Source organism: Eumetopias jubatus, unplaced genomic scaffold (assembly GCF_037043125.1).
Source record: "Eumetopias jubatus isolate StellerSeaLion01/CBP00866 unplaced genomic scaffold, mEumJub1_p1.0 scaffold_5, whole genome shotgun sequence".
Classification (NCBI taxonomy): domain Eukaryota; kingdom Metazoa; phylum Chordata; class Mammalia; order Carnivora; family Otariidae; genus Eumetopias; species Eumetopias jubatus.
This window is the reverse complement of record NW_028274811.1, coordinates 74,990,313-75,278,670: the sequence shown is the minus strand read 5'-3', so window position 1 is coordinate 75,278,670 and position 288,358 is coordinate 74,990,313. Positions and strand designations below refer to the sequence as shown.

The following is a 288,358-nucleotide window of genomic DNA, read 5'->3' as shown; positions in this document are numbered from 1 at the left end:
AATTCAGAAACAGTGCTGGTAATATGGAGGCAAGAGAAGTTCCTATGGCATAAAATTTAAGGAGGCACTTGCCTGACCCTGAAAGGGAGTGCCTCCTTAAACTTTTACCCTAGGAACCTCTCATGCCTCCCCCTAGCCCTGGCTTTGCTCAGCAACAGCCATCAGAAGACCTCTCAATGAGTTTTAATAACAAATATTACAGCCTCATATGAAACTATTCCTGGAAATGCTCTTGTATCCTAGAATCTATCTTTTCTAGGAAACAAAGTCCACCTCATTTATCAAGAAACAAGCATAAATTCAGCACTATTTAAGTGTCCAGACACTACTGAATCCCCTGAGGAAACAACATAATATAAGATACTTATTTTAAAAAAGGTCATGCCTAGCAAGGAAAATTATCAAATGAACACTTACTGTAAGATATGGTATGTACTAAAGGGAGATATAAACAAGGTGCTATAGGGGCACTGGGAAGAGAGGGCCTAAGTGAAGATTGGGAAGAGGGTTCTGGGAAAAGACTTTCCAGAAAGAACATACCCTCTATGATAGGGGATGCAAACTCATCACGAGAGATCAAATACAAGAAAAAGTGACACTACATGCACAATGATAACTGGTAACTGACAAGATATGTCACTGTGCCTGGAGAACAGGGAGTGATATGACAAACTGGAAAATGATCCAAAAGGTGCCCTCACTCAACTCAGCTAATTGTTGCTTTGTGGGAAGAAGGCTCACTATGTCAGATATTCTAATTTCCCAGAGGTTAGAAATCTGAATTTTTGTGTGAAAATTCTCAGCTGTTAAACACCCCCCATTAATTCACACTTTTAAAAAACACCATGAGGGCCAAACAAAATACTTCTGTAGGCCAGACTCAACACACCAACTGGCTATTTAAATTCTCCACACTATAGTTCTCTCTGATCTCTGCACTAGAAATTTGGGAATTCAGGATCTAAGCATTCAAATTAATACTTCTCAAAACTACTGAGATGTTTAATTGTATTTTTTCTTAACCCTTGAATTTCCCAGGTTGGGAAACCCTGATGCATGTGCAAAGAAACCCTTATGACCCTTATTGGGTTTCTCCTTACTATTTCATGTGGTTCTTAAGGAACATTAAACTAGAAGTCCTTCCAATATTAAGCTACACTAAAGGAACAAAGATAAAACACTCTATTAGACTATATGATCTGAATTGTGTATTGGATGTCAAAGTCTACATTATCAAAATATTCCAGTTTTAAGATTTACATTCTATTAACAAGAGATTATTTAAAAGTCCTTTTAAAAACCATAATCTCTAAAGCAAATTAAACTCTGAAAGGATTACACTTATGCAAACACAAAGAGAAAAAGAAAAGTGGCCAAAGATATCAGTTATTCAAAAGCTGATGATGAATGCCTTGGATTTTCTTCCTGCTACTTATCTTTGATTCATAGGAAGAATAAACAGATGGGATATTTGTGAAATAAAGTAATACCAAATTATCTTAAAACTAAGTATATCATTTAGTACACTGCAACTTGGGATACTACATTGGATTGAAAAATCAAGAATTTTTTATTAAATTCTTCATTTCATGATTAATTTTTCCCATTACTCAGAATTCATCTCAGTATAAGACTTGGTTAAAATACAGTACAAATGACAATATTGACCTTGAAAAAGTTTTATGAAGATAAATTAAAGAATTGATGAAAACTAAACATATTCAAAATCAAATTATTAATAAACTATCACAAACAGGTTGAATAGACCATTGTGTGAATGACCTAAAAATGATCAGCATGTCTGTTCTTAGTTCAATCTGGTGTTTCAGGATTTGATATTTTCAGAAACAGATTAGTACAGAATTCTGTTTTCAGAAACAGATAATACAACCAACTTTGCTCTCATCATAATAGAATAAAAGAAAACATTAAAAACAAATGGCTGCTATTGTTTGGACTTTTCCTTATAGATCCAGGATGTGTGAAGACTCAAGAATGTGAAAAGAAAGGATTTGGGGGGTCATCAGACCATATGATCCTGATGGTACCTCTTGATAAAACAAAAATTTAACCAAATATTCTAGAAAAACACGATAAAATCTAGACGTTATCAGAATATTTTCTACTTTTAATGATAACATGGGGTAAGGGGTAGGGATGGGATGGAGTTCTGAATCTGTAGTGATACATCTGTCTTCCCCAGGAGACTACAAGTTCCTTAAAGCAGGTGCCATGTCTGCTTTTTTCATTGTGGCACACCCAGTACTTAGCACATGGTAGGACACAAGTATTTTAATAAATGAGTAAAATAAGTAAGAATATTGTGTACTATCTAATAATTATACTGTAAACTTTGCTAAATATTTTATTCAATATGGTCATGGAATAGGATTTCTGATTAATTAAAGGATATATATATATGTTAAAGAATACTATTAATAGAGAAGTCTCCTTTCAATTAGTCAGCTTAAAAAAAAACAAAAACACATCGACTTTGAATTCAAGCTGACTTGAGTTTAATTTCTAATTGAGTTTAATTTCTAACTCTGCCATTTAGAATTACTTAACCTCTCTGAGTTTGTTTCCTCATTTATGAGTAACACTGGGAGTAACACTGTCCACTTCATTAGAGATGGCAAGAGGACCTGTAGAAAGTACATGTAAAGTACATGGCATAGGCATTTGGTCAAAAGTGGTAACTACTATCATTTTGAAGTAACAATAATTTTATTAAAATACTAAACCCTAAAATCCATTCCAAACCAAGTTTTGGGTGTTTTTTGCCTCATGAGGTCATACTTCAAGATCTTTCAGAGTTCTTATTTGAATGGATAATAAAACAACAACAAAACAATAGCAGAAATGGCAGTTAACAGAGACCCAACTTCTAGAATTGCAGATAATTAAAGATCCTCCTAATACACTGAACTACTATGTAGCAGGCATCTGCCTGACAAGCATATTGAACAGACCAAACTCCCTTAAGAGCTTATATTTTGTGGGAGTTGGGGGAATGCAGCCAGGAGACAGACAATTAATAATAAACATTATACATATGTATTTCAGCAAGAGATTAATGCTATTAAAATAGAGAGTAAACTATGGGAAGATTGGGAGTACAGGGTGGGTGGGGATGAGAATTATTTCAAACTGGATGATCAAAGTAGGTGTCTGGGAAGAGGACATTTAGGTAAAAACATGAAGGAGGCGAGGAACTTGGCTATGTGGTATTATTCTAAAAATAAATGCATATTCAGTAATTTTCTTAATTTATGTTATTAATTTTATATTTATCCTATTTAATTCCCTAATTATTAATCCTCTTTTTCCTCATGTCAATTTTTTCTTACTCTTTCTTACTTGAAAAATCCATTTCAGGTCATGGGTCTGAAACAATGATCAAAAAGAACAGTGTTATTGAGTGAGCACTCAATAACTGTTATTTTTAATAAACACTTTTTAAGAGGGAAATTAAATCAGGATGCTTAAATTTCAGAAATGATCCTTCACTGAATTGAATTATCTTTTAAAAATAATGCATTTAAGGGGGTCTGGGTGGCTCAATTGGTTAAACATCCAACTCTTGATTTTAGCTCAAGTCTTGATCTCAATGTCCTGGGATTGAGCCCCACTCAGCATGGAGTCTGCTTGTCCTTCCCCCTCCCCCTCTCTTCTACCCACCCCCTGTTCTCTCTCTAAAATAAATAAATAAATGGTCTTTTAAAATAATGCATTTAATGGTGTAATCTCTCTAAAATCACTTAAAAATGTGACCTATATTTTTTAGCATAACAGACATATATGATTGTTATTCTAAGTAGACCAGCAGGTTTCTGGTTCTTGTGGAGTAAGATAACCATAAACTATACAAGTTTCTATAGGAATGCATAATAAAACAAGCTGATAAATACGATTCTTGGGAATAATTATATGGACTTTTCACTAATCAGATCCTGTGTGTGCTCCAAAAAAAGAAGAAATTAAACAATCAGACTAAATCACTTAAAGAAAAATAGAGAAATGATCAAAATCATAAGATTAGAACTCTTTAATAGAAAAAAGTGTATCTTATAATAGAGCTATGAACTCTAACAGTTCTGAAAAATGTTCAAGCTGAATTATAAAATAAACATTCAAATATATATTTTAATATCCTCCCTAGCACATTTCAGTATTTCCCCAAACCAATTTTATGCACATGTAATTTATGTTTCTGTGTCAAACACCTGCATGTTATAAATATATTAGCACAAAAACCTATTTTGAGGATTTTATTAAATCAGAAGTATATACTAGTACGCTTCCATTCAGTTGAAGAAGTTAATACAAGAATTGTTGGCTAGTTATGGCACATAACTGCGCCAGGAAAAACATTCATTTATTTATATACTGTAGCACCTGAAAATGTTTCATTTACACTGTGCCCAGAACCACAAAATTTATCAAATAAATTTCCAGACTCTCCCATCCATGTGAAGGCTACATTTCCAAAGACACTGTAAAATTACATTAATTTTAAAAATAAAAATTAGCCCTACATAATTGTATCTGAAAATCAAAAAAAAGAAAAAATAGTATTCTATAAATGATGAAAATAATAATATATTAGAGAGTTTGTAAAATATGCAGAAGTTGGGAAAATGATGATCTTAACAACATTGTAAATAAAAAAAAATAGAATGCATATGATAAAGATGAAAAATCAGGGGGCCTGGGCTTAAAATAAGTTATATTATTGTAGCAAACATGTAGGGAGACCTGAAGTCTTCTATTTTTAAGTTATTATTTATTTATAATACTTACAATCAGCCTTTTAATATAGCATGGAAAAATTATGGCATCTAAATACCCAAATCAAGTCAGCCAGTACACATTAGGATGGAATCTAACTAAAAATCCCTGTATTTCATTGGTTCACAAGGGGCAATTCTGCCCCCCAGGGACATCTGGCAATGTCTGGAGACATTTTTGGATATCACTACTGGAAATAGGGGAGGAAGTGCTACTGGCATCTACAGGGTACTCAATGCTTCTAAGCATCCTCACTGTTGAGGACAGAACCCACATAAAAAATCATATAGTCCAAAATGTCAATAGAGCCCAAGTTGAGACACCCTGCTATTTAAGATAGTTGCCTTTGTTTAAGACCCCATCCCTGGGTCAGTCAACTATAACCAGGATAGTGGAGTCTACTTGAACAAAGGATAGTGATCTCCATAAAGAATCCCTCAGAAAAGAGCAATATATGAGAAGGCAACAGGATTGGCCTATCTCACACATTGACAAAACACAGAACACCTTCTTTTCCACCTTAATGAACTTGCTTCCAATATTTCTGTCCCACATATCCAGAATCTCTACTTGTTTGCAAGTTAGTATCCTCCACATGTCTTTTTCACTTTTTACTATAGAAAATCCATACATATACAAAAGGAATAGTATAACAGCCATCACCCAACTTTAACAAGTATCAATATTCTGTCATTTTTTTAGCATGTCATTTTCATCTTTGGTTCTACCACTCTTTTGTTGAATGGTTTTACTAGAGTATTTAAATGCAAATCTCACATACCACATTATTTCACCAATTAAAATTTCAGCTTCGCCCTACATGTTTACCCCTGAAGAAAGACATTCAGGATGACCTGGATATGATCAACCTAGTGAGTGGACAGCAACAGAATGAAGTTAATTAGATAAAGTGAAGACGGAATGTGAGAGACCAGAGCTGACATGAACTGTAAGAAGGCAAAGGCTGCACACCAAAAGATGGTAAAAACAAAGATGTTTATAGCAGCTGTAATGAGACACAGATCAATTAGTTAGGACCTGCATGCAAAGAAAGGCAGCAGTGAGATGTTATCACATGGATGCCAGCAGTAAACCAAATGTTTGAATCAGGAATGTTAATAGGTTCCAATTTTGCTAACTCCAACAATTGGCTAGCTATGTGGAATGCTCTTCTAAGGATTCTGACAATCCAAGGAGGGGAAAAAAATCCAAGATGGGTAGGGAATACACAAATGATAGCACCTATGTTACTGAGTTGGCATTTCTTCCCTGGGGACTAAAGTAATAAAACCTGGAGAGGAAATAAAGCTTCCATGCAAAAGGCAGACATTACCTGAGACTCCAGGGGGGCAGAACAAGGAAATCAAAAGTAGTGTGCATCATACTGCAGAGCCACATGAAAGGCTGGTCTGCTTTGTTGGCATCCTGCCTATCCATTACCAAATGTGGATGGCCCCACACTGACAAGTTTGTTCAAAAAATACCAATAACGGGTGCCTGGCTGGCTAAGTCAGTGGAGCCTGCAATTCTTAATCTTGGGGGTGTGGGTTTGAGCTGCAGGTTGGGTGTAGAGATTACTTAAAGTCTTGAAGCAACGACAAAGTTGCTGCATGGCTTGCAAGTGTGCTGTGACTACGTCAAAATAAGTTAAGAAGCTAAGATTCCAGGGCGCCTGGGTGGCTCAGATGGTTGAGCATCTGCCTTCGGCTCGGGTCATGATCCCGGGGTCCTGGGGTCGAGTCCCGCATCAGGCTCCCCGCTCAGCAGCAAGCCTGCTTCTCCCTCTGCTTCTCTCTCTCTCTCTCTCTCTCTCTCTCTCCGTCTCTCATGAATAAATAAAATCTTTTAAAAAAAAAGAAGCTAAGATTCCAGGTGTGTACTCATGGGAAGGATTTAAAAACATTGGTTTAAATGAAAGATGTCGGGGCGCCTGGGTGGCTCAGTTGGTTAAGCGACTGCCTTTGGCTCAGGTCATGATCCTGGAGTCCCGGGATCGAGTCCCACATCGGGCTCCCTGCTCAGCAGGGAGTCTGCTTCTCCCTCTGACCTCTTTCCTCTCGTGCCCTCTATCTCTCATTCTCTCTCTGTCAAATAAATAAATAAAATCTTAAAAAAAAATAAATGAAAGATGTCCAACTCATAAACATACCATCCAAGGAAAAGACCATGTACCCTGGCTCCTCTGTTTTCCAATCTCCAAACAGCAGCCTGCATGTTCTTTTCAAAATGCAAATATGATTATGTCACACCTTGTTTAAAACCCTTAGTGTCTCTTATCTTACCCCAGAACACAGTCAAAAATCCGAACACAGCCTGACTTGGCCCTTGCCTACGTCTCCTCCTCCAATGGCACAGCATTCTGCCTCACTCTCCATCCACACTGACCTCCTATCAGTTTCTCTTTCTCAGATAAAAATCATTGTACATTTATTATGCCCCAGGCACTGTGTTAAACACTTTACATTTACATTTCATTTAATTTCCTCAAAACCTTACAGGATAGGTGCAGTTATCTCCACAAGAGAAGTTAAGTGCCTTACCACAGAAGAGCCAAGTATGACGCCTAATAAAAGGCTTCACTACATGTATTTCAACTAAAGTGTTTGCAATAAAGACTTGCAAAAATATAAAAATTTGTTTTTAGATCACAAGCAAGCACTACTCTCAAGTTATTCAGTCATGTTTCTTAAAACAAGGTAGCTGTAAAAACGCAATAATGCTTCCACTTATCTCAGGTCAGACCTCTGACAATCTCTCGTCTGTACTAAAAGCTGCTTAAAAAAAAGTCTGAAATGTAGTGATCCGAAGGGGTACGTGCACCCCAATGTTTATAGCAGCAATGTCCACAATAGCCAAACTATGGGAAGAGCCAAGATGTCCATCAACAGAAGAATGGATAAAGAAGATGTGGTATATATATATATATATATATATATATATATATATATATATATATATATATACACAATGGACTATTATGCAGCCATCAAAAAAAACCCCAAAATCTTGCCATTTGCAATGACGTGGATGGAACTAGAGGGCATTATGCTGAGTGAAATAAGTCAATCAGAGAAAGAAAGACATGTATCATATGATCTCACTGATATGAGGAATTCTTAATCTCAGGAAAGAAACAGGGTTGCTGGTGTGGGTGGGGGTGGGAGGGATGGGGTAGCTGGGTGATAGACACTGGGGAGGGTATGTGCTTTGGTGAGCACTGTGAATTGTGTAAGACTGTTGAATCACAGACCTGTACTTCTGAAAAAATAATACATTATATGTTAAAAAAAAAAGATAGTAGGAAGGGAAAAAGGAAGGGGGGGAAATTGGAGGGGGAGATGAACCATAAGAGACTATGGATTCTGAGAAACAAACTGAGGTTTCGAGAGGGGAGGGGTGGGGGGATGGGTTAGCCTGGTGATGGGTATTAAAGAGGGCACGTACTGAATGGAGCACTGGGTGTTATACGCAAACAATGAATCATGGAACACTACATCAAAAACTAATGATGTAATGTATGGTGATTAACATAATATAATAAAATTAAATTTAAAAAAAAGTCTGAAAGGCCTATCATGAAATCCATGAACAAGCAGAATTACATGTAGACTCCAACAATTAAGTAAACCATGCCATGGTATTATATGTGGACCCAATAGCCAGTGAGAAGTAAAAGCTGGTAGACCATTTAGAAAGAGTAGACCAGATTTTGTTTTCTCTTCAGGTTTCCTAAACAATCTGAAGGCATTCAATTTTAATGAATGATAATACAGTATACTCAACAATGTGTCAATGCATCACAGTTTAGTTCAATATTTGAGATTTAAATAGGATTTAAGTAAGGGGAGCCAATCAAGCATTATACAAGTATTCTCATTCTAAAAAACTAAAACAAAAGCTTTGATATTTATAGATTTAAGTCTAGTTATTTTTAAAATTCTGTATTATCTCTAAAACACTGCCTAAATGGGGTGTTATTGTATAATATAATGGCCAGTCATATATTAAAATATTCAGTATAATTTCTTTGAGAACTTGAGGAACTCATTGCCCAAAATATAGGGCATGAATCTATTGTATTAATGTAGACATTTGTGAGATTTTATCTGTGTTTGAGTATGTATGTGTAAATTTAAACACTAAGCATAAACAATTTGTAGCTGTTTTATGAGCCACAGGAAGTGAACAAACTTGTAAATTTTAGGTTCATTTATTCAGGAGAACAAAGTGTATTTACTTTTTTTCTGTGTTCCAATGTGTCATTACCTATCCTATTATATGTATACAGACATGTTTTTAAGATTTATTATGTTTTTCTGATTGCAAAAGTAATGACATACACTGTACATACTTTTGAAAATGCAGAAAGGGAAAAGAAAAATTTTAAATACAACTCAAAGATGATTACTCCTGTTAAAATTTTGGTATATGTTCTTCCAGGTTACATATTTATTCTAACAAAACTATGAAAATATTATAGAAATTGTGTAACTATTTTTAATGTAACAATTACCTTTCCATGTCCCTAAATATTTTTCTCAAACATGGCTTTTAAATAACTATGTGTGTGTTTTTACTGTAACCTAATTCAAGAAACTTTTGGAAACTGGTAGACTACAAAATGTAAATAAATATTAATTCTCATAGCATAACATTAGTTTAATCTGATTTTTATCATTATTGAAAGGCAGAATAATCTACATTATATTTTAAATTAAAATAAATTGAGAGGTACCTGGGTGGCTCAGCCAGTTAAGCATCTGCCTTCAGCTCAGGTCATGATTTCAGGGTCCTGGGATCCAGCCCCGCATGGGGCTCTCCACTCAGCAATGAGTCTACTTTTCCCTCTTCCTCTGTGATCACTTGTGCTCTCTCTCAAATAAATAAATAAAATCTTTAAATAAAAAATAAATTGAAAATGACACCTGAATTTAAATATATGTTCAAATTATTTAATAGAACAAGAACTCTGTAACACTCAAATTTTTCAAACATGGGGAATCATGGGAACAGAAATACATTGTTACAGGTTTTAAAATATAATAATTAGTTTGATGAGGGTTGTAAAGACTATTCTTTTACATAACAAAAATAAATAAATAGCCCTAGAATTCAGGGTTGGCCATGTATTTTTTTTTTTTTTAGTCACAATTTTTTTTTAAGATTTTAGTTATTTATTTGAGATGAGAGACAGCGATTGAGAGAGCAGGGAGCAGGGGAGCAGAGGGAGAGGGAGACACAGGCTCCCCACTGAGCAGGGACCCCCCCCCCCGATGTGGAGTGAGCCATCCAGATGGCCCTGGTCATGTATTATTAAGAGGATTCTTTCTGAGGGATTTACCCGATAAAGAAAAAGAGGAAATTTAGAGCATACAAATTATAGTAATATTTAAAACTTTATTTTGAAAAAAGTTTATATTTACAGAAATATTATAAAGAAGGTACAACTTCCCTTAACCTCCCAATCTTAACATCTTACATAAACATGATAAATTTATCAAAACTAGGAAGTCAAAATGGGTGCAACACTATTAACTAAAATTCAGATTTCATCATTTTGAGTAATGCTCTTTTTTTGTCCCAGGATCCAAACCAGGATATCAAGGAAGTCTTGATGTCTACTTAGTCTCCTCCAGTATCTGTGAATTCTTTAGTCTTTCTTTGTTTTTCATGACTTTGATACTTTTGTAAGGTACCAGTATGGTATTTTGTAGAACGTTCCTCAATTTGCGCTTGCTTGCTTTTTTTCTCATGACTATATCAGGGTTAGGAATTTTTGTGACTACTATAGAGGTTATCATCATATGATATCACAAGGTATATGATATCAATATTACTTATCTAGTGATGGTAAACTTAATCATTTGATTAAAGTAATGTCAGCCAGTTTTTTAATAATAAAATTACTATTTTTCCCTTTCCATTTTATTTATTAGAAGTAAGTCCCTAAAATCCTGATCACCCTGAAGGGGGGAGAATTAAACTCAACCTCAGAGAGAGGAGTATCAAAGCATCTGTATACATATGTTAAGTCACCAGAATAATTAATAAATATTTGGGAAGAGATACTTTCAGGTTATGCAAATATCCTGTTTCTCCTTATAGTGTTGCCCCCTAATTTTAGCCTTCATCAGTACGTGAATCATTACTGTGCTGTGCTATGATTTTCTATTTCCCTCATTATTTTTACATTTATTATTTGGAATTGGTTTGTAAAAAATATTTGTCCTTTGTCCTTCATTCATTTATTTATTCAATTATTTATTTGTATCAGTATTGACTCACAAATATCTATTTTATTCTATGGATTATAATTCAATACTATTGCTATTTATTTTGTTGCTCAAATTATTCCATCTTTGACTATTGGTTCTTTCAGGTTGGCTCCTGCATCCTCAAAGCAGAGAAATTTTTATTTCTGTTTTTGGATGTCAAGAAAGAGGAAAGGATGGGTACACAGCACCACTCCTACAGGGCCAGGTGGAAATTATACCACTGCCTCATCTCACACACAAGAGCTAGAAGTATTTGGCTTGGTCACAGAACCCAGGGCCTGCGAACAGCCAGGCTAGGTGTCAACTGGTCCTTACAGGCCTTAGAACAAGAGGACATGAAGGGATCAGGTGGGTTGGTAAGTGCCCTATACACCATGGACTGTGTTATGAATGATAAAGCAGAGTAATTTTAAGTGTACAGTTCAGTGCCTTTTAGTATATTCTCAAAGTTGTACAATGGTCACCTCTAATTCCAGAACATTTTCACCATCCCAAAATGAAACGTGTGGTTCTTTCTTCTGACACCAACTATGTAGAGTTTTCTCCACACCAACAAATTCTCCAACACCAAGTGGGTGTCCAACAGACCCCACAGGTTATGAGCTCAGTCCCACAATACTGTCTACTTCAGATGCAAATGGGGTGCTCAGGCTATGCCACACTTCTGCCTAGCCAACTACAAATTCAGAAGTTCCCATAACCTATCATGTTCAATAATTCACTAAAATAGCTCACAGAACTCAAAAAACTACTTTATTTACATATTCTGGTTTATTATAAAGGATACAACCCAGGAACAGCCAAATGGAATACACAGAACAAGGTACAGGGGAGAGGGCTGACACAAAGCTTCCATGCACTCTCAGGGATGCCACGTTCCCGGCACATCAATGTGTCTACCAACCCAGAAACTCTCAGAACTCTATTTAGCAATCTGTAATGGAGATTTTATACTGTAGGCAGAGTTGATTAAATCATTGGCCATTGTTGACTGAATTCAATCTCTACTAAAGTAAAATGGAGACCAGGTTGAAGATTCCCTCAGGCGGCAGACAAAACCACATAAGCAAAACTTAACCTAGCTTATTTCATGAATGTAAGCAAAATTTAATTTAGATTATTTCTTGCAAATGCCTCAGATAATCATAAATAAAACTTAAGTCATCTTCCTAAAATAGTATAATCACTTTTAACCAATCCCTGCCATCTGGAAATCTCCATTGTAATAATCAATTATTGTTAAGGTTAAACAACTTCCTCATTTTCACTTTATAAGCCATCCTGTAATGTCATGCCTCTGAGCTTCATACCACTTTTGAGGTTTCCTTGTTTACAAAGAGTGTGTTTCTCACCCAATATAATATTCATATCAGGTAAAGCTCTGAATTTTCTTTTAATAAGAGTAAATTCCAAGACTTTTAGGAGTTCTCTGCTAGGAACACAGGACAAACAGCAAATATTTATTTTTTATTATACCACAAAAACCCATATCAGTTAGAAGTCATTCCACATTCCCCTTCCTCTGGCAACCACTAATCTACATTATGTTTCCATGGATTTGCATATTTTGGACATTTTTGACAAAAGGAACCATGCAATATGTACTCTATTATGTCTGCTTCTTTCATTTAGTATGTTTTCAAGATTCATCCATGTTATAGCACAATCAGTACTTCTTCTTTTTGGCAAAAAATTATTCCATACTATGGATATAACACATTTTATTTATCCAATCTTCAGGTGATGAACATTTGGATTGTGTCCACCTTTTGGCTATTATAAGAAATGCTACTATGAATATTATTGTATAATTTTGATGAAATCCAATTTATGTATCTTTTTCCTTTACACTTCTGCTTTTAGTGTCAACCCTAGGAAACAATTACCTAACCCAAGGTCTCCAAGGTTTATGTCTATTTTTTCTTATAACAGTTTCATAGTTTGAGCTCTTACATCCAGGTCTTTGATATATTTTGGAGTTAAATTTTTGTATATAAGGTAGAGGGTCCAACTTCATTTTTATGCATATAGATATCTAGTTGTCCCAGCACATTTCTGGACTCTCACTGATCTGTATGTCAATCTTCATATAGTCTCACACAGTTTTGAGTACTATTACTTTGAGGTAAATTCTGAAATTAAGAAGTGTCTCTGCTCTAACTTTGTTCTTTTTCAACATTGTTTCACTACTCTGGGTCCCTTTTCTTTCCATATGAATTTGAGGACCGTCCTGTCAATTCTAGCAAAAAAGGCACTTTGTATTTTTTTTTAATTTTTTATTGTTATGTTAATCACCATATATTACATCATTAGTTTTTGGTGCAGTGTTCCATGATTCATTGTTTGTTCATAACACCCAGTGCTCCATGCAGAACGTGCCCTCCTCAATACCCATCACCAGGCTAACCCATCCCCCTACCCCCTCCCCTCTAGAACCCTGTTTGTTTTTCAGAGTCCATCATCTCTCATGGTTCGTCTCCCCCTCTGACATACTCCCCTTTTCTTCCTCTCCTGTTATCTTCTTCTTTTTCTTTTTTCTTAAAATATGTTGCGTTATTTGTTTCAGAAGTACAGAACTGTGATTCAACAGTCTTGCACAATTCACAGCGCTCACCGTAGCACATACCCTCCCCAATGTCTATCTTCGTATTTTAAAAGGGATTACATCACTCTTGATCAATTTAGAAAGGATTTCCATCTTAACAATATTAAGTCTTCCAATTCATGTATTTCTATTTATTTTTTTATTTTTTCAGTGATGTTTTATAGTTTTCAGCGTATAAATCTCACACTTCTTTTATTAAATTTATTCCTAAATATTTTATCTTTTTTATGTTACAATAAATAAAACTGTCTTAATTTCATTTTTGGATTATCTATTGCTAAATGAACAGATACAGAATAGAGTTTTACGTACTGATCATGTACACTGCATCCTTGCTGAAGTCGTTTATTCTGATAATTTGTATGTGTGTGCATTCCTTAGGATTTTCTATATACAACATCATGTCATCTGTGAATACAGGTAGTTTTATTTCTTCCTTTCCAATCTGGATGACTGATATTTCTTTTTCTTATCTAATTGTCCTAGCTTGTTCCTTCAGTACAATGGTGAACAGAAATGATTAGACATTGCTTGTTAATCTTAGGAGTAAAATTAACACTTTCACCATTAAGTGAAATGTTAGCCTTGTATTTTTCATAGATGCCCTTTATAAAGTTGAAGACATTTCCTGTATTTCTAGTATGTTGAGTATTTTTATCATGAAAATGTGCTCAATTTTCTTCAAATGCTTTTTCTGTATCTTTTGAGGTGATCACAGGTCTTTATGTTTATTTTATTAATATGGTCTATTATACTGATTGGCTTTCGTATGCTAATCAGCCTTGCATTCCTGGAATAAACCCCACTTAATCACAGTGTATAATCCTTTTTATATGTTTGCTGAATTCATGTTGTGGAAGAATTTGGGGCTTCACATTCACAAAGGTATCAGTCTGTAGTTTCCTTGCAATATCTTTATCTGGTTTTGGTGTCAAGTAATAACTGGTTTCATAAAATGATTTGGAAAGTTTGTCCTCCTCTTCTACCTTTTGTTAAAGAAGAGCAAATTTTAAAAAAAGCTCCACAAGATTTTACATATATCTATTGGGAAAAATATATGATTTACTGCTTTTATAAATTGGACAGTCAGTAATACAAAAAAGAAACATATCAGGGGAGCTTTGGGGCTCTTTCTGTACCACAGTGCAGTGAGGAAGAGCTCCAGTACAAAGTATCGGCCTCACTGAGCTGACAGGCAAAGACTGGAGGTTGAGGTATTGAAGCAACTGGAATTTATGGGGCAGGATTTATGAAGGACAAAGCTGTGTTGAGAGGTTATACAAAAGCATGAATAGGCGTTTCCTCAGGGCTTTGGCCAACCTGCAAATCATGTATTTCAAACTGAGACTCCATGAGGTCAACAGACAGTAGCTGCTAATAGTTGAACGGGAAAAAAGGGAAGTTGCACAAACCTAGAGAATGTTGTATTCAGGCCAAAGGGAATGAAAAGATTTTGCAGAGTTCCTCATGTACTCAGATGCCACTCTGCCATACCCAAACGGGTATTCCTTAACAGTAAGAACCACAACCTTAAAGAAAAGACAAATCTAGGACTAAGGACAAGAATGAAATAGACCTACGCTAACAAACCAAAATTCTAGTTCTAAGAAGTAAACGGATCTTCTACTAATTTAACTACCAAATTTATTTGCCAGAGGAAAGACACTCAACACCCAAAGGAAGACAATATAATAGAGAATCCCTACAACCTACCATCCACAATGTCCAGTATAAAATTTAAAAAATGTTACACTTAAGAAAATTAAAACCTGACCCATATTAAGATAAAAAGGAGTCAACAGAAAAAGGTCTCAAAATGTCCCAGATGTTGGAAGTAGCAAAAAAGACATTAAAGAGGCTGTTATAAATATGTTCAAATACTTAAAAAAAGACATGATAAGTAAACATATGGGGAAGCTCTACAGAGAAATAGAAACTATTTTGAAAAGATTCAATTAGAAATTCTATAAAGATAGGTAGACAGACACACACATTTACAATATTTCAATCAGTAAGATAACTGTATTAAAAGCATTTTCATTTATTTCTAAATTATTATTAAAATTCTAAAAGATAAAATTAAAGTAAAAAATGATGAAAGATTCAGATTAGTAAGCTAATGTGTCTCATTACAAGTCAAATTAGAAAGATCATTATTCATGGGCGCCTGGGTGGCTCAGCTGGTTAAGCGACTGCCTTTGGCTCAGGTCATGATCCTGGAGTCCCGGGATCAAGTCCCACATCGGGCTCCCCGCTCAGCGGGGAGTCTGCTTCTTCCTCTGACCCTCTTCCCTCTCGTGCTCTCTATCTCTCATTCTCTCTCTCTCTAATAAATAAATAAATTCTTAAAAAAAAAAGATCATTATTCAAAAGGTATTTTAAAAGCTAATCAACTATTATCAACCATGCAATATCCAAAAACAAAAAGTACTCCATCAAAATTAGTTTTAAATGCCAGCTATTTAAATCCCAGAAATACATAATCCGCCATTCGGAAGAAATTCAAGGGATAAGAACTGTTAAAATGTTAACCATATTTTTGTGATACACATTCTATATCAGAGGTATGAAAAATAGAGGTAGAGACCTCAATTTCGTATTATTTGGTATATTTAAGTATCAAAAGGAGAGAAAAATGTTGATTTATGCCTCCTTACCTAAGTAAGCTATGGTTTATGACACATTTATGTGCCATCATACATAGCTAAGATATAAAGCTACCCTGAATATAAAGTGATGTCCTATTTTCTCAATGGAAAATCCAATTAAAAAGGTTTTATTTTTCAAAATGAATATATAAACTTTTATGTCTATATATGGAATCACCATACACCTATTAATAATATGAAATTCATTAAATTTAGTTATATACTTAAATCACATATAACATTACATAGAAATCTAGAAATACTGCTTTGTTCCATTTAGAGCTTGATGAAACAACTTTATTCAAACTCTTCACATATATCTTCAACATTTGGTTCTTCACCATTAGCAGAGCCATTCATACCATAAGGAAACTTCAAAATACGTGGCTAAGAAATGGATAGACAATTCACCTTTACCAAGTCTATAAAAGCCTTGACCTCTAGAGTCTCCTTTGAAACTCCAAGTCATCAGAAAAATATTTACTTAAAATCCTGTCTGTATTATTATGTTAAGAACTAATCTTTTGTTAACAAAAGACCCCCAAATACAGTAGCTCAAATAAAGTAGAAGTTTGTTGCTCTTCCATGTAACATTCAGAGCTGGGCTAGTGGAGTGAAATTGGAAGGCACACTGCTCCTTGATGTCACCCAGGGACCAGGCCCTTCCACATTATTTTTCAGACATCCCCTCAGAGTACTGCCTTTATCTGCATGGTTGAAGCTGGCTCATTACCACGACAGTTAAGGTCCAGTCTATAGAAGAATGGAATAAAAGAGGGATCTACATACACAATTTTTTAAAGGCAAGACTCAGAAGGTACATTTATAATTTCTACTCACTCACCATAGGTAAAAATTTAGATGTGTAACCACATCTAGTTCTAACAGGGTTGGGAAACATCATTTCTAGCTTAGGGGCCATGTGCCCAGCTGAAAATCAGCAGCTTCTATTGCTAAAAGGGAAAAGGGAAGAATGGGCATTGGGGATAATTAGCAGACACTGCTAACAAGTCTTATAAATAAGTTCAAAATTAAAAATGAATATTGAAACAGAAATTACTGAAAAAGTTTAACATGAAATGCTACATTCTGAATATACTTTTAAAAATAAAAATGCTTCTTTAAAAATTTAGTCCTAAAATACCTCAAACATGCATAAATTATAATCTATCTTGACATTTAAGAAACTAATGTTGAGATCATTGAGATCTATTTTCAGTGATCTAGAGAAATAGTGGAAAATAGTGGGAAAAAAAATCCTTAGATAAGCCAGGACCTTCAAAGTAATGCCTTCAAACTCTTAAGAAATATTTTAGCTGAGCCAATAAAATAAAAAACAATAAAAATAGCATAGTTTTTGTTTCACCTCACTTTTATCCACCTACCCAGAGTTAAACAGGTGGGGAAAATGACAAGAGCAGGAAAAAAAAGGAAAAACCCAAGACAGGGGTTCAGTTTATTCACAAACTAAATAATTCCTTCAGTGGCTGTAAAGAGGCCACATATTAAATACTAGAATACATTGTTTCTACTATTTATAGAAATAGTGAAAGTTCTAAAAATTACCAGCCAATAGGTTACTTTTGGCTAAGCTACACTGTGTGAGCTTTATTCCATAAGGCTTAACATATGTTAGATATGTTCAGAAAAACAAATCAGTTCAACATGAACTAATAATCAGGAGGCAACCAGATCAGTTAAAGCCAAGTTCTGACTTCCTTGACAGGAACTCTCTAGTAGGTTAATAAATGAGTTTGGAGTATCAGAGTATTGGGGACTATGGTAACCCCAATCACTTTTTAAAAGCTAATTCCAACATTTCCAGACGTTCTCTGACTATAGGTGGCAGCTTAACAAAGTTGAGAATTCTAAGAGAACTAAACAATCTTATCCTTGGAAGTCCTGTTTGAAAGAGGACAACTGCATAATAAAGTAAAACCATTTGAACATGTCTTAAGAACACTGATTTCCCAAAATGAGAATTAAAGAACCCATATATGAACTGCCCTGTTCAGGGTGGACTTTCAGCAAGCATGTTGAGGTATTTATAAATTTACCTATGGAAAAGAATTTGCAGTATTTGGGGGTGTGGCATGAGTACTACCTTTCATTAAGCTTAACTAGAACCCACTTTCACAATTTGGATCTTAGAGAATGAGTATTTTTGGACCATCACATATATTTTATATAGAAAATAAAATTGTTTTCATTGATTATTCTTTGAAATAAAGTTTCAACTGATAAACAGAAGTGACTAAATAACTACATTTTCATATGTTTGTTAATGTCAACAGACATTTTTTAAGTACTCTTCAGCTAATTAAACCACCATTCCACTTTTGAACCTCATTTTTAATATTTTCTATTTATTTGATCATTTCCTACTATGTTTAATACCACATTTTATATAAAGTCTACTTTCATGAGAACTCCTTGTGAGAAATAATGTTTTCACATTAAAGAGTAGCATATTAAACCATGTTAAAAGGGGAACAGTAAGAATGTTGAACGAAGTTTGGAATTCAAGCAGTAGCTTAGCCTAAAAAAAACTATTCTAACAGAAGACCAGTTAAATGCTCCATAGTGTGAAAAATGTTTTTAAAACCCAGATTCACTATACAAAGAAAAAAATCATAAAACTAAACAAAATTTAGTGTGTGGAAACATTTAAAATTTGGAAGAGAAACTTGGAATAATAGGCCAAGTGCTCCAACTTGTAATCAAAACAATTACACTATTTTAGGGAACCCAAGAGCGCTTATTTATTAAAAATATATAACAGAATAATGGGATTATTTTTAATTCTTATAAACAACAAAATAACAACAACAATACAACAACAGGACTAAAATTGGTACATCCATTAATTCAAGGAAAGCAATAAAGTAGAAGACCGAAAATCTGAAACAAGTTATTTATTCTCTGAATCAAGGTACATAAAAAGAAAACACACCAAAAAAAGGCAAACCATAAAGATTCTCACTTGATAATTACCCTGTGCAGGTCTACAAGCAGTCAAGTAGAATATTAAATCTCAAAAATCTTTTAGAGATTGTGCCAGTTATTAAGCTATTGTCTCTAAGCTCCAAAACCCAGACTTCTATTTTTAAGATTTTATTTATTTATTTGACAGAGAGAGACACAGCGAGAGAGTAAACACAAGCAGGGGGAGTGGGGGAAGGAGAAGCAGACTTCCCACAGAGCAGGGAGCCTGATGCGGGGCTCCATCCCAGGAGCCTGGGATCATGACCTGAGCCGAAGGCAGACGCTTAACGACTGAGCCACCCAGACACCCCCAAAACCAAGACTTCTAACCCCCCTTTCTGATGCTAAGGCTGGAACCTTGTAAACCACATTTCTGCGTTGCCAGGTGGCTCCACATTGGACTCTGCTGAAAAGTAATCCTAAAGGAGGAAGAATTAATTTGTTCCTGTTTCCCGTTTGCTTCCTCCACGCTTCCTAGGTATGCCATTTTTGTTAGCATTGTCCTAATACTCAGCCCAGCAGCATCTTTCCATAGCAACATCTGAATCCAGTTTGCAGTTGTTCCAAACTTGCCAAACCAGTCTTATGAAGTCTTCCAGCTCCAGAACTATTATCACCAACCTGGCAGTACCCCTCCTCAGAGGTCTGGGTCTCAGGTCCATGGGAACTCTTCCCTAAGTTTCTAAGTCACTTCAATTTTATTTTAGTTGCTCGAGCCTTAGTAGTGGCAGTTGTGGTGCTTTAGTATTCTCCTTTCCCGTTTTTCAGTTTTCTATTTAGCTTTATGCCAAATTCATGATTCTTAATATTAACTTCTATGTTTAAATAACTAATATGGCTTCTGTCCTGACTGAACTCAAAGTGACTGTTCCTCAGGTGCTATCAAAATCACTAAGGCTTGAGAGGTACAGTTTGAAAAGGCATATCAATTATCACGTTATATAATTTTCTGTTTGCAAAATGAAAGAATCTTATTTTCATAAAATAAATCTTAACCAAATATTCTTGGTTCCTAGGGATACAGAAGAGAGTGATTCTCAACCTGGGTGGAGTGGAGATTATGGAGCTTGAGATGGGGACTTAAAATTAACAAAATTAACAAAAAGGTTCAGTCCTTTCATAATATAAACAACCTAAGAATCATTAGACCTATAAGCTCCTTGAAGAAAGGAACTGAGTTTTGTTTACCAAAATATGTTGTATAATAAACATTCAAAATGAAAACTTGTATGAATAAGAGAAGTTAAAGAGTGTAGCCAAGCTCAAAAAGCTAGTTAGTGGCAGAGTTAAGCCTCAGTTGGGGGTCTTATGCTGCCTATCCCATTTTTATAGCAGTGTCCTATTAATACTAAGCTGAGGGCCCAGAAAAACAATGGTAAAGATTAAGTTCCTCAGGAAGCAGACCTGAACTGTATTAGGGTATTAATAAGAAGTGCTCTTACGATCAAGGCCTGGAAGAGAACAGGGAAAGAGCAGGAGTAAGCAAAGGAAGAGGTTGAACTCTAATGCCATACCAAAACAAGGAGTTTTAAAGATTGCATGACCCTTTGGAGTTACGCTGAGTTATGCTGAGCTGGTGCAAAGAATCTGAGCCCTTGACATCTATGTCAATCAGTCACTGGATCCAGGCAAACCCAGGAAGGAAGTATGACCTTCAGTGAGGTAGCTCCTTCAACCTAGGCAATCCAAGTGGAGACTGGCTACTGAGCATTTTCTGCTAGCAGCACTTTCAGGAGCTGGGGGGAGTAAGTCCTTCATTCCTGGAGGGGGACAGCTGGTGGTACATCACAGTGTCCACTACAGTCCAATTCTTGTGCTACTAAATGCAATGACATGTATTTTTATAAGACAGAAACAGAGGGAGACACACACAGAAATGGAGAGGGCAATGTGACTACAGAGGCAGAGATGGAGTGATACAACCACAAGCCAAGAAATGCCAGTAGTCACCAAATGCTGACAGAAGCTGAAAGAGGAAAGAAACAGATAGTCCCTTAAATCCTCTGGAGGGAGCATGGTCCAGAACTGTAAAAGACTAAGTTTCTATGGTTTTAAACCACCAAGTTTGTGGATATTTGCTACAGCAACCCTAGGAAAATAACAGAGGGATAATAAAGAAAAGTTTTATGGGATGCATAGTGTTTTATGAATGGTAGGCAAGACTTACATATGTGGTGACTAGAAAGAAGAGGAAAAAAGGAGGTGGGAAGGTAAGCATTACAGATGAAGAGAAATGGCAGTAATACAGGAAATCAAGGGAACTGTATTTGATTGAATTTTGGTTCAATTAAGCAAGAGCATATGTTACTTGAAAGTAAGCAATGATACAGATTATTGAAGATCCTGAATGCCAGCCTAAGAAGTTTAATTTAACCTAAGAAAAGAAGTTTGAACTTCCATCTATAGACAGTCAAGATCCTCTGCAACTTGTGAGGACAAACGTGTGTGTGTGTGTGTGTGTGAGAGAGAGAGAGAGAGAGAGAGAGAGAGAGAGAGATGGGGGTCTGGGAGTAGGTAATAATGATGTGTTAAATCCTTTGCACACCTCTGTCATATTATTCTCTTATTTTCTATTCATCTCCTTCCACCTCAAGACTTAAGGGTTAGGATTCTTTCCCCAAGCAAAAAATCTGGCATATATGTTTGATAAATAATAAATGAGTGAATAAAAAATACTGTGTATTTTTTGTCATTACTAAGCGTGGTAGGAAAAGTAAATCAGAATATTGAACAATACCTGAATAACTTTTACTCTTCAAAGGTCTGATTAAGATGATTGTATTAAAAATACATATAAATATTAAAAGTAGAAGAGATTTGGGCTCAGTGTGATTCTGGACTCTGGAATGCTCCAGAAACAGGACAACAACTGTAGCCAAATCCAATCAATTAGTAGGGGTTGTCTGGAGCAGAGCTTAGAAGTAACACAAGGTTTGTGCTTTAACAGATTAGCAATGTCTGCTAGAATGTTGGGATTAGGAAACAGCCAAATGACTTGTGTTTCCCATTTCATTCTTGTTCCATAAAAGCTTTTCATTTTTATTTCTTACATGAAGTATAGAAAGAAAAAGTCCATTTCAGTGGAGGTTTCCAATAGTTGAGCATGGTTAATCAAAGGCTTACTGCATTCAAGTGTAAAAAATGAAGCCAAAGGTTGTAGTAGAAGGCACAGAAGATTGTTCTGCTGCCTGCAGCCTATGGTTTCACAGTATTAACTATTCTGACTTGGAAAGAAAGGGCATATCCAATTGCTTGCCTTGGAACTGCAGCCAGGTTTTATGAAAAAACTAACTCTGTGTTTGGACAAAGCAACATACTCAGTAGGGCCCTGGAGAGCTGGAAAATGGGCACATCGGCCAGTAGAACCCCAGCAGGAAAAAAATGGACTCTGTAAATAATGAACTCCAAAGTTTACGCTTAAAAGTTTTGAGACTCAACCCAGAGACAGGCTAAAGAGCAGTGGCTGGAAATGAAGTCAAAGCTGAAGTCCGTGACCGTATGTCGTATCCACACCTAAGGTGTGAGGGGTGTACCAAAATAGGTAATTGTCTTTTAAAGGTTTAAAACGTAGTTCATGAAACAAGACAGAAACACAAACATTATCACACAAGTTTGGTTACCCTTGTTGCTTTTGTAGGGAAAGTAGAGTAGCCACCCTCTGAGGAGCAAGTTAAGGTCTTGCTCCAGTTACCATTTTTGTTGACGTAGAGAGGAGTTCCAGGTTCAGTGTGGGTAGCTCTCCTAAAGCCCTGAAATCACGACTTGGCCTCTGACAAACAATCCCCATAGCTCCGTTCCAACTTGCCCCAAAATCGCCCGCTTTCTCTGGAAAAGAGCGGGAGATGCAATCACGACAGCACGCTTTCCACACAGCCTAAACGCCGGCCCCACCAGGCGCAGGCGCAGGCGCAGGCGTACTCCCGAGTCTCGCGAACCAACCCAAAGCCAATACTGAGCAAGCGCAAGAGAGCGCTCTTTAGCCACGCCTTCCTCCTTTCTAACCAGGCGCTGTTAGGATTACTATTGTTTTTATTTTTAACTGCCTTGTGTGTCTGGACGCTCTTGGGTTCATTTCACTCCCTTCTCTTGTTGGAACTCACTTTGCCTAAAGTAGGAGTTGCTGGTCGGGGATGAAATTTGCTCCTCGGGTTTTGTTGTTACCGTTCTGCTCTCACTGGCAGCTCGCGTCCTTTAGGCAGCTAGTCCTGACAGATATGAAAAACAAAATGACATATTGTAGACACTCAAAGTCCGTTAACTTACATGACAAAATCCCCTTACAAAAAAAATTCTGCGTTGTTCCATGCTATGTGCATCATAAAACCCAGAAGACGTTTCATTTTCCCACGCCAGACAGAATAGTTCTTCTATTTATCATCAAGGACCTGCAGTGAGGAGGAGCGCACGCGCAAGCCACCCGGCGGCTGTGAGGCGCCGGAGAGGTTAGTGTGCGGGTTTACCTTGTGCTCTCCAGCTGTTGTGGAGGAGTTTCCTGGCTTGATCCTGAGCCGCCATGGGGAAAGTGAATGTGGCCAAGTTGCGTTACATGAGCCGGGATGACTTCAGGGTCCTGACCGCGGTAAGAAGTTCGCCGTTTCTCCCTGCCCCCAGTCCTTTCCCACCGCGCGTTTTCCTGTTCCGGCGACTCGGCTGAGAGCTGAGCGTGCTGTAGGCCCTCTTAGGAGACCCAGGCTCGGAATGAGGAAGAGAAGACCCGACAAGTCAGATTTTTCAGAAGCCTTTGTTCGGAAGCTTTTGTCTTCCCCCAAACAGAGCAAAGTCCCCTCTTCTAATCATTTCTTTCCTTTCTGCTCCCCTACTTATGTTCCAGAGCTATACTTGCACCTCTGGCCTGGAGCGCTTCTCTGACCCCGGGCTTCCGACTCCCGGAGAAGGGTTTAAGACTTTTGAGAATTGTTAGCACTGAATTCCTCACTCACAGATTCCCTCACATAGCATGTATTCAGTTTCATTCAATCAACACTTGTCTGGTTTTTAGTGACAGTTCTAGGGAATTCAGAGGGGTACAAGACAAGGACGACAGATCATTGAGTAAGCGAGTAAATAAAGGAAGACTATCAGATAATAAGTGCTGTAAAGATGATAAAGAGGATAATAGAATAGAAACTGCACGTTTGCGGTGGGGAGCATGAATGCTGTCTTTAAATTGTGTAGTCAGAGAAGACTGCCAGAGTTAAAGAATCTTGTCTGTTTACTGTTGTAACCGAAGTGTTAAGGCCTTTTAAAAATGTTCCTTGCGTTTGGTAGGTACTGAATAAATATTTGCCAAGTAAAAGAAAGACTGGCAGGGGAGGGGGGAATAATAGCTGAATGAGAAGGAAGCAGTCCAGTGAACTTCTCGGCAAGAGTTGGAGACCGAGGAAACAGCTGTACTAAGTGAAAAGCTTCTGAGCTAGAAACAGTTTTTGAAGAAAGGCCAGTGTGGCTGGAGCATAGTGAGCAAGTTTGGTTGACTGGTTGGAGATGTAATTGGACAAGGTGAGACAGATCATGTGCTATAGAGTCTTGCAGGCTTGGTAAAGGATTTGGATATATTCTAGATATAGAGGAGCCACTGTTTTAAGCAGGGAAGTGACAAAAACTGATTTCAATGGTAGTAGTCTTAAAGCACAAAGATCAACAACACATAGGTTAGGCATTTCCAGAATAAAACAATAAATTTTTTAGAAGCTATTATCTTTTGCTTAAATAGGCAATACTTAAAAGATTAAAGTATCAAATGCAAATTCAGTATGAAATTTGGAAGGCACTTAATTCATCTGCACTTTCTCTAAACACCTACTGTCACTTCTGAAAGATACCTTCCTTCTCTGCTTCCTCAGCACATTGATTTATTCCTTAATGCCCAACAGAAACAAGGGAGTCAAGAAAGAATATTAGAGGCTAACAAGGGAAATGAGTTAAGGTGTGAGATTTTGGTTGGGATATCAAAATAGTGCCCGTTTTATCTTCCAGAACTTCATCTCTGCAATATTTAAGTTCTTTTTTGAAGCTCACCAACTTATGACCTACTTGTTAAATATATTTCAGTCTCTGTTGAGTCTTAACCATTCTTGATATCAGCAGCCACCTTTCCTTGACTCTCTCTTTCCTTTACTTCTCAGGCACCTCCTACATCAGTAATCATACTTTGACTGGCTGCCCTTACCTTTTAATGTGAACTTCCCCCAAAATTCTGTCCCTCAACCCTCCTTTGTCTTCCATTATCTCTTGTTTGATGATCACATCCACTTCATGGCTTTATCTGTTACCTCTGTCAAATAATTGACAATTTTATCCTTTAATTATGACTTCATTCCTGAGTATAGATACATCCTTCCAAATTACCTTAAACAATTTCATTTGAAAGACCTTACAAAACTTTGAGTTGTGATTAATGTCCTTAAAACATCTCTGTTCATGTATCTCCCTTGCGTAAACACCTTCAAGTGTTTTCAGTTTTCCTCAACAAGAAATCTAAACTCCTTGGTCTACATTTCAAGGCCTTCCATACCTTTCTCAAAAGCATTTTCCATCCACCTTTTCATGAATTCTATTTGCCATTGCACCTGAGCTACCACTGTACTAGCTGCTGCTTTGCTCTGTATTTTCTTGCCTATGTGCCATGTCCAAATCTTTTGTCTTTCTCTGATATTCCCTTGTGTGTTTTTTTCGGTTTTCCTGCATCTCAAAGTACACCTCAAGTGCCACTTCTTTGAAACTGATCCCTCAGCTAGAATTATTTTTGTTCAGCCCTGAGCCACTTCATTTTTAGCCCTTACCATTTCTTGTCTTCTAATAAAGTTAGATGTGTAGGTTCTTATTTCCACAATTAGATAATTAATTCTCAAGGGGTAGAGTATTTTTATATATTTTTTAATCTTCCATCATGCCTGCATATGATACTTTCATATTAAATACCTTCTTAATGAATATCTGAAATAACTATAGTTTTTTTTTTTAAGATTTTATTTATTTATTTGACGGATAGCTAGACAGAGAGGGAACATAAGCAGGGGGAGGGGCAGAGCTCAGCAAGGAGCCGATACAGGGCTTGATCCCAGGACCCTGGGATCATGACCTCAGCCGAAGGCAGATGCTTTTAACGACTGAGCCACCCAGGCACCCCTGAAATACCTATACTTTTTAAAGATAAATATTTAGATGTCAATAAATATCTTAGTATTTGCCACATGTCAGTAAATGTTAATTACTTGCAATTTTTACCTTTAGAGTTTTGTAGAGAGGCAGAATATGAATATCTGTGATTATATAATCAAATTATGATTAGAAATATGTCCAGAGAAGGTAGTACTTACATCTCAAAATTGGCTGGGGAACTGCATGGTCAGAGAAATGTGAAGAAGTTAATTTCTTAGCAAGATTTTGATAGACAGCAGCTCTGTGTTGATTATGATTACATATGATTCCTTTAATTTCAGGTTGAAATGGGCATGAAGAACCATGAAATAGTTCCCTGCAGTTTAGTTGCTTCTATAGCCAGCCTTAAACATGGTGGCTGTAATAAAGTTTTAAGAGAATTAGTGAAACATAAACTCATAGCTTGGGAGCGTACCAAAAGTAAGTATTTATGGCACCATTTGTGATTTTTTCATGTAACTGTCTTCCCCCAGAGCAGGCATTTCGGGAAAGGTGGAAAATGAAAGTTTCCAGACCAGCAAAGTACTCTTTCCAGACCTGAAAACTGCATACATTTACCATGTTCTATTAGAGCTTTCACAGGGCCCACCCAGATCAAGTAGAGAAAGAGCCTCCATCTCCTGAGACGGGATTAACAAGTTCCAGTTGGCAGAAGAGCAAGTAGGATAGAGATAATTACTGCCTCTATCTTTGGCAAATAATGTTCTACTGCACTACTCTAAAGCATTAATCCTCAAACCATCTGTGGTGAGGGATGAGTTTCTTTTTTTCCACCTATTATGGATCCATACTTTTATAAAATAACAATAAAAAAGTAATTACTAGAAAAATGGAATTTAAAAATTGATAAAATACAGGCACAGATTCCTTATTAGAGTTGAAGACATAAAATAAGTTGGTCAAAGTGATATAAAAATTTCTTAAGGTAACCACTTCGTTTCAGTTTCTGTGTCTCATCACAGACTGGTAACAAATATTCAGAGACTGGTGTCAGTCTGAGAGTCACACTTTGAGTAACACTGCTCTAGAGAAAAAAATACAAATTATAGGAAGAAATGCCAAACTCATAAGACTGGGTAAGCTAATCATTCCAACTAAGATTTCTTATGTTTAAATTCTTCTCATGACTTGAACTAATGTGACTTGATTGTACAATGTAAGTAAAATACAGTCTTTTTCGTTTTATTTTGTCTAGCTGTCCAGGGCTACCGGCTGACAAATGCAGGCTATGATTACCTAGCTTTGAAAACGCTTTCTTCTAGACAGGTAGTTGGGTCTGTTGGAAACCAGATGGGTGTTGGCAAAGAATCTGGTAAGTGCTAACAGTACTACTGAACTCATTTTCTTCGCTCTAGTTTCTATTTATATTTCTCCCTGAGAAAGCATTATCTTTTAATTTTTCCATTTTTTCCAACTGAGCAGTAAATTGAAAAGTTGGTTGGAAACAATATAGATGAGGAAATTACCCTTAATTTAGTAGGTTATCGTTTTTTGTAAGTCTCACTGAAAATTCAGTTATAGCAAGAAGTAATTTTCTTCTAATAACATCTTTGGGAAATATTTTATTTGCTCTTATTTTATGTATGATAAATGGATATTTGTAATAGTTAAAATATGCAGCTAAAGGGATTATTAGAAGACAATGAATATTAAAAGCCACAAACACATTTTTCCATGATAGAAATATGGCAAAGTTAGGTATGTGTAGAACACAGAAAAAAGCATTCTAAGATAGCATTGAGCAAATAAGTGCTAAATATAGCACTGTGTGTGTGTGAAATGTATAAAATGAGGTAATGAAACACCTGTTTTTAGATGTGCCTCTTAACTTTTTTATGTCCGATTTTTTTTTACTTAAAAAAATAATGGCTTTTTTTTTTAAGAACTTCACTGCATGGAATTGATAAATAGCACAAAAGAAAGTAAAATATAAAGTAAATGTTACTCCTAACCCAGGTCTCAATTTGCTGTTGTTACTTCCCAAAGTTGTTACTGTTGATTGATATCTTATATATCCTTCTAGAAATATTCTATATTAATACTAGTATATAATGTACCAAAAATGTATGTATATGCATTCACATATCTTTTTAATCACAGGTGAAAGCAAACATTACTTAACTATTTTACACCTTGATTTTTTTCCACTTGATGCTTTTTTTTTTTTTTTTAAGTAATCTTTACACCCAACCTGGGGCTCCAACTTACAACCCCATGATCAAGAGTCCCATGCGCTAGGTGCCAACCAGGTGCCTCTTGATGCATTTCTGATACCATTTCATGTTAACAGATAGGTCTTTTTCATAGTTGCAGAGTTTTACATAGTATTAGTGCTCAGTAATTGATTTACCATTCCCAGTTGTTAGGGGCATTTATGTTACAGTCTTAGAAATTATTAGTGCAAAAGTTATGTACATTTAAAATTTGGTAATACCAAATTTCCTTTCAAAAGTTTACGCTAATTTGTAATTCCGCCAGTGTAAGTTTTTTGATGTGTAATAATTAAAATTTCTCATGAATAATTAGGACATGCTTTAAATGTCAGTATTTCAAATAGCAACTTTTTTTGATTATTGGAATACTTATGGGAAGATCTCCATTCTGATTACTATAGGATTATGTTCTTTTTTTTAAGATTTTATTTATTTATTTAACAGAGAGCACAAGCAGGGGGAGCAGCAAAGGGAGAGGGAGAAGCAGGCTCCACCAAGCAGGGAGCCCAATGCAGGGATCAGTCCCAGGACCCTAGGGATCATGACCTGAGCCAAAGGCAGACACCTAATCGACTGAGCCACCTCGGCGCCCCTATAGGATTATATCCTAACAGCTGAATATTATTTATTGGAGCAGTTGAAGAATTGAACTTCATATTGTTGAAAAAGAAGATATTAAATCACTTCTCATACATGTAGGACATGTAAGACAATTTGCCACTAAATTGAACTGAGTATTGAGCACCTTTGGGAGCAATAACCTTTGACACACTACATCCCTGTTTTCTTTTGCAGTAGATATTAATACATGTTAATCTTATTTTGGATTGTATTTAAAATAAAGAATTTTGCTGGGTAGTAAATATTCCTGGTTATTAGTAAAGAAAATTTGATACAAATAAAATCAAAATTCAGAAATTACAATTGAACTTTTTGGAATGATAGTATAATAATGATCTTTTCTAAATCTTGGCTCTAGATATTTACATTGTTGCAAATGAAGAAGGGCAGCAATTTGCATTAAAGCTTCACAGATTGGGAAGAACCTCCTTTCGAAATCTGAAAAACAAACGTGATTATCATAAACACAGGCATAACATGTCTTGGCTTTATTTATCTCGTCTCTCTGCCATGAAAGAATTTGCCTATATGAAGGTATTTGGTAAATAATTTTGTATTTCTTAACAAAATAGTACATGTAGTTGAAAAGATACAGTGGCATTTATCAGTCTGTTGCCCCCACATCTCTCTACCCCAGTCCTAATTCTTTCACTTACTTTTAATTAATGATTGTTTCTGTTATTTGCTTTTCTGGTGACTTTTTTTCTATGTGAAAGCATTTTTCATTGTTACTAATGCAAGTTAAGGCAACATGTGTTCTACAGTGTTAATAAGATATTGTCTTATAATATGAGATAATATTGTGCAATATTAACAAGTAGCCTTAATAATTAATGATGTAATTGCCTCACAAATGTGTGAGTATGTATCTCTTCAATATACATAAATACGCATATGTTTGTCTCTAATTGAAAATCCCAGGGAGTTACCTATAGTAGTTATCTGTGGAAACCTTAGTGTCTCAGATAAGTTGACTAGTATTTTTCCTTCATGTAATGGAGAAGAAATGTTGATTTACAGCATGCAGATTAGGAATGGTAAAAATCTTTAGCCTTTAACCTTTCAACTTAATTTTTAAGTTAAGGATAGATTGGTTAAGTATCTTTTTCTTTTTTTTTTTTAAGATTTTATTTATTTGAAAGAGTGAGAGAGCACAAGCAGGGGGAGTGGCAGACAGAGAGGGAGAGGCAGGCTCCTGCTAAGCAGAGAGCCTGATGTGGGTCTCAATCCCAGTACCTGGGATCATGACCTGAGCCAAAGTCAGACGCTTAACCGTCTGAGCCACCCAGATGCCCCAAGATTTGTTAAATATCTTTAATAACCAAATTAAATATTTTCAATAACATTTAATTAAACAGAAAATAGTATTGTATTATTACTATTCTCCAGTAATAATAGTGTTTATTTGTTACTACTTATCGTCACTTTTTAAAATTTTGATTTATTAAAAGTCATGCTAGGGGCACCAGGCTGGCTCAGTTGAAAGAGCATGCAACTCTTGATCTGGGGGTTCTGAGTTTGAGTCCCATGTTAGGTATAGAGATGACTAAAAATACATACATACATTTAAAAAAAAAAAAAAGAAGTCACTCTAGTATATGGCCAGTATATGAAACTCTTAGGAGTTTCAGTTTGGTGTTTTTTGAGTAGGTTATTTTAATTCATGTGCTTAAATTTTTAGTAATGATGGGGGAAGAATTCTCAAGACAATGCAAGTGATGTTGATACCATAACATGATAGATGTTTCTTGTCTTACACTAACGATTTGTAACCTATGATAGATAATCAGTAAGTAGGCAGTTTGGTAGGGATTGTTAAACATTTTCCCAAAACTTCATTAGGTGTTTTCTCAGATGTTTATATGGCAGTACTAGAATAGAACCTGGTTGTGCATAAATATGCTCCTTAAATTTTTCTCTTTTTTTCCTAGAGAGTAGATTAGGCAATAGCTTAAGGATTAAGCCATAGTGCAAGGGCTAGACCACTCTGACAATAGTTAAGGTTATTATACGCTGTTGAGCTGCCAAGGCATGTTCAAAAGTACTTGCATTGAAAAAAAAAATCTTTAAAGCCAAACAAACAAAAACCTTTGGGGAATGGGAAGTAATTCAGTTTCTCTAACAAAGAAGGTAGGAAGTAAACAGCTTTATAAAACTAACCCTGTTAATAGATATATGTTGAATATTATTTGTATGCCTACCACTGTATTAAGTACCTGGCATACAGTGGGGTGAAGGTGTGGGTACCAAAGGAATAAGTAATGCAGTCAGTGTCTTAAAGTTGGGAATACAACACAAATATATACAAAGAATAGTTTAAAAATTATATGTTACGTTTAGGGAAACTTCTGTAGACTAGAATAGTTGATGAAGGAGTTTTCATAAAATGAGTAGGAGTTGAGTAGAGTCATGAAGCATGCATGTAATTTGTCTCTAAGGAGAAGATAGTAAGACAGTGTACTGTACTTTGCAGAGGAGCCACTATGGCAGAGACATGAATATGGATGTAAGCCCTGTGTGTACTCCAGAGTGCTTATTAAGAAGAGTATTGGGAAAACTAAGACTGGATAAGTAGATTAAAGAGAGTTTTGAAAACTAGGAAAAGTTTTCCAGTCTGAGATCAATACTTACAAACATTGTAGATTTTTTTTTTTTAAATGGAGCATTGATATAAGTATTTTAGTTTGGTATTGGTACACAGAATAAAGGCTAGATATGGTGGCAAGAACTAGAACCACTGTTGGAGCAAACAGGTATAAGTAACAAAGGTCTACTTTGAAATGGTAGCATTCTAAATTGCAGAGGGCATAAATCTAAGATATTTGGACTTTGTAAGCAATAGGATAGGAAAAATAAAGCATATGGGGAAAGAATGGATTTATGGATGATCTGAAGTAACATCTGACTCAGACCACTACTGTGTATGTATTTGTCACATAATCGATTTATTTATATTTTATATTGTGGTCATTGCTCTCTAAACTAAAATGCCTAATCTGGGTATTTTATTTCCTAATCTGCCAGAAGACAAGAATATTTCCCAAATCACAACTTATTTCCATGTGAATTTTTTTTAAAGATTTTATTTATTTATTTGAGAGAGAGCACAAAGGGAGAGTGAAAGGGAGAAGCAGACTCCCTGCCAAGTAGAGAGCCCGATGTGGCACTCCATCCCAGGAACCTGAGATCACAAACTGAGCCAAAGGCAGATGCTTAACCGACAGTCACCCGGGCGCCCTCCATGGGAATTTTTAAGCACACTCCCAATTAATAGCAGAAACTTAACAATAAGAAGATATATTCTAAGAGACTATAGGCTTCTTGGGGACAGACTTTTTAGCATTCATTTCTGTAACCCTAGCACCATGTATAATATTTAGTAAATGTTCAGTAAATTAATGATTGGTGAAAAGGTGAATTAAGTAAACTGGTTTAAAATTTTGTTTTATGTATAGCTTATTTTGTGCTGTGAATAAGCCATACATAAATAAGCATGTGTTAACTGTAATTTTGCAAAGGCTTGTATGTTTTTTCTTCTGGTTGTGGGCAGGTACATTTGCTTTATTTTTCCCTAAAAATTAATGACCTCTTCATTAGTTTATACCTACCTGTTTTGCTATGTTTTAGGCATTGTATGAGAGGAAATTCCCAGTACCAAAACCAATTGATTATAATCGCCATGCAGTGGTCATGGAACTCATAAATGGCTATCCTCTGTAAGTATTTGTTATTCTTGAAACTATGGATCCTAATAAATGTGAGGTTTAGTTTTCAAAGAAATTTTTTTGATTAAATAGAATATTGCTTCAAGGAGATAAATTAATAGAAGGCTATAGTCTCATGCAAATTAAAAATTCAGTTTCATTCTGACAGTATGGATTTTGTAATCTCTGTGATTTATTCAACAAATATTTATTAGCAATCTAGTATATACCAAGCACTGTTCTAGTATATACCAAAGCTCAGCAGTGAACAAAACAAAATCTCTCCCTTCATAGAGCTTACATTCTGTTGGAAGGAGACGTGCAATAAATAGCTAAAGAAAGAAATGTATGATTATCAGATGGTAGAAAATGCAATGGATAAAAATAAAGCAGGTAAGGGGGACAGGAAGTACTGAGGTAGGTGGAAGAAGCTGCTATTTTTACATAAGTGGTCAGGAAGAGTCTCACTGATAAGGTGTTTTTTGAGCGCAGTCCTAAAAGAAATGAGAGAAAACCATGCAGCTATCTAAGAGATTCAGATAGAGGGAGCAGCAAGTACGTAAGTCCTGAGATGGGAGCATGCCTAAATGTTCAGGGACCAGTGACGATGCTGGTGTACTTGGAGTTGAGTGAGTGAGGGCAAAGATTATAAGTGATAAGATCAGAGAGGCAGCAGGGAGCTAGATCATTTAGGCTTTATAGGCCATTGCAAGGAATTTTTAATACATTTGATATATAAATTTAAAGTGTGCAACATGTTGATTTCATACATTTATATATTGCAATGTCATTGCCAATGTAGCAATAGTTAGCACAAGGGCTTTTTTATTTTGATTGGGATAGGAAGCTATGGAGGATTTTGGAGAAGAGAGATGATGGTTGTTTAGATCAGAGTTGTAGATTTGAAGGTGATAAAAAGTGGTCAGATTCTGGATATATTTTTTAGGGAGCCAACATGATTTGTTTGGGATTGGATATTGATATGAAGTAAGAGGAATGTCAAGGATAACACCAAGGTTTGGGCCTGAATAACAAATTAAGTGGAGGTACAAAGTTGTTTTTACAGAAATGGGAAAGACTATAGGAAGAGCAGCGTGGAGGTAGAGGGTGAAATAGAATCAGAGGTTCAGTGTGGGACATAGTTAAGTTTGAGATGCCTTAGAGTTCAGAGAAGTCTAAATTGAGGGCAGTGTATATATAGTGTTTAAAGCCATGAGCCTGAATGAGATCACCAAGAATGACTGTAAATAAAGGCTCCTAGCAATAACCTTCAAGGAGCTCCAAAATCTAAAGGTCAAGGAAAGATGAAGAACTAGTAAGAAAGACTAAGAAGGAATGATAAGTATGGAAAGAGGACAGCCGTAAGAGTTGGTGTGCCAAGAGTAAAGTGAAGGAATGTTTCAACAAGGGTGAAGAGGTTAACTGACAGAACAAATACTGACTACTGGATTTAACAACATGGAAGTCATTGGTAGCTTTGACCGGACCTATTTCTTTGGAACAAGGTGGATGAAAATGTTTGAAATGGGTTCATTAGAATGGGAGGGAAAAAATGAAGAAAGTGCATGTAGAGGAGTTTGGCTGTAATTATCACAGAAAATCTATAGTAGAAAGAGGATACAGAATTGAGGCAGGTCATGGCTTCTTTTTTGTTTTTAAATAGGTGGGAGCTGTTATATCATGTCTGTATGCTGATAGAAATGAAGAGAAAGTTGTTAGGGAATTAAGGAATGGAAATAATAATACACACACATGCTTGCTTTCATGAAAATTATAAATGAATACAAATAACCTATTTTTATACTTTCAGATGTCAGATACACCATGTTGAAGATCCTGCATCAGTATATGATGAAGCTATGGAACTAATTGTCAAACTTGCAAATCATGGACTGATTCATGGAGATTTTAATGAATTTAATCTCATTTTGGATAAAGATGACCACATCACCATGATTGACTTTCCACAGATGGTTTCAACTTCTCATCACAATGCTGAATGGTATATGCTAAAAGTGATTCTGGATATGGTTGTGTTTATGTGTGATGTAATAATTTTTTTCTTAATTTTTCAACTTTGTCATACTGTCATTTGGGTTAGTAACTGGTTTGAAGTGGCTGATGTTAATGGTCTAAAAATTTGGTGGGTTTTTTAAAGATTTATTTATTTGAGAGAGCGTGCGCGGAAGGAGGGGCAATAGGAGAGGGGGAGAATCCTTGAGCAGATTCCCCACTGAGCGCAGAGCTGACCCTTTATTCAAACTTTTATGTAAAAGCCCAGTTTTTAAAACAAAAGCCTGCTAAGAAAAAGTAGGGACATAGAGGAGACCCTAGAACCCTGTCCTCTCTGCCTTTCCCCTTTTCTCTCTGCTCCATGGTTGCCTCCAAGAGTGTTACACCAAGCATAATTTGATAATTGTGATGGCCTTAATAAAAATTGTGATTTTGGAGTGGACTCAGTTGCCAGATCAAGAATATCTCTCCTGTCATTTTTAGCTTTTATTTTATTATTAGAAAAGAATTCATATAAAACCTCATCCCTGATGCCAGGGCAGGGAATGATAAGCTCATTCCTCACATTACTTAACCATGTAAGCTAGCCAGGCTGTGAAATATGAGAGAATATTTTCCCTTGTATTTCATGATGCAACTGATTGTAATCAAATTAAAGTTGAATATTTTTTCTCCTCCTGTTCCAAGTTACAGTATGAGAAAGTTCTCTTTTTTCCTGAAGATAACAACCGCTATCACTTACATAATAGAGATAATGAATTCTTGGAAAGTGGGAGCTGAAACCAGTTTGTGTTCAGTCAAGATTTTCTTCCTCCTGATTCTCATTAGAAAATGTCTGTACTTACTCTAGAAAAAGAAATGTCCGTTAAATATAAAGAATAATTCCAACCAAACAATTATTAATAGATTATTAGGTGCTTGGGTGGTTAATATATCTTTGGATGGTGACTAATCACCATTTTTATTATATGAGGTAACATAGTCACACAATGAAGGAACATCCGGGAACGACCAGAATTAGAGAAGGAAACAATGACAAATCATGACATTTGAAGTGTAGGCTGCATTATTCTATAGGGAAACAGTGTGATTTAACTTGATATTTAATGGGCAGGTACTGGGGTAAAGGAGTTGTGCTAAGCACCAGAAATTAAGATATAAATTAATAATTATAAATAAGACCTATCTCTGCTTTTGAAGATTTTGAGATTTTGTCTAGTTAGATGAAACATAGACATATGTAAAAAGATAATTTTAAAATAATTTATTGAGGTTTTTCCCAGGGTGCCCTAAAAGGAAAGAAGAGTGGCATTATCTTTGTGTTTCCAGACTTTATATTTCTCTAAGATATTAATATTCAAGCAGGTAGTCAATTCCACATCACCCTGATTCTTAATTCTCCTTTGTCTAGAAACCTAGAGAATTTAATCTGTTCTCGCTGCTTTATGGTGGCCAAAAAAGCAACCTGATATTCACAGGTGCTTCTACCCTTGGTCCAGATTAACATGTCTTCAGATCATTATTTATAAGCCACAGCATTGTTTATCTCTTTTGGCTATTCTTGCAGATTAACTAATGGATAATAACATAATTTAATAGTCCCCAAACGTTTTCTTAGGTATCACTAACCTATTTTTTATCTTTAGCTTTTGCCATTGACTGGGTTCTGGTGGGTATAACTGATGAGTATAACCAGCCAGACTGGAAACAAAAGTGAAACCTGCCCCACACCGCAAATCTGGTCTTCTTTTCTGAGATTCATATACATCTTCTCTTAGTATGTCTGTTACAAGTATGGGAAGACCTCAAGTTTTCTAACTATAGGGACTGTATGCCTTTCACAGCTTATATTTCCTCTTAGTTTCTCTGCTTTTAGTTTTAGTCTTTCAAACACACTGGCAACTGATTTGTTTCTTTGATTTTTTTCTTATGAGTAACATCCTTTTTCATACAATGGGAGTGTTAATAAGGATATTGTCATTGACTAAGAAGGAAAAATATGAGCAACACAGGCTATATCAAAAATGATTCTTGCTTTTACAGGTATTTTGACAGAGATGTTAAATGCATTAGAGATTTCTTCATGAAACGTTTTGGCTATGAAAGTGAGCTTTATCCAACTTTTAGTGATATCAGGTTTGTACTCTGCTTTGTTTAAAATGATAAAACTGTTTAAATAACCTAATTTATTTAATTCTAAGAGTTTTAACAGTTTCATCTTAAAAATTTCCAAATAGTGACCTTTAGCACATTAAATCGTTGAGTATCATTGCTGTCTAATGTATAAATGAAACTTTAAAACTAGAAAATTCCTGTCTTTGGTCTATTAAGGCAATGTTACTGAATTTAGGGGAGGAACATATCTAGTTTCTTAAAAATTCACAAACTTTTACTGCAAAGTGCAGTTTAATATGTGAATAACCCATTTTTAAGGAAGCAAGTCAAGTGTTCATTGGAATTTATGTTTTCCTTTGTTCATAAGAGAAGCTATGTTTAATTGATTCATGGAACATAATTAAATATAAATCCTCAAAGCAAAATTTTCCCATTTATTTTATATACTTAGTTAAGATACTGTTTTCTGATTTGGGATGATTGACATAACTTAAAAGAAGAAATCTTTAGCCCGTTTTGAAAGTGAATTTATTAAATCGATATCAACTGAAGTTTGACCTTTTACTAGTATTTGTTGCTTTTCATAGTCACTTTATTCTTAAGTGACAACAAGGCTATTATCTTTTACATTTGTATACTTAACTATTAGATTTTAGGCAAAGAAAAATCTTTAAAATATATAAACTACTAAACTCATTTGAGAATTATAATTTATCAGAATAATAAACACCCATGTCAGGTAGATTTTTTTCCTATTGTTTATCATTCTTTTTTCCTAGGAGGGAGGACTCTCTTGATGTAGAAGTTTCTGCCAGTGGTTACACAAAGGAAATGCAGGCAGATGATGAACTGCTTCATCCAGTAGGTCCAGATGATAAAAATATTGAAACAGAAGACAGGTCTGAATTCTCATATTCTGATGAAGAGATGTCAGAGAAAGGAAAGGTTTGTAGTTTAGAAAATCAGAGTGATCGAAACTCTACAGATGAAACAGCTGACTGCTGTTGCATATCATCTGGAAATCTTGAGCAAATAAAGGAAGATTATTTGTCAGAGGAGAGTGCTGATGCACACAGTTTTGAAATACCTGAATTCATTCAAGCTTTAGAAGAAATAAAAGGGCAGGATGTTGACAACAGTTCTGTAACTGAGTGTTCTGAGGAGAAAAACAAAACTGAATATGATACCAGGCAAGATGGTAAAGCAGGTCAAGGAGGAATCCCCATGGGCTATGAAGAGTATGAAGATGCGTGCCCACATCTGATTGCCTTATCGTCATTAAACAGAGAAATCAGGCCTTTCAGGTATAGATGTCTGTTGATTGATTTTTTTACTTTAATATGGAGACCTATACTTTCTTCAAGTCTGGTAAATGAGTGTGTTTGTTTGTTTTTTCCCAAATGATATAACAGAGCTATATTCTGCCCCATTATGTGTAAAAAATGAAAGCAAATAACCTTTTGTTGTTAAAATTCACATTACCCTTTACTACCCATTGTGTTAGTTTTAAGCGGTTCTGCCTTAAAAATGCAAACCAGTTACTTTAAAAGAATTATTTACAAATAATTGATAAATTGACCAAGTTGTAGACGGATGAATGTTCATATATTTTTGTAATTTTACACCTAATGTATGTTTGATTTATATGTAGTACAATAAACATGCAGTAAATGTGCTCTCTTCCTAAAATACCTACTAATAGTGAATTTTCTTTGGTACTTTGAACCCTCTATATAATGTTACTATGTTATTTTTCTTGTAAGAGTTTCTTTCTTGCAAATATTAATATTCGCAAAAGATATAAAAAATTTAATTTTTAGATTTGGGATAGTTTATCCAGAATCAATTATAATTTAATGAAATGGAGTTTTATTTTCAAAATAGTCATATGACAAAATTAAATCAATAGTACATTTATTAGGCATTCCTTCAGTACATGTTCAGGCTTACATCCTAGGGCTGTCTTAATCTTTAGAGTTTTATTCTGAAGCAAAACAAAAATTTTGTGCCTTTTTTGTATAACCATATTGGAGTCTCAGGGCTATTACCACTCAAATAATAAGCTTATAAAATTAAATTAAAATCAAGGGTGGCAGTGGCTGAGGAATTTCAGTAAGTAATAGAAGAACATATACATAGGTTGAATAGTTTTAGCATGGAATAATTTGTTCTCTTTGAACACATGTTGGGCAAAATTTTTATTATTCAGAGTAGAAACAATGATAACATTTTGATGAAAAATATTGACTGTTAAGGGTTAATATGGTCTGAGTTTCTTATACCTTGTATACATTAAAACTTTGAGCAATGTGTAAAACAAATTAGTTTCCATCATTTTTTCTGCGTTAGCAGAGCAGACTGTATAGAGTAAGAGTACTCTCTCTTCCATCTGTTGTTGTTTGGGAGATGGCAGGGAAGTGTTCCAAGGATTTATATTGTAAGAGGCAGACATGTAAAGTTCAGTGAAAGAAAAGGAGAAGATTAGTGGGAAAGATGTGAATTGTGGGGACGTGATGGCAAATTTGGTGGCTGAAACATTCTACCATTTTGCAATTTTGATAGTGATTATTTGAATGCTGAAAAATAAGTGTTAATATATTGGGCTGAATTGTGGGTAGTTTTGCCTTCACAGAAATTTTAAATATAATGATCTTTCTGGCCTGTATGTTATGTTTTTTAAGTCTTACTATCATGTAGGAATAATATAATCACACATAATTAACTAAAAAACTGGATAATTTGTGATTTTCTTTTAATTTTAGAGATGAAGAAAATACAGAAGATATTAAACAGTACAGAACAAGAACTCTGAGTGTTACTTCTGCGGACAGTGTTCTAAGCTGTTCAACAATTCCTCCGGTAACTATTCAACATTTTCCAAATGTTGATTAGGTCATTACCATGGACAGATTATAGACACTCATATATGGTCTAGTCCCTGAAGTTTAACAATGAAGAAATTGAGGCCCAGATAGGTTACGTGACTTTGTTCAAGGTTACCCAGACAGCAATGCAGCTGAAGTGCAAAGGTGCACCAGTTTCACTAGCTCGTTCTTTAATTTTGAGGGAGGAAAATAGGTGATTTAAAAATTTTGGGTATCTTAAGTTTTTGTTACACCTTTAGCAGCAATGTTCAAAAGAATTTCTTAAGGGACATTTTCTGTGCAGGATAGTGAACACAAATAATGCAGCTCCTGAGGAGCTTTACTGCATGCCATCCTTCTCTGCAGAGTACCCAGTAGGAAGAATCAGTTTATTTCCTTTGTAAATTTTTAAGGAAAGGGATAAAATTACATTATTGGTATATTGGGTGTTTTCCTTCTGCTTAAAGGCATTAAGTTAAATACCATTGAAACCGGTTTTTAGTGGTAACTTCACTTAAAATGAACAAAAGGAAATCAATTTAGAAAGGAGGAAATAAAATTATGTGGAATGTGAATTCAAACTAAAGAAAAGAATTTTGTTTTTACTGAACTTCTGATTTCCAAGTTCATATATATTGTCAGTAAGCTAAAATGTATGTTCTATGGATATAATATGGGATATTTACAAAATTAAATCAGAATTATCAAAGATAAGCTAAAAATAACATACTGTATTTTATAATATAGCACACTTTTAATGGTTCTAGGAACTTTACTTGATAATAGAAACATTTAGAGTTTGTCAGACCAAAATAAAAGTGTGAATTTCTGTAAATGTATTGATTTTTTTTATACTCTTTACTGTTGGCCTTGTAATTTATCTGATTTTCTGGACGTAAAATTTAAATCTATGGAATTTTTGAAACATCTAATAATTATATTAAAAGATAAAAGTCTCCCTTTAAGTATTACCAACCTGTTTTTATTAAGAATTTCTCACATTTTTTAGGGGTGCCTGGGTGGTGCAGTCAGTTGAGTGTCTGACCCTTGTTTTTGGCTCAGGTCTTGATCTCAGAGCCCTGTGATCAAGCCCTGGGCCCCGTGTCAGGCTCTTGCCCCATGTCAGGCTCTTGCTCAGTCTCATGCTTAAGACTCTCCCACTCCCTCTGCCCCTCCCCTCTCTCTGTCTTTCTCTCAAATAAATAAATAAATCTAAAAAAAAAAAAATTTCTCCTACTCTTTGATTGTCCACCACTGGCGTTTATATTTTCTATACTTAATGAGTTTTATTTACCCTTTTTTTTTTTTACTTCTTAGATTCAAAACATAAGTGCTTTTATGTAATTAACAGTGGTGTAAAATCGGCACTTGAATATAAAGTTTAGATTACTAATTAAAGCTACTTCCTTAAATTCTAAGTTATGCTGTCTTCTGTATATAAAGATGATGACACTGACATTGTCTTTAGGCCTTGACTTTATCCCATTTCCCTTATAGCTAATAGGAGCTTAAAGTTTAAAATGGGGTCAAACCTATAATGAATTGCATTATAAAATACAAATTTGCCTTTAAAGAGAAAAAAAGATCTCTTACGCCTCACTTGATCAAAAAGGTTTCCCTGTAATCATTGGAAACAAATTGATCATCTTAATTCTACATTCTTTTGGAAATTTGGTCACACTATTTTCCTTGAGGTCACATTATTTTGTTAAAAAGTCAGGAGAAATCAATTTATTTTGTTAACCTCTGTTAATTTGATTATTGTTTTACTGTCTGGTAAAAAATTTTCTCTGTGTTCTTTGGAACTGTAATTGTAAGATCTGTTTTCTTCATATAAATGCTTTTATAGTTCTCTATTAGCAAAGTTGCCACTTACCAACCCTGTTCTTCCTAGTATGTAAAATGTAACAAATTCTAATTAAACTTAAGGCATATTGGTTTTTAATAAATGTATTTGTGGTCAACAAAACAACAATGGAATCAACAAAATGCATGATTTTTGTTAATTTTTTTATGTACTGTAATCACAAGTATTTCATTTCGTGTTTCATCATTTTAAGAAATATATACTAAACAAGATTTTTCTCCTTTTTTTTTAACATGAAAAAATTAACCTTGTAGGATTCATAAATTGTTCTGGATTAGGAGGAGGTGTGTGCATAGTAATCTGTTATCTCCTTATTTTCTCCAGCTTCTTGCTATGATTATCAAGCAGAACATTTAGAAAATAAATTGATTTTTTTTCTTGGCAATATTCTAGAGGCCTCTATGAACTCCTCTAGTTTAAATGTGGTGCATGTTCTACTGTTGTCTTCCTGGGACTTTTCATCTCCTGTTTATTGGTTGCCTTCTTTCCTAGTTCCATCTCTTTATCTTACCTAGTTTATGTCTTTACTTGGCAGTACAGATTCCAGTAATTATATGAGTGAATGGGAGGGTCGGTACTTTTTATTTCTAAAAATGTCTTAACCTGTTCTCACACTTGATTGGAAATTTAAGTGTTTGAGTTGTGGTTTGGAAATAATTTTCCTTCGGAATTCTGAAACTATTGCTCTTTTGTCTTTGTTGTAGTTAAGATGTGCTTTTCTAATTCAGGATTCTGGTCTCCTATTGGGGTGAGGAGGCTACGATAGTTTTGCTGGTCTTCCTAGGGTAGGGAAGAGTCCTGGGGGCCAATCACATTTATTCTAAACTTTCAGCCAATCCTACAGCTTTCAGTTCTGAAATTTCTGGGATACCAGTTCCTTCTAAGTCTCCTGCCTTACTGGGTTTGGATGACTACAGCTCATGGGGTATCAGCCTCTGCAGGGACTTGAATTCTGATTCTTCCATCTGTTTCCACTCTCTGTTCTCTTACCTTTTTTCCCATTGAGGATCATTAAGACTAAAATTAAGAAGGAAAATTGTTTAAAGCCTGTTAATTGAATGTAGTTTCCTTAACTGTGTTAAATAATGCAAAGTCTCCATTTAACTTACCTGGACCAAAGTTTTATAGTACACATATATACAACCCAAGAAACAGTGTGTTAGGCAGACTAATTCTTCTAGCCCCTTCTTACCTGAGATCCATTATTCTTTAGTTTTTTAACTTGACAGGTTTTTAATAAATGCTTCTTTGTGCCTAGCATAGGGTGGGGCATATTAACAAGGGACCCTTGGTTCAACCTTTGCAGTGTTTACCTCGTTTTTAGGAAATAAGTTGGATGATACAAGGTTATATACAATTAAATAACAGGCTGTAGTGCTTCAGACGAAGAAAAGGTTATTGGAAACAGAATATTCAAACTTTTTATTCATCTTGTTAGTGACATTGGCAGCCTGGATCTTAATAAGAAATAATTTGAATTTATACTGAGAAAGCATTCTACATCTCCCAGAAATTGTATAAAGACTTTCATGTAACTGCTGCCATCAGATCATCTCTACACCTGAAGTTATGAAGGCACTCTTGGATACATTTTTTTGTAACGATTTTATTTATTTATTTGAGAGAAAGATAGAGCACAGTGGGAGGGAGGAGCAGGCTCCCTGCTGAGCAGGCAACCCCATGTGGGGCTCGATGCAAGGACCCTAAGATCATGACCTGAGCCAAAGGCAGATGCTTAACCGGCTGAGCCACCTAGGCGCCCCACTCTTGGATACATTTTGACCAGTTGTGAATGCTTTTAAACATAATTTTCTACTACAAAGCCATGTCTACTTTTATCTCGAAAGCAGAGCAACAAGCAGTTTTTATCTTGGGTTTTTTGGTTTGGGGTTTTTGTTTTCAGTTTTCCTGATGGACACTAGGTGGCATTATGGAGATTTGTTATTCAAATAATTGTGTAGTACTTTTTGCTATAAAATCTATTATTTCTGTTAGGAATTTATTTTCTCCTATTTTGTAACCATTAGTTTGGTGTTTATTTTATTGCTGGTTCACAGTACTGTCAGTGTTTTTAATTTAAGAAATTCATGCTCTTAACAAACTTGAAAAAATATTAGCAATGTAGATCTTTGTTTTGTTGAATATTTACTCCTTATCAAAATGGTCAATTATCAGTAATACTGATTCATGAAATCTTTCCAGGAGATGGTGAAGCAGAAGGTGAAACGTCAGTTGACAAAACAGCAAAAATCAGTTGTCAGACGTCGATTGCAAAAAGGAGAAGCAAATATATTTACGAAACAACGGAGAGAAAACATGCAAAATATTAAATCAAGCTTGGAAGCAGCCAACTTTTGGGGAGAGTAATATATTTAAGATCTTGAACATTTTCCATAAAGTTACTATAATCCCTTTTTAAGCCACCCCTAGTCTTTCTAGACCAAGACAGATACATAAATAGATAAATAAACTCTCTTTCATCTCTTAATTTGACTCATTTGGTATGTGTCTTCCAAAGAATAATTAGAGTATTCTGCTAAAGCAATCTTAATTCTCCAAAGCATTTTAGGTGACTGGTGAATCCGCTAAAAGCTGTTTTTCAAAATAATCTTTTTTAGAAATATTTGGGTATTTAAAAAAAATACCACTGTTTTTGTTGCTTTTTGTTCTAACTACATTGTAGGGTTGTTTTGAGGACTACATAAGTTAATGCACAGAAAGCACTCAGAACAATGCCCAGCACTTTATAAACATTCCTTAAAGTGTAGCTATTAGAATGATAATTGTAATGTTTATCTTTCTGTTTTTCTACCGATTTGGTTGCATTCTATTTAACCACTGAAAGAATACTGTCTGTTTTTTTAGTTTCCAGTATTAAGGATCAGCCACTAATGCATAATTTTATTTTCTGCTTTTTAAACTGGTAATGCGGTCATGGGAACAGAAAGTTGCTATGGTGCAAACCACAGTTTGCACATTTGCCAGTTTTTATGCAGGCCTGAGCAGTAGAAAAGTTAGGGGTGTAAGGAGGTAGAATTGATGAGGAATGAAAACTTATCTCTAATTCTCTTAGTTGGGTGGGTCCAGAACATGTTTTCACTTCGATAGTAACAAATACTTTAGTACAGGAAAGAAAGAAAATACTTAAGACATGGTCCCTCCCTCAAAGACTGTGTAATCCAGTGAGATGTGAAGATGGGTGCTAAAAGTGTAGGTACCTGATGATGAATTCATCTCAGCATTGCCCAATGGGCCAAAAGGGGCATCGCCTATGGTTAAAAATGGCCACTAGATGGCAGTCACTCCACGGTCACCAGACAGAAGGTGCAAAAATTACTTGCATCGGCGATAATGATCTACCAAAAAAAAAACAGATCTATTTCCAAGAATGATAAAGACAGCAGATTCCTTTTCACCTTTGTAAAATTCATTCTACTGTTTGCAAGACCTATCATCTAATAAATTACCTTTAATAATGGAGATGCAAGAAAATATCTAATTCAATTCCCCTGAAAATTAACTTACACTAATTTGGGAAGTGTTTACCTAGCTTTGAATTTTAGATGTGTCTTTAAAGCAATTACTAAATAAAGCATTTTAATAGCATAAAATGGTATTAGAGACAGCTTAATAGAACCATAGAATATGTATCTTATAATACATATTATATTTAGAATGTCAAAGGTAAACTGGGAATAAAACTATATGACTTCATCCTCAATTTTACTGAGTTGATGAAGTCTGCTTTTGGGTACCTACTACATAAAAAACATGTGCTACTTAAGGAACTTCGAAGGCAAACATAGGTCTTATTAATAGATTTCCTGTGGTTTTCAGAACAAATTAGGCAAATGCACAAATCTAAACAAATTACTTAGTGTCTAATCAGCAATTTCTAAAAGATGTTTTTGAGTAGCCATCAATTAGAAGTCAGTTTGCCCTATCAGACAGCATGTAACCCTCACGTTTTAAAACATCCATAGTGAATAATGAGCAAAAACAAAATGTAAGTGTACTACTAATGTAGTCAAAGCGTGTACTTTGATTGCTAATAAAACACTTGAGTCTGGGAGTTCCAAATGTAAATCCTGGTTCTACCACTTTCCAAACATCAGGTGCCTTCTGTTGCTTGTCTAACCTCATTTTTCAATTTGTGAAATAAGGACATTTTTAACAGTGCCTGTCTTAGAGTTACTGTAAAAATTAATGCCTGTAAGGAGCTTAGCACGGTGCCTGATACGTGCTGTATGTTAGGAAGTATTGCTGAAATGATTTCAGGTTACCAAAAGAAGGATTCCTGAGGAATCTTTCCTATTTCCAAGGTCACTGATATATTGACCATGATCCTTTCAGTGTCGTTTTTATCTAGACATACAAATGCTTTGCCTGTAGGCTTGCATCCTCTACGTGTTGCTCCTATTAAATAAGTTCTTCCTACAAGATAATGTAGTTTATACTTGTGCTAAATAACTGTGATATTGGTAGCCTTTGGTCTGTTCTTTGGTGCATAGCTGGCTGTTTTTGAGCTTTCTCCAGAATGCTATAGATCTTTACAGGGTACTAACCAGAAGATAATCACTCTTTTAGTCACGTACTCAGCAAATTTTAAGAAAAAAAGAGTTACCTAATTAAAGAACTTACCACGTAAACCTGCTGCCCTAGAAGTTTATCAGCCACTTCCACAAGGTGGAGGGATGAGTTCATTAGGTTCTCAGGAAAAGCACTACCCCGAGGTGTAGGTTTTTTCAAGTCACATTCAATACTCTTGAGTGGCTAAGGCTCACCATCTCCATTGTTCTTCATCTCTCTTCAGAACATCTCCCTAGAGAGCATCAGACCATATCTTAGTTTGACCTTGATTTGCTGTATGAAGGTCTCAACCATCCTATGCAACTGTAGAAGGCTGGGAATGAGGTAAAGTTCAGAATAACCATGACTTACACAGTTGTGTAATAATTGGGAGGCTGGGAATAACTCCAAAATCTACAACACTTGCAGTGAGTGACTAATACTGTTATATTTTAAATGTTTTCATATTATATTTTTATATTATATATACATAATATATATTATAAATAATGACATTAAAATTAGCATTTTTATAACATTTAGAATCAGATTATTGTAGCTTAATTCATAAATAAGAGTATGCCTCATAACAAAATACTTTACTTGGAATATTTGTCACAATATTAACATACTTCCATTAAAAAAAAGTAACCACTTGAAATGACTGAATCAAAAAAAAAAAATGCTTACTCTAACTGCTATTGATAGGGTGGGGGGCAGTACTTTTTCCTTGAGCTCAACAGTACTGAGGTACCTAGAGAGGATGAGAAGAATATATTATATTCTCTAACTTGGTTTTCCCCTAGTTTTCATTTTGTGGAAAAATAGGCCCCCTTTCTATACAGTTTTCTGTTTCCTTTAAACAAATTTTGAAAAATATTTCTTCTGTGTCAACAGGATGCATACTAAGTGCAGTACTCTGGTAGTTATTGCATGGGAAGTGAAATGGAAATTACAGTTTACAGTGTGAAATGGATGGGCAGCTTTTATCTTAATGTAAGCATATCCATAAATATAGCCTGAATTGAATTAAGAGTATCCTAATGATGCAATCTTTACAGGAACCTTCATCTAAAATATATGGAGCTAAGAAATTACCGGCTTGTGCTTGAACCTAATCTCAGGTTTAAGTTGTTTATTTACAACCAATAAACATTCTTCCTGGGTTTGTTTTAATCTAATAGTATTAATTTTTTTCATAGTCTAGGTTTTCATTTTATTTTGCTCATCACTGTTGCAAAGATTTAAACATTCCAAAGAACTCATACCCCCAGAAACATGTAGCTTCAGTTGGCCTATGTAAACGTGTGTCTCATCCCCCAGCATGCCCTAGCTTTATACAAGACCTCAACTCTTTTCATTTGAGGAGAGGCTGAAAGACTCAGCTGGAGTTTCAGACACCTTTTTTAGGATCAGTCTGATCACTTTATAGCCACAACTTGTGTGAAGTTTTTTCTTGAACACCCAGCAAAATAAACTCCTGTCCCAGACAGCAGAAGGTGAGTGTGGGGTGGCATAGGGGGATGGTTCCTGTGAGAAAATGCAAGGAGAGGGAGAGGAACCGATAATTAGATAACCTTATGTGAAAGAAAATATTGTTATAAAGGCCACTGGAAAAATTCACTCCAAAAACAAAACATGTTAAACTATTCTTTTCAAAATATATATTATGCTAGATGTCAGCCAGCCACAGTTAAGGTAATCAGTTTTCACAGAACACATATCTAATGACCCAAGGTCTTGGCATCCTTATCTCCAATCTTGTAAATGAACATTCAAATTATCTTACCTTTAAATATCTCTGAGTTTATCCTGAAAATTTAACCTGTCAACTAATAAAACCTCCTCTGGTGAGATCTTTGGCCTCTGTAGTATTTCTTAAAGAATCAATTTTTACTTTTCTTCCAAGACCAAATACCAAGACAGGGCTGCGTAATTGCTTACTTAAAACAGTCAAGATGGCATGGGCTCATTCAGGCCCCCAAATATATATAATATATAATAACAGAAGGTTCAGCTAAACAGGTATACTTTCATTGTGCTTTCTGGTTAAGAGTGTTGATTCTGACTGCCCTGACAAGGATAAAGAGCAGTTCACTAGCAGTTTTATCTGGTGGGGAGGGATATTATTTTAAGAAAGCATTTTTTGTAATATTGTATGAAATGAGATACACATTCTTTTAAACTATAAATTGGGTATTAATCAATTTTCTAATTATCTGTTCCTGTGTTAGATTAGTACTTATTGATGATTTCCTAAATGTAGTGAAATATCAAGGTAAAAATGTCTGAGATAAAGTTATCTTATGTTACCTGTGTCTTTTGAATTTAATTTGTCTGAAGTTGCCTTTCTAAATGACCTTCTCATAAATACCTTGATTCAAACATCTCATTGGTCCTTTCCCAGTTGAAAGTTAACAAAGTTGATGCTAACCAGCCGTTCATTCTTCCTACTGGTCTCTTCAGCTTTGTTTAGCTGACACTAAACAGTCATTAGTCATTACCTCTGCAAAGTCAGTTTCTTCCTGGCCTTGCCCTTCTTCACCCTCCGACATACCCCTAGAAACAGTCTTGCTCACAGCCCTGACCCTCTTTTGCCAATCCAACTCTTAGGCCCTTCTAGCTCCCTTCACCTATCTCCCATTGAATTCTGGAAGGAGCTGCTATCAGTCATTTCCCATTGTTTTTGTAAAGGATATACTCTCTCTACTTAACTACATGACTTTAATTCTTTTTCATTGTATTTACTTTATCTCAAATTGTAAATTTTTAAAAATTAAAACATTAGCAAGTAAGTGAAGAAATAGTTTCAGAGACGATAATCTTCCTAAATTTCAATCTGTTTTCTCCATCCCTTAGTCACTTGGTTCCTAGAGACAAGTAGCCATGACTTGGCTCAGGCTCAGTTACTGCAGGCCTCTTCTGTGAGGAGTCTGCATGCCTGCACGCCTGGAATTTCACCCTCTTCACTACAGCCTCACCTATAGGCCCATTCTGGTTTACCTATTCCAGCCTCCTCCTCCGGGACAGAGCAGATCATGAAGTGGGGAGGCAAGGAGAAAAGTGGAGGTTCTTTCCTGTTTTTAACTAAAGATGATTCTTTGATGTATTTATTATGTGTTTTAACATGCTGGATGTTATTTCAATTGGTGACCCCCACTTCCTTACCCTTTTTATGCCTGTAATGAGCCACTTAATAACAAAAATGTTACTGGAATGATAGGAATGAATTTTCTTTTCCTTGCCAGCAAAATTATTGTTTCCATAGATTTTTTGTTGCATTGTGCATGAAATGGTGCAAAATATACCACCTTGATTTCTTACATTCTCAGAGTTCTGTACTCCCTGGAAGCTTAGTAAGTGTGCTGTTGCCCTGAGCCTTCCTCTTTTACCATTGGGTAATAAGTTTTGAATACTAAATATGTCAGTTGGATGCCATTTCTCACACTTCTGGGTAGTACTCTAACAGGATGTGTGAAGACAACATTTTGGTTTTCACTGTAGTCATCTACCCTTGTTTTAATACTTGAATTTTTCTTTTGGCATAGGCCTACAGATGGTTGAGGTTGACCGTGAAATCTAGCATGTGAACCATAGAATCTGTATGAAATAGACATACTGCATAGGGGTTTCTTAAGCTTTTCCATCTCCTTCAGGTACTTTCTGCATTATAGAGAATAGTGAGAAACCACTGAGTTGGTTTTTTATGTCTTACATCAGAACTCTAGGGTGAGAAGTCTTTATGGGTGGACAAGGGGAAGAAATGTTTAGCAGAGGATTTGGGAAATTTCTGCTGAAGCTTTGGACCTGATCCGAAAGAAGAAACTACTACCCAACTGGAATGTTGTACAGTCCCCTTTCTAGAATTCTGTTTTCATTTCTTAAAATATAACTCAGTAAAGATCATGATATTTTTATAGAATTATCTTTGCAAAGCTGTTTTGGGGTTCTCTAAGCAGACTCTTATAGTTTGCCTTCTTTAGAAAAATCTTGGGGAAGTTTAAGATTAATTTTCTTAACAAACTCTGAGTTAGCATTAGTGATGAGTATCTTTGGATTCACCCTATAATTTGTGTCTCTCATATTCTTGAAAAGATATGAGGTTTACTGTGGAATTAGAAGTGATCTATTTAAAGACCAGTCCAGCTTTTAGGAAACAAGTGTATGACTTTGTAAAAGGCTAGAAAATGTTTGATAATATTTGTGGTCATTTGTAATATAGCCACAGAATCATAGATGTTAGATCTGAAAGAAAACATCCTACTCAGCCCCCAAATTTTCTAGATGAGAACTCTGAGCCCAGAGATGAGTGACTTCTTCAAAGTTACACAGGTAACAAAAATCAAATTCTAGATCTCACTAATATAAAATTCAGTGTTCCACCACACAAAACAACCAAAATATTTTTATGTACTGCTAGAATTAAATTTATGCCCATAAAAAGTCCATTTATTTTATTTTTTAATGTATTTTTTTAAGATTTTATTTATCAGAGAGAAAGAGAGAGAGACAGAGGCAGGCAGAGGGAGAAACAGGCTCCTTGCTGAGCAAGGAGCCCGATTTGGGACTCGATCGGAGGACCCTGGGATCATGACCTGAGCCAAAGGCAGACGCTTAACCGACTGAGCCACCCAGGCGTCCCAAAAAGTCCATTTATTGATTGAAATCTGAGCATCAACCAATTTTTATATTATCAGTCTCATTCCTTTGAGAATTCCTGTTTCTCTAATGGGAACCTTAAATATCTTGGTTTCCAATTTAGTATCACACTGAAAGTACTTGCATTCATTTATATATTGTGTCCAATCACTGTATAATAATAGGCTTTTTGTCTACAAACCATCTAGTTTCTCTTTTAAATTATAAACTCATGAATGGCAGTTTCTCTTTTAAATTATAAACTCATGAATGGCAAGGATACTGATGATCTCTTATTTGGCTCAGCCCATGTAAAGTACACATCGGGTGTCTTAACATAAAGTGCTACTTCTTTCAAGTTCTTTTTTTTTTTGATAGTATCTTTGCACAGTGGGGCAGCCCCATGTCTCTGTTGTGTATAACATATACTCCCTGTGGGCATTTACTAAGTAATAGTCATGATTAGAATTATTATTACAGCCCCATTTCTTCTGTTTCCTTTTATTAAGCCCACCCTTCTACCAACTAGCTGAAGAAGCCTATCATATGCAAAACATTTTACTTTTATATTGTCTTTAAAGAACTGTTTTCAGTTAATCATATAATACAACATAATTATGGAATCCGAAAATTGGAAAGAACATTGGAGAGCACTCTCTTGTGCCTACTCTGGAAAAATATTTTAAGTAAAAGTAGAGTAGTCTTCAACAAGTCTTCAATAACTAACATAGATCACAGCCATTAAGATCTGTTCTTTTATATCTGGTATAAATCCTAATTACTACAATGGAATCCCATGACTTATATTTATGTCTCCTATGGAAAAACTATTTATCTTGTTGTGAGTGGTATGGGAAATAGAGAAATCTATTAAAATCTGTTGATATTTTAGTAACTATATTCTTTTGAAAAATATATTTTTGCTTCTCCTGAAAATTTTAATAGAAAGAGTTACCATGAACTGAAAGGAAGTGAGTGATATCAGATTTCACTAAACTCAATCCTGAGAATGGTTGCCTTGAAGGATTAATAGGAAAACCAACATTCCCAGGCAAGCCAAAAGACAGTGCACAAAGTTTTACTTGCCACTACCCATCAGAAGTTACTATAACTTGGGTGAGGGGGAAGAAATTTAAACTTGGTTCCCAAAGAGATGCTCCTGAATTCAAGGAGAAAATATAATCTGAGGGGCGCCTGGGTGGCTCAGTCATTGGACATCTGCCTTCGGCTCAGGTCATGGTCCCAGGGTCCTGGGATCGAGCCCCGCATCGGGCTCGCTGCTCGGTGGGAGGCCTGCTTCTCCCTCTCACATTCCCCCTGCTTGTGTTCCCTCTCTTGCTGTGTCTCTCTCTGTCAAATAAATAAAATCTTTAAAAAATAAATAAATAAATAAATCTTTAAATATATATAATCTGGTCCCTGACGATATCCATAAATCTTTTTTTAATTTTTATTATGTTAATCACCATACATTACATCATTAGTTTTTGTGTAGTGTTCCATGATTCATTGTTTGTGTATAACACCCAGTGCTCCATGCAGAACGTGCCCTCTTTAATACCCATCACCAGGCTAACCCATCCTCCCAACCCCCTCCCCTCTAGAACCTTCAGTTTGTTTCTCAGAGTCCATAGTCTGTCATGATTCATCTCCCCCTCTGATTCCCCCCCCTTCATCCTTCCCCTCTGATATCTTCTTCTTCTTTTTTTAACATATAATGTATTATTTGTTTCAGAGGTACAGATCTGTGATTCAACAGTCTTAAACACTTCACAGCACTCACCATAGCACATACCCTCCCCCATGTCTGTCACCCAGCCACCCCATCCCTCCCACCCCCCACCACTCCAGCAACCCTCAGTTTGTTTCCTGAGATTAAGAATTCCTCATATCAGTGAGGTCATATGATACATGTCTTTCTCTGATTGACTTACTTCGCTTAGCATAACCCATAATCTTTATAGCACTTCTTTACCAAAGAAGAATTTAGATTGTACTAATTCTTAACTGGAAATTCCTTTGTTACTAAAGTAATTTCTTGAGAAATAACCTTCTTGATTTTATACTGGGCACAGCGCATTTGAAGGTAGAGGACCAAAAGAAATACCCAAGTCAGAAAGCTGTACACCATTCAGGCAAAATCTGGTTGGAGAGGAAAGCTGGTCCCATGATTAGCGAGCTTCCCCAGCTAGCCTGTAGGTGGGTGTGTTTAACAGAAGGAAGCAATGGGAACCCGCCTGTCAGCCAGCCTTTAGAGCTAATTAGCTCAGCATACAACAAAGATAAGTGAGCCTGGGAGGAGGGCCCCCTGAGGGGTCTTTAGATTCTGGGAAATGTCTGATTGGCAGATGTTAAAAGGGATTCTTTGGTAATCCTGTGCATCAATGAGCTGCACAAATTCAGTCCAGGACTGCAAGAATTCAGGCATGAGGACACTGTGCAGTAGGCTCACACAGGCAGACCCAAGATGGACAGAACCTTGGAATCCCTGAGACACATCATTGCCCAAGTCTTGCCTCACAGAGACCCGGCTCTCGTCTTCAAAGACTGTAAGTACTGAAGGGGAAAAAGTTTTCTGAAAATAGTCCTAAACGTCTAGTCACATCCTATTTAAGTGTGATTTCTCCTAAATCTCTGTAGTCGTGTGCTGTGGTCTAAGTGATACTTAACTTGTTCCTGACTTCAGTCAGGAGAATGTTTTCATTTCACCTACGGGTATTAGTCGCTGGGTTATTTTGTCAGTGATACATCTTACTAACTGTTTGGAAGTCTTTCCTAAAATACAAGACTGCCCTAAGACTTAATGAACCTCTTCCAGATGCTTTTTTAAATAAAGCAAGGCTGATTGCTACTGAAATTAAAACTAAAAATAACTTAGATATGATAATAAATATTCTGTATTTGTTAACCTGTTTAATCCTCAATAACATATATTAACTGTGTTAAATCAAGTATTGTGTCTGAAAATTTTTGTTGCAAGCAAACAACAAATCACCAGTGAGCTCTTAAATTTTGGTAACAAATTATAACATTTTAGTTAAAAGGCCAATAAAATTAGAGTCTTCCCACCTCTGCAACATAAAAAAAACCCAAACAGCTATGGCAAATTTATTTCAAAATCCCTTTTTTTAATGATTATGAAAAATAATTCAATCAAGCTCTCCAATCCTAGCAATACTATTAAACCATTTGTCATGTAACTTAGTTTCTGGAACCAATTTGATTTCCTGCTGCTGCAAAACAGACTATCTTCATGTTGTATCTTATCTACAGTGAGTTTCATATTACAAAGGGCTTCTGAAATAGAATTTTGCTATGGAACTGCCCAAAAGGTAAAATGCATATGGAATTTTTTTTTTCTTCAATAAGTAACAGCTTTCTTTGTGAATCTTGTTATGTTTGTCTCCATCAAAACATCAATGCTTGGATTTTTGCTCTCTGATTGCTGAATAATGTTAGTTTCCAGATGTCCTTTTAGTTTATATTTCTCATATGTGTGATAAAGAAAAATATGTTAGGCCATTTTATTCTATAAAATTTTCTTCTTAGAAATTAAATTGTTACCAATGTGCCCTTCAATGGCATATTAAAGCACTTTATTTCCTTCCTTTCTTCCTATCTTCCTTTCTTCTTTCTTTTTAGATATTGTCTTCCAAGCATATGTCAATATCTATGCTAGACAAATAAAAATCACTCCTCCCCCAAACTAGCCTGGAGTCTATTCAGGTTTAGTGTGTTTCTTTCAGTGAAAAGGAAGAAAAGAATGTCTTTCTCCTACAATAGCACTGAATTCACTAGTGAAGGGTAAAAGGGCTCTTGACCTGCTCAAACCTTTGGATAAATTGTATAGAACCAGGGGTCTTATGCTGTGGGTTTGGGGAGTAGAAGCTGTAAAAAGAAATAAAGGAGCAATTTTTCACTGAGTTTCTTGTGAATTTAAGAAGTTTAATCAGAAATTATATGGTCCACTTTTTAAGCTTAACTAAACCCCAGCAATTGTTTACAGTTTAGGAGAGAGAATAAAATAGAAAAGGGATTAAAATAAAACATACATTATGTTCTGTCATCCAGACCTTTGCAGGAACTCTTTTATATGGAAAGATAAGGAAGTGTCCTATTTCATATATTTCATTCATTAACATAGAACCTAAATTTGATCAGATAGCATTGCGTGCTTACCCTGGAATGGGCTGTACTCTGCAACTGCTTACATGGCTTAATAGGTGTAGGTATTAAACAGCTGATCCTCTCCACTCAGGTATTTCTAATCTGAAAAATGACTAAATGAAAGTAAGCCAAATGGCAAATTTCTGTACCAGCACTTCTTATAACATTGAAACATCCAACCACTCACCATCCTCATGGAATAAATGGGAACAGCCTTACTCACTTTCTGGGGGAGAACATCAGAAGTCTGCCTGGGGGTTATGCCATGCCTTGGCAGCCTGTCGTGCATGTGCCAGAGTTTAGCACACAGACTCATTTTCTTTGGCACACCCATAAGCTGCTGCCACCACACTCATCTTTTACACAGCTTGTAAAAAGCTGCCATCAGCCCTGAACAGCAGGTTCTGAGCAGCCTCCTCTCCTCCTAGTTACTTGTGGCCCCTTTTCCCCCACCCCAATCCAGTCTCCCTGCCAGGAGGACAGAGCTAAGCACTTGAGTACATCACTGCCAAATCCTTAAGAAAAATTGCTACCTTGCTTTCCTGCAAGTTGAAAAGCCAATCCAAGAATTTTTAAAACCCAGGACAGTTGAACAAAGAGCATTAACACACACTCTCTCTCTCTCAATCTCTTTCTCTCTCTCTCTCAAAATGCTTTTCTTAATTTCTATAAATGCAAGGGCAGGTTTTTTTCTCTCTCATTCTTTGGAAACACATGATACAAGGGATGTAAATGATCATTTGATTAACTTTTTTTGCCTTCAATGGCTTTTGACTTATTTAAAAACAAGGAATTGTAAATTGAATTTTCTCTTCAAGTTGGTCAAGAAAAGCACCCAGAGAGTTTTCTAGTCTGAGACCGATACACATGGGGATAGTTACATTCATTTAAGGAGATATTATTTGGATGCTTTTCTCCACCAAGGAGGCCCTCCAAGTGGCATTTTGCAATGCAATCTCTCATTTGTTTTAGACAAGGTGTTCATCTGGCAGTAGTTGCGCTTTGTTTTTTATTTTCTTTCCTGGAAGGAATTGAATTCTATAACAATTTTTTGCTTTTTTCCAGAACTATTTCACATTTCAAATGAAAAATAATGGAAAGGCATTTTAAATAAGGTGGGCTCTCAATTTGAAATTTGCTCATCTAAACTGACACTGGACTGTTTTTCTCCACTGCCTAAATGTCTCAAATTTGTAACAAGTAGCTCTAGGAGTCTCCAAACCACCAGACAGAATCTCTTTGCAGGGAAATTAAGGCATAGCTCCATGTTGCCTTCCATTCCGGGCTTTGTTCAACATCCAGTTTCTTTTCATTTGTCATGTGTCACAACCAAAGATGAGCTATCCTAAAAGCAGCCCTTGTCAGCTCTTTTGGGTGAAAGTGTGTGTGTGAGCTTACTATTTGTTTGCCACTGCTTGACAGTTCCTCATGTGCTTTTTCAAAGGAAATTCCTGTGATTTCAAGATGGCTGCACTTTCAGATTCTACTCTGAGAGTTAACTCTTCACATAACAAGAGTATAATATGCTTATCTGCCATCTTTGGGCTTGCTCTTTATCCATTCATAGTAATACTAGCATATCAACTCCTCACCATGCGATGACAGGCACTATGCTAGGAACATTTATTCACAACAAACCAGTAATGTAAGTACTACTGTTATTTGTAGGTGAGGGAACTGAGTCTCCTGGAAGTTAAAGTAGCTTGCCCAAGGTCACACTGTTAAAGAGTGATAGAGCCAGAATTCAAATGCTATATTCCAACTCCTCATCTTTAGCCTCTACAAGACATTGCCTCTCAGAAGTGTTACATTACCTTGTCATTTGTGCTGTCATGGAAAAATGGGGGGTAAAGGAGTGGGCATTGAAATGAACTCTTCTGGGAATATGGAGAGAACCCATTAAATAGGCACATCTGAACAGGAATGTGACAGGAGAGTCGGAGGGGAAGGGCATTTTTGAGGAGAAAAGAGCTTGTCCAAAGACCTATCAGGCAATACAAAAACACTGCATTGGGGAAGGTGGAGACAAGGCTGTAAAGGCAGGTGGAATCACGCAGAAGTGCAGGCAACAGGGAGCCATTGGCGTTAACAGTGATGCTAGATTATATCTGCAAGTTTATGGCGTTATGTTGCGTTGGGAAAAATATTATATTGACATGTGTTGAAGGTACATTCCCGATACTAAGTTAGGAAGAATTGCAGCTTTTTCAACAGCAGAAATCCTCTTGCCCTCCTGCCCATTCACACAAGATGCAAAATTTGCAAATGTAAACATGGCTGTAGTGAGAAATCAGTTTGACTAACTGAAAGCCAAAATCAAGGCAAACTTTCCTAAAACAGATTGTTAAAAAATATGATCTTCATTGTCACTGAAGCCTTGAGAATCTGTTGGTTTCCAGCATTGACTGATAAAGTGATGTTAGATTTCATTAATATGTTTGCCCAAATTTCATAATGAAAAAGTGAGAAGAAACCGTTACTAAACATTTCACAATTAGAAGCAAATTTCTCACATATTTGAGGTGCATTAATTTCCATTTAGGAAAGATTTTTCTGCATGAAAGTTTTTATTTATATCAGATAGGTGACTACTTCAAAAAGTACATTTTTACCCTTTGAAAAAACTGGACCAGACTATAGAGCTATTAAAAACATCTTAGTAATCATGAATCTGGCTGTATGCAACCCAAGAGAGCAAAAATCCTCAAGAGTAAAGTATTTTCTCTGTCCCATGCTTTTTAGTGTAGTTATCTGAAATCTATAAATTTGATGATACATTTATGGTTTTTGCATTTCACAGAAAGGAATGGAGTAGGATGTAAGGGATGAAGGTACTTGTGCAGTAAAATCTCTTCACATATTGCATTGCATTCCACCACATAAAGTGTGCCTAAAAATATATGGTTAAGGAAAAATAAAACAAACCCTCCACTGCTCACTAGCTTATTTTGGATTAACAACTGCATCTTAATTACAATAATTTGAATTCTGATCATTTTAGCATCTAAACTGTGAACTGAAGCCTATTCAAATGCTAGTTTTACTTTATTACAGGATACAATTAGTTTTATTTTAATTATACTAAGAGACAAATGCAGATTTCAGTTCAGCTATTAGTGGCATAAGCACTGTTCTCTAATCCTTTTTTCAGTATATATACATTTGATAGATTTAAATACTGAAAGTCTCAGCCCCAGAGGAAAATTTTTCAAAATGGAAAAAAAAAAATAAGTGGCCTCTTGATCACTTAATGGCCATCTGTCCTGATACATTTATTTTTTAATATATAAGTAAGATTTAACAAATCAAAATAAACTATGATCGACATTCCACCTGTGATCAAATCTAGTCCTTCATGGTCTGCTGTCTCATCTCACTGTAGGCTTTTTTTTTTAACAGTTAAGATTTGTTAGCCTGATCTCAACTTTAACAACTTCTGAAACTCATGTGTTAAGTTACAGCCATAATAGGATACAGCTGCACACGGGTGAGTTTCTAAGTCATGATTTTTCTGTTTAAATGATACGGTTTTACTGATTATGTGCTACAGATTGATTTAAGAAATGTAAGACAACTTTAGAAGACTTTCATAAAAGAATCTTCTGTATTTAATACATTTCATATTGAAGTTTTAACCCCAAAGGCTCTCACTTCTTTTCGCCTATGTTCAAATGCTCATGTAAGTTTAGTCTGTCAAGGTAGTTAAAACAATCTTATTTTAAAAGAAAAAGGAAAAAAAGATTCTTATTGAAAGTTTAATATTGACAAAATAGTCAATTATTACACTCCCTGTGGTTCTCTGTATTCTTTCTTTGCTGTCCATGGAATGCTGTCTGAATTATGGTTTCGCTTTTTTTTTTCCTACTGCGTTGATAATCAGTTGATCCCTATTTTGATTTCATCCCGTTAGGCAGCTGTGGGAACCTGTCACTGAGTCACCACTCCTTTGGCACTCATAGCCTATACAATGTAGTTTACATTTCTCTTGTACATTATGAGTTACAGCTTTGCTGGCATGTTTTTGTCCACACCTGAGGTGGAAGTCCCAGGAGGGCAAAGCCATATCTTGCTCTTCCATGTGCCCTCCCTAGCAGGTGCACAAAAGACGTTTTTTGGTTGCTGATTGGTTGGTTTTCTCCCTCACAAGAAAGAAGGAAGATTTTTCCTATTGTCAGGTGTTCTCCTTTACTATAAAATAAACTGTACCTTCTAAAACAAAATCCACTGACACCTTAATCACAGCTTAATTGCATGCAAGGTAAAACTGACAGCCAAATGAAACAGTATGGAGGAAGAAGGGGCTCCGGAAATTAACACAGCCACCTCAGACAATTTGCCCAGAGCACTGTCTTGGGTTGGCCATGGTAGAGCACCCTAAATCATTCTATACACCACATTGGCACAGTAATTTAGATTGCCAGTCCTTATAGTCATCTTCAGGGTCTAACCTCAACTGTGGGTCACCAAAGACTGTGTGTGCACCATGCGCTTTAGGTCAAAACTCTATCTATGCCTTGAACTTGTACATAAACCCTAGTTAGATAGCTATTTCAGAGTCGTGAAGGGCTTTCTTATAATGACTTTTCCTAGGCAGAGTACATTGTAAGCCTAAAGGCACATTTGCACAGATTGATCATTTTAACTAAACAGAATTGGTCAACAAACAACCAGTGTTTGCTTTATTTTTTTAATCTTTGATTAGTTATCTAAAATCAACAGTCCTACAAAGTCTCCTAAATACAGTGTAATGTCAGTGCCTGATGGAACATGGGAAAGACGTATACTTCCTGATTGGTTAAATAGATTACATCAGGTTTTTATTTTATGTAGTTTTTGTGATTGGATGACATCATCTGACCATGGTACATGTATAAACTACACATGGAAACTGAGGCATGCTGATGCTGTTAAATTCTGGTACACTTAATGATCTTTTATTTTATTTTGTCTTTGTGATCCCTTTCTTGCTCCTTCATATTCTCTCCCCTTTGCCTTCTTAAAAAAAAATTACCCAGTACTTCCAAAGATATAAAAAAGAAGTGTCACTGGGGCGCCTGGGTGGCTCAGTTGTTAAGCGTCTGCCTTCGGCTCAGGTCATGATCCCAGGGTCCTGGGCTCGAGCCCCACATTGGGCTCGCTGCTCGGCGAGAAGCCTGCTTCTCCTTCTCCCACTCCCCCTGCTTGTATTCCCTCTTTCACTGTGTCTCTCTTTGTCAAATAAATAAATAAAATCTTTAAAAGAAAAAAAGAAATGTCACTTAGATTTCCCCCCAAATCATTTACAGTTCAGCAATTTTAAATTTTGAAGGTGAAAATTAAACCAAAAAGAATGAGATACTTTTTGCATATTTTGGACAATATCCCAAGAGGTTAACTTTGTAAAACAACCCAAAGGATAATTCCCTCAAGAAAAGTATTCAGGGAAGCGCATGGGACCAGAGCAGAAGAAAAGATAAAGCAAACGAAAGGAGAAACAAAACCAGCTTTCCAGCTGCTGGAAGAGCTAGGTGCTGACTCTCGAACATTTTACTAAAAGAAAGTTCCTCTCCTGGAACAAAGTAAGACTCCAAGCTGTCTCAGTCCTTCAGTGTAGCTGTAGCTATCTTTGAAAAAGTATCTACACATAAGAAAAAGGGACCCAAGATTCCTGCAAGTTGTACCTGACCTGACACGCAAGCCGTGTCAGCAAGATTCCATTAGCCTGAACAAAACCTCGCAGGGCCTGAAGATGGCTATAAATGATTAGACAACTAGGTCTTGGTCAGTGTCCTGGAGTTTACCAAGCCAACCACAAGACCCAAAGATACCCCATTTTACAACCCATTTGGCACGAATCATAAATTGGCATCACACCTTTAGCCTGCCCCCTAAATTATTTGGGGGTCCTTTTTCTATTTTTACTCAAAAAAAAAAATCTAGGAAATCACATTTGGCAAGAATATGTTGTACATGATCGAATTGCTAGAATAGAAAATACTAATTAACTTTATTTTAAAATATCACCTGCTAAGGCTAATTTAAAGATTATATTAAAATATTCCATAACATAAATCCATCTGTTTGGAGGCAGAGAATCAATTTGAAAATATGTTAATCATCTTGAAAGCCTTTTAATGATTTATCTTAAATGGTAGCCTTTCCAATTTGTCTTTAACTGTTTTGGCAAGGGGTATTTTACACAGCTAGAATTTTTTCTCTGTAAGGCAAAAAGAAAGTGGTTCTTTTTTTCTGGATAGATTTATAACATACTTTTAAGAGCCCTTTTTGCTGACAAATGACTCTCATGTAGGACTAATCTCATATTAAGTAATTGAACTGGGCAAGGAACTATAATGTTTCTATTTTCCTGAAGCATAAGCAGTCATTAAACATTAATTTTAAATAAAAGTTAGCTCCTTTCATTGTTTCTGCTACAAGCAGTTGCCTTTAGCATCCATTAGAAAGAGAATAATTTGGACAAACATCCCTATTTCCAGATTTTGAGATGTAGCATTTCATCCATTTACTTTCTGGCTATTATGAAGCTTTGACTTTATTAGTGAATAATATCAAAAGAGCCTTCTCTTTTCCATCTCTGAACTCTTTACATATTTTGGAAGTAAATAGCACAACGTGTAAAATTAGAGAATTTTCAGATGTGTAGACTTTTTTAAAATGTTTAACGATATGGTTTCCAATCCAGGAACAGTTTCAAAGATGCAATATGCAAGCATATAATCATGCCATTTCCTTTCTTCCTTCACCTTCTTTAACCACAAATAGCTAACACTCTCGTGTTTACTATGTGTAAAGCTCTATTCTGAGCATTTCCCATTTAAGCCTTACAGAAATTCTGTATAGGAAGTACTGCATTTACAGATAGAACTGGAGCAGTTAGGTAGGTATCTTACAGTGGTAAAGACAGGATTCAAACCCAGGCATTCTGGCTCCAGATTCCTTGCTTTTAACTACTAAGTAAATTGCCTGCTGGTTGATAAAAGGTAGAGAGACAAGATGCGGTACACATGTTACTGTGTTTGAACCAGTGACTGTATTTGAGGACTCTTCTATAACATACTCTATAATCCATGGGGCATTTACATTCTGTACATCTCAGAATGCCCATATGAAAACATAAATCATGTGTCCCTATTGGCATCTTTATCGCATCCAATCCATGAAAATGACAAGCTCTGAATTTGTAGGATAAAAGCCCTCTGAGTATCCAGTTATTGATGATCTTGTCTGAAGGGGCTTTGTGCTCCTTCCAGGCTGCAAAATGAGACTTCCCTTGTTTGTCTCATCCCCTACCCACTTCTCATAGATTTTTATTCCCGAACTCCTCCCAGAAACTTTCTCCTTGGGGTCACCCAGATCTATAAGAGCACCCATACATTCTCTCCCAGTGTCTGGGCCCTGCCTCTTGGATGGAGCCACCACAAGCAGCACAGCACCTTAGGCAAAGACAAAGGGCAAGGGACTCTGCTCCTGCCATTCTTACCCACTCAGGTAAAGCTAGGGCACTAGGACAGTGGGCTTAATTTCCAGTTATTAGAAGCTAACTCCCCTTATCCTGTCTCCTGTCAAATCATACCCCTTTCCTATGCCCCTCTTACACAATTCCTTGGCTGAGGCATTACTAGTATTCTTACTCTTTTTGTCAAGCCATCCTTACTCCTTTGGGAGAACAACTTCTCTCGTATCATGGTCTAGATCTCATTCTTCTGAAGTGGCTCAGGTTAGGCCTTCCTCCAGGGCAGATTTTTCCTGAATTTTTCAGCCCACATTCATTTGCTTTCCCCCCTGAATTGATTTAAGTACTGTGCCATAAATTTTTAGGTTTTATATATTACTTTAAAATCATCTCTGTTCTACAATGTAGCACTCTAATATTTTCTTCACTAATTATATTATGCATATATTATGTCTGCAATCAGTAAATGTTTATGGGAAGAAGCCTGTTTTGAACTTCTTTTTTTTTTTTTACTTCATATCATCAAGGTCAGGGTCATCAGATAAACCATGCCAGTGCCACAATGCTGGTTAATTATGGTGTTCTGTTCCATTAATTCCAGAAGCTACTTTCATATCCTTTTCAACATGCTGTTTCAGAGAGTCAACATAAATGGATTAGGGTTGGCACTCCAAGATAAAATTACTCACGATCTCCATTCAGGATTTTCCTAAACCCTAGTTATTATGAAAATAAAGACCTAGCTAGAAAGTGACAAACAATCATATGTCTACTCTGACCAGGCTTGATCTTTCTGCACCTACTCCACCATCTCCAGCTGAGGCATGGCTGCCACCACCACATCCATGTTGTGTGAGCACCATGGTGGTTCATACATGAAACTTCCTATTCGAGAAGGAAGTCTCAACCCCTCCAGGAATCATAATGACTTCACTTACCTTCTACACATTCATTCAGTTGCACTCAAATGGTTCAGAAATGTGGTTTTCTTATATTCCAAGTGAATTCAACAGTTGCTTGTAGGTGAATAGCCCTGTGCTGGGTACCAAGGAGGCTAGAGAGAAAAAAGAACCAGAGTCCCTGCCCTCCAGATTCTCACAGTCTGCTGTGAGTTAAGTAATAGAAAACTGTATTTTGTAAGATGAATTGTTATCACAAGGCATTTCATTCCTCTGGCCAGAAAGAAGTCCAGCCAAGTCTGACTTGATCAATTTAGCCTGGAACACCACATCCATTTCATTAGCATGGTTTAGAGGAGATTAAGTGCTAAGACACAGGACCACTAATGGAATGAGAGCTCAGAAAAGGAGATTCATGTGGGCTGGAACCCGTGAGTAAGGCATGATGGAATAGATGGTATTTCCCCTGAAGTTTGGGAGTAAATTGGATGGATAGAGGGGAGGGGCAGAAACAGCACTCCTGGGAGAACTTGAACCAAGGTATAGGTAAAAAAAAAAAAAAAGTATATATTCAGGGACAAGTAAAGATACTGCTTTGCTGAAGCTGATCGAGGATTTCTGAGAAGGTCAAAGGTTGGATGGTCAAGGTATTCCGCATTGTTGGATGTCTTCACTGGTCAGCTGCCTTTTGTGAAAGCCTTAATGCTCACCTTTTTATAATCAAAAAGAAAACTTGAGACAGAGAATAACAAAAACCTCATTCAGGAGAGATTTGTTTGGGGATTGAATTACCACTCTCAAAACTCTCTCACATTCAAATTTCAAAACACAGTGACGAAGTAACTACACTAATGCCTATAAACTACTTTGCAAATTGTCCTGTTGATACACAAAATATTCAAAACTGCTAAAGAGGTTTGTGTTAGTCAGCTCAGGCTACTGCAACAAAATACCATAGACTGGGTGGCTTAAATAACAGAAATTTATTTTCTCACAGTTCTGAAGGCAGGGAAGTCCAAGTTCAAGTTGTCAGCACATTTGCTTCCTGGTGATAGACCTCTTCCTGGCTTGCAAATGGCTGCCTTCTTGCTATATATTCACATGGCCAAGAGAGGCAGCTCTGGTGTCTCTGTCTGTTCTTATAAGGGCACTAATACCATCATGAGAGCCCCAGCCCCATGACCTCATCTAAACCTAATTACCTCCCAAAGACCCCATCTTCTAGTACCATCATCCTGTGGGTTAGGGCTTCAACATATGAATTGGGGGGTAGGGGACAGAGGGGAGAGGTAGGAGTCACAAAAATTTAGTCCATATCAGGATCAATCACTTGTGTCTGAGAAAGCAATTTGGGGAAATGCAATGGATTAAGAAGTTTGATGAGCAAAGTAAATTCAGAGGTTAAATTGTTTTCTTTCTCTAGATGTTATAAACTGATAGAAGTCACAAAAATGAACTGGATTTCATGCTGTTATTCTTAGGATCTCCCCAACAATTCTCTCTCTCTCTACTTCCTCCCACATCCCTAGTCTCAGCCATTTGATATTCTACTTCTTTATAGTAATTTTACCAGTTTAACATCAGTTACCTTGATAAAGGTAAGACCACCAGATGACTTGTGGGTGTTAATCCCTGAACTAGGAGGGCTCTTCAGCTTGTCCTGACTCCAGCATCAGGCAAATTGTTAGCCACCTGCTTTCTCCCAGTTTCCAGCTACAGATGCATTACCTCTTTCATGTTGTGTCCAGGTTCACTATGGATGACCAATTTATCTTGTCCTGGCTGTGGATAAATCCCTTTTACTTTAGTGTCCATCGAGACAAAATAAAAACTTTTTTAAAAAGAACTTTACTAAACTTTGAGAGAACTAATGCATAACCAAAAAGGATATGTTCCAGACTATAGCTCCCTGACATTAAGGTGGAAGGCACAATCACGCAGAGAGACTTGACCTGTACTTTTGCTTATGTCCCTCTGCCCAGAAAGCCAGTCCAAGCCCTTCTTCAGTCTTTTGTCATTTCCTCTTGTTCCTCTTGTTTTCCTCCTCTAGTCATCTTTACTTGAAGAGAGGGACTAGAGTGGGAGGCCTAGTCACAGCCCTTTCTGAGGCATAAAATCAGTGAGCATTTACACCATTGCTTTAAAGCAAAGTGTTGACTGGAGATCGGTTATCAGTATACCTGTTCACATGGACAGAGACCACTCATTCAATGGGACAGTTCCAAGCTGGAAACATGTCATATCACTTGTATGAAAATATACAAATATTGACCTTTGCTTATTTGACTTTGTCAAGAACAGGTGTCCAAAAAATGGCCCCTGGGAAAACATAGGTGAAGTAATTCTTGAGGAGAGCCTCATATTGCCAACAGCCTCACAAATGCAGCACATTTCTTATACTTTGATGATATTCAAACACTCCACTAATATTTATTATGCTCCTACCATGTTCCAGATACTGTGGGAAAAATGATATAATTCTTCCTCGCAAGAGCACCATCTCCAGTAGAGTAGACACACATGAAAACAACTTAAATTCTGTAATAATTAGGGAATGTCTTGGAATGAACAAAGAGCATGGACTGTGCATTCAGACAGCAGTAGGTTGAAGATTCCAGGTCTAAGACTTTGTAGCTGTGTGATTATACCTTGAGCATCTTTAATTTCTAATCTGTAAGTTGTGGATGATAATACCCATTTCTAGGGGATATTGTAAAAATTAAATGAGAAAATGCATAGTGCCTGGAATATAATAGATAGATTTAATAAAGGAGATGAAAATAACAACTTGTTCCTACAACAAGGCTTCTCAAGCTTCAAAGCACATCAGATTGCCTGAGAACCTTATTAAAAATGCAGATTCTGGTTCAGTAGGCCTGGGGTGGGGCCTGAAATCCTACATTTCTAACAAGTCCCTTGGTGATATCCGGGCTGCTTCTTCAAGCACTGCAGTTTCTGTATCAAGGGTTTAGTGATTATTTTATTTTTGTTTTTATTTTTAAGTAGCTGATGCTGGAGGTTAATCTTAAAAGATGAGTAGGCCATCTAGGAAGACAATAGTCAGTGGAGAAAAGGGCATTCTACGTGTAGGAATGGAAGTAAAGGGCTTGCCAGTAGCATAGAAATCATGGAAGTATATGAAGCCTGGAAGGTGACCTGAGGAGAGAAATATGGAATGAGAAAGCGCATCAAGACATAGGGTCTTCTATGCGTTGCCAAGGAGTTATTTATCTTGTAGGTAATGAAGAACTCACAGAAGGATTTTATGAGTGATTTGATGAGCTATGAGATTTAGATTACCTGGGAAATAATTGGAGGATATGTTGGATAGGAGAATAATGGAATTCAGGAGGATATTGTTGTATATTTGGTGAGATATGAACCACTGAAGCAATGGCAGTATGAATTGGTGAAAGGAAGTGAGAGGGCGCCTGGGTGGCTCAGTTGGTTAAGCGACTGCCTTCGGCTCAGGTCATGATCCTGGAGTCCCGGGATCGAGTCCCACATCGGGCTCCCTGCTCAGCGGGGAGTCTGCTTCTCCCTCTGACCCTCCCTCCCTCATGCTCTCTCTCTCTCTCATTCTCTCTCTCAAAGAAAGAAAGAAAGAAAGAAAGAAAGAAAGAAAGAAAGAAAGAAAGAAAGAGAACTATGGGAGGCATCAGGATATAGAATTGATAAAACTTGGGCATTAATTATTAGGAAGGAAAGAGGACATGAAGTTTAAGGTTCCTGCCAGGTTTCCGATTTAGGTGACTGGGTAGGTGATAATATTACTTTCTAAGTAATTCAGGAGGAAGAGAAGAGTTTATGGGAAAGAAAATGAGTTGAGCTCAGGAAATGTTGAATTTGTGTCACATCTAACAAAGAAGTATCTATTAACAAAGTTGAAGTTATAGTAGAAGGGTGTGGAAACTGTCAGCTTATATTATGGTGGATGGAGTAATGGAGATAAGTTATGTCATTTAAGGAGAATGGCAGAAAGAGAGCAAGAAAAGACATTTATTCAAATCAACATGAGGGGTGAGCAGAGGAAGAGAAACCCACACAAGAATTTGAGAGGAAATAATTAAAAATAGAAAAGCAGAATCAGGACAAATACTGTCAGAAAAGCCTAGGGGTATGAGAGTTTCTAGAAGAAACTGATCAGCTGTGTAAAAATGCAGCTAGAGGTCAAACACAAAGACTGAAAATTAGGAATTGGTGATATTTGCCATAACAGTTTCTGTGGAATAAAGTGTAGAAGAAAGTCAGATTGTGGAGGGTTAAAAATGAATGGAAGATAAGGAAGCAGAGATAGTGATATAAAATATTTTTTCTAGCAGTTTCTCCACAATAGGATAATATTAATAACTAGTAGTCCAATATAGTCCCAAGGGTATTTCATTTAATTGATGGACTGATTGATTCATTTATTCATTATCTAAAGCATACTTTTGACTGCTGAGAAGGTGTGAATAAAAATAGGAGGTGAAGAGAATGACTACTAGAACAATGCCATTTGAGACTGGAAAAAATAACATGGAACTGGGCACTTGTGCTGATGGGTCGCTAGATGTGGGGATGGATATCACATGCTTGGTAGCCCAAATCTGTTCTGAAATAAGGAAGCAGGATCACTGGCTGAGCACTGAAGTGCAACTGCTCCTAGGGACTAAACTGTGTAATGAGGCATCTCTTCAAACCTGTGCTTTTCTTCAGCAGAACTTGAGCTTCTGCTTGCATTTTCTTTGACATTGTCCATGAACCTTGTTGTTGCTACTTCAAAAATATAAAGGAGCATGTGTTTTTTAAATAGAGCATCCTCTGATATACTGATCTTTGGAATTCCAAATAACAAGCTGGCCCTCTTCCCTCTGCACTCCATTCATCTGGTTTTCCAGTCGACAAGAGGAGATAGAGATAGAAAGATGGATTGTGTGTGTGCATGTACATACGTTGTACTCTTTAGAGGTGATGACATGCATAGGACTATCAAAGAAGTCTTCCAAGGTTGCAGAATGAAAAATTTGAAAACTGCTACTTTTATTCATGTAGAATTCTACCTAGTACATACCTCTGAACTCTTTAATCCACATAGCTTTACATGCCAAAATTCTCATGTTCATTTCACCTAGGCAATCATGAGTCTTCATCTTCCTATGCCAGTTCTCAGCTAAAATTCATTCAACAATGAACTAACTTAAAATAGCAGGCTAATATGCCTTGTTGACTATCAGAGCAAAGGCTGGCTTTGGTTTTAGGTTTCAATCTTTAGGACATCCTGCTGAATTCTGGAGATCACCTGCAAGTAGAAATGCAAGTCAACCAGCTCAAAAATCCTTGTTTTCTTGGAGTTGGGCAGCAGGGGAAGATGGGAAGCAGAAATACAGTTTAGGATATAAAAATTATATTTTGAAATGCGTCAACTGATAGAAAATATTATTAAATATTTTTGAATGAATGAAAAACTCTGTAATGACCAATGTCACCTTGACCATTTCAACATGTACTTTTTAGTTAATTCAATTATCCCCTCTGACAGTCTTACCTTTTCCCAGTTTTTTTTTCCAAAACACTTCTTAAATACTGAACACTACAGTTTTAAAATATACACAGGCATCTAATTCCTTAGGCATCTTGAGAATTTGCCTGAACTATACACTGTGAAGCTGATCCGTGACCTAGGAATGAGGTAAAGGAGCCAGGTGCTCTAGTAAACAGCTTAGAAAGTGGTTATGCGTTGTTTTTGCCTCCAGGTCAAACTCTGTGACTTTCTTGACACCCTGAAAAATATTAAAGCCCAACATTTTGAAGAACAGTTAGGAATGTTTTTAGGAGGCCAAAGGGCATAGACACCATGTTATGCAAAGAATGGAAGAACAAAAACAATTTAATCTAGAACTTTGAGGAAGGCTGAGAGTTGTTTGTTTTAGTATACTCTCAGATACATGTGAGAGACACCAGTTCAAAATGATTAAAGGAAAAAGCAGGTGTGTTGGCTCAGGGGCTCAAAGTATGCCGTCAGAACTTAGTCTTTCTTTCTGCATCTCTTGGTTCTACCCTTCTCTCCGTTGGCTTTCTTCTCAGCCAAGTTTCCCCCTTGCTTCGACTGTGCCACACTTACCTCCTATTACCCCAGCAACCCTAGGGAAAAAGGAGAATCTCATCTTCAAACATTTCCAACAGAAGTCCTGGACGTATTCATTGGTTCTAAATGACTTGGCTTTGGTCAAAGCCCCATCCCTCAACCCTGGAGAGGACATGGTTGAAGGAAAGATGATTGTTTAAGGAAAACCTTTGTGCTGTTCCCAGGCAGGCAAAAACAACAGATGTCCTATATTGCCTTTGTGCAAGCGGTGGACTCTCATGTGGATAAGGGTATAAACTTCTGTGAGGCCCCAGAAATGAGAAAAAGACGATTTGCATGAACCTCACAGGAAAGCAGATTTCAGCTTCCTCCCAAGAAGGATCTTTTCACAATAGGTAGAACCATTAGGAGTTGAAATGGGCTGCCTCAAGGTGTGCCAAGTACCAGGTCCTTCCATTTGTTCAGGTATAAACCAGATAGGCAGCTGTCAATAGTGTTGTGTAAAGAATTCCTACATTAGGCAGAGCTTTGCCTGCATGACCTGAAAGGTCTCTTTTGATGCTACAATTCTATTATCCTTGTTAATTTCCACAATTCAATTTGCAGTACAGGATAAACAAACCAACCAAATTTGATCTGAAACTTCTGCAGGCTATCATAGGTCATTTAATCTAAACCACATGGCTATAGCCATTACTCTGTTTTCTGAAGTCATCTAACAGACGTGGTCCTTAACAAGGTCTCCATGTTATTAGTTTCACTTATGGCTTTTTCCAGCCTCCTGCTTATTACACAATTGCTTTTCATTCGCCTTTAGATTGGCATGGAGAAGACCATGAAAGAGTTTTCTTCTTTCTGCCTTTCTCTTCTTAAATCTTATAATAGGTGGGTCCCAATTAAAATCACATTGTTTATATTTTTACCTCCAAATTTTGCTTTTCTTGGCAGGTTCAAGAATCTATGAGAGGGCGCCTGGGTGGCTCAGTTGGTTAAGTGACTGCCTTCGGCTCAGGTCATGATCCTGGAGTCCCGGGATCGAGTCCCGCATCGGGCTCCCTGCTCAGCAGGGAGTCTGCTTCTCCCTCTGACCCTCTTCCCTCTCGTGCTTTCTATCCCTCATTCTCTCTCTCTCTCAAATAAATAAATAAAATCTTTTAAAAAAAATCTATGAGAAATAGGAGCAGGGGCCATGGATAACCATAGCTCTAAACTTTACTGAGGCAAATTTTCAAAGAAGAAAGAGTGAGATTTTTGAATTTTTGATATTAAAAATTAATTTATAAACTAAGTTTAATATATTGCAATATTGTTAGAGTTAGGGTACCAAACCACTTGAACCATACTCATGAAGAAATAAACACATTTGTATTAAACAGGATTTTCTTCTTTCACAACTGAAAGCACTCCCTTCCACCATATACATATATACTCTGTTCTGCTTAAACTAGAAATGACATGTTACACAATCCAGCCTGCAAATAAAATTTAGTTTTTGCCAGAGTACATCCATCCTTAATAACCGATTATGTTTTTTATGTTTTTCAGTGAATGTTGTGTCAATGCTACAGGAATTTTGGGAAAGCAAGCAGCAGCAGAGAGCTCCATTCCCAAGTGAAGGCGTGGTGGTCTATGAGTCGTTGCCATCTCCTGGACCTCCCTTTGTGAGTTATGTGACCCTCCCAGGGGGAAGCTGTTTTGGCAACTTTCAGGTAAGAAACAACCGTAAATTGGTCAGTAAAAGTTAACTGGGTTAAAATAGAGTAAGTCTTTTTATAAAACGGTAACATTATAAGCTTTCTTGGTTGTAGTGAAAAGAAAGTTGTGTTGCATTCCATTAAAATGGAAGTGTTTTATATTAGAGTGTCCCCTGATATTTCTTTATGGAAAATTAATTTTATATCACTTTATTTGCCCGATAGCTGCTGCCTTCCCTCAAAATATTTTGAAATAAACCATAAAGAACAAAGAAACTTCTATAAAGTCTCCCATCAGGGCCCTTCCATCAGTAGAAAGTCTTCACTTCCTTGAATTTTGAATCAAATCCTAATCAATCTACTGTACACCAAAGCATGAACCAACAGCAAAGTTTGAGACTCACAGGTTTTGGGTTCAGGCACGCGTGCTAAGCTCAAGTTCTGCCTCTGAATAACTGTATATAATTGGGACACTTATTTAACTTCTTGATTTCCCTGACTTTGAAATGGGGAATAATATCCATGGTGTTAGTGGAAAGTCATGAGATATATATGCAATGTATTTATCTGGCACGTACTAGGTATTCCAATTATTTTTTTTTGATAATTATTATAAAGACTCTTCTAGTTGGTTAAATCTTTATCATGTCTATGATAGGGTAATAATGATACATTTCTAGTTGTATACCAACTCACACAAAAACATTGTCTATATTAACCATCAACATCTGATTGTCCAGTGTATATGACATATATTCATTCAGTGACTAGGAAATATCAAGCATTGGGCCAACTAATGAGAATATAGCCCATACCTTGAGGAAATCAGTGTGCAAAAAAATTAGAGTAATTAAATAGAGTTATATTTGAGGGTCAATGAAAGCATAAAGAAGAAACTTCTCAGTTTATAAGTACTCCTTTAGTGCAGTAAGCTATCTCTCAATTTTCAATAACTGGCAAAAATGCCTTGTTTATATTTTATGGACAATATGCTCAACAAGCATTCAAGTGTCCCTCATAGATTTGACAACAGAAGCAAATTTTCAGTGTATCTCTTGGTAGTGTAAGTCTACAAAACTTAATGTCATGTAATTTTTTGGACTAATGTCATGCTTGATATTATTTATATTTCTACTTTTACTCTTCCTTTGAACCTAGTGTGCCTCACTCATTTATTTTATCCTGTTACTGTGTATCTATTACATGTTATTTCAAACCTTTATGAAGTGAGGGGAGAATATAGTTTAATAAATAGACCTACAAACCTATGTCTGACTCAGATAAGTCAAAGGATTCATAGGGAATGCAAGCACAAGCTGAAGTATGCAGTTGAGGGTGTCTTTGCTAGTCAGTATAGGGGACATGACCTTCTTAGCGTAGGGAACAGTATGTGAAAAGGCCTGCCTGCAGCAAGAGAAAACCACCAGCACTTTCAGAATTTGTGAAGCCTGAGTACGTCTATGGCAGGGAAGTGGTAGGAGATGACAGGTTAGGCACTCATATTAAACCATAATGGGTCTTTATGGTCTGCAAAAGAGAATAGGTTTTATTCTATATAAAATCAGAACCCCTGAAGGATTCTGAGCAGGAGACTGATGTATTCAAATATGTTTCAGAAAGATTATTCTGGCAGTAGCATGAGGCTAATTTTAAGGCTAATTAAAGAACTATTTTCAAAACTTCTGGCCCAGCCAGCCACTGAGGTCTTGCTTTCTCCTACCCTGAACACTGATCAGCAATGGACCTCTCTTTGACCTCTGACTAACAACAGTGAATTGCCTGATGAGGGTGATTTGAAAGTGGGTCTAGAAGCCTCAAAACAGAGCTTAATACAGGCTCCTGGGTGGCTCAGTTGGTTAAGCGTGGCCAACTCAGTTTCGGCTCAGGTCACGACCTCAGGATTGTGCGATCAAGCCCTGCATCCAGCTCTGCACTCAGTGGGGAGTCTGCTTGAGATTCTCTCTCTCTCCTTCTGCCCCTCCCCCTGCTCATGACTTGTCTCTGTCTTTCTCAAATAAATAAATAAATAAATAAATAAATAAAATCTTTTTAAAAAAAAGCCAAAAAGCCAAAACAAAACCACTGAGCTTAATATAACCACAGACAGACAAGGATGAGGGGCAGGAGACGGGGAAGAAAGGCAGCCACCGAGGAAGGGGTTTCTTAGTCCATGTGAGCCTGCCAGGTGCATCATCAAGCATTGTAAGGTGAAGCTGGCCGACTCATACAGAGCTGCCATCAGGCTTCCCATTCAGGGGAAGCCTTCTGGGGAAACATACCTACTCAGCCACAGAGCAAGGTCTTGCCAGCCACCTGAATGACTCTCTTTGTGCATGAATGTCAATGGACTAAAGACCACCAAACATTTGAGGAAAACCAAAAACAAAAGAGAAAGGCCAAGTCAAACAAACAAAAGAATATAAATAATTCAAGCCACAGATGACATAAGAGAGGATTCCAGTTAGTATCCTCAGAAAATTGGGGGAGGATATTTATCGAAAGCAGCTATGAAAAAAGGAGAAAGCAGGGAACAAGAAATGTAAAATACGACTGCCAAATTAGAACAATAAAAATAAATAAAAGAAGAGCAAATAGATGAGTGGACATAGGTCACAGCCAAATTAATGGAGATGACAAAATAAAAAATAAATAGTAAAGTAAATCTTTTAGAACAAAGAGCAAAAAGACAAAGAGATGGAAAAAAAAATAATACAGGAGACATGAAGATAAATCCTGGAGGTAAACATTAATAAGAGTTCTAGAAAGAGACAAAGGAAATAGAGGGGAGGAAATAAATAACAGGAGCAATTTTCTTTTTTTTTCCCCCAGATATTTATTTATTTGTTTGTTTGTTTGTTTGTTTATTTATTTATTTAAGGGTGTGGGGAAAGGAGAGCATGAGTCGGGGGAGGGCCAGAGAGTGAGGAAGAGAATCTCAAGCAGACTCCCCACTGAGCTCGGAGCCCCAGGTGGGGCTCGGTCTCACAACCCGGAGATCATGACCTGAGCCGAAACCAAGAGTTAGATGCTTAACCAACTGAGCCACCCAGGTGGCCCAACAGAAACAATTCTCTTCAGTTAAAGAAAAGCACAAGTTTTCATATTGAAATGACCCACCGTATTCCAAACGGATCATGACGAAAGAATCACAGAGCTCCATGGCTGTATGGAACTTAGGGACAACATTCTGCTTAAAAGATGGATGAAGGTGCTTCTTTTGATACTAGATTTATAATCGATCTCTGGTTTGGTTTTTAGTTTTTAATTTTATTTTAATGTAGATTGAATTTTTATGTAAGATAGCTTTGGAGGACCTGATGTAATAGGGCAAAAACTGGCAAACCCAGTCAACAAAACCAAACTATTTTTTTGGGAAAAGATAGGAAAGAAAAGTCTTTGGCATTTCTGAGTAAGAAAAAATGCAAAGCATATACTACACTAAGCATGATAAAAGGAATGCAATTATAGGTGTATGATATAAGAATACTACATAAACAATTATATTAAACAACAGAGAGGAAATTGACTACTTTTTGGGAAGTCTTTGTATTATCTATGAAACTCTTCCATAAGTCTAAAATTATTTCAAAATTAAAAGTTAAAAAAAATCTTCAATGGCTCCCTATTACCTTCTTATTAGCGTCTAAATTCCTTACTCTTTCAGCTTTATCTCCCTGAATTCCTCTTCTGACACTCAGTGCTTCATCCTAACTGTTCCTCATTCATGCCTTTACTTCTTCTAGCTGCTACTTATGTGCATGTTCTGTCTCTATAATAAAACATAAATGTCTCAAGGATAAGGTCTATATCCTTATATCCCTATGACTCCAAACATTGTGCTTTGCATATAGTAAGTGCCCAATAAATTTTGTTGAATGAATAGCTAAATGAATGAATAACAAATCTCAAAAATCAATGGAGTTTATTGTATATAGTCACTATTGATTGATGTACAAAATAGTATGTACTATTATTGTCACTATTGATTGATGTACAAAATAGTGTGTACTATTATATACAATATATCAAATAAGATATTTTACCTAACTGTAAGATGGTGGGCTGGCAAAGAAAAGTCAGGAACATTAAAATCAGGTAATATTACAGGCGCCTGGGTGGCTCAGATGGTTAAGCGTCTGCCTTCGGCTCAGGTCATGATCCCAGCGTCCTGGGATCGAGTCCCGCATCGGGCTCCCTGCTCCTTGGGAGCCTGCTTCTCCCTCTGCCTCTCTCTCTCTCTCTCTCTGTCTCTCATGAATAAATAAATAAAATCTTAAATAAAATAAAATCAGGTAATATTATTATGTTCATATCTGTGGTTTAAAGTCTTGAAGGTGGATTAACTTAAAAATATTGATGTAAAAAAAACATCTAATTCTCTCTGAATTTAATTTGTGCATAGTAACTTTCCTTCTACCCAATATGCATAACCAAGAATAAGCAAGATTTGGCCATTCCCTCACCCAAGTGTGCATTATGTTTGTCTATATGTAATAAATGCACTCATTATAATCTCCTAGAATGTAACATATTTGACAGAGCAGTGAATGGATCTAGAGGATATAAATTTAAGAAATTCAAATTTCCTTGTTTTTGTTTTTGCTTTCACTACCTTGAGAATTATGAATTTCCCAATCATCTCATAAATTTCTACCTAAAATGATAGGACTTCCCCTTGATAGTACATTCAACATCCTCCTTGTGGTCTTTAAAAAATAGAAAACAAAATGAAAAACTGAACTCTTCACCAGGGAGGCCTCTTGGTGATTTCTCTAATCATTTCAGGGTCTCCTTTACCTTATGTTTAAATCATTATATTTTAAAGTTCTCAGGAGGATTGTTAACATCCTTGCTTTAAAAGATGCAGAATTTCCTGAATCAAATGTTTTGAAAATGTGTTTGGGTGATTGGCTGACAAATCTGGCCCCTTAACCCCTTTGACCCTCCAAAATATGATTTGAGAAAGGAAAATCAGGAAGTAAAAAAAGGAGAGAAAATTTCTCCTAAAGCAACGTCCTTACACTTTTCTTTGTTCAGAAACCATCTTAAATGCTATTTTCACCATATAACATTTCATCATGTTTTTGCCAGCAGTTGGCCAGTAAGAGCCTACATGCTCATTCCTGCAATGCCTTTCACATAATCAAATGTCACCCTTGTGCATTGCAAATCATTTCACGATGGATTATTAATGCCAAGACCATGTGCTGAGACATGGAGAAACCATTATGCCAGCAGTAGCCTTCTTACTGAGCCATGGACGTCACCTCCAATGGTGCCAAGTAATTGAAAATACTTGAAGTGGAGTATGGGACTGGATTGAAGGATTAATCCTTCTGGTTTCATGAAAGCTGTAAGAGATTATGCCCATTCATTCTTTAGAAAAATGGTATTCAGACTGAGCTTTAGTTTTCTGATTAATCAAAGGAAAGCAGTCAAAGGCTCTGATGGACACAAACCACTGATTTTATGCAAAGAAACCTCCCACTGAAGTAAATGGGAGGCTTGTGTCCAAGAAGACTAATTAAAGAATTTTCAGTTAGTCTTGACACCACAACCCACAAAAAACAGAGAGCCAGAGGGAAAGAAAGCAGTCATAATCTTGTTTAAGCTATGTCTTCATAAGTTACTACAGTATTAGAAAAAGAGAAGTGAAAATATGATGCATTTTTGAATTTCAAAACAATAAATAAAATGATCGATTGATATTATTTTTCTTTTAGAAAGTTATATTGAAACACATTAGTTCTTATTGTGTCTTTTATAAAAGAAACCATCTTCTAATATTACAGGCATTCAGTAGGAATTCATGCATTTTAGACTTATTTTCTTTATGCCATTCTCGTCTAGGCAGTTAATCCTTCCCTAGCCACATATCATAACCATGAAAACTTGCAGTAATTTCCATTTTTTACAATAAAAGCAACACAAGGGCCATCAGATCAACGTCTGGCTCCCCTCTTGATGAACTCAGAAGGAAAGCCACTCACTGCTTCAGCAGCTGTTTTTGTTTTCAAGTGCAAAAGGAGAACTTATTTGAGTATTTTATTTTATATTTTGATTAAAAGGTTTGTGATTCAAGTTTTGTTTTCCATCCAGTGATGTGGCCTTCCATGTCATCTGCTAGAGTGATTTGGATTAAAGAATTTCATTCTTATTTGGAATAAAAACCAAAAATTCCTTTGAGTGTAGTACTAGACAACACGATTATTTATGTGCATAAGTTAGGATTGAATAAAAAATGTATCCTCTGGATAAAATATTGATGTGATAGCTTGATTTATTTGAAGTGTAGGACACTAATTCATTTGGGTATCATATCTTTTTCATGTAAATATTTTTTGTTGTTAAAATTTCTTCATGGAAAATAAATATAGGTGTTAAATACGGTTTGGGTATTTAGGCTGTTTGTATATTGCCAATATTGCCAAGCAACCCATGGAACTGAGACATTTAATATTACCATAGGCAAGCTGTTATTGATCTTTTTTTTTTTTCTTTTTCAACCAATGCTCGGTGCTGCAAAACACAGCTGCACAGTTGGGAGACGCAAGAGGAACACTCAGAGCAGATGAGCTCCAGGCAAAGCTCTATCTCTAAGAGGCCTTTTCATTTTTATGCCTCTTAATTTTCAGCCCAAAACCTTTGCCTATGAAGATACCTAGAAAAATTACTTTTCCAAGATGAGTACTGTCTAAAAGATAGGACTGTTTGATTTTGTTGTATTTAGTTACTTGAAGCAGTAAGCACATTTCAGCTGTATTAGCAGATATAAAACATGTTTTATACTTCCATGCATTGAATGATTCCTCTCAAAGTCCAGGGAATTAAAAGTATATTTAAATCACAATAAACTAGTTTATAAAATTAAGTTTTTACCAGGAGAGAAGGACTAAAAGAAATTTTTATTAATTCATATACTTGGCTAATTAGAATCGTAAGGCTCTTTTCACTGCTTATTAAATGAGGCCTAGCCTTAACATTCTATGTCCCAAATAGAGATTTGGTTCCTGCCATAAAATTCAGATTGCCCTGCACTAAAGCTGTTTTAATGCCAAGTATTTCTATTTGAAATCATCCATGACCTCTTCTCTGTCTCTAGACTTGTATACCTTGACTCAAATGCACAACACACTATGCAATGTAACTTAACTTCTAAAGGAGGCATTTCCTGGTCGAAATCGCCACGGGAAAGCATCCTGTTTTGCAACTAATGAGACCCAAAGATAGGAAGGTTAGTTATAACCCCTTCCCATTTGAAAGTCATATGTCAAGACTTTAATGACTTGCTCATGAAACTGGGAGTGCATATTGTTTTAATGAGACGTTGTATTTATTCCCCAGTCCCATTCCCTAACTTTAATCTGTGTCTTTTCTTAGCAAGTAAAATGAATAGAGATGCTTGGCCTCCAAAGAGAACAGCAGAGTGCAGTGAAAGGAATGCTTAGGAAGAAAATCCACATGGTAAATAAAGACTTGGGACTATCTTCACAAGATAGTTGTGAAGCTATCACAACTAGTTGATGAGCTTTAGGAAGATGCTGTCTCAGGAGTTGCTGAGTAGGGAAGAAAAGCTGACTCCATCTTTCCCCATTCCCCCCTTCCATCCCTCTCATTGCAATCAGAGCCAAGTCCTTTTACATCAAAGCAACTATAAAAATAAACCAAAACTTTGAGCCCTGATCAATTCATCTTGTCTTCACCTTAACTTGAAAAAAGAAAAAGAAGAAAAGGAAAAAAGGGAAAAGTAAAAACCTCAAGGAGCAAAACACAACATGGTTTTGTAATAGTTACCAGGGACCTTGGTCTAGGTATGTGTGTAGAAAATAGCATTTGTGGCAGAGGTAAATGAGGAGGAGGCCAGGTGGTTTATATTATAAAAATAACATTCTGACCTACCATGTGCATGAAACGTTTCTTTCAGTTGACAGGAACTAGTGAGTTTTCTCTGAAAATTGGACTCCCATACCACTCCCCACCCCCACACCTAGCAAAGACCCCCATTCCCAGCACACACAGAGCTCCAAATTGTTCCCAACATATTTGCAGCCAGCCTGACCTATGGAGAAAGAGACATAATATTAACTTGGGTGACTGAGTTTCAACGGTTGCCCTTTTTCACATCACCATCTGGAAAGAGGGGAAATGCTAATATATCCACAATTAGATAAATTGGAACACATGCAAATGTTCATGCTTAGACCAGGGCAGCCAAGGTCTTAAGGAACTGAGAAGGGGACAATTAGCCGCAAGGCCTGGCTTGCTGCATTCTTTGTGCTGATGCCTTGCTGTCAGGATGAAGCAGAGGTGTTGGTGACACTGACCAGAGCTGGCAGACCATACACAAAAACTCTGCAAGACACTTGCTGAGACTTGAACTCCGACTCACAAAAGCAAAACGTTCCCAACCAACTTGAATGACAGACTTGACAGCCTAAAAGATGTGGGCAAGAATTCTTACCTCTCACAGTGTCAGTTTATTTGGTTTTGTCACCTGCAAAGTCTCAGCTCAGGAGATCCCTTGGGTAAATGTGCTGTTGAGCGAATGCCACCTCAATAACATTGCCCTGCCCTTGACCGCCAGGGGTTGGGGGAGTGGGGACATCATCAGCTTTGAGTTCATATGTACATTCAGTCTGTCACATTTGCTACTTTATTGTTGTTCTTATTCAAAAATAAGAACATTCCTTATAGACTATTTTTCAACTCCTTGGCTACCATTGGTAGTGACTGAGTAAAGTGTGCCTAACTTGGTTTTATACATTTTTTGTGATCTACAAACTTTTTTTTTGATGTCTTTAAAATACAAATATGAAAAATCTTTAGAATTCTTTTAAGATGGAGAAAAGTTACTTAAATGAATCTTGGCATCCAGAAACAGCTTTCAACATGTGTATCCTGCCTATTTTCTAATACTAAACATGGGGAAAATTATTAATCAAATGAAGGCTACCAGGAAAGTAACCGTTCAGAGTATAAATTGTGTCAGCCTAGCTAGAAACTGTTTCTATGGACAAGTAACACACTGTCAATAATTTTAAAATATTTAATAAATAATTAACAATAAAACTAGTTTCCTAGTAGGTATCTCTATTTTTATAACACATACCTGACTACCAAAATTTTATTTTACTTAATTTAAGAACTTCTGTATATCCTCAAAGGTTGATAAGTCACTATTTTATTTCAAGACAATCTACTTGGCCCATGAATTAATCTTGGTTGATTAATTGGCCATTGTACAGTGTCACACTTTGGAAAATTATCATGGAAGAAATAAAAACTGCTGAGCAGAAAAGGAAAATTGAGACCTCACTTAAGTCAGCAGTGCTTATATACTTCCTAAGGGCCTAATTTCAGAACTGTCATAAAGAACATTTTTTTTTTCAACCTGAACACTGCTTTCCTTGATTCTTGGGTAGAGGCAATTTCACTAGTGAGAAATTAACATTTTGATGTTAGCAGAGGTAGATTTATGATCGTGATATTGTGATTTATAGTAAGAAATACATATTTGGTCTTTATCCTGGTCCCTGGCACAGAGCTCCTAAAACCCTTAGAATTTCTTAAGTGGTGAGAATGAAAAAGGTTACACTTAAGTTTATGTTAATGAGGTGGTTTCTGAAAAGCCCCTAATGATGGTTAGGTTGCCAAGGGAACCAATCACATGATTAGAAGGTTAAAAGTTTCAGCCCTAGCATCTGAGCTCCAGGAAAGGAGAGGGACTAAAGATTGACTTAATTGCTGATGGCCAAAGATTTAATCTATCATGTCTATGTTATGAAACCTCCATGAAAATCCTAAGTGTGGGAACTCGGAGAGCCTCTTGGTTGGTGTACATACTGAAGTTCTGAGAGGGTGGTGCACCTGGGAAGGGCATGGTGCTCTGAGCCCCTTCCCACACTTGTGCCTTATGCATCTTTTCCTCTGGCAGTTCCTGAATTCTGTCCCTTTAGAATAAACCAGTAAGCTCATGAGTGAACCATTTTCCTGAGTTCTGTGAGTTGTTCTAGCAAACAATAGAACCAGAGGAGGGGGTCATGGGAATTACTCATTTTTAGCTGGTTGATCAGAAACCCAAGTGACAACCTGGAATTGCTATTGATGTTTGAAGTGGGGGCAGTCTTGTAGGACAGAGCCATAAATCTGTGGGATGTCATGCTATCTCTAGGTAGCTAGTTTAAGAATTATGTTAAATTGTAGGACACCTAGCTGATGTCATAGAATTCGTTTGTGTGAGGCAATTAATTGTGTTGGTAAACAGAGTATAGAAGTGTAGAATGTTATAGTATAGTGGAGGGGAGACTTAACCATTTTCAACCATGAAGACAGTGAAGCTTCTGCTCAGGATCCTTCCAAATCACAATGTCAGTTTTTTAAATTTCATATTGTTCTTCTTAAACAAGGTCCCCCAAATTATGTAAACTTCAGGCCCCACAAAACCTGGTTCTGCCACTGACATTTAGAAATGGGACACAGAAGGGCAGAAGCTAGAGCAGTATTCCTCTGAAAATAGTCCTGGGTTCACCTGCCTCAGAATCACCTGGAAAGCTTGATAAAATGCAGACCACCCTCTCCCCCCGCCACTGCAATCCATCTAAAGAAACTGATTAAGTAGGTCAGATTGGGCCCTGGGAATGTGCTTGTTTAACAATTTCCCCCAGGTGATCTTACTATGAACACTAAAGTTTTTGAACTCTTGGTTCAAATTCCTGGCCTAGGCTTATCAATGATCTTCATAGTGTACCCTATGGGCTCCTAGTGGCTTGTTGGTGATCTAACATGCAAAATAAAATATAAGGCAAGAATGAGCTGGTCTTAGGATAATTTCTTATCCAATGGAGCTGGGAAAGTTTAATTTAAATGATTTTTGCTCTTGAAGAGTTAGCAAACACTTCCTAAAATTATTGAGCAATCTTATGTGGTAAAATTCCAAATTCTCTTGGCCCCATACTTAATCAAGGGGTCACTTTCAGGAGACCCCTCCTACACTGTTGGTGGGAATGCAACCTGGTGCAGCCACTCTGGAAAACAGTATGGAGGTTCCTCAAAAAGTTGAAAATTAAACTATCCTATGATGCAGCAATTGCACTACTGGTTATTTACCCCAAAGATACAAATGTAGTGATCCGGAGGGGCACCTGTGCCGCAATGTTTATAGCAGCAATGTCCACAATAGCCAAACTATGGAAATAGCTCAGATGTCCATCGACAGATGAATGGATAAAGAAGATGTGGTATATATATATACAATGGAATATTACTCAGCCATCAAAAAAAATGAAATCTTGCCATTTGCAATGACGTGGATGGAAATAGAGGGTATTATGCTAAGTGAAATAAGTCAATCAGAGAAAGACAATGATATGATCTCACTCATATGTGGAATTTAAGAAACAAAACAGAGAACCATAGGGGAAGAGAGGAAAAAATAAAACAAGATGAAACCAGAGAGGGAGACAAACCATAAGAGACAAGAGTCTCATAGGAAAACTATGGGTTGCTGGAGGGGAGGAGGGGTGGAGGAATGGGGTAACTGGGTGATGGACATTAAGGAGGGCCTGTGATGTAATGAGCACTGGGTGTTATATAAGACTGATGAGTCACAGACCTGTAGCTCTGAAACAAATAATATATTATATGTTAATTAGTTGAATTTAATATTTTTTTTTAAAAAGGGGTCACTTTGAGCCAGCATGAGAAACTTCCTACAGGGCATTTGATCTTCTTATCTAATCATAGCTGATACCTCTCTCCATTTTCCTCCTCCCTATAGTCCAGATAGAGGAAAGCATTGAAAGGACAGTAGAAGGGAAGCAGATATTAACATAATTGTCAGCACACTGCCTTCCTCATTGAGCACAGTTGTTGTCACAGTGTGCTGCTTCTGCTTTGGCCTTTTGTTCTGAATGAAGTTGAGTTTGTCATGCAGGGATGGGTGGAGATAATCTTAAAGTCTTTTGTCAAAATGAGCCACAGATATCAAAGTAGGAGCTTTGGCTAAAAAACTATATTGATTAAGGAAGTGCTATGAGATTTTAGCCAAATTATATATTCTCTCTATTCCAAGGTGAGTGATCATTTCTGTGATAAGCAGAATAGTGTAGTAGTTAAAAATTTGGGCTCTCAAGTTAGGCAGACCTGGGGATGAATAATTTTTTCATCACCTTTTTTTTTTTAGGGGTGGGGGCAGAGGAAGAGAGAGAGAATCTTAAGCAGGCTCCATGCTCAGCACAGAGCCCAACATGGGGTTCGAACTCACAACCCTAAGATCATGACCTGATCTGAAATCAAAAGTCAAAGTCTTAACTGATAGAACCACGCAGGAGCATTTTTTTCATCACTTTTGAAGTTGTATGACCTTGGGATCTGACTTGTTTCCTCATCTGCAAAATAAGGATAACAACAAAGAGAAATGCCTTTATATTAGTGATTTTTGGCCAGATAACAAATTACCTCAAAACTTAACATTCATTGTCTCATATTGTTTCTGGGGATCAGGAATCTGGAAGCAGCTTAGCTGGGTAGTTCTGGCACAGGGTCTCCTGGAGGTTGTAGTCAAGCTGTCGGTTGAAGCTGAAGTCATCTGAAGTCTTGATCGGTTCCGGAGGATCAGCTTCAATCTCACTCAGATGTCTGTTGGCAGAAAGCATTATCTGCCTGCCATGTGTGTCTTTCTGTAGGACTGCTTCCAAAATGGCAGACCTTTCCCAGAGCAAGCTATCTAAGAGAGAAAGCAAGGGTTACCAAGACAGATGCCACAGTGTCTTTTATAACCTTATATTGAAAGTGACATACCATAACTTCTGTCATATTCTATTGGTTACATAGACCAACCATGGTATAGTGTAGGAGGGGACTGCATAAGGGCGTGAATGCCAGGAGCAGAGATCACAGGGAGCTGTCTCAGGGCTGGTTACCTCTGCCTTCAAATAGTTTTCCTCAGCAATGCCACAGACACTTTTTTATTTATTTTTATTTTTATTTTTTGCTTTAATTTTAGATGAGAGCCAGGAGGCTTTGAAATGATCATAGTGGTTTATAATGTACCAGCAAATGAAAGGCATCTGAGCATCAAGATAAATGTCTGAGTGGGGTCTACTAGCCACTTGAAAAGCATGTGGCTCCACATGCCTAAGAAATCCACAGCTGACTTTAGTAAAATCTCAACTATTAAATATTGCAGCTCTGCACTTTAACAAAGTGCAAAGGACAGAAGTTGTCTCTATATTAACAAGTAAGAATGGTTAGCGGATAAGGCATGGTTTACAAATCTGTGTTTATGATTGGGGTCTGGCTGAAAAACAGCAAGAATAAACCATACAACCTCGGAAGTCTAATTCTAGCCGGAAATTGCTTTGAAATAACATCAGACTTCATTCACTCCCCAACTGACTTTTCTTTGATGACCAGTTTGGACACATCAATAAAATGTCCTGTCACTTACCATATTTTATTTTCTTACAGCATTTCCTACTGATGGAAATTCTAATGGTGCCTTCTTACAGCAGAATCCACACTCTGATTTAGATTTGCCAAGCCGATTGGTTTTGGCTAAATTTCTTGCCCAAGTGCAGGCCCTTATGGTTTGAGAGATCTCATTTAAAGATCCCTAAAGAAAAATATGCAGCCTTTACTGGCTTGGATTTGTAACTCCAAATTTTAGAAGAAAGCGGCTGGTTAACGTTATAGACATTTTGAAGTACTTGTCTTTCAGAAATGCGAAGAATAGCAAGAAAAGCCTTTTGATGGTTCAGACTTTATTTTATTTTATGTACTTATTAATTGGTACACTTTCTCCCCCATTTTAACCAAAGATTCTGTACATTGAAACAATAAGTAAAGACATGTGTCTGCTTTAAAATCTTGATATTGGTTAAGTCTCCGTAGTCCTTTTTCATGCTTTCTGGGAAAAGGCTCTTCTGTTCTCTCAGCCCAGCAGTACTTTGATCTCAGAAGCAGTGCCATTTGGTTGTAAATGTATGTGGTGCCTTTGATCTACTACTTAGCTGGTCTTATTTAAAATAGATAGCTTCTTTCATCTAAGTCGTGTTTACTAGGTCTCTGTCTATGAAAAATGGCTTAAATTGCCATTATTTAGATAGAAAGTTATGTAAAGTTTCTTAGGATTGCCCAGATCTGAGTGTAGTTCTCTACACTCTAAAAGCCCAATGGCTCTATTATAGATTTTATAAAGCAAATTCCTATTAAAATGGGCTACTCCTACAGATGTCAGGTAATATTTGCAAAAACTTTGTTTGCTTTTTGATAGGAAACTGATTTTCCAAAGAATAATAAGCATATCCTACACTCAGGCGAAAATGATCATTTTAGACTGTCTGAACTTAATGACCAATTATCCCTCTGAAATTCACACATTAATATATTTTTATATTACTGCATTTTACATACCACATAGGGTATATTGAAATGGGATTTTTTTTTTAAATAATGAGTATATATAATTCTCTTCTTTATGAGGATTTCTTGAACATTTTCTCAGGTACCTTAATGACGTGTGTTTTGATTTTCCAGGCCTATTCAGTTATTCATTCAGCAAACTATATTTCAAGTACAGAGACACAAAGATGACTTAGTCACAGACTCTGCCTTTAGGTTGCTCATAGCCTAGGGTTGTGGGGCAGAGCACTAATATATAATTTCATGGCAGTGTGGTGATGCCTCTCCTGGACAGCGATCCTCCCACCGTGGCCTTGGGAGTGGTCATGGAAAACTTTCTGGAAGACGTGGCACCTGAGTTTCATTGCAAGCCTGCCAACTCAGAACTCAATGTCCCATAAATTCCCAGTCAAGTCCATAAGGCAAAGTCGACCTATCTGTCCAGACCCATCTAATTTAATACAAGTGTCCTAAACCTTAGCAGAGGTCTAAATATTCTATGACTTTTGCTGCCTGAAGCAACCCCAAAGCCTTCTTAATTGTCATTCAACTCTAAGGAGGAAAACCCCAAACCACTTTTAAAACTTTTGCACCATTCTTTATTTAAAAGGAGATATTGGAACTCTCTTTGTGTTGTAAACTAAAATAGCTGTGTATATTGCTATTTTTGTTAGGTTACTGACACGTGTCTTTTTCCATCCTTTTTGGTGTCCTGTTCCTATTTTAGAAGTCTTGTCATTACTTCATCTGAATACTAACCACATGTGAGCATTTCCAAGGGCTGACCCTGGGAGTAGGCACTCTGGAGGATGCTCAAGAAATATATAAGTGGCCCTTCCCAGGCCTGAAGGTGGGAGAGGAGCAGGAAGAAGTAATCTGTAGTCAAGTAAGGGATCATTACAGTAGTAGTCACACTGTCCAAAGAGGGAGGTTGAAGCAGGAAAATCAGAGAAGGCTGGGGCCTGACCTCAGGGGACTCATACAGGGTTCGTGGAGATGGAGAGAAGAGGCCAGCCTCTAGAGGATACAAGACCATGAGTTTGGAGCATTCCTCAGTCAGTGCAAGGATGGTCAGTATGGGGCAGATGAGGTAGAGGCGAGGATGTGTGGAAAGCAAACTGAGGGGGTTTAGCTTTTTTCCAGTGGAGTTACTAAGTCTTTGAGGCTGCAAAACATGAAAATAAAGTGGGATCTTTGATACTTGCCCTGTTCTTTCACATCAGTCACCAAACACTACTGATTCTGAGAATTATGCATTTTAGGTGGTAGGAATCCTAGAGATCAGAGAGCCTGGCCTTCCCGTTTGTGCAGTGAGGAAATAAGTCCCAAAATTGAGGAGGCCTGTGTCTCACAATCACTAAGTAGCAGAGCCAGGGGTGTTGGTCCACCCTGTTGACCAGGACCTGAGCCCGAGTTTCTCTTCCTGGGGCTTGTTTCCCACCAGGAGTTTTGGAGTAGGGTCTAGAACCCTTGATAATTCACAGGAACCTGTAGGAGAAATAGCATCTCACCGTCCAGTAGGAGTGGGCTCCAAGGACAGTGCAGTTCTCATAGGGCTTCATCCCTCTATATGGAACCCCAGGAGTCCACACCAAGCCAGAATTTGAATAAGAGGAGCTGTAGTTGATAATAAAAGAGAGAGGATAGAAAAGAATCAGGATACATTGAGCAGACCCATATGAGCCACAGGAAATCCAGGTTAGTAGAATAGAGAGCAATATTACTTTTAGGAGAATTTTTTTAATGAGTTGCTAATCATACTCTGCCTATGGTTCCTAACTTCAGAAAGGCCAAATGAAGCATGTCCCACCCACTGTGTGGACTGAGAGCAAGGTGGACATGGCGGTCCTCCAGTTGCTGGAGTGGTGGGGGTTGGGAGGGATGGGGTGGCTGGGTGATGGACATTAGGGAGGGTATGTGCGACAGTGAGTGCTGTGAATTGTGGAAGACTGATGAATCACAGACCTGTACCCCTGAAACAAATAATACATTATATGTTAAAAAAATTTTTAAAAAAGAAGAGGATAGTAGGAAGGGAAAAATGAAAAGAGGGAAATCGGAGGGGGAGACGAACCATGAGAGACGATGGACTCTGGGAAACAAACTGAGGGTTCTGGAGGGGAGGGGGGTGGGGGGATGGGTTAGCCTGGTGATGGGTATTAAAGAGGGCACATTCTGCATGGAGCACTGGGTGTTACATGCAAACAATGAATCATGGAACACTACATCACAAACTAATGATATAATGATGGTGATTAACATAACATAATAAAAAAAAAAGAAAATCAGGGAACTGTTATTAGAGGGAAGTGGGGGGATAAATGCTGGAAAAGCCAAAACAATAGATTTTGACAGCAGCTCCCTTGTCCTGAACTGGACATGTGAGTACATATAAGAGTGGGATAGTCCCATAGAATATTACCATGTGCCAGGTATTCTCAGTGCTTCATGTATATTAAATAATTGTGTCTATCCTCAGCTCGATGACATAAGCATTACTATTATTCCCATTTACAGAGGAGGAAATTGAAACACAGAAAGGTTAACTTGCCCACAGTCTTTTAGCTAACAAGTACCATAGCTGGGATCTGAATCTAAGCAGTCTGACTCCAGAACCTGTGTTCTTAATTACTGTGTTAAAAATATCTCCCATTTTCCTTCTTTCCTTACATTTTTTCCCTCTGAGATAAGAATTTGAGGAAGGCCCTAAAAATGAATGTACTCACCAAGTACATAATAGTAGCTATTATTATTTTTATTATTAGTTATTAACAGTATGCAAAGTCTGTGGTGCAGAGGAGACATTCAAAGACTATAAAATAAGACAAAAATGATTTGAAGACCAGCCAAAACATTTGCATGAACTCTATGGCAGAAGGAAAATCTGCATGATCTTCAGGGGATTAGCAATGGGTAAGAAAGAATAGGTGTAGAGTAAATGTATGAATGAAAATGTTCAGAAATCCACTGAGGCAGTGATAAAAATGGTGAGATGCTGAATCCTCTAATGATTCCTTTTCTCCTTCCTTTCTCAAGTGCTGCTTAAGTAGAGCTGAAGCCAGACGGGATGCAGCTAAAGTGGCCCTAATCAACTCCCTCTTCAATGAGCTGCCCTCTAGAAGGATCACTAAGGAATTCATTATGGAGAGTGTGCAGGAAGCAGTTGCCTCCACCAATGTGAGTACCCACTAGGGTAGAAAGCTGGATGCACTGAGACACCAAGGCAGTTGAATCTGGGGAAATACTAGAGTGAGCAAATTCTTTGAGGATTGTGCAAGTTTGGGAAGACTGGCTGGCTTGGTCGGGAGTTTCAGCCTCACACTGGGCAGAGAGTTTACTTAAAAAAAAAAAAAAAGAATTGTGTGGGTTTAATTTTTACCCATGAAATCATTGATTTTCAACAAAATGAACACTTGGATTGGAAATCAAGAAACTGGAGCTGGTTCCCTATGCCACATGTCAGAAATATTTTTTAGCTGCCCTGGATGACCATTAATCAAATTTTAAATCAAAGTAGATAATTTGATCCATCCTGATTTGTTTATTTGAATGTTTGCTGTTTGAAAAGTATTGATACTTTTAGGGCCTGGGAATGCATGTAACTGAATACTGCTTTAATCTAGAGATAAACTAGCTCATTTTTTACCCAAACTTGACAAGTCATAAAAATTATCTTAAGTGCTTATTAAAAGTGCCAATTCCCCAACCAGAGTGGGGGTCCAGCAGTCTGTATTTTTAAGGAAAGGCTGACTCCTTAGGCACGGAAAAGCCATATGCCCAATATCTGTTAGCCCTTAGAATTATCATGCTTAATATTAATTCTTTCAGAGAGCTGAAAATTTTTTTTCAGAGAAAATTTCTGTTAATGGACACAATTAATGCAAAGTGCTTTAAGAGCAAAAACTCTTGTCTTAGAAATTTAGGTAGAATATTTTCTCAGCAATCTAGGAGTAGATAATTTGCCTCATGAATTATTTAGAACATCTGATACTTGATACCTACCAACTACAAACAATGGAGAAGCCTTGGTTTCCCACTGGGGCAGGTATCTCCCTGTGTGTCCTCCAAAGGCAGAAACTTGGCATTACTGAGGGCATTAGCCACCTCCTGGCTTTGCTTTTAGCACAGGTAAACCCCATCTGAGATTTACATTCTCTCATCACCTTAATCTGATTATAAAGGTTCTGTGATTTTGGAGAAGCTGCTGAAAATGAAGGACACCTTGTCACACTAGCGTGACCCTTTTGTTCCTTTTCCCCTCATACATGCTCTTGTCGCCCACAGAAGAGTTAAGAGACGGGGCAGGGGACAGAGAGAGGCTGACCTGGGAGGAGACATCGGAGATCTCTGTTCTGTATCTGCTGTCAGGATGAAAGGAAGCTTTTATTTTCGTGATTTGTAAATTTCAAGGGCCTTTGAGGAAGAGAAGTTAGGAAAATGATGCCTGATTTATATGTGTGGAATTTACTCAGGAGCAAGGAGGGGCCCTCAATGTAAATGTAATTTATCATTTTTTCATGGAAATTTCTAAGGAAAGAGAATATATAAGGTTTGCAGGCTTCTGGATGGATTTCCTCTGGGATATTTAAAAAGCCAACATAAATATTTCAGCGGCAGCATGTTAATGTTATTGCATTCAGAAGCTATAAATTGGCTGCTATCGGATGCTGGCAGTTGTTTGTTCAGCCTCACAAAGGCATTGCCCACCTTCCCAGAAATCCGAGGCCCTGGGATCCTGCAGGGTAGGCCCCAGTGCCAGTCCAGGACTCGTGTTAGCTTTTTTTTACTGCCACTACCCCTAACCAAATTGAAGGTCAGATTCATTTCTATTCATCACCCCATGCACCTTGTTTCCTAAAGATTAAGTAGTCTGGAAGTGAAAAAAACACACACCAAGATCTATGTCTCCAGGTCAAACACCAGCATATTATAAAAAGCTCCCATTAAGAATCAGGGCAGTGGGGGGGGGGGGGAACGGTTAGCCTGGTGATGGGTATTAAAGAGGGCACGTTCTGCATGGAGCACTGGGTGTTATGCGCAAACAATGAATCATGGAACACTACATCAAAAACTAATGATGTAATATATGGTGATTAACATAACATAATAATAAAAAAAAAATAAAAAAAGAATCAGGGCAGTAAAATATGAATGGTCCAAACAACCAGAGAATTCTTTCCCTGTCAATGATATAATCTTGCCTGGTCACCAACAAATCAGAACAATGTCAGCATTTCAAAATTTCAAATGACAGATGAAGGCAGCCTTCCAGAGGGCAACCACTCAAACATTACCACCATCTAACAGCAAAAACTTTGTACGAAGATACAGAAATTTCTACTTTGGGAAAATTATTCTTTTAGCAAATATATAATCAGATAACATTCGAATGAATGTTCAAATTGATTACAAAAATCCTCTTTATTCTGAGTCATGGTGAGATTAAGAATTTTATCCCAGATCAACTGGAAACTTGGTTGTAGAATGCACACCCGAAGGCTCAATATAGTAGTTTTACTGTAGGGCCACAGCATTAATTCGTGGCCACAAAAGAAGGGGAAGGAAAAATCCATAATATTTTCCTTTTCTGCTTTCTTCCCAAGGGCACTTTGGATGATGCAGATGACCCCAGCACCAGCATTGGAGCCTACCACTACATGTTGGAGTCAAACATGGGGAAGACCATGCTGGAGTTTCAGGTACCTGACTTCTTGCTACGTGTTTATTTTGGTACACAATTCAGAAACCCGGGAGAATGCCACTCTTATCATTAACATCTCCTGTCCCAATAATCTAGTCTTTTTTTGTTTTGGTCATTTTAATTTAACTCTCTTCAAATCCAGCATGGTAGCTCTGTCTAAGCCATACCTCAGGAGACTAAAACAAATAAGCAAACAAGGCAGTCTTTGCGTTCTTAAAGCGGAGTAAAACACTTGAGTCTAAGAAACAGCTGGGGAACACCACCACCTGAAGACCTGTAACATTTCACCAGCTCTTCAGTACAAAGTTCCCTTTTAAGTCAAATTAAACAGTTTGAAGTGTTGGTTGTGACCATTTGGTTCTTAATTACCCGAAGTCATAGAAGAAGTTATCTGTAATGTATATTAAACAATGCCCCCCTCAGTTCTGGTATTCCCATTAAACAAGATCTGCCACCACCCATTGTTAACTAGATCAAAACATTCAGCAAACTGTAACCCTGTTTCATCCATTGCTGACAAGTGATATTAATAGAGCTGAGGAACTACACTACCTATTATTTGCAAGTCTGATGGACTTTATGGACCAAAATGTTCATCACGGTGTATTTACAACAGTGTTTCATCTGAGCCCTGAAGCCACCAGCTTTCAACTACCTTTCAAACTGTTTTCTGGACTGCAATGGCATACAGCCACTTTGCAGGTGGATACATCCCTCCTGTCCATTTTTTTAAAAAATCAGTGGTTTCCCTCATTAGTCCCTTGTTTGACTGGAAGAAAAATACTCTCTCTTCACTTGGTCATTGAGTTTTCTTTTAAGTGGCAGGTCTCACTGAATTTGATGTTGATTGCCTTGGGTTTGAAGAGACCAGGTATCTCTAAAGCCTACCCTCTGGAATAAACAGAGGCATGCATGAATTCAGTGATTCTGAGCCCAGACTGAAGTGGGCTGGTCCAGGTTAGCTTGGCTCTACTTCTCACCTCTAAATCTGTTTCCTCATCATATGTAAATTAGGGAGACTAATAGTACTGGTGCTACCTCCCAGTGCCAGTGTGAGCATTAAACAGGACAATAATTGAAAGAGTCCAGAACAGTTCCTGGCATATGGTGAATACTCACTGAAGATTGACAACTGTTATTATACATACTTCTGCAGAAGGATGTCTTCACTTGAAATGCCAAAGACTACCGCATGGATTCCCTTGACAACTTTATCTAACTTAAACTTTTCAAATGAGAACAAGGCAGCTCTCTGCCAACATTTCAGGGATCTTGGCTGTAGAATAAAAGAGTAGAACTATAAAGGTTCCATGCTTTTCCCCCATAGTGATCTAAAGTCAAACAGAAAAAAACAAAAGGGAGGAGCATAACACAAGGAAAGAAGACCAATTTTTAAAAACTGAACAGAACTATGTGTGAAACCTGCTCTACCACTTCCTGCCTGGGCATGTAATTATCTGAGACTCAGTTTTCTCTCTTTTTTTTTTAAGATTTTATTTATTTATTTGACAGATAGATAGAGAGCACAAGTAGGCAGAGTGGCAGGCAGAGGGAGAGGGAGAAGCAGGCTCCCTGCTGAGCAGGGAGCCGGATGTGGGGCTCGATCGCAGGACCCCAGGGTATTGATCTGAGCCGAAGGCAGCCGCTTAACCGACTGAGCCACCCAGGCGCCCCCTGAGACTCAGTTTTCTCATCTGTAAAATAAGAATCATAACACCCATTGGGTAGGATTTTTTTGGAATTTACATAACATGACATTTATAAAGTATCTAGTATAGTAATTTCGCCAAGGAAGAACCCCATTTATTTTAATTCCTCCCCTCTCGACCCCGACAAAAGAATATTGTACTTCTCATATTATAAAATGAATGTTGCCTGCCATGGTACATAGTAGCTTGTATGTAATTTAGTAGCTATTTTCAGAAAATTAAGAATGATTTTTGAATGCAATTGAGTTAGTCTGCCAAAGATGGGGAAGGCAAGATTAAAAAACAATTCTTAAAATTTTGTCCAAGTACTATGAATGGCTGTACTCAACCACCTTTTAGTAATTCTTAATTACCTTGCAATGGGCTGTTTGTTTTCTGTGTGGTCTATGTCGTATTTAAATATGTGAAATAATAACTTGAATCAAACTGTGGAAATGCTTCATAAATTCTCATAAAAGAGGCTGGGAGCAGGATGGAGGACACAGGAAGAGGAAGATGTGAGGGCAGGAAAAATCCAAACTCACTCCCCCAGTAGGGATGCTGGCAACCCAGGAGGAGGGCCATGGAGCACATCCCTTTTACTTCCGCCAGTTCCCGGTTGCCTGCTGGGTCCCAGCACATTCCTTGGTGGCCGGGGTTAAATGCATCAGCTTGTTTCAGCACGTAATGGGAATTGACCACAGACCCGGGCTGTTTGCCGCCGACACAGCAATTCAGTACCCCTGGTGGGTAATAGATGTGTGTCTGTATCTAGCTACGGATGACTATACCATATAAAAACAAGGCTGGTGTCTCCTGACTGCCTGCAGGCTTTCCATGGGGGCTGTCAAGGAGGCAGCACTCAGAGGAAACATGATAGGCTTCTGCTTACGTTTACTTCATGGGAGGGAAGCAGAGTAGCCTTGCCATACAGAAAATTGCCTGATGTTTGTGGGGGAGGGATGGCGACAGCACTAGCCACTGGGTCTTGTCAAGGCCAGATCTGAGACGGACTTTGACTGAAGCTGGTTAATATATTTATTCTGAAGCCTAATGCAGTCCAAGGACGAGTTGTTTATTTACATCTTTGCTAAATTCTCCAGGTCGCCTTTTAAAACCTCATCCCATAAACAGATTTCCTCTTAAATCCATTCTCTTGGGTAGGGAGATGGTGCCCACCTGTTTTTCAAGTTCTCCATTTACAATGTTTGTTTTTCTTATTTCTGATGAATCACAGAACCAAGAGAGTCTCCCAGACAAAGTTCCAGAGAGAAGCAGAGTGCATTTTCTCCCCACGAAGTAGCTGAAAGGGCAAACATTATTCCTAATAGGAGGCAACACCAGGAAGCACTGTGAAGACAGAGCCCAGCTGTCGGTGGTTTAAACTGAATGAATGACAAATTGAACCAGGAAAGCTGTAGGATGAAAGCTACAACTTGCAGAAATCACAGGGCTTGCTTCTCCATTTGATTTCAAATTTATTTTATGATCAGGACTGGCCACATAATTCTTGGGGCCCATACAAAATGAAAATGCAGGGCCTTCTGTGAAAAAATTAAGAATTTCAAGTCAGTGGAGCATGAAATCAAGCTTGGGGTCCTGTGTGACTGCACACATCACAAGTTCATGAGGCCAGCATTGTCCCTGAGACAGACTCACCAGAAGGGACCAGACTAGGGTAAAGAGAGTTAGGCCTTCACCTCAGGCACAAAATTTAAAGGAGTGTTAAAAAACTCAGTGATCAAGACAATATTATAATGCACTATCTTAAAAAACTCAAAATGAATGTGAAAAAATTCGTCAACAAAATATCAAAATTTTAAATAAAGACAGAATTTTTTTAAAGATTTTATTTATTTGAGAGACAGAGCACAAGTGGAATGTAGGGGCAGAGGGAGAAGCAGGGTCCCCACTGAGCAGGGAGCCTGACGTGGGGCTCGATCCCAGGACCCTGGGATCATGACCTGAGCTGAAGGCAGATGCCTAACTGATTGAGCCACCCAGGCGCCCCTAAAGACAGAATTTTAAATAAAAGAACCTGAACTTTCATGACTCACCTTGAATCTTGCTTCACACACCTCACCCTCCCTGATGTTTGTGGGGGAGGGATGGTGACAGCACTAGCCACTAGTCCCAACCCAACCTATAGGCCAGCTGCTTGTTTATCTGTCAAGCCTACCAAAATTCCCTGGGGTTCTACATCAGCCACCTAACAAATAACACAGCACAAAGACTTGAATGAGGAGCAGGACAGATAGCTCACCAAACAGATTTCCTTTAAAGTGATAAGGCTTTGACAGATAGAAAACAGAACTGTGAAAACCAGGCAGCAAGGAATCTTGGTGAAACTAGGAAATCCTTACTGAAGTCCACAACCCTCTCCTTGCCAGTCTACAATGCAAGGATTTCCGATGGAATCAATGAGAGCCATAAAAGGATTTCATGGGTTCATACAGCTTCGGGAAGATCTGAGGATAGTGAATTTGGTCTTATGACAGGAAATAAAGAAGTGGGACAGGAAGAATGTGGGAATATTTCAATATACGTTACATAGTGATGGTAAGATTAGTATCTCTACAGAGGAGGGCAAGAACTAGATTGGGACATAATGTACGAAGGCAGAAAGAAGGTCATTTTCCCTGTGGGATTTTAGGAACAAGAACAACACTAAGGAAGAGGCAGTTGTGTTACAGCAAAAACTCCTTGGGGATGGAATAGAAATTTAGGCAAACCAGAAGGGGTGTGACGGATGACTCTCGGGTAGTCAAAAACAGTTCAAGTCTCTGTGGGGAAGTTTTTGAGAGATGTAGGTTGCCAAGGGACATGAGAATGGTTTCTGGCTTTGTTCACAGCAGAATTGTGGGTTCTAAAGTCTTAGGAAGATTGCTGGGTAGAATGGGAGTTTATCTGGAAGGGGGGCAATGGTTAGTATATAAATAAGAATGAGAGCTTAGAAGACATTGGAGGAAGAATATGTTACTAAGGAACTAATTGTCAGAGGAGGGAATTAAGAGCCCCATAGGCTGTTCCTCTAACTGGGCCACAGGCGTACAAGGACAATACCAAGAGGACTATTGAAAGTCACACAAGAACTCAGTATATCTTTCTGGGTTATACCGAGTTTAACCATTATAAACTTGGGTTGGGGGAAGGTGGAGGACTGGAGGTGGTATTTATTATTTTTTAAAATGGACATTACAATCGAATGCAAAATGCAAGTGGAGTCTTAAAACATTAAACGAAAAGAAATGTCTTATTTGGAAATAGTGGCCATTCTATAACACCACAGAGACTGTTCCCTATCAGGACATAAAAAGTGTTCCTTTTCATTTTTCTGGCTACAAAGTCTTTACTGAGTAGGTTAAAGGTACAGGGAGAAAGGCAGCATAGATTTACCCTCCTCAGTCACTGGGGTTACTTTGATGAGAAGCACAGGGGTGAGAAGCAGATTACTTAAAATTGGGCCATAGAACTAACCATTCTCACTGTTGCAGATTATCATAGTGATGTGACAGAGTGCAAATCTGGACGGGGCAGAAAGAAGTGGAGGAGAGAGAGGGGGCATGAGAGGGACGGCTTCCCTGGGCAGTGGGCTCAGGACCCTAAGCAGATGGTGGCATCTCTGTTTGGGGCAGGAGGAGTAATTCCCCTGGTATCCGTGTCGTATTTTAATTAATGGAAACACATGGTTTTGCTTTTACTGAGGTCTCTATGGGCTCTTCGAGTGCTTACTGTACAGTAGAAAATAGACAAAATCCCCAACTGAAAAGAAGAAAAAAAAAAAAAAAACATTACATTCTACTGGCAATTTCAGACATAAGAATGGTGATATTTGCTCTTCTGATCATCTTATAGCTTTAAAATTTACCTAATAATTTTAAGATGTCTGAAATATCAGAATGCCTTAGGTCTCCTCATTTTCATAATTTAAACTTTTTCCTGAGCAAGCAGAGGGAAAGACAATAAAAATCAGTTTTTTTGAATGGTCAGTAGAACAACTGTCTAAATGTTCAGTTTTCATAATTAGTGTCATAACCAAAAATTTCCTTAATTTCCTTAACTATATTGTGTCTATGTGGTTTATACTGTTAAGCCATGATAGGTGTTTCTCTGACCAAAAAAGAAAAAAAAAAAATGCAGATAGCTTCAATGGAAGACTGCCACTTCTAATCACATTAGGAAAATAAAGTCTTCAGAGTTTATACAGTTTAGCTTGCCCTTGATATCATGAAGGGAAAGGATGCTGATTGAAGCTTAATGCCATGCTCAGCCCTGACTATTGGATGTGGAAACTAGGGATTGGTTTCGATGTCAATTCAACCTGATTATCCATATTTTCAGGCATTTTCCTGACTGAATTTATAAACGTAGGAGTATTTTACAGTTCCTGTAGTTTGTCCATTATATGTTATCTGTATTTACTTTTTGGCCAAAATTTTTAAAAATTTAAATGGTTTTCTTTAATATATAATATTGTCACATGATTCAAAACTCCAAAGGTACAAAAGAATGTCAGTGGGTGGTCTCCCTCACACTCCTGCCCCACAGGCATTCCTGTTCCCACCCTCAGGGACAACTATGTTACCCAGTTCTTTTGTATCTTGCCATAACTCTCCTAGGCATTTACAAGCAAATATTTAGAGGGATTTTCTTTTCCTTTTTAATCAAATACTAGCACACAGTATATGTGTTGTGCACTTTGCTTTTCTTTTAACACCACATCATAGAGATTCTTTATATTAGAACCTAGAGGGGGACGCCTGGGTGGCTCAGTTGGTTAAGCATCTACTTTCAGCTCAGGTGATGATCCTAGGGTCCTGGGATCGAGCCCCACATCGAGCTCCCTGCTCAGCGGGAAACCTTCTTCCCCCTCTCCCACTCCCCCTGCTTGTGTTCCCTCTCTCACTGTGTCTCTCTCCGTCAAATAAACAAAATCTTAAAAAAAAAAAAAAGAACCTAGAGAGCCTTCTCATTCATACTTCTCTATGAATGAAAGTATTCAGTGGTATGAATGTATTGTAGGGGAGGAAAAATAATTTTCCCTCTATGCTTCTGAGTTCTTAGCTGAGACCCCTGTAATAAAAGACAGATTAGTAAGAGAAAAACAGAACTTTATTAACACATATACCTCATGTATACATGAGAGATACTCAGGGAAAAATAGTATCCTTCTGAGGTGGCTTGGAATTTAGGATCAAATACTCTCGTAATAGGGAAAGAGGAAGGGGGAAGGCCTCTTAGGAGATAGTAAATGATTCTTAAGAAAAATGAGTGGGCCCTTAGAAGAATAGATGGGAGGTATGTTAGTCTATGTCTTCTTCTGTGATAAGGGTCAATCTTCCCTAGTTGATGAAATTCTTCAGGAAAGGATTTATCATAATTGGGTTCCTTTGGGAAGATGTGTCTTTAGGCAGATAAGGGGAGTTCAGAGAAAGCCTTTCCTTCCATTTGCTGTTTTTCAAGTGCTTACAGCTTAAAATAATTAATATACCAAAGTGGCATGTTTTTAGGGTGGCATGTCCTGAACTCATATTTTGGAGGCAGCAAATTCTGCTACTCCTCAGTATCATCCTTTTTTTAAACTATTGCTTTAAAAATGAGCATTTAAGGAGTGCCTGGGTGACTCAGTCAGCTAAGCATCTGACTCAGTTTTTGGCCCAGTTCATGATCTCATGGGAGGTGAGATGGAGACTTACATTGGGCTCCATGCTCCCTGGGGAGTCAGCTTGAAGATTCTCTCCCTCTGCCCCTCCTCCCACTCACACACACTCTCTAATGCATAAATCTTAAAAAAAAAAAAAAAAATTTAAGATTTTATTTATTTATTTGAGAGAGAGAGAGAGCATGAGCAGGGGGGAGAAGCAGACTCCCAGTTGAGCAGGGAGCCTGATGCGGGGCTCGATCCCAGGACTCTGGGATCAAGATCTGAGTTGGAGGCAGATGCTTAACCAACTGAGCCACCCAGGTGCCCCTAAAAAATATTTTTGACAATGTCTACCTCAAGCCGACCCCATCTAATTAGATGCAGGAACTGGAATCAGATGGGAAAATAGTAAATTTATTTTCTACCCTACAATCAGAAAATTGCACCATTCTGTAAACTAAAAGCAGAGGTTCTCCCTTCGCCAAAGGCAGTTTTCCCCAGCCGGTCAAAACTGCCCACTTATCCTGGAATGGCATGGAACCTACAGCAAAAGCAACAAAAATCAGAATCTTCGCTGTTGCTGAGCCCTTTGACGCTCATTTATAGCAAATCAATGTCAGCTAAGACATAAGGTACATCAGTCAATACCTGTCAGTACATCACTTAAACATTTATAATTCTGGACCCAAGAAGAGCCAGGTTGAAAAGCAGAGTAGATTATTACTATTTTTCCTTTTCTGTATCTTGTTCTCAGTGACACACTGTGTTGAAGAGGATTACAGTGGAGGATTTTCTATTTAAATAAATAAATAAATCCTTAAAAAATAAAAATAAGCATTTAATATATTTCCAGCCTCAGGCAATTAAAAAAAAAAAAACAGTACAATGAATAACTTTACCTATACATTATTCTGAGATGTGCTGATATTTTTAGATAACCTCTTGGGTGTAGAATTGTTAGAGCATATGTATTGGTATTATTTTACTTTTTATTTATTTATTTATTTATTTTTGGAGGGGGGTAGTTAGAGGAAAAGAAGGAAGAGAGAGAATCTTAAGCAGGCTCCATGCCCAGTGCAAGCCTGAAGGGTTCAATCTCACAACCCTGAGATCAAGCCCTGAGCCAAAATTAAGAGTCCGACACTTAACCAAATGAGCCACCCAGGCACCCCAAGCATATGTACTTTTAGTGTTGAAAGATATTTGTCAACTACTTAGTCATTTAATTGTGCAAATATGTATATAACAGAGGAGGGAAGGAAGAATGCTCCAGAAGCTTGGGGACTCTAGTGTTTGAAAAGTCTCAAAGTATTCTGATGGTATTTTATAGTCTATTTCCCTGAGATAGTTGGGGATCAGAGTTATGCCCTACGCAGCTTTCACACTTTCTTTCACACTTCTGCTCTGAGAGTAATGACAGATGTTTGGGTTTTGTAGGAGCTGATGACCATTTTCCAACTATTGCACTGGAATGGAAACCTAAAAGCCCTACGTGAAACAAAGTGTTCCCGACAGGTGAGATTTTTCCAGTCAATGATGGGTTTGTGTCATATGAACTGAACAGATGGCTTGTCATCCTCCTAGATTTCCTTTATTTGGATTTTTCTCTGTTTAAATCTGGTACTATATCTATTAAGAGCAGAGGATATATGAAAAAATATAACAGTCCACTTGAATCAGGGATGGATCAAATATGCACACTAAGGAGAACATTGCCTGCACATAGGACTGATTAGGTCCTGTACTAAATGCCAAAATGGAGGGATCATTAAAACAGACTTGGTTTCTAAGTCAAATGCTGAATCTCCCTATGCACCTGCCCTGCCTTAGATTTTGTGCCCTTTTCTACTCTCCAGTGCAGAAAGAAATTTGAGAATGCACTGCTTCTGAACCTCCTCACTGAAGAGTGGTAAAGTTGGGTGTAGCAGGAGGATTTTTGTCACCCCCACCAAAAGTCCCCAAAGGATAACAGAAATGATTATAAATTTGGGCAAGCTGGTATTCAATCACCTCAATTTTGGGGGTTGGAAGTTTCCTCTTTACTTCTCAGAAATGAGGTCTCACTATTTCTTTGTTACCTATGAGAAGCACCATTCCCCCCTTTTTTTAATAGCAAAAGCAAATTCCCTCCTGTGTCTTTAACAGTTTTCACCTTCTATCCTCCAAGAGTCATCCTTCCTTTTTGCACCAGTAGACTTTGAAAGGTGGCCATTTGTTTTTGAGAATTTGCTAACAAGAATTTGTATGAGGAATAAAGCCTCTACCAGTCAGCTAGATGTGGGTGGGTATAAGAGTATTCCATGTACTGCAGCCCAGGAGTTTTTAGTTGTTCTTTGGTTAGAAAGTCTGGCTTTCAAAATGTCAAAGATGGAAAAGAAATGAGTAGTTGACAATGGCTATGGCTATTTTTTTCTTTTCCTTTGATTTTATAAAAGGCCTTTGAAATTCACTGGGTTGGTTATAAACAGTTTTCCATGGTTGTTTTTAATTTGTTAAGGTCATAAATAAATACCATATGTTCTTGAAAATAAAAATAAGCAATGCATCCACTCTACAAGATCTTCTTAAAGTGTGTCCTTCAAACCTGTACATGATGTTACAAGGTATTGGCAAATTTTTCACATGAGAATTGACAGTGATTAATTTCAAATTAGTTACAGAAGAGATGATGTACATAAAGGTACCATTATGATATCAATAATGATATTGCCTACAATCCACAGTACATTCTTAAAGTTCTTTCTGTAGTTTCTGTGAGCCATTTGGACTGCCATCTAACTTCCTTATGCTAACAACCAGGAAGTTGACTCTCCTGGTTTCTAAGCCTCCTGCTCTCTGCAATGGGTGTGACCAAACCCAATTCTGCCCCAATCCTTCCATATAATTGTTTCTGTCTCTCAACCTTGCTGAAGGAGATAATGCTGGGCAGAAGAGTTCAAGGAATCAATAAGGCAGTAATATTCATGCATAAAGGGATGCATTTTCAAAGGAAGACATTTTCTAGCAAGGTCAGAGTACTGTTTGTGAACATTATTGAGTCATTCTTCGTGGTAGTGTTTTGACACAACCTAAAGTGACCCTGCTTTGCCCGACCAGCTTAGTCCTTCATTTGCTTTAAGAAGTATATCTTGACATTTGGCTTCCATCTGTGAACATCAGAGAGGTTCAGTTGTTGGCAAAACCTCTATGGATGTGGATGTGGGGGGGTGTCAGAGACAAAGGAAGTGAGGTGTTGGAAGGCCATGAACACAGGTGCCTTTGTTGCTCTTCACTGACACTCTGGACTTTGTCTCTTGGCTCCCAGGAAGTCATCTCCTACTATTCCCAGTATTCCCTAGATGAAAAGATGCGCAGTCACATGGCCCTGGACTGGATCATGAAGGAGAAGGAGTCACCAGGAATCCTCTCTCAAGAGCTACGGATGGCCCTGAGGGAGTTGGAGGAAGCCAGGAAAGCGGGACAAGAACTGCGGTTTTACAAAGAAAAGAAAGAAATCCTGAGTTTAGCCCTGACTCAGATCTACAGTGATCCTGACACCTCCTCACCCAGTGATGATCAGCTGAGCCTAACGGCTCTCTGTGGCTACCACTAGCAAGGCCAGGTCCCGGCTCCCCCGAGGTTAGCAGAGGCCAGACTCTATAGGAAGTTCAGTGAAGGAGGTCATCAGAGGCTTTAGCACCTACAGCTACTACCTGAAGGCTGTACTAATTTTTCCCATCCATTCCATTCACAGAATCTGAGAGTAGTAGGACCTTTATAGGACCCAACATTCCACTCGATGCAGTTTTCCCATCATGCTTTCAGGAGTTCCACCTCTTACTGAAAGGATGGAGACAAGATTGTTGGAAAAATATTTTCCAGGTTTGGCTTCAACTTAAAGCCCTGTTGACATGTGCCTTGCTAGATTATATGTGTTGTTTTAAACAATGGGCCAGTGTAGCACTCCCCCAAAAGAACATCATCCAAGACTGGTGAAAGCATGATAGCATTTTTTAAAAATACTTGGGGTTAAATAAATGATATAAAAAAATACCATGGGTCAGAGTTTCTTCCTAAGCTTTATAAGCTAAGAGGTACTTCTACTCTACTAGGTGTAATCCAAAATTGCAGTGGGGATTTTATCTGGACATCCTACTATCAAAGTGATAATAGTAAGAAAATAACTTGATAAAATTAATTTGCCTTAAAATGCCAGTAATAATCATTTTCTAAAATCTACACTCTTCCATATGGGGATGTCACCTAGAGTAGTACCTTCACTTGTATTCCTCAAGAAGAATTAATATCTAATTTTTATGGGTCCTGGAGTCAGTCATGTTCATTTATAATTTTCAAATAGATTACTTGAATTGATTTGTTTTTATTTTTGCCACCACAGTCATATATCTCATAATGGAGATAATTACTGGCATTCTAAAGGTTAAAGCATTTTGAAAAATCATTAGCTTTTAACAGTGCTTGTGTTTGATTAGTTTCTCATGCATTAGAGAGGAGTCTTTAGCTGTCTTTTTGTTGTTCAAGAATATGAGCCATGAGTGTAGCTCAAATGTAGTGTCATTTTTAGGTTTTAATTAGGCACCTCTCTTTGAAAATGGCTTGACTAGAAAACCAAAGCAAATACAGACCAATTTTTCAATAGTTTCTGGTCACTCAAGTTTAAGAATGGCAGTGGTATCAATTTTAAACATTTGTACGAATTTCCATATTTATAACATGAAAAGGATTATCTTGCAGTTAGTCCAAAATTTCAAAATAAAGAACACAGTTTTTTCAATGTTAAACAAGGTTTCTTTTCCTTCATGTTTAAGCAAATGCAAACTAAGTTTCCTGAAGGCTAAAACCACTATATTTACATGAAAATTCACAGAACCATGATAGTTTAACTTCATATCTAAATATGTACAGATGTAATTGTCACTCCTTAAGTGTCTGTGAAAACTACGTATATTGATCATGTATTTTGGAAGTAGCCTTGATAATAAAAAATTAATTTCATATATTTCTCACACCAGGGGAGAATTTAGCTTCATATCTGCCCTACTCTAATGTGGGAAGGTAATACTATTTAATATTAGATAAACTTAATTTTAAAATATTATTTTAACAAATGTCATATTCCTACCCATAATGAGGCTAAATGTCACCTAGAATAAAACTGTATTCCCTTATAATCACAAAAAGGAATTAGAAGTAATATTTGTAAGTTGAATAAATTTTAAAATTAAGGAAACTTTCTATTTAAAGTAATTATTTCATAAAGTCATTACTCTTTATCATTTCAAAAAGTCATAATTTCCCATGTTGGGTGTATTTAAAGGTAGGTATATCTTTGATGGCATTTGCAGACTTTGACAATGTGCACCTCAAGCTGACATCATCTAATTAGATACAGGAACTGGAATCAGCTGGGAAAATAGTAAATTTATTTTCTACCCTACAATCAGAAAATTGCACCATTCTGTAAACTAAAAGCAGAGGTTCTCCCTTGGCCAAAAAGGCAGTTTTTCCCCAGCTGGCCAAAACTGCCCACTCTTCCTGGAATGGCATGGAACCTACAGCAAAAGCAACAAAAATCAGAATCTTTGCCATTGCTGAGCCCTTTGATGCTCATTTATAGCAAATCAATGTCAGCTAAGACATAAGGTACATCAGTCAATACCTGTCAGTACATCACTTAAACATTTATAATTCCGGACCCAAGAAGAGCCAGGTTGAAAAGCAGAGTAGATTATTACTATTTTTCCTTTTCTGTATCTTATTCTCAGTGACACACTGTGTTAAAGAGGATTGCAGTGGAGGATTCTCTATTAAATATATGGAGCTCTGGGTCCTAAACTTTCATGGTTATAACCCCTTTGAAAATCCGATGAAAGTCATGGACGTCTTCATAGGAAAACAGAGTGCGGTGTATACATTCAAATTTGCACAGTTTCAGAGAGTTTGTGGACTTTTCCAAAGTCCATGGATTGCTCTGTCCAAGAACCTCCAGTTTAGAACTCTTAATTTTGAGCACGCACTTACTGTCTCTTAAACATTTCAGGAGGGATTCAAGCTAGTTCAGACATAGCCCCATGTAGCCTATTTCTAAGATAAATGTCATTATCCTTACATACAGAATTGTACTGTATCTTGACAAGAGATAGTTTAATTTTCACAAAATCCAAATATACCAAATTGTTATGAAAAAGCACCTGAAAGCAAGTCACTAAATGTGTGTGAAGCTATCAGAATATTACCAATTTAATGAAGTCATTGTTCCTCTAATGATCAGAATTTGGTTGTCCATTTGTTCAAAAGCTATAGTCTACTGATCTGTTTTCTGTTAAATTCATTCACTTACCTCTACAAAAGGAGAAGAATAAAATCGCAAATATTCTTGAAATGCTGTACGCACATCAACTTTGAATCTGATCACTTATGTCTCAGGGAAAAGAGGAAAAAAGCATATAAAGATTAACACTTCCCTGTTTCTTTGTGGGAGACTTTTGAAGCTAGCAGTATTGGTGTAGTTGACTTTATCTCTGAAATGCTTTAGAGAATCCTGAGTTATATCATGCCATGCCTTTCTTTCTTGCCAAAGGACAGAAGAAGCCAAAGAATATTTTCATTATCCTTGACTATGTTTACAAGTAAACACTATTCAAGATATTATCACTTACATATTGTTGATACTTTTTTGTTTTGCCTTGCAGAAATGCAAATATTAAGTTTTCTTCTATGGCATCTATGGTGTTAAAGAGTGAATACCGTTTTTAGCCAGGGCTCTTAGGAACATGAAAATCATTTTCTCTACCACAGTTGTTCTCAACTTTGGCTGCACATTAGAAATAATTAAGGAGCTTTAAAAAATCCTAAATGTCTAGACTATACCCAGACCAGTGAAATCAAACTCTCTGGAAGTGGGGCCCAGGCATCAGTATTTTTTAAAACTCCCTAGGTCGTTTCAATGTGCAAGAGGGTTTGAGAATGACTGCTCTACCCAGGAAGGTCTGGCCCAGAGGTCCTTGGCCGAACTAGTGGGAGCTATTACTCCACTTGGCCTTGGCCCCAATTCAAATGTTGAGCTCTTCTGAGGTAGGTAGGACTTGTTTGAGCAACAGGCTTTCCTGGAGCCCAGAACTAAAGTAGGGCAAGCACATGCATGCATGTATGTGTACGTACACACACACACACACACACACACACACACATATGCATGTATGTGTACGTACACACACACACACACACACACACACACACACACACACTGTATCTTAGCAGTACAGCCAGATTCTGCCCCAGGGTTCAGGTTTTCTTTCTCAAATATGATACGTAAAATATCCATACCAGAATCATCTGGGGTACTCATTTAAAAATAAAAGTTCCTGGGTCACACCCAGACCTGCTGACCAAATTACAGGAGAAGGTCTGGATAATTTACCACTTTAACAGGTGTTTCTGATCAAACTTAAATTTGAGCTCTTTTGGCCTAAAGCTACCTAACACATTCTTCAGTGGGCAGCACAGCTCTGCCCCTTTGGATGTAACCAGCCTCCTGGGGTAAAGTGCAGAAAGGAATAAAGGAGAGAAGGGAATGTTGCCCCTCTACCCTTTCTGGAAGCTGGAGAAAAACAGAAGGGGCAAAGAGAGATGGCTGCCTTTTTTCTACCGAAAGAGCAACTCCCACTCTTTTATCACTTTGGCCTTAACATTTGTTATTACTTTTAATCCCTTTACCAGAGACCATAGAAATCTCTTTCAGCTCCTGTTAAAGTCGCTTCTTTAAACCTGATTAAACCCTGGTAGCACTTTGTACTTTGGAACAAAGTAAGTTGTGGGAAAGGCAAGCAGAAGCTTCTTCCTGAGAGCTGTTGATCTGTTGATTCTCTAGTGGTTTGCAAGGGAAAATTACTATAAATATATAATCTATTTATAATATAGATTTATATAATATATAAATATCTATTTATAGCAGTTCCCAATTGTAGCAGCAATTATGTACCACAAATACATTTGTAAGTCAGATGTTCAACCCTGAGGGTGCATTTTTCTATAAAAGCAAAGTCATAAATGGTCGCAAGTTTCCTGAGCTAGCCTACATAAGCAGTAGGGTACCTCAAATATTGATCTATGGAAACTAATACATTCTTAGGTTGTGGGTGGGCAGGGGAAGGTAGAACAAGGTTAGCTGTGGGTCTAGGGTATAATATTGAAAACCTCCCAGGGTGTATTTCTCAGCCCCAAACTGGTTCTCCAGTCTCTTTATTTTCTCTTTGTCCCCCCATAGATTACCTTGCCAACACCCCACCCACTGCCATCACTTGTTGCTTCTTCTGATCATGGTTTCTTCCATTTGCTGACTTACTGAAGAAAAGGTAACTTTTTCCTGCCTTCTTACAAACTCTTTGAAAATTTCTAAGAGTTGGTATCACTAGAGAAACAGGAATATTTGTGTGACCTCCAAATGGCAGCAACTAAGCTTCTCTGCAGACTATTTTCACCAGGGCTGGTGAGGAAAGACACAGACACACAAAGCAGGACTACACTGAACAGGGTAGCCACGGAATCTGTCCCATGCACCCATACTCCTAAGGTTTCCTGCCTCTTTGGTGTTCTCATTGGGCTCCATGTGACACTTCCCCATCCTGATCACAGATGCCCCATAACTAGCCAGTGATTCTGGGTAACCTGGCTCAAAACTCCAAACTGGACTGATCGGTCTGTCTCCTCAGGAATGTGAACTAAGAAACATGGAAGGAATTTGCCAGGAGAGGAAGTTGGAAGAGTCACCTTCACGAGAGCTGTGGTCTGTGCAAGCACAAGTAAGGAGGAAGAAGGAACCATGAATCAGTAGAGGATGCTGCTCTGTAGAAAGAGGAGACGCTGACTAGTGCAGAGAGCAGATGCAGAGAGAGGCAGAGACACAAGGAGAAGGTGAAAGCGTGAAGCCCATGAAGGGACGACAAGAGCTGCTGGCCCAAGTGCCCTGCAATAAATTTTCTTATTTTTTATCTGAGTGGATCACACACCTTGAGACCAAAGAAATCTGACCTTACTCATTCAGAAAAAAAATCACGCTATATTATTCTGGATTTTTTATCCTCTGAGTAGAAACCCCCAAAAAAGAAAAAAAAAAAAAAAACCCGACATGAGGAAGAGCCTCTTCAAGTGATGAAAACGCTGCTGAGAAAAGTAGATCTCAAACCTGGTGACAGAGTTGACTTTTCCCCACTCACTGCCCCTCCCATTCCAATGTCAGGTCTCACAGTGTTCAGGAATCCTTCCAATTCTGAAATAAATTTTTGTATTATGTGCTAATCATCCTGCCCTTGCTCCCCTACAAGGAAATTCCTGTTGTTCTCATGTTCTACGGAGGTATAACCACAGAAGGCAAACAGAACTCTATTTTTAAAAAAGATAGAATTCATAACCTCAAATAACTGGTGTCTTCTTAAAAAATGAGTTACCTCAGGAAACTAATAACATGCTCTGACAATGCTCAAGAATGCAATCTTTGCCAAAGACATTCCAGTCATGAACTCCTCTTTGGAAATGGTCCTCTGAATTCATGTGAGCAAAGAAGAAGAAAAGCAGTGTCTATTGTTGGCTGAAAGCTCCGTGCCATCCTGAACCGACTAGTTTATCTTAGCATCTGGACTATTAGATCAAATACTTAGCAGGTGCTCAATGAATGTTTCTTGAGTAGAAATTTGCTATCAGTGTGTTGGTACCTTCCTTTCTCCTCGATGATGAGTTAATTCATTCACCAGACCTGGCTTTGTTCTACTCGACTAGTCAGGATGCACATGGTTGTTAGGTAGAAACCCAAATCGAGCCTACTAAGCAATGGGAGAGTTTATTGGCTTGTGACACAAGAGTGTTTGTTCCAGGCACATTTGTATCCAGGAGCACAAACCAGGACTTGACCTCTCTCATGATACTGATGTGTACATATGTGCATACAGGTGTATCATTGCTCATTTCTCAAATCAGCTTTCTTTTGTGTTGGCTCCATTTTTAGGCAGGCTGTCCCCTTGGAGCAGCAAGATGGTGACCAGCAGTTTCATGCTTCCCTCATAACAGCAGAAGAAATTCTCTTACCCGCAGTTCAAATCCAAATTCCAGAACTGAGTGCTATAGTGGTGTTTTAGTTCAATTACTGTGCCATTCTTGAGTCACATGTCTGTCCCCCTAGAACTAGCGGTCCATTCATCCCATCCAAACAACATAGACCTAGTGGAGAAGGAGGAGTCACCTGAGGTAAATATGGGTTCAGTTACCAAAGTGAAGAAATGTGGCCATTTCCCAAGACATTTTAAAAATATTTGTCCTTAAGAGCCTTCAGAGACAGAATGAACAATAGAAGAAATGCAGTCTCTCCAACCATTAATTGGGGAAAACGAATCAGGGCAGACAAAAAATAACAGATGTCCACTATGAATACATTGTACCATTTCCAAAAATCAAATCCATCCTCAAAGGACAAATTTTGTCACCATTAAGGATGTTCAAAAGAACATTCTCCCCTGAGGGGAAGTCTAAAAGTGTTTCCAGACCAATCACGTCACTAGACTAAGCATACAAGTTCTCTGAGGGCTCGGATGAAGGGGCCAATGCTCATTTATATGTAAGAGTTCTGTCATGTGGAGAAGCCTAATCACTCACATTAATCTGCAGTCACACTTCATACATCTTCCATGCTGATGAATCGTTGCTATGAAAGTGAGTTAGGAAATTTCCTCTGGTCTATTTCTGGTGGGCCCTGGCTTTCATTATCAGTGGCTGCTAACACTACTTAATAGAAAAGTTGATGCCACCAATTGAAAACAGTTGTGGCAAAACTGGACAGTCCATAGCCTGGGTACTTTATTTGCCCTTACTTATGGCTGAGCACCTTACAAGCTTAAGAATGGCTCCACGCCAACCCATGAGTTGTGACATAAAATGATTTTGGAAACAGTTTATTCTGGCAATCCATGGTGTTTCTTCCAGATATTCCCATGTTTCCATGTAGTGATTTGTTAGTTTATGTCTGGAAGTGAACAGGCTGTACTTAGTGCAAGCCGGTTTTTGTAGGGAAGTCTTGAAAACACAGGTGACCCAAAGAAATACCAGACCACCAGGAGAGTTGAAAAGTCAACCTGAAGCCATAATGAACTAAAACTAAAAAATGGAAGTGATTTTGCCCTTTCAGTTAATCTTCTCTCAAATGACCTGGGAATTTTGTCTTACTTATTTATTCACTGTGGCTACTTAGATTTTTAAAAATGTTTTTTGGGTTTTTTTTTTTGGCCACGAGGCCACGAAAGCAAATAAATCCAAAAGATGGGAGAGGAGAGTTCAATTCTCCTAAAGGTTGAAATGGATTATTTTATCTTAAATGATGACTCATATCAATATTTTTGTTAAAGATGAGGTCACTAACATTGTGAATTAGAGTAAGACAATCATACTGCCTTTCATCCAGAGCACTCTAACTGGGAATATGTTCGCCATGCCTTTTATTTTCTTCATGGGAATCCAAGGACAGTAGCTCCTTGCCCATTTTACCAGTCGTCTGTGAAAAGCCAAGGGGGCTCAGCTCTCACTCTGCTGAAAAGAGGCTTCAGTAGGCTATGTCTCGCCACAAGGGCAACTTCGTCCCAGGCATTGCAGGTGTCACAAACGTTGACAGTAGGATTGGCAGGGTCTAAAATGAACGGCCTAAAACAAAACAAAACACAAAACTATCCACATCTGAACTCAGTTTTGATTTGTTGTATAGTGAGAAAAGGGGATGTCAGAGTTAAAGAAGGAAGGTGGTTAAGAAAAGGACTCTTGGAAGGGTGGAAGCAAGTCCACTGAGGGCTAATACCCATCAGGAGACAGCATCTTGCTTCTGCCCCCCCAACCCCCACCCAACTCCGATGCCCTCTCATTTTTCCTCTTCACCTCTGGAGGCATTTCCTCCCCGCTTTCCTGTCTTCAGTGTCCTCCCCATTTGCCATGTGTATCCACATTTGATTCATTCTACTCAAATTACTTGTAATTCACACTTGAGAATTAAAGTTCTTTGAGAAGTAATCAAAGGGAATTGACTTTGTGCTAATTAAGGCCTTCTCATTTACAGTGAATCACAATCAAACTGTCTTTGCTCCAGACTTTTCTTTCTGGATGGCAAACATGCTTCTTCTATCCTAAGAGCATAGAAAAAGATAAATAGTTACCTTGTGTGTTTCTGGTTCACCTTTACAAAAATGGGGAACTTGGGATGGTAGTGTCTGTGCCAAACAACATCGATTTCTGCATATCGAACCAGAAGCTTGAGGACTGCCCTCATTCCCTGCACCAGGCTGAAGAGCAGCGGCTTTCCCGCCAGCTCCCAGATGTGAATGGTGAGGAGCTCCACTGTGTAAGAGGAGGGAAGTCTCCGGAACCTAGACACACAGGATGAAGGGTTGTCTACTTCCCTTAACCCAGAAAATGAAGACAGATTTATTCAGGTAGGAGATAAATTTCAGCCCAATAGACAATTTGCAGAAGAAGAAATTCTATTTTCAATCTCACTACATATCAAACAATAATTTTCCACCCCTCAGATTGGCAAAATATAAAGAACTATAATATCCAACATGAGTGAGTTTGTGAGAAAATAGACACTCACAGTCTATTGGTGAGAAGGTAAATTAATACAGTCTTTTTGTAAATTAATACAGTCAACTCTATACAAATTTGGTATGTTCCTTCCCGTTCATCAGCATTTTCCACTCTATTTCTTCTGTAGAGAATGTGGCTAGTCTGACTTGAGCACACAATGAATTTTGAAGACTTATATTTTAGAAAAGGGAAAATATTCATTAATAATTTTTATATTGATTGCATGTTGAAATGATAACATTTTTGACATAGTGGGCTAAATATATTATTAAAATTAATTTCATCTATTACATTTTACCCTTCTAGATATTGCTACCAGAATATCTAATACTGCATATGTGGTTTGTATTTGAATCTCACATTTTATTTGTCTTGTATGATTGCACTGTGCTGTACAGTCATTAAAAGAAGGTAGATCGCTAAGATCTCTAGGTACAGATATAAAAAGATATAGATTAAATGAAAAACAATTTTCATAGTGATACATAAAGTGCAAACCCATTTGTTCTTTGTTTTTTAAAAACTAAGCATACATAAAAAACAAATTTGGCAAAATATGTCCTAAATGTTGTTAGGGAGGTGGGAATTTGGGGTAAAGAAGGAAAATTTTTATACATTAATCTTTTAAATTGCAGTTTATGTACATCAGGGAAAAAGAAAATAAAAATTAAAGCTGAGGGTTAAAACAAACTCATGGGAGAAAAAATAAACCAAATCAGATAGTTTCAGGATTTCATGTTGGTTGATATCCAAATGTGTATTTTTGTTGCCTCGGCATTCATTAGCCATAGCAATCTCTTTTGAGGATATGTTGCAAAATCAAGCAGTTTTTTCCCTAACAGAATGAAAATATTTTCGTACTATCGCTATTGGTCATTTGTTTTTACTTAAGTAAATAAAATAGGAAAAACTAAAAGTGGACAAAATTTTTTGTCCCAGTAATGAAATAGCACACCAGATTTCAGCTGATCAATAATTCAGTTCTTGCTATACTCCCTTAGGGGTTGACAACAACAAACACCAGACTTCAAATCCATCTCCAATTGAACCAGCTAATACTCCCATGTGCCAAAAGAAAGCCATGGTTGAAAACCACTCAAGCAGGAGATGCTCTTCATATTCCATGAGAGTAAATGTAGGGGGGAGAAAGACATTTTACAGCGTGTTTACATGGGTAGTTACATACCTCTGACACATGTCCATACTATCTTATGTCCTATTTGAGCCCCTTGACATTGTTTCATTTAACCCTTTCCACATGTTACATGCTCCCAAATTTGTCTTGAATAATATTTCATCATATTTGTGTGCAAGTTTGTTTGCTCTTCAGGAGCATTTATGTTGTTTCTAGTTTTCCTTATCTTAGGCAGCACAATTCTGACCATATTTACATGAATTCCTTTTTTAAATGTGATTTATTTTCTCCAAGGTTGGTCCTCTAGGTATTTCTTAATTCTTTTTCTAAACCTTTATTTTTAGTACTCTTTTTTTATGACATTTTTAATATAAATGGCCTCAACTCTTTTTTTGAAATCAAGTAATAAATAAACAATTTTTTTACTTTTTACTATCACTTTTTTTATATAAGGGAATTACCTTGACAAATGGTTTGAATATTTTAAAATCCTAACACATAATAAATATTTAATACAACATTACCAGATTACTTTCCCAAAATAGAAAACCAATTACCATATCATAACATATGTGATCCAATTTCCCCACAATACCACCCTTTTTTAAGTCTTACAATTATTGTTCTGCTATATTAATAGATAAGTTTCTTTTTCCAGACCTATAAATGCTCTCCATCAAAAAAAAAAAAAAAGTGTTAGATTTCAAAACCAGGGCTGTCATCTGACCAAGGATCTACTTAGACAAGAAGCTTTATTTCTTTGTTCTTCTATCTTTAATAATAATTTTTACTCAACCAAATGAGAAAAAAACATATAGAATGTGTAGAGATATTTAGATACAGGAGATAATTATACAGAAGTAATACGTGTTTTTGCAAAGTGACTAATATTTTCAATGGTAAACAGAAAAATATACAAAGAATAGGGTGTGGAATTCAGATGAACAAATCAAGAGCATTAGCAACTTTATGCAAAGACAAGACATATTCCTTGTAGAAAGTGCTGTATATAAATATGTTATAGTAAATCCCCTGTCTCTGCTATTTCTGCCAAATGGAGAATTCATTTCTACTTCTTTACCAAAAGTTTATCTTAAAATCCTCAAAGGAGTCACTGAGTCTCCCTTACATCCCTTCATCATAAGTTAGAGCCTGTTCCTACCAAAGGCAAGGGAAGATACAAGAACATGCACCTGCAACTCTTGAGGACCCACCTTCTCTGAAAGACAGCTCTGCCTTTGATAGAACCAGCTACAGAGGAAGGAACAATTGAGGCTTCAAAGAGTAAACGTCCCATTCAAATTGTTCTAGTAGTTTCCCTTTCCTTTTTCCTGTGCCTTCCTTCTTTGCACCAATCCATCTGGTTATGCCACTGAATTTTTTTTTCAAAGATTTTATTTATTTATTCATGAGAGAAAGAGAGGCAGAGGGAGAAGCAGGCTCCCCAATGCGGGACTTGGTCCCAGGACCCTGGGATCATGACCTGAGCCGAAGGCAGACGCTTAACCATCTGAGCCACCCAGGCGTCCTGGCCACTGAATATTTTTGTTTCTGTTCTTTGGTTCCTACCAAACCATTATGTTGTTTTGAAATAATGTAATACAGATGTTCCATATTCTGCACAGCCCTTTCTCTCTCTTTCTCTCTCCACATATTCCCTCTCCTCTGCCTACCAAGGAAAGAGGTAGGGCCTGGAAGTGTAAAAGAAAGGAACATGAAAAGAGGAAGGCTCACTTGGTGCCCATGTGCTGGTACATACTTATTTTCCTCCGTGGACCTGGCAAATGATGTCTTGAACCAGTGTATCATTAAACGAGTGAGCTCCTTCACCCTTGCCACAGACGCCTTGACAAAATCCACTTGGTATGGCAAGAGGGCCAAGGCACACAGCTGCGCCATGTCCCTGTCATCACAGAGGTACAGTTTGCGGTAAAGGTGAAGTTTTAAACCTGTTCACACCAAGGAACAAAGACTATTGTGAGTATTTGCTCCCTCCTCTCCTTTCCTGGTTTCCCCTGATACAAATGAGCTATATTACTCTGATTAATTAGACCTTGGTCATTCAAAACCAGTTTTTTTTTTCTTTTTAGGAATGTTGTTCTAGTTTATCCAAGTCATTCAAAGAGAAAGCTTCAACATCACGATGCCAGAGCAGTTCAAATGAGCAAACTCTGGTACGAGCAACTCTGATGAGGCTGATTTTCTGTCTATTTGCAGAGGAAGTTTATTTCCCAGAAGCATATTTCATTACCTTATGCAAATATCATCTACAATAAGCTAAATGTCATCAGGCTCTCTCAACAATAACCTATATAATCCCCCTTGTTTAATATCTAAATTGTCCCTATTTGTATACATACTTGCAGAAGAGATTCTACTACCTGGACTCTTGAGGGAATTTATTATATTTATAAAGGTAGAGATGACTTTAAAGATGCATTTAAGTCAAATTTAAAACAAATAATCCATTTCAGTTAGTGATAGACTAAAGAGGGAGGAAAACTAGATTAAATGGCAAGAATGATCAAATAATCATCTATAGCTTAATACTACAACTCAGGTTGTGCTTATTCTACTTGTATGAATATAAATGTTTAGTATCTTTGATCGTAATCTATTCAAATTTTCCCAATTCAACACAATTAGAAGTTCTAATATGAATTTATTTTGGACAGCCCTTATATTTACCTATCCTTCTGCCCGACTAAATTGTCACACAATGACACGCTTGTTAATTGTGGCAAATTTCGAATCTACAGTACATATATTAAAGTTAACTCGGGCCAGGAATTTTATTTTACTTATAAAATACATTTTTACAAAAATAATACTTATATGCCTTGATCTGGATTCCTAATTTCAAGCATATCTGTACAGTCTTTTCATACTGGTCCAGCTGTTGAGGGACAAATCAGAGATATAATAGTAGGTTGATTATCAACAGATTAGAGAGTAAAATCAAATTCCATAAGTGAATAGAGTTATATATGGCGAATATTATAACAAACATATTCTAGTCCCAAACTTCCCAAGCAACAATTATTAGAACTATTTTAGAAAAAAAACAAAGACCTTTCAGTTTTACTGGGAGGCTCTCTGCCTTTCTTAGCAATCAGACTCGGACAGAAACTCAGATTTATGATGATAAAAATAAAAGAAACAATAATTTAACTCAAATTTTGGTATTCAGTAGGTATGTCAGGTATTTGATGACCTACTCTAGCTGATAAAATGTCAGGGATTATCTCCTCAAAGCCACTACTATATCAACATTTCCCCTCCTTCAAAGTTCTTCACTGGTAGGAACCCAAGTTAGGGGTCTCTAACTTATTTTTGAGGCTTATGATTTTTTGTTTCTTCTCTGTGTGACTTAGGTGAGTCTTTATTTTATCGTCGTCATATCATCTCCATCACTTGTAAAGCAGGAATACTTAGCTCCCTTGCTTTGAATCAAATACTATTCTAAGTGCTTTATAATTATTAACACATTTACTCTTTGACATCCCTGAGATACAGGAACTACTATTCTCTCCAGCTTACAAATGAGAAAGTAGAGTCCAAGAGGTTAAGTAGGTTGCCCAAAGTCAGGATGGCTGGGAAATTAAGCCATCTGTTGTCACCTTACTGCCCTCTATTGCAGGTTAGATCTGAGCCCAAATGCTTCCTAACTGATGGCTAATTCAGGGGTTCTCAGACTTTAATGACTACAAGAATCATGTGGGAATCTTTTGAAATGCAGTTTCTCATTTAGTAGGTCTGGGATGGAGCCCAAGATTCTGTATTTCTAGCACATTCCCAAGTGACGCTAGTAGTGCTGATCTGAGAATCCTATCTGGAGCAGGAATGTTATCAGTCATGGTCTTGTCAGATCTCAGGGCTCTGGGCTGCACTGTGGCACACGGGCCATGCTATTTTAGCACATATGTAAGATGTGCAGGGAATAACATCAAGATGCCTGTGAAGATTTGAGGTGATCATCTGAGTCTTGCTCTGACAATTATTAGTGACATATAGTTGCCCACTAAAATTCCTTGGAATCCTAGGACTTGTCTGAGTTGCTGGACTGTTGTTGTCCTATAAAACCTACTCCCCATCCTCAGTGGAGAGAAGCAGGGCTACCTAATAATTTCAAGCTTTTTCAATTCATTTCACACAGCTGTGCTCAAGAACTTAGGGGACTTAGAAGCCAATGTAAAACTATGCTTCTGCTCCTCTGGGAGACATTTTCACTTGAGAGCTACTGATATAGCCTCAAGTCCTCAAGACAATTACCCAGGAGCTGCTGTTGGCTAACAATTGTGCTTTTGAAGTCTGCACACAAGAGAAAGAAAACATTTGCACAAATACGAGAGCTTTATGAGCCTATGGTAAGACTTAAGGAGATGGAATTATATTTTTTAAAAAATAACTATTCATTGTACTAAGCATTTTGCTACATGATTTCAAATTAAATCTCGTATTTTAATTCTTGCAACTATCTGTTTTATAGATGAAAAAAATGAGAGTTTTACATGACTTACCCAAGGTCTCATAGATAATATGAAATAGATCTAGGATTTGGCTGCAAGCCCAGGGTGTTCTCTCCATTATAAAACTTGGATGTTGTATCAGACTACACAGGTCCTAGACAGTCTGAAGGACCTGGACTTACATCCCAGCGCTTGCACGTACTGGCTACATAACTGTGGGTAAATTGCTTACATTTTCTAAGGCTCAATATTTTAAATATTCAAACTGGAGATAGTAGCTTTCTTTTAGGGTTTTTTTTTTTTTTTTTTTTGCAAGTCAAATGAGATCATTTAATCAGATTACCTTTAGGGCAATGAGAATTATGTATGGCATATAATGGGTGCTGGATACATCACATCATTTCAAAAAGAAAAAAAAATCTGACAGGATCAGCAAGATTATCAGAGCCAAGAGGACTTAATAAAACTGTAGGATACCCTAAGAGTCCACACTCCCTTTCCCAGGACCCTATCTTATTTCATAGTTCCCCATACTTTTGTCTTATTACAGATGATGTTATATTAAAATGACTGTTTTATGTGTCTGATTTCTCCTCCAGACTATAAACCCCCTCACATCTTATTCATGTTTGCATCCCCAGTGCTAATAGTTCCTAGAAGGTGTCAAGCATGGAATATATGTGTATTAACAAATTATAGCACAACAGAAGAGAATTTGAATATGAGCAGCACACTGTCCAACAGTACTGATAAGTAAGAGAACTACATCAAGAAAGTCAACATGTTCCTCTGGAGTCTGGCTGAGAGGGTAGGACCAATGTTATGTTTATTCATTCCCTTTATTCCATAAATAGTTATTGAATAATAAAGTGCCAGGCACAAAGACAAAGCTTATGCTCACAGAGCTCAAAACACTGTTGGAAGCCAAACCCGTGCACAGTGACAATGCAAGAGGATCGTGCTGCGGCAGTGATACAAGGAGAAAGGAGAAAAGCAGAAGAGGCAGGTCTAGGAAGGATTAGAGAAGGACGCTGAACTGACGCTGAGCTGAGTCTTGAAAGGTAAGCGGAAACTTCAAGGCAGGGTGTAGGGTGAGGCAGGTTAAGAAAAGTGTATCATTGGGGGTGCCTGGCTGGCTCAGTCGGGAGAGCTTATGACTCTTGATCTCAGGGTCATGAGTTCGAGAGCCTAACATTGGGTAGAGAGTTTATGTAAATAAATGGAAAAAAAAAAGAAGAAAAGTGTATCAGTGGAAACAGTGTGCAAGAGAGACAGGAGAAAGCGTAGAGCTTTAGGGAAAAACAGATACTTCAGGATCACTGGGCTCATGAAACTCTCCTCTACAAAATGTGAGCTCCAAAAGAACAAAAATCTTGATCTATCTAATCCATTTTAAGTATTTACATGGTAGATATTCCACAAATAATAGTCCAATGAGATAAATAAATGAGATCAATTAAAATGTTTGATACATACTGCTAAGCTATGGGAAGATCACTGGTCATGTATTGGCTCATGGCAGTTTCATATCTGCCTATTGCTGCAAAGAGAATATATATATATATATATATATTTTTTTTTTTTTTTCAAGTCAAGCAGAAGACTAGATTCAACTTCCAAGTTCTCTGGAGAATGTATTTACATCTACATAAATCACTTAGTCATTTGGTCTCTGCTTGGGCTACTATAACAAAATACCACAGACCAGATGGCTTAAACAACAGGAATGTACTTTTTCACAGTTCTGGAGGCTGAGAAATCCAAGGTCAAGGAACCATTTGGTTCCTGGTGATAGACCTCTTCGTGGCTTGCAGTTGGCTGCCTTCTTGCTGTCACATGGCCCAGAGAGGAAGTTCTGGGGTCTCCTTCTCTTCTTCTGAGGGCACTAATCCCACCAAGGGGGCCCTAGCCCCATGACCTCATCGAAATCTGATTACATCCCAAAGGCCTCTCCTCATAATACCATCACACTGGGGGTTAGGGCTTTGACATGTGAATCTGGAGGGGTGCACAACAGGTCCTTCATCTTCTTGCCTAATGGAGATACTTTATCCCCCCTCTTTATACGTATGACTAAATTTTATACATCATATCTCATTCCAGATACCACGTCTTAGGGATAAAAATAGCATCACAATGGCCATAACAATGTCATTCTATGACTCTGTCCTTCTTATTTCCCATTTCTTGAAGGAGTTCCCTCAGATTTCTCCCCCATCTAAGATGCGCCCATTAACTAGCTCACATGTGCTTGCAGACCCTTTCTTTCTATACCGCATGCTATTTGCTATCACCACCTTATCCCCATCTCCTGTGCAGTGCCATGTCTTCTGCGGCTGCTGTTACTGAAGGCATTGATGGTCCTACCAAAAACAGTATTGCCATCGGGGTGGTCATGCTTGCCAAAGGCACAACTGCTTCTGCCAGTACCAGGAAAGTAAGAGCATCAAGGAGAGAGGCCTGTTATTGCCTCCTCTTCAGTCAGAGTGAGGGTGCCTCTCGGCTGCTCAGGCACCTCTGGACGCCTTCCCCGCTCACACAGTAACCCCAGAGCCGCCCTCTGCCACCCAGGCTGCAAAGCCAGGCTGACCTGAGCTCTGGCTGCCACAGCAGACAGCCAGGAAACAGCTCTTCTGCTTTTCACTCACACTTTTTGGAAATCTTTTTCCAAGAGACAGGGGCATGCGTCCACTGGTGCTGAGTATTAAGCACCTCTCTCTTTAACACTGATCTGTTGAGTTTGGGTCCATGTTGTGTTTCTAACCCATCTTTCCCACTGGAGGAGACTCATTTACCCTCCTGAGTCCACCAGATGGTGGCTGAATCCTGGTGCAAACTCAGCTTAGGCTCAAGTAGGGATTCCTGCGCTCTTTCTCTACTCCCTCATACTGGACAAATAGTCAATCCTTGATCAAACTTTTCAAATTAAAAACTGGCGGCATAGAGATGCATGGTTTTTACGTGCTATAAAAAAGAAAAAGGGCTCCTAAAAACACTCCATATTCCAGTTCTACTGCAAGCAGGCTGGTTGCCTAAGCCTCGTTCAATACTGCGTCCAGATATAGTCAGTCATCTATAAGTACAACCTGAAAAAGCAGCCATTTTAAGGCTTCCCGTGAAACAAGAAAAATACATCTTACCTGTGGAGGGGGCAGGCCCCAGGACGTCACAGTAGGCCATGATCTCAAAGGAATGCCTGTGAAGACCTTCTGTACATATAAAATTGAATCTTAAAGACAAGGGTGCTCTCTTTCCCATTAGGATCCTTAAAAAAGGAACATGACATGTCATGAGAAATAATAGAGAAAGAAGGAAACACAAGATGATGTTCAATCATCCTTCCCCTTACTCTAGCCCTGCTACTCCCTTGGATATTTCTTGAACGTTCCAGAAATGGTCCCTCCTCAGGGTCTTTGCAATTGCTGTTCCTATACCTAGAAGGTATACCTCATCGAAGATGATCCATGTGGCTCCAGTCCTGGCTTTATTCAGGTGTCTGCTGCACCAGTTGGCCCTTCCTGGCCACCCTTTAAAACAAGAACTCCCTCCCTGTTCCCTGCCCCCTTCCCCTGCTTTATGTTTCTTCATAGCATTTAGTTACCACTTGGCATTATATTATTTGCTTATTTCTCTCACTATGGGGTGTTAGTTGAACAAAGGCAGGAGCTGTGTATGTTTTGTTCACTGCCCTGTCCCTAGTATCTGGCACATAGTAGGTGATTAACAAGTAACTATTAAACGAATTATCATCTGCATATGGATTGGGGCACTAGATATTACTAATCATGAATATGATGAAGTAAAATATTTTAAAAGAAATCAGACTTCTACTTCTGGATATAATGGAGTAGTTTAGAGAAGACTGGTGCTCATTAAGAACAACCAGAAGATTAGATTTTTAAAAACCATGCGTAAGCATATTTGAGAGGCACCAGGGATTTGATGAAGCTGGAGAGGCTGAAGTCCCGTGAGGGTGGGGACAGCAGAGCATGGAGAGGTGGACAGATACTCTGCTGCTTTCTTTCTGGGGACATAACACTGACCTGGGGAATAGACAAGAGACTGAAAACATGGATTTTGTTTGGGCAAAGAGAGGCTGCTGGGATTGAAGAAACCAGCAGAACCCTGCCGAGCTCATGGGGCTGACACAATGTTAAGAGACTTGGAGGCCACAATCCTGATGAAAAGGGAAGGGTGGAGAGTTGAACCTGAAATATGACCTCTTCCCTCCAAACATCTGCTGAATTCTGAAGATGCTTGAGACAAGTATGGTTAAAGAAACAAAGCAGGACCTCTTGAAGAACTGAATGGGATTGTTGACAGTCTTGCCTTGCCGGGGTTAGACAACATGGATTAGGGTTCAGTCTCAAGGGCTGAGGAGACAAGGACTAGGGAGAAGTCCCTGGTGACATACTAGGTTGTAACAATGGTCCATCAACTTGGCCACACATTAGAAGCACCTGGGGATCCTTAAAAAAAAAAAACCAATGCTCTCGCCTTCACACATGTTTTTTTAATGGGTATGAAGAGTGACGTGGGTAATCAGCTCTCACTCTATCCATCTGGTGAAGAAAGAAAGCGTAAACCCTCTTTGGAAAAAGAACATCAGCTAAAGCATCTAAGATTTTTTATGCATGGTGTCCTGGCTTTAATCTTTAAAAATCACCAGAAATTCCAAGAGACAGGGCTATGGGAGACATGGCCATAGGTATGTGAAGCTTACTGGTGTGGATACCAGAGAGTTTGAATGAATTATTAGATCTACTGAGGAGTTCAGAGTTCTGGAATGGGTCAAGGTTAATGAGGATGTCAGTACTATCTTAGGCTACCCTGCATACACCTTACAGTCCAAGGAGTATCCCAAAAGATTTTTGCTAATATTAGTAGAAATGAGGCATGGGTCATAGCAGTGCCTGCCCATGAGCCCTCAGGTGATATTATTTGCCACTTCCTGTTCTTGTCAGCCCAGTCCCTGAACACGTCTTGTCTTGTCCATGTCTTATTAGGACAAATACCACGTCCTGTGATGTGGCTCTAAAAGCCTTAAGATGCTCTGCCTGGATGATACAACGAAACAGAGAGTCCTGTTTTCAAGACCTCTAAATCAAAGCAATAAGAGATAATGAGGAGAAGTCCCCATTATAACCATAACCATTAGAAGCGTGACACATATTTTATAGCCGTGTCTCCTTAAAATCTGAGAGTAAGTTTTCCTATTGTGGTTTTTTAATAATAAACACACTGATGTGTAAAGAGAGGAGTACAGTTCCTCTGGCTTGTAAATGATTTCCAGTACCTTGGGCTTATTGGGCAAGTCTCCTGAGATTTCATTCACAAGCAGGGCCCAGCAAATGACTGACACAGAAGAGTTGTTGTTACCAGTAGGTTAAGGCATACGCTAGTTTCAAAGGAAAAGTGCTGGGTTTTTTTTTTCTCACACCCATCTCTCAAGATAGAGTAACTGAATAGCTTTAAAAATAACTGCAACAAACAATATATCACCAAATCCAGGCATCAACTGAAACAAACTCTACTCTCTCAGTGGGTGGGAGTCAAAACCAACTGTCAGACACACGTATCTGCTTCTTTTCCTGTTTAATTTAATTTTCCCTTCAAATGAATTGTGGTATGGTCTTGGTTGCTCTGAGTAGTGCAGAAGAAAGCCCAAAAACGCCTGCTGTGTACAGATCTCAGCACAGGACAACACCTTGGACAAGCTGCCTCCTTCCCTGCCTTCACGTTCCTTCCTCAGTTTGCCTCAAAGCCCCATTCCTCAGCAAATACGCTCCTTTTCAGCCACCGGAACCATTCAGCAAAACAAAGTGTAGGATAAAATAGATCCTGGGCTGAATTAAAACAATTAGTCCCTGGAAAAATCACTCGGGGGAAGAGAAAATGAATAGGCACTTAACAGGTAAAGGAAAGACGGTGGTTACCTGGGAATTCAGTTCAACTTTAAAGGGTTTCAATTAAATTATTTAATGAGTTGAAAGAATAGAAGGAACACAGATGAGAAAATGAGTTTGCTTGGTTTTAGTCAGGAACAATTAGAGCAAATGAACCAAGGTTTTCAGGGCTGTTATTTTTCATGGGTTTTACTTCAAAACTCATTCTGGAAATCCCTCAAGGACTGTTTTTCTCCAGGAGGAAGGGCACCTGAGATATGGAGGAGGGGAGAAAGCTTTAGGGAGAGTGCGTCCATAAGGTTCTTTGAAGTTGGGTGGGCAAGGAGTATAGAAAAAGGACCTAACAATGAAAACCAAATATTTTGATTCCAAATAAGGTCACCATGGGAAGGGTATAGCTTAACTCTTATTTTTAATGTGTCTTTAGAGTACATTAACATTCTGTTTTGATAAATAATAATAACAATGGTGTAATGTACCCTACAGTTTACAAATTTAATGGGGAAAACTTGGAAGAAGCAATGGATAAATGGAAAACACATTCTCCCCTTTCTCCTTTTTGTTTTCTTTTGTCTTAAAGGTGGTCTTTCTCCATCCAAAATGTAATCGTATGTGAAACTCCATCATTTCCCTTTCTGCCTTTCCAACCCAATGGACTTCATTATAGTCACCATGATGCCATTCATCTGACGTCTTTTGCTAACTACCACAATTTAGTAGGTGTTTGGTATTCCTGAAGGTAGTGTTCTTCAATAAAAGACACATTCAAGCTACTTCTCTATACTCAGTGGAAGCAAGGGCTTCGTAATGAATCTATTATTTAAATTAAGAAACAGTCCTAGGGCCCTGTTTTAAAACATTGATCTTATTTTCACATTTAAGTGGCACCTAGTTTGGTCTATTTTTCTCAGTAAAAAATGTTTTCTTCATTTTACAACACAGATATTTGCATTTTTCTTCATCCACAATTCACTAGACTGAAAAAAATAACAGGACATGTAAAAATGAAATAGAAAAATAAATAACATGTAAAGGCTTTTTCATTTCTTTCTTTTTCTCTTTTTGGAATTTACCAAAACACACACACACACACACACACACACACACACACACACACTCACACACACAACCCAGGCCTGATTAGTTCAACATTTGGAGCAAAGAGGAGACATTGTGTGTAATGTCAGCAAAGCCACATCAGCAAGAGACCCCGGGATACCGCTGAAGGGAATGTTTATCAGACAAATGTGTCTCAAAGATTCTTGGTACTTGGAGGCACCTTTCCCACCCCTTCCTGTTTGCATTCCTCAGAGTCAGATTTCAGCTAAGGGGATGGAAATTAAATAAAGGTGCATTGGAGAAGACATAATTAGTCCTTAAATCACAGGCTCTCAAATTCATGAACTTTCATTGAAAGTGTAGCTAGAAGTCTTTAAAAAAAATGCCTCTGGGGCAATCTCTCCGTTTCCTCCCAAGAATTTAATGTTAACGTACACAAATAATTATTACTCAATAATGCCCTTTTGTGACAAGCTAAGAGTTTCCCTTAGCTGACTTTTCCACCTGTGGAATAAAAGAATTCACAGTAACACCTTCATCCAGACCTGTTTCCATGAGAAGTTTGCTTCAAGTTTTCTCTCAGAGCATCCAACCCTTCTCTCAGTTGTTTCTTGCAATGGTTCACATTAGCAAACACATCACTGAACAACACGATGTCAATCTCAGAGCATCCTTGGGTATCAGTCCCCTTTACATAAGAACCACCCTGTGAGACAAAGGATATAATGTGGGTAAAACCAAACTAACCTTGAGGGAAGAATGGATTTCAAGTCATAGCATTTTAGGGTCAATTAACATTGTGGAATAGCTTAAATATGTGAGTTGAACCCCCTGGTCCAACTTGACAGAAAAAAGAAAAAGACGGGAGAAAGAGAAAGTAATCTATCATGGTCTACTGAGAACGGAGCCTCGCCTATGAAAAAGAAAGTATACTCTGCACAAAAAGCCTGAAAATCCTTGTGAAGATTTACAGCCACAAGTTCTCAGACTCTTTCTGCTTAGAAGCCACTGGCCTGGAAGGAATCTACAGGGGCAGGAATCAAATTCACCACTGTACAGCCCAAAGCTCACCATGGCAGTCCTCAGTGAACACCCAGACAGGCGGCTCCAGCCCTAAGTGCCCTAACACACACCCGACCCATGAGAGTCCAAACCAGAAGTGACTGCCCTTCCTGGTGGATGTCATTTGCTATGCTTCTAAATAGATCTCGAATGATTTTCCATAAAGTGTTCTGTAATTATAGTTAATGAGAATTTACTTCAGATCTCTTGCTAAATGTAATTTTATAAAAGTCAAAACGTTAAGTAATCAACAGCACACCGTTGCCTTCTTTAGCACTCAAGGAGAACTTTAGGTTGCCAGTTCCTGAAAGAATCTCTTTGTCAACGACACACAGTGACAATGCTTTTTCACGACAATACAAAGCATTCCAAAGCTTGGCTCCAAAGTCGTTCTGTATCTGCTAGTCGTGAGGACTAGCTCAGATGGGTGCCCCGTGCCACACTGTCTCTCCCCCACCCTAACTCCGTTCTTAACACAGTTCTCACTAGTGCAACTCATTTATGAAAACTGTTCCCCATTAGAAATCATAGTGACAAGGGAATATGAGAAATGGAGTTTTTAGCAGCCTTAACCTGAGAGTTCTCAATACACTAATGTGTACTGTCAATCTCCAAGAATGGAATAAAGGGCACAACAATTCTGCTACTTAATCCATCAGTGGCCCTTGTTTTGAGTAAGCACCATGCAGGACCCGAATCAAACACTGGCTTCCGATTTCCAGCTCTGTGCCCACACCTTACTCTATAGAAGAATATACATTGTTTCATAGTCAGGGTTTTGCCATAGGTATCTTAAAGAAGAATTTAATCACACTCATAAATCATATTTGCTATTGAGTTACATTAAAAAAATCACTTTTGCTTTTATATAAATGTATGGCTTAAAGACGATTTGATAACGATTATATGTGCATTTGGGGGGCATCTTTTAAAATTCTTTATTTTTTTAAGTAATGTCTACACCCTTTGTGGGCTCAGACTCACGACCCCGAGATTAAGAGTCTCCTACTCCAACTACTGAGCCAGCCAGGCACCCCTATGTGTGCATTTTTAAATGAAGGAGTAGAAAAATTATCGTGAATAAAAGGCCCTCAGAACTGCCCTATATTTTTTCTCTAAACACTGATTCGAGAGTATGCACTGATGGTACTAATGTTACCAATAATAATAACAATAGGGAGGAAACCATACCATCCCTGTTATTGGGATCCCTTTCCTGTTTTCAGGCCATTTTTCTTCAAGGAAATTTTCCGTGCTCTGCGGACAGCCATTCCTGGACACACGGAGTTGTCTTTAAGTTGACAGGGAGCCCATCAGCGCAGCACCTAATTACTTCCACAGGCAGACTGCTCGGCCATGAAGCAGGGCCCTGGGGGACAGGCTCAGCTCCTTTGCCTGAAAGCCCCTTAAGCATTTACAAATATCAGTCAAGTGTGAGCCAGTTCCTTGGCCCTGCCAATGTAAAGGCACTTTCATCCCTTGGGCAAAAACTGCCAACCTTAATGGGCTCCAGCTGTCGCATGGTTGAGGGCCTGCTCCACCAGCCTGAAGCCTACCCTGGCATTTCAAAGGGCTCCTTGCAGGCCGTGTCACCCCATGCAGGAGGCAACACTGGCCTTTGAACATGTGCCCTTGCCCAGTTGATGTGCATTACCTCCAGGAGAGAAGAATGGCTTCCGTAGGGCTGTGTGGCCTGGCCAGAGGGCCGGGGGCTCAGATTACCTGGATCACTCGGGTGGCCGGCACCGGAAAGCAAGCCTGGATCCGCATGAGCAGGGCCCCGATCTCAGCCACACAGGCAGCGCTCAGAAGACCTGAGGCTGGGCGGATATTTTCATCTGCAAATCTCTGTAGCTCTTGGGGACTCTGACACTCCAACATATTATGAGGTGAAAATCCTATAGACATTTGGGCTACATAGAGAAATAATCAGTATTTGATATTCACTGCACAGAAATAGATGTGTGGCTAAGGCAAGAATCTAATTTTATATGCAAATTACATCTAGTTAATCACCAGGACTACCTAGTTGTAAGTCCCTCTAGACTTAGCTGACATTTAACCCTAGGTCTCTAGAGAGAAATGGCTGAATTTCTTAGGAAAAAATATACCGCCGGTCTTATATGAGGAAAAAGAAACCTTTGCTCCAATTGACTAAATCACTTTAAGTTTCTAAATGAAAAACATATATGTTAACAAGTTTCAACAGAATGATCCCAGGGTACAGAATTCCAAGTTAAACCATCTATTAAAAGTCTGAAATTGTCAGCCTACAGGCCATAGTCTGCCCACAAAATGTTTGGTTTGGCCTGCAGGGTGTTTTCAAAAAAGGAAAAACTGAGCCAACATCTAGAAATCAGGAGATAGTACATTATTTTTAAAGAGGGACATCATAGGTGTGTGTTTGTTTTGAGCCAGAAGAGCTGACAAGACTGACCCCACCCTTCACAAGAAGGAAGTGAATAACTGAGTAACTAGGTTCAGTGAAAGGGGCATGTGAACTAAACCGACAATAGATAGATTCACAGGAGAAGAGGCATACACATTTTACCGATGTTAACATTTTTTTTTAATATGAACAGGGTTCTTTACAGAAAAGAAGTGAAAACTCAAAGTAGCAGTGAGACCTGGGGGCTTGTATACCACTTATACAAAGTACAATAAATTGTGGACAAGTGACTAGACAAAGGGAAGGGAGTTTGGGGCTTCTAAGGGCAATAAATTGTGGGAAAGTGACTAGGAAATATAGAGGGGGAACTAATGGAAGGTAAAAGTTATTAAGGTTTGTTTATAAAGATTCATGTGCCATCTCTAGGTCTCCAGTGATAAAGGCTACTCTCCTGGTCCCAGTACAGGGGAGAGGGAGAATTGCTGGCTTGCTTTTAGGCAGGGAGAGCAGAGTGTTTCACTTACTGTGTCCCAACTGCCTCACCTCCAAATAATCAATACACCAAATTGGCATAATTTGGGGTGGCACATGCTGAGCCCCTCCAACAGCAAAGAAACTTTCATAATTTCTGCACTGGATAGACTAGGGGGAAAAAAAATCCCTGAGTATCTGCAATCACAAGGTGGCCCTCATTCAGTTTTATACAACTAATTCATATTAGCACTGAGAATTAATATTAGATTAGCCTCTGGCCAGAGGAGAGCTCAAGTGCCTTAAAGAATTCACTAATACTCTCTGGGAATGAACTTTTGACTGGACTTTCCTCCTCAAGCATGTAAGGAACATTCACAAGAATTGAATATATATACTCAGCTACCGATAAAACTCAGCACATGCCAGAGAACTAATATCCCACAGATTACATTCTCTGGCCACTGTGCAATTAAATGAGAAGCCAGTAACAAAATAACTAAAAATACTCCATACTTTAAGAAATTTTAAGAACCACAGACCTTAAATAAACCACCAATCACAGAAGAAATCATAATGGAAATCAGAACATACTGAGAACTAATTAGTAACACAAAACTTTGTATCAACGCTCAAGGGATACAGAGCCCCTAGTGTAAGCTTTATCAACTAAGCCAAGTTAACAGATAGTTGGTTTTTTTTTTCTTTTGACATTTTTATTCTTTTGCTTGAAACATAACATCCAATTTATATACTACTCTCTTTAGGGAAAGTTCATCAAAAAAAATGATTACTTTTCAGTGACATCTCTGTATCCAGAATCAATTATTACTTCCTGGAAAAATTTTTATTTTTTAGAAGACTTTCATAGAACAGCGGTCACCAGTTAGTTTAGAGGACAGAGCACACATAGGAGAGCATAGATCTTAGTTTTGTGGTTATTTTTGATATGGACATACCATAACCTGACTCCCACTTGAATTCCTGACACGGTTCCACTTTTGACTGCAAGCCCATAGAATTGTGCTGTATTGTCTCTGTGAATGATACCTTGGTTTCCCAGCTTCTTCCTCAAATTTGGCTTTGCAAAATTATTCTCCGTCCCTGCCACCCCAAGAGCGTGTAGTTCCAAGCTGCATCCTGGTTCCATCCTCTCCATTCTCTATTTCCTAAAGCCTTGCGCTGAGGGAAAACCAAAATCTGGTTTCTATGTTGCATAAATATGCACAGAGGGGAAGAGCCAGGCATCCTGTTTACCTCTCTTACTGACTGTGAAGGAATGCTCTTGTATTTCATGGTTCTCCCGACTAAGGACTGTTCCAAAGCGCCTTGAACACATCCTACAGGTTTTTGATATTTCTGTAGCCATATGCCTTATATTCCTTTCTTCTAGATTTTCCCAGCTGAGCTTGTGTGTCTCCATGGTTGCCCTCTCCTGTACAGACTGAGAAAAGTAAACATATAACATAGGAATTACAAGAGCTATTTGAAAGTTCTCCTCATCTTCATTTGGCTTCTCACTAAACGCTTCTAATCATGAGCAGAGGGATTCTCATTCTGTTTCCAAAACACAGCAAAGCCCATTCGTTCTTTGGATATAGATAGAACACTGCGGTAGGTTCATAAATGAACCATGAGAACCATGGTGCTGGAAAAAAGACACATTTTTTTTTTTTAATGGGGATGGGTTAGCCGGTGATGGGTATTAAAGAGGGTACATATTGCATGGAGCACTGGGTGTTATATGCAAACAATGAATCATGGAACACTACATCAAAAAATAAATAAAGAAATAAATAAAAAGCACTAGGTTTTGTTTTATAAAATCAGAAGAATGACATCCTGGCTCTTTTTCTGACGTTTACTATTTGGAAGCTTTGGGCAAATCATTTCACCTAACTGGGTCTCTGCTCCCTCATGTGTGAAAGGGGGAGGAGGAGGGAGGGAGGTACATTCAGGTAGCTCTAAGGTTACATTGAAAGTAAAAATTCTGGGGCTGTGAGACTCCTATCACGTCACAAGCATTTGGGAATAATGATTATGACCACAACACTTGCACCCCGTGAAATCTGCCGAGCGTCACCAAGGAACGGCAGCCCCGGGAGGGGGACCCTTGCTAGCGGGCTCCCACACACAGTCATGTGCTTCCCTGCTGCGTCCCACCACCTGGCCTATGGCCAGGTTCTGATATTTAGTCTCCTGTCCATAAATCTCCATTAGGGGAATGAAAAACCAAATAAAAAGCAGGGGTGTTTTCCCCACTTGTACCTCACTGTGATCGTGCAGTCTCTCCCTCAGGACTTCGTGGCCACATTCTTCGCAGTGAACTTTTCCAAAATGCTTCTGTCGAAGGTGATACCTCAGAGCCTTGCAGCTGACAAAATCTCTCCCACAGCACTCACATTTATAGCATTTCAGAGCCCACATCCTTTCCCAATGAAGTATTAGATGTAGATCCTACTGATGACAAAAACAAAAAGCATAAGCCCTTTGAAGAAAATCTAGCCCCTCACAGTTCACTAGAACAGAGATGTTACTTCTAGTGTGCTAATTTGGGCTTGGTCCCATGAATGTCTTCTAAGAAATTTCTCCCTCACTAAAATCAAACACAGTACCTTATTTAGATGAGCTGTTTGTAAACTTGGGCTTATAAACAGTAAGGAGGCTGTAACATCAGTAAAACCCAATGCAAAATCATGTCTAGGTATATATGCACATTCTTCTAGAAAGGATTTCAAGTGAATCTGTGGCCCAAAAGACGTTAGTAGCTGCTGCTTTAGTTATAATCTTTACTCAAGGACTCTCCAAGAGCCATTGTCTCTTCAATTTTTACCACCCCACGAACTCCCATATTTGAGAAAGTTATCATGAGTAATGATTTATACATGTCTTTTTAATCACTCCCTGGATTTCTAAAAGTAGTTAAAAACAAATAAAAAGCAGGGTGGGGGGATGGGTTAGCCTGGTTAAAAAAAAAAAAGATAAAAAGCAGAAGTTTGTACCAAGAGACACAGTCAGGAAGATGTTGGCGATTCCAGTCTCCAGCGGGCTGCCCCTGAAACTGTTTGTTTTTCTGGTTGCCAAGCAACTCTGCCTGGCGTTTGTAAAGCTAGTCCTGAAGCTTAGAGCTCCTTCCTCAGAGGTTAGAATTCTGGGATTTATAGTTACCAGTGTCTTAGCAATTGATTAGATCCAACTTTTCTTATTTTTGTAAAGATTTGCTTATTTATTTTAGAGAAGCAGGGGGAGGGATAGAGAGAGGAGAGAAAGAGTCTCAAGCAGACTTCCCTCTGAGCATGGAGCCCAACACAGGGCTTGATCCCAGGACCCTGAGATCAGGACCTGAGCCAAAATCAAGCATCGGCTACTCAACTGACTGAGCCACCCAGGCACCCCAAGATGCAACTTTTCTAACTGTACTCATAAATTATTTTGCATTTGCTCCTGTAATAAATTAATACAAACGTCAGTGGCTTAAACACACAAAATTATTATCTGACAGTTCTGTAGGCCAGAAGTCTGAAAGAGGTCTCACAGGCTAAAATCTAAGCATTGGCAAGGCTGAGTTCCTTTCTGTAGGCTCTGGGTAAGAGCCACTAGCTTGCTTTTTTCTCAGCTTCTAGAGTCAACCCACATTCCTTGGCTGGTGGCTCCCTTTCTCCATCTTCAAATGCAGCAAAAGTGAGTGGAGTCCTGCTCACATCACATCGTTCTGATCTATCTCCCTTTTCCACTTTTAAGGACCCTTGCCACTCCATTGTGCCCAACCAGATAACCCAGGATAGTATCCCAATTTTAACGTCAGCTACTTAAGGCTACCTGCAAATTTAATTCTCCTTTGCCATATAAGGTAACAAAGTAAAAACTTCCTAAGATTAGGACCTGGACCTTTGGGGGACCATTTTGTGCCTACTACATTGTAGTTCTGAACTTCAATTGGAAGCAGAAATGAATCCAAAATGTATCTGTATAAAATGAAAGAGAGGCAGACTGATTCCCCTCCTTGCAAAAACGCCCGGGCTTAAATGGTTTTGGAGTCTTTGTCCCACAAATTGAGAGCTGCCGAGTATGTGTACTTCTCACTGAGGTTCAGTACAGCTCACCAACTACAGGTCCTATCACATTAGGAGATGTGAAAACAATTTAGTGGGTTGTGACTCATGCTTAAAAAAAAATCAAATAAGACAAAACTAGAGAATACTGAACATACTGAAGGTAAATAGTGATTTGTGAAACACTTGTTACAGCTAAACATATGCTTATTTGTACTGGGTTGCAGGGTGAAAAGCATTTTAAAAAATTGCAATTACACTACTTAGTTCATTTCATATCTTCTCGGTGAGCAGAAGTTCCATCTCTTGTTTTATTTCCCTTAATCCCCCATCCTCCACTTTCATTTACCTCCTTGTCGCCCAATAGGCAACCATTATAATGTGTTAAATGTGTTATCTTGTTTTGTCATATATATGTTTTTGTAAAATATTCTTTACTCTGGGTTCATGTTTTTTATAATTTACATAAAATGAAACTAAAAAGATACTATCTATACTCTGGTCCATTGCTTTCATTGCTACAGAGTAATCCATGGTGATATCTACCATATTTGCTGTATATCTTTCTCAGGGTAGAAGTAAAAAAGTCTGAAAGCCACTGGTCTAGTGAGAACACCCAGGATTCATTGGAGACCTTTTAGAATAACACTGGAAGTATTCATCCAAGTTACATGTCTAAAATGTCTGTTTAGTCTTCCTGTTCCCAGCCGTTATGATCTATGGATGTCACTGTTCCCAAACTTGGTCCCGCAGGAGGACACAAATTGATACATACCATAAACAGGAGAGTCCTTTATGCACTGATGCAGAGAGTTGTGGGATTTTTAAACTGAAATACTCTCTTGCTGCCCTCTCCCCTTGCCCTCCATCATTTTAATGGACAAGTATTTTAAGGATAGTTTGGTTGCAAGGAATAGAGACCCACTGAACATAAAATGGAATTTATCGAAAGGGTTTCAGGGATCTTGGAAAATCCAAGAGCGGGAAGTAAACCCAGACCTCAAGACCATCTATATCCTTACCAAATTGCCTAAAACAAGGTGAAAGTTCAATAAACTTTGGTCCAGTAAATGGATGAAGGTGGGTAGAGGAAGGAACTGGAAAATATTCAGGAGAAGAGACAGGAGCTCCCACTGATTCTAGGTTTGGCTCTGTAGTTCTGCATCTCTGCTTACATATGTCTGCTTCCTTTGTCTTCTTCTGCATGGATATGTACACTTGCTCCACAGTGGCACCCTTGTAGGGTGACAAGCTACCCAGTTTGCCTGGAACTGTGGGGGTTCTTGTGATGCAAGACGTTCAGTCTTAAAACCAGGAAAGTTCAGGCAGGCAAACCAGAAGGAGTTGGTCACCCTACCATTGCATCAGAGTATGCCTTAAAAATCAGCTTCATAAATCCAGCCAATCCCTGTGAATTGATGGATTGAGTTCCTCCAAGCCCCAGTGTTGTGAAGTTTGATTGGATCTACCCAAATTGTGATTCATTTCCCCTACACCAGGTGTTCATTCCTGGGCCAATCAATCTTGACAGCTACAGTGAAGGGGGTAGGCAGATACATAACTCTTCCATAAGCCTATGGACCAACTTGGCCAAGAAAGGGTGTTGAGGCAATGCTGGGCATTTGTAGTTCACAGATAGGACCTAGTACATCACTCAGATTCCCAGCATAAACTCTCCATCCAGGATCAGAAGAATGAAAGAATGGTAACAGTGGAATTATTAGACTTTCTCAATGAGATCTCTCTCCTCCCACCTTTCACTTAGGGTAATGTTTCCAAGATTCATCCATGTTGTAGCATGTAACATTACTTCATTCATTTTTATTCTGATGAGTAAAAAAACTACTCTGTTGAATGGATATACCACTTTTCTTATTAATCCATGCATTAATTCGTAGGCAATTTGGGTTGTTTCTGCTTTTAGCTAATATGAATAATGCAGTGTTAAACATCCACACATACATCTACAAATTTTTGTAGAAACATTGTTTTGAATTCTTGGGTATCTGAATGTAGGTCTTACAGTAACTCTATCTTTAACCCTTTGAGGAAGAGCCAAACTGATCTCCACATTTTACATTCCCACCAACCAATGTATGAGGGTTTCAATTTCTCTATATCCTCACCAACACTTATTATTTTCCAGTTTTAAATTATAACTATCCTCATAAGTGTGAAGTGGATCTCATGAGTTTTGATTTGCATTTCTTGATGAATAATGATGTTGAGTATCTTTTCATTTGCTTGCTGACTATTTGTGTATCTTCTTTGGAGAAATGTTTATTCAGATCCTTTACCTATTTTTTAAGTGGGTTGTCTTTTATTGTTAAATTATATGAATACTTTATATATTCTGGATACCAAACTCTCATCAGATAGATTATTTGAAAATATTTTGTGCCATTCTGTGGTGTATCCGTTCACTTTATTTTCTTTTTCTTTTTAAGATTTTATTTTTCAGAGAGAGACAGAGAGAGCACAAGCAGGGGGAGCGGCAGGCAGAGGGAGAAGCAGACTCCCCAGTAAGCAGGGAGCCTGATGTGGGGCTCCATCCCAGGACCCCAGGATCATTACCTGAGCCGAAGGCAGACACTTAACCAACTGAGCCACCTAGGTGTCCCTCATTTTCTTGATAGTGTCTTTTGATGCACAAAAGTTTTTAATTCTAATGACCTTGGATCCATTTCACTTTTGTTACCTGTGCTTTTGGTGTCGTATCTTAAAAATCATTTCCTAACTGAAGGCCATGAAGATTTACAACTGTTTTTCTTCTAAGAGTTTAATAGTTTTAGCCCTTACATTTAGGCCTTTGATCCATTTTGATTAATTGTTGATTTTTGTATATGATATGAGGTAGTGGTTCAAATTCATTCTTTTATATGTGGATATCTAGTTGTTCCAGCACCATTTGTTGAAGAGATTGTTTTTTCCCCATTACATTATCTTGGTACTCTTGTCAAAAATCTATTGACCAGGGGTGCCTGGCTGGCTCAGTCTCTGGGGCATGCAACTCTTGATCTCAAGGTTCTGAATTTGAGCCCCACAGTAAGTACAGAGATTACTTTAAAAAATAAATCTTTAAATAAAAAAAAAAAATCAATTGTCCATAGCTGTATGGGTTTAGTTCTGGACTTTCAATTCTATTCCATTGATCTATATGTCTGTCCTTATGACTCTACTACACTGTCTTGACTACTGTAGTTTCATAATAGGTTTTGAAATTGTGTAACGTGAGTCCTCCAACTTTGTTCTCCTCTCAGCATTGTTACTGCTATTCTGGCTGCCTTGAGGTTTCATGGAATTTTTGGATCTGGTCATTAATTCCTACAAAGAAACCAGCTGGAATTCTGATAGAAATTGTGTTAAATCTCTAAATAAGTTTGAGGAGTATTGACTTCTTAACAATATAAAGTGTTCCAGTGATCCCATGAACATGGGATCTTTCTATTATTAAGGTCTTCTTTAATTTCTTTAAGCTAAGTTTTACAGTTTTCAGTGTACATATCTTGAACTTCTTTGGTTAAATTTATTCCTAAGTCTTTTAATTTTCTGGAATATTGGAATTGATGTCTTAATTTCATTTTTGGCTTATTCATTGTTGGCATTTAGAAACACAACTGACTTTTGTACATTGATCTTCTGTAATCTTTTATACTCATTTCTTAGCTCTCATATATATTTTTTGATACTTTAGGGTTTTCTATGTATAAGATCATGCCATCTACAAATAAAGATGGTTTTACTTATTCTTTTCTAATCAGATGCCTTTTATTACTGGGTTTTTGTTGTTGTTGCTGTTGTTGTTTTTTGTTTTTTGCCAAATTGCTCTGTCTAGAACCTCCAGTATGATGTTGCATAGAAGTAGTGAAAGTAGGCCTCACTGTCTTATTCCTGATCTTAGGAGAAAAACTTTCAAACTTTTACCATTAAATGAGATATTAGCAATTGGTTATTCATAGATGCCCATTAGCAGGTTGAGGAAGTTCTCCTTTATTCCTACTTCCTTGTGTGTTTTTTCATGAAAGTGCATTGTTTTTTGTCAAGTGTTTCTTTCTGCATCTGGTGAGATGGTCATGTTGTTTTTATTTTTTATTCTGTGATGTTTTATTGATATTTCATTAATTTTGGGGTGTCAGACTAACCTTGCATTCCTCGGATGAATCTCATTTGGTCACGATGAATAATCCTTTATATATATTGTTGGATTCAGTTTGTGTATTTATTTTGCATCTATATTTATAAAGAATATTGATTTGTAGTTTTCTTTTCTTGTGGTATCTTCTGCTTCTACTACTTTGCTAGGGCCAGAAATGATTTCTTATCCATAATAGGAAAGGAGATACAAGTGATATACAAGGATATGAGAAACTGAGTAGCACTCTACACTTGAGAGGTTAAAAGCCTTAATCTACCTGCCTCTCTCAGCCCCATCCCCAGCCACTGGCTGGCCTGCCTGAAACAAGGGAGAGGTGTCCCGGCTCCAGGGATGCTTCTTACTCTACTAGGCGAGCCTGCAAAAGTGGACTATTAGTGTGTACGGAGCATAAATAAGCTTGGTATTCCGAATCACGAAGCACCTGCCTCAAAGCATCATCACCTTGAACAAACCCTTGTAGAGAGTGGAGCTACAGAAGTCACAAGGTCATGTTTGTGAGACTGCCTTCTCCAACAGAAGTCCGGTGCCCAATACCCTCAAATACCCAACCTTCTTATTAGTCTGGTCTCAATTTATCTTCCATGTTTTTCTTTTTCTTTTAAGATTTTATTATTTATTTATTTATTTGACAGAGAGAGACAGCAAGAGAGGGAACACAAGCAGGGGGAGTGAGAGAGGGAGACACAGGATTCCTGCTGAGCAGTGAGCCTGATGTGGGACTCGATCCCAGGACCCTGGGATCATGACCTGAGCCGAAGGCAGACGCTTAAAGACTGAGCCTCTCAGGCGCCCCTCTTCCATGTTTTTCTACCAACTATTTGCAGAGCTGGCCTGGTAACAAGTGAAAGAGGACATCTGCCTGGAGCAGCTGTCGGCTGAGGACCCTGAGTTGCTGTTCTCTTCTGTAAACTCGGCATGATGTCTTTGGAAGCATATTTCATGGCAAATAGTCAGTACTTTGGCCTCAAAGTACTTTGGCCCAGTATGGATCGAGCAGGCTCCTGGGCTAACTTGGGACAACCATCTGCAAGGCAACCAAGGAACACCCCTGAGGACCACACCCTTCTTGCCTAACCCATGGGAACCCTTATTTCACAGATCCTAGAGAAGATTCCTTGCCTGCAGGGACCTGGCAGCCGGATCCCACCTCTGGAAGGTGGTAGTCTCCACCCCAGTCCATGGCCTGACTCCTCCTAGATGGGGTCTGGCTGTCCTGGGAAAGCACCATCTTCCCAGGCTCCTGCTGTGGCAAGTCTTGCTTCGGACAGCTCAACTCATTTCTTGGTCATTGGAGATTTCTGGGCTGCCTAAATCAGATCACAGCTCCGGCCACTTTGCAGGAAGGTATGGAATGTCCGGTAGAGCTGGCTAGCCCGTCCCTTTCAAACTAGAGAGAAGCACTTCCCATGTTGTTCAGTCTTCATAAACTTGTTTTCTTCAGTGTCCTCTTACAGGAGCACATTTCCTAGGATTCCTTCCACTTCACTCAAATTTCCCTAGTCTCTGAGTCTAGGGTTCCTTCTGCACAGGCTGTATGGACTCAGCCGTCTCAGGACAAACAAGTCTTCCCACCTGCTCTTGGTCACTCCTGGTGAGCACGGGTGAGCGCTGGGCAAGGATAGAAACCATCAGAGGTTTGGGTTTTTTGTTTTGTTTTGTTTTTTGTTTTTTTACCTACTGGCTGCTGCTGATGCATCCCAAGTTCGTTCTAAAAGATTTCTGCAGACTGCTCTTAATTTAAGGCAGGGACCTTGGAGAGGTCAAAGGCCAGAACTGCTGCTCTGATTGCTGAGGCTCAAGAGCAGTAAATGACAAAGGAGGCACGGTGCTTGTCAAGTCTAGAAGCCTCTCAGACAAACAGCGTGTTTCCTGTATGGCGCATTTAATTCATCATACTCTGGGACTTCACCTGTAGGTTTTCCACAACAGGCAGCTACAAGCCCTCTACCTTTTATTGAACTTTGGGGTAAATCAAGACTCCCTGATTTATAAGTCTACCTTGAAACACTCTCCTTATTCTTGCTTGGCAACATGGAACAACTTAGCCAAGAAAGCACTCTTACAACCTAGGTCGAGGGGAGCCAAGCTCATTTATGGCTAATTAGAACTTAGGGGGAACCTGGAGTGAAACCGCAACAGGCAATTAACTTCCAGCCTCTTGGCATTCACTTGGAACAGCCTCAGGAACAGATCCCTGCATGGTTACTCAGAGCGGAGCAAAAGTGCCTTTGGTTCCCCGTCAGTGACACAAGGCGTTAAATGTGGCCACTTCCACGGCCCCGGGGGAGAGGTCCCCGTTCTTCCCGTTGCGCTGAGCGTCCAAATGAGCAGAGGGAAATTTGGGCGGGGGCACGAGCCCCCCCCCCCCCCCCCCCCCCCCGCCAGCCAGCCCCACTCAGGGCGCGCTGTTGCCGAGGTGGCCGCAAGCACTACCGGCCTCAGAGTTAGAACCTCCCACGGGGATGCCCTTCACTTCTGTTCCTCCTGAACCCAAACGCCCTCCCCTCTTTAAGCCCCACCACGCAGGCGCTGTTTGTAAAACCCCGGTGGCACTGTCCCAGGCGGAGCCAGTGGCTCACGTTACAGTCGGGCGTCACGTGCCCACCTCGCCCCAGGCCCAGTGCGGAGTAGAGGACTACAAATGCTGACTCAATGAATGAGCCCTGAACATTTGCAAACTATGGCCTGGTTTCTGTCTTCTAGCAGCTCAATGTAGGGCTGCTTTCTCTCACCCAGAGTCAGGACGTGTTCAGATATTATAAGCTAACTTTCCTATTAGCCTAGAAAAAACCAGGAAGAAATTGGTTGCCAATCAAAAGAAGTGGATAAAGTTTCCTTTTATGAGAACAATGTGCTTGTTTGAAATATATAGTTGATAAGCTGCTTGGAGTAAGAGTCCAAGGAGTATAGCAAAATAAATAGCAAAAGGCCACAGAGGGGTCCTGTAAATCAGGGGGCTAGCTGCTCACTGCAGGCCATTAGCTGCCCCGAGCTCCCCACGCACTTGGCCATGTGCATCTGGGAGTACTGCTGAGGTGCAATGCCACAGAGGAGAGACATTTCAAGTTCAAGATGTCTAGGAGTAAGAAAGCAGTCAGGAAGGCGCGCACACGTGTGGTGTGTGTGTGTGTGTGTGTGTGTGTGTGTGTGTGTGTACTTTGGAGGTGTACAGAAAGTGAAAAGATCTCACAAAACAAAAAGGTGAAGGAGAGGCTCTGGAGAAGAGAAATATTAAGTGAGGATGAAGCTGTTTGTTGTGGCGTGAGAGAGATTCTCCCCTATGTAATCCTGGGGAAAATTTGCTTTGCTCAGTAATGCTTTGGCTGCAGTGGGTTTGTGAGAAGGAATCGTAAAGAGGCAGAAGGCTCTAAGTTCAGGTTTGCTTCAGACAGAAAAGAGACAATGGGCATGGATACAGGGCAGAGGAAAGTCAACTGACATCCAGTACGCCCCCCAACTCTCAATAAAGATTAAATATGTGAAAACGACGATCCTAAAATTATGTGTTAATATTGTGTCTTTTCCCATGACTGTCAACTTCCTGTGACCTTCCTCATCTTCTACCTGCAGGTGGTGAAGCTACTATCTATGTTCCTTCCAACCAGTTCATCGACAATGACAGCACTGGCCCTTACCATTGTTAACCACCCCTTTCCCCTCCCTGGTGTCTCCCTTGGGGCTGAGAGAAGTCTGTCTGAACCTCCCTGCCCTTAGCATCTTCAACCTCAGAGAGGTTACTTCATTGCAACCCACTTAGTTCAAACATACAAAAAAGGGTATATGGATGAGGTATATGGATGTTAACATCTGTATACCGACGCTTTTGAGATTGTAGTATTTAGATTGTTCACATTGTTGAGTTTATTGTTTTTAAAAGATTTTATTTATTTATTTGAGAGAGAGAGCACAAGCAGGGGAGAGCAGCAGAGGGAGAAGCAGGCTTCCCCCTGAGCAGGGAGCTTGACGCGGGACTCGATCCCAGGACCCTGGGATCATGACCTGAGCCGAAGGCAGATGCTTAACCAACTGAGCTATCCAGGCGTCCCCACACTGTTGAGTTTAAAAGTTAAAATATTAGGATAGTTTTTAGCTCCACACTCTACATTAAAATACTCAAACACCTCTTTCAATAGATCTACTACTCTTGTTTCCAAGGAAACAGTATCCTGCAGGCAACTGCACATAATTTGTCTCAAAGGCAACACAAAGTTTTTCTAATACAAACACATATACAAGTTTAACATATAATGTTATATTCTGGGGGTCTTAGCTAGGGCATAGTCTTTGGAACCCTTACTTTATCAGTAAAATGAGGGAATTAGACTATGTCATATGTAAGGTTTTCTCTAGCATGAAGAGAGATCTTAACACATTTGGCCAATTTCTCTGCCACGTGCTAAGTTGTACACAGATTTTCTAGCTAGAACTGAGACTTGTGTATGCTTGATTCTTTTGCATATTTAAGGCAAATAAATAATTGAAAGGGAAAAAAGGAGTATTTACTGTGCACCTATGAAATACGAGATTTATTTCCCATATACCTGGTGCCTGCCTGATGTTATTGCTGCAAAGTAGATATTATTACCACCACTGCAGATTATCAGGATTTTATTTCATAATTATAATTAACCAAATTCAGTGACAGGACACATTATTTCAGTTGTGAAACCTATATAACTCCATGCTTTTTCTAATATACTACAATAACTCTCAAATTAAATCTGCATATCTAAGGCTTAAATTTACAAAGAGGATTAGATTGAAATTATTTCTCTAATTTCCTAACTGGTAAGTTATATAACCTATTCAATTAAAAAAACCTTATTTCCATCTGGACCTGAGGGTATTAACCTCTGTGTGCCCCAGAAAGCAGCAAGAAGTTGTAACAATAGCAGCAGACATTTACTACTTATTTGCAGGCATGGCGATAGGTAATTCATAGAGATTTTATTTAATGCGACGTGAACAACCTCCCAAGGTAGGTAGGATCCCTGTTTTATTCCTGGAGGAAACTGAGGCTAATAGGAATTTAGTAACAAGTGGCAAATGACCGAACCAGGAATCGATTCCAGTCCCGATCGATGCCTATGTTCCACGGCCTTTCAAATGTTTTAAATTTCTAAGAATCATTACCTTTTGCTATTGTGTCCTAATACTGATATTCCAAGAATTCTGCTTAAATTAAAAATCACAAAGGGCTGGGAGGCGACGTAAATGAGGATAGAAGCAACCACCACCCACCCCCGGACAGCCAGTGCGCCACCCTGCACGAAGCCCCCGACACTTGGGCTGCACTCACAGAGAAGGACCACATCAACAGCCACCCAACAGATGCCTCGCGGCTTGCCACACCTGCTTCTAGACAAACAGCCTGTGAATAAGCAACACCCTGGCTCAGCTAACTAGCCTTTCCTGAGCTAACCTGGCTTCCTGTTTGCCCCTGACTTCCTTTCAGTCTATTGCCTCCCGGTGCAACCTGCTCGACATTCAACTTTGGCAACATCATCTACTTTAACCCAAGGTTTGGATTATTTTATTTTGTTAATTACATTATGTTCTTCCTTCAAAAAAATGAGAGGGATATTAGGAAAAAAAAGTTTCACATATAAGCAAAACTTCTGATTATAATTCAGGCATAAAGAAGAATGAGATCTTGCCATTTGCAACAACATGATGAATCTAGAGGTTATTATGCTAAGTGAAATGAGGCTGCGAAATACCATATGATTTTGCTCATATGTGGAATCTAAAAAACAAAACAAAGCAGAAACAAACCCGTAAGTCCAGAGAACAAACTGGTGGTTGCCAGAGTGGAGATGGGTAGGGGAATGGGAGGTACAGGCTTCCAGTTATGGAAGGAATAAGTCACTCGGATGAAAGGCACAGCATGGGGAACATGGTAAATGGTATTGTAATAATGTTGTATGGTGACAGATGGTAGCTACACTTGTGGTGAGCTTAGCAAAGAGCTGTTCAATCATGTTGTACATCTGAAACTAATGTAACATTGTGTTGTCAACTATACTTCAATAAATAATAATAATATACTAGGGAAATAATAAAAATGACCAAGCAGAAAGCACTGGAAACATATCGCTAATTAGTGAAGGTGGGCTGTAATGATTTAAAAGTATGTTTTTGCTCTCTGATAATAACAGGCCTGTAGAGCATGTTAACTGTTCACCTCACACACAAGTTTTAGAAAGCACTGGATGCTTGTGTGTGTATGTGTGCGCGTGTGCGTGTGCATGTGTGTATGTGCGTGTCTGTGGGTGTGTGCGCGCACGCACGTGTGTTTGTGTGTTGCGGTGGTGGGGGCAGGTAGGGCTTTACGGTAAGGACTGAAGTAAAGCAAAAAGAAAATATAACCACATCAAACTCTTCTGTGTCATGAATCCTAAAAATGACTTTCAAAAATAAAGTTCTATTACTCTCATCAAAAAGTCCATTGAAATCAAAGTGTTCTTCTCTACATTTATAAAGGATTTTAGTTCAATTTTTTATTGCAGATATCCATGAATAAAAAATTATAAAAACTGTAACCAGTAGCTTTTGATCAAAATCTTGGCAACTCCTAAGAATATATATATATATATATATATATATATATATATATATATATATATATATAAATATATATATAAAATCCATTCATCTATCGATGGGACACTTAGGTTCCTTCCATGTCTTGGCTATTGTAAATAATGCTGCAACAACATAGAGGTGCATATAGCTTTTCAACTTAGTGTTTTGTTTTGTTTTGTTTTTCCTTTGGATAAATGACTAGTAGTGGAATCACTGGATCATATGGTAATTCTAATTTTGTGAGGATCCTCCATACTATCTTCCAAAGTGGCTGCATCAATTTACATTCCCACCAGCAGTGCATGAGGGTTCCTTTTTCTCCACATCCTTGTCAACACTTGATATTTTCTGTCATTTTGATATTAGCCATCCTGACAGACGTAAGGTGATTTATCATTGTGGTTTTGATTTGCATTTCTCTGATAATCAGTGATGTTGATCATCTTTTCATGTGTCTGTTGGCCATCTATATGTCTTCTTTTGAAAAACATCTATTCAGGTCTTCTGCCCATTATAATCAGATTATTTGGTCTTCCAGTGTTGAGTGGTAGAAGTCATTTATATATTTTGGATATTAACCTCTTAACAGATCATTTGCAAATATCTTCCTCATTCAGTAGGTTGCCTTCACTTTGCTGATTCTCCTATATCATAAGAGATTTTTAAAAGGTATGGCTTCAAGGTTGTTTTGTGTCCCTGGAAATAGTGTTTTGGGTAAGGGGATAACGAGACACTGTATTTGCCCTAAAATGCCCAACTTTAAGCCTTAACAATTACTCTAAGAGAATACTGGTTCTAGTTCCCCTATCTGGAAGCCTAAGAAATTCTCAATTGTCCCTCAAGACCACTCATGGGGCCAGAACAGAGAAACTCTTTTTGTCGACCTGACCAGGAATGTAACTGTGGCAGTGTCCCTTGAAAAAAGCTGTGCACCCGCACTCCAATTACATGTGAATCAAAGCTGGGGGCGGGGGGAACCTTGATAACATTCAGTGTCCTTTCACCTTCAAATTCAGATAGTGAGTGTTCTTTGGTTTCACTGGCATAAGTAGCTACACGTCTCATATGGATTTAGGTACTTAACTATTACGGTATCAACTGGTACTGAGCATTTATAAGCAATTCAGTCTAAAAAGTAAATAATTGCCCTAGACAGAGTCCTGTAACTGTTACTGAGCTCCCTGCTCCAAGCACCCACTGAAAGTTTTAATCCCCACCCCATCACAGGAGAAATTTGGCAATGGCCATGTCCAGAGGCATTTTTCATTGTCACAGTGGAATTGCCATTAGTTTGTATTTGCTATTTGCATTAGAGGCTGAGGATGCTCCTAGCAACTGTGAATTTGAGAAACCTTGAGTTACAGGCAGTATAGATACTGGGGTACTAGTGGGGCAGAAAAAAAATCATGCAAGACAATGAGTATGGTCATTCATTTTACATACGTAATTTTTCTTTCATCCAAATAGGCCACACAATATTTATATTTAAATACTTTTATTTTCATTTCACAAAAAAAAAAGCAACAGTGTTTGCAATTACACATGCCTTTCAGTCAGTGCTGGTCATATGCAAAACAAGTTATCAGAAATATAAAGAAAAATAAGCCTTTTCCCTTTCCAAGTGACACAACACAATTTGCATATATATATATTATACATACCATTTTCAAAATTTTCCACAAAAGACAGATTATGATACAAATTTAGAATTCCACCCACAAGCTCAGATTCAAAGAATTGGAGATCTGCATAGGTGTTTAAATACAAAAATGTAGTATCTCTACAAGCTTCCAAGTAATTACTTTTCAAAGTGTTTGAAAGAGATTACTCTTCATAGCAACGTGGAACACTTGGCTTTAATCAAGACGGCTATAAGACTAAGGTTTGTCTCAGTGTGAGTTTGCTGATAATGCAAATGCTCCAATTATGTGGTAATTCTCATTTTATATATATATCTGTATACACACACACACACACACACACACACAAGTGTATTATTGTACTGATGGTTTATACATTTCAACTTCTGGAGCATTTCATTCAGCGAAGCCATGACCTTTACTTCTTTGAAATATTTCAAATTAAGAACTGTTCAGAAATATCACTAATGACTACCATGACTAATTCCAAAAAGGTGCCCCTTTCTCGCTTATTTATGATCAAAGTTATATGTGTCATGAACAAATTTTTATTTTTTCTACAGCAGCAGGTATAAGTAACAGCCAAGTATAGGCTAATTTTCGAACACTAGAATCTGACAGTTTGATATGGTAAATGACATCTCTGCCAGTGTTCTAGGAATCCTATCAATGTTTCTAAAAATACACATATAATAAAATAATATGGCAAATCTTCAGCATTATATTCATTATAAACTGCAGAACAAACAAAGATTGCTCAGAAGCTTGAAGGAAAAAAGGAAGGGAGGAAGAGAGGCAGGGAGGGAGTGAGGGATTTTACACATGCATTTTCTTTGATACAGACAAACGTGGAGTCCTAACATTTACCATGTGGTGAATGAAAAGTCAGTACGATTCAAGAATGCTGAACATGAACATGCAAGTCTGGATGTATGAAATGCATGCAAAAACATACAGCTGATGAGGCAACACTAGCTTACATTTTTAAGTGTACGTGAGGATAACATCTAATATTGCAGGCACCGAAGACAAAAAGAAAAAAGAAAAAAAAAACAGGAATGGTCCAGCTAATGGAGAACTGAGGAGAGTGAAGCAGCCACTCAGAAGAGCTCTGGATAGGGAAGGGCCAACTTGCCCGATCACAGACGGGCGCTGAAAGAGGGCCTGCCTCCCAATTCTTTATGGAATGATTTTGGGGCCCATGTTCTTATTCACTAGAACCTATGGCAATAACTCAAAACATTCATTCCAAAAATCAAAGTAAGTTCTATCAGTTATATAAGAATATGCTATCGATGGAACTGCAGGAGACTTCTGGAGATAAGTCAGAATTCCAGGCCCCCAAAAGAAGCTACTCTCAAGGGTCTTCATGTAAGATCTAGGCAGCACTTTCACTGGCTTACCAGTTATGGAAAGATTAATCAGCAGTGATCTTTAAAACTACTTTTTCCTTAGTACTGTCCTCTTGCCTGTCTGGAATCTCCAAAGCACAGGCCCCTTTTCACCATTTCCTTCTGTTTGAATCAGCATAAGAAATGCTGAATCTGATTAGCTTTCATAAGTCAACCAGATCCAAGTGTCTTCTCCCAACTTATTTGCTATATACCTGTTGCCATGAGTTACACCACCCCAATGCCTTTCAAGTCAGATGGCAGGGATTTGATGGGACCTGATTTTTGTTAGATCCATGCAGAGCCCTGAAAGGGACTATGTATTAATGAGAAATAATGAAAAAAAAAAAAAGAAGCAGATTAGTTACGTGCTTATATATATTTACATTTTTAAAGGCATATATCCTAGGAATAAAACAAAATAACCACAAAACAACAACTATACTAGGCACTGCTAAATGAGGAAATATGTGGGACAGGAAGAAGCGATCTGTCAATTTATGCAACTCAATTTTCATTAGGTTCCAATATAGATAGCCATGCAAGGAACTAAATACAAAATGAAACAAAAAAAGCCCCACCCATATTCATATGTATTAAGAATATTCCCCTGCCACAAACATAAACCCCTCCAAAAAAACCCAAGTAAATAAACAACACACAACTCTTCTACTCACTATTGCCAACACAGGCAATAAGGGAAAGGGGAGAAGGGGAGATTTGTCATACACTGATCCTCCATTTTCCTCTGGTACCTATACATCATGCCAAGACTAGGCACAAAATCAATAATAGGAAAACACTGATACACAGTTTTTAAAAGTTCATACCCTGCCCTTTTCCCCTCCCCATGACCCACCCAAATCATCTCTCCCCCTTAAAAAAACTACCCCAAATTATAAAACTATTGCCCATGCAGGCAGTGAGGGAAGGGACGCAGAGGAGATTTATCATACGTATGGACCTCCATGTTTCATTATGTACCTACAAGTCCCCGCAAAGGACTGAGTACTAAGTGAAATAACACACAAAACGTAGCAGACATTTATATACATTAAAAAAAAATTTACACACACGCGTGCGCGCGCGCGCGCGCGCACACACACACACACACACACACACTCTGTCCCTCACTCACTCAGAATTCTCCCACCCCCACCCCTCCAAAAAAAGAAACTAAACATCTATTCTTCTACCACTGCCCGCCAGGCAATGAGGGAAGGGAATAGGGGAGATTTTTCATAGAATCAATCTCAACTTTCAGTAAGTACCTTAACAGTCACGCAAAGGACTAGATTCAAAATGAAGCGAATGCCAAAAAGAGGCAGAAACATTTATATACATTTAAAAAATCACCTAACTTACCTAATAAGCCCATTCCGCATTAAGAACTTCAAACACAACAAACACCAAGTCCTACAGTACTCTCATACAATCGTGCACAGGCTACAGGGGAAGAGAGAAACGGTTTATCACGCCTCTGGAGCTGGGCCTCTGCACTACACTGCACATCTACAAATCCAAACAAAAAAAATCAGTTCAAAGGAAAAGCGCAGAACAACAACAACACCACAGCAGACATTTATATACATTTTTAAAAATGTAAACCCAGAAATCCCCCCACCACCCTGCCAAAAAACCCCCTCTAAACAACTGCGCCGCTAGTCATTGCCCAGTCAGGCAATAAGGGAAGGGGAGAAGAGGAGATTTTTTTCATAGAATGAACCTTAATTTTCATCATGTACCTAAATATCCATGGAAAGATCTAGGTACAAAATGTAGTAACAGAAAAAAGGAACAAAAATATTTATATACATTTTAAAAAGTACATATCCCCCATCCTCCCAGGGGAGGGAGGGGTGGAGTAAAAAAATTAATCTAGAACTACTCTAAAACTATTGCCCACCTGGGCAGTAAGGGGAGGGGACCGGAGGAGATGGTCATACATCCGGACCTCCACGTCTCATCGGGTACCTCCATGTCCAAGGAAGGGATGGGGTACAAAATGGAGTAACACAATATAGTAACAAACACTGTACATACGGTTTTCAAAAGTATATATCCTGCCCTTAGTCCCTTCCCACCCCCCAAGACTTCAAAAAACCCAAACCACTTGAAAATTATTGCCATACATAGATAAAAGGGGAAAGGGAGAAGAGGAGATTGCTATACATCTGGAACTCCATGGTTCATTACGAACCTACGTGTCCAAGTGAAGGACTGGCTACCCGGTGAAATACTATAATAAGGAAGTAAAAACATGGATATATATATATATATATATATATATTTAAAAATCGTTAACCCCAAACCTACAAAAGAACCCCGAAACTAAGTATCTACTCTACTAGTCACTGCCCACACGGGCAGTAAGGGGAGGGGACCAGAGGAGATTGTCATACATCCGGACCTCCACGGCTCACTGGGTAACTTCCAGTCAGGGGACCCAATGAAATAACACATCTTGGTAGTAAAAACAGGTATATACAGCATGTACACATCCCTTCCCCCAACCCCGCATCCCCCCCCGCCACAAGCCCACTCCAACAGCTACTCTACTAGCCATTGCCCACACGGGCAGTAAGGGGAGGGGACGAGAAGAGATTGTCATACACCCGGACCTCCACGTCCCATCGGGTACTCTGACGTCCTCTGAGGAGGATACAGTACAAAATGAATAAGGAATACAAAGTAGTAGGAAGTCTATTCATATACACTAAGTACATACCCTACTTTCTCCCACCCCACAACACAAAACATTAGCTACCACCCAAGGAGGCAATAAGGAATAGGGCAAACAGGAAATCTGTCATACTCTGAACCTCAATTTTCACTAAGTATGTATGCACACATGCAAAGGAACACATATAAAATGGAAAGATTAAAAAAGGAGCATAACACATATATGCACACATCTGTTCCCACCCCACAAGACGAGATCCCGACAAGAGCAACTACAACCACTCTATTAGTTGTTAGCAACAAGGGGAGGGGTGCACGGGACATCTGTCGTACTTCTGGACCGCCACAGTTCATTAGATATCTACGCACCCATGAGAAAGATGAATGAAGTGCAAAGTGAAATAACACCCACAAAATAGCAGCAAAACCATTTTGTACACATTTTAAAAAGAACATACTCTGCTCTCCCCCCAGTATCACCGTCAACTTCCAAAAAAGAGACATCAAATAACTACTCTGCAGCTGTTGCCCACACAGGCAATAACGGGAAGGGCAGAAGAGATTTCCACAGGACGGTGTCTCACTCTTTATCAGAAGCAAGTATACAAAATGAAAGAAAATAAAAATAGATCAAAACCACACATGTACATTTAGAAAGTATATAGCCCCCCCCCCCCACCAAGAGCCACTCAAAGACATCAATCAACTATTCTACAATGTATCGCACGCGCAGGCGAGAAGGGAAAGGGCGGTCAGGAGATTGATCCTACATGTGGACTCCCACTTTTCATTCAGGACTTCCTGCCGGCGCAGAGAAAAAAGCACAAAATAAAAGAATGCAAAAAAATAGCAAAAATACACACATTAGTTTGTTTGTTTGTTTGTTTGTTTTTTTAAGTACAAATGTGAGTGTCAGAGGGGGAAGAGAAGAAGCTCTTTAGAAAGAGAAATCATTCCAATAAAAACCAAACGACAAAGGCAAACGGGAGAAAAAGAGCTCTATCATACCTACGAAATTCAGATCTCATTTTGCAAACTCCGCCCAGGAGATGCTGACCTCGGTGATGATACATGTCCTGAGCTCATACACCTTCTCTGCAGTCCCATGAAATGAACGGGGGTTACCTGAATACTCGGCAATCCAACCACACATTACTGTTCCAGGTGATTTAGTTTGCGTAGCCTCTTAAAATGCAACTCAGTAACGGGCTACCAGTAATCCGACAAACTCAGCACTGAACTTTCATTCCTTACTTTCCAATATTCAGAAAGGACTCTGTTCTGGTCCCAGGGAGACTGACGCAGCCCCCGAGCCTCTACATACCCAGAACTCTTCTGACAGCTCTTTTGTTCCTACAGAGGCTAACGTACGATAAAAGGAAAACCTGAAAGGCAAAGAGTATTAGAATTAAGCAGAACCTGGGATGGTAAAATGGTAGGAAAGTTCAGGAGCACTCACACAATGGCAACACAGTTTCACTCACAGGGATTTATAGCAAACAATGCCCTGGAGGAAGGCCCAAGCTTGGGGTGGGACCCGACACTACCTGCAGTTTAATGTACCCAATCTCTTGCTGTTAACAAACCAAACGCCTTAGATTTCTACTTCCAGATCTCCAAAGCACAAGTCTTTCTTCTACAATTCTAAATTTCCAATTTTACCTTTCTTAATCATCCAGCATAATGTGCCTCTTCTACTACGTTCAAGCAGCTCATGTCTCTGCCGTGAACGTTAATACTCGGCGGCGTCACGGATCTGTGGGCGCACATGACCAAGCGCTATGACTGCAGGAATATACATGGGAGTTCTCAGAGACACCGTGGCTAAGACAAAGTGGGGGGGGGGGGTGGTAAAACTTCAAAAGCTACAGTTATGCCTCATGTCACATGTCCTATCTATTACATAGACTTATCTTCCTGACTCAAGAGTTCGTTTTTGGAAGTGCCATAGAGATGGGTTAGCTTGACTTGAAAATTACGGAACTCTGTGGGAAAATGTGAGGTGAGGGCTACTAAAACCACAAATACTTGAGGTGAGGCCTACAAATAGAACGATAACCAGCAGGGATCCGGTATCATGGGAATGAACAGGTTGTGAGTACAAAGAAAGCAATGAATTCCAAGTTACCTCTATTTTTAGCCCATGTTTTGATAAGGATTTTCTTAAACATTACCCTCTGCCCCCACACACACATACACATACACACACACACACACACACACACACACACACACACTCAGGAAAAATTATATAATTCAAGACAAGATTTGCCATATGCAGAGTTAACATACATTACAGGAGCAATGTAAAGATGGGCAGGTATAACTGAAAAATCTTAACGGATGTTGAGAAGTAGCAAAATTTAAACTCCGTATCAAAGTGGAATTCAGTAATATAACATGGTAAAAAACCAGCAACCAAAAAACCCCTCAAAAGTTTAGTATTTTTCCCCACTCTAAAAATATAAAAACACACTAACTTCCAATATCAACTAAAGTATCATTCATCTGCTAAAGCACAAGAGGAATAAAGACTTACAATCACCCCAGTTTCAATAAGACGTCTTTAGCGGATTCTGTGAGTCTCAGGATATAATAGTTTGTACTCTGAACCAGAGGTAAATGTTTAGAAAAGACTAAATTGGGGGAAAACACACTAGGATTAAAGAAAGCTACCTTTTAGCTTGCCAGCATTTTAAATTTTGTTATATAAAAATACTTTCATAAAGTAAAATATAATTTTATACACCATCTCACATATTTTCACTGTATACCTGCTAACTTAAAAAAGGTGACCTTTCCAATTGATTCTCTGGAGTGTTTTAAGTGCTCACAAATGGGTATCTACCCTTTTTATGTACACAGAAGATGTTTTCAAAGAAAATATAAAGTACTCAGTTATTAGGAAGAAAGCTTTTCCCCTAAGAATCAAAGAAACTCAACAATCTAGATATTAAGTCTGCATAGCTCAAAAAATTCAAGTACAGTATTTCTCCTTTACAAGGAGTGAAAATGCAATACAGTTTTAGAAATCTTCCCTTTTCTTTCTTTCTTTCCTTGGCCATTCCTTTTAATCAGTTACTTTGGCCATGATAAAAACAAAATAAAACAAACAAAACCCACTGATTTTTCAACTAAAGAAAAGTACTATTTTGATAGTAGAAAAAATTCAAAGCCCACCATATTAAATCTGAATCAAGTTACTCCTATCCCACATTCTCTTTATTCCTTTAAGGTACTATGGTGAACTTCAAATAAAAATGTTCAATTTCTCAAAGACCCTATTTTAAAATATGCTTCTAATATATGCTACCATATAACATGAAAATCTACACGAGTATGACTCACAGAGAAAGTGTCTATGATCAGGTAATGTCAAAGGCAACCTAAACTAATTCTAGTAACAGTGATAGTCATGATAAAAGACAACAGTATTAACAAAATGCTTGCCATAAGTGTAGACATAGTCCTCTATAACGTAAGATGTACCTATGGCAGGGAGTGATAAAGGTGTATAGATTTGGAGAATACTGGAATTCATAAATAAAATAATTATAATTAAAGCTAACTCAGTTTGAAACAGTTTCCTAAAAGATGAAAAAATAAGTATTACCTATTTGGAAAATTTAATCTTTTGTCCTTGTTACTTAGCTTTTCAGTACAACAAAAATTTAAAAATTCTGTAGCACCTGGCTGCCCTGCAGAAAAAAAATATAAGTTATAGATCTTACTTAAACTTTGTTTCAGAAAATAAAGGATTAATCAAAACCTCAAACCAAAGTAGATCTGCACACCTGAGATCGGTTTTCTAACAGCTGTAGGATTCGTCGACTTCATTGTCATAGCTTTTGAAGCTAAGTTTTGTACTACATTCAAGTAACATCTATCGTCTACCACTAAGAACCAACAAATGGCTGACAAAGCAGCGCCTGCAAGGATGACGGCTCCCACGGTAGATCCTTCCTTGTTGCACTGTGCCAGTACTTTCCGGATACTGAGAAACAGAACAGAATGCCAAAACAGATGTTTTTCCCCCATTTGCGTATCTTCAAAGTAGAAAAATTACTGTTTTTGTAGATGTTGGCATACAGGTGAATATAATTTTGTAATAAATAACTACATACTGCCCAAAGACAATTCGAGAAAGACAGATGAAAAATACAGACGGGCCCTGAGCGAACTAGAACTCCTAAGAGCGCCAACAACTCGGCAGCGATTCTGGCTTCACCTTGGCTTTTTGCTAAAGCAGCAGAGCCCATGTTAACTAGCTCTCTGAATGGGCGACAAAATGGGGCGCAGCTGTGCATGCTAGAGCCACCACGTCAGAGTTTTGAGGTTCTTCTCCATCCATCGGATATTCAACTGGATGACTTCCAAAGCCTCCTGGACACAGCGAAGGCGAAAGGTTGCCTCTGACTGATTTTCAAAGAACGCCTGGACCTGTAAGTTGCACGCAGAAGTATTTCAAAAGAAGAACAGTAAATCACAGGTAACTCTGAGTATCCTTTTCAGATAAGCTTTAACTGAGTCATGGCTATGCTGAGGTCTTGGAAGAAGTACAGACAAGAAGGACTTTATTTATTTATTTTTAATTTTTTTTTAAGATTTTATTTATTTATTTGAGAAAGAGAGATAGCAAGAGAGAGTAAGAGCAAAGCGGGGGAGCAGGGAGAGGGAGAAGCAGGCTCCCCGCTGAGCAGGAAGCCTGACATGGGACTCAATCCCAGGACCCCAGGATCATGACCTGAGCCAAAGGCAGACGCTTAACCCACTGAGCCACCCAGGCGCCCCCAAGTACTTTAATATTCAAAGTATTTACATCAAGTTCCTGATCACACATGGTGAAATCTGAAGTAATTTTAACAATGAATTCCCCTTATGCCCACAAGGATGAATTTTTCCAGTTTAGAATGGAAAAAAAAAAAGCCAAATAACAGTAAATGAAGTAGTCTAAAGTTAGAATTAATGCCCAGTTCTACCCTTGGAATGGAATTCTTCAAAACCATTTTATTACCACTTAAAAAGAGAGTTGGCATATGCTGGTCTCAATTCAAAAACTGATTTGTATCAGGCAGACGAGGGAATACTGTTGAGAATGGAATCAGAATTCTTCCTCATCAGAATTTGTCTTCATTGCTGAGTATCCCCCCTTAAGCAATAATCCCAGGGCAGAATCGTTGGCACTGACCACAGCCGACAGAGAGAAGGGGCAGAAACTGGCATGACAAGGCACTGTCTGACTTAGACTGAGCAGCCTACGGGGAAAGGGTGACCCAACCTCCCTGCTAACATTTTATACAACCAACCTCAGACAAATGCGCCTTTGTTGAAAACAGGTGTGTCGACCCAGCAACAATACTTTGTATGGTATAGGACCCCAGATGAAACCTGAAGAAACAAAAATTTAAGAGCAAAAAGAGCAAAAACATGAGGCAGTTTTTGAGAAGCAAATGTCCTGAATGCAAAGGAATTACTTGACTGTACATTACACAGGCCAAAGGCGGACTGGGAGTCCTGCTCCTGGGTAATGAAGCTCAGTAAATCAGAAATAACCGCACATGCCCTCTCACTACCAGTGGGAAGGAAAGGTGGCAGAAAGAAGCAGGAGTTATGGATACCCAGATAAATTATGAATTCATTTAATCAATTCAAAAATCACACCTTACCCCCAGAAATGCCATTACTGTTTTGAAAGCAAAAAAGTCCTCCGTGTGCTGTCTGGGTGGGTGTGAGTTCCTCTCCAATCCCTTGGCAATGACGAGGTATTTTTCAACACACATAACTGAACAGCTATTCTGAAACAGTCCATGGCCAGGTGAAGTGAAGTGACCTAAGTGTCAAGCATGGCTGGGCGTAATGAGTACCCAAATGGAGCACCACTGTCAAACGACTCATGTTATGGGATTACATTTACAAGGGTGAAAATTTCTGGGTGTTTCAGTTAAACTGTCACTGAAACATTTTTCCTCTCATAGCAGATCTTAAATCCTGTGAATCAACACAACATTGGAAACAGTTTCAAATGAAGAACGGGAGAATACTAAAAATTAGTAGTTATCTGAGAAACTCACTTCTGTACAAGCTTGTTCCAGTTCTCTTTGACAAAATCCCATGCCAACAAGTGTCCAGGAAAATGTCGGCCAACTGTTCTAATGATGAATGACAGCTTTTGTGTTCGGATGATATCTCCACTGAGGCTATTTTTCATTAACCTGAAAAGCAAAGCAGATTTAGTTTCCAAAATTAGTATTTGTCATGAAGTGATCACTGAACTTAAAATCAGTGCTGGTCTCCTAATTAAGGTTCTGAAGCAATTCACAGCATGTAAGTTTTGGGTTGGTCTAAGATTGATCAACAGATTGAACACCTGTCATTTTTTTAAATGAAGGGAGAACTCACCAACAAGATAAGGACTTAAATATACTGTCACATAATAATCAGTAGTTCTTGATGCAATAAGGACACTTAGGAAATAAATTCAGGTAGAGTTTATTATAACTCTGAAGATTGGATTTGTTGTTGTTGTTAAAAACCTTATTTGATATGAGTAGATAGGTATATTGCTACTCGTAAAAAACTGGGCTTTATATGTACTAGATTATGTTCTAAATTCTTGACACAACAAAGCTTGAAATAGGGAATCATTACCTATCTCCATGTTACCATTTAAGAAACTGAGGTTATGTAAAATTGACAGAGTTAACACAGCTGATGAATACTAAAGCCTGGTATGGAAACAAACGCAATTTTCATCTATCGTGCTACAATATCTGTTTTGAGCGGGAAAACACATATCCCCAAAAGAATGCAGAATGAGTTTTACGGGGAGGAAAAACCCAAATGCCCAATGAGATGTGATGGATTAGATAAATTCTGATAGAGCCATACTGTGCGATACTGTGTAGCCACAGAAACAAATGCAAATACGCTTTATGAATGAACAGGGCAAATCTCAAAGACTGGTCATTCACTACAAAGAATGTTACAGAACACCAGCTAGAGTAGAAACCTATGTTCAATATATAAAATACACACCTGGACAGACACTGTTAATAGAGAGAAGAGAATAAGATTGGAAGTGAAGGGTCATATGAGAGGGACTTTCACATTTCATTCCGTTTCCTCAGGTACTGTTTAAGTACTTCATAATGGGGAATTTATCGGTGTACTACTAGTTCAAAACAAAATTATTATTGATTTAACAACAAAAACTTTTCTCTCTTTGCTTGGGTCAGAGTCTGGCTACTACTTTAAAGAAAATGACTATTTACAGTGCGTCCTCTGGAAAGTGGGTCTGGGCAGGTGCTAAGAACATCTCTGGAACAGAATGATTTACCTGAGCAAAGTTATGCAAGAGAAGCAATGAGAGCCAAGCGCCTCTCCTTTCCTTCCCGCTGCTGACTGTCAAGATACTTGCGCATTTCTCCTGGTTACTTAGAGCTCCTCTACCCTGACCCTGATTGTTCTTCCTGCCAGGAAGCCCTACCTACTGCCCTTCTTACCCCATGTGACCCTACAATCTCTAGCTCTTCATCCGCTGGATATTAAAAAGGAAAGGTCTGGGGCACCTGGGTGGCTCAGTTGGTCAAGCGTCTGCCTTCGGCTCAGGTCATGATCCCAGGGTCCTGGGATCGAGCCCCACATCGGGCTCCCTGCTCAGCTGGGAGCCTGCTTCTCCCTGTCCCGCTGCTGCTCCCCCTGCTTGTGCTCTCTCTCTATTAAATAAATAAAATCTTTAAGAAAAAAAAAAAGGAAAGGTCTAACAAATTCACATGAATGTATAACCTATGGCTTTTACGTGTTATCTTGTACCGAAGTCTCTGCATTTTCAAAATGATAGCTTGGAGAGAGCAATGCCTTGACCAAAAAAGAAAATGAAGCACGAACTGTGGAATCAAAAACAACATGCCAAATGACCAAGAAGTTTTTAAGCACAAAGTAGAAGGGGACTGTGATTTTTGGCATCTCCCAATCTCTTTTAGGCAAAGCACCTCCTGCCCATCTGTACAGGTCCAGTCCCTGAGACGAAGCCGAACACATGCGGGCTCCTCCCCACACCGTCCAAGTCAAGGCCAGCCCACAAGGAAAGGCAGAAAGAGGGAGATCCCAGAGAAAATGAGCTCCTCAAACCTAGGAGCACCATGTTTTTATGCTTGTGGTTTCTATATATCATATTGCTTGGGTGGTTTCATACCAGTAAAGTTTCCGTACATCCTCTGAGCTGGCAAGAGCTTCAAGTATTTTATTCTTCTCTGCTTCAGAGTCTATAGAGACATACTTGCTTAACAGGAATGACCAGCCTTTCTCTGTTTTTGCTCCAACCTTGAACACAGTACTCATGACATCAGTAGGTAGGCTGTAAGAAAGGTACAAATATGAGAAAAACAAGGAAAAGAAATCCTGAATACAAAGGCAAGGAATTGACTAGTGGTGCTTGCGGAGTCAGAGCAGGTAACAAAAGAGTCTTTACAACTCATTGTCAAGAAAACATTTAATTCAGTGGGTTGCTACTTCCCTGGTGGTGTGACTATAAAGAATATCAATTCAACTTAATGCAGTAATTCTTCACTGAGCAGTCTCTGCCCTCTAGGAACTCAGAGGCTATCAAAATGTACAGAATAAATCAGTGTATTGCCACGTAGTGTAGAAAGTTCCATGGTGGAAATATAGCAGCAGGTGTGAGGGGAGCGGTCATAAAGGGGAAGAAGCCCAGTTTTCTGGCCTTATTAAGATCTCAGAGCTGGAAAAGACCTCAGAAGGTTATCCCAATCCCCCACCCCAACTCTCATCTGATGCTTAAATCTATTTCCATAATGCCCAGTAAGGAACATGGAGAGAACCAGTCATCATCAAAAACATGTCTACTTGGGGCACCTGGGTGGCTCAGTCATTAAGCATCTGCCTTCAGCTCAGGTCATGATCCCAGGGTCCTGGGTCCCAGAGTCCTCCCCCTCCCCCTGCTTGTGTTCCCTCTCTCGCTGTGTCTCTCTGTCAAATAAATAAATAAAAATTTAAAAAAAAAAAAAAACAACGTCTACTAACTGCTAACTCCACTTGCTATGTTATAGCCCTAAATTATAAGAGACTTGTTTGACAGCTCTCAACCATTCCGATGGCTGCTATAAAAAAGCAGAAAACAAGAAGCCTTGGTGAGGATGTGACGAAACTGGAACTCCTCTGCCCTACTGGTGGGAATGTAAAATGGTGCTACCACTATGGAAAACAATATGGTGGTACCTTAAAAAATTAAAAATAGATCTACCATATGATGTAGCAATATCACTTCTAGGTATAGATCCGAAAGAATCGGAAGCAGAGTCTTGAAGAGGTATTTGTGTACCTATGTTCACAGCAGCATTATTTGTAAAAGCCAAAAGGTGGAAGCAACTCAAATGTCTATCAATGGATGAAGCAATAAACAAAATACGGTGTATATAACGAACAAATTCAGCCTTAAAGAGGAAGGACATTCTAACACGTGCTACAACACGGATGAGCCTTGAGGACATGTGAAACAAGTCAGTCAGACAAAGACAAATACTGTACATTTCACTCACATAAGGTATTCAGAGCAGAAAAGAGAACAGTGGCTGCCAGGGGCTGGGGACTGGAGAAAACGGAGAGTTGTCTGGGTAAGGAGTTCTAGTTTTGCAAGACAAAAAGTGCTGGAGATTCGTTGCTCAACAATGTGAATATACTTACACTACTGAACTGTACACTTAAAACATGTTAAGATAATAAACTTCATGTTTTATATATTTTACTACAATTCGAAAAAACAGTCTTGTTTGACAATGCAAGTACACACATCACCTACGTTAACACTCAGGATGACAAGATCCTGGTTTCAGTATATGGTATCAAGGTAAGGAAGAGGCAGAGAGCTCATTTGAGTAGAAGTGCATGTCACCTTTGAGTTCCGTTGGAGGCCACCCAGTCATCAAACAGCGTCATGGCTGTGGCACTGCAGTTCTCAAGGCCGTGGACGCAAGCAAACTCCAGCAAGACTGACCGAAGCTCCCGGGCACATGGGGAGCCTTCATCAGTCCAAGTCTGCTGCTGGATTTGGCTTCGAAGTAATTTAGATACCCTGGTCTACAGAGACAAATTGTTAACAATAATTAGGACAATCACAGAAAACTCAGGATGGCTAGATCTTTATCCCCCAGCGTTTACCCAAGGAGAAAATAGGAGGGCCTAGGTATTACTCAGTAAATATCGACTGACAGAGGAGGCCCATGTACAGCTGGGTGAAACCATTCAGTAACTACACATCGGCTGCTATTGCCAGGGAGCGGGGGGTGTCTCTTAGTTACATGACACAGAAAGAACTGACGACTGCACTGCAGTAGTGAGCCTGTCTTCTGTGTGTACTCAGTGAGAAGATATTTTCCTGCCAAAAAGTATCACCTATTGCCACTGCCAGAAGCGAGTTGGGACTTTCTGACTTTAGACTCCATAAATCCATAAAACAATGAGAGAAGAATATACTTCTTTACTGACAGGTAGATGTTTTAATGTTTCTGAATGCAATATTAAAGGTATACTTAAAATATCAACTAGTGTGATGATCTAACAAGTTAATCCAATCGAATTAGCAAGAAAATGGGGCGTGCAGGCAAGAAGAGTTGTTTATAGTTATTTCCCCACCCTCAACTATGTATTTACAAAATTTTCAGACCCGTAGTAAAGCAACAAGAAGAGCACAGTGAATACCCATATGCTAGATTCATTGGTTTGTAACACTCCTACGCCCCAGAAAATTAGTTCAAGTTCTTTACAGAGCATCTTGTTCTTCCAGAGCACCACTGTCAATACCTAATATGAACCCTAGTTGGAGCGTTTTAAACTGCTGACGCCATTTTCTCAGCAGCCCTTCTCTAAGTAAGTCTCCTGTGGAGCTATGAGAAAGAAAAAAAGGAATCCGTGCAAGGAGAAGGACTCAGAGTTTGTGATAACATGTCAACTCGCTTTTGTTTGCTTCAAAAGCAATGGGATAGAGAACAGACACCTTGTGGAATGTGTAACAAAGCCTGCGAGTTATTGAGAGGACATGAGGTGGAAAAACACTTGCCATGCTGACTGATAAGCCAAGGGACATGAAAGCAACGCAGGTGATCCTACAGACACACACGGCTGCACTGGACGTGCTGTCTGCCGCTGGCCTGACATTCTCAGCGGCACGATAGCGAACCATCCCAAATGAACACAGGATAAAAGAAAATTCAAAGCTACTCATAACTGTCAAGTAGAAACAAAAGGAGAATGAGAGGAAAAAGAGTTACATGCTTGAGATACTACTAAAAAAAAAAAAAAACTCAGTGAAGAAAAATGTCAGTGAGAGTTTACTAAAACATACAGACACAAGCAGGAAAAAAAAATGGCCCATTAAAGTACTGGAAGCAAGGGAAGCCTGACACTTGAAGGTGCTAAGGCTAGTTCCTGAGCAGTTACTCCGCTGGAGTTACAGGGTGCAATTTTACTAGTTATTTCTGGTACCAAATATTTAAGATGAAATCCCCAAGGAGTTGATTTTACATATATTTCAAATGATAACAGAGCAAAAGATTTTATTTTAAAAATAATTCTGTTTTTAGAAAATTCCCACTTTATCATTTTTATTAAGTAATCCAGGTTATGTTTTTAATATTAATAAATCATATAACAAGTGCTTCTTTATTGAAGCAAGTGCTTCAGAGAACCTGTTTTTCCATGGTTCTATTTTTTTTTTTTAAATTTAAACTCATTAAACAATAGAATCCGATCCTCTGATTTCATAAAATGAAAACGGCAAGTGGGGAGAGAAAATAAATGGATGGGTTATACAAGCTACAAACATTGGGTATGCAATAAAATGCAAGAACAGTTACACAAAATGATTTTTAAAATAAAACAGACAGGAAAGATGGTGGCACTTATATTATGTATTACATTTTGATTTATTGCTTTAATTTTACACTGATATGCCCAGGGAGTTCTTTCTTGGGTCAACTCAGCTTCTTAAAAGTGAAGTGTCAGCTTTTATTGCAAAAGGTTTACCCCACCAATCCCTCATATGTAAAAGAATGACAGACTTGCAAGTGATGAAACAGGAATATGGCTGGGATCAGATGTTAACATCAGATGTGAACGATTTGACAAAATTCAAAAGTGCCTCCAGACCCTATCCACCCCAACACCACAGCATACATCACAAAATGGGATATAGATGTATGTGTTATATAGGTATGTGCAGCCTAGATAACAAAATGACCAATATATTGTCCTGGTGACAACAATATAAAAAATTAATTAGACACCAGTCTTAATCACAAATACTATTTGAAGATTGGATCCAAGGACTCAGAAATGTCTGCCATTCCATCTCTAACTATAGTATCAGATTTTATATTTTGAGAGCTTTGATGGTACCAGAACGCCCTCTGAATTTTAGAGACAGTTTCTCCCTCTTGATGACCTAACGCTAACCTGACTTTTAACTAACAATCAAGTGTACAAAACCTCCAGCAATACAAGGGCCCGTAGGCTCACAAACACAAACTAAGCCTGCCCTTGTCCTCTACGCATCCGTCCCCTGGGCCCCAGCCTGACGTATGTTCTTAATAAATACATGCCTGCCCAGCAAACTGGAAATCATCATCTGGGATGATGACGCAGAGTTACTTGAGTGTCAAAGAAAGAAAATATTCAAAAGATCTAAATCCTTAGATTGAAATGTAGCATCTGTGTTCACAGCATAGAGACAGCCTGAGGTAAGTATCAAGTGCTTTCTGACATTAGGCTCTCAAAAGTTATTGGAGAGAGGCAGGGGGAAGAAAGGCTTCTGCCACCATGAAATTTAAATAGCTGGGCAGCTTCAAGAGCATTCTGCTAACTCTTAAAAGTATATTCACTACCAGCATGATCCTTCAATAGTAAAAAAAAGAAAAAAAAATGAGTGAAATGTACTAAAGTTATTTATTGCTACCTATACTAGGTTGAATACTGTCCCCCCAACATTCATGTCTGCTTAGAATCTGTGAATGTAAACTTATTTGGGAATAGGTTTTTGCAGATGTAATCGATTTAAGATAAGGTCATACTGAATTATGGTGGGCCCAAATCTACTGACTGGTGCATATATAAGAACAGGGAAATTTGGACACAGAAACAAAGAGAGAATGTTATGTCAAGACAGAGGCAGAAATTGTAGTGATGCATCTAGAAGCTAAGGAATGCTAAGTACTGCTGGCAACCACCCGAAGCTAGGAGAAATGCAAGAAGAGATTCTCCCTCAGAAGGAATCCATCTGCCCTGCCAACACCTTAATTTTGGCCTTCTAGCTTCCAGAACTGTGAGAGAATATGTTTCTGTTGTTTTAAGACAGTAAGTTTGTACTAACTTATTATGGCAGCCAAAGGAAACTAAATTACTACCCCAAATGGTGTTGATTTGATATAGCACTAATAACCTCCAAAGTAATCATAAAATTCAATAGTAAAAAAAATCTATGTATACAATGAAGCACACTGGTGCTGGATCAACTGGATGGCCATATCAAAAAAAAAGAATCTTTGTGTCTAACTCATACCATACACAAAAATCAATTCCAGATGGATCATAGTTCTAAATGTGTAAGGTAAAATCATAAAGTTTTCAGAAGAGAACAAAGGAGAATACCTGTGGGTTGGCAGATTTCATACACAAAAATTAAGAATTTACACTAATCAAAAAACATCATTAAGAGACTGAAAAAGCAAGCCTGAGGGGGAGAAGATACTTGCAAATGTACATGAGCAACAAAGGACTCCTATCTTGAATATATAAAGAGCTCTACAAAGCAATCAGAAAAAGGCAGAAAATCCAATAGAAAAAACGTTAAAGACCTGGGCACTTAACCAAAGTGTACCTCCAATGGTCAATAAACAAATCAAAAGGAATTCATCTTCCCTAGTCATTAGGGAAATACAAAGTTTTTTTAAAGATTTTATTTATTTATTTATTTGAGACAGAGAGCAAGAGAGTGGGGTGAGGGGCAGAGGGAAAAACAGACTCCCCACTGAGCAGGGAGCCCGATGTGGGACTCGATCCTGGGACTCCAGGATCGTGACCTGAGCAGAAGGCAGATGCTTAACCAACTGAACCACCCAGGCACCCGGGAAATACAAATTAAAGCCAAAATTGCAATATCACTATGCATCCATCTGGCTGGCTAAAAGGAAAAAGATTACTATTAATACAAAGTGTTGACAAGGATATAGAGCCAAAATAGAACTCAAATTCTCATGCACTGCTGATGGAGCACAAACTGATACACCGTTGAACAACGATTTGATAGTACAGTATTAACTATAAATATGTTATGACTCAGCAATTCCACTTCCAGACACATACCCCATAGAAATGCATACATATATGCAACAAAGATATATATAAGAATATTCATAGAAATGCTATTTGTAATAGCTCCAAACTGTAAACAACTCAAATGTCCATCTATAGTAGCTGAAGTGGCTACCAAAAGGCCAATCTCATATACTAACAGTACAAAGTCGGTGTTGGATTCTAAGTGTCTCCTAAAGAGACCAATAAGTTATTTGCATACTTCTTGGAAATGCACACAAATACTATAAAAAATTTTATTAACATTTTGGATATAAAAGAAATCTCAAATATTAAGTTGACAACTTTATTTTCAAGGGCACTAGATGTAGGTCTGTCATCTTAAACCTTAAACACATGGTCTACAAGTTTTTCAAATGGTTTTAATTTATAATCTCAGTTTTAAAAAATGATAGCAGCAAAGAAACAGCCTTGATTTTTCCAACCAAAAGGTATCCTTTGAAAGATGACATTGCTAGAATACAAATTAATTTAAAATACAGCAACATAATACAAACTGGGCTTCAGAGTGGAACTAATCTGGGTTTGAAGCTCAGCTTCGTAATTTACTATGTAACTGATGTGGAAGTTATTTAGTCCCCCCACTTATCCAATGGGGGTAGAAATATCTGTCTGGCATTGTGTGAGGATTAAACGAGATAATCTACATTAAGCACTTAAGCATGGTGTTCAGAATATAACAAGCACTGAAAATGAATGTTTCTGGTGTGTTTCACTCATTTGTTTGCTCAGTATTTACAATGGGCTGAGTCACATTCTGAAGACACTGGTTTTTATTAAGGATGGTAAGAGAGAGCCTCTGATACAGAAGAATGATAAAAATCTTAACAATTAGAAAAGACCTCAGAAATCATCTAACTTGGGGCGCCTGGGTGGCTCAGTTGGTTAAGAGACTGCCTTCGGCTCAGGTCATGATCCTGGAGTCCCGGGATCGAGTCCCGCATTGCGCTCCCTGCTCAGCGAGGAGCCTGCTTCTCCCTCTGGCCCTCCCCCCTCTCATGTACTCTCTCTCTCTCTCTCTCTCTCTCATTCTCACTCTCTCAAATAAATAAATAAATCTTAAAAAAAAAAAAGAAATCATCTAACTTCATCACACTTATGGGTGGCTCCTTTGGGGTCAGATCAGAGACCTGGGGGGAAGGGTGCTTCTCAAGCCCTATACGGCCCACCAGCTGTCCTTGCCTCCCCCCACTGTGAATAGTGTGTGATGGGAGAACTCATCACAGAAGATGTGCAGCAGCCTGGTAAGAGGCAGAAAGGAGGTTGTTTAAAAGAAAAAAAAAAAAAAAGATGTAATCCAACCTCTTCCTTTCACCAGTGAGGACACCGAAACCCTAACAGACATTCTAATTTTTGGTTCAATACTTTCTTCCTTTTTCTGAAAGCTGCCTTTTGCCTTGTCTCTGGAAAACCTGACTGGTCCCTAAAGCAAAACCTATTGTCAGAATGTGCTGACTCAGAGAGGAAGATGAAACAAAGAATTCATCTCTTCCTCCCAAGCTTTACCCTGTCAACAGTTTAAAACTGAAAGATTAGTATTTAATTTAATACTAATTAGGCAACTGGTTTTAAAAAAGGTAAAGCAGTCACCAATGCCAAGATTCCTTTAGTGCTTTGCAGAGAAATATATCCACCAGCATCACCCTCCGTAAGAGGTCACAGTAAGGACACCTAAAACAGAATATTCTCAGTACAAACATCACTGTCATTTCACAATGACCACCTGGAAGCCAATGGGGAACACCACATTGCAAAAGGACTTACTTCAAGCATTTACTATATAAAATGAACCGGGATTTGAATAGAGAAGATTTCTTTTCATGTGACCTCATTTTGATGTCAGGGTCAGAAGTCTTTAGTTTGATATTCAAACAAGACCATGTTATGCTAAGCCTTTTATCAACTCTTCCTGGTAAGCAATGTCATTATGATTCAAAGTAAAGATTTCACAACTAGGAAAACGAAGAAAAGGGACCATGGCTGGTTGCTTGTTCAGCCTATTACTCTGCTGAACAGAACTGTGAATGACAACATTAAAGGCAAGCAACAAAGACACACTGGCAGTAAGGGAGACTTACCACTACTCTTGAGGCCAGATCCATGTATCCCAGCTTTTCAAGGAGGTTATAGATGAGGCCGGTCTGGAACAGGGCTTCACTGATGGGTGCGGTACAGGTCTCATTTCCAAGGTAATCAATCAAATCAAAGGCCCTCTGAAGAGATACCTTGCCTAGGCTAAAGGGTAATAGAACAGGAAAGTCAATATGCTGAGGGAGAGGAACTCTATAGGCATGCAGAAAAACTTTATGAATAGACGGTGAGTCTTGAAGAACTAAAATTTAAGCTTAGAGTGGAATTCTGCAAAGTTAGACTAAATATTATTATCTTTGATTAAGTTCATGTGTATGACCCAAGGTTAAAGATACATTTCATGAGAAAGATACACAAGAGCTCAAATTTTATTGCTTAAGTCACCTGTAAATTGCTACTGACTCATGAAAAGTATTACACTGTCTTAAGTAGGAAAAGATGAAGAGTACTAATTTTATTTATTTATTTATTTATTTATTTATTTATTTATTATTTATATTTACCAAGTGAGGACAAGTGGCATAAAGAGGATTTGAATCAAAAAGAAAATATTCCATTATTTGTACGGGAATTTGTCAAACTTGTTACAGCAACGTCCACTGTGAATTTATGGTGAGTATATTTTAAAAATTAACCACTTAGGAGAAATCAAAACAATGATGTCTCAGATGATGTAAGGTCACTTCATAAAAAATGAACCAAAATAAGAAGGTTAAGCACAGTCAGAAAGAACACTTTTGAATATTCCATGTGTCTCTAGACCCATTAACAGCCTAAGTTGGTAATCTTACTACGCAGAGGATATCTATACACATCACTGCCGTACACGGTTTTGGGACTCTGTAATGCACGGAGTGGTTAGGAGGCAAGCTGTATAGAAGTAAGAAGGCCCCAACTCTCAGACCCATCACTCAAACCAGCGGTGGGCACTAAGCTTCATGCCTAAACTAAATGCTATTTGAAAGGAATTCTCTCATGAAATAAAGCCTGAACTCCTACCTTAATTTATTCAGCAAACATGTGTCCTACTTGTTGGTTTGGACAAGTCTTAAGATATGACTTAAATCTTGTTATTTAACTGTTCACTATGTTTGTAGTGGATGTTTCTATATAGATTATAACACCCCTGAAGGCAAGGATTATATCTTATATCTTCCCAATCATCCAAAACAAATAACACCTAACAGGCAATACATGTGCTAGTTCTTTTGAATTTCTTTTCTAAAGTGTTCTTTTCAGCAAAACATTTGTTTAAAAACAAACAAACAAACCCAAACCAAGCACACGTACCCTGCAAGTTCAAAGATGTTGTTGATGAGACTGGCTCGGTCTTTGTCACTCAGGACATAAGGATTTGCTTTCAGCTGTTTGATTAGTGCTTCCCAATCATCATCCTCATAATGTACAATATAATAGCCATTCATGTTTGTATTGACTTTGACCCACTGCACTTCCTCCGTAAGATTGATGACATCTAATACAGACCAAAAAATGAGAGAGAGGAGAGATAACAGGGGAAGAAAAAGTATTGAGTGGACGTTTTGTTTGTTTCAAAGTTAATATAGTATATTGTTACATTTAATTATTCTACTAAGAACCTAAATGTTTGCCTTCTAGTGCAGTTATTTTAATGTTAGCAAAGATCACCACTCATTCATTTAAAAAAAATTTTTTTTACTTAAATTCAATTAGCAAACATATTGTACATCATTAGTTTTTGATGTAGTATTCAACTATTCATTAGTTGCGTATAACACCCAATGCTCATCACAACACGTGCCCTCCTGAATGGATAAAGAAGATATGGTACATATATACAGAGGAATATTACTCAACCATCAGAAGGATGAATACCTACCATTTATCACTCATTCATTTAACAATTATTTATTTAATGGTGAACAAGGTAGAAATGCCCCTTCTTCCACAGATCTTACTCTAATGTAGCCAGGCAAAGAGAGTATCATCTAAATGTTATTGATGGAAAAAGAAAACATAGCATTCTATGGAAGAACACAGAAGAAATGCTTCACCACCTAGTGGAGGTTAGGAGAGATTTCTGGGAGGAAATGACATCCAAGTTGAGAGTTCAAGATATACAGGTGTTTTAAGCAGGTGATGAGGGACCCTAAGTGTTCAAGGCCCAGAGATAAAGTGTACATGTTGTCCGTGCACTGAACTGACTCCCGAGTTCATTGTGGCTGGAGGAGAGAAACAGGGAGAAAGGGTAAGGGTGTGTAGGGTGAAGCAGGGAAGATAGTGAAAGAACTATGTAAAATGTGTTCCATCTCAGCCTTTGTCTTTTATTACACCAGAGGAAGAATAAATGAAGCCATTTAGAAAAGTCACATAATTCAAAGCTAGCAAAAATAAACATTAGGGGAGGATTAAGATCTCATTAAGCACAAACAAATAACTCAGTTAAAATAATAAGAAAGTGATATGCACTTTTTGGGTCCCTACCATTACATATATAAATGCTAAAAGAATTGTTGGAAATTTATATAAAATGATTTCAATTAATAAGGAGTTATAAAATATATGACTACAAAAATATATTACTACAAAATCTGACTACAAAATATATGTAGGAATTTTTAAAATCCTTTAAATTACTATCAAGAAAAGTCCTTTAAGTAAGTTGGCAACAAAGACGCGGATTTAATATAATAGTTAAGGGTATGCCTCTAAGCATCTCCAGATTTACTATTAGAATACAGTTCCATGAGCTTACTATTTTGTTTATGGCTAATCCCTCAGTGCCCAGAACAATGTTCCTAGCAGATACTCAAAAACTCCTTGGTGAATTAATAAATGAATGAACAAAATAACTATGTCAAAGTAAATGTTTCCAAAACAAACCTAAATAAGGTTTATAGATGTTTACAAAGTAAGTTTTCATTCCAATTTTAAAGTAAGGAGTACTAAGTTTTAAAAATTATTGAAGAGGAACAGAGACAAGGAAAATAATCTAAATTCAGACAATAATAGCTTTGTAGGGTGTATTTCATGCCAAGAGTTTTCCCATACACTTTTTAATTGATGTAATATTTCACACAGTGGATAGATATGCATTTATTTTTATGCTGCTTTTTTACCCATCAGATTCTACACCAAGCCATTTTTCTACTGTCTTCATATGCAATATTTAAATATCTTCATAAATTCCACTTAAAAACCTACCACAGTTTAACCTATCTCTTATTTGGAAATATTTAGGCTGTTTTAAACTTTTCACTATCATAATAACTCTGTATGATGGTTTTTGCACATAAAATGCTTTAGGAACACATTTAAATTTGGTACCTGAAGTTGCAGTGTCTATAAACTTCAAAAGCATGAATTATTAAAATTTATCAGATTCTCTTAATACCTTAGTTACTCCAATTCTACTGAAACTACAAAGGATGTTTAATATGGAAAAGACTTACATTCTGCTCATGTCTTAACATGACATACCAGATAATCAGTCTTTTTCACTAAAAAATTCCATACTAATTTGTGTTTTATGGCTGATACAGCAGCAGATGGGAAAGATCAACTACATTAATAGGATTTATTCCTTTTCATAGAGCAGAATACGGTTCTAAGGAATTATTGTGAGGACAAAGTAGGTGCTCTAGGCTGGTGACGTTTTAAAAAACAATGACTAATGAAATTAACTTTATCATTAGCTATGGCAAAAATATCGATGTTCCCCAGGTCAGCCAACACAATTTCCTGCAGAGCTTTTATCAAGAAAGAACCTTGGGAATGAGGACTAAGGAGCTCCAAATCTCCCTTTGCCAAAAAAAGAGGCAAGAAATGGAAGTATGGCAATTCTTCCACTGGATGGATGCAGGAAAATACTGAAATACAGTGTATTTTGGCTGATAAGCAATTTGCCGTGTTGTTACCTTGGCCAAGTCCAGACGGTAAAAAGGAGGAAGGCAGCTGGGAGTGTACTTGAAATTATTACTGTCCTCTGGATGACAGAATACAAAGCAGTGCAGCCAACAGCAGAGAGAGGGGAGTTATCATTTAAAGAATCAACATTATTAGTCTCCTTCAGGTCTTCTGAATGATCCAGAATGAAAGACCTTAAAACCACAGGTATCAAAAAATAATAGTTTTGCACACAAGGGAGGTAACTACATCCTACAGCTCAAATGTGGATGAGGCTACCCTCATATGTTTTTAATTTATCTTAATCATTAGGAGATTAAGAGTTCAATTTTCACAGTTCATTGAATATTAAAAAAGAATAACTCCAATCTTGTATGGCAGAAGCCCAGATGAAGTAATTTAGTAGTGATTTTAAAAACCATTTGTCAATGAGTTATGAAAATCAACTACTGTTTTATACAGAAACATTAAAGCACAGAAACAAAAAACAAGTTCTTACAACAAAGTTGAAAAATCACCTGCACATCTTGCTCTGGAGGCCTAGAACGATATACACAGCTGAACTACATCCCCTCTTGTTCAAAAGCATTCCTTTCTCCAATACCCTTTATTCTCCTTTATTTTATTAGGGGGGAAAAGGCAAGAGCAAAGGATGGTACATGATAAATATCTTAATTATATGCCCTTCCTTATTCTTTTTTTCCAAATATGCCCTTCATTCAAAGACAATGACAGTTCTAATTTCAGATACATCCTTCTGGCACAGTGATATCATGAACGTTTCACATTCAACTTAATATAAAGATTTCCTATAGTTAAAGAGCTTAGGAGCTTAGGTGTGAGTAAGATGTGGATGAGAGAGGGGATGGGGAGGGAAAAGGGGTGAAAAGGAAGAGAAGGGGGAGGGAAACACTCGCCATTTGAGTGTAATTTCCTCAATACATAGCTTGAAAAAATGGCCCCTTTCACACCATCTATGCCTAACTATTAATCACTCAAAATTCATGTATGTGGGGGAAAGTGACAAAGATATTGATCAAATATAACTCCTATTTGATTGAACAAATGGACTAACCCAGCAACCCTGGCATTAGAACACATGGAAATATACTATAGATTTAACACATCGCCAAGAGAACACACTGTACTAAAGTCATCTGGCAAAAAATAAGCCTCTGTTGTCTCTGCTACATTTCTTTAGAGACTAGAAAAAAATTAAAATGCAATTAAAATAAGAGTGCTTCTCACCGGAGCATTAGGAACCAAGAAGACCCAATCATTGTTTTGTGAGGACAGAACATTTTCAGTGTGGACTCTCAAAACCTGAACTGCCAGGAATTAAAACGGCAGCAGCGGCAGCGGGGGGAGTGACAGTTGGGAAGAGGAAGTAACCAACGCTGCTTTCATCATCTGTTGCCTCAGTTCCAGATTCTACCAATTATATTACAATATATTTTGCATATTCCCCTTTATCAAGAATACTTTCAAAGGAAGGAAAATAGAAGTTATCACTTCATCAGGCTTTGGATGCTCTTTTCCTAAACCTTTTTACAGTGAGATCTGAAATTGAGTCACCTCATGACAAACTAAAATTTATTCATTTTAAAAAATGTCTGTGCGCCTACTAGGTGCTAAGGTCGCAAAGGTGACTCATATAGCCATGACCTCTCCCTTAAATAGGGAACACATCTAATGTGGGGACAGACATAAGTGAAACAGCACTTACAGTGTATCAAAAGAAGAAAAGTAGAGGGCGGTATGAGAACACAAAAGTAGGCACCTAACCTGTCCTGGAGGGAGGGAAGGTGGCCTGGACCCAGCAATGGGCATGCTGAGATCTGAAGAACGAAGAGCAGTAAATCGAGGGAGTGGGGAGGCAAAAGTGTTCTTCCAAGAGGGCAAACAGCATGTGTGAGGGCAGGAGAGCACGGCTGAGGTGTGTAAACGGTTTCTGTACAGCAGAAGCACAGAGGGCCAGGGAAGGGCGGAGGGAGAAAAGGCTACACCAGGAAAATAGGAGCTAGACTTTGGGATGTGGATCTTAAAAAGAGTTTTAAAAGCTCACATACAAATTGAGCTAAAAAAGTTAAGGGTAAATAAAAGCAGATTTCTTATTGTCCAATTATTTCTAACACCACCCAAAACTTATATACTATTGGGAGGTTTGGAGAATTTCCTTATCGGTCCAAAAAGGGAGATGGGATTAAGCATCCTTTCTTTAGGCAGGGGCTGTCCTTCCAAGGCCACTTAAAAGTAAGGGGTTTTGTCTTCATCAAAGAAGGCAGCCCTTCCTTGCACCTCTGCTTATGTTATATTAATCAAAGATATAACATTATCAAGTGTTCTTAGCGTTTCAAATAATGAGATTGATTTAACACTCCACTCTATTTAAACTGCAATGCAACTGGCATGCTCACATACCTCAACCAGCATTTTAAATTATGGCCACATCACAGAAAGGCAACTTAGAAATGTATATTCAATCACAAAAGATACCACAGTCTCCATTTCTGAGAAGCATTCCTATGAAGAAGTTCATATAATGACAAAACATTTAAGACCCTAAATTTTTACTGAGACTTTTTTTTTTAATAGAGACAAATGGTGAATCAAGTGTCCAACAGTAAGGAAAGATGAAATCAAATATTGTATATGTTTTTTTTTAAAAGGCAAGATATAAAAATCAACGGTATCAACTAAGTAAAAATATTTTTAAAATTATTAGAAGGAAATAATCATGAGAATAGTTGTGATGATGTGATCTGTTCTCCATTTTCTAGATTTTAAGTAATGTGGATATACTAGGTTTAAAGATTTCTTTTTTAATAATAACATGAATAACAACAGGTAACATTTATATAGCACATAACACATGCCAGACATTATTGTAGGTGCTTCACATAAATGAACTCAATCCTTACCATAACACTATAAAATATGATCACTATCTCCACTCTGAGGCTCAGAGAGTCACAGAACTACCTACAGTCATACAAGCGAACCAAACAATCTGGCTCCAAAGTCATTCCATTAACCACGAGGCTACACTCCCCTCTCAAAAATATAGGCCTGAACACCACATACAAATTCAAACAAGAAATTTTCCCTTTCCATAAACCTACAGTATCACTAATGGTTCCTGCAGGACCCAGGATCTTCATGTTTTTTCAGGATGCAAATTAAGAGGGTGCATGGTGTGGCATTCACAGTGGTATTTAACAAATGGTCAGAAACAACATTTTAATTTTGTTTTTCAAAGACTCCTATGGGTCCAACAACATATACAATCTTCACATTTTCTTATCCCCCTCTTTGCAGTCATAATTTCTTGCCCCATTTTCTTATAAACAAAATATGTATACTATGTTCATAGGACATTTTGTAATGATTATTTACTCTAAATCTAGATCATGAATCAACCTTTATCATATGCATAAGAATCACCTAAGGTGCTTGTTGAAATGCAGTTGCCCAAGCTCACCTCTAGAAAGTAGATAGCAGAGCATACTTTAAGAGTCTGCTCTGCTTCTACTACTTTATACTTGGTAACATATAATATTTATCTAGGACATAAAAAAACACAGCATTTGCTCTTTTCTACCAAGGCTGCTAGCACACTCAGCACAACTTTTTATACCTTATTTCCCATGAACAAGAAAGACTAACTTCATACATGATATACGGACCAATCTCACTTTAGTCGCATCTTGTATAGGTGACTCATAAAACCAGCTCAGAGAGTGTACACTTTGGAAAGCATAGTCTCCTTCCTGCTGCTAGGTCAGAGTTTTAAAAAAATATGCTGTTTAAAATTTCTTATCAGAAAAGAGTTAATTAGAGTCAAACCTGATTTCTTGTCCAGTAAAAATACCAATGGATATTTTGAGTAATTTCTTCCCTCAGTGACACAGGATAGTGGAATATGCCAGATATAGCTGTAAAAGGAAAATATTGGAAGATTATTACTCTTTCCAGTATTTCAGTCAGTTACACATAATTTATTCGGTCTTTTCTTTTTTTTCCCTTTTGGCAGGAAGGAGAAATTTTTCAAGCTATTCCAAAAAAGATAATCTTGTTAGGTTTCATAGGAACTTGTGATTACAAATACTTTAACCCAAGGGTGCAAAAGAGATAGCAGGAAGAGAAAGCCGGAATGTACCTTGCATCTGAAGGCTGAATTTCAGGCTTCATATTTAAAAAGTATCTTTCTTGTTGTACATGGAGTTCCTTTCCTTTTCTTTGAACAGTCACTAAAGGAAATCCTTTTTGCAGGGTCCAGGTTTTCATCATTTTCTTTACATCTAATGTTTTGTTTGTGATCTATAAAAAAAAAGAATAAATTATTTTTGCTTAAAAATGAACAGTTTAAAAACTTTACAGTTTGTACCTTTCCCTCTCTGCCTACCACATTCTATGAAGACTGCCCGTTCTGTTAACAGAAAACCAGAAGCATGAATACGGAGTCAAATTTACACTTCTAATCTAAGTGAATGAGCAGCTGCTAAAAGGAAAGTCACCTGGAACAGAACTAAGTGATAACTAGACAAAGTGAGAGAAACCCTGCATTGAAAAAGAAATACATTGAGTGTTTGTCTAAATCTCTAAGTAGGGACAAGCACTCTTTCAGCTCGCAATACCACCATTTAGAAGGTATGAATCATGACAAATATTCTAGAGTAAGAAGCACAGCTACTTTCTCCTGTGAGTCAGCCTGCATCCAGATCTCTCTTTATTCCCCAGACCCTCTGCTTTCCATACATATTAGCGTCCATCTTGGAAAGAACTAATACTGTGGGAGTACCAGAAAACAGCAGCAGAGTAAGATGTCAATGGGCCGGGTGCCATGAGGTGATGTTCTCCAGAGAACAGTAGTTACCTGTTTTGATAGTCACAGACGCTCTCTCTCAGAAACTGCATCCATGTATCCACACAATCTAGAATCCAGTGTCAGAGGTTCACAGACCCTCTAAAGCCCACCATCCCTACAACACTGGTATCAATGATTAAGAAGAAATTCTGGAACAACTATCTCTTTAAAGCAGGCGAGTTAACCTCCCAATTCCAACCATTTTTCTAGGTTGCATAAGGATTTGAACTTCAAGCACCTAAAATCATTAAGTACTTTAAGTGTTTGGTAACAGTATTGTTCCATGATGGCAGGCCTCACCTCAGCCTCCATATGCCCATTTATTTAAAGCAGAAAACATGAATCAAATCTATCCAAATTCATTGCAATATTAATATTACATTTCTCATGGCTCTGATCTATTCATTTCTAGATAAGGGATTGGAAAGAAAAAAAACTTTGCCAAAGGCACTTTTGGGCCTTTAACACAGGACAGAAATGAAAAGGCCAGTGCATAATCTGATGTGGATGCTGAAAGACCTGAGGATGATGTTAGGAACGAGGTTGGGGTAGGAAAACACTATGATGCAAAAGCTGAAGTCAGTCAGAAAGGCAGAAATATATTCTAAATGTCAGCAGACAATAAGTATAAAGTAAATAATGTGGCTTTCAATTGAAATATTACCGTATGATAAGAGAAAAAACAGTGATTTGGAAGCAACTCTTAAGTAATAGGGACTAATCCATCTTCTCAAAGAGAACTCAGAGAGAAGGGAAGGTATATCTTCTGGGCACAGGGTTAAGAGATAGAAAACGCAAGGTTTCAGATAAGACAAGTAAGCAGAGACAGTATACGGAAAACATTCAGAGAAGGAGTTTTCTTTCTTTTTTTTTTTTCTTTTTAAGATTTATTTACTTATTTGAGAGAGCAAGCAAGCATGCCCAGAGGGGAGGGGCAGAGGGAGAGAGTCTTAAGCAGACTCTGAGCTGAGTGTGGAGCCTGACATGGGGCTCAATCTCATGATCCTGAGATCCATGACCCTGCGCCGAAACCAAGAGTCAGAAGCTGAACTGACTGTGCCACCCAGGTGCCCCCAGAATAGGAGTTCTTAATTCAGGGCCCTAAAACTTTGAAACTTTGTGTATATATGTGATTTTTCTTGGGAATATGTCCCAAATTGTCATCAAAGTTTCAAATATGTCTGTGATCTTCTAAAACATAAGAACCATTGATCTGGATCAGGGTAACATACTGAAATGCTCATAAGGGTTATGCATACATGCATGATGCAGGCTGGGTTCGTGCACTGCTCTGAAGCCTAACTCAAACCTAACTGCGCTGCTTGTTAGGACATTTGCAGACACAACAAAATCCAAACAGCAAAATGATCCAAGGGCAATATGTAGCCCATGGCAGTCAGCCTGTGATATATCGTCTGTAAGGATGGCCTTGTAGAACAGGGCCACAGAAGACAGGAGGATTCACAGGGCAGAGTGTAAGAAAAAAATCATGAATCAGAGGTAGATAAAGATACAAAAGAATAAGAAAAGGAAAACAGATTTTTGAAAAAAATCAAATAATGAAAATACAGTAAAGAAATCTTAATTCAGGAAGGGCAACTTTCCTACAAAGTAGGAATTGAGACTAAGGTATAGAACAAAAGTAGTTATACAAGGCCACACACGATAATCTCAACACTTAAGAGGAGTACTTCCATTTCTTGACCCTTAATTCTGTGCTCCATCCCCCTCTCTCTCAAATAACTACCCTTGGTACCATAGCTTAGTTATATACTTGATAAAAATATAAATAGAAGAACTCTTCTCTAAGAACTAAATAAAGTATTCAGGTCACTTACCTCATTGAAACTATCCCACAGATCATCACTTTGAATGGATGCATAGCTATGATTATGCAGGTAAAAAGCAATAGCATGTTGAAATACATCTTCACTCAGATAAGTTTTCAGCATCAACAAGAGGGAAGCTCCCTATTAAAAAAAAAGTGAGAAAAGGGGGGAAACAATAGATTATAATAGGTTTATAGAATTGAAAACCTAAAATTCAAAATATAATTATTCTAAGTATATTCTTACATATAGAGAACCCAGTTATAATACAGTTTTTTACTGTCATATAATCAGAATTGTGTTCAAATTGTCTGAAAAATTATTTTAAGGGATTTGACAAAAGAATAATGGGAGCAGATTCCCATGTGTACTCATTCTATTAAAAGATCAGTTCCTGTCTCAGTGTTATGATAAAAAGCTAAGTGTTTATAAATATATCTTTAATAGAAAAGCTTGCCACATTTTCTGGGGAATCCCCATTCCTATCTCAGTGCTCACAATACCAGCTGAATTCATGGGTTCACTGCCAGAGATAATAAACAAATAGAACTCCAAAAGCCATTCTGCTGGGGAGTATGTTAATTTCAAGTTTTAGTATATCATGTTGCTAAAATAACCAAGATCTCTCTTCTTCCTGCAAAGTCACTTCAAATATGCTTGGAACTAATGAATGTACGGGGTAGGAAGCATACACTAATAATTCCGAACCCGGCATGCAACTGTTAAGGCTCTTCAGTGACACCGGACCGTTGCTGAACAATATGTCATCATTTCCAAAAAACATCTTTGTGAAGCCTTCCCTGCTTCGAGATAGAAGCAGTTCTCCATCTTCAAGAGCAATTAGATAGATACACATTTAAACATGTATTTATAGATATAGATATGTATTTATTTCCTCTTCTAGACTGTATGCTAATTGAGGGGAAATCCAAAAAGCTCAATTCCAGTGACTAACACAACACCTAATAACCGAAGGAACTCAAATAGTCTTTGAATTTCACTTCTGGTAAAAATGTAGCAGTATTAAGCCATCAGGATGATCAGATACAGACAATGGAAGTTAACACCGATTACTCCCTTTTTTCTATATCACGCTTCAGGGTGTTACTTGTTCTATCAATTTAATACGTACTCATTCTTGTTCCCAACAGATCCCTTTCGCCCCTGGAGCGAATGTAACTACTGTTACATTCCCATTAACAAAACTATGCAACATTCCTCATTTAAAAACAAATAAAAGATGTCCTTCCTTTCTTTAACCCCATGCCTCTTTCAGTTATCACCCTATTTCTTATTTGCCCTTTGTAGTAAACTCCTCGAAAGAGCTGTCTACATCTGCCATCTCCATTTGCTCTCTTACCACTTTCTCTAGAGCCATCATCAAACCACCACTCCACTGGAAGTGTTTTTATCAAGGTCACTGGAGAACTTCATGGTGTCAAACCAATAGCAATTCCCACACTCATCTTATCAACCTGCTAGCAGCATTTGATATGACTGATCACTCACTCCCCCTTTAGAGTCTTTCTGCACTTGGCCTTGGGTCACCCCTCTTGATTCTCCCCCTATTCACTGGCCATCGTTCTCAGTCTCTTGCTGGATCCTCATCTCCATGGAACCACCTCATTTTGGTGGCCCCTGCATTTAAATTTGAGACCTTTTTTCTTTTCTTTAGAAATTTACTTCCTAGTTGATCTCAGCAGACAACCTACATCAGAGTTAGGCTTGGAGATTAAAAAACCCAGAAAGAGTATGTCTGTGCAACACATTTCCCTAGTGACGCTTACTTGTTCTTGCATACAATATTGGTAAATTACTCAGCATCCTACTTTCCCAGTTATGTGGGATATTTGCCAGATTCCCAAATCCTGAAATAAGTAGTTACCATACTGACAGGAGTTAGATATGCTGTGGAGACCACATGATCAGAAGACACTGAATTCGGGGCTTAGCGGGTGGGGGTCAGAGGATGACAGAGCTCTGTCAAAACAAATCCTGAAGTGACAGTTCTATAGAAGAACAGAACCACAAGTTTAAACATTTTATCAACAGATCCAATACGGGCTTTAAAAATCATAGCAGCAGCTCTGATTGGAAGGTATTTAATATAGCTAATTAAACTCCTGATTCCTTATTTGTTAACAGTACTACCATTTTCCATGCCATTCGGGTGTTAACCTGGAAAACACGGCTCCCTCTTTGTTTACCTGCCTTACCCTGTCACTAAATCCTTCCAGAACTTCCCTCCACCCAGTGTTTTTACATTCATCATTTTCCTTCCACTTTCACTACCACTCCTAATTTCACACTTTGACCACACCATGCTTGGACTTTAGCAGCAACTTCCTGACTTCAGGTCTCCCTCCACTTAAATCTACTTTGTGAGCTGGAACAAATTAGTTTTCCTAAACAGTAACTTTAATCAAGGAATTCCTCTGTTTGAAAATCTTCTAAAGCTTCCCATTGCTTACAGAAAAAAGTCCAGATTCCTGCCCCAACCTACCTTTCTCATCTTTCCCCTACTCCACATATGGCTTACACCGCAGTCAAGCATTTACTCCCTAAACAAAAATGTCTTGCCCATTAGTATTCCTGACTTTTTCTTTGTAGACTTCACTGCCTCATTCCTGCCCTACTCAGTGCTTCCCATTCCTTTTTATCTGCATTTTTATTTTTTAATTCCCTTCAATCTCCATTTTCCTCCAAAAAAGTTCTCTTCATAATCCTAGGTAAAAAAAGTCTATACCATTTATTCCACACACATCATCTCTTATTGCTTCACAAGTACCCACTACCTAAACTTCAAGTTTCTTGATGATATGGACTGCATCTCACATGTTTCATGTATTTCTCTGTCCACTACAGGAATTCATTTATTAATCAATTAATCTGACAGCCACAGCAAGGAGGCAAATAAGTCCAAACATTCATGACTCCCACCAAAACTGTGAGTGGCACTGTTCTGTTCTCTGACCTACGGTGATCCTTTTTTTTTTTTTTTTTAAGATTTTATTTACTCATTTGAGAGAGAGAGAGAGAGAGCAGGGGTGGGCGGAAGCTGCAGCAGGAGAGGGAGAAGCACACTCCCCGCTGAGCAGGAAGCCCGACCAACCAAGGCTTAATCCCAGGACTCAAAGATCATGACCTGAGCCAAAGGCAGACGCTCAGCCATCTGAGCCACCCAGGTGTCCCTGACCTATGGTGATCCTAATCAGGTTTCTAGTTTTCTGTTTTTGCTTCACTCCCAAACCTGGAGTCTGTGTTTCTGATCCTACAATCTAGTTTTCAGTTCTTACAATCTCTTTTTATTTACACGTTTTGGCAATTTGACTTTGGAACTTGCCTCAATTCTCAATAACCCAGCCAAGGGCTTGCTTAGAATGCTCCCTGGGTATATTCTACCTGTAGATCTGGAGACTGAACCAACTTTAAAAGATATATTGCTGTATGATCTGATTCACTGCCCAGAAGAGCAGTCAGAGAACTTAAATGAGAACAGAGAAATAGAGAAAAACCCAGAAAAGTTAAAACCAAGATTTAAATATAGGCAAACATCTTAGAGTTTAAAAGCATACGTGAAAATAATTTTAAAATAATCTTTAATCTTTAAAGTAATCTAAATCATGCAGCTTGCTCACATATGAAATTAATTTGAAACCCACTCCAGGTATTTAGTGTGGAGAGCAGTACCTTAAAATAGGAAAGAGAATCAAACATTTCTTCAATCTGTTCTGAAGACTCAACAGATGATGATGATATTGGATGAGATGAATTCAGCGAATCTTTCTTCATGGTTTTAAATCGAGCATCTAAGAAATCTTCATACTAGCAAAAACATCAAATAGATTAGGAAACTATGAAAAGTATCAAAGGCAAAGGCAAGTATAGTAATTATTTATATGAATTAGACTAATTACTGTTTAAGGTCATTATAAAAGAAACCATCTTCACTAAACTTCAGAAAATAAGCTTTTGAAAATGTAGGAATAGAGCAAATTTCATTGATATTCCTTAAATTTAAAAATAAAATTATAGCCCCCTAGCCACATGAAAAACATTGTTTCTTAAACCACACCATAAGGATAAATTAAGACTCGATTACTAAAGCAACCAAATGTGTCAAATCCAGATAGAAAATCAAAGTAAATATTCTAAAATGGTTAGTGTATATTTTTAAAATAACATCTGAAATTAAAAAACAAAAATAAAAACTGGTCATTAAGCCGACTTCTCATGTATGGTCCAGGTTTCTATTAAGATAATATACATTTCCCTTAACCGAGGTTCATTTGAAATAAAGCATAACACTTAAATAGAATTCACTGATAGCTCAGCAGAGAAGCTCCCCTAGAATATACATTAGAATGTTTTAAACATTCTCGGCACCACCAAGTGGTGAAACTGTATATCTCACTGCTTAATTAACATACATAAATTTAGAATACTTTGCTTAGTATTCTAGTTAAAAAGGAGTTCCTTCTATCCCCCTGAAGTTTTTGAACAGGCCTTACACAAAAATTTCAAATTAAAAGCGCTTAAGAATACCCCTTTTTGAAGCAGTCTTGGATCATATATCCAGGAGGTTTAATACAAAGTCATAAAATTTTAGGGTTGAATGGGATCTTTATTTATACTCTCCCACCTATTGTTTGGATTATTTGGCAATACCTATTGTACCATGGCCTGGTGTGTTCAAATATCTATAAGGATAGGAAACATCTCCAGGGTCTAATAACACAGTATCATTATTATGTACTCTATGACAGAATGATGTCCCAAGTCTTTGAAAAGGGCACAAAATATGCTTTTGTACCTTAACAGGGCAAATTATTTGTCTGTATCAATCTATGTATCACTGTGACAAGAAGGATCACAGTAATAACAGAGAGATAGCATTGCTATCAAATGTCTTAATTTTTTTCTCTCTTTATACAAACGATAAAAAGTTTTGTTTTGCAAAAAAGACTTTTCAACTTTATCTAAATTCCTTCAGGGAGTAGGGCCACATGTCTTAAAAATAAAATGTAGCAAAGTGATTTAAAATGTTCATCTTAACAAAGTATAAAATAATTTCGCATAACTTCAGCTTTCAATGAAATGTATAAATAAAAGCTTAATTTTCACTGTCAAATCTCAAGAGGTAGAAGATTTATCAGTAACAAGGATCAATTTTATCTTTCTAGAAATACTTTCATTTCTCCAAATGGCAAATATGCTAGTACGTGTAACAAATGGTGTACTTACACTGGAGAGCTCTTTGAATATTTTTTCCAAAGAGAAATACTCCATGAAAGTAGCAAACCCTTCATTTAGCCACAGATCGTTCCACCACTTCATTGTGACCAGATTACCAAACCACTGTGGGGAAAAAAGAAACTACTAACCAACACAATATTTACACTCTTAAAAATGTTAGATTAATTGTCAGATTAATCACCTATACCCAGATTATAATTACTTAAAAATACAGGTATTAGTAAAAAGAAACTATGTTCAAATTAAAGATTTACAAGAAAATTTGTATACATTCACTCTAAAATGAAAATAAAAATTTTATTATTTTACTCTGTTGAATGGGAAAACAAGCAAGAAACACAATTAGCATATTTATCAAATTAACACACACACTGTGTATTTACTAGGTAAATAAAAACAGTTTTTAGCCACTTCATTAAAGGTGTTATTTCCTAGATAATGGAATTCTTATACCTTCTAATGTCAAGTTAGTAAGATTATTTCCATTCTATCTACAACCATCCATGACAACTAAGAAATAAACTTGTATGTGACAGATTTTCCTACAGAGCCCATGCTTCATGTTTGTCCTCAGTCACCTGAGCAGAGGACAGTATTTACAGGATTCAAAACAGAAGTAATGTTCCTTAAGATAGGTGGCATGCATATAAATAAAGGAAATCAGAAAGATCTTCAAATGTCTTCTTCTATGATAGAACAATAAGAAGGAAAACAATGATAGGAGGCTCTCCTAAAAAAAATGTATCTCAAAAATCCCCGAAATTGAGAGTGGTAGGTAACAGGTAGGTACACCATTTAGTGTGGCCTAGGGCTCATCTCAAACCAGCAGCAAAATAATGTTACTAGGTATTGAAATGAAACACTTTTGAGAATTGCAATAACATGCTTTTCAAAGATATTATCTTTAAACCTGTTTCAGAGGAATATGATTTCTAAGTCTTAAAGTAGAAGTAACAGAAGTGGTGATGGGTGGCCCCAGGCATAACAGACCTAGAGGACATCCCCTAAAGGACAACTTGGCTACATGCCCAAAACCATAACTGTCAATAAGGATGTGTTTCAGATGTCAGCTAGTTATGAAGTGTTCACAAGGGCTCTAGAGTTGCACACATATGGTGTTTGAGACAGGGAGCAAACTGACCAGAGCATGTGCTACTCTTCTTCCACGCCCCCCTTCCATCATGACACCCCCAAACTATACCCAACACTGTTAAGTCCCTCAGCAAGGGACAAAACAAAGACAAGGTGTTGGGGAAGAAAACACGATGTTCACATACCCACGTTAATTTTCTTTCTTTTTCTCCTTGTCATACAAAGAGTACCCTCCCTCTCCCAACTTAACAAAGAACACAGTTTGAGCAGAAGGAAACATAAATCTAGTCCTGACTACTATAGTCCAAGAGTTGTGAGAACAGCGAAATTTAGGGGAAGTGTCTCTCCACCACAAAGCTATACTGAGCAGCCGACATCTGTCGGGGTGAAACAGCTCTCCGTCATTACAGGGCAAGAAAGGAGAGGCAGGTCTTGAGTAGACAGTGGCTTTTCAAGCCCACCGCTGCCAAGTATTAACTATGTGACTTTGGGTAAGTCATTTACTTAAACTGAATCTCAGTTTCCACATTTGTAAAATGGGATTATCACCTACCTCAGAGCAGTTATGAAAAGTGAGATAATGGAAGTGCAAATGCTTTATATACTGTAAAATCCTATATAAACATTAGATAGCATTTTCATTTGAAAATCAAGTTTGTGTTAGAAAACACCATTTTATTATGAAGAAGGCAATACTACAATAAAAAGCTGAATTTCTTATTAGCATCTAATTCTACTCTAAAACTCTAGGATATAAAACAGAGGTATGAAATATAATATCCTTGGCTACTAATACCTGATGGGATAGCTCATGAGCAATGATTTTAGTAACCAGTTTTCTGTCCGCTACTGAAGAAGTATTATTGTCATACAGAAGTGTTTCTTCTCGGAAGGTGAGCAAACCCCAATTTTCCATTGCTCCTGCTTCAAAGTCAGGAATAGCCACCAAATCTGGACATAAGAAGAAAGAAGTCATCAACTTTCCTTCATCTGGGGCACTCCCTAAATAAAAATATTTTACCCATTGGTTTATCACTGTGTATCAAGAGGCGGTGAGGTCCTTCTATACTCAGCAAATGGAACCCTACTCTTGTCTTGTATGCTCCCCACCTGTCAGTCAGTTGAGAAAGACCTGAACCATCCCTATAGAATCACTGTTCCTCTGTCACTTAGCAAAGGAAGAGAAACCTAATTCCTTCACAATGAATCAACTTTCTAGAGCAAGGAGGATAAAGTGCAGATCCAACATACCTCTATCTAGCTCCAGGTTAAACAGCTCTGACCTGCTCTTGCTTTCCTGAGCTCCCAATACTCAGTGTTTGTTATTTGCATCAGGAATTTCTTAGGAGGTTAGAATTAGTCAAACTCCAGACTAAGCCCTAAGCAAATTCCCACTTACACAGCACCTGTATAAGCCCTTGTTATAGCCCCATAAACTAAATGTTTCAAGCTCCACATTCAGATGCTTTCATGGAATCTGAATAATCTTAAATATAGACAATTTTTAAAGATTTAAGTGTTTCTTAGTTTTCTTTTAAAATAACTTTGGCAAAAGTTTTCTACAAAATATTTGTAAAATGAATCTAGGTTATAATGGTAATGAAAATCAGAGGCACTGCCTGATTCTTACCCAATTTCTTAAGTGGGTATTGAATTTCAAAGTAATTTTGATAGAATTCAAGAAGCTTCACAGTTGTTTCCAAGGCATGGTGAACTTGACCAATCTTTTCTGGTACAGCATATATAGATACCTAAAAGAAAACATATATATATATATATATATATATAAAGACAGGGAAAACCAAAATGGCATGATATCAGGTGAATACTGTGAAGCATATGTGAGAACTGAGAAGAGTTTTATGAGATTTTAACAGGACAGAAACTCTTGCTTCCAATTCTTTTAGCCCCTGGAGAATTTAGCAAGTCACTTCCACACATACCACAATGTTTAAAAACGTATTGATTTAAGTTAACAGAACATCCCAAATAAACTATTTTGGGTCGTATTATAGCAACACACAAGCATTTGCCTATCAATTTTATGATACTTGTCTTTTCCATTACCTAAAGTTGCCTTTCCTTACCTATGAGCTATCAAGACTGAAATATTTGAAGGACAAAACAAATTTTCATCTTTTAAGCACCTATTACAGTACCTGGCATCAAATAGGCACCCAATACAGAGGAGTCACATCAGGGAGTTAGTTCTAAAGCAAACATATAAGGCAGAAATTGCACATTTGTTGAAATTACCCTGGAAAAGCCTATTACAGACCAATGCATGCTCTGTCAGTAAGTACGGCACAGATTGTTTTTCTTCCAGCCTCAGGATAGCTTACTTTTTTCCAGTTGTTGGCTTGTCTTCGTGGATCATGTTGTAGAAGAAATAATCACACCAAACAGAATCCAATGCTCAATGAGTGGCACACAGTAACTAAAACCAACTAAGGAGATGTAAATTCATATTCCCATTGCCCATTCCCTTCAGGATATATGCTCACAAAGAGGGGAGGCAGATCCAATCACCCAAGTCATTTAAATTGCTATTCTTTCTCTCTTTTTCTAAGTGTATAAGTTAAACACCTAAGCTGTGACTAACTATAAACATCTTATTCAATAAGTATTAAAAGGCAAATTTTAAGCAATTATGTTAAAAACAATGGGTTTTAAAAAGCATTATTTATTGTTTTTCAGTTGACTAAAAAAAAAAAGCCCTCTATACTCACCTGGGAATGTGAGATATGGCCAAGACATAGCAGAAAATAAAAACTTAAAAAAAAAAAACTCAACTGGTGGGAAATAGAGACTTACATCACTTGGACAAAATGCACTGGTGAACTCTAATTTAATTCTCTCATTAAAGGACGAAAAAACTGTCGACAATTTCTAAAAGGTCAAACAGATTTCAGTCATAGTTGTCCTTAGGTGGGGCTTTAGTCTAGAGTTAATCACAAAAATCATGGAGGTAACATGGCCTAGAAATTAAAGTTAAAAAAAAATTTAAGTAAACAAAAAACAAATCTCTGCTAGTTGTGTGACCTTGAGCAGGTTGGTTAACCTCAGTCTCCTTATCGGCAAAAAGGTGATAAAAGTAACTCCTACCCTCACTGGGTTGCTGGGAAGATTAAATGGGCTAATACATATATAGAACTTAGACTAGTGCATGACATGATGTAAGTGTTCAATAAATGGTAATTATTATCATTATTAAAAATACAGTCCCAACAGAAATGGGGCAAAATATGTGTGAGTAGAGCATTTGTGCCAACAGTTACTGGAAAAATAACCTATCTAGGACTGGAGTTAATCAGTTAAAACTATGTTAGCTTTCTAAGGGAACTATGGAAGAAATTTAATCTCCCGCCTCATGTGGCCAAGAGAACTTGACCAGCCCAGCACTCTACCATCTGCAGCCCTTGCTAAAGAGCTGTGACCAGTTTATTGAATGCAGTAACTACCTGCCAAAGGAACTATAAGCTCATTCCATTGATGTGTGTACTTCCCCTCTGACACATCTGTGTGCATCTTTCCCCTCTAACGTCAATGTTCGTGGACAGTGGGGAAAGCCTGACATATTCTTTTACAGTCTCTAACTTCCACTGTAAATGACTATACCAAGATCACTAGGAATTTTGAGACAAATCTTCATTATCTCTGCCTATTCTTTCCAGAAACACACATTTTATATTACAGTCAACACATTAACCTTGAAGATGTTATCCCAATGGAAATTCCACCCATAATCCCCCAGATTCCTCCTCCAACATCCTTCTGCCACACATACCATTTGGCCACCCCTCTCTCTAGGTTTGAAAGCACCTTTCCTTAGAGGAAAAGTAAAGGAGGAAAAAGAAGAACACATGAAACTAAAATCTGACCCAGGGATCCACTTAGTTCCATTTCTGAAATACAATGATTAGGAAAAAAGGCAGTTTGGTATTTTCTCTTCCCTTCTACTTTTTTTTTTTCCTTAAAAGAAGATGTGCTATGAGTTCTCACTAGAGATAAATCATCTGGTCATTATAATTATTATCAAGCTTGTTTTAAGAGCAACAGAAGCAGTAAGAAACAGAACAAACTAATTCAACAAAAACAAAAAGTCTTGACCAGTATTCTGGGCTTGATAAGAGCACTCTGAACACCATCAAATGGAAGTCAACTAGCACTCAGACCTTAAGACTTACAACTTAAAACATGGTGTCCACATCTTACTAACCACCACTGCATTCTGATTCTACAAGTTAGACCTGTCTGTGGTAAAAACAAAATCAGGCAATGGCAAAAACAAAACAAAAACCTCAAGACAAAGCAGTGTATTTCCAAACTGGCCTGGAATGTTCTAGGTAATTCTGGCATTCTTGAACACAAAAAGAGGTGTAACGAACACTGAAGAACACAGAGAAATGATAAAAAAAAAATGTTCTTCTTTCTTTAAAACTTTGACAATGTCGTAATCCTTATCACTAAAGAGAGCATGTTTAATTACTGACATTTCTAGTTGTTTGGTAAGACTGACATTGGTAAGTAAAGCCCTACTGCCTTATTCCTGAATCTTGTGAAATAGGCCTAATGTCAAATACTACAAAATAGAATCCATCCTATAGATTACAACATTTTAGTGTAAGAAAAATCCTTTGTTAGACTTCAAGTCCAAATTTCTGGTCACCATACATACAGAAGTTATTTCTGTCACTGGGTGGAAGCAGCAGCATATTGTGGGGGACAGTACAATCCTGACCGTCATTTACGATGTAATCTTGGGTTGATTACGTAACCCCCCTGAGATACTGTTTCTTCATCAGCAATATGGGATTCATGCTTCCCTCCCCTGTGGTTTACAAAATGAAAAGGTATTTATGAATGAGTGCCTAAGACAGGAGCCAGCACAGAGAGAGCTCCATGCATGTTAGAGTCTTCCCTCATCCTAATAAATTAATCAAACAATTGTTCATTTGTATAACAACTTTTATCCAAAACACATTTTGAAATATATGCTGGGTAGCATTAAAAGTTATGACTTTACAGACATACAAGGAAGTTCAGAATGTTTGCATATGGATAAAAAAAGTGCACTTTGTATATGTGTGTGTGTGTACTACTATCTCCCAAGCACTAAATATTTTACAAAATATTTTTACCGTTTAATCCTTGGGAGGTATAGGCAATACAGTACTAGATTTGTAGAAGGTGAGGTTTAGACAGGATTACAGAGGAATCTGCCCAGGAGCACATTCCAGTAAGCTGTAAAGGAGGGACTCCAGAGTCCATGTTTAATCATGTTGCTTCATAATACACATAAATTAAAGGGAAAAAAAAGCCACCCCAAATTCCCCTCTCTCAATCCCTTTCCCTTTTTCTCCATTTCCCCTGCCCCTCTCTATATATATGAGAATAAGGTATATATCTGAGCAGTGAATACTTCAGCTTGGCTAGATTGAAGAATCCATACTGGAGCAATAAGAAATACAGGCAGATTTATAAGAGAGCCTTGAAGATCAGAATGATGAGTTTGAACGTAATCCTAGAGGCAGTAAGAAGGAAGGAGGAAGGGAGGGAGGACAGAGAGGAAAGAAAAAGCCAAGCCTGCATATATTTTGGGATACAATAAAAAGTGCTGGGGGTTTTATATCAAAGAGTGTGATAATTACAACAGAGATGTAACTAAAGTGCTATGAAAAATCGCAGAGGGAATGATTAATCCCAGCTGGGGAAAGAATGAACGGCTTCAAGGAGAGGATGGTATTCAGCTGTGTTTTGAAGAAGCAAACCTGACTCTCCTTGATTTAGCCTTTTGGATTTTGTCCAGGCCGCAACATCTGAATCAAGAGCTAAATCTGTGGTGTGACACTTGAAGAAAAATTAAATTAATTTTATCAGATTTAAACCAATCTCAATATCCTTTCCAAAGAATTCTGAAAAATTCGTTGGTTTAGACTTGACAAAAACTCTTTCAGGCCAAAGGTTTGTAAATCACTTGAGCACTTGGTCACTACGTAGTCTACACTTACCCTTGAACACTGAAACTTCGTGAGTAGTTCTCATCCTTTACTGCTGAGCGTAATAGCATAGGGTATCACTACTGATGATAAGCCACATAATCCTCACCTCTGCCCTTACCTCTAAGAGTTATGCGTAGACATCATAAGCTTTTCTAACAGAATGAGTATATCTTTTTAATTTGCAAAATTTAAATATAATGTGATTAAAATAAAGCTCTTAATCTAGAAAGGAAAGCCAGATCCAACTGAATGTGTTCAATGGGTAGAAAATATTCCCTGGGATGAACAAAAATATGAAAAAAAATTTTTAATTATCATATTTCTATCATGAAGAATAATCATTTTTAGTTAAGACCCTTTCTCCTATATTGTCAGTGTATGAAAATATTAACTAGGTCTCTACTGTGAAATTAAAGCATAAAATCTAAACAAATAATCATTTACAGAGACTAATGACAAAGAAAAACAGAAGAGTCTAATTAGAACAAATTATCAATTTTTACAAATTATAGAACACAAGACAATCTTACTCATTATTCTAAGAAAACTCAATCCGGACTTGCTTTTTAAAAAAGGAAGATTAAATTAACTTTTATAACCTGGAGTGTCTCTTCTAACTACATTTGTACACTATCTCAAGTCTGCACCAATGTTTAAGATTTAGTGTGGTCTCATAAAATTTTCTGCATTGATGGGAATGTTCAATATCCATGATATCCAATATGGTAACCACTAATCACAAGAACACTAGAAATGTAGCTACTGAGACTTGAGGAAGTGAATTTTAAATTTAATTTTTTTACAACTTTACCAATATAATTAACATATAACATTGTGAAAGTTTAAGGTGTGTAATGTGTTGCTTTGATACACTTTTATATCATGAAATGATTACCACAGTAGTATTAGTTAAGACATCTCCATCACCTCACATAATTACCAACTCTTTTTTGTGATAAGAACTTTTAAGATCTAGTCTCTCAGCAGCTTTCAAGCATATAACGCAGTATTCCTAACTACAATCACCACGCTGTACATTAGATCCCAAACTTATAACTGGAAGTTTGTACTCTTGGACCAACATTTTCCTATTTCCCCCCACCACTCAGACCCTGGAAACCACCATTCTAGACTCTAAGAGTTTCAGCTTTCTTAGATTCCTCATATAAGTGAGATAATATATACAGTCTTTGTCTTTTAATTTATGTTATTTATGTCAGTTAACGTAATGCCGTCTAGGTCCATCCATGTTGTTGCAAATGGAAGGATTTCCTTCTTTCTCATGGCTAAATAATAATCCATAGTACGTTTACCACACCTTTTTTATCCATTCATCTGCAGACAGACATTTTGGTTGTTTCCATATCTTGGCTATTGTGAATAATCCTACAATAGACAGGGTGCAGATATCTCTTTGAGATCCTGATTATATTCCCTTTGGATGTATACCCAGAAGTGGGATTGCTGGATCATATGGTAGTTCTATTTTTAATTTTTTGAGGAACCTCCTCACTGCTTTCCATAGTGGCTTTATCAATTTACATTCCACCAACAGTGCACAAGGGTTCCCCTTTTCTCCACGTCTTCGCCAGCATTTGCTAACTCTCACCTTTTTAATGGCAGTCATTCTAACAGTTGTGAGGTGATATCTCACTGATATCCATGATATCCAATATGGTAACCACTAGTCAGAGTTGTGATCTAAAGCTTACTTTCCTATGTGGAATTTAAGAAACAAGGCAGAGGATCATAGGGTAAGGGAGGAAAAAATGAAACAAGATGAAACCAGGGAGACAAACCCTAAGAGACTTTAAATCATAGGAAACAAACCGAGGGTTGCTGGAGGGGAGGACCGGGGAGGGATGGGGTAACTGGGTGATGGACACTGGGGAGGGTATGTGTTGTAATGAGCACTGGGTAATATGTAAGACTGATGAATCACAGACCTGTACCCTGAAACAAATAATACATTATATGTTAATTAACTGAATTTAAATTTAAAAATTTTTTTAAAAAGCTTATTTTCCTTCATAAAGAAGTTATCAGAAATCATTAAAGAATTCCTCTTAACCTCTTATGAAACAGGCTTTCAAGACAATTACTACAACAACATACCAGGGTTCCATTTACATCCTGACTCAGGTTCTTCATCTCCCCAACAATGAATGCAACAAGGTAAGTGCTCATTTTCACACTCTCGGAAAACTCATCCTGAACAAGTCCATCTTCCATGATGACTGATGAATTCTACAAGCAAAGGGGAAAAGATAACTACGTAACTATGGGAATAAATGACAGTAACAAACTAAGAAATTGAAAATTCAAACAGGAAACAAGTAGTGAAGATTTTGGCATATTTTAATCTCTCAGCACAAGAGAGCATGACTCTTACTCTCAACAGAGCATGGCCCTTACTCTCAACCTATTCCATCGTGCCTCATCATGCAAATATGCTGAGTACAGTGAAAATCTTTAAGGAATTTTTAGTTTCAAAAGATCCATTTTAAATAAATGTAACTTAGAAATAGTGAATATCAGTGGTTCTGTTTTTCCCCTTTAAAATACCACCAAAACCAAAATCCTTCCTTATGACATAGGAGTGCTCCACTCTACTGCTACAATTTCAGAAGAGGGAGCTACAGTTGGGATATCCCTCTGAAAGATCTGAAAGAGCTTTTTAAAGTGCCAGGTTGATGAACTTAAGAAGGCTTAGCGGAATCAAAGGTGACAAGTCACTAGAGAAGTATGCAGTAGAGACAAGATGAGAGAATGCAGGCAACCTTGCAAGATTTTCTGACCGTGAATTAAGATATGTTTTGGGAGACTAGGCAAGTAGGCATCTCACCTCTTTTAAAGGAAGATGAAGAGTATGGCTAGGAGTGGAGCTGCTGAAGTGATGTCCCCTTGAAGGACAGATCACATCCTCTCCTACCTACAAAGGTGGACTCCATAGTCTGTTAGATGTGGCTGCTCCTCTCCTCTGCTTGGTTTCATCCCCACTGCCTCCCACACCAAATTTACATCCAAGAAAGAGGTACATGCTCTTGTTAAACCTCCACATTATGATACAGATTTTTCAATAACCAATAAAACACCAAGGTCAATCATGATTCAACACTATCATGTATCACTATTTAGAATAGCAAATTCGCCACATCTCGGAAAATACCACTGTGATCTTTAGTACTAGTTCACACAGTATTATTACTTGTACAACTTTAATATATAGCACATACTTCACATTTCCTGCCCACACATTCCACATCCAGCAGGTCTTCCTCTTTCTTCAGCTGCTCCTTGGGCTGACTTCTCAATTAATTCCAACATATATTTTAACTTTTATTTAAGTATTTTAAGAAAGAATAAGAATGTATATGATTTTAATCATTGTCAACAGTATCACAAAGAGGAATTCAAGTATTCATTACAAAGAAAGAGATCCACTCAAAGATTTTACATTAAGGAACAGAACAGTACCTTAGGCATATTTGATAAAGCAGTATATTGCTCATCCCTTATGATCCTGATGATAAATGTGGCTTTAAATCCTGGTTCATCAAAACAAGGAAAAGCAGATCTTGCTGCCAGGGGTTCAAACTGAGTTGCTGCAAAGTACCTAAAACAAATGCAAATTCATCCAACAGTTATTGAGCACCTACTATTGAAGGCACCTTGCCAAGTACTAGGGATACTAAGAGAAACCTGGTACAATCCCAGTCATTAAAGGATCTGCAGTCAACTGGGAGAGGCATAGGTTATATGATGAACAGAAACCTGTCGGGCTGCAAACCATGTCATTAATATTGAAAATAAAGCAGTGGAAACAAAGGGCAGGAAACAAATTCTGAGTGGTAGTTGAGATGCTGTATGGAAACTGGTGACAAAATTTGAAGAGTCTTAAAAAATGAGGAATATTTAAAAAGGTAGAGGAGGTAGGAAGTACACTGTAGAAAGAGTGGGAAGCACAAGGAAAGACAGAGCAATGTGATACTCAGGGACTGGAGGTGGCTGTCCAAGATGGCTGGAGTTGAAGCCACAAAGGTAGCCTACGGCAGGCCACTGAAGTCTTAAGGTTTCAGATGGAGATCAGTATGAAGGGTGGTCATTAATTGCCATTAAACATTTACACAGACTCTGGCTTCACAACACTAAACCTTAAACTTACTACTTAGACTTTCATGAAGACTAAAAAAAAAACAAACAAAAAAAAAACTAGGCGCTCTGTAGTATGATGGTTTCCTTTACAATCTTCAGAAATAAATAAAAAATTTCCTCCCTCTCCTACAGCACAGCAACAACACGTGAGACTTTAACTCATACGAAAGTCCTCAATTAAAGGTTGGGAGAAAAGCATAAAAAGAAAAAGAGGAGAAAATCCGATTTTCAATTAAAGCAGAGGAATAAAACAGATCTGCATTTGGGAAATCATCCAAAAATGGCCACAGAATAATCAGGGCCCGTGTGGCCCTGTTGTGCATATTTCAGGTACTAGTCAATATGACACATCTACAATCACCCCTCTGGACATGATGGCCTTGCTTGCTTACAGCTTAGTTTCCACTTTTAAAAAGATACACAGAAAAGAGTGTGGGACTTCGAGTAAGAAGACCCAAATCCTGCACTTTACCAGCCACGTGACTTCAGGCAAATCAGTAATATACACCTCCGTTTCCTTATTCATTGAATTAGGACTGAGGTAGGATCCTTTGCCAAAAAATTGGGGTTTTTGTTAGAATCAAATATGGCTATTCAAAATAAAAACTGCTTGTATGCCACAAAGTCCAACATAGATGTTTATTATCAGTGCTAGATAGTCATAACTCTTCATTCACACTTAAAGTTATTGTGCTTTTGTCCTGATAAGGGTCTGCCCAAATAATTGTTTCTACTGAGGAAACTGCACAAAAGATAGCTATCAACATACATGAAACAATTGAAACATATTATGTTGCTAATACTCAATTTCTTCACTCCACTCTCAAATTCTTACCTAGTTAACAGAAAATTATGGAAGAGGGCCACAGGGGCGAGGGGATAAAGTTTAATGATATCTGTAATATGCATATAGTCTACTTAGACCACCACTTTAATAAGTAAAAATTGGATCATAATGTTCTGAGACAAAGAAAATTTTAAATTACTGTTCAAAGGGATGCAATAATAACTATCTTACATAAAAGTCTTTTTGAGAAGGTTGCTGCTTGAGGATACTTATAATCCATCCTATCTGTGCTGAACACACTGAAACTTATTTTTTTTTAATTTTATTTTGTTATGTTCATTAGTGACTTCCTTTGCTTTCAGAAATACTAGCTGCACTTTGAGCACTACCTCCAATAGAGCTGAAGACAATTATGAATTACCCCGGGGTCATGTAAGAGAATTCTAACCACTGGGAGTAACAATGGGTAAATGAAAAAGTGGTGTGAACTGCGGAAGCAGTACATCTTAGTGGTTGAGCATGGACCCTCTAGTTAAAAGGACTCTGAGGTCACCCTCTGCTACTTGCTAGCCATAAGATGTTAGATGAGTTGCTTTATGTGCCTGCTTCCTTACCTGTAAAATGAATAAAATATTAATATCCACTCCTTAATGGGTTTGACAGGATGAAAGACTAAACACAGAAAGTGCTTGGAAGAGCTTCTAGCACTTCAGTTCTCAGTAAATATGGGTTATTATTATCACTGGAATTCAGGAGAGTGCACAGGAAGTTCATTATGGCAGGTGAGGGATAGGAGATAAAACAAAGGCCAGATCTGGAAGAATCTTGAACTAAATCCTGTTAGAAAAGAGAAAGTGCTGAAGGATCTTAAACCAAAGACCAACGTGGTTAGATGTGTACTTCTAGAAATATGCCTCTGGCAACTGTGTGGAAGATGGTGGCAAGAGGAGGGAAAAACAGTGGCAAGACTGGAGCCAGACCAGTTAAGAAGATGCTTGAGGAGTTCAAGATAAAGAGACTGAAAAACTGAAGGACAAAGAAATAAAATACATCCCCAACCTAAATTTGTTAACTGGTTCTTTTAGTATCAGTTTATTATCTAGAACCTTAAGCATATCATCAACACCTTCTAGACTGATCTCCAGGTTCAGTGACCATCTCCACATCTTAGATGACATCAGTAAAGTTCCCTGACCACAAATACATGTTTGACATTTACATATACTCTGATTTTCCCATCAATAAGGAACATATCCCTTAATTATTTTATCTACTTGTTTAAATAGTTATTACATTTTGGAGGGGAGATACAAAACATTTCTCTAATAGAACTATGCAAAATTAAAAGTTGGAGAGAGACCAAAAAAATTGCTTTGAATTACAGTTTTCAGATACCTTGAAAGGTATAAATAATCTTCTCAACTTTTATCTTCCATCAAGATATACAACCACGTGGGGCATTCATTTTACTGAAGCAGGCAGGTTAACAGATTTATATACTTTTTTAACAGCAGAATTTCACATACTAACTTGTTTTAATAGATTTAAAAACACTAAACAATATTCTATTTCTTATTTTTAAGGAATTGCCTTCTCTATATTTATAGTATTTTCCACAACTTGATCTAGCCCATGTCAAGAGTCAACAAGTACTCAAAATCACCTTTCTCTGCCATACATTTATTCCTTCCATTATATAGTAGTAGGCCCAAGGGACTCCAAGGGCAATAATCTGATTGGAAGAGATGACTACTGGATTTGTCTTCAAGGTCTGTTTGCATTGTTTTAATGTATATCCTGTAGTTCCTAGAGATGATGAAGATTCTAAAGAGAGAAATAAAGCCAAGAAGCCATGAGCTGCCATAATTATAAATTTGCCTTTTTTTTTTTTTTTTGGATCCCGTCTACTGTATTACAGTGCAGTTTTACTTTGTTAATAGTGACATTTGAACAGGTAAAGCTCTAGTTTTAGAGCAGAGTGAAAGTAAAAAGGAAAGAAACATTGACCCACAAAGGAAATGGGTGTGAGCCTGTCCTGGGTCACATTCACCTCTGGCAGTGCCCACCCCCACATGTCACAATCATAAATTTGTTTTTAACATCAGATCTCACACAAGTGCCAGCATGCCATCTTTTTTTTTTTTTAGATAAAGGCAAAGAGAAAAATTACTTATTTGAACAGGTATAAACATCTTGCTTTGTCTTTCTCCATTTAAGAAGGATCAAACCATTTCCTTAAGATAGATTTAAAATATTCATTTCTATTTTTCTCAATACACCAACATACATTTGCCAAATGGCATCAGTAATTCACAAACTGGCTTACAAAGTAATATGAGGGGATGGGCCAAATTAAATGGATCTAATAAGGACTTCATATACATAAGAGAAATGACATTATTGCTACTTAAGAATAACCTGTATGAAGTGTGCACTGCATCTTTCCAGAAATTGGAACTATATACTACGAATACTAAGATTAAAATGCAAAATACATAGTCTAAATAGGGAGCTGAATACTTTTATGTTTTGAATAACCATTTTTTAAAACCAAATTAAGTCTCTCCTAGATTTTTTTTTAAATTCCCTCAGAAATCCAAAACAGAGTGACTTTTTTAATGAACAGCAAATATTAAGGACACTAAAAATGATATATGTAAGCATACAATAGTTCTTCCTGCCCTCTTTCTCCATCTCACTAAGCACCTCCTAAAAGTTCTGCACATTAGGAAAATAGGTCTTAAAAAATAATCCATACTCTTCTTTGCATCCCATTGAGATCTTGTGAGGTGACTGAAAACTAGATTCACCAGGATATGAAAAGCTCAAAATAACTTAAGATTTTGTGTTAGAGAATATAACTGATATAATCTTTATCCATGTCCTTCCATCGGCATGCCTAACTCCCACCACGATGTATGATATATGACATATATGAGCATGATAGTTGCTAAAGGCTTTGACTAAGAGAGAAATAGTATATTCTTTCCAAATCACCATTCTACTATTTTGCACATAACCTCCTACATTAAAAAAAAAAAAATTCTAGTTGATGTCTCTGGTGTGGGCAAAGGAATCCATATTATGTAAGTCATCACAGAGCAAAGAAGTAGAATCATTTAGGAAGGCTACATACTTTTTCACATTACTTTCATCTGTGTAGGAGATTCCATAAAACCCATAGTAAGAACTAGATATATTCGCCGAATATTCTATCTTCAAGGTATAACTGTGTCCTTCAAGAAGGGTTTCAGGGGCAACAATGGCAATTTGTTCATGAAATGGGTATTCCAAGACCTCAACTTGTTTTTCTTGGCTTGAAACTGATGACATAAAGGTCACTCTCGAAATATTATGACCTGTACTGTGAAGAATGATATTCCACGTGGCCTGAAGAGCCTGAAGTGAAATGGTCACAGAACCCTTGAATGTCATCGAGGTTAGGTTTGGGTGTAGGTTAAGTTCATAGCGTAGTGGCATTATGGCAGTGGGAAGCCTGACTTGTGCCCAAGGAAACAACTTTCCATTTGTTGCAAGTGGCTGAATTAGTCCCATTGATTGGTTTTTTTTATGGCAGCCTTCTTTGGTAAAGGTACATCTGGGCAGTAGATAAATCACCATGATTATAGAAACAGCAACCACAATAAGAAAAACACAGACCGCCATGGTCCTCACAGACGGTACAGAACAAGTCCCATCTGGGCTCGGCCTATAGCCGGTTGCACTGTTCCGAAGGCCTGAGCTTCTGTTCATGAAGGACATGCCTAGCAGTTTTGCAGATGACTCATAATCCTCTTCATCCTCATCCATCTCATGCTCACCAAGACCCCGCACCAGCAGTCTTGAACCCCGGGGCTCGTATTCCACCTCATCAGGCTCTAGAGGATGTAAACAGGGCTCTTTGGCTAAATCTACCACATCTGGTTCTTCCTCAAACATGCTGTTTTCAATCATATTCCTGGGGAGCTGAAGCAGATCTAAACAACCAAAACATAAGGACAAGGCACAGAGTTAGAAAAAAAATTTCATAATAAAATGCCTACTAGCAAAACCACATTTAATCTAAGAATGTTTTTTATCACTAAGACTTATTTCCATCTCAGAGCTACTGAATTAAATAAGGTGCTTATAATTTTCTTGTGTCATCCATTAAAAACTCAAGCATAAATAAAAGTATACCACAGTCATGAAACAAGAAAACTAAATAAATGCGCTAGTATCAAAAAAAGGCAGTGGAGACTAAATATTAATTTCCCTAATACACTTCCCTTAACAACCTGGGCCCTTGTCTTGAGCTTTAGAGACCCATAGAGGGCCTGGCTTTAGAACTGCTGTGCCTGTCCTCACAGATCAGAGATGTGCCCACCCACAGTCTATGTATCCTTTCTGGAGTCTGGTCACCAGAACCACGGGAATTCTTGCCTAAAAGGCCCCAAACCTGCTTCTAAAGCACTTGTGGGTCTCTTTGTTGAGTCAGGTTTCCCCTACAGAGGAACACAAACTGGTGTGTCCATTTACAGGCTTGAATGATAGTTAAGCAACAGGCTGGGCTATTTTTTCAGCTCCGAAAGGGGGATGTTCCTATTCCGTGGCAAATTATACAGAAAATTTCCATAATCAAAAAATCATTTAAAAATAAGGCAGAAGAACTCTAAAAACCAGATACAAGTACAATCCAACCTATTATTTCATGCTTCCAGGGCATTCAGAAATACAACATATTCTCCCCTGTAACAACCATATTATATACCATGAGTATAAGTGGATCTTGAGTTAGGGTAGTAGTGAGAGCTTTTATAAACTACAAAGAACAACATTACTTGCCAAAAATCAATGAGAAAAAAAAAGTAAAAAGGGTAAATAAATCACTCATAGATCAATCATTCCTAAGATAAGATCACTCAATGTTCTTTATTTAAGAATAGTAGATATTTAGCTTTTAAGGGATCTCACAAGTTTGGTAATTGAAACCTCCATTAACCTTTGTCTACAAGGTACTTCATACATTAGCATTTCTAACCCTCACAACAATTCTATAAAATGGCAAGTATAACTATTTCAGACACGAGAAAGCAAAAAAGAGAAATGGGTTAATTTAGCTTCATTAAGTCACAGTTGTTTTGACACAAAACTGATACTGAAGCCCAGGTCTAAAAATCTAATTCCAAATTTTAGATTATTCCCATTATTATACTGCATCATCCTACTCAACTAATTCAATAAGGGTAAGAGTTCATACCTAAATTATTTATTTTGTACTTGGCAATGAAGTTGCTAAGAGTATTATTTTACCATCATCAGAATAAAACTTACATAAAATTATTTAATAACTAAATATCTCTACCTTAACAGAAATGCCATGTATTTTGTGTGATCCAACAAAAGCTCAACAGTGGCGACTCATAATCCATGAAACAAAGTATCAATAAATATTAGGACAAAATTGAGTCTTGCTACCAAGTGTGGTCTGTGGACCAGAGCATCCGCATCACAATGCAGCTTTTTAGAAGAGCAGACTCTCAAGTTCCTTTCCTGAATTTGAATTTTAACAAATCCTCAGGTTATTTATGCACACATCTGCTTGAGAAGCCCCAGTCTCAGCCTTCTCTACGGTCAGATCCCAGCCAGCAATAGACACTCCATTCCTGGGTGTGCTCTGGCCACCTCAAAATGCTTACTTACTCTTCTGAGAACAAAACACACTGCTGTTTCAAGCTATCCTTCACATGCCTATTCTCCCTGTTGCCCTTGCCTGCAAAGTCAGCATTTCTCCCAGGCTACCAGATGGACACCTGTCATTCCAAAACTCAGGTTAACTTGCTACAATGTAAATTAAGAAAAGTTATTTTCTTTTTGTTTCTCTTTTTTATTATTACATTTAAAAAATAAATCTACTTTTCACTGCATGTCACTCCTTTCTGCTTTGGGGAGCACAGAGACCCCAACAAGGTTACCTTTTCCTACCTCCTCTCTATCCTGAACTTCCATACAAGCCATGCTACTTTAACACTTTTCTTTGAATAAAACTTTTGATCACATTCTAGGTGTGGGTTTAGCAAGCTGCCATCTTCCCATCCACTGTGAATGACCTACAAATGGAAGAAGAGTGATTTAACATCCTGCTTGAGGAATTTCATCTCCTAAACATCCAATAGTGCCCCCACTTCTCATGACAAAGTTGTTTTGTTTTGATGGTTAACTGTGTTTGGGGGCCATTTACTTCTTTAACAGAGCAAATATTGCTCTAACTGAACTTAAAAAAATTTTTTAACTCTTAATGAACTCTTAATGGGTTAGAAATTTTCTGTGGTAGTTTTTAATCGTGGCACAGTGCTGAAGATTAATTGCTTAATTTGTTTATTCAAAATATTTAAAAGACTTTTTCTGACCTTTTTTATTACCTTATATAGGAAAATTATGTTCTCTTAGCATTTGCCCATGTTGTTTTGTTCTGTGTCAAACCTGATGTAGACAACAAGGAGGTCTGCACAGTATGTTTTTTTTTTTTTATTTAATGAATTTCTAAACTAATCCTAGGTATAATTTCAGTTTACTTAGAGCACACCCATTCTTGAATTCATATCCCCTTAGAACTTTGGTTTTGTGTGTTTTGACTCCTCAGCAATGTCTTACTCAAGGTAAGTGGTATTCTACCACCTGACCATTTTGGCATCACCTGTCTGCATTTCATTTACTTCAAATCTTTTGATAAGGGTTTAGTCAGATGTCTGCCAAATCCAAATACTGTAATTTTATTATTTATCACCCATTCAGATTAATACCTATGTAGAATTTTAATCTTTCAGAAATAGAATACATTGACTCATCTGCTATAATTTATTGCATATTAGAAGCAAATTTTTGTATATGTGTACAACGTCAAATTAAATATATCAAACCAGGGGAAATCATTCTTTTTTTTTTTAAAGATTTATTTATTTTGAGAGAGTGAGAATGAGAGAGAGAGAGAGTACATGAGAGGGGGGAGGGTCAGAGGGAGAAGCAGACTCCCCGCTGAGCAGGGAGCTCGATGCAGGACTCGATCCCGCAACTCCAGGATCATGACCTGAGCCGAAGGCAGTCGCTTAACCAACTGAGCCACCCAGGCGCCCCAGGGGAAATCATTCTTGTTACTGGTAACCCATGAAGACTGTATTTCCAACCTATTTAAGAAAATTTTTCTTTGGACTCTTAAATCAGTACACTTTGATCTTAGCATTAAATTGTAAAGCAACATCATTACCCCTTGCTCTAATGGATTTATTTATATTAAAAGAAGAGATTCTACAGAAACAGGAAATTTTCTAAAACCTTTTAAATCCAGATATACATGCTATTTATAAGCCAAAAGCAAAGAACGTCCTAACTGAATGTTTCCGTTTTAAATAACATAAGCCCATGTGGTAATAATCTAAGAAAACTGCAGACATTTCTTTTCATCACATACCATGAACGGGTGCTCCTCAATGTTGTCTGTGGATCAGCGTCAATCCACAAACTGTTATCTGTCTGTGACAGGATATATGTGGATGATTAGTATTTAAAAACTTATAGCAATTTGTCAATAATTTTATGTCTATCAAATTTAATCATTTAAAAAATGGAGCTTATAGTTTGCATGTCTTTTTCATTTCAGTTTTCCAATAATTCATATTTTTAAATGCTACAAAACTTCTGCAACAGATTAAAAATTAAAAAAAAATAAAAACTTCAATTCTTCAGCTAATATGGGAGGCAATGGGTTGGATTGTCACTATCATGGCAATCCAGGTCGATATGAAGTTCTCAACTATGACAGCAGAAGTGAAAAGGAGGGAATGATTACAAGTCGTGTTAAAAAGGGAGAATACCCAGGAACTGAGGCTCCCTTGGGCCAGACAGTCTGTAAGATGGAGTGACAGAGGAAAGTCTATGTCAATTCCCGATATACATTCTGGCTTGGAAAACTGGAAGAAAGAATGCCATTCATTGAGATTGAGAATATAGGTTTTCAAATTCTCTCTCTTGTTTTTTTTGGGGGGGGGTATAAGAGGAGCAATAATGAGAATGGAGTTAGGGGATGGCATTTGTTATAGGGCACGACATATTTAATACATCTCTCAGAGAGTCAGGTGGAGATGTTTGATTAACAGCATGTTACAGAGTTAAAGACTTAACTTTACAAAGAAGTTCAAATCCTGCCTCTTCCACTGACTGTTTGACCTCAAACTGGTTACCAAACATTCCTTCACTTCAATTTCCTCACCTATAAATGTGGAAAACAGAACTATTTTATAGGACTGTTAAGAGGATTAGGTCATGTGGATCTGGATTCAAAACAGGGATCTGCGTGGAAGATTCAGATTTCAGAATCACCTGGGTATACAAAATGAAAACCATGCAGATGAGTGAGGCTACTGAAAGGGAGGTAAAAGTCAGAGAGCATCAGCACTTAAAAGGTGGGCAGAGGAAGAGGGACAGAAAAGGAGAATTCAGAAGGAATGTACCACAGGTAGGAAAATTAGGACAGCGACATCCCAGAAAATAAAGAAAGTTTTCATGAAGGAAGTGGTCAGCATTAAACGTCTTAGAAAGGTCACAGAAAATGCGGCCTAGAGAGGCCACTAGATCTGGCAACCAGAGAACCAGGGACTTTTATAAAGCACCTTCAGGGGCACAGTAGGAATGAAAGCCTAACTTCAACAGTCCAAAGAATGGAAAATTAACATGGGAAGGCAAGAGCTGCAGACTATTCCTTCACGGTACATAGTGATGTGTCAAGAAAAAAACACAGGGTCAAACTAAAAGAAAATATGGCACAGAGAAGAGTTAAGTTCTTTTGTTTTGTTTTTTGTTTGTTTGTCCGTGTTTAAGATGGGAACAACTTAAGCATGAAGGAAAAGTAATGAATGCCAAAACGTGGAGGTGAAGGAGTAGACGAGAGGAAATGTTGGGGTAGGAAGACATCACAAAAACTCCAGTAGCCTTGACGGGAAGGAGGCACTTCTTCTCTGATCCTGGGAGACAGAAAGTGAAGACAGAGAAGAAACACGTATAAGCCCATGAAAAGCTGAGGATGTGACCACAGAGAAGCCTCCATGTTCTCTGCGACAGGAAGAATCAAGGCCATGTGCTCAAAGGCACTTGTGGAGAAGGCATAGGGTGCTTAAGGAGAAAAATAAAGGACAGAAGCTATGGCAGAGGACCAGGGAAGGATGACGCAAGGACAGAATATGGCTGAGAAGTTCAGTACACCCAGCAGAATGGGCCATACTACCAGTCTCCATAAATGCCTTTAGCAGTGTTTACCAGCCCAAATCTAAAAGAAGAAAAAGCGGGTTATGTGTATTTTACCATGATTACAAAAATGAAAAAATAAATGCCAAAGAGTTTTTAAAGATTTTATTTATTTATTTGACAGAGAGAGAGACCAAAGAGTTTTTAAAGAGTAAAGAAAGCAGTTGGGTTAATTCGGGGTTAAATATGTAGAAAGGATGTGGTGAAAAGCTAAGGGGAAAATGCATAAGGTGCCAGCAAGAGAGAAAGTGATTAACAGAGGGATTCAATTTAGAAAACAAAACAAAAAGTAAAGCTATGGCAAATAACATGGTTAGCAACTCGAATTAAAACAAGAAAACTTCCCACAACTTTAATCCCTTGAAACTACCATTACATTTTTCTGAGAAAATGAAATGAAATGGGGTTTATTTTCAAACCAACAAGCCAAAACAACTTGAAAAAAATAGGCCTAATTTCAACAAGGCTTTTTGGGCAGATGCAAGATTGCTATATTCAATTAGGTAATATAGCAACTTGCTATATTCAAATTGGGCCTTAACAATAAAGAATTAGGCTTCTTCAGAGGCCTCCCAGACATATTTAAACACAGCTAAAAGCTTCAAGCATGAAGCAGCTTTTATATCTTCTAGATCACTGCCAAATAGAAACTTCATAAAATTTCTGAAGTGATGGCTAATTATCAAATAAAGTAATTATTTCCCCAATAAGGAATCCTCTGCCAACAAAAAGAGATTTTATTTTTTTAAAAGTTTAATCTTTTTTTCCCTAAGATTTTATTTATTTATTTGAGAGAGAGAGAGAATGAGAGATAGAGAGCATGAGAGGGAAGAGGGTCAGAGGGAGAAGCAGACTCCCTGCTGAGCAGGGAGCCCGATGTGGGACTCGATCCCGGGACTCCAGGATCATGACCTGAGCTGAAGGCAGTCGCTTAACCAACTGAGCCACCCAGGCGCCCTTAAAAGTTTAAACTTAAAAAGGAAAGAAAACAACCAGAATTTAGAAAACAGTGACTTTTCTGTACAGTTCTGATCTGACAAAACATTACCCCACTCCTCAACAGACACACTCAAAGAAAACCTATTCCTATTAATCACGGTGTTCCCGTTAAGTTACATAGAATACAGCATTTTCTCACCTCCACTAACAGAGGACAAGTTTTAAAGATGTTCTCAACAGCCCCTTTCCCTGATACACACTGTTTGCTTACACCTCAAAGCATGAGCAGTGTCATAAAATACTAATACAGAAAGTCCTGTATGCATTCCTACTTTTACGTAGTGCTGTTTCAAAAACCACATTTAATTTTCCAGTTGACAGGTCCAAGGTCACAACCTAGGATGCATGACCTGAGTAGGGTCTTTCTTCTCTTCCCCTCTCCCACCTCTCTTGTGAGTAGAGCTCTAAGACAGCAGTGAATGGAAGACTAGGGGTGGAAGGCAGGAAGATAAGAGAGAAGTGGTCATTTTATAAGCACCATAAACTCACCTTATTTCGTTGTAGAAGAGACTAAAATGTAATTTTCCCTTTCAAGTTACCTCTAAAGTTCACTCCAACACATACAAAAATGCTGTGGAAGACTTCTACTTCCAATATGTGACATGGAAACTGATACCAGACTTCTTCTCGTAAGCAACTATTAAACTGGACAAAATGATGCAACTATATCTAGCTACTGGATAAACGAGCAATAACGTGAGCTTACACTTGCTTGCTTCTCTGTCTTGGGACAACTTTCTAATTGTAGTATGGGGAGCTAGAGTCCTAGCTGAGCAGGGCTGGTGGCAGAGACAGGACTGGAGAGGACAGAACTGTGCAGAGTGGGGACCACACAAGTTTGTATAGGGTTCCCTGAGAGTCCTTACTCAATGCTGGGCATAACTACATAAGGCTTACAAAAGAATGGCTGTAATAAGGTTACTATGGAGTAGATATACTAGAGGTCAAGCAGCATAGGGAAACATTGACAGACTAACCCAACCTGAATAAAGACAACTCATGAACACTGCACATCACTATGAAATGCTAGAAAGACTTCACTTTAAGGGAAAAAGCACACCCTAGAATAAGACCAACTCCAGACCACATTAACAAAGTTTAAAACCAAGCCCTAACAAAACCCACACAGCAAAGAGTCTGGGGGCAGAGATGTGCTAAGTTAGAGGAGCCTGAAAAAAACTTTGAGCTTTCCACAGATATTTCCCAGCAAACCTATATAGGGCCATCAGCCAGTAAATAAACTGCTACTAAAACAAACACCACTCTACAAAGAAAACTTTTTTTTAAATCAGCCTCTCTACAATGTATCAACACTGTTGAATACATAATAAAAACATTACTAGACATTCAACAAAACAAGAAATGTGACCCATAAGAAAAAATAAGTCATTAGAAACTGACTTTAAGTTGGCCCAAATATTGCATTTAGTAAAAACTTCAGAGCTGCTATTTGAAATGTCTTAAATAAAGGGAAATGTTTTTAAACAACAATAACAACAAAGGAGAATATATGAACAGATGAGACTCTCAGCAGAGAAATTGAAACTACAAAAAAGAATCAAATGGGAGGGGGGAGAAAAGGAAATTCTAGGACTGAAAGGTTCAATAATTAAAATGAAAAAGTCACGGAACGAACTTAATAGTAGATCAGAGATGGCAGAACAAAGAGTCCATGAACTTGACAGATCACTAGCAATTACCAATTTGAGGAACAAAGAAAAAAAGGACTGAAGAAAAATGAATACAGCATCAGAAATTTGTCGAACAGTGTAAGACTGTCTAACACATGTAATAGGATCCCCAAAAGACTCTGAAAATAAAGTAGAAAAAAATATTTGAAGATACAAAAGTTAAAATTTTAGTAAGTTTGGTGAAAACACTATTTACCAGATCCAAAAAGTTCATCAAACTCCAAAAACAACAAATACCAAGAAAACCATATCTAGCTATATCACAGTCAAACTGCTGAAAACCAAAGACAAAGTCTTTTAAAAAGCCTAAAAACAATATGTTACATACAGGAGAAAAATAATACAAAGAACACTAACTTTTTATCATGACAATGGGGGCCAGAAGATGACAGAACAACATTTTTAAGGGGCTGCAAGAAAAAAATCTGTCAACTCAGAATTCTATATCTGGTGAAAATATCCCTCAAAAATGAGATAAAGATCTTTTCAAATAAATAAAAGTGGACAGAACTAATCTCAGGCAGATGTGTACTTTAAGATACTATAAAGGAGGTTCTTTACACTGGAGGGAAATGATATCAGACAGAAACTCAGATGTGCAGGAAGAAAAGAATACTAGAAATGATGAGTAAGTTGTTAAAAATAAAAGTTTATGTTCTTTATTCTTCTTAAAATTTCCTTAAAAGACTGTATATTAAAGCTATCTGCTTAAAGCAAGATAATATGTGAGTTTTTAACATATATAAAAATAAAAATATGACAACAAGTGCAGAAAGACTAGAGAGGGTGGATAAGAAGAATTAAATTATATTTGTGAATTGAGAAGGGGAAATGATAAGTGTCTAGTGAGAAGTAGGAGGTATAAAGTAAGAAGAGAGAAGCATCAGGTGTAAAATGTTAAATGGCATAATATTCACAATAAAAAGACTTTAATAGGTTAAGGATAGATATTATTAACCCTAGAGCAATCAATAAAAATGTCACTTAAAAGATGGATAGCTAAAAAGTCAGTAAATAAAACAAAATGAGGGTGCCTGGATGGCTCAGTTGGTTAAGCGACTTCTTTCGGCTCAGGTCATGATCCTGGGGTCCCAGGATTGAGTTCCGCATTGAGCTCCCTGCTCAGGAGGGAGTCTGCTTCTCCCTCTGATCCTCCCCCCCTCCATGCTCTCTCTCTCAAATAAATAAAATCTTTAAAAAAAAAAAGAGAAAATGAAATATTAAAAAATACCCAATTCACCCAAAAGGGGGCATTAGAAAAGAAACAGAAACAAAAACAAAAGGGACAAAAACAATGGCAAAATGGTAGATTTAAACACAATCACATAAATAACTTCATTAACTGTAAATGGATTAAACATTCCAACTAAAGAACAGAGATTATCACACTGGATTAAAAAAAGCAAGGCTCAACTACACACTGTCTTTAAGAGATACCTTTTAAATTTAAGGACACAAATAGATTAACAAATTAGAACAAAATTTTATAATGGTAAAAGAAATTCATCAGGATAAGATACCAAGCTTAAATATGTACGTACCTAATAAGAGAGCTTCAAAATCCAAAACAGAAAATGGCAAAACTCAAGAAACAGAAACATCCACAACCATAATTGGAGATTCTATCATCTTTCTCTTCATAATTAATCAAACAAGTAGACAACAAACAAGCCACGGAATATCTAAGCAATACTATCAACTAATTTGGCCTAAAAGACATTTATAGAACATTGTACCAAACAACTGCAGAATATTTATGTAACAGTCACCAAGATGGGCCATATACTGGACTATAAAATAAATCTCAATAAACTTTAAAAGACTGAAAGAGGGATGCCTGGGTGTCTCTGTTTGTTGAGTATCTGCCTTCAGCTCAGGTCATGATCCCAGGGTCCTGGGATCGAGTTCCACATTGGGCTCCCTGCTCAGTGGGGAGTCTGCTTCTCCCTCTGCCTGACACTCCCCCTGTTGTACTTGCTCTCTCTCATTCTCTCTCTGACAAGTAAATAAAATCTTTAAAAAAGTAATAAAAGACTGAAAGTGTTTTTTAGAGACTATGATCTCTAACCACACTAGAAATAATTTTAAAAACCAATAGTAATAAATTATCTAGATGGTCTCTAGATATTTGGAAAACAGAAAACAAACTACTAAATAATTCACAAGTCAAAGAATAAACCACAAAGAATTATTTAGAAACTATCTGAAATAAATAATAAAAAAAATTTAAAAATTGAGAGAAATCCACCTTAAATGCCTTTATTAGAAAGAGGTTTAACCTTGCTTTGCTGAGGTTTAAAATCAGTGATAAAAGTTTCCACCCTAAGAAAGCAAAAAGAATAGTATATTAAACCTAAGAGAAGAAATAATAAAGAACAAAGCAGAAATCAATGAAATAGAAAACAGAAATAACAAAATTAATAAAGCAAAAAGTGCTGGAGGGCAGGAAAGTAGTATTATTGGCTCTTAATCATATTCTCCTAGAAATTGACCTTCAAATCGACATTATGTCAGGTCCTCGTGGATCTCCAAGACCAATTTTTCACTTCTCAAAAGTCTAGTTAGGTTCATGTAAGAGACCAATCAGAACTGGGTCCTGGGCTAGAGACAGAGATTCTCTTTCACAAGCCCCACATCTGTACCTCTTCTAAGAATATCTGATAAAAACAAAATCATTTAGCCAGTGATAATGCTAGGCTACAACCAAATTTAGAAAATCCATATGTTCTCCCCCTCCTCTTAAAATAAAAAACTAGAATTTTTTTTTTTTTTGTAAATCCAAGTACTTAAAAGAAATTGGAGAGCTATTTAAAGGAAACCTCTTATCTCTTCAACAGTAAAAAAGTATTCTTATGCAAAAAAACTGTACTTAACTCATCTATTTCTGAATTTAGATTTTTGTATATTGTTTTCTTAAAAAAAGAAATCTTTTTTAAAACGGTTTAAGAGAAACTATACATTTAGCAGAAAACTCAAGATCACATGTGTAAACAAATTAATGTAAAAGCATAAACTGTTACTTATGCAGCTCCTACACCAACAATATCCAATTCAAGGACAGGAAAAGGCTGCAAAGCATTCCGCCTTTTTTGACACCACATTCGCTAGTTTCCAAAAGTGAAGGGACAACACAAAGGCTACAAGAAAAATATCTTTTTAAGTGTCCATTTAAAATTTTAACTGAGTACTTCTCAATAAGAAAAAGAAAAAGAAAAAAGAAGGGCCTCATTTTTAAGCATTTGATTTAAAGTGCTTAATTTATTTAGGGTAAATCACAACTCTGAGGTTCATTCTGCAGAAATACAACCATCCTGCAGTAGTTCAGGGTACAGTTTTGTGAAACCAATCTCCAGAGCCAGCACCTTTGTTCTAAATCTCAGGGAGTCAATGGCCAAACCTATATTTAAACTAGATCATTCCTCAGCTCTAAGTCATGCTTCAACAAATCCTTAAACACATACAACCACGCACAGTGTTCGCTCTGCCTCTGACCGGTATGTGAGACCATATATGTGTAACATATGTCTCGGTTTCTTTCAAGCATGCATGGCTGTTGTGGCCACTTCACATTTTACCCTTAGCCCACATTCTTCACTCTCCTCAGCCCACAGGACTCTCTTTTCTTGCTCTTTATTACAGTAGTCCAATGCAGTCTTTTCAAATCCCTAGTTTCTTTCACCTTTTTAAAATCAATTCAACTATTACTAGAACAAATGTCCTACTGTGACCCATTCCCCTACTCTCCCTAAAATAGCACACCATAAAAATTAAGATGCCTAACTGGTCTCAGGATGAAAAGGTTAGAAGGCCTGCAATAAAGAAATGCTTAAATGGGCCCTCAAAAAAGTAACCCAGTGAGACTTTCACAGATGATACCTTTTTTCCCTATGGTAACTTCTGAGACAATCTAGGGAAAGCAATTTAATTTATAGTAAACTTGGCATTATCTAGTCATCATTCGCAAGTAATCCTGCCAACTTGATTGTTTATCCAGTACAGGCTTTCTTCTTTGGTAGCCACTGTGCAGAGTTGTGTTTATAATTAGACTGTGCAGTGTTAATTATGCTGGCTGCCCTGCCAATGTTCTACAGAGCCTACAGGGAGAGATCAAAACAATCATTCCCAAATCATGAGTCACCTCACTCTTTCCACACTACAAACCCCTGGAAGACTCTCAAATGGGGAAAATGATAGTTGTGCACACAAAATGCTTGTACAGCCTTTCACATTTAAGATGAAATATGAAGTTCCAAAACCTGCTACATACATTTTTCTAGAATTTTTCTTCATCTTAATTCTGTAACTTTTTGTTTATTACAGAATTATAATTTGAAGGCGAGAAGGTTTAGAAAAATTTCAAGGCCTGGTTTAACCTATAAAGAAGGGAAGTTCTGCATAGGTAAATTGTAATTATAGATTTTGCTTCACATTTAAACAGTTCCTCCAGGGAAGGGCTCTTCTCTCATTCATCTTGGTATCCCTGCTGCCCTGCAGGGAAAATAGCTGTAATAAATGCTGAAATGAAAGTAGCAACACCCAAGACATTAAAAGTAAGTATTAATTAATGAAAATTACCTCCATGTCCATTCATAGATTCTCCAAGGGCTAAACCCAGGTTTACTGAAACTTGGAGTAAGACAGAATTAATACGCTAGCTTTGAGGTTAAGAAGGTCCTTCTAACACCTGCTGTGGTGCTGGGTCCTAAATCAGCAGGGCTTAGTAGTACTTCAGTGATTATGGGCTTTGAGTCACTGCATTTCATTTCTTCTGGACACTGACTCTTTGGACTTCTTATTACATTTCCTCCTCTTCCCTCAAAGCCAGTGTATAATTTAAATCAATTATGGTTTAGGAGGCATAAAGTTTAGTGCTGAGGAACCTGTGGATTCTGGTTGGCTCTACCACTTAGTGTATTGTTGGGAATCTCAGTTTTCTTACAGGTAAAATGTAGATAATGACTGCCCTGTTTGCTTAGATTATCATAGGGGTCAAATAAGATAAATGGGTCATAACACTTTGCCAACTATGAAGTGCTACATTAATAATTTATTGCTCATATATTAAATAATTATGGTAGGAGCTTCAAAATCATAAGCAAATAAACCTATCTTTTACTTTTCAGCCAAGCACGCTAGCATTTCTCTTTAAGATGCATCAGTACAATTTCCCCCTTACACCTTTTACTATAGAAGATGATGCTTATATGTCACCCACAGCACACATCAGTAAATAAATTCAGAAAATAAGTCAAGCCCCAAAACCCCATTTTATCGTCTGTGCCACAAATACCAAATGATAACATAAGCAACAATTCCAGCCTCTTGATGTCTTTTAAGATCAGCAACAGCAACGTCCATAGAGGATTTCAGCCAGCGTGGAACAGAATAACTTGAGATAATTCTATCTGTTTCACAGAGATTTTAATACACAGGTTTTATATTTTAAGTCCTCTGACTTCTGAGATATTTGCCAAATGGCTGCCTTGACTGTAAAGATACTACAACCCTTCCCAAAATATCTCTAGGGATTAAGTGTATCTAAAGGCCATGTTCATTTACTATAATTGCATTTACACAATAAAACCCAGATAATCAATGACAGCTACAATTTGTAAGAAGGCAATTTAAATTTATATAATGCTCACAGTTTCTGATTAAAATAACCTAAAGGGCAGCATTACGTCGCCAACAATTTTATTTTACCAAACTAAAACACTCAGTCAAATTCTTCACCATCTTCAAATTCTACACCACATTATATTCCCCGAGTCTAATCACAGCTGTTATTTTCTGTGCAGTTCTGTAGTCCTATAAGCAAAAGTCAACACTGCAGTGCATGAGGGGAACAGCAAAGAAGGGGGCAAAAACAGCAAAGATGAACTGGCCAGTTTTATGTTGCAGCTATGAAGCACATTATTTTAAATATCAAGGAGGACATTTAAGATGAAAAGGAGGCATTCTACTAGAGAATACCAATGACCAAAGAGTATCAGACACAAACAAGGGCTACAGTACATAAGGAAGCCTGCCGCGAAATGCTTCGGATACAGAATTTAATGTAAAGGATCAAGGAGAGGGACAAATAAATACCTGTAGTTTAATACAAACCTTAATTGTAAAACAAGAAAATGAGAGAAGAGTAATTTCCTTCAGTAAAGGAGGAAAATTTTTACCTCGACAAAGTAGGTGTGCTTTTAACTTATGTCCACTTAAACCTCCAAATTAACCAATGTTCTCCATTCCCCTCGAAAAACATTTTCTGATGCCAGGTGCCCACTGAGTGCCAAAAGGGCTACTCTCTAGAAGGTCCAAGCACTATGTCCCCACAAGAGCAGCTGTATTCTTGCCAAGGATTGGTTGTTCTCCAATCAATATATGCTAGCTAAAATTATAATTGTAGTTATGTAATAATTATTGCATTAAATGAAAAAAAGAAAGAAAACGGTTTCTGTGAAAACTGAGCATGCAGCAGAAAGACCTGACAAAAGTGAGTCCCCCAAATAACAGCGCTGCCAAATTAAGTATTAGCAAGTAAAACAAAAAGATTGGGGAAGGAGGGCCCTACAGAAGAATTTTTGCCCCCAGGCTTCCAAGTGTCGAGGTTCTCAAACCACTTGAAGAAAAAAAAAAAAGAGAGAGACCTGGAAATTACAGATGCATCATGGGTAGCACAGAAGAAATATGAAGAACTCTAATCAGTGGACCCACATGCAAAATAAAGGCTTTAGTCAATAAGACAATATTGGTAACTAAGTTCACACATTTTTACTTGAAATGCTGAAGCAATGTATTTTTCTTTATGGTGTCCATTCTTAACTAGGTTTTCAAAGATATTCATTATATATGAGATCATGTCAAAGGAAAAGTGATTTAAATCTAAGGTTCACCCTAATAGTTCATCCTGACAATCAGGAGCACACACACATCTAAGTTCCCCCAAACACAAATCATAATATATACATCTATTTGTGAATGTCTAAAGAATAATTTTACTATAACACTTAAGAACTTTGCTCTGCAGTTACACTTACTGATGAAATTAAACCACAGAATGTTTAAAATCATGTCTCATCAATACATGTTAAAACTTAAAATATATTCTTTGACCAAGTAACTCCACAGAGAAATGCATCCCATGAGTAACTGCAGAAAGATGTATGTATAAGAATGTTTACAGCTGTCTTGTTTGCACAGCAAGAAAAAGGAAACAATCTAAGTATGGAACAATAGGGGATAGGTATATTCATACCTAATAAAATACTAGGCAGACATAAAAATTATTTACATCATAAAAGTTATTTATTTCTATTTTAAACATGGAAAGGTGTTCAAAGTATAGTATTAAGAGGCGGGTTACAGAATTTTAAGTAAATAAATATTCATCCATTGGATACACTGTAAATAAAAATGTTAATACTAGTTATTTCTGGGAGGTTATTTCTGGGTATGTTGGGTGTTTTTATTATCTATATCTTCTACTTTTTATATGTATAAAAAAAGGAAAACCTCCTCAAACATGTAAAGATCATACTTTAATTTCTCAAGATCTAAAGTTAATGAACCGATGAAAAATTACCAACACTGTTGGGGTGTTTTAGAGATGGCCCTGGAAGGTATCAAGTAACCAGGATACCAGGACAGAACTTGCTACTGACCTTCCATTAGACTTCCAATTAAGAAGTGGAGTCTCTATCTCCACCCCTTGAATCTAATGGCTTTAAACCTTGCTTCTGTCAATGGAATGCAGAAGTGACACTATAAAATTTCCAACCCTAGCTTTAGGAGGCCTCGTCACTTTCATTATTTCTCTTCTACTGACCTGAGAGGCCCATGAGCATAAATCTGAGTTAGCCTCCCTGTGGATGAGGAACCACATTGGAAAAACAAGCCCAGCCAACAGGCAGCACCAACTGCCAGATATGCCAGTTAAGCTATTTTAAATCTTCCAGCTCCAAATTAAGCTGCTAAATGACGGCTGCTACAAGTGATCTCAGGCAAGACCAGTGGAAGAAACATCCAGCTGAGCCCAGTACAAATAGGTGACCTACAAAATTGTAAGCAAATAAAATGGTTATTATTTTAAGCCATTAAGTTTTGTCATTTGTTACACAGCAATAGATGAATGATTTATCCATCACCCACATAGTAAACTATTAATATTGTGGTGTATAATTCTTACAGACTAATCTATCCCTTAAGACAAAACTGAGATTACACTGTACATAAAAGTTCTATGATTCTATGGCATCTTGGAAATGGGAACACAAGCAGGGCCTCATGGTCAGACTTCAACTCTGACCCATCAGAACAGAACACCTGGTATGCAGAACACACAGCATTCTTTATATAAAAACTGTGTGCGACTGTGTGGGCTTTTCCTCCAAAGCCCAAGGGCCTTGAAGTATATGACTGCCTAGTTTCTTACTCCCTCATTGATAGATGTGAGGATGCTCTGCTTTGGGTCTTAGTACAGGACCATGTCAGACAATGAAAAAAGTAAGACCAAGTTCATTATCACAACCACCATCTTAATGCCACCACCAATAATGACAATGATAAAAACTAACATTCACTAAGGGCTTTAGCATGCGCTAACAATGAGCTTGGGCACAGCAGAGTAGTTAAGAATGTCTCTGAAACTGGAGTGTTCTGTCACTTCCTGTATAATCTTGAACAAGTTATTTCATCTTCCCAAGTTTAGTTTGCTCATTTGTAAAATGGAGATAATAACGGTACCTATCTCACTAAGTTGTGAGAATTAAAGGAGATATGTGTAAAACATTTTGAACAGAGCCTAGCACATAGTAAAGTGCTAAATAATTATTAGCTTTTGGTATTATTAGTCAGCATTTTACATATGTCATCTCATTTAATTTAATCCCCACAACATTTTATAGATGAAGAAGTGAGAATCAGAGAAGTTAAATAACTTGCTGGTAAGTGGTATAGCCAAATTTCAAACCTACATTTTTCTGACTGTAGTAGCTAATCCCTTCTAGGCCATGTGCCATGACTAGCAATAGTCTGGGGAATGTCAAACCAGGTCCCATGTGCCAGAGAAAAGTCCCATGTCTTTGCAGTCTCTGGATCTGGGGTGGTCACAGAGCCACCTCTAGGTCAGAGCTGAAGAGCTACAGAGAGCGTTAGGATGGTGCCAGAGATTGATACAACTACCACCCTGTGTCAGACACTGACACTATGGTTTCCATAACTCTGTCTGCCAGGCATTTAGTAGGTATTCAAAAAGTGCTATTTGATTTTGCCCAATTACATTCCCCGTTATGACTTCATCATAGGCAGTAAATTGAACTTTCTCCCACTCATAAGGATTATGAAAGTATCGGGGCACCTGGGTGGCTCAGTTGGTTAAGCAACTGCCTTCAGCTCAGGTCATGATCCCGGGGTCCTGGGATCGAGCCCCACATCAGGCTCCCTGCTTGGCAGGAAGCCTGCTTCTCCCTCTCCCACTCCCCCTGCTTGTGTTCACTCTCACTGTCTCTCTCTCTCTCTCTCTCTCTCTCTCTCTGTTAATTAAATAAATAAATAAAATCTTTAAAAAAAAAAGGATTATGAAATTATCCTAATACCCATTTTACTGAAACTTTACTTTACTGAAACTATACTTTACTACTTTAGAAAACTAAAAGTTTTTTATGAGACCCTCTAAACCTATTATATTTTATAGATAATTTTTCTTCAAAGTTACTCAGCTGGTTAGTAAAAATGAATGAAAATAAGACTTCTTTAATTTTTTTTATTTATGTATTTTTTTTAAAGATTTATTTATTTTTTGACAGAGAGAAACAGTGAGAAAGGGAACACAAGCAGGGGGAGTGGGAGAGGGAGAAGCAGGCTCCCCGCAGAGCAGGGAGCCCTATGCGGGGCTTGATCCCAGAACCCTGGGATCATGACCTTAGCCGAAGGCAGAGGCTTAATGACTGAGCCACCCAGGTGCCCCCCTTTTTTTAATTTTTAAATTTCAACTTTTCTACAAGGAAATTGGAAGTGAAACAATGAGCAAATTTAACCCACAGAACTGCTCAGCTAAGTTTAGTTCTACCCAAATTCAGCTCAATGATTTTGAAAACAACCACTTTCTCAGACTTACAGGAAATGGTTAAGCAACCTCAGAGAAGTCATTTCTTCTTGTGCCATGGTAGACAAGTTTTTTTTTGTTTTTTTGTTTTTTTAAGAGTCCTTTTCAGATAATAGAACTTTGGAACATTGTACAAGTGCTCATCAACCTAAAGAGCAAGTCTACAAGATGCTACAGCTATTACTTTATTCTATTCTTTTTCCTTCAAAAAGAGCAAAGAACTATAATATGTTTTTTAAAAAATGAGTTTTTACATATCATAATAAAATGAATTCTCAAGACTTTAAGTCCAAACCAGAAGAAGAAAAATGAACATATTAAAATTGAACAGAGAGGCTGACAGTTCAAGACTGAGCAACATGGTTCCATCCTGATCTCAGACAAAACAGAGTCTAGATATGATTGAAAAAGTTATATTTTTAGGGAAATTTCTCATGTTGTACTATACCTGATTTTTTGAGAAAATCTATTTCCTGTCTCCTTCCATGCTGCAGTACTAGTTGAATCCTGGTAGCAGAAAACATGATACTTGGGATAACAGTATAATCTGCATAATCATAAACACAGGGAGTTTTCTGGCTAAGAGAGGACACTTCACCAATTCTTAAAATTTGTTTTTTAATGCAATATTTCTAACATATTTTATTACTTTCCCATCTTCTTACAAAGACTGGTCTCAACACAGTCATCATTGGGAAAAAAATGACTGCACTGCTCTTTGTTGGGACACAGAACTCACTGTCCTAACTGATAAAAGACTACTAATATAGAAAATGACACCTCCATACCCCAAACACCAAACTGGCCAATTTGCTTAAAAATACATTTCAATTAGCAACTTAAAAGTTTACAGCAAATCATATTGTGTGGGATTTTTTTTTTAAGTTTTACTTTAGATTTCTTCACTGAACAAGTTTCACTGCAGCTCTACTCCAGCTATTTTTCAGGGGGTTTACGAGCTCAACTAACAGTCAATTTTGATTATGATTTACATTATCAGACAATAAATATTTCTTTTAATCAAATTATTCTATTCGAAGAACCCACAGAAAAGGAAAGGAAGATTGAGGGAAAAAAATGAACAGTGCCACAAGAACCTGTAAGAAAGTAACAAAATGACTAATATATATGTAATTGGGAGTCCCAGAATGACAGGAAAAAAATACTGAGACAGAAAAATTATCAAGAAACAATGGCCCAGGGGCGCCTGGGTAACACAGTCGTTAAGCATCTGCCTTCGGCTCAGGTCATGGTCCCAGGGTCCTGGGACCGAGCCCCACATGGGGCTCCCTGCTCTGCTGGAAGTCTCCCTCTCCCACTCCCCCTGCTTGTGTTCCCTCTCTCGCTGTATCTCTCTCTGTCAAATAAATAAATAAAATCTTAAAAAAAAAAAAAAGGAAAGAAACAATGGCCCAAAACTTTGCAAATATGGTGAAAGACATATATTTATAAATTCAAGAAGTTCAATGAAAAAAAAAAGGAAAAAAAAGTCCAAAGACAACCAAACCAAGACCCAAACAAACTGCTAACAACCAAAAGTAAAGAAAAACTTGAAACCATCTAGAAAAAAAAAGTGATATATTACATATAAGGTAATACCAGTTCAAATTATCATGAGTTTTTTTGGTTTTGTTTTTGTTTTAAAGTAAATTCTACGCCCCATGGCTCAAACTCATGACCCAGAGATCAAGAGTCGCATGCTCTATGGACTGAGCCAGCCAGCCATCCCACCGTGGGTTTCTTTCTTTTTCTTAAAGATTTTATTCATTTATCTGACAGAAAGAGACACAGTTAGAGAGGAAACACAAGCAGGGGGAGAGGGAGAAGCAGGCTTCCCGCAGAGCAGGGAGCCCGACACAGGGCTCGATCCCAAGACCCTGGGATCATGACCTGAGCCAAAGGCAGATGCTTAACAACTGAGCCACCTAGGCGTCCTGCCACCATAACAGAAAACTATGAAACCAGAAAATGAAAGAGTAACATCTTTATTTTTTTATATATATGGAACTATTATTATATGTTTGTGTAATATATATAAGGTATGTGTTATACATGAGTTATATATACTACACATTTGTGTAACCTTTTTTTAAAATACCTTTGTGTAAACATGTACCCAAAATACATAAACAGCCCTTGTAACTCAATAACTGGGCAAAAAGATTTGAACAGCCATTTCACAAAAAAACAGATGAACTAATGCCAAAAAAAAATATGAAAATACGTTCAACATCGGTAGTCATCAGGGAAATGAAATTAAAACCACACTGAGATACCACTATGCACACACTAGATTGGCTAAAATTAAAAAAAGTAATCATACCAAATTTTGGCAAGGATGTGGAGAATAAGCACTCTCATACACTGCTGATGGAAATGTGAAATGGTAAAACCAGTTCTTGGGGTATTTTTAAAGATTTTATTTCTTTATTTGACAGAGAGAGCGCAAGAGCACAAAGGGGGAGCAGCAGAGGGAGAGAGAGAGAAGCAACGTCCCTGCTAGAGAGCCCAACGCGGGACTCAATCCCAGGACCTTGAGATCATGACCTGAGCTGAAGGCAGATGCTTAATCAACTGAGCCACCCAGGCACCCCAGGTAAAACAAGTTTGGAAAACAGTTGGCAGTTTCTTTAAAAATTAAAACATATAGCTACCAAACGACCCTATCAATCATCTCTTAGGTACTTAACTAAGAGAAACAAAAACAAATTGTCTACACAAAAACTTGCATACTCTTGAGTGTTCACACAGCTTTATAATAACTCAAACTGGAAACAAACATCCATTGAGAGGTGAATGGACAAATGATGATATATCAATACAATAGAATACTATTCAGCAATTTAAAAAGAAAAAAGAAAAAAAGAACTACTGATATTACATGGATGAGTTTCAAAATAAATTATACTGAGTGAAAAAAACAGGCCAAAAAAGATAATGCATGATTCCATCTATACAAAATCTATATAATTCTATTTACATAAAATTCTATAAAGGTTAAGGGCATCCGGGTAGCTCAGTCGGTTAAGCATCTGCCTCTCTCTCCCTGCTGCTCCCCCTGCTTGTGCGCTGTCTGTCAAATAAATAAAATCTTTTTAAAAAGTCTATAAAAGTAGAAAATAAACTAATCTGTAGTAACACAAAGTAGGTCAGTAACTGCCTAGGAACAAGATTGGAGGGAGGCATAAATTATATAAAGCTTTTTTGTTTTGCTTTGACTTTAAGTTGAAAAAATGTAACACCATGAATCAGGAATATGCAACACTTTGGTACTCTGATTTTAATTATAAAAAAGGCCAATTTGAGAGGTTTATTTGAACAATAACTACACATTCACCCACCAGACTTTAAAGATTTATTTATTTGACAGAGAGATAGAGACAGCACAAGTAGGCAGAGTGGCAGGCAGAGGGAGAGAGAGAAGCAGGCTCTCCGCTGAGCAGGGAGCCGGACGTGGGGCTTGATCCCGGGACCCCGGGATCATGACCTGTTTTTAAAAGTATTCCTGACACTTACTATAAACACCCAGAGTTAAAGGCTTTCTCTTTAATATTAATAACTATTTCAAAGTACTTCGAATGGATGTGTTAGCATGGGTCGGTCTATTACCTATTTTTCTAGAACTCTAGCTCAAGTTGGCTGAACTTATGTGTACATGCCAGGGTTTCCATGTTTCCATGTGATCACAGTTTACCATATGTCTTATTTTGGGGGCAAGACAATTTTAAGTAGATCAGTCCTAGTTACTCATGGCCCCAAAGAGCCCAGAGAAAAAAAGAGGGTTGACTTCAGTTCTCTTAAAGGTCTAGATGATTCTATGATGGGGCAAGTATGGTACAAAGGGTTTTGTTTGATTCTGAACTCCATAGTTCAAGACAAACAGAAAACAAAAATAATTGAACTTTGTAGGCCTTTAATTCATTATAATTAAGATAAGTCTAAGACCTCACTCGAGGACTGAGGAGTTAAATAATGTATCCATATTAAGTGTATGTTGGAGGGAGGGTGTATTGAGAAAGAGGGGCAGCTTGTTGAAAAATCCTGCAGGTATAAACAGAAAATAGATAAAAATCAATTTTTTAAAAGATAATTTAATCATTTTTAAAAATTCGTGTCCTCCTTAAAACCATCCAGGGCTGAAATAAAATGACCTTAGAGTCCTCAAATAACCGAGGCATCTGAGGTGTGGCTCATCAGATATGCCTGGCTAGAACATTTCCTTCTCCCATGACCTAGATCTATCTTAAGACACTTGCTGCCCAATGCCATCAGCTCCACTTTCTACCTACTATAGACTGTGAAGGCATTCCTCTCCCGGCCCTGTAAAAGCAGGTTTAATGTTTCAAGTAACAGTTCTCAAGGTGCAGTATGGGTACCCCTGGGAATCCCTGATACTCTTTTACTGGCCCGCAAGGCCAAAAACTGTTTTCATATTGAGATGTTATTTGCCATTTTCATTCCCATTCTCTCATAAAGTATACAGTGGAGTTTTCCACGGGCTACGCAACACATGATACAACAGACTGAACACAGAAGCAAATCTGAAAACCCAGTTGTCTTCTATTAAGTCAGACAGAGATTTGCAACGACATAAGATAATTGCTCTCACTAATTTGTTTCGGAGGATAGCTTTTTTTCACTTAAAAATGTCATTTATGTTAACACATAAAAGGTTTTTTATTGTATGAAATCTATTAAATTTTTATTTTTTAAAAAATTTCAGTGCTAATTTCCACTGCAGTAAATATTTAGAGATATAGCCCATATAAACAAAATCACTTAGGGGTTCACAATCATTTCTAAGAGTATAAAAGGGGTCCTGATACCAAAAGATTTGAGCATAACTCTTGCCTTCAAAGATAAAGAAAAAAATTTCCAACTCTCCAGATATCATAATTCAAGCACTGCAGTTTCATTATACTGTTTGAAAAAGCATATAGAGTAAATACATTAAGTAAGAAAAATAAATATACAGGCGGTCTGCATAACTTTATAGGAGGGTAGGAAGGGATAAGGGGTTCGGAATCATCCTGGATTCCTGGGTCCAGAAAAAAAACTGAGCCGTTTGTTCCTTTCAGCATCCTCAGTTAGAAGGAATGTAGACTCCAATAATTTGTGCCTATAGAAAAACACAATCTTCTTTACCTTGAGATAAACTATCCAAAAGGATGACTCCCTATCCCCCCCCAAATTCACACACTGAAGTGTTAACCCCCAATGTGACTATACTTGGAGACAGGGCTTTTAACCTTAGTTAGGTTAAATGAGGTCATCAGGGTGGGGCTGCTAAGGCTGGTGTTCTTAAAGAAGAGAGAGACACGGAGCTCTGTGCACAAAGGAAAAGCCATGTGAGGATGCAGCAAGAAGGTGGCCAAGGCTTCTCCCCATGAAGGAGAGCCAAGAAGAACCAGAACCCAACCATGCTGGCACCTTGATCTTGGGACTTCTAAACGCAACTGTAAGAAAATAAACTTCCTTTGGTTTAAGTTACCTGGTCGTATAGTTTTTTGTTATGGCAGGCTGAGTTAATACACTGCCTATACCATTTCTAAATAATAACTCCATAAATATACTGAGTAAGGGGGGGAATGCAGATTTATTTTAAAGATGCTGAATAAATGTCTTCACAGTTTACATATCATAATTTATGTTACTGGGCCACTAAGGAGTTAAGGTTTTGTTCTTCCCAAAATGTCATTTAACTTTTATCCTTTCACATCAGGAAAGAAACATCCATTTTTTCCTCCTGGTTGGTGTCATGTCTAAAATTCATGCTTTCATATCTCAGCTCATACTGTACTACAGTTAACTCAGACCATTAGTTCCTCTGTTGTGTCAACCAACAGAGCACCCTGCCTTCAAATGGCAGAGCTTCCCCTACTTTATCCATGAGGCCACTTGAATTCTTATGCAGGCCAATTCATGCCTTTTTACCAATTCTGGGATAGTAGGAAATTCCTTTTTAAGAGTCCCTTCTAATTGGCTTGGTATTTGTTTTTGTGGCTCTCTAATGAAAGACTAAGTACCCCAAGAACTGGTCAGCCAGAAGGACCACAGCACGGCAGGAAGAGAAACTGATTTCACTGCATCACTCTGGTCTCAAATGCAAAGCAGCTCTCTAGCAATGCAATAAGCACAGAAGATGAAAGAAGAAGGAAAATACTGGGTCATTCTCTAATTTTGATTCTGAAAATGCTTCCGAGTAAGAGAATCCCTCCCGCTAACCTTCATCTTCCTTCCCCTCAAACACTACATTTCTCATTTAGCACTATCTTCCCTATACAAAGCACAGGGTCTGAAACACAGCAAGTACTCAAAAGGCATTTTAGGGGCAAGGAAAGCTGAATGAACACTGACAAGAATATTCAGAAAAAGTGATTTGGGGGAATTACTCTATTTGCTAGAGAGAAATATAAAGAAAAAGGAAAAGAGCCCTGAAATTCAACTTTACTTGGGGGAAAAAAAATTGAAAGAGTAAAAACAAAAACACAATTGTTATAGTTTGTTTTGGAGTTGTCTGAAGTAACATTAGTCTCAGGTATCATTTAATGAGCATCTAACATATGGGGTACTATGCTGGGTGCCAACTCTAGTAGGAACCAAATATAAGACAACCATATTTTTTCTGTCATATGTAATTGATGGTTCCTGGCTGAAGAAGCATGTACATATATGGAGAACTGGAAATGTGGTTTTCACCATTGAGAAAATGGAGTCCTAAACAAGTGGTACTTCTGCTCTCATAATATACCATTTCTGCCTCTTTGGACATTCTTGGGCAGAAATGTGAACTCCAGTAACTTACTCCTGTGGGAAAACACGATTTTCTTAACGCTGAGGTTTCCCAGGAACAACTGTGACTTAGGAGAGGAATGCCTCTACTCTATTCCCATGCAGTCCACCCATATAGCCACCAAACACTTAAAGGATTATTCCTTACCTCCCTCACCTTGCTCTTTAGTCAAAATCACTACCTTATATGATTCAGAAGTTCAGGATATTATCTTTGTGAGAAAAAACAAACAACAGACCCAGAGACTTCTGGCAGGGTGGAGGTAGGGAGGTAAATTGCCAAAATTCACAACAGATTCTCAGAGACAAAAAGGAGCTGCCAAGTTATATTCATTCAGCCAAAATAATAATAAAATAAGGGTGTCACTGGTACTAGCAGAAACTGAAATTCACTAGTAAAGCTAGTTTCTTATTAAGCTTCTGTGAGAACGCTAAAGTTTGTTTGCATTCCCAATGCCCATGAAATATAGGCAATGTTACCAGTTAAAGAAGTACCTTTAGGGCGCCTGGGTGGCTCAGTTGGTTGAGTGACTGCCTTCGGCTCAGGTCATGATCCTGGAGTCCCTGGATCGATTCCTGCATCGGGCTCCCTGCTCGGCGGGGAGTCTGCTTCTCCCTCTGACCCTCCCCCATCTCATGTGCTTTCTCTCTCTCTCATTCTCTCTCTCTCTCTCAAATAAAATAAATAAAAAAAACCTTTAAAAAAAAAAACGAAAGAAGTACCTTTATTCTACTCCTTCATGTTAACACTACCCCTTTTGGTCTTAAATTCCAAACTATTTCAACCCCACCTATTTAATACCTGATTTAACACTGAAACAAGATCTACTTGTATAAATAGCAAGGTGTTGCATCTTACACTTGCTGGACAGAACCAGAAAAACACATGTAAGCCAGAATTAAACTGAATGTAGACATGAACAGTTCCTCTACTCTTAGGCAACACTTCCTGCATAATTGTTAATAAATATGAAATGGAAAGAATCCTTCTATACTGGCCTCCAGCCTTTAAACAAGATATATGAAATACCATTTGTTTCCCAATTTTCAAAATCTCACTGTGGGAGGAATATGCCCAAACCACCATGTGTCCTAGATCTCAGCTGTTATCAGAAAAGGTTTTGAGTTTCTATGCACATTTTAGTTTTTTTACATAACTTACTAAAACATCGTGGTAATATCTTTAAGTAAGAGTCACAGAGTTAGTGAGCGAGGAGCCAGGATTTGAATGCTGGCAATATGAATTACTCTTCACCATTATGCTACACTATGCAGTACTCTTATAAAAAGGAGGTAGATTCATGGGTAGATCTCTAAAATGAAAAAAAAATAAAATAAAAGTATGAAAACCAAATATAATTAAGGAAAGCAGTGTGGGATAGGACCTGTGGTCCACCAAGTTTTTTCAAAGAGAGTGTACCAATTTGTGTGTTCATATACATCTTTTTTAAATTTATTCTGCTGGACTGTAAGTTTTCCAAAGGCAGAGACCGTACTGCATATTCTTACTTGTACTCCAGCTTTAAGAACAAAGCTTGGAACAAGTTAGCATATAGTGAAGGTATATTTTAATATATTTATTTAAGAGGAGTATCTTTTTAAAAGCTACTATCTTTTGGGGTGCCTGGGTGGCTCAATCATTAAGCATCTGCCTTCAGCTCAGGTCATGATCCCAGGGTCCTGGGATTGAGCCCTGCATGGGGTTCCCTGCTCCGCAGGAAGCCTGCTTCTCCCTCTCCCACTCCCCCTGCTTGTGTTCCCTCTCTCCCTGTGTCTCTCTCTGCCAAATAAATAAATAAAATCTTTAAAAAAATAAAAGCTATTATCTTTTTAAAAAGAGGTAAGTGGGGGCCTGTCAAAAACAAATTTAAAAAAATACTTGTTAATTGACACAGTATAAAATGGTATGCAAGAAGAATTTGTATTAAAATATTCCCTCTATGCTTCTTCTCTGACCCCAACTGCTGACTCCCCAAAAGAAGAATGGAGCAAGGAGATGTGGAACAATTTTGGTTTGCAATATTTTTAGTCTTGATGAAAATAAGAGAGGAAGAAAAGCTATTAGCAAGATGTAAAAAGAAATTCACAATAAAAGAAAATAACAACAAAAAAGAAAACAATTAAGTACATTTGAATCCCAATATTACTTGGTTTCAATAAAATAGTCTTAGGTAAGTCCAAAGCATTCATCTTCTAAAAAAATTTTGTACAATAAATTCTGTATATGTGTGTGTGTGTGCGCGCGCGTGCGCACGTGCACACACTCCTCTATTTTCTCTGGTTGTTAGTTAGAATGAAATTAATAAAGAACCAAGAGAAAATATAAAATTTACAATAATGTACAAAGTCCTAATAATAATCATTTAATTCTACTTAACAACCACCATTCAAAAACATTGTCGATTCCACAGAGGAAATACTCTAGAGTTAAAATTCTGGCTAGAGGACATCTAGAACACATCAAGTTAACAAGTGCAACATGATATCCCAGACTAAAGAATACAAACAGTGCAGAATACTGTCGTAATGAACAGAATTCACATAAAGATATGCCATTTCATTCCCTTAAAAGTTAACTAATATCCTTTGGGTAAAAATAAAATTATTGAGCTTAATTTTCAATTTCATTTTCCTCTTCTAAGCTAAATCATTTACTATAATGTTTATATTTATATCAACTCGTCCTCCAATCAAATTTATACTCTTTATCGGATATAGTATTTTTTTTTAATTTCCTCATAACATAGGTCCCACAGCCCTTGACAATCCTCAGGGGACCTCTGAGAAAGACTTAGCTGTAAAAAGTAATTGAAACTATTAATGATGTCTAAATATTTGTGCTCATTAATCTCTCGGGTAAATCTAAATAACTGCAAATACTTTCTGAAGAGCAAAAGCTAAAGGTTTATTTTAATTCCATCAACTATTTGGATATAGTTTCCAAAAGAATGTTAACCTATCATAATTTATTTAAAATGAAAAATGGATGTAAGTCTAAAGAATATCTGTGAGTGATTTAAAGAGAATGTCTAACACTGATGGAGATCTGCAAAGAAAATGTATGAGAACTCTTCAACATATGCAGAAAGCTTATGGGTTAGAAAATACTTCAACCGGTGAATAAATTTGCTAGAGCTGATGTCAGATTTGAAAAAACTATTTTGTTGATAATTTTGAAATACTTTTCCATCTGACTCATCAGACTGGTAAAATACAAGGGAGATGATAATCTTGAATCTTCATAGCAAAAACGTTGACATCAATTTACAACTTGCTGAGGGTCAGTTTGACTATCATTAACTCATTTAAATATATATGATAATTATCCAAAAGTCTGGGATTGTAACCACATTTTTGTCTACCAATAGTCATTATCACTTCATTATCTGCCAAGAAAAGCTTCTATGCATGAATTCTTCAAGACTTTATCTCAATAGTGTTTCCTGAATCGGCAATTAATTAAAATAGAGCTATGCATCCAACTGCAATAAACTGCCCTGAAGCAAAATAAGCCACACTTTAGTGAATATTTGCTTATTTCTACCTAATTCAAAACACTATTATCTTATCCCCAAATCAGGCTGGACCCTCCTTTTACATTCAATTATTTTTCTGTGTACTTCCTCCGGATAAAAACTTATCAAGCCTCTCAGGAGCCTGTACTGATACAGATGGAAGGGAGGCTGCTATTCTAAAGAGCAAAGCATTTCTTAGTCCCACTAACACTCAATACCCTACACTCATCTGAGCTGTTTTTTAAACTAGCCACCCAATCTAAATACTAAAAGGACAATGTCAGTGGCCCAAGGGGCTTAGGTACTTAGCATTTAGTTTAAAGGGCAGAGAAAATACTGCTAATAAGTATAAAGGGGAATCAGCCCAAACTCATGGACATTATTTTGATAAATCTTGAACATACTAGTTCCTTCCACCAAGCTCCAAGCAGCCTCCCTTACTTAACCATTGAGGACATTTTGACAATTACGGAATGAGACAAAACTAGACAAGGATTACACTACTTCTGTCTTCAAATCATACTACCAATACCAAGTTAAAGAAAGATCTTTAAAACATTTAGCTCATTTAGCTGTCCTCAATCACTCCCACTAATCACCATGCAATTTTCCTCTAAAAAGAACCTGGGAATGGTGTAATGCTGCTGAGATGATGACTGTTTTAACAACTTTTTTAAATCTTATGAAATAACAGTTTCAGCTGTGAGAAATACCATGGCCCAAAGCCTCCTTGCCCAGTGAATGACACCTGAGGCAGTTATTCTAAGAAACACTACCACGCGGTCCTGGTCATTACTTGCTGCAAGGTCCAGGAAGGAAAGGAGCACACCCAACCCACAGAGGTACCCATTCTCTCACTGCACTTGCCATTCTCCTGTTAGCCCAGCTCATGAAGTTCTCCCCATAGAAGAATCAGGAAGCCTTTACCTCCCTTCATCCCAGATCACTGGCTTGGCCTCCTTGGACAGCACCAGGAGTCTAGAGAAAACTCTGGACCACCCAATCCCTCAATTTACAAAAAGTCCAAACAATTAGCTTAAGTTTTATTTTGGTGGCCATCTTCATGAAATATGTGGAAGGAATGCTCAGGAGACCCTCATTAAGCAATACACACTAAAGGAAAAGAACTTCAGAGGGTCTTTTACTATTGAACTTGCTTCTCCATTGTTTTTTCAAACTCCCTTAGAAGCCTAAATTTTCTTTATTTGGTAAATGAACTGGTTTCTTCCTAGTTTAGATGATAAGGCTGAAATTTTTAAAAACTAAATTGGTTCATTGTTTAATCATAAGCATCAGTAGAAAAGTGAAGCCAAACCAGGCACTAAAAAATATAAACTGTGATCACGATGCTCCTACAAAGTCAATGGCTCTATATTCCTCTTGCTAATGTTTTTCTTGAAATCTAAAACATTCAAGAAAGTGAACAGTCTTTTTTTTTTTTTAAGTAGGCTCCACGCCCAGTGTGGGGCTTGAACTCACAACCCTGAGATCAAGAGTCGCATGCTTATACCAACTAAGCCAGCCAGATGCCCCGAGGAAAGTGAACAGTCTTAACTTACAAGAGACTAGGAGTTTTCTGACTATCAGAGAGAGAAGTACACAGTATAATTTAACTTGTGGCAAATGTTTTCTCCTTCCAGGGCTTTCAAATGCCAGTCTTAACTCACGCATCCCCTCATCCCTCAACTGCTTTTATCTAACCAGTCCCATGTACTTGCCCCTTCCAACCCCAATTCCTCCATCTTTCGACCTCATACATCAGTGTCCTACTCTCCAAACTAAACTCATTTCTCAGCCAAAGATTTGCAAGGCTCAAGATAACGACCATTTTGGAAATCTCTGCCTATCAGCTTCCCGCTTTAACTTAAATCTCTACATTTCTTTCATCTTCATCACTAATTCTCTTAAGTCCCAATTTTCCCTAAAGATCTTTGGGTTTTTTGTTTTTCCTAAAGATCTCTGGATTCAAAGTCCTACACGTACTCCCAAGACAATCACATATGGATTACAACGAATCAGGTTACAAGGGAATCCTGACCATCCTTCCATAGACTAAGGAACAAAAACTATTTTGTTTCTGTCCTATTTGCTGAGCAGAAACACCACAGCAAAGAGCAGCTTTCTTTACAAAGGCCACTAGATATACAAATTGCTGAACCACTACAAAAGCTCCAAAATTTGCCTTGATTCCCAATCCTGGTTTCTTGTGAACACTCAGAAAATGTACATATCTAGGGATTCAAATTTAAAAAAAAAAAAGACTTTCTCTCGTTGCTCCAATAATATTATGGAAAGATCTACTAGTATTATTAGCTCTAGTTCCAACCTCGTACAGTTTTTAAGACATGAGGTAACTAACTGACAGAACACAGTGACACTGTCCTAACCTCAACTGCCAAGAGCCATGGGCCTAATCCAGCTCCATCACAACTTCAGGAGTAACCTTGGCTAAATTCCTTCATATCTCAATTTCCTAATACTTTCACAGAGAGGGTTCAGAATGCTGTTGTTTCCTAACAGAAGTATTACACTGAATCATTACAAATGTGAACTTACTGGTGACAGATGTTACATGAACAGGTTATAAAGACAGGTTATAAAGACAATTGTACATTTATTTCACAATTAGAAAACTATCTTAAAGTTTTATTGCTTTTTTTGTTTCTACCATATTTCTTAGTTTTATATTAGCATGAAAACAAAACTCGATTTTTCCATTTCATTTCTCTTATTTAGGTCGGCATTATCTGCTGACAGGTTTGTGGGTTTCCTGCAAATGTGTCCAGCAGAAAGTCTAGTTGTAAGTGGGCATTCAAAAGACAGTGCTTGAATGAATTACTGAAGAGGAAATCACCCCTGGCTTATTTTCTGTATGATAATTTCCTTATAACCAATCTTTCTGGTTATGTATCTTACGTCTCTCAAGGATCATCTATAGATAAGTGATAATTACTGATTTTAGGCATGCCTGGATGGCTCAGTTGGTTAAGCGTCTGCCTTCGGCTCAGATCAGGATCCCAGAGTCCTGGGATGGAGCACCCTGTCAGGCTCCCTGCTCTGTGGGGAGCCTGCTTCTCCCTCTGCCTGCCCCTCCCCCTGCTCGTGCTCTTTCTCTCTCTCTTTCAAATAAATAAATAAAATCTTTAAAAAAAAAATCACTGATTTTAATCGTTCCTAAAATACGCTGTTTGTCTCAAGACACACTTTTTTGGAAATTGTTATGCAAAGCAAAGGACTTTCCCCCGCACTGCTTTCCTTAAAAACTGGATAGTTTCTAATTACAGCCTCAACCTTGGAAAATTAAATGACGTTAACATCTGATTTCTATACAGTCCTATTTCACTTAACTGAAATAGAAAACTCAAGACAGAAGGATAAAAACATATTTTTACTTATATTCCATTACACAGAGCAACAATGATCTTCCATTTTAAGGATTTTCTTTCAATGTGGTCATTTATCATAGAACAAAAGAAATGTTAATATATATATATAAATAAACAAACTGGGGTAAGCTCATTATTTTTGACTGATGATGCTATTTTTTTTAAAAAGAGAAATGCATAGCTATAGGACAACTGTTATTTGTAAGATCAAAAGATGAAATCACAACTTGATACTGCCTTACAACCCATGAATATCAAATTTGTTCTCCAGACTTCCCATTTTGGAAGCTGGGTAATACTTCCAATTGGATGTCAATCTGAAAACAAAAACAAAGATAGTTTGTAAGACAGGTAAATCCCCCTTGTTTGGTTATATACCAGGCAGTAGTACTAAAGTGATTCCTGGGAACTTTGTTCATAAGAAAAAAATGATGAATATATGTGAATATATGTATGTATCAGGAAAAAAAGTCCTTCTCCATCAATATGCTTCCAAATCCTGAATTTGCTGACCTAATAAAGTTCTCAAAAGCTCCCTTCTGGTGAATACTTCTGGTATCTTCAAAATGAAGTCCCACATTTTTCTAGCCCTAACCTCAGAACTCCTTGATCAGATTCTAAGACCTCAGTCTTAGATTTGTAAGTGTATGCCAATTTCCTTGGCATTTACAGTCCTTAATGTGAATTTAAATTATTCTCAAATACCCTAATCCTGCATGTAAAGGAGAAGAAATAAAGAAATAAAGAGAAATAAAGTCATCAGATAACTACTTGCCCTAAACTAGTACATCTATCAAAACATCTAGGGAGTTGCCATCAATTTTTTGGTTTTGGTTGTTTTGGGTTTTTATTTTTTGGGTTTTTTTTGTAATATATAAATGACTATTTTCTAAGAGTTTCACCTCTAACTGCCTAACAGGACATAACAGTTACTGGCAAACCAATCTTGAGTACTAGTGAGCACATCTTTCTCCCCATAAAAAAGTCACCAAGAATCCAAAGCCAGACTGGATATAGTCCGCTGTGTAACAGTCAGCAGTCTCCTCCCAAGGGCAAGATCAAAAAATACCTCCTGAGCCAAATGTGAATTGCTGGCACTAAGGTCCCTTCTTAAAACCCTTTCTGGAGATACACATATTAAATAGGTTGAAGCAGTATGTTACCTGGACAGATTAACATAGGATATTCAACAAATGAACCCATTATCAGCAGGCAGAGAGTAGGGAGGGCCCAAGACAAATGAGCCATAGGAGCCGCAAGTTTTGATGGAAAACAGGGAAAGCACAGAAAGCCCTCCTGGAAAAGATGAGTACTGAAAGTCAAAAATGACAAAACAGAAACTAAATCTGCCTCCTCTACAAATTTCTAGATCAGAGCGTGAAACCACTGACAACATTTTAATTGAAAGACAAGTGGTTCTGAATTGCTGAAACTGGTTTTGCTAAGCTCTCACACCTCTCTATAAGCAGGGATATATAAGAAAGTGTACGTGGTGACGATTCTACTAGAAGAGGCCGAATGTGCAACAAAAGCCGAGATCAAGCTTGATAAATCCTGTAATTATAAATTCTAGGGATAATGAAATACTCTGCATCAAAACACTCAGACCTAGGGGAGAAGAATTAGCTGTACATATCCTTTGTACTCAATAGGATTAAGTACAAAGATAAACATACTTAAACAAGTCCCGTTTAAAGACACTAGAAAAATTCTACAGCTATCCTTCAAAAGGTCTGAAATAAATAGCCTTAAACCTAAAAAGCACCTCAAGATGCTAGGAGCTAATTTTTGGTTGACTTTAGATGTTGTATTTCTAGTTCCTTGTTAAAGGACACTTCGATAAGCCTTCAACAAGTGATTAACACATTAACTAAAATGATGCACTGTCAAACTGTTTCCAGCAGATTCTGAAAATCTGGAAGACAGGAAAAGGATTAAAAATCCAATTTCCTGCATAGAAGTTGAAGCATTCCTCCCTCTTTGTTACCTCTCTGGGACTTGTCCATCATCCTCTCAAATGTGACAATCTACAAATATTAATATTAACATCTAGAGGAACATATTTTAAGAAGGGAGGAAAGACCCCAGTTGGAGGATCTGAGAATGTATTTTAATTCTGTAGGCACAGGTCTGCCAAATCAACTAGCACTAGTCTTGACCAAATCGGTGACTCAGCCTTGTGAGGAATTTTTTTTAAGTGAAAGTTCACATTTAAAATCCTACAAACATGGAAGCTCTAGTAGGACAAAGACAAAGCCTTGGAATATTCATTTGAAAGGATTTAATGATTTGTATTAAACATATTTTACACTTAAAATACTAGATGGTCTCTAAGTTTACTTTCAGCTCCAGTATTCCTTAATTCTCTTAGTAACTTTACCCCACTATTCTTAGAGCCTTAGAAATTACAAATAGAACCTGAATGAGAAAGAAAATTCAGAATTAAAGTTGCCATCATTAAGCCTAATTAGACAGTACAGACAGGGAGACAGCAGTAGAATAAAGCATTCTGAATTAGGGGTAGGGAGAACATAATGAGTAATTTGCAGTCCTATGAATGAACAGTATAAAACAAAGTCTGGCTAGGATTTGGGATATAGTGGGCAATGTCTCTATCTCTTGAGGCAAGTGACCCACCTAAACGGGAGTAGATGCTGGCTTCTATTAATGCGACAAACTGTCTACCTGAAGTAACCAACCACCCGCAAGAAAACACATATGTCAACTACAGAGTGAATCGTCTAATTTTAGTGTGAATTCTCCCTTACTGGCATTCTTCCTACTTTCTGTCCCAAAAGGAAATCCATATACTCAATGCCACAAAATGGTAAGACATCTCACCCCTGTATTGTGACTCTGGCACTTCTGGTCCAAACAAAAGCCATCGGTTTTAACTACGGTGGGATTTATTCTGTCCATTCTGTAAAGAGCTGTGGCTGTTTGCAGGGCATCCTCCAGGCTCCTGCTTTTGACTCTCGCCTCATGTCACATTTTGATATCACCATGACGGACCCCTGATAGTTAATGAGTCTTAGACTAAAAAACTGGTATTATCGGGGGCCCGTGAAAGGAAGCTTGAACGCCCTGCAGAGTGCCTCACCAACAGACAGGAGGGTGACAATGCGGGCAGGCACCTCCTCGGCAGAGCAGGACCAAGCAAGCCTTTCTGCAAGTTTCCCTTCCTTCCACTAAATTAACCTGCCAAGCACCCCCCCCCCGCCCCATTAGGAAAAGTCACGCAGGCAACTCGAGGAAGGACAAGGGGGGACAGCTCCCTGCGCACCACACAAGTTTGGTTTGGCAGTGGCCGAGGCTTAACCCTTCCTGCCAGAAGAGCCTTGGCGGACACCACCTTCTCCAGAGGAAAACCCAGAAGGCCAACTTTCCCCTCCTCTGCGCAAAGCAGCCCAAACTTTGCTGTTCGCCCACCTGGCCACGCAGCGCAGCTTCGGGTCTGGAGGCACCCGACGCCCCCAGGCCCTCGGAGACAGTGGCACTGACCTTCACACCAGCCCCCTGTCCTGAGCCGGCCTCGACCCGCCCCCGCCCCCAGGCTCCAGCTGCCTCCCCCAGTCCGCTTCCACCGCCCTCAAACCCTCGTGGGAAACCCACGGTGGGGGCGACTGCAGCTCGACCCCGCGTGTCCCGACGGCCAACGTCCCTCTGCGCCCCAGAGAGTCCCAAACCTGACGCCTCTGCCTGTCTACTCACCGTTAGTAAAGGGATCCATTTTCCCCCAGCCGCGGTTCCTTACAGCCGAAGCGCCCAAGCTTCCTACTCCAAGAACTGAAGCGGCCCTGTCGACTGAGCATGCCCAGCGCGGCCACCAGGGGCTGTCGGGGAGGTGCCGAGAGGGGCGGTGCCGCTCCGCCGCTCTGAGGTTCCGCTGCTCCAGGTTTTTGCAACAGCTGCAGAAAGAACGAGGGAGGCCAGAGGGAAAAACACCGCGCAGCCGGAGGCCGACTCCGGGGCGAAGAAGGGGAGGAGCGGGGGAGGGGGGGGGTAATGGGCGGGGCCTGGAAGAGCCACGCCCCTCCAGGAAGACCTGCCGCTCAGGCTCTTCAATACCAGGGGACAATATTCAGTCATTCAGCAAATATGACGGCCTACTGCGTCCCGGCCCGGCCGGGTCCTAGGCGCCGGGAACCCGATACTGCACCCCAAAACAATGACCATTGCCCGGTGTAGTGGACATTCCAGAGACAGGACAATAAACAAACATAGAAGGCACACAAGACTGAAAGAAATGTCCCGCTGAGCATTAAATCAGGGTGATGTGATGGAGAGTGAGTGGATAGCTAATTCGGACGGCTTAGTGAAGGGAGGCCTCACTGAGAGGTGCCACTGAGGCCGCGATCTGGAGGCAGAGCTGGCGCCCCGGGCGAAGGTCGCTCCCCAGAATTCGAAGCTTCGGTTTCCCTGCGGAGACTGGCTCCGGATTGCTCACTTCACCAAGGCCAGAGGGAGCAGGTGCTGTGGGTCATCCCGGAAGGGCTGCCCGCCCACACCAGAGTGGTCCCTACCAGTCGGAGGCCAGGAGACTGATGGGAGGGCGGGGACCCCCGCAGGGCCCCAGATGCCCAGGTTCCAATCCTACTGAGGGCAGTTCAGGGTGCGGCCTTTACATGCAAGCGGATCACAAAACCTGGAGCTGGATTCGCCGGGGGTGCGGGCGTCGCGATATATGAGCAGAAGGCCTGCTGGAGCCGAGCTTTAAATCAACACCTGCGGCTCCAGTGGGTGCAGCCGCAGGGGCCCGTGGCCAGGCCAGGCGAAGCTACCAAGTTGAAGTGGAAAGTCTCTAAGTTGCTCCTGCCTCCTCTACTCGCGCCGTTGCCTCCAACCGCGAGCCAGCATTGTTTTCAATGTCAAATCCAGGCATTACCCCGCGAACCTTCGGGATGGAACAACCAGGGCCCCAGGGACCCCGGGTTCGTAGGGGCCCGCTTCCTTATTCTTGTTCGAAGTGGGCGCCGCCGCTACGCTCGCAGTGAAAGCCTCGGCCCTCCCAGCGTGCCGCCACAGCCTCCTTCCCTTCCTCCCCTCCCGCAGCCCTGGCCCCTGCAGCGACTTGGCTCTGGCTGTGCCTCACTGCGCCTGCCAACTGTCACACACTCCTCTGGGGCTGTCAAAAGCAGGACGTCGGGTGCAAACAAGCCGGCGGCGACCGCATACAGCCTGGGCAAAGAGGGACGGCTGGGGTGTCGTTTGACCCGTACGGAATGAGAAATTAGGTTTTAAAGAAGTGAAATCGAAGTGCGATATTATATTTTTAAATGTCAACTGTATTAAATCACCCCATTTCCATTCCATCTTTAAAACCTGCAATGGATACCAATCGCAGTTAAAATAAAAGCGAAACTCCTGGTCTAATTATGGATCCTCCTCTACACGTGCTAACGAAGCTTTGGCCACAGAGGCCTTCTTGCGGTTCCTGGAAGTCCGCAAGTTCTATCCAGCATTGTTAACCATCCCTCTTGCATGTTCCTTGCGCAAGAATGATTCCTTCTGCCTGGTAATTTGCCTGCTGGTATCTTCTTGTCCTCTAGGTCTCAACTCAAATGTCACCTCTGCAGAGAGCCTTTCCCTGACCACACAACGGAAAATAGCCACAATCTCCTCTGTAAAGACTGGACCTTGATTTTCTTCACAGCACTCATCACTCTCTGAAACAATGCTTCTGTTTGTTGTTTCAGTATTATCAATCTCCCTCTCAAGAATGAAAGCTCCATGAAGGCAGGGTTATTACCTTTTTAAGGGCTGTATCCTAACCCAAGGTAAGTATGTAATAAATAATTTATGAATGCGTATGTGAACAGATGCAGTGGTAGAATTCTAGTTCATTTGCAATGTTGAAAATTCTGCCAGAAACAGTAGTGTGTTTGTAATCATTCCAGAGAAGATGTCTGTATCCTATGACACCTCAAAGCTGCTCCTTCCCCACTGTGTTAAGCATAGTGGGAGCCCTTAGGCTCCCCCTCCTTCCCCGGGGCATTTAAGAATCCCAAACAGGAAGTGAACCGCAGGGTTGGTGCCATGGTGTTCAGAGGTTATATAGTATATGCGGGGCTGGATTTTATTAAAAGGACTCCATACCTTATATTGCTCAGATAAGAGACTCGTCCCTATACTTTAGGTCAGGTCATGTTCCTTTGGAGTTATTTTTGCAGCCAAAACACTGTTTCAGAGATATTTAAAACTCCAGAGTGTTAAGTCTCCTCACCTCACCTTACCTGTAAGCTAGAGTCTATCATGCTTTTAAGCGTGAAACACGTTATCTTGTGTTTTGTCTTAAATACTTCAATTCTGCAGACTTGTGGTAAAAATGCTTCACTGCTGCAGTAGCAAATATAGGTGGGTCATCATGTCTTTCTGAGATATGAGAAAGAGATAAATAACTTCTTTATCCTCTCTGCCAACCTCTTGTCTCCCATCCCACCCCCATTCCTACAAACACACACACACACACACACACACACACACACACACACACACACACACTAAGGACATTTAAGGACTTGTGGTTTTGTAACGGAGGTAAAAAGAGTAAGCAAGCAAAATGTTTTAGAATCCTAACTACCCTCAAAAGAATAATAATAAATTTTGTTTTGCTTTATTCTGGGGATTTCTTCATGGTATTTTGTTTTTGTTTGTTTGGATACCATTTTACATTTGACTTCATGAAGACTTTTTGAGGGAACACAATTTCATAAATTTGCTACTGATTATGTTTCAGTCCTTAACTTCTTCTTATCCTCCTAGGCAGAGCTTCTTCTTTAGTTTAAGGATATAATACTTTAAAGTAATATGAAGTTAGGGCGCCTGGGTGGCTCAGTTGGTTAAGCGACGGCCTTGGCTCAGGTCATGATCCTGGAGTCCTGGGATCGAGTCCCACATCGGGCTCCTTGCTCAGCAGGGAGTTTGCTTCTCCCTCTGACCCTCTTCCCTCTCGTGCTCTCTATCTCTCATTCTCTCTCTCTCAAATAAATACATAAAATCTTAAAAAAAATAAATAATAAAATAATAAATAAATAATAAATAATAAAAAATAAAGAAAAAATATAAGCTCCCTGAGTAACAAACAGCATTTATTTATAAAGAAGCAGCAAATTTGCTAACCAATGAATATAGAAACTTTTTTTTTCATCAAAGTAAAGCACTTGGTCTGCCATGGATCAACTAATCCCAGTCTCAATAGATCAGATGAATTCTGGAAAGGTTAGAGTCACTCACAGTCCTGTGGCAGACAGAGACTGGACCTCAGGTGGTCTGTGTTCTAAACCAGTGCTCTTGAGTTTGTTATTGCTTCCCTATTCCCCTAGAGAATTTAAGGGTCAATGGCAATAATACACAAAAGGGATATGGAGTAAAAAGAAGTAGAACTAACTTCAGGCTACTAGAAGACTGTTCCATTAATTATTTAATTGATGTTCCAATTTAATTTACTGATATTCCATGTGAACTTTAAGTTTAGCGTTATTAAATATCTTTTCTAATTTTTTTGAAATAAGCTAAACAATACATTAATTCAGTGTACACATCGGAAAATGATATGTATTCAGCGCTCTTGAATAAATGGAGGATGCTGCTTGCTTCCAGGACAAAGATGACCACCATGAGGTTTCCAGCTACTCCAGACTCTACCCAGTCACCCTAAGGACCAGAGTCACTATCTCATTACACCTGTAACCTATTTGCAGCACACATGCTCTGCATCAATTAGTGATGTTTGAAGCCATCACAAATCAAGAAACATTTAGAGCACTAAGGAAAGCAATATAATTATCCAACAGCATTCCTGCAGAGCTTAGACATTAGCAAAAAGATTCAGCTAAATAAACTGAAAGGTTATTAGAAAGGAAATGTTATATAGTAGTTCAGATGCTTTGGCCTACAGAAACCAAAACGCTGAATCAAATTAGTATAAATATTAAGGAAATTTATCATCTCATGTAAGTGCAAAGATAAGACAGTCTCTAGTCACAGCTCCCACCCTTACCAAGAACCCTGCTTCTTACTCTGTCCGCTCTGTGAGCAATTTTCCAAAAGACTGAGCATCCTGTGGACAGAAAGGAGGCTGCATCACAGAAGAAGAAACTTTTTCTTTGGTGTCTCTTTCTCAAGAGCAAGGAAACTTTTCTCAAAAATTCCCCCATTAGAATTCTTCTTTGGTTTCAATTGCCAAACCTGAATTTTGTACATTTCTAAACCAATCACTGGAAATAAAAACAGGGTTACTATGAGTGGTTTCTTAAAGCAGAGTTTAGGAATGCTGAGTTCAGTATCACTTCCCTGTTTCATAGGGGGAGATGGGAGGAACTTGGGTAAAATCATTTTTATTATTCAGAAGGGAAAATGAGAGGGTTAAGCAACCAAAATGTCAAATAGGCAACCTAAATGTCCACTGAAGGTTATAAACACTGATAGATAAATAATATATAATATATATATAAAGATTTTATTTATTCATTTGCATGCATGATAGAGAGAGACAGAGAGAGAGAAAGTACAAGCAGGGGGAGCGGCAGGCAGAGGGAGGAGCGGGCTCCCCGCTGAGCAGGGAGCCCAATGTGGGATTCATCCCAGGCCCCTGGGATCATGATCTGAGCCGAAGGCAGATGCTCAATCAACTGACTGAGCCACCCAGGTGTCCCAACACTGATATATTTTAATAATATTTTGATAATGATTTCTTTAAACCCTAAGGTACTTGTCACAAGAAAAGTAAAGATAGAGCCCAGTTCAATGTAATTTTTCATGTAATTGATCAATGGAATCAGGATTCCAAACCAAGAAATGGGGTATATTATTAAACTTCAAATTCTGATCTGGAAGTAACTACTAAAATGGAAAAATGAATTAGGCATTTATATTAGTTTGCAAAGGCTGCTATGAAAATTGCCACAATCTAGGTAGCTTAAACAACAGGAATTTATTGCCTCATAGTTCTGGAGGCTAGAAGCCCAAGATCAAGGAGTCAGCAGGGCCATGTTCTCTCTGACGCAACAGGGAAAGGTATGTTCCAGGCCTCTATCCTAGCTTCCTTGGCTGGTGGCAGTATAACTCCAGTCTTCAGATGGCATTGTCCCTGTGTGCACACTTATGTCCCTATTTTCTCTTTTAATAAGGGAACTAGTCATGTTGGATCAGGGGCCCACCCTTCTCCAGTATGATCTCATCTTAACTAGTTACATCTGCAATGACCTTATTTCCAGTGAAGTAACATTCTGAGGTAATGAGGGTTATGACTTCAACATGTGAATTTTGGTTGGGGGCGATGCACTATTCAACTCATTATTAACAGCATCTTTCTAACAGAAATAAAGTTGAAGAAAGAAATAAAGTATCAAGAAAGATGTGACTTCAAAGGATAGCATCAAGAAGTAAAAAGACAACCCACAGAATGGGAGAAAATATCTGCAAGTCATATATCTCACAAGGAACTTATATCTGGAATATATAAAGAACTCTTACAACTCAATAATAAAAGACAAATCAATTAAAAATGAGCAAAAGATATGAATAGACATTTCTCCAAAGAAGACATACACATGACCAATAAACACACAAAAATATGGTCCATATCGGGGCGCCTGGGTGGCTCAGTTGTTAAGCGTCTGCCTTCGGCTCAGGTCATGATCCCAGGGTGCTGGGATGGAGCCCCACATCGGGCTCCCTGCTCAGCGGGAAGTCTGCTTCCCCCTCTCCCACTTGCCCTGCTTGTGTTCCCTCTCTCACTGTGTCTCTCTCTTTCAAATAAATAAATAAAATCTTAAAAAAAAAAAGATGGTCCATATCATTAGCCACAAAGCAAATGCAAATCAAAACCACAATGAGAAGCCACTTCACAGTATGGCTAGGCTCAGGCTTAGGATGGCTTGAGTCAAAAAGGTAGACATAATAAATGTTGGTGAAGATCTAGAGAAATTGGAAACTTCCTATACTGTGGTGGGAATATAAAATGGTACAGTTGTGTGGGAAAATAATCTGGCAGTTCCTCAAAAAGCTAAACGTAGAGTTAACAAATGATCCAGCAATTCCACTCCTAGCTGTATAGCCAAAATAATTGAAAATCTATGTCTATACAAAAACTTGTACAGGAATGTTCATAGCAGCATTATTCATAATAGCCAAAAAGTATAAACAACACAAATGTTCATCAAAGAAATCAGTTACAGAAGACCATATATTGTATTATTCCACTTGTATGAAAAGTTCAGACTAGCAAAATGATAGAGAAAGTGGATTAATGGTTGCCAAAGATGGTAGGGAGAGAGGAGTGGGAAGCCACTGCCCATAGGTATGGGGGCTTCTTTTTGGGGTGATAAAAATATTCTAAGATCAACCATGTTTTTTTTTTTTTTAAGATTTTATTTATTTATTTGAGAGAGAGAAAGAGAGAAAGAGAGAGAAAGCACATGAGGGGGGGAGGGTCAGAGGGAGTAGCAGACTCCCTGCTGAGCAGGGACCCCGATGTGGGACTCGATCCCGGGACTCCAGGATCATGACCTGAGCCAAAGGCAGTCGCTTAACCAACTGAGCCACCCAGGCGCCAAGATCAACCATGTTGATAGACGCACTCTGTAAATGTCCTAAAACCCATTGCCTCTGTGACTGGGGCAATTTGCTTAATCTCCCTGGGCTTCATTTTCTCCTTTGTAAACCGAGGAGACAAGTACCACCCTCTTAGGGTTATTGTAAGAATAAGATGAATTAACACACCAAATGTGCTTTGAACAGAGACTGGCAGAAAATAAGCGCTAAGGATGTATTTGCTATTACTATTAGTTGTGAACTGTGAAATTTTAATACCATGTATATTGCATGCAAAAAAAAAAAAGCTTAGGCGTGCAAAGCATAATGTGAGAGCAACAAATTTATTTGATGCTGATATATTCCAACCTGATCATTTAAAATAATGATGTTCTGCAGAAACCGAGTTCTTGATATTGCTATCTAAACCCTGCATCATTTGGGGCCCAGCCAAGCTAGGAAGTGTCAGGGATGGCTTTCATAGCCTTGATTCCAGCTATGAAAACCAATCATAGGTCCTCTTCTATAAAAGTCAGAAGATATAAATGATATTTTTAGAAATTATCTCTAGCTGGAATTTTTGATTGACCTGCTCTTTTGAGGGAGATGTTTACACTCCTGAAGATTCTGATTCAGTTTTCCTTCTCCTTTATTTCTAGCAGCCTTGCTAACACAGAGCCTGTCTAAGATTCCTTCCCATTAAATGTGTCCTTCAGGTTTTTGTTTGTTTTTGAGCATGAGAAGGTACTGTAATATTTATGCAGAAAATTACACTTGACTGTGATTCTTGGCTGACTCTGGGATGACTCAGATGCTCTTTTCCTCCCTCTAGCTGATAACTGCCAGCATAGGTTGTCAGTCAGTCAGCAACATTTGTGGGGTGCCTATGGTGCGCAGAACGCCAAAGAGAAGAGCTACAGTTTTGCTTTTAAGGTGCTTGCAATACTTTGGGCCAGTCTCGGCAAGCACCCAGGATATATGCATAATGCGCAACACATGACACAGAAGTATACATATGTACTAGCAGGACCAGCCTGGGGCAAAATTGACAAGTAGGGGCCTCTGAGTTCTGCTAGGTCCCATTTTCCATTTTCCTTCCTCTAATTCTAGATGCTGCTTCACACAGTCAACAAATATTTATCAAATACCACCTGTACATAACACCCTTGAGTAAGTGACGGATATAAGCCTTCCAGAGCTTCCTACCAAACAAGTATTTTCTGGAGTGTTGCCCTTGTTCCAGAACCCACCCACCCCAATCCGCTCTCCCAGTTTCAGATTTCTCTCTCCCCTTAGGGCTTTTTTCTCAGCTAGCTATAAAGAACTAAGTATTCATTTAAACAAAATTTAAAAGTCTCACTAAAGCATGACTAATGAGTTACAATTGAATAACTTTTATTAGCCCAGAGGAATGAATCTGTAATGGTGAAATTACAGAAGAAAAGGGAAGTGGATAAGAGAAGATGTATTTTGAAAAAAAAAAAAAAAAAAAACTCTATGAGGTTTCCTTTTTTTAGATACCATTTTTTAGATCTGGACTTGCAAGGCCAAGGCCAACACTGCAGGTGTTATTTCTATCTAGGTCCTCAGTGAGATGGAGGAGACAATTGTATGTATATTCCCCTTGACCTTAAAATCCAAACAGCTAGGCTGCCCAGAGAAACAGTTACCTGAAACTAGGAGAATAATATTCTTCTTCTACCACGTAATTGTTTTTCTAGAATATAAAACATTATTTTTAAAACAATGCTTTGAAAAGAATAAAATAAAATGAAAGTAAAATAGTGCTTTGATCAGTAGTGTCATAACTGCTGCCTATAGATAAGGTGCAAGTTAGAGTAAGAATAAACAAACGCAAAACTTTAAATGCTATACGACCTCTCTCATTAACCAACAACTTATTCATTGTTGCTTAAGTGACCCTAATTGAGTCCTTGAGGTGAGTTGAATTAACTTGCGCAGTCTGACTCCCGAGGGCTCTGTCTGGTTCACATGAATTGTGCATAGTTGTTTCAGACCAGATCTTGTCTTTGATCTTTATCAGCTTGAGTCTCGACCTGTTTACCCCTTACCAGCTGAAAAAACTCTTGTTTATCCTTCTATAATTCCTACTACTCGTCTTTGGGCCCATATCTGGAGGCATGAAGAGAAAGAAAATAAAAGTATATGCTAATCTCCTTGGGCCATGAAGACAATTGTGTTTCAGAAAAAGTTCTCCAACCCCCATCCCAGCCTCTTGCCATATTTGAGTGTTTAGGGTGTTCAACCTATCCTTTTCCCAGCTCAAACCCAAAATAATTAGAAATGAGAATTTCCAAGCTCAGTTTACTAGAGAACAGTTTTTAATGAGGAATATAGTTTTAAAACCAAGAAATAATGTCCTTTGTATCCCTTAAGTCTTTTTGTAGACAATTTACTCTGTCTACCTTAAAATGGGGTTTGTAATTATAACTGAAGTATTGTTTGGATGATTACAGGGACATTCAACGTGTGAATTCCTTACAGAAATATGAACCTGAAATGATGTATTGAAAGAAAGAAATATGGCATAATTCAACAGAGGGAGGCATGAACTTTGAAGTGTGGGAAATCATATGTGTAAATACCTAAAGGTGAGAATTAATTAATCATGTACTGAGAATAGAAAACTGGTTTCCTGGCTTTATCTGGGAACATGGTAGAAGATGAAAACTTTTGGAGAAAAGAGAACAAAATAAGCAAAAGGTCTTGAAGTTATGGTTGCAAAGTAAAGTTTGCGGAAGTGATTGAGACATAGAAATTCTTTTCACCCCGTCAGTTAAGTCTACATTTCTGAGACTTCCTAGCCATTTCTCCCTATGAATATTGGAAATTTTTCCTGATTTAAATCCTGAAAAAAATGATCTGTTAATTCTGCTAACTTCCTGATACAATATTAGGCATCCCACAACATTATTTATGAGAAATCGATACTACGCAGTCAATTCTGCAAACCAATTTCCATCCTAAGGAGCCTCTTATGTAAAAGTGTTGGGCATTTGCACATTGTTGAAAATAAATCATTGTAGCTTCTGGGAATATGGTAGACTAGGTACCTTGACTGACCTTCTTGATAAGAATAATTAAAAATGTAGGATTAAAAAATTTTTTTAATTGTTTGAATATATTGGTGACCTGGAAAGCTAGTAAGAAATAGTCATGGATCAAAAACTAATTGAAGGCAGGAACCCTGAGGGGTAAGCAGAAGGCTGAAGTCAGTGTTCACCTTGAGGGCGTTTTGTTTTTGTTTTTGTTTTGTTTTGCCTTGGAGCAAAGAAGGGACAGATGGGAGAGCCTGAGCTTGCCCAAGTTGGGAAACATAATAGCAAACAAAATTCTGGTACAGCCCTGTTTACAAAAGACTCATCTGAAGCTAAGTACAGACAAATTCAAAGTAAAAGGATACAGAAAAGTACATCAAGCAAATATCAATCAGAAGAAACCAGTGGTACATCTATGTAAATATCTGGGGAAGCTGTACTTTACCAGGGAAAGTGTTACTGTATATAAAAGATTAACCTTTGGGACTAACAAGCACAGGATACAGGTGTAAAGAGAAAATGAATTAGTGGAGCCTAGGCGGCTCGGTAGGTTAGGAATTGAACTCTTGGTTTCAGTTCAGTTCATGATCTCAGAGTCATGGGATCAAGCCCCAGCCTGGGCCCTGTGCTCAGGGAGGAGTCTACTTGAGATTCTTTCTCCCTCTCCCTCTGCCCCTCCCCCTGCTTGCTCTTGTGTGTGCACCCATGCTCACTCGCTCTCTCTTTCTCTCACTCTCAAAATAAATAAATCTTTAGGGCACCTGGGTGGCTCAGTTGGTTGAGCAACTGCCTTCGGCTCAGGTCATGATCCTGGAGTCCCGGGATCGAGTCCCGCATCGGGCTCCCTGCTCACAGGGGAGTCTGCTTCTCCCTCTGACCCTCCCCTGTCTCATGCTCTCTCTATCTCATTCTCTCTCTCAAATAAATAAATAAATAAATCTTTAATAAATAAATAAATCTTAAAAAAAAAGAAAATAATTTAACACCCCCTTTCAAGAAGATAATCAGAACTATCTATTAAAATATTAGATTACATAAAACACACACATGTTTCAACCCAGCTAACCCACTTTTCATAATATTTTTCGCCCTTTCTTCCTTAGGATTTGGAGACATGACTTTGATGAATGAGATTAAGTTTTCAGGGAGCAGACACTATAACAGATAGATGATGTAAAGCCTGTAAACGTAAAGGTTGTAAACCCTTACATGCTGAAATGAAAAATAGTGACTCATGGTTAAATGGAAGAAAGGAGATCAATAACGAATATAAGTAAAACGATGTTGCAGAGTAAAAATGTGGCCATTTTAAACAACCTTGTGTTTGGTAGATATCAATGTTCAATTGGAAAACTAACCTCCGGGATTATTTGGAGGTCCCCCTTACAGTTAGGATGGAATAAGCCCCCCAAAACAAAACAAAACAAAAAACCCCCAGGAACATCCCTCCGAAAATCAGGATCTCTGATTATTTGATTCTGTGGAACTTCAAATAGACCTCATGACACAGCAAGGAACGAAATGCACAAGGATATACATGAAGTAGGACAAGAAATTCCTACCATGGTGATGAAGTTGGACTCTTGAGGGCTGAAGTCCCCAATCTCCCCGACACAGAGCCTAAAAGGGAGCAAGACATTGGTTTTAGGCTCCTTTGATCTGGAAGATTTCTCATTTTGAGTGGGCTTTGGAGACCACAAAATTCGCCCAAGGCTCTGTGGGAATTCAGCTGGCGCGGAGCCGTGTCTGCTCCCTCCATCATCCGTTCATGATCTTGTATATAAGTATTTCCCAACTTGTTTGTTCATTTGGGGAAAAGGAAGTAAAACTAACTTTTGCAGAGTCTTTAGTTGGTACTGGGGGTTTGGCATCTACCATAAAGGTTTTGAAATACCACACTAAGTACAATAGATTTCTTTATAAAAAGAAAAAAACTCCTTATTAAACCATTATTGGCACAGTAATTATCGTGTTCATTTTCAACAAATGATAAAACTGCTACTTCCACTACTGCTACTTCTGTACTCAATTCTTAAGAATCTGAGAAGTTACAAATGTATATTCATAAAGAACTAAAAGGAAGAGAATCAAAAACTTGGAAATTTATGATAGATAACTTATTATACAAAAGAAAGAACTTTACTTATTTATGGAAATAAATATGACAGCACAGAGCTTCCAAAACTCACACACATTCTTCTGCTTAAATTACACATTATCTTGGTGGAAAAAATAACATTCTTTACTCTTTCAGTTTCTTTATTTGAAAGTACATATAATTCCAAAGGGATATCACGTGTTACACAGACCTTGGTAGGACCACAACCAAGGCAAATCTAGAGTCATAGATGCTTCAAAGATTCCAAGAAATGATTTGAAAACAAACTTAACAAAATGTGTATTAGGTCAGGTCCATGGTCCATCCAAACTGTACCCTGTCTCTGACTGTGTCACCAAAGAAAGATCTGTAAACCTTCAAGATATCACTCCAAAATGGATTGGTTAGCACCCTGCCCACTTTGCCCCTGCCCCAATATCCCAGCTTCCCTTAATAGCCCACATAGGTTAATCAGCTGTGTACTGATTCAAACTTTTCTAGAACATGTTCATATCTTCATACTGATTCATATGTGAGCACATGAATTTATTAAATTTACAGCCTGATATTTAAGAGTGGTGGTTTCTTTATTCATTCCAAATACCTTATTAAGAAAACAAGTAAGAGAAGCATCTAGAAAAATGTTTCAGAGATCAGGAGGTTCCCTAAAAAATATGAAGAAATGCTAAAACTGGGTTATAAAATATGATGATTCATTTAAATATTTACATTAGCCATGAGTTAACCAGAAATATACACAATATAATCTGATTTTGCAATTTTCAAAAGATGTATTAAAAATGCAATAGTATACAGTTTAAAGTAGTGAGGTATCATCATTCTCTCCTCTACCTCTGTGCCTGCAGATTTTACTGCCTGTGGAGATGACCTCAGAAGACTATCCTTGAGGCTCTTAATGAATGTGAGGCTCAAGTGAAGCAGCCCTCCTGGCTTTGTGGGTAAACCCTGACACCGAGTTTATAATAATCTGAGATTTGGTGAAAAATTCTGTTTTCCTGAACCTTATACTTCATAATTTGATTCCGATTTTCCATGAATGGTAAAAATTAAATGAACTATTTAGGCTGAGATGAAGGAAGAAGAAAGGGAGGAGATGAAAGGATGCAAATGAAAGATTTTTTTAAAAGAATTGGCTATGTTTCCTTGAAGGTAAAACTGGCTGGGCAAACTCCAGGATAACAAGCAAGGTTAGAAAAAAGCATCAAAAAAGCAAAAAAGTAGCATGCTGTAAGGCCATGTAGAGAGTGTAAAATGTGGCTAATCTATTACAGCTCTGTCTATATACCTACATTCACATCTCCACATATCTCCATTATTCAGGAAGTTTACATTTAAATAGGCTACTGAACTGGACTTCCCCCACCTCAACATCATACATCTGTCAGCTAGAGAGACAACAGCTGAGAGCAGGCAGCTGCGGTGGCTGGTTCCTTGAGGCTTCTTAGTGGTTTGGCCAAAATATCCAGGACTTTTACTTGAGTTTTTTGACTTCATGCTCACATGGGATGTGCTCTTTCTACTGACCATTTAAGAATTAACCAGTAGCCAAGTCCTCAGAGTGGGAAGATTCTTCTCCAGCCACTTAATATTTTTGGATATAGTTTCCAAAATAATTTGAAAAATATCCAGATGTAATCCTTGGGCCTTAAGGGATTCAAAGAACAGTTTCACCTGAAAAATAAGCAAGAAAAATATTACTGACTTGGTTCATAAAATACTTGCTCTTGCAAAGGGTTTCAAAACAGCTTGCAAATTATACAAACACCAGAGTAATAATTTCTCTGCCAACCTTTAAATGGTTATTTTCTTCTCTTTTTTTAATAATTATTATTTCACTTTATCTTCAAACAATGTAAGACAGGAATGATAAATCCTCATCTTATAAGTGAGCCCACTGTGGGTAAAAATGTTAAATGATCAAGCCAAGCCATACAGGAAGTAGTGAGCCAGGATTTAAGTTCTAGAATTCTGAGTTTCCTTAAAGGGTAAGTAATTCAAGATTTATTTTGGAAAGAAGATGTAAAACATTAGAATGCTTTTTAAAAAAACAGTAGAATTACCAACAATAGTAGTTTTGTTTAAAAAGACCTTTAAGTACCCTGCCAACCTTCAATATAGTCACTTCTGTGATGATACACTATGAAGGAAATAATAAGCAAAGACTCATCTCTCAAGGGTAATTTTCATGTTGAATGCTATGAACACCTGTATTTTAAGAGGTTCTGGTCCTGTCCCTTCCATTTACTTGCTATGTAACATTGAACAAACTACCTATTTTCTCTTAATCAATGAGAACTTTAAACCAGATTACATCTAAGTTCACTTTCAGTTTTATGACTTGAACATTTATTTTTCAGTTGTTAGCAGTAGAGAGTCACAGACCTCTTGCAACTCATCCTTGGAAGAGAAGTGAGATGTTGTGCCAGAGATGATCATTCTCATGGCATATGAGCCCAAGTCAAACCTGAAAATGAAAAGGAAACCCACAGATTTAAGTAATAGGAATACCAGCCTTATCTTTATGATACCATATGTTTTTAAAATATATGACATTAATAACTATATGATAAGCTTGTGCATTAAAGTATATTCTATTAATTACCCTAAGAATAACTTATTCATCCAGTAAAACCCCAAAGCTATAAAATATATCATGTTTGACCACAAGATAAAAATGTAGACAAAGCCTTTTTAGGAACTGTGACTAGCTTATTCGGCAGTGTTTATGTTTAAATTTATGTTTACGCTCAAAGCAGCATTCTCTACGTTTTTCTTTTTTATTATACACTCCATTGGTAAAGATTTTTTGCTCAAGAACTTCCCAAATATACATATTTCTGTTTATGTATTATATGGATGTAGTATGTTATAGGTTCAACAGAAAATGTAATAGCATAAAAACTAATATATGTAGTAATATGTTCTCCTTGCACTCTCATGTACTGTCTTGCACACTTCCCCATCCCATTTTGGAGATCCACTGCATTTATACCCTGAATTTTGTGGGGGGCAATGTTATTTAGTTGACCTCTTCATTTGCAGCCACAGAGCACATCCTTCACCCCAGTGTCTTATATAGAGAATTTATACCATAAGTCAAAGGGATTCGTGCTGAAAAGCAGAGCACAGATAAATCCCAGAAATGATTCCAAGTCCAGGCTGTACACATGGTCAGTAAGGAGGATCATTTCCAGTGACAAAGGAAATCTATGGCATTGAAGAAAAAGTCTGATCATTTCAGGGGAGGGAACTGATAGTCATGCAAATGACCCAACCAATGATACCAGTGATCTTTAAGGAAACACACACACACATATGCACACACACACACACACACACATATATATATATATATATATATATATATATATATATATATACACACACACACACACACACACACACACATATACATATACATATATTTTTAAGCAGTTTCTAACTGGTCCCATGTGAATGTCAAACCCCTTAAAAGCCTGGGAGAGAGGTGAGAATGCTCTTTTTGCTTACACAAAGCTGTGGGGACTCTGAGTCCTTCATGGCTAACAAATGAGAGGGAAGAGAAACAGGGGATGACTGAAATCAAAGATACTAACTGACACTAAGATAAACAGAGCAGACTGCACAGCTCTCAGATTGAAGATATTTTTCAGAGAGTTCGTAAGTGACATTTTGGTTTTGGATAAGGAATAGCTGAGCACCTTAGCAGGGATTTGTTGTGAGAGAAAGCAATGCCATCCTGTAACTTCCAATGAAGTCTAATCATTATTGGTCCTTTATGGGGGATATTTTAGGCCCAGGAGCATGCTGGAGTGAGCTCTGGTTCTCCCAAGAGTTGAAACCCCAGAAAAGACTCAGAACTGATCACAGTTTGAAGGGGCGGGGCGGGGGACTCCCAAAACACTTCTGATCAGATAGCTTTCATCTCCTCTGAGCTCTCCACTGGGCCATTTACACAGGGGAACTGAGGGTGGGGGATTAGCTCTCATCAAAATTTCTGAAGCTGTCCATTAGCAAAGCAAGCCAAATGTCTTTCATGCACTATATATGGCTTCCCTGGATTCTTCTGGGCTGGTGGATGGGGCTGATGACTGGATTTAACTCATCTCACACTTACTCCCAGCAGTTCTTCTTTGCCTGGACTGAGTGAGAGAAATCTCTTTCCCACTCACTTCTCACTCCTCTCCTCACACCTGGACAGAGTAATTCAGGCTCTTAAGTTTTCAAACAAATAGAGTTCATCAAACTATTTGGGTAGAAATAGGGTCATTTATATGCTTTGGGGGACACATCATTGTACTTGGTTTCAGGCAACTGAGCCATCAAGGTAGAAGAACATACACTGAATGTAAATGAATACCAACATTTTTAGGAGATGGGTCCAATTTTCTCTTAAAAAATTCCAGGATAATTGCTGCCCTTTTGGGTTTCTGGCGATCACATAAAGAAGAGGGGACAACTCCTGTGTCTTGATGACTTCTCCTTCCATTCCTAGTTCAATTAATCTGAAGAAATAAAGACCATTTGACTTCTCATGGTATGTGTCATGTAATGGAAATTAACTCAGGCTACTGATATATGAAGAGAATAGAAGAGAAAGAGGCATGATAAAATTATAATTTACTAAAAACAGTAATAAATTCCTTACTGGCTAACATTTTTAATGTTCCAGTTGAACTTTTAATTTTTTCTGGCAGTAATTTTATTCACTTATGATTTCAAAGAACTTTAATTTTGCATTTTGTACATCTTATTATACACAAGAATGCATTCTTGTGATCATTTTTCTCCAAGGTTTTGAAAGTAAAATGTAACCATTTGTCCAATATTGATCACCTGATTAATAACTAGGAATATCTGTTTTTACCATTTGCATTATGTATTTTTTGGAAGTAAAGTCAAAGCAAATCAAATCTTGATTCAATTCTTTTATGCCTTTGAAGTTGGTGGCCAATATTTTAGTGACTTCATTGAATTCGTATCAGTTTACTTTTAACAAGTTAGTTAAATTAATGCACTTACTTCATTAACTTTTCCTGATGTTTGCTGGTTGACAATGCATACAGAATTTTCTTTTTTTCAGCACCTGACATGGACTGTCCATATTGCTCTAAAAGGTAATTCCATCCTACTGTTGTCTGAGCACCCACAGAATACACAATATTTAAAACATCTGATGGAATGCTGTAGTATGAAGAACAAAATGAAGAAAAAAGTCCTATGAAACAAAAAACCTTTTTTTTCTTATTACAATTTTAAATTGCTATAACAGAATCACCCCTGAGTTATTTTCAGTAGTGTGTTAAACCCTTTCTCTCTCAAACTTTTATAAAAATATTTTATGTAATTCTACTTTGCAAATTATTTGTGGTTTTTTTTCTTAAGATTTATTTATTTTAGAAAGAGGCGGGGGTGGCAGGCAGAGGGAAAAGGAGACAAGCAGACTCCCCACCAAGCAGGGAGCCCTACACAGGGCTTGATCCCAGGACCCTGAGATTATGACCTGAGCGAAAATCAAAAGTCAGATGCTTAACTTGAGCCACCCAGGCACCCTGTGGGGTTTCCCCCCGCCATTGATGACAAAATGTTAGCAAGGAGACTAATCATAAAATTTTAACTTACCCAGAGATGAAAATAGAAACTTTATAGAATCAATAAAAGAGATGATTTCTGACATATAAAAGTGTTGGTTTATATAGAATTCTAGAATTGAATGATCTATTGGTGCTATGTGATTTTTTTTATAAAACATGATTACTTGCTGCTTTAATATCACATTAAGAGTATTTTCTAACAGGACTGTCTGAGAGTCATCTGATTCTCTGGGTCTAGAAAATTGTTATTTAGCACAATTGATTAGGTTCGGTCATTTTATAATTTGTAAAACTGGCAAGATGTAATAATAAAATTATTTTCTGCCCACATAAAGAAGATACCACAATTTTGGGGTTTTATTGCCCTGTAGAATATTAACTAGTTTTGATTCCAATTTGGTCTGTGGTTTTTAATTCCAATATTGTTAGATCAATAATAACTGATATTCACTTTGATGGCTCAGGAAAACCGCAACAGAGGCATAGGGATGGGGCAAGAAATTTGCATTTATCATGCAGTGACAATATGGTAGGGATTGTACTAGTCCCTATACATCGTATTTAACTGTCAAAGCTACCTAGTGAGATAGTTATTATCCTGATTTTTAAAAAGTGGAAATAAAGCTTGGAAGGTTAAGTAACTTGCTCAAGGTGATATAATCAGCCATTCTGAAGATGGGATTTAAACCTATGATTCTAACGCTTGTGTTATTTCCACTATATGTGCTTGAATATCCCAAGTGCCAGTTGAATCACTAAACAAAGATTAAGCAATTAAATTATAATCTACATTGTTTTGGTTTTAGTATATGTCCTGTAAAAATTTATGAAAATTGAGAACAAATCTCACTGTAAGTGCCTTGAAGGTAGGACACATAGTTGTTTTGTTGACTATTTTATTCTTGGTACCTACAAGCAGTGCCTGGTTCACAGGAAACATGCAAAGAATTATATTTTGAGTACACAAATGAATGAAGTTATTAATCTATGTAAGAAAATTCTTCATTAGGATTACTACTAGTGGTCTTGAAGTTTAGGGGAAAAAAACCTCTAATATTTAATTATGTATTATTGATTATAAGCATAAATGAGCTTTATATTTTCATAAGTATAGCATCCAGTTAAACTTGTTGCACTCTCATATCTAACCCAGAGGGGGGTTGCTGCCGGTAAGATCATCCCTCTTGTAACAAGTATAAAGATGGAATAATATCTCATTATGTTATAGGGCAGCAGGATGTTTACATTTTAGCCCCACTCCTATCACCCAGTCAAACATAAGCAAAAAGAAGAGAAAAACAGAGCTAAAATATCCTTTTCCTAAAACTGATTTTTGGCTCAAATCACAACGACCAGAAAAGTACAAAGAAGATGCTAGAATTAATGTCTCTAAAAAGAAGAATTCAAGAAAGAATTTCAATAAGCTCACTGAGATTCATTTAAATGGAGAGAAATTATGATAGCTTATCAGCAATCTGGCACAGGAAAAATGGACACCATTACATTACACAGTACCAAAATTGTGAATTTTTTTCTTCAGTTTTAAGGAATGAATTTTCCTTGATTCACATACAAGTTTGATTTCTCAAAACATCCAACTCTAGAGGGAGAGTTTTAATGACAACGATATAAAATCATGTGTTGGACAGAAATCAAGGCTTACATTGAAAAGATTGTGGCATCTGTTAGTATTTCTGGGTTGTAACTGCTAAACTGAACTGCAACATAATCCATGTGATCACTGGGCATCTTCCTGATTGTAATAACCACCAGAATCCATTTTGCCACCATATACACACTTTTGATGGCCCAACTCATCAGTTTCCCATCAAATATGAAATTTGGGGTCAAAATTTGGTTCTGTGGTATTGGGTAATGAAGTAGTAAATAGACTTTTTAAAAAGGTATCCTCTCCTTTAAAAAAAAAAAAAACAAGTTTTAACAAATGATCGCTGATGTTTTGACTGCATGTACATTTCACATTGCTTTTTATCTTTAAAAGACATCACTTTGGGAGCTTGGACACCCCCCACACACACACACTTCTACCCTCTCGCTTTCTGTTACCATGCCAATGGTTATTAGCTCTCTCACTAAAGGGACCTAAACCTCACTTCCAACAAAATCTATTGAGCACTTACTATATGGGAGCATGAAACAATGGTTTGTAATTCCCAGCATGGCTTTCCCCTACCCAGCCCCCCACCATCCTCGCTGAAAGGTTTTAGATCTAATGTCTTGCTTGATCAAAGACTTTTGCATCAAAGTGAAAGGAACAAAGAACAGGACAGATGTCTAGATTTACTTTAATTTTCCACTGGATTCCATCCACTGAGAGAAGAGTTCAGTTGCCTTCTGGATGCAAGGAGCATGGTTCAGGTAACAGGCCAGTTTTAAGATGGTTGATCGAAGCATCCTGTCCCAGACAGAACCCTTGTCACTCCAGCTTTGTGTGTCAATCACTGGCTTAAAATATCGGAGAATGTAATGCTGCAGAAAGCACAGGATGATTTACAGAGAGGCTAAATTTAGCACTTACCACAGCTCTTACCCATTGAAAGGGGTCAACTTTAAACTGTCTGCATGAATCTTCCCCAAACACAGAATTATTTGTATTTTTCTCCTCCTTTTTCTGGGCCCCACCTACCATACTTAAATGGAGTTTTTACATTAAAAATAGGATTTAATTTCCTACCTGAGGGGGGAATATCAATTGACAAAAGATAAAATCACATTTAGGAGGAATATGTTGCTCATGATCCTGATAGGATCTTCTTAGGTTGGCGATGACAAGGAGTGAGGGATTTCCAACCATTCAGGGCAGTGGTGTTGACTGTGCCATCAGCCAGTTCCCTCGGCTTCTTAAAGATTTATCCCCAAGAGGTCACACAGACAGACCAAGACTCACCCAACCTCCACACACTCTCTGTTTAGTTAGTGAATTTTCTGGAAGTGATACAAACCTTGAGGTTTTCCGTGACATCTGAAACATTCTTTCTGTCCATCATGTGGTAAAACAATTCTAAGTATTCCAGACCTTTGAGAAGTGCGGGGATGCTTGCTTCATGTTGGAGATAGCGAGTCAGGTCAAGGGCTTTGTCTAGGGTCAACCTTCCTGCACTGAGGGATGAAACAAGTTGCTGTTGGTTTGTACATATCTTATAGTTCTTAATATTCTTAATATTGACACAAATATGATCTAGAGAGCGATAACAGGAGCAGTTCATTATAGCTAGACCATTGGGTTTAAGTCCTAGTTCTGCCACTGACTAGCTGTATGATCTTGGGCAAATTACTGGATCTCTCCAGGCCTCAGTTTCATCCCCTGTACATGAAGATAATATTAGTATCTTCTACTGTTGTAAGTATCAAATGACTTCATATGTGTAGAGTGCTTAGAGTCATTCCTAGCACACAGTAAGAGCTTTATAAGTGAAATATTAGCTAATATTAATATTTAGTACCAAATAATATCAAGGTTTTCATATGTTATGTCATTCTCTAATTGTTTCATTTGTGGATTTGAATTGTTCCTCCAAGTGAATTTGGAACTTTGAGGACAGGGTCTGTGTCTTTTCTTTTTTTAATGTCCCTCCTAGAGCCTAAGAGAGAAGTAGTGATTATTCTGAGTGGGACAAAAAAAGTACTTTCATCTTTTTTTAGAATCTATTTAGATTCCAAAGTTATATGCCTTCTTTGTATTTTCTTTTAATGAGAAGAACAAACAACAAAACTATTATTCTGAATACCAAAACATTAGGGCCTCTTCTACAGAGGAAATAAACCATTATATTGTCATTTTTGCAAAGTGGTTCTCACATGTGTTTCTGACAGGACTTGTGTCTGCACATGGTCTGTAAGCTATTATTGCCAGCATCCGACTCCCAGATTAAGCATAATAGTTTGATATGGAAACAGATTCCAGAACAAAGGATGTCTCTGTTGAATTTTTCATTAACATAATGCACTACCTCCTTAGGGTTTTTAAAATGTTCAATTCTTATCTAAAAAGAGGGAACTGAAACTAGAAAGAAGTGAAATTAAAAAGAACCAACTTTTGTTTGTGACTTTACTCTTAAACACAATGATACACTGCTTTAAAACAGACTTATGGAAAATTTTCCACAATTTTTTTCTGAAGATGGAGGGCTAAACCATATGCACTATGATTCTATGGTTTCCTGTATTTTTAATGTATTAATCTACCAAATGTCATGATTCCTTCCCATATGTGTGTCATGATGTGCAATGCTGCTGATACCCTAGAGGATCAGCAACAGGAAAAACTAGGTAAAATATCCTCTTCAAAAGAAAATGTCTTAAACAATTTATATTAGATAATACTAATAATACTAACAGTTAACATTTATTGAACAGGTACTGTTCTTAGTGCTTTATCAGCATTATCTTATACAATCCTTGAAACAAGCCTTTATATTAGATATTATTATTTAAAGCTGGAATTTTAAAAACTAGAGAAGTTTTAAAGACTAGACAATTTAGGCTTAAAATGTTTAGATAATTTGCCCAAGTCAAACAAGAATTGAAGAGGTAATACTTGAAGTCATCTATTTTAAACCAAAATTTGTACTCTTAATTAACTTCATTAACCTGTCCCACCTAGTGAAGAAATATTATTGTTTTTCCACTGATTCATTAATAACTGAAGGATTCCTTCTGCTAAATTTAGACAACCCATAAATTTATTGGCTAGAAAGAGCAAAAAAGATTTTGCAACTACTTGAAAGATTGGCTTTCATTTGCTAAATTGTCAATATTCTTCAGTGTTCCTATTCTTACATTTTTAATCTATCGTCTCTGCAATCTACTCAGAGCTCCTCCTTTGAGCAGACAGACCTCCATCAATGAACCATGGCCTACTTCTCACCTAGTCTATCAAGTGTCCATCCACTCAGATGTGGGATGGCCACATCCTGGCCAATCCTGGCCTCCAATGTGCTCTGCTACCAATATTCCTGAGACGTGTGGGGCTGAGGATTAAGCTTTCAATCTCTCCTTTTCTCCTAACTAGAGAATTCTGTTGTTGTACGGAGGAGCTTCTCCTGAGAGGTGTCCTGCTGGTTACTCTCACTCAATTTGACCTAGATAAACATCTGAAAGGAAATAATATGTCACACTGAATAAAATGACTATAGTAATTCTCAGAATAGGAAAAGCTTACAATGCACAATACTCCACCTGATCCCCAATTTTTTTCCCATTGGTGATCTTGTGACCTGATTTAGTCTACATATTATTCTGCTGATGATCAATGAGAAAAGAAAGAAAACACTTTGTCTTTCCAGGAAAGTCTAAGGAGGAATATACAAAAGTAGCCAATCCCTCCTTCATTTCCCGTTCAATTTCATATTTCTTCAGTGTGAGCAAAGGAATGAATGGATTCTGCACTAGATTTAACATTTAAAATCATAAAGGTTAAGACTATATTACACTTGACTATAAAGATGAAAATTATAATAGGTTTTATAAAGAAGAAAAGAGAAATGACCCAAATAAATAAAATTATGAATGAAAGAAGAGAGATCACAACCAACACCAAAGAAACACAAACAATTATAAGAACATATCAAGAGCAACTATATGCCAGCAAATTAGATAATCTGGAAGAAATAGATGCATTCCTAGAGATGTATAAACTACCAAAACTGAACCAGGAAGAAATAGAAAACCTGAACAGACCTATAACGACTAAGGAAATTGAAGCAGTCATCAAAAATCTCCCAACAAACAAGAGCCCAGGGCCAGATGGTTTCCCAGGGGAATTCTACCAAACATTTAAAGAAGAATTAATACCTATTCTTCTGAAACTGTTCCAAAAAAATAGAAATGGAAAGAACACTTCCAAACTCATCTTATGAGGCCACCATTACCTTGATCCCAAAACCAAAAAAAGACCCCAACAAAAAGGAGAATTACAGACCAATATCCCTGATGAATATGGATGCAAAAATTCTCACCAAAATACTAGCCAATAGGATCCAACAGTACATTAAAAGGATTATTCACCATCACCAAGTGGGAATTATTCCTGGCCCGCAAGGTTGGTTCAACATCCTCAAATCAATCAATGTGATACAATATATTAATAAAAGAAAGAACAAGAACCATATGATCCTCTCAATAAATGCAGAAAAAGCATTTGACAAAGTACAGCATCCTTTCTTGATCAAAACTTTTCAGAGTATAGGGATAGAGGGTACATACCTCAATATCATAAAAGCCATCTATGAAAAACCCACAGCAAATATCATTCTCAATAGGGAAAAACTGAGAGCTTTCCCCCTACGGTCAGGAACACGGCAGGGATGTTCACTATCACCACTGCTATTCAACATAGTACTAGAAGTCCTAGCCACAGCAATCAGACAACAAAAAGAAATAAAAGCCATCTGAATCAGCAAAGAAGAAGTCAAACTCTCACTCTTTGCAGATGATATGATACTTTATGTGGAAAACCCAAAAGACTCTCCCCCAAAACTGCTAGAACTCATACAGGAATTCAGTAAAGTGGCGGGATATAAAATCAAGGCACAGAAATCAGTGGCATTCCTGTAGACCAACAACAAGACAGAAAAAGAGAAATTGAGAAGTCAATCCCATTTATAATTGCACCCAAAACCATAAGATATCTAGGAATAAATCGAACCAAAGAAGCAAAGAATCTGTACTCAGAAAACTATAAAATACTCATTAAAGAAATTGAAGAAGACACAAAGAAATGGAAAAACATTCCATGCTCATGGATTGGAAGAACAAATATTGTGAAGATGTCAATGCTACCTAGACCGATCTGCACATTTAATGCAAACCCTATCAAAATACCATCAACTTTTTTCAAAGAAATGGAACAAATAATCCTAAAATTTGTATGGAACCAGAAAAGACCCCGAATAGCCAGAGGAATCTTGAAAAAGAAAATCAAAGCTGGTGGCATCACAATTCCAGTCTTCAAGCTCTATTACAAAGCTGTAATCATCAAGACAGTATGGTACTGGCACAAAAACAGACACCTAGATCAATGAAACAGAATAGAGAGCCCAGAAATGGACCCTCAACTCTATGGTCAACTAATCTTCGACAAAGCAGGAAAGAATGTCCAGTAGAAAAAAGACAGTCTCTTCAACAAATGGTGTTGGAAAAATTGGACAGCCACATGCAGAAGAATGAAACTGGACCATTTCCTTACACCACACTCAAAAATCGACTCAAAATAGTTGAAAGACCTAAATGTGAGACAGGAGTCCATCAAAATCCTAAAGGAGAACACAGGTAGCAACCTCTTCGACCTCAGCCGCAGCAACTTCTTCCTAGAAACATTGCCAAAGGCAAGGGAAGCAAGGGCAAAAATGAACTATTGGGACCTCAAGATAAAAAGCTTTTGCACAGCAAAAGAAACAGTCCACAAAACCAAAAGACAACCAACAGAATGGGAGAAGATATTTGCAAATGACATATCAGATAAAGGGCTAGTATCCAAAATCTATAAAGAACTTATCAAACTCAACATCCAAAGAACAAATAATCCAATCAAGAAATGGGCAGAAGACCATGAACAGACATTTTTCCAAAGAAGACATCCAAATGGCCAAAAGACACATGAAAAAGTGCTCAACATCGCTTGGCATCAGGGAAATCCAAATCAAAACCTCAATGAGATACCTCCTCACACCAGTCAGAATGGCTAAAATTAACAAGTCAGGAAATGACATGTTGTCAGGGATGTGGAGAAAGGGGAACCCTCCTACACTGTTGGTGGGAATGCAAGCTGGTGCAGCCACTTTGGAAAACAGTATGGAGGTTTTTTTCAACTCAAAAAGTTGAAAATAGAGCTACCATACGACCCAGCAATTGCACTACTGGGTATTCACCCCAAAGATACAAATGTAGGGATCCGAAAGGGTATGTCCACCCTGATGTTTATAGCAACAATGTCCACAATAGCCAAACTATGGAAAGAGCCCAGATGTCCATGGACAGATGAATGGATGAAGAAGATGTGGTATGTGTGTATAAATACACACACACACACACACACACACACACACACACACACACACACACAAATGGAATACTATGCAGCCATCAAAAGGAATGAAATCTTGCCATTTGCAATGACGTGGATGGAACTGGAGGGTATTATGCTGAGAGAAATAAGTCAACCAGAGAAAGACATGTATCATATGCTCTCACTGATAGGAGGAATTCTTAATCTCAGGAAATAAACTGAGGGTTGCTGGAGTTGTGGGGGGTGGGAGGGATGGGGTGGCTGGGTGATAGACATTGGGGAGGGTATGTGCTATGGTGAGCGCTGTGAATTGTGTAGGACTATTGAATCACAGACCTGTACCTCTGAAACAAATAATACATTATATAAAAAAAAAAAGAAGATAGTAGGAAGGGAAAAATTGAAGGCAGGGAAATCGGAGGGGGAGATGAACCATGAGAGACTATGGACTCTGAGAAACAAACTGAGGGTTCTAGAGGGGGAGGGGGGTGGGAGGATGGGTTAGCCTGGTGATGGGTATTAAAGAGGGCACGTACTGAATGGAGCACTGGGTGTTATATGCAAACAATGAATCATGGAACACTACATCCAAAACTAATGATGTAATGTATGGTGATTAACATAACATAATAAAATTTTTTTTAAAAAAGACTATATTACACTTTTTGTTCAACAGATTACATAGGTATTTGGTGAAACCACAAGCTACTCACCTAAATTTTAAACCTGGAGTCAAAAGCTTAAATGTTTAAATGCTCACCCTAAGTGAGTGAAGCAGGCCACTCATGTACCATTTGGGACTTTGGTGCATGGGACAGTAAAGGCCTGGCTTCGGGAAGGATCTGCCACTGCACCCTCCTCTATGTGGGAATGAAGGTCCACAGTTGCCACATCTCACTTTCAAAAGAGACTCCAGAAGTCAGGATTTGTATATAAATTTCCCCACATTTTAAAATGTCAGATTACATGTTTAAATACTGTATGGGTCAAAACACCTGATCAGTAGGTAGGCTCTGGTCTAAGTGGCCAGTATTTGACCTTCATTCAGATCCATCTCATACGAATGACCAACCCTGAACGTTTCATTTTGAAATCTAGCATATCTGGTTATGAATAAGTTATTTCCTGTAAAATCAGATGAAATTTTGCATTACCTTACTAGCTGAAATGCATCATGAATCAGACCTACTCTGTCCTTAGGTCTGAGAAGTGTGTGGTTCTGATTCAGCTGGGTAATAAGTTGGTCCCATCCACGCCCCTCATAGTGGACAACGTAGTAGCCATTTGAATCCACATTGAATTTCACCCAACTGCTATTTTCAGATAATTCCAGAGTATCTAGGAAGAGGAAATTGGCATAGCATTTTGTTATCAGCATACATACCAGGAACATCTCCAAAACTGTTAGTTCTCATGCTATTACTAATTAATCAGTGGGAAGACACAAAGTTTTGGAAGAATCACTATGATATTCATTTTCAGTCTACTGAATGGGTTTTTGTGGATTATGATCTTATTAAATTAATAAATAAGTTAATTCATAGGAAAGGGGCTGCTAAATTTGTTCTCAAAAGCAGTTTCTGAAGGTCTAAGAGTCCCAGTTAACCAGATGATAAGCATGATTGGGAATTTAACTTAATTTATTTGTGGCCTTGTTACTGGTCACTGAAATATGCATATGTAAATAGATGATCCATTTGTCTAGTCTTCATTTTGGATGAAATAAGGATTCCAGGTTGAACATGACATTATGATGGAAACCCTCTCACATTTCAGTGAGGTGTTCAAAAGAGAAATTAAAATTATATTATGTATTTTTAATATGACAGACACTATACAATGTGACCAAAATAACATTATCATACTTTCTCAATAGTTCTGTGAGACTTAGTCCCCATTCAAAATAAGATGAGAAAATTGAAGCTCAGGAGGAGTAAAGAAATTTTCTTGGGGTCACACATCTAATAGGTGACATAGTGAGGAGTTGAATCCAGGGCCACTTCATTCCAAAGTGCATGCTTTTTTCCAATACATATTTTTGCCTTGTGGCATAAGCACTGGGTTAGTAGTTTTTTAAGAGATATAAGATAGAAAGCCATCATTTCTTGATTTAAATACAAACCTATCTCTAAATGCTAAAAGCATAAAGAAAACTTCCCATTGAATAGAAAATTCAAATTTTCCAACTAAAGGGCTCTTTTAGTAACTAATAAATGGAGAAATAAGAACTTCCCCGAATATAAATCTTTTATTATGAGATTTGCTTATACTACCTTTCCTCCAAATAACCCAGAACAAGTTTAATTTCAGAATTGAAACACCTGTTTGGCTAACGAGTTCATTACCTACCTGTCCTCGATTTTAGAACGTGGCTACGGATCACATTAGAGGAACTTGTGCAGTAGGTCAGTGGAATATGCCAGAGGTACCTATGTCAGAAAATAGGGATTGTTACGGACTAAATGAATGGCCCTTTTAATGTTCACATTGTGAGACTCAGATAGGCTGTAAAAGGCACCTAATGGCTCATCTTTCACACCATCAGTGGCCTTATAAATTTCATAGGCTAAAACTTGCAGATCCTTGAGTATGCAAAAATTCTTCTTCTCTATGATTATATATACACCTAGTTGACCTCTGTCACAATTACCTGTGCCACTGCTGTCCAAATCTCACACCACAAATTCTGATTGTTTTCTTCTAAGCAAGAGGAAAAAAAAAATCCAATCTTCCTTTCATATTTCCAAAAACTCTGGTGGCCTGATATTAATTCAAATAACCAAAGAAAACTTCAAGAAAAGTCTCAAGAGATAAAGATCTGACCTCAGTATGATTTCCACTTATCCTTTTGTTCAACAAAGCCACCCACACCCAACGCCTGCACTGGTAAGTAACTGTAAGTGGTCATCAAAGCCACAATCTAGGATCTGCAGATCAGCCAAGTCCAGGGAGCAGAAAAGCAGAATGCATTGGAGGAAAAGACCACTTTCAATGGTAGTCTGGTTACTTTACAAATGTCCTACTACAGTAAATAACAGAAATCGGCTGGTGTTTTTTTGACTTGCTAACAGGTTCTAGAATTCATTTCCTCTATCACACCAAGCCATATTAGCTATAGTAACCTCGCACATGTAAAATCGTGCTTGAAAATACGAACAGGTATAAAACAGAAAGAGGAATAATTGAGGATGTACCTACTGGTCTTCAGTAAAATATAAAACAATGAAAGAAACAGCATACGCAGACTTTATCTAGCAAAAGGTCAGAAGGGATAATCTACCTGCCAACCCGTAAAGTATTGATAATCAACAAAGCAATTGAAAAATTTATACAAAAAGGTAAAATATGGACACATAGATATTGCCAAGATTTAACAGAATGATCTGGATTGATCTTGGCTCCAGAAAGAAAGGAATTTTTTTCCCGATAAACATAGCTGGGAGTGAGAAAGAGGGAGAGTAGCATTTCATGAGTCTGGATAGGCATGACTCGGAGGGTAAGAATTTTATAAGAATCATCTAAATACTGCCTCAGAGGAAAAATACAGATCACTGTAATAGATATTTGTTATCCTGGCCCATCCGCACCATTGAACTCCCTCGTGACATTTTGATAAGTTACAAAAGCGTGAATCCCTCCTTCCCAGTAATGAATCAAACATTAAATTTTCCAGGCTGTGTTGTCAAGATATACATTGTTTTAAGCTCTCTGAGGTTCAGACTTCAGAAGGGCACACGGAAAAATGAAATGATGTGTACACGGAGAGGTGGCATAAGAGTTGCGGTTGGATTGGAAACAGGCAACTGACCAAATAGAAAAGAAAAACAATATATTCTCTGTGTTACAGACCCTGAATTTGCTTCTGATTCTCAGAAAACTTCTAGCGTTGTTATTAGACAGATAACATCCCTAGAAAAAGAAATAACAATCCTAAGAGCCAGTACAGATGCACTTGTATTATTTCATTTCAAATTGTCCTCCTTCATCTCATGGATAGAACTAAGAGATCCCAGAAATGTGGACAGTGTTGTGTTTCTTGATTTTAGTAATGCCTTGAACACATCTTCTTAGGATAGGCTGGTGAACGAGATGATAGTACGGCTCACTGGATTTACTTTCGTTATTACCATGACACATCATATGTTTTAAGACATCCCGTTTACCAAAAACTAATGATGTAATATATGGTGATTAACATAACAATAAAAAATTAAAAAAAAAAAAAGACATCCCGTTTATAGTCAGTTACTGAAAAACAAAAGGCCACAGGAGGTTTAATTCACAGGATTCACAGGAAGGTAATTCACTGCCTAGGGGATATATTTTCTCTTCTGATAAGATGTATAGTTATCGTAACACTTTCTAGGTATGCGCTAGTCACACAACTATGAGGCCCCAGAAATCTAGGATGGAAAAGAGCAGGACATATTTCAACAGAAATATAACTGACCGCGCTCTGCATCAGAGCTGAGCGGCTGCTGCGCAGTTACTAAGAACAGAGCTGCGCAGCAAGGCCCATGGGGCCGGCCCGAAGCTCCTTAAGTCTGTTGTCAAGGCTAGTTCGGGCCTCTGATTCCTGTGTAGAAAGAGCATCCACCACGTTGCCAGAGAAACCGAAAGAAAGCTAATGGAACAAGGAGCAAGCTGAGATGAAGTGACCCAGGCGAACAGAAGAAAAGCAGCCACCTCTCCTGCAGGGCCCTCCATTCAGGGTCCTCTTTGAAAACCCCGCTCAGGAAGCGCTCCTGCTGCAGCCTGAGGGAACGCCCTTCTCGTGTAACCACCACCAGGGGGATTCCTTTCTGCTGAGTCCACGTCGTCATCATCTCCTTGACCTCCACGTTTTCCCCCAGGAAGGCGAGCTGAAATGACAAGTGACTTTGGTGACTCGAGACAGAAGAGAGCAGAAACGCAGATATCCTTGGATGCCAGAAACAAGGCTTGAGGAGGAAGAGAGGAGGCTTCCCGCTGTCACCTCGGGGCTGGAGCTGGAGCAGGGATGCCCTAGCGCAGCTCTCTGCAAGTTAACTGAAGGAGGGATGTGTGCGGCAGATAGAGGGTTAACATGTGGCGGCAAAGTCCCAGGGGAAGGCCTTGCTTGAGACTGGAGCCTCCCTCCTGCTCCATTTCAAACACAAAACAAAACAAAACAAAAAAAAAAAAAACACAAAAAAAACAAAACAGGAAAAACAAAAACCCACCTCTCCATTCTAAGAACAGTGGAGTGGAGGTGTTTAGGAGAGAAATGTCTATCTTTAGGGGAGCTTTAAATATTCCAAAAGAACTATATTATATCAATACATGTCTATTGAACGGAGAACAAAACCTCTAGCTTCCTAGCTTCTGTTATGGATTTCTGACCACTGGATTATGCTGAATCTTCCTTTAAAAACTACAATTTATGGGATTACCGTGACTCTTCTTAAAAAGTGTTCCCCTTTTCTTTCATGGTGACTTTTCTTTCTTCTCTACTAAAGTGTTCCACTAACTTCCCAGAAGTAAACAAAAAGATGGGGCCTCAAGAAAACCATTCACTATATTTCCAAACCTAACATATTTGGTTTGGCATCCTTCTGAGCCTGGAAGATGCCAATGCAGCACTAACCACGCAGAGGAATTCTGAGCTGAGATATTTTTAGCTAGCAGTGGAGTTGTGGGAAAGCTGAATTATAACGACAAAAATATAGTAGTAACAGCATCATCCCCCTAAATGGCCTGAACATTCCTTTTTCAGTCAACTTTGTTTCAAGGAAAATTGTGGAACTCTCTTCCTTTCCAGTTTTTTAAAGGGACAGTTGTTGGGGCACCTGGGTGGCTCAGTCAGTTAAATGTCCAACTCTTGGTTTCAGCTCAGGTCATGATCTCATGGGTCAGGGGATCGGATGGAGCCCCACGTCAGTCTCCCCCCTGAATAGGGAGCCTGCTTGAAGATTCTCTCCCTCTGCCCCTCCCCCCACTCTAGCACACTCTCTCTCTCTCTCTCTCTAATAAATAAATAAGTCTTTAAAAAAAAATAAAGGAACAGTTAGGCTCATCTACCTACTCACTCTGGGTCATGTGATGCCCCAGACCTCTTCTACTCTATAAGTTTCTTTATACTTACTGTATTGCTTGTCATCTTGGAATCAGAATAACAAAATTCACCAGATGTAAAATCACCTAGACAACTCTATAAAACAAGAATTGAAGAACACCATCATTTGGGTACTGATAGTTGGCTGAATATGCATATTAGACATGAATGCAGACATTTAATAGCATAGCTGTATGAAAATTTAATTGATCCAGACATGGTATGGAGCATAGCAATTCATGAAAATGGAAAAAAAAAAACAAAACATCTCTGTAGTGACCATAGGAAATCCACAAAAGTTACTTACATACATAAAACAAAAAGTAATTTTTGTGGCTTTCCTATGGTTATTGCAAAGATGCCTTTTTTTCATTTTCATGAATTGCTATGCTCCTTACCATGTCTATCTAGATCAATTAAATTTATATATGTGTATATATTAAATATATGCATATATTTCAAGTTTTCTAAAGAAGTACAATGTAGTAGAATAGCTGTTTTAAAAGTTAGTTTGTTGAATTTTTCTTTCATTTCTTCTCTTTCCCCTGGGAAAGGCCCTACTTTATTCTTTTATTGGGCATGCTACTCATGCCCCTGTTTAGCATTTAGGCAACTGTGTCTAGTACTAACCTTCTCCTACCATATCATAAATCCCTTGACTGGGGAGAGGGAATGCCTTTGCTTACCTGGGCGTTCCCAATGACTACCACAGTAGCATATAAAAAGAATAATAACTTTTGAATTCAGAATTAAAATGAGACCTAAGCAAATCAACAACTTGTCAATCAACCCTTAAATAACTAAGACTTAAAGCTTAAGGGGAACTGTAAATGGAAAAATAACACACACACTTTCCAAGGCTCTCAAATGCTTTTAAATGATTTTATGAAAAATAACAACAAAGAATTCCTTTAATTCCCCAATTTGCTATTGACATGTATTAGAAATGATGTTACATGACACAGTGCTGAGTAAGATATTTACAGGAATTTATCATTTTCATACCACAGTTTCAATTGGCATCAGAAAATGGTCAACTAGACCTGAGGACCTTTAGGGAAAGGTTAGATGGGAGACTTTCTTGATAACTAGGAAGAACCTGTGATGTAATTAAGAAAATAAATACTGAACTTGGAATCAGAAGATAGATCTCAGTTACTGGTTCCAGCATTTGCATGGTGTATATATAAGCTTGGCACCAATCTCTCCCTCAGGATTACTTTTCCCACCTATAAAAATGGGGCAAGAATGCCTACCTTCTTCTTGATGGCTAATAAGCATGATATGACAAAAATTAACATAGGAATAGTCACAGTTGGCCTAAAAGAATCCTGCAATTGTTGGCCAAATTTCTCCTTTAATATCCCCCCATACCCACTACCCACTATGCACACCAAAGATTGTTCCTTATTGAAGAAAGGCAAGGTTAATGTCTACACACACACACACACACACACACACACAAAGCAAAGGAGAGGGGGAAAGTGAGGAATGGGAAAGAAAACCAATGTGAGGCTTGTTGAGAAGTTTAGGAGGACTCTGGAGAGAGAGCATCTAGATTGTCAGCAGGAGGTGATGGAAATGGATAAAGAGCACTTATATAGGTTGTACTAAGGACTGTGTATTTCAGTCCCTTTTATGATTTTCAAGAAATGTGAACAAAAGATTTGAGCTACATTGAAAAAATGTTTAATGACTTGACTTTTGTTTCTTTGACTACAAAATCACACATAAATTATTAGACCACGAGAATTCAGACTTTATAAGAGCATTAAAAAAATCAAATGAGATAATGCACTTGAAATATCTTTTTAAACTATTATGTGCTATGTAAATATTGAACAATATCATGACTGTCCCCGGGCCATAAGTGCTTATAAGGAAAAGAGGACCCCTTCTGTCTATAATGGCTTAGGTTTTATCTACCCGTATGAGCCCTGCCAGTCCAATAATTCTATGAAAGATTATTTTACTCACAGTTGAAAATTCAAGAATATTTTAATAATTATTAGAATCCTCTGAGTTGACTGCATGTTTTCTTTGTTTTACCTATTATACTACATGAATCCCAAAGACAAAGAGACCAAGTGTTCCCTAATTAACAATTGTTTATTAATCACAATGCTAGGTGCTGTGGCATTAAAAAAAAGAATAGATATGATTCTTGTTCTTAAGCAAATTTTATTATTCTCACCATTGTTATTATTGAACCATTAAAAACTAATAAAAGAGAATGTCACTGTGTAGAATAGATTCATAAATGCACTTCTAGGTATTGAGCAGAAAGGCAAACCATTGAGGGGTGGAGTAGTCTGTAAGGAGGAGGTAAAATCTCAGCTAGAACTCAAAAGATGGGTGGCATTGAATTGTTGGCAAGAAAAAAGTACATTTCAGGTAGCAAGGGCCCTCAAAACAAAAACATGATGACATAAGGATTGAGTAGGATTTCTTCCTATGAGGGAGAAGATGTGTCTCATGCAATGGAGAATACATGCTGGACAATAAAGTTGAGAAGGTAGAGTTCAACCTTAAAATTTGGGCAGGGAAGATTAGATATTCATGGCAGGAATTACAAAGTCATCAAAGAGTTTGGAAAATGGGGAGATAAAAGTATCGGGTTAACTATAGAAGGGAACCAAAAAGAAGGAGACCAGATATCAAAGGCCTGTGACTATCCCAGGATGGGTGGCATCCTGGTTTAGTGTGGTGCCAGAGGAAAAAGGAACGTGCTGCCTTCTATGGACCCTGACAATGTAGAAAGTGGAATAGATATTGGTTGGCTGACAGTACAACTATTTATAAACCTTCATAATTAGCCTGTTACATTTTAGGCTCAACAACAGTTTCTGTTACCCAATATATGACTTACATTTGACAGACTGCTCCACAAATCATCATTTTTAGCATTTCCATAACTGAACCTCTTTAAGTAGTGAATAATTCCTTTGTGGAATTTCTCCTCATTCAGAAAATCCTTGAGCATATTCAAAATACAAGCTCCCTTAAAAAGAAAGAAAGACAACAAACAAAAAAAGAAGATAAAGAAAAAGTTGTATGATTTGTTTTAAAGGAAGCTTAAATCTTATGGAACATGCGTAATGTCTGAAAAATGAACATCAAATACAAGAAACATATAACAAGTGGCGGTAACCTGCAACCAATTAAGTTCAACTGCTGATCTTACAAGCCTCATTATATTTCTCCTGAAAGCAGAGCTCCCACTTGCCCACAGCATTTACTACCTTGTTATAGGAAACTGCATCAAACATTTCCGCTATCTGAGTAGGAGTTTCTGCTTGATTGGAGATAGGACGGGATGAATTTAGTGAATCTTTTTTAATTACTGCAAAACACACATCCAAAAAAGCATCATCCTAAAGAGGGAAAAAAATTTTTTCACTTTCAATTTGAAACTTTCAAAGCAAGAGAAAACACAGTAGGCTTAGGAAGATATTCATAGAAGTAGTCAAACAATATTTCTTACAATTGATTGTAAGTTTCTTTCCCCTTCTATATTCCCCTGCCACCCATTCTCTACTTCATAAAGGTATAAGTCCAACATTCCTTCATACATTGTTTGAATGTTTACCATGTACCAGGCCCTTGGATACAGAAAAAAAAAAATGGTTCCCATTTAGTGAACATTTGCTATGTGCCAGGACCTTACATCTATCATCTGTGTTCCTGTGAACACCCTGCAAAGTAGATGCACTGTGTGCACTTTACAAGTGAGAATATATGAAGCTTTGGGATTACACCATGGACTCAACACATAGCAAATACAAAGATACTGTCTCTGAATCCATGTCTGTCTGTACCATACTGGACCAAATGCCCACCCCAAAGAGCTAAGTAACCATTACAAACCACCTTAATAGGTAGTGTTAGACTCTTTATGCCTAAAGAAAAAGACATGTTTGAAAAAAATCTTTTCATACATTTTGGGGAAGTGAATAGGCCTTTGAAAATTCTGGAGGAGCATGCCCCAATTATGCTTAATTTTCAGGTGACGTGCCAAGAAATCTCCACAGGATCTCTAGCCATGGGCACCCTCTTGTCCTATATCATTGTATATGGACAGTGATTTTCTTTCCTCTCACCTCACATATACAGCTGTATATTTGTGCTATCTGAGCTCTCTGTCCATAGATTTTTGGGTGAGAGATTTATGTTATGGGCCGAATTGTGATGTGGTATGACATACAAAACTGTAAACTTACAGATTGTAGCTCTGGATATGTGGCATTAACAGAGATGAGTTCCATGTATGTTGCAAAACCTTCATTGAGCCAAATATCATTCCACCATTCCATTGTAACCAGGTTGCCAAACCACTAGGAGGCAAAGACTCAATGTTAGTGGAAATTAAACAAATATCGGGGAAACTGGGTGGCTCAGTTGGTTGAACATGGGACTTGTGATTTGCAGCTCAGGTCAAAATCTCAGAGTTGTGAGTTGGGGCCCCACATTCCACTCTGCTCTGCACTCATCAGGGGGTCTGTTTGAGATTTTCTCTCTTCCTCTTCCCTTCCTCCCGGCTCATGCGCATGCACTCTCTCTCTCTCTCTCTCTCTCTCTCTCTCTCTCTCTCTCTCTCTCTCTAATAAATAAATAAATAAATCTTAAGAAAAGAAATTAAACAAACATAAAAAATTTTTAACTGTAGCAAAAAATACAATGGATGCTAACTTCCTTCTTTCAGTGGTTAAGGACTTTCCACTCTCTGTTACCTTTTTTTCTCTGTACAACTTCCTTCTACTGATTTCTTTGCCTTCTCTTCTCACCACCACATTTTTGCTTCTTTTTTTACTTTTGTTTCTTTTGTGTCCTTGTAATTCCCAACTCTCCAACTTCCATTTTACCCTCCCAACATTTCCTATCTATTAGATTTAATATTAAGGAAGAAAATAAAACCTTTTATGGGGTAAGTACAATCTCACCTTGTCATTGATTTATGGTGATGGTCTTAGGAGAAATATAAGCCAAAATATCTTTGGTGAATTCACTTCTTTATATTAAGTAGCAGGTACTTAAGAGAATCATAAGAATTCTAGGACTCTCGGATTGCTACATAGTATTACTGATGAGGGAACTTAGTTGCTAACTTTTGTTCTGATTTCCTTCCAGGGATTAACCTGGACACTGAAGTGAATAAAGTTCTGAGATTTTAAATATACATAAATAAAATTAACAGGATGCCAAAAGGAAATCTAAATAGCAATTTACCCTTAACCTATATTTGATCTGTAACACTGGTTTTAAGTATTACTACTTTTTCATGTACTTTTGTATTTAATTTAGCCTATATGCCCAATATTATCCATCTAATTTATCTGTTTCAGGGTTGCAATCTCCAGAGGGATGGGAAATCAAACAAAAAGACTCTAAGATTCAAAAGAGACTTCTTATAGTTATAGCTAGATGTGTAGCTTCTGGAAACTGTTTAGCTCTTTCTTTTCTGACAACCCTCAGATCATTTTACAAGCAGGCACCAATCTTCCTGAGGGCATCTGTGAAAAAGGATGGGAGGTGTTTCCTTATTTTGAGAAGTGATGAATATGAAAAATACAAGTTGAGCCAATTTTGGTAACTTCACCAGTTAATAAGAGTGGTTTATTCATTCATTCAATTAGTATCTATTGAGAACCTGCTACATTCCTGGCAACATGCCATATGTTAGAAATATAAAGATGTATATAATACAGCCTCTGCCCCAATACAAATGATGGAGGTCAACTGATAGACAGATAAGTGCAATAAAACATTATGGTGCTATGACCAATGCCTGCACAAGGGATAGAGAGGATTCCAGGACTTAAAAATAAGTTCTTCTGGGAGAGTGCATAAATTAGTTAGGAAAGGATTGGTTTCTTGAGTCTTGCAAAGGGCCCTCAGGTATGTTGGGAATAGTGTGTGCTCTAGGCAGATTAAGTAGCAGGAGTAAAAGCACAGAGGAGCAACGCAACCTGGCACATTCAGAAATGGCAGACAGTCTAGGATAGCTGAAGCTTGCAGTGTTGGTAAGAGATGAAGTTGGAGAGGTAGAGAAGGGCTTCATCTTGGGCACCTGGAATGGCATGCTATGGACTCCTGACCCACTCGGGTGGCATTTGGGAGTCTTTGTTGGAATAAATGGTCATATGGAGATCAATGGGGGAGACAAAATAGTCAAGACAAAAGTTCCACTCCTGCCAGCTGCTTCAGCCCCAGACTCTGCATCTCCACGAAAGAGAAGCTATAAAAGGAAGGGCCAAAGGAGCCTCAGAGGTAGAGTTCTCCAACAATTTCCCTATAAACATTCAGTAGAAAGATTAGAAATCCCCAGATTCAGTCAAGTGCTTTAGAGCTACCAGTGACTAATGATCAAAAGCCCTGAAATGAGCCAGTGGGGAGATTCTAAACCAGAGGAAGCCACACATATGTTCTTCGAGTACAGTGCTGAGCATGTTTCCTGTGTAACTGGGCACTTAGTTCACTGCCTAAATAAAATCCAACTTATTATTAGAATAATGATAAAGGATAAAGTTAAAAATGAAAAATAAGATATTACTTGCTTCTAGTAAATACAATAAAATGATATTTGTCTACATGGCGAAAGAGAATTTCTGGGGCCCTTAATAATTCACTGTGTTACTAGGGATTTTTAGAAATGAAATAGAGTGCAAATAGTCTATGATATCTATAGAGTTAGTTTTACAGTACCATATTTGCATCTAATACAGTGTTGATAGATGGGCCTTGGAAATCTTAGCCTGCAGGAAATGATAGCAGTAGCAGAGATCATTGCTGCCATCACTTAATAACTCACACTTATTGAGTGTGACAGGCACAGACACTTACCTGTAATTCTTCACAGCAGTTTCAAGAAGGAGGAACAATTATTAATTTAATTTTATAGATGAAGACATTGAAGTTTAGAGAGTTAGGTAATGTGTCTAGGGTCAGCAGCCCATGAGTACTTGGACTTGAAGTACTCGCTATGGCCATATAATGACATGTTCCATACTGTGCTTGGTTCCACACATGTGACATACTGTGCTTGGTTTGATAGTCTCCAAGGTCCCCTCTAAGGGTAAGAGGATATAATTTTATGTTGTTTCAGGAAGCCCACTGGTGACCTGTACAATGCCTTTTTGGATTGATACTAAGAGAATGTCATGAGTGTCAGGTACCTGGTGTGCTAGTTCATGGGCTATGACTTTGGTGACCCATAGTTGATCAGAAGCAGAAGAAGTCTTAGTATCAAAGAGCAGTGATGTCTCTCTATATGTGATGAGGCCCCAATTTTCCATGGCTCCAGACTCAAAGTCAGGAATGGCAATTAGATCTAAGAAATAAGAACAACCATATTTGATCATTATGGCTTGTGCACCAGAAATGGGATTTGCTTCCCCCCAAATACACTGTGATCCTTTCATGCATAAGCAGACTTTCTGAAAAGGTCAAGACTATTGTAACATTGACGTGGGGTCTTGTAGTTGCACTGAAAATAATCAGCACCCATTATTAAGCAGCATTAATTATATCAATACACTTTTCGTTGTAGCTGAAGTAACCTGTTGGTATTTAACCATTTGTTTCTAAGTGTGCTAAACTCAACAAATACCTTGGGTGCAGTAGTGCTAAGAAAATGATTTCTTTAAAAACACTCATATTGTATCTTATATTAATACTACTCAAAAATGTTGAAAAGTATCAAATAACTTCTAGTATGTTTGAGATTCATCAAAACATATAATGAACTCATTTCTATAAAAAAGAGAACAATATAGGATTTTAATTTCAGGAAAACATCTTTTAGGAGCAATCTCTATTGTCAATATTTCAATTAATATTTAAAGAATGTATGGCCCCTATTATGAGCAAGTGTCCTTTCTAAGGCAGTAGAGGAAAAAAGCTATGGGCATCAATTATTTCTGACCTCAATTTCCTTTTCAACATTGATATTTTCTCTACCTCTTAACAAAGCCTTGAGGGAAAAAAGTGAAATTTAATTATCTTTAAGCAACTCAGATATACTGTATATTAATTTAGATTTTATCTCTGTGTGTATATGTATACCTTTTGCCATTGATGTCATGCAAGTTAGAAAATTTCTGGCTAATATTTAATCTTGGAATTTTTACTTTTTATTCTGCTAGGCCATTTTGGAAAAAGTACTGTTTGACCAAAAAGAAAGGTAAATTTTTTAAGTTGAAATGAACCAAGTCACTTGGCTTGCGATTACATTGTCTGGAATTAATACTGGTTAATTCTAGTGGATAAAAACAAATACTTATAAGACAATCAAAAGTAAATTAGCACTAATAAAGATTAGTATTCATTAGCACTTCAAATGTGGGAATAATTCCTTTTGTAAATTGCACTGATGATTTTATATTAGTTGGATAATTTCCCATAGTCATTAGAGATACTTGTATCTGGTTTAATTTTTCCTAAACTGCACCCTTCTTTTCAGTTTTTTAAAATACATTTCATAGGGGCACCTGGGTGGCTCAGTCAGTTAAGCGTCTGCCTCCGGCTCAGGTCATGATCCCAGGGTCTTGGGATTGAACCCGTGTCACGTCGGGCTCCCTGCTCAGCAGGGAGTCTGCTTCCCCCTTCCTCTGTCTCTCCCTGCCTCTCCCCGTTTGTGCCTACACGCACTCTCTCTCTCTCAAATAAGTAAAATCTTAAAAAAAAATACATTTCATATGATCTTCAAGGTTGCATTGTTCCAGAGCAACGTAAGATTGTTGATGGTTGTTATTAGATCTTTCCTTGACTTTTGACATAGAGGACAATGGATTATGGTAAATTTAGTATATCTATACTAAAAAGCATATAGAATATGCATTATAATAAAGCACTGAGACTTAGGAACTATAAGAATAAGCCCCTGGAGAAGTCTTTTGATGGTCTCTTATACCTCCTCTAAGGAAAAATGGCACAGACTTTGGGGGTAAGGAGGAGCAAAGACATGACAAGCAGTATGTTTTAATGTCCCCAAGGGGAAAAAAAAATTGTCACTGTCAGAAATTCTAAAAACCAATCTACGTATGTTATGAAACTGAAGTCGTGGTTTAATGTGTTCTGCAACATTATTAAAATCATAACTTTTATTTTTTAAGATAGAAAATGAAAACCAAGATAGACTGTGTGTATCTTCCTATGTAAAGATCTACTACTATCACATTCAAATCATCTACTTCCTCCAAGTCTTCTTTTATTTTTAAATCTGTGCCACATTCTTATCTTCCAACTTCAAATGCACTATAAACAGAGGGACAATTTTCAGCCATTTATGTAAATCTTCAGCAAATTTTATAAAAGATTGCTGGTCTTGTATAAATATGGCATAGAAACAAGTTGTATGCTCTGGAAAATTCATCCAATTAAATCTAACATGTGATGCAGCTATTTTAATGTGAACCTAATAAAAGAATAAAATGATCCACACTACTCAGACTTCTCATAAATACTTTTTTTCTACACTCAAGAACCATCTCTGAGGTACAAATTATTGCTTCCTGGGCTAACTGAACCTCTTCAGTACTCATTTAAATCACATATAAAGACAAAAAAAAAAAAAATCAAAGCAAGGTCTATAAGCAAAAATAAATACAATGACATGGAATTTGAACCTACCCAGTTTGGGGAGTGGATAGTTGATATCAAAGTAATTTTCATAAAAATCAAGTAGCTTTAATGATGCTTCCAAAGCATAATGTGTTTGACTCCATTTATCTGGGGTTGCATAGACGGACACCTGGAAATGTTGATCAGAAGAAGTGGTCTTTGAATGTCACAAATCCTTGGCACAATTCCATTCCTAACAACCCTCGCTCAAAGAAAGGTAGACTACATTTCGCTCAAAGAAAGGTAGACTACATTTTTCAAGAAATTACTGTAATACAATTAAGCATGTTTTTGATTGGGATAAGATGTTCCATAAAGTATTAAGCAAAAATCAGTCTTAAAAATTATAAACAACTCTGTGTCTCCTGTTATAACCCATTCCCTAGGTGCTAATCTGTAAATTTCAAGCTATATGAATCCACTATATCATGAGAGCCCACTTGAGCTCATCACTATCATGCATTCTAGCACTTGAGGGTCAGTCTTCCAGAATTGTGTTCACCAGCACAAGTCAGATAAAACATAAGTGTATGAGTTGGAAAGCCTTCAAAATTTATTGGATCTACCTTCTCATCTAGTTGACTTTAAACTCAAAAATCCCCAAAAATGTTCCTTTACTCCCCCACAAGTATATAACACTGAATGGAAAAAAATAAAATTACATTCCACTTTTATTGGGTTTCAGGTATGGTACTACTTTCATTTTATGATCTGCTTTCATGCTCTGAATTACCTGAAGTCCCTCAGAACTTTTATAGGAAGGATATATTAATAGTTACCATTTTTTGATGGCTTATCAGGCACAGTGCTAAATATGTACATGTGAAATCTAATTGAATCCTCTCAACAACCTTATGAAAAGATGGAAACACATGGAAATTAACTAACTTGCTCCAAGTCAGAGCTGGGATGTAAAACCCAGGAAGCTGACTGGAATATGCCCTCCTGAAGTTAAGTACCATGAGGCCTCTCATATGTCTATCACCTATGCAGAATCTGGGTGGAGAGCTGCTGTGTTATGTATCTAGATGCATTGGTCATAACATATATCTACATATCCGTAAGTATAATATGTATATAAATTGAAATAGCCATTTTATAGCTGTTTTTCATGAGTATAATTTTAGGGTTCTTTGAATGTTTGTCTATATTTGGTTCTTCAGGGTAAGGAGATGATGATGATGTCTCTACTGATATTTGCAAAACTCTGTAAGATACCCATTGGGTATTGTAAATTTTTTAAAATAATGAGGACTCTAGAAAGTATGAAGTACCTCTCACTGAGGGAAAAAAGTTATAGAAAACAATTGGAAACAATGTGAATGTCCTAAAATAAGATGCTGATTAAAATTTTTTTTGGTACTTCCATGCAGCATAACACTAAGCAATTATTAACAATATACAATGTTCCATAAAATGTGTTATAAAAATATTACAGAAAAATTCAATGGCATTCAGTTATTATGGCATATTATGGTGAAAATAGAGTTAAATAATCTTAAAGATTATTTTGTAAAAGGCACACACAGTTATTGCATACACTCTCATATACTGACATACATACAGAAAATACTTGAAAACTTACACTAATATTATCAATAATTATATCTTGATGGTGGGATTTATGAGTAATTTACTTTATTTTTTGCTTATTTTGTGAAATAAGCATGATACTTTGATAACAAGAAAAAAAAGTGTAAGAAAATAAAAGCTCATTGCTCTCAGGACGGTGTATAAAATTAGAACCCAGTCTTACCTTGACTCCTGAGGAGGTGGTACCACTCACAGAGTTGAAATCACAAACTATGTAAGCTACAAGGTATGTACTCATTTTTACCGTAGTTTCAAAATGATCTTCTAAGAGGCCTCCTTCAAGTTCAATTGTCTTAACCTACAGGAAGGGAAAAAAATAGTATTTGAAAATTGAAATATTTTACAACAATGCCTATGATTTAAGTTGGTGAAGGTCCTGACACTTTGAAGGCCACTTGATGACATTATAGGAGATCAATGGCCTGTCATAATATTCTGTGACCTCTCCTCCCTTTTTTTCTTTTATCCCTAGACTTCCTCTAAGACAGCATGTACCACTTTTGAGATCCCAAAATGATGCCAAATCTTATTTTGTTGCTTGAAAGCATAAAAATATTTTAGATGTTTCTACTTTCTTGAAATGCAGTAATCTCCAACACTGGCATAAATTCAAGTTCTGCACTTCTAAGCAAAAATATCAAAGAATGTCTCCTTTCCCTTTGTTTGTTATATAAAAGACCTCTGTTGCAGAAGGAAATGGGATGCAAAACTGTTTGAGATAATTTTCATTATCTTTTAGTCCTCTTATCATTTATGTGTGAGGTATGTGTTATTTCACAGGTGAGGAAAGAGAGTCTCAGAAATGTTAACTGAACTGCCCAAGATCACATGGCTAGTTCCACAGGAAGACCAAGATGTGGATGTGACCGTGTGACTCCAAAGACATTGCTCATTCTTTCACTCGCTGTGTGACAGCTTGAGTCATAGTCTTATTTTATCTTTGCTTCATTGATTCAGCAATGAAAGGAGGCAGGCCAAGGAGGTCATTAGTAATTTAAGCTCCTGCCTATCTATGGAAGAAGTAAGAAGTTTTAAGCCTACAGACTGGTCAGCCACATCTATCAAACTCACTGAGTAATTACCAAATTCTATCTTTATTTGCTCAGGATAGCTTGTCCCAGAGATGGTTTCCACCATGGTACAATGCCCCAAAATACTGAATGGATACAGATCCAGTAATCTGAAAATACCACTTTCTTCAAATTGGTAACAACTCCTTAGACTAGCTTTCCCCTCCCAACATCCCTTTCAAGGCATCAGGCTTGCAACAGCACTAACCAGGGATTGTCAAACATGTTTTATCTATTTGGATAAGATTGCAGTTTGCTTTGGCAAGAGAAAATAGCTTGAAGTATTACCAGAAACCGCCTAGCCTACTTAAATGACAAATGTTTGTGCTATTTAATTCTACAGTATTTGATTCTAGAGAATTCTATAAAAAAATGAGGTCCTAAGTTTTAATAAAGCAGAAGACACTGACCAAATACTTTAAGAAAGGTGGCAGTATATATAGGACTGTGACATATATATATGTCCTATATATATATATATATATATATATATATCTCCTACAAGTTAATTCTGTAGAACAACAATCTCTTTTTTTTAGGGATCTGATTCAACCAGAATTCTATGAGCACATACTTCTACCAGAGGCGAGGATTATGGTAGAGGCCGGAGAGAGGGCATTATGACAGTAATCTTATGACCAAACTCAGTAAAAAAACCAGTTAGTCAAGTGTGTTAGAGGAGAGAAGGGAGGGGGAGGAAGGCTGTAGAACACTGGGGGGGACGAGAGTCTCTGACACTAGACACTGGTGGCAGGAGTGGTTAGGAGACGGATGGGCGTTCCCTCTGATTTCTCCCCCCGCCCCACCCCCGATGAAGATGTAGCACATCGAGGCTGAGTTTTATTCTGGAACCTGGAGTGAACCATGTAGATTAACATTGCCTTAAATGGAAGTGCATGGGGTGGTAGTGCACAGTCTTCCAGGATGATGATGTAATCTCCAAGTACAGAACACTTGTTGCTAGACAAGGATTTAGCAGTTTCTCAATATTGGCCAGACTTTCCTTACATAGCAAGTATCACCCGCAGGTGTGTGTTCCTTCAAGGAATGGAGGGGACAAAGAAATGTCCCAAAGGTATGCTGCCTCCACTAGTACTTGTCTGGCTCCCTCACTTCCCTTAAATCTTATATTCTTAACTGAGCAGATTGAGAACTTAATATGTGTTGCTTCTTCTCACCAATCCATAGCCCAGCTTAATTGTTGCAGCAATTGTCCAGAGAGTAAGATTGTAGAATGACTTCAATTGTCCTTTTTTGGCCAACCACAAAATCCTGGGTTGGGCATGTCAGTGAGAAGCAGACAGTGAAGCCAGTATTTGCTGGAAAGGTATGATCCAGAGAACTGGACAAGTCAGTTGAGGCAATGCAAATATTCAAGGATTGTATAAAATATTTTTAAAATATGCACTAATTTGTCTTAAATATGAGAAGTTGCTGGAGATTTCTAAAGATAAAAAAAATTAAATTCTGGGGTAACTGGATCGCTCAGTTGGTTAAGCGTCTGCCTTCGGCTCAGGTCATGATCCCAGGGCCCTGGGATCGAGCCCCGCATCGGGCTCCCTGCTCAGCGGAGAGTCTGCTTCTCCCTCTCCCACTCGCCCTGCTTGTGTTCCTTCTCTTGCTGTCTCTCTCTCTGTCAAATAAATAAATAAAAATCTTTAAAAAAATTTAAATTCTAATATAATGAAACCACAATTAGGTTTGTATCACATATTAATGAAAAGGCTTTAAAATAATTATATTTTTACTTTACCCTCCATGATTATTCATATGAAAAATGACATTAATAAAAAGCTGCTGGGAAAGAGACTGAACTGCCCTTAAATGAACGTACAGTTAGAAAGCAGACTTGGAGTTCAAGTAGAGGATCATTTTTACCCGGAAATGAGTAGGCTAATTGAATTGCTGTCTGGGTGATCAAGGAAAAACTAGGATGTGTGTCACGTAGAGTATTGTCACTTTTCCTGTTGATCTGCTCTGCCAATATATCAGAGCAAATACCTTTACCAGCATGAAACAGAAATCTAGGGAAATTCAGTGTCTCGTGTTATCGACTCATTTCTCTCCTTCAGCCATAGAGGCTGATCACTGTGGAAGGCAGAGAGAAAAATGGGGTAGGGCCCCTTGCTGGCTTATGATGGCCCAGCTGCTTTCTGGGCTGCTCATTTTGCTGAAGCACGATCAGAAGAGCCTCTATTTTTTCTCACTTTCCAAGTGGCAATTGGGAAATATTTTCTATTTTGTCCAACATCACAAATGGCAAGCACATCATTAGTGAGGAAATATCAAATGAGGCCTGCGGTCAGTGGTATCTTTCAGAGTCTCTGAATTTTGCGTGCAAATAAAGGGTTCAAATGTCTCTTTCAGTTAAAAAAGTGTATAACTACCATAGATGATTTTCATAGATAATTTTAAGAATTATCCATGGAACTTAAAAAAAAAAAAAGGGAGGGACTTCTAAGTTTCATCAGAGACCACTAGAGCAGAATTTCCAAGGTGGAGCCCAAGCAGGGTTCTCTAGATCCTTCCCACTCTACATGTGGAGTCTGGACCAGCAGCAGTGGTATCACCCGAGTGCTTGTTAAAAAGGCAGAACTTTGAGCCTCACTGGTGCCAAGCCGAATCAGAATCTAAATTTTAACAAGATCCTCAGATGATTCATCTCAACATTAAAGTTTGAGAAGCGTTGCTCTGGGTGGTTTTGAATTTCATCATTGGCCAAGTAACACAGACTGAAAAAGAACATTGTTTCCATATGAATACAAATCAAATATAAATCACGTTGGTTTTTTTTTTAAACTTCTGGTATAACAATGCCCCGGCCAGAATGATGTTAAAATCTAGAAGGATTGGGGTTATTAGATAATATGTAGATGGAGAAAACAAATTAATGGCTTAAATCTTGAAAACAAGAAATGTTAAAAAAAAATACAACAAAGACCAAGGCTCAACTTGAGAATGATTCCCCCAAAGTTTCTGCAAGTGACAATACCTTTGGCATGTTGGAGAGTGCAATGTGTCCACTTTCTCTTCTTATCTTGATGGAAAAGTTGGCTTTAAACAACGGTTCATCAAAGCAAGGGAAAGCCATCCGGGCTTCAGTTGGCTCAAAATCCGTTACTGCAACTATTCTGTGAAATGAAGAAACCACCGGCCAGAATTTTACAAGTGAAATCAAGAAAAGAAATGAACTATACCTTCAGAACACAGCTTATCAAACCTGAGGTGATATATTTGACTTCTCGAACTTCTCAAACTATAATCTTAGTGAATCTAGGATGTCTTTTTAAATAAAACAGGGGTAAAATTTTGTTTAGTACCTGCCAATCATGAATAATGCACAGTGCTGGGCACTCTGCTTCTATGATTTCTTTCATACTTATAGTAGGCAAGGATATTGAGACTCAGAAAATCTGAGTAACCTTACCAGGTTCCTTAGCTACTAAATGAGATAGGTATGTCCAGTCAATTTGATGCCAGAACTGACTCGGATATTAGTAGTTAAGTACCATCTCTCAGGAGGAGGCTTCAGTCGGATATTTGAATACTTGTGAATGTGAGTCATCTCTTAGGTTGTGTTCTCAGAAAGCAGACCCTACTTTATTAAAAACATGCCTCCAGGAGATATTAGGAGGTAGGGAAAGAGTGAAAGGAGCAGGGTGGGATAGAAGAAAAAGCCAGGTTGGATCCAGCTTCAGTCTGACCTCTGGGGAGTTCTGGAATGGAAATTGCACCTTTAAGTGATCCCCGGAGCTAGGATTTCAAATTTTGTGCCCCCTGGGGGACCTAACTCCCAGGAACTTCTAGCTTTCTCTGCTTGCCAGCAAAGTAGCTCCAGTCCTGAGACTATAATAGGTACATAGATATTCTGACAAATCTCTACACCCCATCACCTTGATAATGCCTGAAATTGTATAATTACAGATTTATTCTTTGGACTTAAAGCTTCAATTAAGAAACAAACCTGGAGTGCAGACTTTTATTGGAGAAGGAGGGGAGAATAAAAAATCTCTAGAGTCAGATAAAGGGTGAGAAGGGCCAGGAGAGAAAAAAGAGGGGCTGTCAGGTAATTATGTCAATTTACTTTGTTTTTATAATATAGATTGGAAAATGAAGCTGGGGATTGGAATGATTTGATTTGCTTGGAACTTCAGGCTTTATTTGGATTTGGTAGCAGCTACTACAAGTATAAAGGAATTCCACATACCTGGAATAATTTTTCACAAATGTGAAATTTTGTTTATAGTAAGTCTACAGTAGGAAAGCAAAAAGTTTAATATTTTTTTCTGCTACTTGCGCAATTAATTTTCGCTCTGCATGTAAAGTAGTGACTTCTTGCTTCTCAAAGAACTATTGTTGACTGGATTATTTTTATATTTTAGGTTGTGTGTGTGTGTGTGTGTGTGTGTGTGTGTGTGTGTGTTTGAGAGAGAGAGAGGGAGGAAGAGAAAGAAAGAGATCCATGAGTCTATTGACACTGTGCTGCAAATCATCCTATGTGTTAGATCTACTATGTAACTGAGGATGAAGAGAACGATTTAATCACAAGAAGAGTCAGAAATAGCCTGAAGTTAGTTATGGGAGACGTGTTGAAAAGTCCTCCAGCTTTACTCAAAGAAAAAATCTCCCTCTCCAGTTTCCCACATCTCCCAAAATTATATCCTTAAGAAGTATTTCCTTGCGGTGGAGTCTTTGTCACTTGAGAAAATGAAAAAAAGCCATAACTGGTCACATGTTCTTAGTGAGAAGTTGATGATAAATTCCCTATCTAGTACTCTGCTGGCTGAGAACAGACCCATAAGAATTGAGGCTGCAATGAGAGAAGTGTCCCAAGGGGAGGTGCAAAGACATGGGCTTGGGGAAGTGCTCTCCTACAGACCACTGGGGACTGGGGGCAGGGGGCACCTGAGTCCTCAGAGGGTAGTGAGATCACCTAAGGTGGGAAAGAAGAGATACGTAGCAGACATTGCTTAAGTCACCTACTCATTCCCCTTCTTCAATTCCAGTGGAATCCTGATTTTACTCAAGAAGACAATGTGTCCAGATAAAAGAATCACCTCTCAGAGTCCCTTGCAACTCATTCTGGCCTGACTGAATTCATTGGGTGGGAAAACTTTGTAAAACCCTCAGCTGGAATGTTTCTTTTTACCTTTTTCTCTCCCCTCACTTCCCCCTTCTTCCTGCCTCCAATGTGAACTTGATGCCTAGGGGTGCAGAAATCATTTTGTATTAGGAGGAAACCCATATGCCAAGGGTGCTGAGCAGAAAGATAGAAGCGGCCTGGGTCCTGGATAGCACTGAAGAGTGCTGTAGCAAACCTGGCCTGTCCTGTTTCTAGACTTCTTGTTGCATGAGAAAATAGTGGCCCCCTCATGTGGTTAGACCATTGTACCTAGGTTTCTCTGACAGTTGAGTGTCACAGATCAAAAGTGGGAAAGCACTGAAACCCTCCCAGATGGACCCTGGCCCTGGACAACCGAAGCATCCACTCTATGAAGAATCACTGATTCCTCGCTTTCTCTAATTTTTCACATATCTGTCAGAAAATTCTGTCTGTTTTACCCTCCAAAACAAATGCCACGTTCAGTCACTTCACTCCATAAGCACTGCCACTAGCCTGGCCCAAGCCACCCTCATTTCTTGCCCGCACCACTGCAATGACCTCCTAAGTGGTCATTGATAGGGAATTTATCATCAACGTCTCACTAACAACATGTGACTGTCCTCTGTGTCCTCCTCTCTGTAACGTACTCACAACATACACTCGAGCTTTATGGAGCATACATCAGATCAGAACCTCCTGATGAATTCCCACTGCACTGGAGGAAAAGCCTAAACTCCGTACAAGAGGCTCAAAGTCTTTGCCTGATCTGACCGTTTTCTACGCTACTTACCTCCTTTGTCACTGTCCTCAAGCCATGCTAGTCAGTCAGCCCAACCTCAGAACCCTCGCACTTGCTCTTCCCTTGTCTGGAGATACTCTATCCAAAGATGTCCTCATGATTTTCTCCTTTTTTCAAATAATATTATTTTCAGTTTAAATGCATCTCCTTGGCAAGGACTCTCCTGACCACTTAGATCAATGAGTTCCAATCCCCAGCTACACTTTCTTTCTACTTCAGCACCTCATTTTATTTCCTTCATAGCGTTTATCATTTACCTTGTCCATTCAATTTATTTTCTTGACCTGGTTGTCTCTTCCCACATATCTTACCGCCGTACATTCAATGCCTAGAACAGTGCCTGGCACTTAGCAAGTGCTCAATAAATGGGAGCTCATTAAATTGATCATATTTCTCAATTCTCCAAACAGACTTGTTCCCACCTCCTGGATTTGAGTCATGCTGTTTCTTGGGTAATGTATACATACTTTCACTTCCTTTCTCTCAACCCAAATCTTACTTGCATTTCCTTCTGGTCTCAGATCAAGACTCACCTCCTTTGAGAAGTCTTCTGTATCTCAGCTTTCTGTGTCATGACCATCCTTTCCCCTAGCACAACAACATACCTGTCTCAACACAGTCACATGCTGCTCTCTTCTCCTAGTCATTCTCCCTCTAGTTGTTTATGCCTCAGCATTCTGTGTTCTCATCTTGACTGAAATTTCCTTAAGAAATAGCAGAGCTTCTCCTTCTAAGTTTCCATGGTTTATTGAGCTTTTCATAAATGACTGTTGAAATGTGCTCCTGGCAAAGAGATGTAACCCATAAAGAAAGTATCACAAAAGACTAAACAGCTAGAGCGATGTCTTACCTTGTTTTACCACCACGAGTTCTGTATGTGCTTTTATAAAACCCTTCAAAACCATTGGCTAACTTGGCCTGGAAGTTGATAGCCACAGAGTATCTCAAATCAGCCATTAGTTTCTCTGGAACCAACAGTGCAATTTGTTGATGAGCAGGGTAACTCAAAACATTCAGCTTTTTTCCTGGTTTCCTGTATCTCAAATCTTCCTCTGATTGAAGGATGACATTCATGACTTCAAGGTCTTTGCTGTGCAAAATGATATATTGAGTGGCATCTCTAACCAAGACTTCAATCTTCTCAGAACCAACGAAGTCCAACGAGGTGAGATTTGGATGGACCAAAAGGTCATAGTGGAGGGGAATTACCATGGTGGGGAGCCTTAGCTTGTTCCAAGGAAATGGTTCCCCATTGGTGGCTACAGGGAAAGCCCCAGGGTCCTTATTGAATGGATCAGTAGATGACATTGAAAGTTGAGAACAAATGCACATTTTGGGCATGATGGTTGAGCAGTAAAATCCCATGTAAATATTAAATAGCAGTTTTCTGCATGGATTAGCCATTGCAGAAGAATGGATACTAAATCTATTCTCCAGAAGACAAATTAATATCCAGGCTAAGTCTCATAATTCTCTACAGCACTGTACCAGCTCCAGTTACATCACACAGGTTCTGAATGATATATTTCGATAAGTGGATTTGATCTAGAAGGAAAAAAAAACATTCGTAGCATGTAGAAAAAGAATTCAATTAATAAATCTTTAAAAAATAAAAGTATATATGTGAATGGAGAAAACCTGCTTTCATAGAATCAAGCCAAATAACCACACAATAAAATGGAAATTGAGCTATCATTTGGTTATTACAAAAAAATCCTGTAGAGGCCAAATGAAAGGACTCTGCCTTAAAATTGCACGTATAGAATTCCCTCTGCATTCCTATGCAATGAACATCAGGCAGGTATGTAAATTCATTGCATGTTAAATGTTTTTAACATTTGGCTACATCATTCTGACTGTATCCTGGACACCCGAAAATAAGCTGCACAGGTGGTTTCTATTTTGTTTTGAGTCACAAAGAAACTATATTCTTTGGATACCAGGTTTAATTATTAATGGCATTGAACTTCACCTCTTTCAAGGAATAACATCATCTGAATGGTTTCATTCTATGGCTGTTGGTGGAAAGGATGCTGGTCAAGGTATATTTCCAATATACCAAAGCTATAGAAATAAAATTGAGTTTATAATATTCTTAATGAGAATATTTAAAAAATTGTTTTGGTGTTCTTCATCTTAGGCTACCTTTGAAAATGCAATTAAATCAAACTGAATTTACTGCCTCTAAATAGAACTAAGATGATTTTTTTCTTATTACAAGGGTAAAATTACAAAATATAAAGTTAGGACAAACAATACCATTAGTTTAGGTGATTCAACTCTGACTCTCACCCTGCCACCTGCCTCTACTTACCTCCTCCCAGCTCCAACTCAGCCCATGAATGGTTTCCTTTCTTTTTTTTTCATTAGCAAGCTCTTTAGAATTAATTATCCCAACAATTACTTTAATTTTCCAATTTGTAATATTACTGCAGACAAGCAGGTATTGTTAAAGGAACAAGAAGAAGAATGGTAAAATAAGACATTTCAAAGCCAAGATAAGGAAACAACTTAAGGGTCCATCAATGGATGAACAAATAAAGGTGATGTGGTATATATACCTGCAATGGGATGTTATTCGGCCATGAGATAGAAGGAAATCCTGCCATTTGCAATAACATGGGTGGAACTTGAGGACATCATGCTAAGTGAAATAAGTCAGACAGAGAGAGACAAATAAATATTATATATCATATATGTGTGAAATCTAAAAAAGCTGAACTCAGAGAAACACAGTGGAGTGGCAGTTACCAGGAGTTGTGCAGTGGGGGAAATGGGTACAAACTTCCAATTAGAAGATTTAACAAGTTCTAGGGATCTAATTACAGATGCATGGTGATTACAGATAATCATACTGTATCTTGCACTTGAATGTTGAATAGATTCTCAATGTCCTCACAAAAGAGTAGATTTGTAACTTTCTCACCACAAAAAAGAAGTGGTAATTATGAAATGGGATGGAGGTGTTAGCTAATGCTATGGAGGTAGTCATTTTGCAATATATAAATGTATCAAATCAAGGTGTTGTACACTTTACCTTTTTTTTAAAGATTTTATTTATTTATTTATTTATTTATTTATTTATTTATTTGACCGAGACATAGAGAGCAAAAGCAGGAGGAACAGCAGAGGGAGAGGGAGAAGCAGGCTCCCCGCTGAGTGTGGAGCCTAATGCAGAGCTCCATCCTTGGACCCTGAGATCATGACCTGAGCCAAAGGCAGATGCTTAACTGACTGAGCCACCCAGGTGCCCAAGGTGTTGTACCCTTTAAATTTACACAGTTACAATGTCAGTTATATCTCAATAAACCTGGGGAAGATTTTATTAATTAAAAAAATAATGACACTTCTATCTTTTTCAGATAAGCATTAAATTATGGCTGGGGCGCCTGGGTGGTTCAGCCTGTTGAGTGTCTAACTCTTGGTTTCAGCTCAGGTCATGATCTCGGGGTCTTGAGATTGAGTCCCACATCAGGCTCCACGCTCAGTGGAGGTCTGCTGGAGATTCTCTCTTCCTCTTCCTCTGCCTCTCCTCCTGGGTGCTCTTTCTCTCTTCTCTCTCTCTCAAATAAATAAATCTGAAAAAAATTTATGGCTACCAAATCTCAGTGTTCCAAGAAACTGTGACACACAAAACCGTAATTGGTCTATTTGCTTAAATTTCTTGAATGTTTGAAAAATGAAAATGTTTGAAAAATTGCTTATTTGATAGCTGATAGGCTTGGGAATCAGAGTGCTTGGATTCTAATACTAGTTCCAGCATACTTACCGAAATGACTTTGGGCAAATTTTCTTATTTTTTGGACAAAAGTTTCCTCATCTTATAAAATAGTGTACTAATCATACCATCCTCAATTTAGGAAGATTAAATGAGGGGCGCCTGGGTGGCTCAGTCAGTTAAACGTCTGTCTTTGGCTCAGGTCATGATCTCAGGGTTCTGGGATCCAGCTCTGCATCGGGCTCCCTGCTCAGCGGGGAGTCTGCTTCTCCCACTGCCTCTGTGCTCTCTCTCTCTCTCTCTCAAATAAATGGATAAAATCTTTTAAAAAAAGAGAAAGAATTCATGTGAAGAATTTGGCATAGCACCACAATTAGCATATACAAAGCACATAAAAGCATATACAAAGCACATAATGTTAAATATTAAATTATTATTGTGATTATTATTACTTGAATTTTCTGGCATAGATTAAGGATTATTTCTGTCCCCACTTGTAGCAGACACACTCCAAGAAAGCTGTATTTTACTGGTAAGACTGAAGAGAAATGTCTTGTTATTTATTCATATTCATATAGACTTTACCTTTAGATCTAGTAAGGACTTGAAAGGCCAGTATGTCTTTGGTGTCCTGATAAAGAAACTGAGGGGAAGTGATTTTCCCAAAATCACATGGCAAGTTTCAAGCAAAATTGGGACGAAAATACAGCCCTTGACCCTTAGTCTAGGGGACTTTCCTTTATATTCAATAGCACGTCAGTGAACAAATCCTGGGATCCAAGATGGGCAGCAAATGTTTGGTAAAGGCTAAAAGATATCCGGAAGAGACTGAGTCAGTAAAGCAGAAGGGTTCTTAAGTCAAGTCCCAACTTTAACCTCACATACATTCCGAGGCAGCAGTGCAAGATTCACCCCCTTTCCCCAGAGCCTCGCCTTACATGACAAGATCTCCTCACTATAGCAGTTTTATACCTTAAGTTCCCAGAATTATTCTCACTGGTAAGTTCTGAGTTTTAAGAAAAATAGAAGAGAAATGTTGATGTGTTACCTTAATCCACGCTGTTGCAGATTTGAATGAAGGGGAATTTACTTTTGATTTCACTTTCTGTTCCTATAAGACCCGGAACTTGGCATACTTACTGATTACAGCACTGGCTGGTTCATTATAGTATAGACGAATGGTGCTTAGGACAAGAGCTTTAGCCCAAAAAGCACAAGACTCACCCCTGCTTCAAGCCCTCCTCCATCATCTGTGACTGGACCATATAATTGTTTTTGATTCTGTCCCTCTCCAGCTTGTTACGCAGTCCTTTTGATTCTGCACTTTCAATCTCTTTCTATCCAAATTTTAAAAAATTCCCACAGTCATTAAAGTAGTCTAGGTCCTCTGTACTCCTCACAATGGCCTTCAAGTAAGTCTCCGTGGCTCCTCAAGGCCAGGTCCGGCAGTTTACTGGTCTGATGCCAGGCAGCAGATTCATCCTTTACGCTACTGCTTGATCATACCACTCCCAGCTTCAAACCTTACCGTGGTTTCCTCCTGTTTACACAGAGACGCTGGTCCCCATGTGGAGACCATGGGGGGCCAACTGGCAGCCTATGCGCCACAGGGACTCTCTCATGCTCTGCCTGGTTGTTTAGATCCTGGTGCATTAAAGGGCAATGCACCCACACAAGTGTTATTCTCAAGGGAAACATACCAAGCTTGATTCTTACTGTCTGACAGACCTTCCTCATATTCTGGTATTCATGCTTCGTCCTGCTGTGCATTGGGGTTTGCAACCTGTGCTTTGCCTCAACATTCAAGTGCTGCCATGATTAGATCCTAGTTAACTCTCAAGCCTTAATTTTTTTTTCTCTTGCGGTATTTTTACATGTCAACCTAGATAAATGATTTGATAAAGCAGAGGAGCAAATGTCCAGGAGGTAGCCTCCCCCGAGGGCTAGAGGCACAGGGTTGAATGGGGACCCTCAGGGTGGTGTTTCGTGTAGTTAGAGGGGCACCATGGGGTGGGGAGGTTGGCTGGAAACAGATGGGGGGGAAAGGGACAGAGAAGAGGAGGCACCGCTGGCCGACCCTTGGGTATCTAATTCTGCAGCAGGGGAAGAAAGGGGCAAAGGATGTAGAGGAAACTGGGGGTATTTTGGTGACATTCCCTGTCACAGGTCTCAGCTCAGTGTGTGTGTGTGTGTGTGTTCTCAGAACTCTGCCCTGCCCACGAGAACAGAAGCAATGAGGGAGAAGGAGAAAACAGAGTTCTGGGATTGGGCTGCAGAATCCTAGAAGACAAAGTTGGGGAAGGTCCAGGTGACTTCACAGCTTATTACTTAGAACTGTTTCTCACCAAAAAGGGTTTCTAATTTTTTTTTTCCTGATAACAGAATAAGCTTTGGGATGTTTGTGGCTCAGGATATTCACATATCTCACTCTTTCACTTTGCTATGGAAATTCTGTGTCCTAAGATGGCCAACCAAGCCAGGGAGAGAGTCCCAGTCCTTGCCCCCGGGGCTCTTCTGGGTTCTTCTCCCTGCCCCGCTTTGCGCATGCGCCAAAAGT

The 288,358-nt window shown here is 38.0% G+C and overlaps 6 protein-coding genes and 1 non-coding gene across 15 annotated transcripts; 3 read left to right on the top strand and 4 right to left on the bottom strand.

The window, feature by feature from the left end:
• Positions 1-23,716: 23,716 nt before the first annotated feature.
• Positions 23,717-44,350, top strand: RIOK2 (RIO kinase 2). 2 transcript variants are annotated; one of them, XM_028092042.2, is made up of 10 exons: positions 23,717-23,883; positions 26,747-26,885; positions 27,661-27,777; positions 29,658-29,833; positions 32,927-33,015; positions 34,814-35,005; positions 37,060-37,152; positions 37,911-38,435; positions 39,894-39,990; positions 44,068-44,350. In XM_028092042.2, exons 1-10 carry the CDS (start codon positions 23,818-23,820, stop codon positions 44,227-44,229), a joined length of 1,656 nt encoding a protein of 551 aa, XP_027947843.1. In that variant the 5' UTR covers positions 23,717-23,817; the 3' UTR covers positions 44,230-44,350. The 2 variants fall into 2 exon arrangements, with proteins under 2 accessions (XP_027947843.1, XP_027947842.1); XM_028092041.2 differs by having other exon boundaries at positions 44,065-44,350.
• An 8,836-nt stretch (positions 44,351-53,186) lies between these two features.
• On the top strand, positions 53,187-102,854 carry LIX1 (limb and CNS expressed 1). The gene is made up of 6 exons (XM_028092039.2): positions 53,187-53,618; positions 71,201-71,364; positions 88,786-88,926; positions 91,353-91,448; positions 100,220-100,297; positions 102,087-102,854. Exons 1-6 carry the CDS (start codon positions 53,537-53,539, stop codon positions 102,372-102,374), a joined length of 849 nt encoding a protein of 282 aa, XP_027947840.1. The 5' UTR covers positions 53,187-53,536; the 3' UTR covers positions 102,375-102,854.
• Positions 102,855-110,307: 7,453 nt separating this feature from the next.
• Positions 110,308-130,330, bottom strand: LOC114200068 (2'-5'-oligoadenylate synthase 1-like). The gene is made up of 8 exons (XM_028092056.1): positions 130,157-130,330; positions 129,146-129,332; positions 126,751-126,941; positions 124,512-124,672; positions 120,142-120,266; positions 114,292-114,481; positions 110,968-111,177; positions 110,308-110,464 (listed from the first exon to the last, which is right to left on the bottom strand). The coding sequence occupies exons 1-8, from the start codon at positions 130,313-130,315 to the stop codon at positions 110,308-110,310; spliced, it is 1,380 nt and encodes a 459-aa protein (XP_027947857.1). The 5' UTR covers positions 130,316-130,330.
• Positions 130,331-144,159: 13,829 nt separating this feature from the next.
• Positions 144,160-243,963, bottom strand: LNPEP (leucyl and cystinyl aminopeptidase). Of its 2 annotated transcripts, none has more exons than XM_028092031.2 (18): positions 243,650-243,963; positions 195,877-196,717; positions 191,276-191,414; positions 189,914-190,045; positions 183,427-183,547; positions 182,593-182,747; positions 180,693-180,806; positions 179,139-179,273; positions 175,458-175,589; positions 172,912-173,072; positions 172,599-172,687; positions 166,158-166,341; positions 164,855-165,011; positions 158,305-158,489; positions 156,589-156,750; positions 154,466-154,606; positions 153,701-153,782; positions 144,160-152,834 (listed from the first exon to the last, which is right to left on the bottom strand). In XM_028092031.2, the coding sequence occupies exons 2-18, from the start codon at positions 196,692-196,694 to the stop codon at positions 152,703-152,705; spliced, it is 3,039 nt and encodes a 1,012-aa protein (XP_027947832.1). In that variant the 5' UTR covers positions 196,695-196,717; positions 243,650-243,963; the 3' UTR covers positions 144,160-152,702. The 2 variants fall into 2 exon arrangements, with proteins under 2 accessions (XP_027947832.1, XP_027947834.1); XM_028092033.2 differs by lacking the exon at positions 243,650-243,963 and adding an exon at positions 232,207-232,440.
• On the bottom strand, positions 207,718-207,845 carry LOC114200072 (small nucleolar RNA SNORA13). The gene has a single exon (XR_003607392.1). It is a non-coding gene; the product is annotated as a small nucleolar RNA SNORA13 (small nucleolar RNA).
• On the top strand, positions 232,594-238,228 carry LOC114200069 (uncharacterized). The gene is made up of 3 exons (XM_088023182.1): positions 232,594-232,677; positions 233,047-234,272; positions 237,814-238,228. Exons 1-2 carry the CDS (start codon positions 232,594-232,596, stop codon positions 233,719-233,721), a joined length of 759 nt encoding a protein of 252 aa, XP_087879308.1. The 3' UTR covers positions 233,722-234,272; positions 237,814-238,228.
• A 362-nt stretch (positions 243,964-244,325) lies between the features above and the next one.
• Positions 244,326-287,307, bottom strand: ERAP2 (endoplasmic reticulum aminopeptidase 2). 7 transcript variants are annotated; one of them, XM_088023409.1, is made up of 22 exons: positions 286,850-286,900; positions 286,387-286,608; positions 285,853-286,122; positions 284,645-284,727; positions 282,934-283,628; positions 279,173-279,311; positions 275,274-275,408; positions 273,527-273,647; positions 271,072-271,226; positions 268,120-268,233; positions 267,142-267,273; positions 266,769-266,900; positions 263,930-263,995; positions 262,513-262,688; positions 260,176-260,255; positions 258,981-259,164; positions 252,764-252,920; positions 252,106-252,290; positions 249,229-249,390; positions 248,571-248,711; positions 246,589-246,670; positions 244,326-245,877 (listed from the first exon to the last, which is right to left on the bottom strand). In XM_088023409.1, the coding sequence occupies exons 5-22, from the start codon at positions 283,485-283,487 to the stop codon at positions 245,734-245,736; spliced, it is 2,859 nt and encodes a 952-aa protein (XP_087879535.1). In that variant the 5' UTR covers positions 283,488-283,628; positions 284,645-284,727; positions 285,853-286,122; positions 286,387-286,608; positions 286,850-286,900; the 3' UTR covers positions 244,326-245,733. The 7 variants fall into 7 exon arrangements, with proteins under 7 accessions (XP_087879535.1, XP_087879537.1, XP_087879536.1 ...); XM_088023411.1 differs by having other exon boundaries at positions 285,930-286,122; XM_088023410.1 differs by lacking the exon at positions 286,387-286,608 and having other exon boundaries at positions 286,850-286,914.
• Between the last annotated feature and the right edge of the window lie 1,051 nt (positions 287,308-288,358).

Bases quoted from the DNA above. Each gene is read 5' to 3' on its own strand.
- LOC114200068 (XM_028092056.1), bottom strand. From the start codon at position 130,315: ATGTGGGCTCTGAAATGCTATAAATGTGAGTGCTGTGGGAGAGATTTT. The intron at 129,333-130,156 runs GTACAAGTGGGG...TACTTTTCTCAG, and splicing joins GACTGCACGATCACAGTGAG to TCTGTACAGGAGAGGGCAAC. The intron at 126,942-129,145 runs GTAAACAGGATG...TTCTCTATGTAG, and splicing joins CTTCACAGTCAGTAAGAGAG to CCCAAATGTCTATAGGATTT.
- LIX1 (XM_028092039.2), top strand. From the start codon at position 53,537: ATGGACAGAACCTTGGAATCCCTGAGACACATCATTGCCCAAGTCTTG. The intron at 88,927-91,352 runs GTGAGTACCCAC...TTTCTTCCCAAG, and splicing joins AAGCAGTTGCCTCCACCAAT to GGCACTTTGGATGATGCAGA. The intron at 100,298-102,086 runs GTGAGATTTTTC...CTTGGCTCCCAG, and splicing joins AAACAAAGTGTTCCCGACAG to GAAGTCATCTCCTACTATTC.
- ERAP2 (XM_028092037.2), bottom strand. From the start codon at position 283,487: ATGGCTAATCCATGCAGAAAACTGCTATTTAATATTTACATGGGATTT. The intron at 279,312-282,933 runs GTAAGACATCGC...TTCATTTCACAG, and splicing joins ACTCGTGGTGGTAAAACAAG to AATAGTTGCAGTAACGGATT. The intron at 246,671-248,570 runs GTTGGTATTCAT...TTTCATTTTCAG, and splicing joins TGGACCCATCTCCTAAAAAT to GTTTGACTTGGGCTCATATG.
- RIOK2 (XM_028092041.2), top strand. From the start codon at position 23,818: ATGGGGAAAGTGAATGTGGCCAAGTTGCGTTACATGAGCCGGGATGAC. The intron at 23,884-26,746 runs GTAAGAAGTTCG...CTTTAATTTCAG, and splicing joins ACTTCAGGGTCCTGACCGCG to GTTGAAATGGGCATGAAGAA. The intron at 27,778-29,657 runs GTAAGTGCTAAC...TCTTGGCTCTAG, and splicing joins GGGTGTTGGCAAAGAATCTG to ATATTTACATTGTTGCAAAT.
- LNPEP (XM_028092033.2), bottom strand. The intron at 172,688-172,911 runs GTACATTCCGGC...TTCCTTTTACAG, and splicing joins ATTCAGCCTTCAGATGCAAG to CTATATCTGGCATATTCCAC. The intron at 156,751-158,304 runs GTGACATGCACT...CCTTTCTTACAG, and splicing joins GCCTCCAACGGAACTCAAAG to CCTACCTACTGATGTCATGA.
- LOC114200069 (XM_088023182.1), top strand. From the start codon at position 232,594: ATGACGGCCTACTGCGTCCCGGCCCGGCCGGGTCCTAGGCGCCGGGAA. The intron at 232,678-233,046 runs GTGTAGTGGACA...GACTGATGGGAG, and splicing joins AAAACAATGACCATTGCCCG to GGCGGGGACCCCCGCAGGGC.